The sequence below is a fragment of the Panthera pardus genome, unplaced genomic scaffold (assembly GCF_024362965.1).
Source record: "Panthera pardus isolate Hobbes unplaced genomic scaffold, ASM2436296v1 HiC_scaffold_24, whole genome shotgun sequence".
Classification (NCBI taxonomy): Eukaryota; Metazoa; Chordata; class Mammalia; order Carnivora; family Felidae; genus Panthera; species Panthera pardus.
In genome coordinates, this window is record NW_026526810.1 from 97,379,028 (window position 1) to 97,667,385 (window position 288,358).

Consider the following 288,358-nt stretch of genomic DNA (forward strand, 5'->3'; position numbering starts at 1 on the left):
AGTATCACTCTCAACTGTCATGCTTTCATAAGAAGGTCATGTACTCATTGGAGTTTAGCAGCAGGATACTGCTGGACTTTGAACATCTCTGTAGTTCAAATAGCAAATCATTAGACATGAGTAGCTAACTACTATACAAACAAGTCAAGATTATTTATCATTACCACAGCTTTTATATAAAATAAAACTACCTGCTACATTTTATTCTATTGTGCTGTGAATTCACATCAGTATAGGGGCACCTGGGGTCAGGTGGTAGAGCATGTGACTCTGGATCTCAGGGGTGGTGGGGAGTACAAGCCCCATGATGGGCATAGAGAGCTTCCTTGAAACAAAAAATTCACATCAGTATAGCTAAAAAAAGCCCTTTAAAAGAATAGACACTGGTTCTAAATAAATTTCTAACTTTGACGAGAGAAGCTACCTAAAAACTATAGATACCATAACATAGATAACTGGAAAACTGTATAAACAGATATACCTATTTCAGCTATGAGACAGTTGACTTTCATACATATTATATGTAAAATTAATAATCTAGGTTCAACTGTGGGAGGCACTCTGTAATTGTACCATTGAAATATTGATTAGCCTTTGTGGGGGGGAAAAAAGCTTATCATTTTACTTTGATAAGATTATAAATTTATTTTCAGAGAAGATCCAGTACCTTATTTACTGTAAACTCTCTTGATATGGGCACCTGAAAAGAGAAATCAAAAATGTTTTAAAGAATCAAGTTTTAGTTTAGGGATTACAAAAAGTATATTTAGACTATTAAAGCACTTATCTGATTAAGACTATCCATTTGCTTCTATTTCCATCATTCATACAGGGACCTGAAAAATAAGAGAGAAAAATCAGTTGTAGGTCGTATGTTTTCCTTTCTTTTTTATTAAAAAAAACTTTTTTTTAATCTCTATTTTTGAGAGAGAGACAGCATGTGAGCAGGGGAGGAGCAGACAGAGAGGGAGACACAGAATGCGAAGCAGGCTCCAGGCTCTGAGCTGTCCGCACAGAGCCTGATGCAGGGCTCGAGCTCACAAACTGGACTCACAAACTGTGAGATCATGAACTGAGCCAAAGTCAGACGCTCAACCGACTGAGCTACCCAGGTGCCCCAGTATGTTTTACTCTTCAAATTAAGATTACAAATTAATGTTTTTTTTTCTCATTTTGTAAAAACACCCACTTACCCTATTAAGAAACTAGAGAAAATCCACAAATGAAAATCAAATCTTGGGCACATGCACCCCAATGTTTATATTTACAGCAGCACTATCAACAATAGCCAAATTATGGAAAGAACCCAAATGGCCAAACCAACTGATGATTGGATAAAGAAGACGTGGGGTATGTGTGTGTACGTATAGTGTGTGTGTGTAAACACACACACACACACACAATGGAATATTCCTCCATGATCAAAAAATGAAATCTTGCCATTTGCAACAATGTGGATGAAACTAGAATGTATTATGCTAAGAGAAATAAGTCAGAGAAAGGGAAATACATGAATTTAAGAAACACAAAAGATGAACATAGGGGAAGGGAAGAAAAAAAATAAGAAAAACAGGGAGACAAACGTTAAGAGACTCTTAAATACAGAGAACAAACAGGTTTGCCAGAGGGGTGCTGGGCATTAAGGAGGGCACTTGTTGGGATAAGCAGTGGATTATATGTAAGTTGATCATTCACTAAATATACTCCTGAAACCATTATTACATTATATGTTAACTAACTTGGATTGAAATAGAAAGTTTTAGGAAATGTGAATATCATCAGCTGTTGCAGTCTAAGTACAAGACAATTTAATACAATAAGATTAAATACCCTTTAATTAAAAAATCAAGTCTTATGTAGAACACTCAAATATTCTCTAAATTTTGAATTCCTTATTTTTGGAAATGGAACCCAGACCTATTTTATTTTGCATTCCTGCACTCTGTCATGTCCTACATTGTATTTGCCATGCTTAGGCTATTTAATAGTGGTTTTCCTAAGGACTTCCACCACCTGCCAAAGAAAGCCTTCTAAAGTGATTGTCAGATTTCTCCCTCTTGGCCCTGTTATATGTGTCCCATAAAAGTTGTCCAACTATTTTCTTTTTAAAAAAAGAATTCCAAAACTGAAATGTGTATGAGTGCAGCTACTCTTAACCCCCACCAAGTAAAGCTTTTATTCTACCACTGATATTGTGTGTGCATCTATTAAGGTGTTCACTTTAATAAATTAGTGTACCTCCCCACCATCCCAGCCCATGGGAGAGGTGTTCAAGAAATCCAGTCTTTTTGTATCCACTGGGTGTGAGCAGCAACACAGTAGGCATTCAAATGCTAAAGGTACTTTTTTTTTTTTTTGAGCATTTGAATTACTTTTATTAAAAGATTGTAGTTGTGTATCCCTATGGAAAGTACAGGGTTATTTAAAGTTTACCTTCAACACCAAGTTTTTCTGCATAACATTACATCAGATGACATTAGAAACAATGGGTACTTCAAAAATTACCTGTTTCGATTTAACTAGCATTTATTGAACATCTAAGAATCAAATGCCTTCACTTCTTTGGTCTCATTTAATCTGATCTACAGGTACATATTTAAAATACTGAAATAATTCATAATAGTTAACTGCAGGATATGCATACTATTTAAAAACACTGGATCAAAACTATCCATCAGGGGTTTCTAAAACTAAGATGAGCATGGTTTATGATTTGGAAAGATCTGGAAAACCCAAACTCAGAAAATATATAAACTCCCTGGGATTTTTTTTTTTTTTATAGAAGCACTATAATGACAGGATTTTTCTTGATAAAAGAAATAAGAGCTTCCTCTCAGCTACCACTAATCACAAGAGCTTCAGAGTAAAAAATTAACATTGTAATTAAAACCAGGACAGCAGCTGATAAGCCAATGTAGGTTTCAAACTGGCTTTTGTCACTTAATAACTGTGTCTCCTCGGGCAACTTACTTAATTTCCTCATCTATAAAATAAGGATTATGTACCATTTACAATGGCATCAAAACCAGGAATACTTACTTAGGTATAAACTTTAATTTGTGTAAGATTTTATGTTGAAAATTATAAAATGGTGACATTGACAATGAACTACATAAACTGATCAGAAGGCTCAGCACTGTCAATTCTCCCTAACCTGATTTATAGATTCAATGTAAAACCCAATCAAATTTGCAAGAGGCCTTTTTTGGGGGGTGGCAGGAAATCAAGTGGTTTGTAAAATTTATATAGGAAAAGGAATTAGAATAGCCAAAGCAATTTTGAATAAGAAGACAAGGCCAACACCACCTGATCTGAAGACTTACTATAATATAAAGTTCATGTAATAAACATTATTAATGGAATAGAATGGAGTCTTAAAAGAGACTGACAAATATGGTCAATTGACAAAAGGGAAAAGGGAAGTCAGTGGAGAAGGACAGCGCTTTTCCACACGTGGTGCTGGAATAACTGGACATCTATATGCAAAAACACCAGAAAACAAGTCATACCTTGGACCAAATGCGTAAGTCAAGGTGACCATATATCAAAATGTACCTCAACTAAAACTTTCTAAGAAGAAAACAGAAGATCTCTGAGACTGGTTTAAAAAAAAATTCTTAGATACCATACCAAATGATGTATAAATGAAAACTGACAAACTCAATTTCACCAAAATTAAAAGCTGCTCTCCTAAAAACACCAAGAGAATGAAAAAACAAAGACAAACTCTTAAGGGGAAAATATTTACAAATCACACATCTGACAATGGATGTGTATTCAGAATGTATAAAGAACTCTCAAAATTCAACAATTAAGAAAACCACCCAGTTTTTAAAAATGGACAAAAGGTTTAAACAGACAATTCATACTACAAAAAACCCCCCTAATATTCCTTCTTAAACTATCCCACCTCTTTAAGAGGGAACTACCTTACTTATATGTATCTCTACTCCTAAACACCAACTCTTAAAAAGTAAACGCTGGTGTACTATAGTTAATGCATAAAGGCTGTTGAAGAGTAAAGGGTCCTTATACAGCTTGAGTTTGTGTTTGAAGTTTATGATTTGAACTTTTAATTTTTACTATGTGGAAACAAAATAGCATTTTAGGAAAATTCATTTCAAAATAAAGGAGTTCAACTATATAACTGATATGGGAAAGGGAACTATTAAAAACTTTTAACCACGAAAACCCAACAAGGCTTTAAGACCAATGTATGAAGAGAGAATTATTCTTAAAACAGCACCAAGAAAATACTGATAATTTAGAGAAAGGGAAATGGTATGATAACCCATCACCTTTAGTATATAGACTGGTCTGGGTGAGCAGCAACTAGACGGCAACAAGCAATCATTTGGAGGCCTGAAGTGTATCAGACTGCCAGGAAAGATTATATATAAAATGTTTAAAAATAAGATATAATTCCTTTCCTGGTAAGAAAAACACATTTAAAAATCATTAGCAAGGTACAAGTTTCCCCTGCCATATAGAAAAGTATGAAGTAGAGGGTTCCTACAAAACCTTTCATAAGCCAAAATGGCATAAAGTGAAATTACCATTAATTTACATTGAAAAATTTTTGAGCATTCCCAAACCCTGAAAATAACCTTTCTTTTTTAAAATTTTTTTAATGTTTATTTTTTAGAGAGAGATAGAGCCTGAGTAGGGGAAGGGCAGAGAGAGAGGTAGACAGAACCTGAGGCAGGATCCAGGCTCTGAACTGTCAGCACCAGAGCCCAACGTGGGGCTTGAATCCCTGAAACATGAGATCATGACCTGCTTAAGTGACTGAGCCATGCAGGCGCCCCTGAAAATAAACTGTATTAGTCTTTTCTGGCTTTTGGTAGCAAAAATGAGTACTAATGTAGGTCTTTTGTTAAAAGAGATGTGGTATGATATAGACTTTTGAAAAGCAGGGATAATTGTATCAGAATATGTACGCATGTTTTAGTATGAGTAACATATACTGTATGTATCCACTGAACTACAAATGTGTGCTTTGGGAAGGGGGAAGAAAATAAATTCTGACAAACAAGAAAGAGAATCTGGGACAGTTTCCTGGAGATCTGGTAGATGAACTCCAATCGGTGAATTTAGGAGAACTACAGATGGCAATAGTTACCAGAAAAAAACTTCTGAGATGCCACTAACCGAAACAAAGTAAAAAGGCTAACCAATATAAGATTATGAGGAACATAATCTAGATGACAGTGGGAATGCATGGAGTAGATAACAGGTTCTCCATCTGGTTCAGAGAACACATGCCTAAGAATTCTCCATAGATTTGAATTCACAAGGTCTGAAGTGAGGCCCAGGATTTGTATTTTGAACAAGTATCTGGTGTGATGCTTATGAATACACTAAAATTTGAGAATCACTGATTTAGACACAGGTTAGTAAAAGAAGAACTAACCGAAACAGTTAAAGGGTTTCAAGAGAGAAGATTTCTGTTACAGAGCAAAACGGAGGATGAAGCTACAGGGACTGACAGTTACTGATGAAACTTTTCTTTCACTGGATTTTTAAAGAAATACAAGTATCAGAAATAGGAATATGTATCTAGATGATGAAAAGGGAAGTTTCTGGTAGAAACCTTATAGTAGATGGTATTGAATATATTACGATTCAGCATCAGTTTTCTGAACATTTCCAATATGAGGGTGGACACAGAGCATAAGTGCTCAAGGATTAAACAGCATCTTTCATATCTTACTGACGGATCAACAAAGAGAAACAGCTCTGACTTAAGGCAGGTCAGGTTAATTTTGTCAGAGAAATTTCATAGAACTTGGTCCCACCACTGCAAAAGAACCTTAATACAAGATTCCCTTACCATCAATAGGAAGGGATTCAGGTTTACATTGAAAATATGTTCCACTAACACATTCTATTAACACCTAATTAAAAGTTCATTTCATAAGATAAAAAAGATAACTTGTAATGTATAGCTAAATGTTCTATCTACCATTTTAGTTGCAAAAGAATTGTTAACTCTTCCCTTAAAGATATTCAATATTCACAATGTAGCCAATTTCTATTTGAATCACCACTTGACCTTTAACCTGTCCCTATGGAAAAAGGATTAAATGTGTGGCTGAATGGAAGTTTTTACGCGTTTCTAGAGGAAAAAGTTTACTAGAAATGAACATAGATTCTTCCTTCACAGGCAATATAATGATTCATTCAGTACCTGACACACATTTGACATGGAAAGCCTAAAGGCAAGCCACAATGCTGGCAAGTCATGCACTAATTATTTCTGATAACAAAAAGTTTCTTTTCCTTCCTGGCAGCCCTGTTTCAGGATATGAAGCCAAATGAAGCTTTCTGACATATGACTTCATTGTAGACATGATGTGCCACCCCCACCCCCCATCTAGATACTTGGACAGCCTCCAAAATGAAATTCAGGAGAGACGCTTTAAACAAAACTCAGGCTCGGCTACTTTAAATCCATTCTTTTCCCTAAATGGAAATCTGACAAAACAGGAAGTACTTGGCAGCATATAGGAAGGAGCAAGTCCTGTGGTTTACGTACTTACTGGTAACAGACTAGTTTTTCGTGACTGTGTAATAAAATGCAGAACTTCACATTTGAGAGGAAAACAGACAAAATTTACCTTGGTTACCAAGGTTCCCTCGGCAATTTAAAGGTCTTAAGGACAGTATCACACAGTACATAAAGGAACAAGAAATGGGAAGATGGCTTTTATTTTTGTTATGTTCTCTCATATAAAAATCCCCTCCCTGTCTTGTGTACCACGATCTAAGCCACCAAAATTATACAAACACTGCAGGCAGTTTTATGACTGCACATAAACTGAACAAACATAAATACTAAAAGCAAAAAAAAAAAAAAAAAAAGCTTGTTTAGTTTGAAGGAACCAACTTGGGGAAGAGATTTTTGTTTATGTTTCCAGAGGATTCAAGGTATCCCAAAATACAAATAAATATAAGTCCCTAAGTGGGCCATTAAATATCAGCAGACTCAAAAACATACTACCAAACATATTATAAACCAACGAAAAGAAAACAAAAACTCCCCCTTGCTCCCATACCCCATGACACGATGTCTTTCAGCTGCTCCCCACCCTACCCCAATCCCGCTGCTGTTGAAACTAGAAGCATTTCCAGGTAACAATTTGTATCTTAACTTTTAAACTATCACAATTAGGAGTACAACATTGTATCGAAGTGCCTAGTGAATGTTTAACACGGGATGTAAGGGATTATTATCTAGTCCATTCTTCCCACCCAAAAAGCAGGTTGAGATCCACAGTAAGTCAGGAAATCAATTTTGTCAGTCCTAACAGACTTAAAAAAACATACAGGAGAAAATATTGGAGTATGCTGTACTTTGTTTTGTGTGTGGGCAGTACACATACATACACAAAACAGAAACTTCACTATAATGACATTAATTAGTGATCTTCCTTAGCTATTATTTCAAATATCTGTTTTGCCAAACAATGAAAATAATGAGAATGCCTATTAACTATAACAGTGAGGTAGGTAGGACATTAAAGCTTCTGTCAGAATTTGATTCTATGAGATAGGAATAGCAGCAACTTCGTTAAGTGCTAAAATTATTGAGTCAATGCCTCAATGATTCAGATCCTCAGGGGTTGTTAAATATCAATCAGTTAACCTTTCAGACACAGATAATAGAAGTGTGCTCAGGAATTCTTATTTGAAAAATATGGTGCTGGATTTAAGTACACTAAGAGCTGTTAAGTATCTAGGCCCGTGCCCTTTATCTCTAACAGCAGACACTCAAGCAGAGTAATGTATCCCAGGTCACAGCCAATGAGAACATGCTTATGATTAGAACAGAGAACATACGGTTTTCAAATCCAGTGTTCCTATATTAAGATGCGTATTCAATCCAACATCCCACTGAACTACTGTAGAAATTCTGAGAATTTTTGAGCTAAGAGTAACATAATTGCCACTTTAGCTTCATGAATGCCTAATACGAGCCTGATATCTTAACTCATTTCCACCAGTCCCATTTCTTCTAAAGCTAGAGGCCAGACCCTATCAACATTATAGTAACCAAAGATCAGTGTCCTCAGAAACATCTCGCCAGCTTCTATTCTCCGACTACTTCCACTTTCATGCCTAGAGACATAATGGTGATGAGAAAAAATGTATTTGTAAAGTGAGATTACCGACTGAGCCAGGTGGTTTGTATATTATATTATTGGCAGCAGATGTACCCTTAGTCCTGGCCAAACTTTTAATAAATTTGGACCACTGGTGATAAGGAAGTTTGGTAGGTGGGTACATCCATGAAAACAACAACAACAACACCCCCAGTCCCTCTGGTGGTTAATTAGATATACTTTTAAAAATGGCATGAAAACATTCCAATGAAAATTCTTCACCTGTGGATAATCCCCATCGTGCTCTGCTCCCTACATTGAATCAGACTCAATTCCTAAAACCTCAAGCGATCTCATTTTAAGTAACTGATCAGGCAAGAGGCTCCTAGTGTACAAACACTGACAAAGCACATTTTTACTGGCATGCATTCATTCATTAAGTATCACCTCTAAGCTTGCTATATATTTTACAAACTTCCACTCCACAAATGAGTGCCTCCTAAGTGCCAACACTTATGACAGGTTCTAAACTAACAAAGATAGATAAGGTATAGTTCTCTGTCTGTAAGGATGTCCTAACTTAGCAAAGAACATGTAAGTGAATAAGAAACTAAAATGTAATATAGAAAGTGACAGGAATCATGTTAAGAGAAAATATATGAAATTCATAGGGACAGATTACCTAAAGAGGGATCATGGAAAATTTCACTCAAAAAGTAGCATTTGCAGAGTGCATGGGTGGCTCAATTAGTTGAGCATCTGACTCTTGATTATGGGCTCAGGTTATGATCCTAGGATTGTGGGATTGAGCCCTGGGTCAGGCTCCATGCTGAGCGTGGGGCTTGCTTGGGATTCTCTCTCCCACATGTGCTTGCTCTCTAAAAAAAAAAAAAAAAAAAAAAAAAAATTAGTGTTGATTGGGGAACATTCTAGATTGTGGGGAAAGTATGAATAAAAACACGGAAAACAGAGTTTGTATAGGGGAGCCGAGACAGATTTAGTGTGACTGCAGCAAATTAGTTTACAGACAGACTGATATGACATTCAGTAAGGTCTAGAATGGGAGGCAAAGAGTCTACATGCTTTATTTGTATGTGGAAATATAATGTATTGTTTTAAAAGCTGCTAGAATGACAGACCCTACGTAACAGCATTATACACACTAACACCACCTAATATCTGAATGTTTCCTAAACATTTGGCATTATTCTAGCACTTTACATGTACTAACTCATTTAATACTAAACTGTCAAGGCAGTTCTACTCATATCCTCCCCATTATAGATGAGGCAGAGAAATTAAGAAATGTGCTCTAAACCACCCATCTCACAAAAAGCCTGGCCACAGCTACACACTCTAATGCTGGAAGTATCTTCTTTGCTATCCCTAAACTACTTAAAAAAAATTTTTTTTAACATTCATTTTTTTTTTTTAACGTTTATTTATTTTTGAGACAGAGAGAGACAGAGCATGAACGGGGGAGGGGCAGAGAGAGAGGGAGACACAGAATCGGAAGCAGGCTCCAGGCTCTGAGCCATCAGCCCAGAGCCCGACGCGGGGCTCGAACTCACGGAGCGCGAGATCGTGACCTGAGCCGAAGTCGGACGCTTAACCGACTGAGCCACCCAGGCGCCCCTTAACATTCATTTTTGAGAGACAGAGCATGAGTGGGGGAGGGGCAATGAGAGAGAGAGAGGGAGAGACAGAATCCGAAGCAGGCTCCAGGCTCTGAACTGTTAGCACAGAGCCCAACGCGGGGCTCAAACTCACCAACCACAAGATCATGACCCAAGCTGAAGTCAGATGCTTAACCAATTGAGCCACCCAGGCACCCCTCCCTAAACTACTTTTAAAAGCCTTGGTTCTAATGGGGACATGGTGAAGGCCTAAATCCCATGCAGGTAGCTCCAATCACTTATGTTGAAAAATAAAAGGTACCAAAGTTAAGGAATTAATAAAAAGCAATGAAAACATACACAAAACCATGTATTTGTTACAAATTAAAAATGCTGAAAACTTATGCACAAATGTTTCTGAATGTATTACTTTTTCCTCAATTTGTAAACAGATTATGTCTTGTAACTCAAAGCTAGCAATATGATGGGAAGAGTTTTAAATACCTAATTATTTAAATGAGATCAAAGACAGATTTTTTTTTTTAAGTTTATTTTTATTAAGCGGGGGTGGGGGAGGGACAGAGAGAGAACCCCAAGCAGGCTCCCTGCTTTTAGCATGAAGCCCGATGCGAATCGTGAGATCATGACGGCAGCCAAAATCAGGAGTCTGATGCTTGACTAACTAAGCCACCCAGGCACCCTAAGGAGAGTCTTGATATATATAATGAAGTAGCTCAAATTTCATAACCTCATATATTATCCCAAATGGATTGTTTTATAAAAACTGATTAAAAAGGCTAATGAGAAACAAAGAGGGAAAAAATTGAGTATTGTGATTGATACAGAACTATTATTTAAAAAGCCTGTTTTTTTCTAAGACAAAATAATAACTTTTTCCTTGGTAAGTAGCAGAAAACATTTTTTAAAACCCTAAGAAAAAAAGGGCGGAGACACCAAGGGAGATTTACTGGTAAAAGTAAGCTCTTTCTCTTGAAGAACATTCAAAAATTAGCCTATTACATGTTTTGACATTTCTCATTGTTAAAGCCCTTCCTTACACTGAGCACTTTAATTTCATCTGTTGAAATAAAAGTGGTTTCCGAAAACAAGACAATTAACATCTTTACTTAGATTTTAGATATTTAAAGAATCTTGGCTAAACATTCATGTTCCACACACATCTGTTACTTCTCTGTATTTTGTTAAAGTTAAAAGAAAACACACAAAATTTAGCCCACTGGGAAAGAGGAGGGAAAAATATTTCACCCCATATATTTGAACAATTTAATGGGCACTGGGATGGCTCAGTTGGGTAAACAACTGACTCTTGATTTTGGCTCAGGTTATGATCTCACAGTTTGAGATCGAGCCCCAAGTCAGGCTCTGTGCTGACAGCATGGAGCCTGCTTGGGATTCTCTTTCCCTCTCCCTGATTCTCTCTCTCAAAATAAATGAATAAACATTAAAAAAAATTTAAAAGCATACATGTATTTTTTAAGATGCTACCTTAAAACTATTTTTTTTCAATAATGAAGAACTTCTCCTTTAGTATGCAAATCATTTGGTTTCCCTGCACTTATTTTACTTATCAATTCACTTTAATTTTTCATTTCAAGTGGTACTTTTTTTTAAAGTTCACTTACTTATATAAGTAATCTCTATACCCAATGTGGGGCTCAAACTCAGCACCCCAAGATCAAGAGTTGAATGCTCTTCTGAGCCAGCCAAGTTGTACTTTAAAAATCAGAAATAAGAAAGCCTTGATATGGGCGCCTGGGTGGCTCAGTGGGTTAAGTGTCTGGCTCTTGATTTTGGCTCACGTCATGATCCCACAGTTTGTGAGTTTGAGGCCCACATCAGGCTCCATGCTGATAACATGGAGCCTGCTTAGGATTCTTTCCCCATCTCTCTACCTCTCTCCCACTCAAGCTGATGCTCTCTTTCAAAACAAAAACAAACTTAAAAAAAAAAAGAAACAAAGACTTGATAAAACCACTAAAATCTAATAGAAGAATGGAATTAGAAATCAAAATATAAAAAACAATGTAAGGTCCAGCATATGCCTTGTCCCAATTAGGGCTTCAGAGGCACTTTGATAAAAGAAGAATAAATGCTTACCAGACATTTCAAGCTCTGGCTAGCATGTTTAAAACTGATTTCATTTTCCTTAAACATCAGTGTCTTTTTCTGACCTACAAAACTTGTTAATGGTATGAACTATTCCCTGTTCTTTAAAATTTTGAGTGTTTTGTTTTCTTCTTTACTGCTACAATCAAGTAGAGATCAAATACTGTCAACTCTTTTTTCCCCTCAAATTTCTTGCTCACTTATTCCTTCCCCTCTCTCCGTCTGACTCTAGTTTCATGCATGCAGATGTATTGCAAAAATACCTTGTCTCCCTACCTCCAATTCCTGTGTCATTTCTTCAGTCACACTGGACACTGTTTCCAAATGACTTCCCAATAGTACATTTTGTGTACATATCCCTCTGTGCCTATTCAAAAACCCTCAACAAAAATAACTAAAATTAAAAAAGAAATCTATAAGGAAAAATATCTGTAGCCAATTACTACTAAATATTATATAAAAAACTCAAAGAAATAAAACATCAAGACTCACACATAAATGGACAGAGATCTTAAAGAGAGAACTTGTCTAGTACCAAGAATCAGTTGAAATTGCAGAAAAAGGTCCTAATTCACTAGTTAACAAAAATATTACAAGGAAAAGGAGAGCTCAACATATTTTGCACTTATCAAATTAGCAAAAATGATTATAATTATATACTACCCAATTCAGGTAGCTAATGTCACAGAGAGGGTGACAATCAATCCTGAAACAAGGGTCCAAAAGACTGAAAATACTGTATGCACGTAGATGATAAATGCAGAATACTGAAAAACCTGAAACCTAAATGGTCAAGAAATACAAAAATGAAGTTGAAGATAAAACAGTTTGATGGATTGTTTTCACACATCAAAATTATAATGGGTACTGTGTGTGGTCACACTGAATGCTTATTACAACGTTAAAGGAACAAAAAAAAAAAAGTAAAAATTAATAATAAAGAAAAATATGCATAAGGACAAGGACATTTAAAAAATCTAATGTTAGGGGCACCTGGGTGGCTCAGTTGGTTAAGTGTGTGACTTTGGCTCAGGTCATGACCTCAAGGTTTCTGAGTTTGAGCTCTGCCATCAGGCTCCGTGCTGCTGGTGTAGAGCCTGCTTGGGATTCTCACCATCTCCTCTCTCTGCCCCTCCCCCACTTGCCTTTTCTCGCTCTCTCTCAAATTAAACAAACTTAAATAAAAAACAAAGCAATGTTATCAGAGTGGGATTAAAAGAGATGGGTTTGTTTAGTTGCATTGTGATTTGTTAAAATTTGAGACTAAAACAAAATAATCTTTATTTTCTGCTCACATCCCAGCTTTCAAAGCCCTCGCAAGGTTCCCAAACCAGTATAGAGGACAAGCACCCCACATAATCGATATGAAGCTAATTCTAGAAATGTTGACAAGCTGACCTCATGCAATTTTTCCAATGTAATCTTTAGTCACTCATCCTCTCCGAAATGGTTTATTCACTTCCCCAAACATACCTTTCTTTATATAATTACATTCTTAATCACCATTTTCCACCAAGAAAGTCCGAGATCTTCCTTTCTTCTAATTTTACAAATGGTCTCTCACTAACCCTGAAAAGCCTTCAATGATCACTAAACAAATTTCTTTTCATTCTGCATTATAAAACAATTTGTATTTTAAAAACCAATTAAATCTCAACCGTATACTGAACTTTGATAAATTATCTTGTAAGCCATGATTTAAATCTTTAGAAACTTTCCTGCACTGACTGAATCTTTTGCAATAACTCCATTAACTTTCCACATGTTTAATTATATTCTTTCTTTTATTAATAGTAAGCTCCTTTAGCATAGATCATGTAGGAACATAAGCAGATCCCTAGATCAGCGTGTACCCAAATCCTAAAATATGCTTTCACTCTAGTCTAAATTATGGGTGAAAACACCCAGTAATCTATGCCTGCACATGGCCATAAAATCAGCAGTGACTACCAATAGGGCAAAAGACCACACAGGGATTGCAAAGATAGCTTTGTTACAAAAAAGCAAATTATGTAACTTTCCAAAAAACAACAAAACCATTAGCAAAGCAGGTATGTTCAACACAGCAATCAATCTGTTCTACTTCTCAACATAAACATTTATAGAAACTGTACAGTGAAACAAATTCTATCATTTTTCAAGATACACACATATGTAACATATGTATATAACATACTAACAGCTGATCTTAATTAGTAAATAAAAGACAAGTAAAACTACATACCAGAAACAGAATTTTCAACAGTAGATCCAGGTCTTTTAAAACTGGAACATCTTCCTTCATTTTCCCACAAAATGAGGTTTATTCTAAAAAACAAAGACTTCCTTTAGTTTTGAGTATGCCACAATCCTCAGAACATAGTCTATTTAATAATCTTAAAAAACAATGAAGCAAAAATTTCACTTCTAAACACTTTCACTGATGAGATCTCTGTCACCTATTTTAACATGGGCTCAAAAAAATCATGAATATGTTCAGAGTGTTCCATCATTAAAAATCCAGAAATGGGAACCACATAAATGGGTAAACAAATCCATAGGAATGTTCTAATTTGGGGATTTCAGTGTAAAATACTACCTCAAGAAGCTAATTATAAAGCCTCGTTTGAAGCCTTGACCAAATAAATAAAACATTCTGCTTTCAAAATAGCTTTTTATCACAGAAACACCATTAAAAATTTTTGAGATTTTGTTTTTGTAGGGAACATTATTCTAATAGTTTGGACTCAATGGTTACAAAAAAACAAATCAATCATAATTAATTTTTCTCATTAATACCTATGAGATGGTTCTAGTGACTTTTCAGTTAATATTCATCTACAGTCACCTCCCATTAAGAGATCATAATGCCGTTAAGATTCTTACTGGGCTCTCTAAATCTATGTTGTATTACCAATTACAAATCAATTCAATATTAAAACAAGTATTTGGATCAAATACTTCAAACAATTTTGAAGGCTAATACAGCATCTGTGGCACATTACAAGTTCTTAGAAGAGTATTACTGTTAAAGAAAACATTAAGCTGTTTATTTCATATACTTTACAAAAGCACATACAGGTTCATAAAAAAGACTGACAGAACACCTATCATGTATCAAGTAGGGAAACATAACAGCGACTAAAACCTCAGTTGCTGCCCTCTGGGAATGGAGTCTCAAACTAGGGAAGAGCCTAAGAACTGCACAGCAAATGTGATGAGAGACATATAAAGGTTCCTGTGAGGGTAAAAAAGCACACAGAAAATGCCCATAAAGATGGAAAACTTTAAGGAAGGCTTCGAGGAAACATAGAATAAACTATACCATAAAAACAGTAGTTTTTAGTATCCTCTAAATGTCACTTCTGTGCAGCAAACTATACAAACGCCTACCTATTTGAGAGTGAAAAATAAATTAGTTTTAAAAAAATCACTTGTAAGGTCCCATAAACATTCTTAAACTTATTTTAAAAATTATAATTCTACTTGAATAAAAGACCCAAGAGAGAAAATTTAAAAAATAAAGCGAAAAAAATCAACAAAACAAAAACTGAGGGAAAAAATAAACGGAAAAAAACAACAAAAAATGTAAGTACAGTAAAAGCAAAGCTTTCTGATGGGCAGCTGTACAAAGCCTTAAACGCACAATCCTTTTAGCTTATTCCCATTTCTAGGGATTTATTCCAAATAACCAGGAATGTAAAGAAAGATGTAGATGCCTAAAAATTTTAGCCACAGACGTCTGTTCTCAGACAAAATCTTTTCTAAAACATGCACCAAGATACCAATTCTATCACTGCTGTTATAGAAAAATTAAAATATCATCCAATTATATAAATTATATCTATCCTACAGAAGACTATGCAACTATGAAAAGTGCTTTATGGGCAAAGTATTTCCCATGTTCCTAGTTTTTCCTATAAAGAAAAAAATGAGTGACAAGATAACCATGACTAAAATGACCTTTACTTTATAAAACAACACTGATGAAAAATAAAGACCCCTCTGTGTCACACAGAATTACAACATAAACTATAATTGCCTTTTGGTGGAAGAGATACAAGAGACTGGTCTTTTCTTCTTTAGGCTTTTTAGTAATTTCCAAATCCCCACTGACATGCATTATTTGGATCAGATAGTAAGTTTTAAGTTGGTAGTAGAATTATAGATGATTACTCCCTGGGAAGTTCAGCAGTATTATATCATTTTATAATTTTCTTAAGGAAAAAAAAACCCAATCACTTCGAAACTTCTACTAACATATTTTTTCTATGTGCCAAATTTTTAAGTAGGAAGAAAAAAACATGAAAATGTTCATACTATTCTATGACAAAAATATTAAGTACTCAAAAAAATCCAGAAATGGGAACTACATGAATGGGTAAATAAATTCATAAACATGTACTAATTTTGAGATTTCATTCTACGGTAACACATCAGGAAGCTAATTACACAGATTCATTTATTTTTGTTTAAAATTTTTTTTTTTTAATTTATTTTTGAGACAGAAAGAGACAGAGCATGAGCAAGGGAGCGGCAGAGAGAGAGGAGGAGACACAGAATCCAAAGCAGGCTCCAGGCTCTGAGCTGTGGGCACAAGCCCAACGCGGGGCTCAAACTCATGGACTGTCAGATCATGACTAGAGCTGAGGTGGGGTGCTTAACCGACTGAGCCACCCAGGCGCCCCTACAGATTCATTTAAACCCCTGGTCAAACCAAACTTCTTTCAACCACCATTCTTCCTTTTTGGATTTATGGCTTTATCTTACAGACAACAGGGGTCTGTAAAATTTTTCCAGTCTACCCATTCTAAAGATTATTCACAGAAATTAAAACTTACCTCAGTAATACTTTAGGATATGTCACTGAGAGATTTCGGTTTTCTTCAGACCACCTGCCAAAAAAAATCCACAATAAATGATCAAATCATACAGCCATTTTCTAGGCTGGATCCCCACCAATGCAGCAGTAACAAAGGTACTACAAGACTTAAGTTTAATTTTTTTTTAAAGTTTGTTTTTATTTATTTGGAGAGAGAGAGAGAGCACGAGTAGGGGAGGAACAGAGAGAGAGGGAGAGAGAGAGTGAGAGAGAATCCCAAGCAGGCTCCCTGCTGTCAACGCAAAGCCCAAGTGGGGCTGGAACTCAGGAACTGTGAGATCAGGACCTGAGCGGAAATCAAAAGTGGGAGGCTTAACCGACTGGGCCACCCAGGCGCCCCTAACGAAAATAAGTTTAAACAGCTATCTAGACCAGCATGACTAGGTCACTCAAAAACAGCTACACTCCATTTTCTTAGTAAGTAATTTTGAGAAAAATCACTGCAGTGATCACTGCAAAAATCTAGTTAGGTATTAATTTTGAATAAACGTAGCGTGGATTATCGACGATATTTCACATTTCCTTATTTCATTCTTTAGAACTTGCCAATTAATACTCCATTTCCACCATTTCAAATGTGTTTTAACAGAACACAAAGATTCTGCTAACAGAACAAAATCAATGGCTGCCCTGAACAAAGTCCTATCGGGGAGGTCTTCTTATTTAAAGTGTTTTCAGTCCCTACAAAACCACTACTCTTTCCTTTCAAAAAAGCAGCACAGGCTTTGTGCTAAGCGGCAGAGCCGCCTGAGGTTAGAGTAGCAGGGTCTGGGCCAGCTGGTGGATTCCACAACCCGCTGCTTTCTGCAGCTTCCTCAAAGCTTAATCGCGCGAGGAGCACGCGGAAACCTCTCTCCCGACTCAGCTGGGTCTAAGCACCTTGCCTTCCCCGTGTTAATTAATGAGGCGCCCACAGAGCTGGCACCTGGGTAGAAAATATGACAAGTTCGCGAAGCGCACTTCCAAAGGGAGGAAGAACTGATCGGAGAGGAGAATCCAGAAAATCTCTCGAGAGAGGTGCCAAGGATCAGCCAGGAGAAAGAGACGTGCACGTCCCCTCCGCCCCTTTCTCTCGCGCGGCGGGAGAGGAGGCCTCGCCCCCTTTCATCCCGCCCCCTGCTCCCCACCCCGCCGCAGGGAGAACTTACTTTGCCATGGCCGCCGCGCGGCCCGTCCACTTCCGGTGCCGGTGCCGCTAAAGCTGCGCCATCCCCTAGTCACTCGGACAGCCACAGCTTCCAACCGACCTTTTGACAGGTTCGCGACTCCTCCGACCTTCACTAGGTGCTGTCCTGGAGTGAACCGTGGATAGGTGCCGCACTGAAATGAATCTACAGGATACACAGTCGGCTCTCGTCTCGCCAGAAACGTAAAATGCGATAGAGCTGCGACCACCGCCGCTCAGACAAAATGGCGCCGAGAAGCCGGTTTAGCGCAGGCGCCTTGGAAAGACACTGCCCCGCCCCCGTGCAAATGCTGGCCGCAGCTCCGGGTTCGGTTTCCATGGGACACTTCGCCGCCAATCCTCGTGCCGAACTGCTCTTCCTGACCCTTCAATTTACCAATCAGTGCTCAGTCATGCACATCCGGAGTCTTCTCAACCAATCATTTTTCAGAACCTGCTTACTCAATACCCAATTCTCCAGTAACGTTAGCCTTCGGAGACAGCCAATCATAAGTGGAAGATGTCCTACCTGCTGTTTTTCGCACCAATCCGTGAAGTTTCTTAGCTACATCCAATGAGGACGGCAGGTAGCGAGCTCCAATCCAAAGCTCTTCGGCGTCATGAGCAGCCAATAGGAGTTCGTGTAGAAGCGAGTCTGCTCAACAGCTTGTTATTTGGTGGATTGTGGCAGTAAATCGGGCGAGTGGGGAACCGGGCGCAGGACCTGCCGCCGCGGCCGGGAGTGGTGCTGCCCGGACGGGGGCCCACGGGGGTCAGTGGGGCGGAGGACTCGGAAGCTGACAGCGCGCACTTCACCCGCAGTTAGTAGGTGAGGAGAAGGGAAGTGGGGGATACTGAGTGGACGAAGCGGCAGTAGCAGCTCGTGCTGCTAGCAGCCCGGGGTCCCGGTGCAGTTGGAAGCTTCGCAGGTGGGGAGGGGGTGCTGGGCAAGCGGTGCGGCGAGCGCAGGGGATGGGGCAGGTCGTGGAGCCGCGGCAGCAACTGCAGGAACCGCCGCCGCAGCCTCCTCCTCGGCTGCTTCCCTGGGAAAATGGCTGTGGGGCTGGCCGCGCCGCTAAGTTTGCTTCCGTGCGGTGAGAAGCGGGCTGCTTGGGGGAGCCGGCCCCCAACTCCGCAGCGCGTCCTCTCCTGTGCAGTCTGTGGCTGGACCCGAGGGGCCAGGGGCAGGTACCACTCTGGGCTGTACAAAAAGTTGAGGCGGGCGCGGGGAGGAGGCGGCGGCTGCCGCTGTGCGGCTCCCCTCCCCTCCCACACCCTCTCCGGGCCACCTCCCTCCTCCTCTCCGCCCCCCCCCCCCAGCCCCCTCCCTCGCTCCGGTCTCCCCTCACTCTCGCGCCTCCGGGCTGAAGGCCGCGGCCCCTGCCCCATCGGTGAAGAAGCGCTTCTCCTTTCTGACATGGTGCAGAGCGGAGGAAGGAGAGCAATGGCGCCGTGACACTCCGCTGCCGCCACCGCGGGCCCGGGGCGGGCCGAGGGGGCCGAGCGGCGGAGGCGGGGCGCGGGCCGAAGTCGGGGTATCAGGGGGGCGGCCGCGCGAAAGCTCGGCTACCGCGCCTGGGGGGAACCTGGGGAAGCCCAAACGGCGCCCTGCTCTTTTCCAGAGCGCTCCGACCTGGGGCTCCGAGTTGAGCATTCCGGGTCAAAGTGGCGAGCGAGGCGGGGGCGCGGTGGGCCGCTGGCGAACTCCGGGGAGGAACGGGTTGCCCTTTGGCGCCCGAGGGGTTCTCGCCGTTTCCTCAGCTCCTGCGTCCTGGCTGCCCTCCGGGGGATCGGCTCCCTTCGCTGGTTAGGGTTCTGCCCCTCCCCGCTGGCGTTTGTTTACTTTCTTTCCTTGGGTCGCTCCCCTCTGTTGACTGATTCTGTGCCTGTCTTTCCCCTCCCCATGGTTCTAGCGACGGAGAAGATAGCTCGCTGAGCTGGAACCCCACAGATCGCCAGTGAAAATGAAGGTAAGTGGAGTCAACGCTGCTCTGAACCTCGTGCCCTGGACACTGCTTGTCGTGAGGCTGCTGCTGTGGAATGTCATTTTTTTTTTTTTCTTTCGCTACTTGAAATTGATTCCTCTACTAAGCAGCGCTTTCTGAAAATGAGGACGTGTTGAAAGAGTGAGAAATGATCATTGTGTCTAATGCAGTCAGTCCGGCCCCTCTCTGAAGCAGTTAGCACTTTGGAAAGGCTGGTGCAGCCTTTCCATTGTTGTCCATTGGGCTAGTATTTTTAAACACTTCCTGTGTTGGCAGCAGCCTTTGCAGAAGTAAAGCTTTTGTCCTGTTTGGTTCTTTGGGGGATTTTTTGAAATTTTTTTCTTCCTCAATGCCAGCATGATTTTCTAAGGAAGGAATATGTGGATTGTGCAAGGGAGATATCGGCTCTTCTCTGAAATTTTGTAGCTAAAATATTTGAAGGTGGACTAAAGCTAATAATGTTTTGTTTCAGTTCAATTGTTGTAGTAAATATTTTAAAACATACTACAACCTGAAAAGATACTCTTCTGAAGACAGCTAGTAGTGCAAACATTGTATGTACAGATGTTTGAAGGGCAAGGAAGGTATAGCATTGTGTAGTGCAGTGGCATTGAATGTTTCAGATCAGATATTTATTTGCCAGAGTGTTCCTCTTCAGTTTGCATTATCTGTAAATGCACTGACTTTGAAAGGTATTTGATTCCTTACTCATTTACTGTCTCAGTGTATTAAGCTCTGAAATACAGCATTCCCCTAAACTTTCTTGTTCTCCTATCTTCTGGAAATGACATGTTACTTTCTTTACTGTTACTTGGAAAAACTTATTGGAAAAGGAAACATCATTTTCTACTTAAAAGTATCATTTCTAAAGTGTACACTGTTACTTTTGCATTTAGCAGTGTTAGCTCCATTGAATTGAGCCTATATGAAAACACTTAACTTTTAAAAAAAAGGTAAAATGACAAAGAGTAGCTATCATTCTCTTACCATCAAGATTAAGATGAATGGTAGCATGAAATTTGCCACATCTTTCTGATCATGACCATTTGCTAAAAAGTAGATATTTTTTAGTAAAGCTTATTTTTTTCTACACCAAGAAGATTAGTGTGATAAATTAGGTACAGCTCCAAGTTTTGAGCCATCAGTTCATATGTCTGCATTCATCAGCTGAATTTAGACTTAGATTTTTTAATATGTAGCTTTTAGCTAATGATTCCCCCAGATAATGCTCCCCTTATCAAAAGGATTGGCTTCATTTCTTATCTATGCAGATATACTGTGTCCAAAAAGATATTGCCTTAATGTAGCTATATTATTAAACATTTAACCATGTCTTGTTAGTATTAATCTTAACAGTGATATTTCTTCTAATTTTAAAACACAATTTCCAGGAGGCCATAAGTGAATAACTCAAAGTTTTATGAGACACTTACTATGAGTATACCTTTGCTGGTTTTGGAGGTCTTTTTATTTTGTATTTTTAATTTAATTTTATTATTATTATTGTTAAGTAAGCTCTACACCCACCATGGGGCTTGAACTCACAACCCCGAGATCAGGAGTCGCATGCTCTACCAACTGAGCCAGCCAGGTGCCCGTTTTTTTTTGTTGTTGTTGTTGTTTGTTTCTTAATGTGTTCATTTCTTAAATTATAGAATTGTTGAAACATTTTATATCTGGAAGAAAAAACATTATCATATTTCCTTGCTGATACTTCTCAGTTACTAAGAACTTAAACGTTTTCTGTTGTCAGGATATAGTTTATGCAGTAGGGGAATGCAAGTGCTTGCTTAAGGGGTATTTTCCAAGTTATTAATGCTAGTAATAAACAGTACTGTTAATATTCTTAGTACTTTAAATGTAGAACCTTTTAATGTGGCTTAAGGTTGGAGTGTAGGGGAAAATACTAGTGACATTCACATTTTGTGTTCTTTCATCAGGCGGCGGATGAGCCTGCCTACCTGACAGTGGGAACTGATGTCAGTGCCAAGTACCGAGGTGCCTTCTGTGAGGCAAAAATTAAGACTGTGAAAAGGCTGGTAAAAGTTAAGGTAATTTTTTTTTTTTTTTCATGCAACCTGGATTGAGGAGAGTTGGGGAGGGGGAGACTGCAAATCAACATTTTACTGAATCATGACTTACTGAATCATTATTATGTGAAAACACTGTTATATACAAATCTATAGGAAAAGCACATTAAGAATTGAGAAATAAAGAACTCGAAATGAGAAGTTATTCCAAAATGCTTCTCTGAAAATACCACGTTCATGAGACTTCCTTTTATTTGGCTCTCTGCTGTTGTGGCATGCTTATTTAGGCTGTGATCTCTATTCTCCCCTTTCATAATGTTCAGGTAGAGATGATTTCAAGTGATTAGGAAAAATAATATAGTGGAATTGTTTTAAAGACCGTGTTAAAAATGATTTAAGAATTTTATTTTTAAGGTCCTTTTATGACCAGAAAAAAGTCATTGCATTATTTCCGTATAATATTTGGAAATACAGAAAAGTACCAAAAGATTAATACCCATCGCTTACCTCTCAGAAACTACTATTCACGTTTTCGTGTTTCATTCCAGTAGTTTTCCCACATAAATGTTTTTAATAATCGTACTTAAATTACGAAAGTAATCCACACTTACTATAAACATCTTTAACATTACAGAGCTATGTAAGAAAGTTCATGAAAGTCCTCTTTGATACTACTACAGAGAGATTTATATGGTCTGTCAGATATTGTGCAGAGCCTACTGTAACAATATTGTTGTTGTTGTTGTTGTTGTTAGATCATGCTGTACTTTCGGTTTTGCAGTTTGCTTTTCACTTACATACCTGATCTTTTCCTGCAAGAGTGAAGCACCATAAAAGGAGGACATGTTTGACTTGTTCTGTCCCCAACACCTAGACTAGTGCTTGATACATAGTAGACACTCAAAATACGTTGAATGGGTAAATGAACTGGAGCAGGTATTTTCAAAGTGTGGCCCTGGACTAGCAGCATCTGCTTCATCTGGGAACTTGTTTGAAATGCAGATTCTCAGGCCCTGACCCCAGACCTACTGAGTCAGAAAGTCTGGCAGTAGGGTCCAGTGATTGTGTTTTAATAAGCCCTTCAAGTGTTTCTGCTGCATGTTGACGTTTGAGAACCAGTGAATTAGAAGAGTATGATTTGTGTGGTAGAGAAATAGATTTATCTGTGATTATTATTTGTGTTTCAGTTTTGATCTGGTGGAATTTTTCTTCAAGTATTGTTAAGATATCATTTGACATTTATTTCTTTGTTTCATTTGGCATTTTTACTATGTCAGCTATATGGGATTTGACTACTAAATATTTACTTGGACTTCTTTGAGAACTTAAACTTTCTGTTAGTATTGTGGCTCTAGATATACTTACTTAAAGTCAATACAGTGATTGGGGAGCTCTTATCATACATACATTATGTAGAATTTCAATTTTCATATTTGGGTACTTGATCTATTTGAACGATTGCCCTGTATATATTTGGGAGAATCTGTAGTAAAAAAGAATACTTATTTGTATGTGAAATACATATCATGATTATTATTTCAGTTTACTTTATAAAGGACCAACAGGGTTCTGGTTTTAATTTGTTTACCTTGTATGTGGGCAATAATGTTTGATACTGTTTTTTTAATACTTTGTGACAGAACTTTTTATAACTTGTTGATAAAGAACAATGAAGGCAGTTTTAAACTTTTATAGCAGTCACTTCAAATTATAAATCTTGTATAGTTCATTAATTCAGCAAACATTTATGAAGTGCCTGTAATACGCATTGACATTTGCTAACTGCTGGGGTTATAGTGACGAAGGATTGTAGCCCTCAAGGAGCTCACAATTAGTGAGAGAGACAATAAACGTAAATATTAGACAATGTAATAAGTATTAAGACAGAAGTAACCACAGGATGGTAAGAAAGCATAGATTAAAGACATCATAAACATGTTGTTTTAAAAGTTAACATGCAAATTATTGTACAAAATGTCTTCCAGGTACTCCTGAAACAGGATAATACTACACAATTGGTGCAGGACGATCAAGTAAAGGGTCCTTTAAGAGTACGTATATTCTGCAGTTTAAAATCTGAAACGATGACTCACAAATACGTACAGTAAATTATTAAATTTTCTATTTGTAGACAGTTTTAAAATTTATAAGTATGTTGATCAATAAACAAAAATACAAATGAAATGTTATAGAGTTAGTATGTTATGATGTTACATTGGCTATATCCTTACTTTAGAAAGGTAAATCATCTTAGAGACAGTAATTTTAGTGTATATATAAACATGAGTTTTCAGCCACCTTTTGTTTTTAATTCTTAGATTGAATACCTCTTTTTTTTACATTGTCATCAGAGATATTTAGCCTGCTGAATAATATACTAGTATTATAATTTTGAATCTTCTGTTGTTCTAAGTTACCAAGTATGTTGACTTCATAATTTAGCTTAGTGAGTACCTATATTGTGTTTTCCATCCATGTTCTGGCCAAACATTTCTAAGTTTATGTAATAAATCTTTGTTATGTCAGAGTACCACTTCGGTTAATATCTGATAGACAAAGGTCTGGAAGCTGAAAGAAGGTCAACTGGTCCATCCCTCTCTCCTCAGGTGAACCTTTATCTAAAAGGTCCCTTAAATACGAATGGTGAATCCAGTATTCAATATTTCTGTGAAAGAAAATTGAAGCTACTTTTGCTATCTTATGGTTTTCTGATTCTTATATTACACAGTTCCCTTGAAGGCAATGTGATATAGTACAAAAGCTCTGAAGTAATACTTAAGAGACTGTGTTCTCATCCTCTCATCCGAGCCACAATATTCAATGTGTAAAATAAGGATAATAATAACAACTATCTTATGCCAAAGCATTTTGGGGTTCAGACTGCATGATAAATACATGAGTGCTATAAATGATAAAGATCTAAGTCAATGTGTATAAGGTAGAATTATCATAAATATATTTATTTTAACCCAGGTCATATAGTTCATGGGAGTGATTTGGTCTGTTTAAATTTGATAATGAAATTTCAATTTTGTGTTTTAGGTTGGAGCTATTGTTGAAACAAGGACATCTGATGGGTCCTTTCAGGAAGCTATTATCAGCAAGTTGACAGATGCTAGTTGGTATACTGTGGGTAAGTAGTTAATTTAATACATAGGATTTAATTTGGAGTTGCATATATTTTTATTTTGTAAATACACTGAATCATTATGTTGGTAGAAATAGGTATTCTTTACTGTCAATTTACTTGATATAGTTGGCTGAAATTTTAATGATGGCTGCTGATAACAAAAATAATATCTCTTTGGTCACTTGTGGCTATTTGATCCAAGAAGGTACCTGGGGTGCCAGGGTGGCTCGGTTGGTTAAGAGTCCGACTCTTGACTTTGGCTCAGGTCATGATCTCATAGTTTGTTGAATTCGAGCCCCATGTTAGGTTCTGCTCTGAAAGCACAGAGCGTGCTTGGGATTCTCCCTCTCCCTCTCTCTTTCTCGCTTTCAAAACAAACTTAAAACAACAACAACAAAAAGAATGTACTTCTTTTTTAGGTTACCTAGATATTTCTTTTCAAGAAAGTTAAGTTATATGCTTATTTTTCTTCCATTAGAAAGTCAGTACAAGTTAGTATTGTAAGTAATCAGACATTTTTACTTTTCCTGTAATTACAATTAAGGTTGCACAGCTGCAATCTTTTAATGTATTGTTGCTTGTTTTACATAAGGATAATACAGATGTTACCACAAAATTTAAAGACTAAAAAAATTCTGGCTAGAGTAGATTCAAGTCTAGATGATCATAGCTTAATTTTTGATTTTTGATTTAGTCAAGTCTCAATAACACCTTTCAGAAAAGATATAGGTGCTACTATGGGGTGCCTGAGTGGCTCAGTCAATTAAGTGTCCACCTTTGGCTCAGGTTATGATCTTATGGTTCTTGGGTTCAAGCCCCGCATCGGCCTGTCTGTCAGCACAAAGCCTGTTTCAGGTCCTCTGTGCCCCTCTCTCTCTGCCCCTCACCTGCTCACACACACACTTTCTCTCTCTCAAAAATAAATAAACATTAAAAAAAAAAAAAAAGAGGGGTGCCTGGATGGCTCAGTCAGTTAAGCGTCCGACTTCTGCTCAGGTCATGATCTCACGGTTTGTGGATTCGGCCCTGCATTGGGCTCTGTGCTGACAGCTCAGAGCCTAGAGCCTGCTTCGGATTCTGTGTCTCCTTCTCTCTGCCTTTCCCCCACTTTGCTCTGTCTTTCTCTCAAAAATAAATATAAAAAAAATTTAAAAATGTTCATTATTAAAAAAGGAAAGATATATGTGCTGCTAATCAGAATGCATACTTAACATTCCATGCATAAGCTTACGCTTGCTTTAAAAAACTTTAGGGAGTAGCAACAAGTGTCTTAATGCATGTAAACTAAAACTTAAATGTACTACTTATATAGTTGCTGTTATTATGTTGATAAGAATAGTAATGATTAAGATTTCCTAATCTCCTCTCAGTACGTTCAGACTACACAATCCTGTGGATAACATCCATCCTTTATTTTATACTGAACATCTATAGCATTGTTTGGTTTTTACATTTATATCTTGGTATAAGTGGTGTAATTATGGTGTTGTGGTTTCCTTAAAGAAGGAAAGGAAATGATCCTGTAGGTTTACTTTTAGTTTACTTGATTTGTGGCTTTGGGTAAAAATCATTCATCTTCAGGTGATGCTCAAAGCTGTGAAGAATGTGCTTTGTTTAAAAATTGTACTTCTTGTGTCTTGCTCTGTGGCTTCTATTAGAAGTAGCAGTTTGTTGTACGTAACTACTATTTTCTGACCATTTTTATTCTTCTTGGGCCTCTTAGAAAGCAGTGTCAGTTCACAATGGTGCTGTTACTATGAACTACGTATTTTTAGGAAGCTTGGTTGTAGCTGTTGATAGTTGTTAGAGATTTAAAAACTAAATTTAATGTTAACTTTTAGAGATTAAGTAAATACAATTTTATTATATTAAAGCAGTGATAACAATTACAGGCATTGAGAGGCACCCGGGTGGCTCAGTCGGTCAAGCCTCTGACTCTTGGTTTTGGCTCGGGTCATGATCTCCCAGTTTGTGAATTCGAGCCCTGCGTCCAGCTGTGCACTGACAGCGTGAAGTCTGCTTGGGATCCTCCTTCTCCCTCTGTCCCTGCCCTGCTCATGCTCTCTCTCTCTCTCTCAAAAGTAAAAAAAAATTACAGGCACTGATATGTGCAGAGTTACGCAAGATTATGTGATGTGTATTCAAATACTAATATTGCATCCTATTTGATATTTAATATCAAGGCTGCATTCACAGTACTTGTGAAGTTTTACTGATATAATGCTTGTGATTCTGCAGAAGTGATACTTCTCATGTTTTCACATTTGGGACTTCTGCACTCCAGAATAGCAGATCTTTATCCTTTACATGAATGGCATTTTAGCATTTCTAAAAGCTAGTTGCTACTGAGCATTCTCTGTGGTGATTTTCTGTGATGAGTAATTACAGAAGAAACTGTATAATTCTTTTTCTGAAAGAGCTTAGCATCTTAATTGCATGTAATTCGTGTATCAAGCATTAGTGTACATAAGAATCACTTGGTGTTTGTTTAAAAAATGAGGATTTGAGGACTCCAAATCTCTTCAATTTAGTAGGTCTGGAGATGGCAATCCAAGAATCTTTCTTTTTATAATTACATTGGGTGAATTTAATGCAGGTATTACACACTAGTAAAGTAGTCCATACTTAGAAAAAATGGAGACTTATTCAGGAGAAAAATTCAAAATATTTAAGTTTTTTGCATCTTTGTAATGATGGCAAGTGACCTAAAAAATCTAAGATGTTAACAGGCACTGTTCACTTAAGTATGTTCAATATAGCACTCTCTGTTATAAAGAATATTTAGATGTTGAAGCATGTAGCCCACATAAAGAATGATTAGAGTATAATGAGCCTAAAAGATGGCAAAATAAAATGTGTCCTCTCTCACAGGTCATGAGCCTTCTATATTTTTCAATTAATTGAGTGACTACTACCTGTTGGGTTTAATTCCTCTTTTCTGAAATTCTTCTTGGTTTCTAATTCCTAGTGAAGTGTTATATAGGTAGAATCAGAAAGTTATACAAAGTATTAATGATCTCCATATCACTTTTTTATTTTAAGAGATCTCAAAATTTGACTATTAAAAACGAAAAGAGGATACCACACTACTGGTTTAGATCAAATAAGAGTTATGATCATTGGTGATCAAAAGCTACCTAATGAGTCTGATATTAACTTACGTAATATAGGTACTTTTCCTACGATAGCTGAATAACCAATTATGAAGGAGACTATAGATCTAATATGAACTAATTTTTAAAAATCTAATAATACCTTCCTCTTTAATGTTGAATAATAAGTGGCCTGAGTTTATGGATTTTTTGTTTGTTTTTTGAGCCTTGGAAATATTTCCCCTTCCTAACATAAAACAGTGCTTCCCTAGCATAGTTTATTCAATTGGCAGTTCTTATCTTTGCATTAAAGATAAGGAATCTGTAATGTATAGAAGTGTATGGTTACCTTTCTAGTGGTTCAAAGGTATTAATTAGGATTGGAATTTGTATCTCCACTTGAATGTTGCCATTAACTCCTGGTAAATACAGCTGTCCATAAAACATTCTAAAACTGCTCTTCTTTTGCTTTTTTTGGAATATAAAAATAACACATTGTACTTGAAAAATAAGGAAAATGTAAAGGACAGAATTATTAATTTTAGTAACTTACATATAAAATGTATATTCATATGTACAATATATAAAATTTTACACTAAAATTTATTTGATTATTTATATATCTTTGTGACAAATGCTTTTTAAGACTCAAGATTTTTTCATGCTTTCTGGTTACTGTTTTGTACATCAGTTGTATCAGATCTCATGGAAGTTAAGGTTCATGGAGTAGAGGAGGTTTAGCTTAAACTGGTGAATGGACTGACTTTTGTAGAATGTGCTGTAGGCTTACTAAGGCTTTTTTTTTTTTTTTTAATGTTTATTTATTTTGAGAGAGAGCACACGTAAGCAGGGCAGAGAGACAGGGAGAGACAGAATCCCACGCAGGCTAAGCAGGGCAGAGAGACAGGGAGAGACAGAATCCCACGCAGGCTCCGTGCTGTCAGTGCAGAGCTCAACTGGGGACGTGAACTCACCAACTGTGAGATCATGACCTGAGCCGAAATCTAGAGTCAGATGCTTAACCAACTGAGCTACCCAGGTGCCCCAAAGCTTTTTAATTTAGTTAGAACCTCTTATGACAAGTGTTTTTATAATCAGAGTCAACCACAAATGTTTCAAAACCAGGACTAGAAGATCATTTAGAAAGTACTAAGCAACAAAGAAATCTATGCCTTCCTGTGATGTGCTTTAACCTGTTGTTTAAATGGCCTTCCAAAAGACTTAGCATTCCCATGATATTTTGTCAATATCATTATACATTTGTTAAGTTTCTTGATTTCTGAAGTTCTGGACCTTGGCTGCAGAGGGATTTCTGTATCACAAATGAGTTTATGTAACGAAACTATTGGTTTTACCTAGAGTATGTAATTTTAAAGTTTTTATCCACTATGTGAAATATTTTAATTAATATATAAATGTATATATAAATATTTTATTAATTTTAACTGGTATACACAGATAAAACAATAATATTTTCTTTTTGCAAAGTCAGAATTCTTGACTTCTCTCCTGTGTTCATTTTATGCCTCTGCCCCATACCTATTTATTATGCATTTTGATTCCCCCTTAACAAAACTGTAGCTCATTGATTAGCCTTCTGCTTCTCAATTTCTTCATAAAAGAGGATAGCGATTCCTACCTGGCAGAGGCTGCTGTGAGAATTAGGACATGGTAGAAGCTTAATAGGTGATAGCCAATTACATCTTTGGAGAGATAAAGTTAATTTACTATTGTTCTCTTACTATCCTCCAGCATCTAACAGTGCTATTTTCATGGGTAGATCTTTTTGTATTTAGTAGTTAGATAGATCCCTGTTGCCTTTGTTTCTTTTAATTCTCAAGTGTAGAGTTAGGCTTCATATATTTGTTTGCATTAGCATTGTTTTGTCTACCCTGATCAGTTATTGAGAGAGACTTAGCTTTGTCATTTTCAAATTAAGTTTTTGTATCTGTATTTAACATAATAACAGAGATACTGCTTTTGTAAGTTTTGCACTCAATAGTCTATTTAAATACCATTTTTGTCAAGTAGAAAACATTTCATAGAATTACTAAATCCTTATAGTCAGACTTTTTCCTCTTGGCATACTGTAATAGACATCTTGAACTTAAAAAAAAAGCTAAATATACTATATACACCAGTTTATATATACCAATTAATTATTTCACTCTTATCAAAATGCCAGAGTCACTCTTTAGTGCCTGAAGAGTGTTTGGTGTTCTTTTAGATGATACTTCTAACATGGAAGTTATAGAGGAAACTTGTTCTAGATGGAACTTCTTCATGATTTTCATAATCGGGGATGTCTTGATTAATAGGTTCACTGTGTTGTTGGGGTTTCTATTTGTCTTTCAGAAAATCTTGAGAAGTTATGTAGCTTTTCAGACTTGTATAAAGTACTCAAATACATACTTTTGTATAGTCCGTGAATTAAAAAAAAAAAAAAGTAAACGGTTTCTCTTCGTTCACTCAAAGTTGGAAGCATTCTTATATAAAATCATAAAATTGTTGTTGGTGCCACAGTTCTCTTTTGAGAAGTTTTTTTGGTTCTTACATTATTTCTATCCATGATAAAGTATGTTGAAGTTAAAAGTATTTTTTCCTTCAAAAATCTGATTATTTCAGAGATTATTTTAAGTTAGTTTATTTATTAATAAACCACCACCGTCAGCACATAGCCCGACATGGGGCTCTGACTCGCGAACTGTGAGATCAAGCCCTGCGCCAAAATCGAGAGTTGGACACTTAACTAAAAGTTATGTAGCTTTTCAGACTTGTATAAAGTACTCAAATACATACCTTTGTATAGTCCGTGAATTAAAAAAAAAAAAGTAAACGGTTTCTCTTCGTTCACTCAAAGTTGGAAGCATTCTTATATAAAATCATAAAATTGTTGGTGCCACAGTTCTCTTTTGAGAAGTTTTTTTGGTTCTTACATTATTTCTATCCATGATAAAGTATGTTGAAGTTAAAAGTATTTTTTCCTTCAAAAATCTGATTATTTCAGAGATTATTTTAAGTTAGTTTATTTATTAATAAACCACACCGTCAGCGCATAGCCCGACATGGGGCTCTGACTCGCGAACTGTGAGATCAAGCCCTGTGCCAAAATCGAGAGTTGGACACTTAACTGAGCCAACCAGGCACCCCTTAAAGTGATTATTTTAAAAAACAAGAATTAAAGATTTTAAATTGTTGAAATTTCTCATCAGAACATTTTGATTTGAGGCTGCCATTGATTAATGATGAAACACTGTGGAAAACATTTTGCATAAATTTGATATTATGGATTGTTCTGATATTCTCATGTTCCTTCCTCACACCTCCACTTAAATGTGTGTGCACATGGGTGTGTATGTGTGTGTCCGTTGTTACCATCTTATATATTGTAGCCTTTAAGGAAAATTGGAACTTTTAAGCTTTTATTCTTTAATATACTTATGGATATTAATACAAACATGAAGGATTATTTTAAGTTTGGTATAATAATTTCATGATCTTGAAGTTTTAAAAGAACAGTGGTGTATTTATTAGATTTGATGACACCATATGAATCATAATTTTGTTACAAATGTTTAGAGCACTGTTAATCAAGTGTAGATTAGTAATGTAATTGTTGGAGGATATTGTGTTTTATCCTGTCGTGTTTGCAGCGGTCATTAATTTCTGCGTTATTGACTGTACAACACGGCTCCTTTTGTGCAAACATGGTTCTCTGAATATGTGCTTCAGGAACTTTTCATTTTCTCTGCATTGTCTCCTGCGTGTAAGAGAATTTAAACTAGATGTCTTTACTTTTGGAGAAAGAACTGACTGAGGTAGATAAATACTAAAGAAGTTGAGTGCTCTTACATAAGTTCTTAGCATGAAAAAAATAAGTTTATGATTAAATATTATTAAAGCAAAGTAATGTAGAGTTTCCCTTTATTAACATTAATTTATTCTGTTAGAATGAAAAAGCATCTAGAATTGTGGAAGTTGGGATTACATCTTAAAATAACTATTTCTGTGTATATGGTATTTTCATACAATACACAAACATATATTGATACGTGTTTGCATTATAAGTATCTGAGGTAAGGATTCCACCTTTTTATATTTTATTTCTTCATAATGATGGGCAATCAGGTGTCTTCTGAGAGCATTTTCTTTTTAATACACTTGGTAACTTTAGATGTTAACATAAGAGTATGTTTCTGGAAAATTAAGCCTATAAAATTTTTTTTAATGTAGTAAAAGTAAAAACTTCTGAGAAAGCTGTGCAATTATAACTGACTTTTGAAATTTAAGAAAATTTCATCTTTCTGATGTTTCCTTGTTTCAACCTTTAATTCTAAATTTCTTAATCCTTCTCCAGCAAAAGAAAAATGTTGAATCTTATGACTTTAGAATTTGTTACCCAATAGACTTCTACTAAAGGAAGTTATCATGCAAATAAGTAGAGGTAGTACAATAATCCAAGAAGCATTCCTAGAAGTCAAACAGTTTCTGGAAGTTAGAGATACTTCATTGATAACTGTTCTGAACAAAACCCATAATACTTCTTTTTTTGTAAACCAGGTTTTTTTTTTGCTCATTCTTCCAGGATTAAAGGTAATTTAATCACTGGTGCTTTGATTAGGTTGCTAAGTGAATGGAGACACTTAGGCAGTTGGGAGCAGCCATGTAACCTGTGTTCAGTATCTACAGAATGAAAAATGTACTGTGTACATTTTAAAAGCTTTTGGAAAAAAAAAATAATGGTTCTTACAAATATTAAGCCTTAACTAAATAGCAGCAATATCGTTCTCTGCAATGACATGTTTACTTAGTGTGCATAAATTCTCTGATATCTCTTGCTTCTTGTAGTGTTTGATGATGGTGATGAGAGAACACTGAGACGCACTTCACTTTGCCTAAAAGGAGAGAGACATTTTGCCGAGAGTGAGGTAGGGTGACATGGATGGACTTTTTGAGTTGAATAACTTCTAACATCGAGGCAAGATGTGATTTAATTTGTCTGTTGTTTCTTATCTAGACACTTGACCAGCTTCCCTTAACAAATCCAGAGCATTTTGGAACTCCTGTAATTGCAAAGAAGACGAACAGAGGAAGGAGGTCGTCTCTTCCTGTGTGAGTGTTTCATATACAGTAATATTACAGTTATTACAACATTAAACAAATGAGTCTTCTAAGATGGCTAAAATTGTTCAGGTAACTTTTCCATAGTATCTTGTATCATTATGTTAGACATTTTACCTTGAGCAGACCTTGTTCTTAATTATTCCCATTACTCTGAGAATTATCATAACTCCTTTTTCAAAAAGGGTTATTTTTGTCTTGAGTTACTTTGCCAAATTTCTTAATTGATACGATGTGTTTTTCTATTTTAAGTGAGTATATGTATTTTTTAACCTTTTTATTTCAAAAACATTCCAAACTTAAAAATCGTGCAATAAACTTTCATATACTCATCATCTAGATTCAGTAATTGTTAAAATTTTTGGCACATTTGCTTTATCATTTCCTCTGTGGATATGTAGCTATTTTTTAACTTAATGATTATTTTTTATTATTACTATTTTTTAACGTTTATTTTTTGAGAGAGAGATGCACACGCAAGTATGGGAGAGGCAGAGAGAGAGAATCCCAAGCAGGCTCCACACTGTCAGTGCAGAGTCTGACTTGGGGCTCGAACCCACGGACCATGAGATCATGACTTGAGCCAAATCCAAGAGTCCAACACTTGACTGAGCCACCCAGGCGCCCTAATGATAATTTTAATTGGTTGAACCTTCTGAAAGTATATTATAAGCATCAGACCTACCTTTAAATACTTTAAGAATAAGGAAATTCTCTTATATAGCCAAAGTATGATTATCAAATTCAGAAAATTCAACATTAATAAAATGATATTATCTAATAAGGTATAGTCCATATTTTAAATTTTGCCACTTGTCCCAATAATAGCCTTTATAGGCATCCACTGAATCCAGGGTCCAACCCAAGATCATGCATTACATTTTGTTTACATGGTTCTTTTTTTTTTTTTTTTTTTTTTTTGGACAGAGAGGGTGCAAGAGAGCGAGGGGCAGAGAAAGAGAGAATACCACGAGTGGCAGAGGGAGAGGGAAGCAAGGGCTTACCCCAAGTAGGGCTCAGCTTACTTGATGCGGGACTTGAACTCAGGAACCATGAGATCTGACCTGAGCCGAAGTCAGATACTTAACTGACTGAGCCACCGGGGCGCCCTAGTTTTGTTTTTTTATAATTTTTATTTTAAGTTTACTTACTTATTTAGAGAGAGGCAGAGACAGCACAAGCAGGGGAGGGGCAGAGAGGGAGAGAGAAATCCAAGCAGGCTCCGTGCTGTCAGCTTAGAGCCTGACATGGGGCTTGAACTCATGAAATGTGAGATTAAGACCCAAGCTGAAACCGAGAATCAGACGCTCAACTGATTATGCCACCCAGGCGCCCCTGGGCATCCTAGTTTATATAGTTCTTAAATCTCCTTTAATATGGAAAAGTTCTTCAGTTTTTTTGTTTTTTGTTTTGTTTTTTTTTTTTTTTGGTATTTTCCCGACATTGATATTTTTGAAGAGTACAGGCCCGTTTTGTAGACTGTTCCTCACCATGGGTTTGTTTGCTTGTTTAATTGTGTAGATAAGCTAATTTAAATAAACCTTCACATGTTTTTTTGATGAGATCTTTTCATAACCTGTTAGGAAGTAGAGTTACATCTGGCATATATAAAAGGTAGAAGGATAATCTTTTTAAAAAAATGTATTTGGCACAGTAAGTACTTCATGGTGACATAATTAGGCTTTTCTGTCCCAGCTGGTGGTTGGCATAAGAGCTAAGTCCAAATCCTCATTCGTCTAGTGGCATGGACTCAGAGTCATCATGGACAGCTCAGGACTACTTTGGGACTAGGGAAGTATCCATCTCTTCAATTTCAGTAAGAGGCTACTCCTACTCTGGAGTAATCCAGATTAGAAATTGAATTGTACATGTTAAATTCACACCGCTCTATCTCAACAATGGTTTATGTTAAGATCATGATAGAGTTATTTTGACTTTTAGTAATGAGGACGAAAAGGAAGAAGAAAGTAGTGAAGAGGAAGATGACGATAAGCGACGTCTCAATGACGAATTGTTAGGAAAAGTTGTAAGTGTGATATCAACATCTGAGAAGACTGATGGGTATCCTGCTTTGGTAAGTAAGATTTCTTTGCAGAATTAATCAACCATTTAAAATTTTGTTTAACATGGATCTTTAAAAAGCATTTAAAATATTTTGAAAGTATTACCCAAATTTAATTTGGACTTTATTGCAACATTGAGCAATCCTACTTAGGTCTCACACACTTCACTGTTTTCCTTTGTTATTTCCTTTAATTTTCTATAATCAGTCATTTATTGGGATCTTTCAGTTTTTCCTTGAAAATGTGTGCAGTGGTCTCTTTTTATCCTATTCCTGTTACCATTTTACACTTGATTTATGGTAATTTCCTCCAAGTTCCCTTAACTTGATTCTTGGGTTTTTTGCTAAATTTAGACAAATTTTCCAGAAGCAACTTCTGTAGAGTAGTTTTTAAACACTGATTTAATCATAGTAGTCCCATTCTCAAAAACAAACCCCAAAAAACTTTCACGGACTGCCTAATGGATCAATTCTGGATTCTTCAGATGGATTTCTGACGCTATCCTAGCTCTTAGCTTCCCATTTTCAGTGTAAGCTTCATACTCAGGTTCTCTCTTAACTGCTCTCTGTGTAAAACACTTCTCTTCCAAACCTTTACCCTTTTGCCTTAAATCAATTAGTATTTACTGAGGATGTGCAGGGAGTTCCACCTCTAAGTTGCTTAGAAGAGAGAAAACTATGAACCTTGTAACACATTGCTCTCGAGGACCTTATTGTATACATCTAAGACATTACATAGCAATTAAAGTTTATATAGTCATTTTTAAAACTTGGCGCAGACACTGGAGTAGGAAAGGGAGTATTGGGGAAAGGAAGGGTGGGTACACCTAGGTTTTGCAAATAGTAAGTCTTGGATGGGTTGGTAGGGAAATCTAATCTTTGCTTACTCGGGGAAGGAATGAGAAGAAGGGATGGGCAAGAGAATTATTTCATGAGAGGAATCAATAATACTTGGTAATACCTGTCTCCATTTTCTCCTTTTTGTACTCCTCTCCTTTTAAGTGTCTTAACATTCAGCTCAAGGCCTACGTTTTCTTCAGTCTCCCTTAACTACTCTAACATAACTATTCCCCTTTTCTGAGTTTTGATATGACATATATCTCTAACAACAGTGCTGGCACAAAATGTGTCCCGAATTAGATTAGAATCCTTTAGTGAACCGAGGCCAATTTTTAATGTTTCTGTGTGCATGTAAGTATATTACTCAGTTGCTATATATAGTAAGTTTACCTAGAAAAAGTCTGAAAATCCTTTGAGTCTTTCAGTTGTACAGGCAAACAAGTAAATGGGTTTGGATTCAGAATTTTCAGGTCATAATTTGCCAAGAGATTTTTTTTAAGAGATTTTTTTAATCCCTTCATTTACTCAACAGACTTATTTGCCAGGGAATGTAGAAAATAAAAGATGAGTAAGACACTAATCTCACATTTTATTAATATTGTAATTTTAATGCAGAGAATAATTCAAGTAACTATATACACAATAGTATATGTTCAACATTAGGACTTCTTGTCCTGAAAATTTACATTTATTGAAGGAAATCCAGAAAGTCTTCATGAAGCTGTTGCTTTTGAACTGAGCCTTGACAGATTTAAAGTTAGTTAAGCAGAGCTTCTCTAGAGGACTTTCTTAGAGGAAAACAGTAAAAGCAGAAAAGCAAAGGGTTTGCTCATGGAACTATTTGCTCTGGAAATCCATTTTGGCTAAATGTTAAACAACAATAGGGGAATAATAGGAAATAAGACTGGGAAGATAATTTGGATCTAGGGCAGAAGAGTCTTTAAAAGTTCACCCCAGGAATGTGACCATAATTCTGCATAGAATTTTGCAGAAGAGTAACATTATTGAGCTGCATGTTTAGGAATGTTAATGAGGCAGTAGTGTGTTGAATGGATTGTTGGAAACACTGGAGATGACAGGAATCAATTTGGAGGCCATTCTAGTGGTTCACAGGTGAGGTAATTAAGCCCTGGGCTGTGCCTACTCATCCTTTAAGACTTAATCTTAAGCCTTTGCTGCCATACCTCTTCCTTCCCCAGATTGGGTTAAGTCTTCCTCCTAGGTGTTTTCATCTCTGTACTTATCCTCCATGGTGTTGTTTTGTGTTTACCTCTCCATTGTGCCATTAGCTCCTTAAGGGCAGACAGAACTCTACTATTTGTCTAATAATTACCAGCGTCTAACAAACACACAAACATTTACTGCCATCTGATGTTAAGGCAGCTGATACAACAGCCAAGAATTTTTAATTATCTGGATATAGACTGTTTAATATGATAGCCATGAGTCCTACGTGACTGTTTACATTTACATGTAATTTAATTAAAATTAAATAGAATTAAAAATTCAGTCTCTCAGTTGCACTACCACATTTTAAGTGCTTAGCAGTGCAGATAACAGAACATTTCCATCATTGCATAAAGTTCTGTGGGTGGTGCTAGATTGTAGCAGAGGGGGGCTAGTGTTAGGGGTGATAATGAGCAGGTAAATTTCAGCAATTCATTGGTAGACTTTATTTTTAAAAAATATTAAGTGCCATAAAGAATGTATAGAGATTAGCTATTTACTAATGTTCAGACATTTGTTACTTTTAAAAGTTAAGAAATTAAAAAGTTCTTAGATTTTCTTTGATTTGCTTTCATTACTAAAAATTGTAATGCCCTGGTAAGAAAGGGAACTTAGATATTTATTTTAAACAGATAGCAGATTTCAGAACAGATCTTGATTCAAGGATATTTTTAAAACTTACACTATGCCACATTTTCATCACAGATCATATGTTTGACTTTTTGGACAAGAAATGATTACATAGCTTAGAAGAAATCAAATTTTTTAAAGTGGTGGTCATATTATTTATATTGTATTAACTATTTATTGTATGATCTAATAACTGAATAAATTAAATATCCAGAAAACCAATATGTTAAAGAAAAATCACAAGGCAACCTTCTTTTTTAAGTAATTCATTTATAATGGAAATTATTAATAATTAAACTCTTTCTTAACAAAATATAATTCATTTGAGAAGTGAGGGGGATCCAGAACTACTCTTTTTAAAAATGTATATTTTTTTGATCAAGGGAAATTAGGCACCAATCCTGTTCTTTATTTTATATTTCAGGTAATATCTCCCAGCTGTAATGATGACATCACAGTGAAAAAAGACCAGTGTTTAGTTCGATCATTTATCGATTCTAAATTGTGAGTCACTTAATAGTATTATGGTAGGAGAAAAAAAAATGAGATCACAGTGATAGACCCTTCCATAGTCCACACTTTATTTTGAAAAGTCTGATCACTTCATGAACTGTCATTACATATTATGCTTTGACTTTTTGTAATGTAGTTTATTTTTTCCTAATTTTAATTTAAAATAACGAATTTTAATTTAGTTTTGTAAAACTAAACAATGTGTAATAATATTTAAAAAGTTTTTTTTATAAAGCATGGTATTGGTTTTCTCTTTAATTGTAAAAGCTTGATACTTTTATTATGTGTACTATTTCATATTATGAACTATGAAACTTACTTTTCATGGAATATTACTAAAATTATTTTGACTTTTTTTCCTGATTAAGTCAGATTTTTAGAAACTTTCTTTAACCTCAGCTTTGTTTTGTTCCCCACAAAGGATGTAAAAAAAAAAAGAAAAAAGTGTGTGTGTTTGTATGTATAAATATATATAGAGAGAAGTACTGTGGAAAATTTAATATATCTTACAATGATAAAAATATTTTAATATTTATTTATTTATTTATTTATTTATTTATTTATTTATTTGACTAAACTAAATAGTAAATTTAAGAAATAGCAAAGATCAGGGGTGCCTGAATGGCTCAGTTCATTAAGCATCTGACTTCGGCTCAGGTCATGATCTCACGTTTCGTGAGTTAGAACCCTGCATCGAGCTCTCTGCTATCAGTGCAGAGCTTGCTTCAGATCCTCTGTCTCCTCTCTGCCCCTTCCCTGCTCTTGCTCATGCTCTCTCTCAAAAATAAAATAAACTTAAAAAGAGAAATAGTAAAGATCAAAATAGACATTGTATCTTCAATAAGGCAAATATGCTGATACAAAGTATCCCATACCTTGTGTGTGGGAGGGTTGCATAGATTGAAATATTACAAATGTGAAGCTTTCTTTTTTTTTTTAATTTTTTTTTTTTTTAACGTTTATTTATTTTTGAGACAGAGAGAGACAGAGCATGAATGGGGAAGGGTCATAGAGAGAGGGAGACACAGAATCGGAAGCAGGCTCCGGGCTCTGAGCAGTCAGCATAGAGCCCGACGCGGGGCTCGAACTCCCGGACCGCGAGATCGTGACCTGAGCCGAAGTCGGACGCTTAACCGACTGAGCCACCCAGGTGCCCCTAAATGTGAAGCTTTCAAATTAGTGTATTTTGAGTATGTCAATCTTTAGAATTAAGATACTAATTTTGGGGTTGTCTGGGTGGCTCAGTCAGTTAAGTGTCCAACCCTTGGTTTGAGTTCAGGTCATGATCCCATGGTTGGGGAGTTCAAGCCCCACTCTGTGCTGACAGCAAGGAGCCTGCTTGGGATTTCTCTCTCGCTGTTTCTTTCTCTAAATAAATAAATAAACATTTAAAAAAAAGGATACTAGCTTTGCCTATATTATGTCTTGCCTTTTATTAAGGATTAGGATATGTGTGGTGCATGGTCTTTTTTTTTTTTAACTTTTATTTTTTTATTATAATTTTTTTTTCTTTTTAACATTTATTTACTATTGAGAGACAGACACAGAGCATGAGCAGAGAAGGGGCAGAGAAGGGTGAGACAGAATCCGAAGCAGGCTCCAGGTTCCTAGATGTCAGCACAGAACCTGACACGGGGCTTGAACTCACAAACTGTGAGATCATGACTGGAGCTGAAGTCAGATGCTTAACCGACTGAGCCATCCAGGCACCCCTTAACCTTTATTTTTGAGAGAGAGTGAGAGCAGGGGAGGGGCAGAGAGAGGAGGAAGATGCAGAATCTGAAGCAGGCTCCAGGCTCTGAGCTGTCAGCACAGATCCCGGTGTGGGGCTCAAACTCATGGACTGAGACATCATGACCTGAGCCAAAGTTGGACACTTAACTGACTGAGCCCCCTGGGCGCCCCAGGATATGCATGGTCTTTTAAAAATATTTTGTAGGCAAAACAATTTTGATTTTGAGGCTTATATTCTTCTATGTGTTAACATTATTTGTCATAATTTTTATTTAATAATGGTTTCTCTCCCCTTTATTCTTCCATATAATTAGTTATTCTATAGCAAGAAAGGATATCAAGGAAATAGATATTCTCAATCTACCTGAATCTGAGCTCTCTGCTAAACCAGGTAAAATAAAAATGAATCAATCCATTATTTCATGATGTGGCTGTAAATGGCAAATAGTGGCTAAACCAAGGCTGAATATTCTCTGGTGCCATTTTAATTGTTTAGGGTTAGTATCTACTCTTATTTGATGGCTATTTTTTAAATATCTGGATAAAATATTTTATTTGTAGTTTTTAACTTTTAATATTAAGTTTAACTTTTCATGTTTTACCATTAATATTTTTAACAGTATTCCCTAGAATAATAATAAACATTAATAAAACATTATGACTTAGTTATGTTCAAGTTAATGATATCATTTTATAAGTGACAGCTGAATTTGAATCTAGATCTTCTGACTCTGAATGTTTTCTATTATTCTGTGTTGCTAAGTCCATAATAACTGTTTACATTTAGGGCTTCAGAAAGCAAACATCTTCTTAAAAACTAGAATTGTTCCTGATAATTGGAAAATGGATATAAGTGAAATCCTTGAATCATCCAGTAGTGATGATGAAGATGGTCCAGCTGAAGAACATGATGAAGAGAAAGAAAAAGAAACCAAAAAAGAAGAAGAAGAGGTGGTAGGTGAAATTTTATGTTTGTAATGTAAAAACATTTTAATACTCTAAAAAAAAATTACTGGGTGGCGCTGTGGCTTAGTTGGTTAAAGTGTTTAGTAAAGTAGTAGTAAAATTACTACCTTTGTATATTTTCCCTCATTTAGATGCTCTTTATTTATTTCTGTCTTTTTCTAGCCCAAATTGATTTGGGGATGGGGAGTTTTTTGGATTCCAACATAGTGGGTAAATGAGAAATAATTTTTTTTTGCAGATATGAGGTTACAAAGAACTTTTCAGGTTAAATAATCAACAAGTACAAACTTTTTAAATAACCATAGAGAAAGAAATGTAACATTACATGTGTCAACTCATTTAAAATGTTACCATGTGGTATAAATGGTATTATCTTACTTTAAAGGTGAGGAAAGTGAAGGTCATGAAGGTTAAGTAACTTTCCCAAGGTTGCACAGCTCAAATGTGGAGAACAGGAATTTGAACTCAGATCTGGTCTGTCTTAACTTGGCAACTTCACCTCTTTGAGACATTTCATAGTATCTGAAGGATATAGGTGATTAAAAAATCTTATCCAACCTGAGAGAATATTTCATTTGGCAGTTTGATAGATAAATCAGAGAAAAGAGATTGTTTTTATAAGTGTTAATTTTTATATGTGATATTACCGTGTCATTTAGGATATATATGTGTGTGTGTGTGTGTGTGTGTGTATGACATACACACACACACATATATAAATATATGTGTGTGTGTGTATATGTATATATATAATTTTAGGAAATCATTTATGGACTACCAGATAATTGAATGTTGTAATCTGTTTATACAGCAGTGGGATAAACTAACTGTCCAGTATATTTTTGGTTGTTATGAGGTAAAGAGACCTAGGGGCAGACAAAGAGAATGAGTTTACCAAAAAGAAGACCTATTTGAGCCTGAAAAATATTTGCTTGGAAAATGTGGAATGCTTGTTTCTGTTTTACATATACAGATGTGAATTTGTTAAATAAAATGAGTATACTTATATGTGATGAAGGGCATGCGATATTTCTTTTACTTCCCCTGCAGTATTTGGTTTTTTGCAGTCTGAAATCAGAATGGCGGTTCATACTTACAGGCTGCCTACAGAGTTGCCATAGTAACGTGCTGTTGGTTTTAAGTGAGCATGCTCCGAAAGACAGGAAGGTTTAGCAGAGGCTTGGCAGGTTGCCAATGGAGGTTTGCCAGATGCTTTGAAATGGGCTGTCTTTCTTTTCCTTTCATGTAATGTCTGATTTTTATGTGGAAGAGAATGTAAGTAGTGCTGTATAACCCTGCGGATGCTATGCCCTAAGAGGGAAAGCAAATATTTGCAAGTCAGACTGAAAAATGTTCAGACACTGTACTGATTAAGTAGAAGGGGAATCTAACCATTTTGCATTTGAAAGAAAATGCAGCATATAGGTAAGATTTTTTTTCTAAAATATATTTAGTTACCATATGGATTGCCAAAAACGGGGTTAAATAAGAATTTTAGGTGTTGATGATGTGGCTAATAATGGTAGGACTCATAACCAAGCGTAATTGTTTCTTGTAAAAGAGACAGTAGGAGTCTATTTTTAGAATATCAGAGGATGAAGGCTATTTTTCTGAAACATTAGATTTTGAAATGAAAATGATAATGAGACAGTTTAGCAAAATTCAGGATTTAAAGTCTAAATATTAAATGTGAGTTTTGTATTTTATCTGTATTTATTTATAGATTATGTGTTTTCAGGGTAAATAGGCCACATTTTCAGGGTGTGAACTGTTGCAGTCTGGTTTTGCTTTTTAAAAAAAAAAATTAGCATTAGTTAGGATCTGGATATTGCCAAATATTGAAAGAAGATTGGCCTATTTTTGCTAATACTTTTAATTGGTGTCCCTTTTAGAATGCATTTTCTTTACTCCCCACCCCCCAAAAGAAAACCCTGAAATTTTAAACAAAGAGAGTAAAAAGAGCTCTGTAGTAAGGTTGGAAAAGATGGCTATAAAATAGTAATTAGTAAATAGTGCTCTTATTACAGCTATTAATTTCATAAAAATCATAACGTTTTATTCAAGCTGTGCATAAATGTTAGTAAAAAAAAGAATGAAGAGCAGAGGCAAGCTCTGTTACCTATTGTTTGCAGGTAATAAGTAAAGAAATTTAAAGATGTAAGGACCTTTGTAAGGGATAGTATTTTCTTAAAATGTGTTATTTAAATTATGAACCTGTTAAAATTAAGTGAAAAAGAATGCTTTTTATCTACTGAAAAATAAAAGCAAAATTACAGTATTAAGGCACTGAGTTGTCTGACCGTTAATTTAAATTATTTTCCAGATGGTCAGTTTCATAGCATATACTTTATTGAATTGCTTGACAGGAACTAATTCCTCTTTTTTTTTTTTTTTCTGGCCACGGAGGTACATTTCTTGAGTGAGATTTTGGTTGCTTTAGAAAAAAAAATCAGCTGCATTTCTTGCTCTTGGACTTAACATTTAGTTGCTGAATCATTCTAATTTGTCTTGAACAGTAATTTTAAAAAATTTAGTGTACTGATAAACTGAGAAGCAGTTTAATCTACATAAAACAAAGGGGGAAAAAGTGGGTATGGTATAAAATGAATTAAAGTCTGATAAGCCAGGGCCTACCTGGCTTAGTCATTACAGGCCTTTACTACATAGGTGAGGCTAAGCTGTTTGTCGTATTATACTATAGATCATATTCTTCCTGAAACATAATAATGGTATGCTTGTCATGAAAATTTAATGTTGCTTTATAATGATCACAAAGATCTTTTATAACAGACTGTAAATCACTGTAACAGTACTTTAGCCTACAATTTGATGTTTGTAAATTTTATGCAGTAGAATCATACAAGTGTTAGATACTTCTGCAGTGTTAATGGGCAGTGGACATTGTCTTTTATATTTGATGCTTTGAGTACCCTAAAATAGTCTAAATAAGGAAATTTGAGATTCATGGCTTTACCATGTGGAAGAGCATCTTTTTTATTTAATATTATTTTGAATTCCTGAGCATTGGTGATTCAGGATTGGAGTGCAAGAAATATGTTTTGTACTGTTATTGGGTGGAAAAGACTTGCAAGTCTAACAGGAAGTAGGTCCTATCTATATTTGATGACTGAATTTTAACCTGTTGGTAATTACATTCAAAAAAAGCCCTGGAGAATATTTTTGTGGGTATTACTTAAATGTCTTTTATTAGGAAAATTTTATATTAGAAAAGATACTCCTGATTTCCTTTTAAGCTTTGAAATTCATTGAAAAGTCCATGTAAACATAAGTAATGATGTCAGTTATTCATTTACTCCTTCCTTAAATTCACTTTGGATGAATGGAGGAGAGTTGTCTAAGGATAAAATAAATAGGTGAAGACGTTTTTATTAAAAGGGAATTTGACTAGTTGCAGCTGTTTTATTCTTTTGGTTTGCTATAAGTAGCCTTATGTGTTGGGCCCTTTCAAAAATCTCTTCTAATTTCATATTTAGTAATGAAAATAAGAGTTTAGTGCATTTTTATGAGATACTCTTTTTTTGTTTGTTTAGAAGTACTGACATCCATTTCTCCGATTTTTGAATTTTCTAGGAATTACTGTCGGATCTAATACCAGTCATACCTAATTACATTCCACTATTGCAAAAATCATAAGTGCTTGTGGTTTTTTTATTCATGGAAACTGGAATTCTTTTCTTATATGTAAATCTAGTGGTGTTTGTATTTATGTCTTTTTGTAAAGGCATTTGTTAGTGATCTGTCAAGATCACTTTGAGTAAATGCTTGGTAACTCGGGAAAATTATGCTAAATCAATAAAATTTAAAGAAAAATTTCAAGTTAATGTTAGTGTTTTAGGTATATCTAATAACTCAATCAAGTGTTTCTAAGCAGGTCCTATAAAGTCAACTTCCAATCAATAATTGAGACTTTAGCTTGCATTCAGATTTAATAACTTATTTGCAAAAGTCTTAAAATATAGCTTATTGAGCAAGCAAACAAAAATGTCCTGATATGTTTGGTAAAATCTTTCCTCACAAAATTAGCATAAGACTAACCAAATCTGGCTCACCTAATCAGATTAATGAGGATTGCACATTTGTAGACACAATTATAGCTAAATTTGTATGTATTTACAAAAAAAAAAATCCCTTCTCATATCAAAGTATTTCATAGTTGTGGTAGCATGAGAGAGGGTTGAGTGAATTTAAAGCCTTAGATGTGACAGTATCCAAACCATTGTTGGATGATTAAAAGTAGAAAGTGTGTACCTTTTCAAGGAGGGGGGAAAATTACTACTAGTCTCAGTCAAGTCTGATGTAATTCAAGAATCTTCTAATAATTTGTTTTGGGCAGGCTGTTGTCACATTGCTTTCTGAACTTCTAAAACAATATGTTACCACATAATGAATATGTCATGACCTCTTATGCGATCCTTGAAATATTCTGTTTAAGTGTACACTCTAAATTTTATGACTACCAGCATCTGCTGGGCCTTCAACACAATTGGTCAGTTCCCAGTTTCTATAATCAAATCCCTGTGTCCTCTGGCCCTGCCTCACTCCGCTCCAATTTCAAAAAGAAACTAGGAGCTTCTGATGGAGAGCATGCACTATACCTCACCTGCCTGCCCTCCTTCCCTTAAGTACAAGTGATAATATGTTACATTGCCTTTTTCTATGATGAGGACCTCAATGCTCTGGATCTCATTCCCTTTTTCCTTATCTTAGTCTATGAACTGTTTTCTTTCCAGGATCTCTAGCCTATTCTGTTCTGTTTCCTTCTCTCCAGTTTTTAAAAACGTGCTTCTCTCTCTCCCAACCTTCTAGCAGCCCCTCCAGATACTGCCCTCTTTCCTCACCCTTATGGACCAGATTGCTCAGTTATATACATTGTTCTATTTCCTGACCTCCTGTTCATTCTTAATTCACTGTAGTGTGTACCCCCCCCCCCACAGCTAAAACAACTTAAGGTCACCAGTGACCTTCAACAAATTTTCTGTACTAAATCCAACAAATTTTTGTCATGATCTCATTTGACTCCTTAGCAGTTTTCAGCATTTTTGACATGCCTACCTTCTTCGATCACCTGACATCCATGACATTACATTTTTTTCTAGTTTACTTCCTAAGTGATGTAATGATTCCAAATCTATATGTACATCAAAGATGTCTCTTCTCAGCCCTAGACATTCATATTAAACTGCCAATGAGGATTTCTTATTTCTCAAACTCATTATGTACAAGAACTGTTTTCATTTTTGCCCACAAAGCAGTCCTTTCCGTGGTTGTCTCTAGTTTATTTGAATAGAAGCACATCTACCAGTTACCCACACCAGATACATGGCAGTCTCCTTAATCCTCCCATTCTTGCCTCTCTGACCAATGAGACACCAAATCCTCTTTCTTCTGCCTACTTGATGGCTTTCAGGTTTTCTGCTTCCCTCAGTTTCTACTCTCTGCCACTATTCTCCTTTACCTACACTAATGCAATAGTAACTTTCCCATGTCCTTGCTGGCCTTCTCCAGTCTGTTCTCTGCACTGACTCTAAGTAGATTTTTTTTTTTAATGTTTTTAAATTTATTTCTGAGACAGAGAGAGACAGAGGATGAATGGGGGAGGGGCAGAGAGAGAGGGAGACACAGAATCCGAAGCAAGCTCCAGGCTCCAAGCTGTCAGCACAGAGCCCGATGTGGGGCTCGAACTCACAAACCGCAAGATCATGACCTGAGCCGCAGTCGGATCCTCAACTGACTGAGCCACCCAGGCTCCTTAGTAGATTTTTTAAAATGAGAAATCTAAGTGGGATTCCTCCTGGAATAAATTGATTTTAGGACACAGAAGTGGTTGCAGTATTTATTCTTTTATATTGAAATACAGTACTTCAGACATATTGAATAATGTCACCTCTTTCTCCAAGTCATATACTGGACATTACTTACCTTCATATTTACCTGAGATTTAATTATTATATTTTAATACGGCCTTGTCATGGCATTTAGCCCTTATCCTAAATGACCTATGCCTATTACGATTGTGCGCTTTCTGTTTCTTTCCTCTAAAATCTATATTGTCAACTGATAGTTTTTACATACGATAACTTTCTGGACAGTTCTTCAGAATTCTGCTTGGAGCCAGGCTTTACTGATACCCATTTTGATCTATCGATCACCAGAGTTACCTAACAACTTAATGTTGTGGGGGGCTTACTTTTTCTTTTTTAAGTTTTCAGTTTACGGATATTTTTTAAAATTTAGGTTTTCATTTGTTATATTTCACTGAGGTGTTCTGACTCTATTGTGCCAGAGCAAACATATATCATCAGTGAAGAGGTACCTTTCATTATACCACAGTTAAAATATTTAGCTTTTGGGGACGCCTGGGCAGCTCAGTCGGTTAAGCGTCTGACTTTGGCTCAGGTCATGATCTCGCGGTTTGTGGGTTCGAGCCCCGTGTCGGGTTCTGTGCTGACAGCTTGGAGTCTGGAGCCTGCTTCTGATTCTGTCTCCCTCTCTCTGCCCCTCCCCTGCTCACGCTCTGTCTCTCTCTCTCTCAAAAATGAATAAACATTAAAAAAATTTAAAAAAATATTTAGCTTTTGTAGGAGATACAAACAGGTAAAGATGACCACACCAAATAAAGTTCTCAGCTTAGTGTTGGAGACTTAGTGGCTTTTAAAGTACGATTGTTTATTTAATTTTCACAACAGTATTTTTTTTTATGAGAGAGGAACTTGAGGTATAGAGAGATTACAGAAATTTTCACAGACTTGTAAGAAAATTTTTCTCTCCTCTACATTGTAAGGTCTATGAAAACAGGATGTCAGGTTTCTTCGTTGTAGTTTTTTCCTTTTCCCACTAATATGAATATCCACCAACTAGCACAGAGCTTGGCTTATAGTAAACCTCCATTAAATAGTTTCTGAATAAATGAATGAGTGTGGGCCTTGCAATTAGCCTAACATATTGCTATTTGAAATAAAGTGTTGGAAGATTTGTTGTAAGGTTCTAGAAAGTTCATTTTGGAAGGTAATTTACCTTCCCTTCATAATAGCTTTCTTTTTTTTTTTTAGGCAGTGCACTCTGTAGGCAGTCTCATTTCCTGATATAATTTTGTGAGCTTATAAATTAATTCTTTTTGGCTTAAGCTAGTTTAGGATAGTTTTCTGTCACTTGCAGTAAAGGTTCTTGACTAATATTCCTTCTCCTTTGTATCTTGTCCCACTTATTTCAGGTGTCTTCTGATATGTCTTTTCCCCTCCAACCCATTCTTCAAAGACGTCTTTCTAACACATAAATGGTTCCTTCTACAAACCCTTTAATGGCCTCAGCACCAACAGGATGAGGATTAGGTCTTTTATCATAGCCTTTTATAAGTTTGGCCCTTCCAGATTTGACCCATCCCCACTTTTCTATTCTCCCTGCCACTATTCTCCAGCAATATGTAACTTTTTTTTTTTTTTTTTTTTTTTTTTTAACACCCCACCTGCCCATATACACACACTTGGATTTTGCTCAGAAGTTGCTTGTTGAGTTGCCAGGTGCATTACATTGAGTATCACCTTTGCGTTGCCCATTCCCTTTATCAGTATTAAATACAATAGGGAAAATAAAAGGGAAAGTTTAAAAAACTCAGAAAATGATAAGCAATAGCTGAGATTTAAAGAATCCAACAGACGTCTGTGTGGGAACAAATAGAAGCACTGCCTGAGTTAAGGTTGAGTGTGACCTATAAATGTTCTATACGTTAACCCCACTAATAAGTTGTTCTAGCATTTACTGCACTGTTTTAAAAACAAATGAGGCTATTCAATATATTTCACACTTAAAACTTTATACGGTAAAAGCCCAAGCAGCTACTGGTATCACTGATTCTTTCACGTCAGTCCTCCAGCCAGAGGTGGCTTCAGAGTTGCCACTTCTGGTGTGCTTCTTGTAGTACTTAGTTCCCCAGAGTAGAGCTTTCAGGGCCCCGTCTTAATACCTCCTTTTCTCCAGCAGAATCTGCCTGCTGTGGAATACTCCCGAGTTCAGCCTCTTTGTTTTGGAGTAGGTGGGGTGGGGGATGGAAGATCAAGGGGTGATAAGAACTGAAGGGTTGAGAAGACTAGTGGTGGAGTGCCGGGGGTGGGGTGGGGTGGGGGTGGGGTGGGGAAGTGAGTGCCCGTGAAGAGGACTGGGGAGGGGTTGTGGCAGCAGCATGTAGGTGTATGAAGCTGCTGTTGTCCAAAATAACATTAATTCACAAAAACAGTATATTTTGGTATGGAAAAATAAGCATGGTGTACTGGAATATAATATTTTTTTTTAAGAAAGGAAGACTGTGTCGTATAATCATTAATAGTTTATTAAGGATGCCTGTAGGGGTTCGTGAGCAATGGAATACCCATCAACAAAAGATGTGTACTTCACCTACAGTGCAGTACAGGGAAACTACAAAAATCAAATTTAGTCACACCCTTATGCACTCTCAAAATGTCAGCTTTTGTGGCTCAAATCTCTTATGTGATAAAAAACTTTCCAGACCTCTTTAGAATTGTGTATAAGTTTCATGGGTTTGAGGGGATCTGTGTAACATGCATCATCTTTTACTACATATTGTGACAATCTGGACACTTTCTGTATACTTTTGTGTTTTGGAGAGTTGCTTAGCCCAGTTAATAGCTCAGCAAAAACAAGGTATTATCTTATTATAAAGATTTTTAAAAAGAAAGTGCATCTTTAACTAGAATCCATGCCATTTCTGAATGAATAATCATTTTCTGATTAATGTATATAGGGACAGAATGAAGTGAATGCTAATAAGTGATTGTGCCACAGCGACCTGTGACTTAACATCCTCAGCGGCTATTATTTTTTATTTTATCTGACTCCTGTTGCATTTATATTATCAATAATGCTAGCTCTGAAACTCAGCTAATGTGAAATAATTGAAGAAAATCTCCCTAGTTCATTTTCAGAGACATTGTTTTCATTCACATAATAACAGAGTACTTACGCTAAATGCCAGTCCCTGGTGATAAGATTGTGAGTAAAATAGGTATGTCTCTAACCTCAGAATTTATCTAGCACTTACAACGTGGGGGGACATGGAGGATTACAAACATGAATAACTGAGCCTTCAACTAAGAAGAGTCTCAGCCTTTATATCTCTCTCTTTCTCCTTTTGGAGTAGAGGGTCTTCTTTCCATCATCAAAGAGCTTCCCTTTCCCTTCCAATCCATCAAACTCATTCTTGACAGAGAACTTTTATTTTGATTTGATTTGATTTAATTTAAGTTATTGTTTGTTTATTTAATTTGAAAGAGAGAGAGAGAGAGAGAGAGAGAGAGAGAATCCCAAGTAGACTTCCATGCCCATTGTGAAGCCTAGTGCAGGGCTCGATCTCATGAACTGCCAGACTGAGACCCAAGCAGAAATCAAGAGTCGGCTGCTTAACTGTTGAGCCACTCAGGCGCCCCTTGGCAGGAACACAAATCTGATATAATTCCTCTTCACCTCTCTCAGGTTCATGTTCCAGTTCTCCAGCATATCATTAAAAAGTCCTTTCTTAATCATAGCCTGCCTTTGCCAGCTTCATGTTTATGCTGCTTGCTGTTTATGCTATTTGCTGTTCACATTTTGAGGCTTTCCCTAATAGAGCCACCATCACACCATCCCCAGCTGAACCAACCACTCATCCTTCTTGTATTTTTATGTATTTTGCAGCATTTTTACCATTATATCACATTGGCTTGTTTTACATTCCTGTACCCTCTGTTAGACTCAGAGGGTCAGAGTAGAAAGTACTACCTCCTCTCATTTTAATCACAGCATCTTTTGTATATCCCTCCCAGACTCCTGCATGTTAGCCATCAGTAAGTGTCTGAATTGAATGTGAAGATAGTTTCTAAAGTCAGAAAATTCACAATTTACTAGTATATATAGGTAGATGCACAACTACCTTTTGTAACACTAGGTAGTATATACTGATGCTAACTAAAGTTGTAAATTTCTTGAAATTATGATCTTATAGCGTGCCTCTTCTATATCCTTAACCCTGTTCTCCATTCTGACATTTTACTGGGTGCATAAGTCCCCTTCACATGCTTGACTGAAGGGAAGAAGGCTTATCAGCAGTCTAGAGGACTTTCCCTCTCATTATTATAACCTTCTCCCTTCCACTTTAAAACCCTTGAAGAATGCAATACCTTCTGGTTATTGACCAGGAGAGAGATGCTATAGGTATGAAAATACCAGGTGCCAGGAGCACCTGGCTGGCTCAGTGAGTAGAACATGCAGCTCTTGATCTCAGGGTCATGAGTTCAAGCCCCACGTTGGACACAAAGATTACTTAAATAAGTAAATCTAAAAAAAAAAAAAAAAAAAAAGAGCTTTGCATTAAAAAAAAAAAATACCTTGAGACCCCATACAAAAGCCATAGAGGCAGATTCTTCTAGCTGGAGGCATTTTCTAGCATATGCAGTTTATAGTTCAAGGTGACTGACAACACAGCTATTCGAAAAAAAGATTGTGAAGAATTACTTGTTATGAGAGATGAAGCAGTTTTAATTTTTGCAAAGACCATCAGGTAAATTTAAAAACTGTTTATAACTTTACCCTTTTCTTATGGAAAGTAAATTTCCTCTCAAGCAGGTATTTATTTATAAGCAGAATTTTTTATTCATCTATGTCTTCTTTTCACATCTGATAACTGCACCTGACCTTAGAATTTTATGGCCATAATTTCTCACGGTACTTAATACACTCTTGGGCATCCACTAACTTTTTTTTTAATGTTTATTTATTTTGGGGGTGTTGAGAGAGAGAGAGAGAGAGAGAGAGAGAGAGAGAGAACTGGCATGAGTGGAGGAGGGGCAAATAAAAGGGACAGACTCTCAAGCTGGCTCCGTGATTCAGGGTTCAACCTCACAAAACGTTGAGATCATGACCTGAGCCAAAATCAAGAGTCAGAGGCTTTGCTGACCGAGCCACCCAGGCACCCTTGCTAACTTTTAAGTCAAATGTATTTAAAACACCAAATTTTATCTATATACTTAAAACTATATTCTTAGTAATAATTTATGAAATGTTTACTACAACCTTAATACCTAATTTGCAGTTGATGGGCTCATTTTGTTTACTTGTTTTTGGAAGAAATTTTGATTTCAAATCAGTGCCTTTTGAAAAAATACTTTTTACATATACTAGATACAATGGTCTTATTTGAATTCTGCCAGATCATAAATACTGGAAATGAGGTGTTGGTTTGAGGAGAGAATATTGCAATTATGAAGGACAGGCAAAGCATAGAGGCAGTCTGGCATAAGGTGTTACTTTTTTCCCCTATACCAAAGTCCTTAAAAATAATACTGCAATGATTCTTGGGCTGCTGAATTACTTTCTTTCTTGAGTTAACTCATTGGGAGTTGTTCTAATAACCTTGCAAAAGCAAGACTTTTAAAATTCACATGGGGAAAAAACTGCCATCTTTTGATCTGAACGTTTAGTAATGACCCCTATTAATTCTGTACTGATTAATTCTATATGTTGCTCGTTGGTGAGGCTTACAACTTTGACTTAACGTTTCTTTACATTTGTTCAAACTGAAAGTACTCCCGTGCTCATTCTGAATGAATGTACTAAAAGATTTTATTCTCTTCCCCTTGATTGCCTCATGGTTTTTTAAAATTATATATTTTAATCAACTACATGTGTATTGATTCTGGCTGCTATATTATTAGTGATTAAAATTCTTAATACATCATTTTAAGGAACCTGTAGACTGTGAATGCTCAATACTTATTGGCTGATAGTTGCTTTTGCTTTGAATATGCAAAGACATATGCTTTGAATGACAAAAATCTAAATTTTTCTTTTAGAACATAGAAAAACAGTACTCTGAAATTAAATTATAATAATTTAATATGGGCCAAAGATATTAGTGTTTTGTTTGTTTTTCCATAGTATTTCTAAATTTTAAATCAGAATTTTCCCACATATTAGTTTAGAAGTAGTCTATCAGGAAAGGGAATATTTTATCAAAATCTATTTGACTAGAGCCAAGTTCAGCATTGTATAGGTTTATATAATTAGTAAGAAAATAAAATTTAAATTGGTATTTGTAGAAGTAGGTTTTTTTACATGAATATTTCCATTGTTTTCCCATTCCCAGGAACTAATTTGTAGTTATGTATCTAGTTTCCTTTCCTAAGAAGTAATTTTCATTTTCTTATTTTCAAGGGTTGCAAAGTCTTATTTAAAAGGCCATGCAAGAGGGCAAATGAAAAATGCAGACTTATGTGATACAAGAAGGGATTGCGGGGCCTGGGACAAAATATCATTTAAATGTAGTTGTATATGCATTTCTTTAAACCGTTGTGCTATCCAAACAAAAAACCTTTGCCATGTGACTTTGCAACCTCTGGTTTATAGTCATTCAACAATAACGAAATTTTAATGTTTGTATGTGGGTTATTTTAAAATAATAAATATGTTTGTAATTATTGTGCTCATCTGTCAATACATTTGTGTGGGCCACATGGTATTTTGATGGATTTTTTTAAAAAAACAAAACAAATGAGGTGAAGACACTCTTAACCAATTCCTAACCTTTCCTCATGGCCATCTTAGTCCTTATATTCAAGGGTAGGGTTGGAGTGATAGATGGGTAAAAGGTAGAGATGGTGTATCTTGACAGTTGTATGAGATCAGCTCTATGAAAATATGACTTAAAATCTGGCATTGTAAAGTTTGGAGGAAATTCATATTTTCCAGCTCCGTCAAAGTTCCTCTTACACTGGGTTCATAAAACAAACAAAAAAAGAAGACGATATATCTTGCTCTATTCATTATTCTATATATTTATATATTTTACCTTTACAGCCTGAGGAAGAACTTGATCCTGAAGAGAGGGACAACTTCCTCCAACAGCTTTATAAGTTTATGGAAGACAGAGGTATTTCATGCTCATTATTTAAAAGCAGTAATTTCTGGGACATCTGGGTGGCTCAGTCAGTGAAGTGTCTGACTCTTGATCTTAGCTCAGGTCTTGTTCTCAGGGTCGTGAGTTCAAGCCTTGTGTTGAACACCTACTGTGGAGCCTCCTTAAAAAAAAAAAAAAAGCAGTCATTTCTTTTACAGTTTTACATTCTAGGTTTATGCATTATTTTTGTTAGAATCGTGGATTTGGATTTCAAGTAAAGCCTAAGAATCAGTTACAGTTGAAAATAATTAAGCATTTGAAATAAAAACAACCATTATCTATTTTGAGCAGAAATGTATAGGAAAATAGTTTGGATATAATTATATTTAGCCTACTTGGGACTTAATAAAACCAAAAAATACTATAATAATATTTCACTAATGGAAGGTGAACAGTCATAATATTAATTTACATATCCATTAATTACTAATGCAGTAATTACTGCAAACTGCAGTTTGCAGTAATAAACTAGCCTCATCCTTGATCTCAAAAATGAAACAAATTAGGAGATCAAGTCCTATGTAAATAGAATAGGATTTTGAATAGAGTTAAAAGAAATACAGCCTTTATAAATTCTACTTTTTGACATTATATTAGTCCTAGAAAATCCTGAGACAAATTTGTCCTAGAAACTCTGTGGCTTTCAGAAATCATCCTTCAGATTACTGTCAGCAGTTTTAATATTTGTGTTAAAGCAGGGAAAATGGATCCATGTCTAAATTACATCTGTATAATTGTGTATATTCTTACAGAGGCCTCTTGAGCCAACATCATTGTTAGCTGTACCTTGTAGTTGTAGGTTTTACTTGTACCCAGTCCACTGACAGGTGATTATATTAGTTGTGAGAGAGGTGATCTTATTAGTCATAGAAGTGAATCTAAAGAGCATCACAATACTTCATAAAGAATATAGAGAATATTTTATGTTGTCTTACATAATTAAAGGTTCTTTAAATAGATGCTTCTGATTAATAAAACTTGGGAAATGAGAAATTGGAAAGCTTTGTATTGATAGCTTTGTAACAGTATTTTCCATTTGAATAAAAATTTTATTTCTACTTTCTGATATTAAAAAGGTACTCCAATCAACAAACCACCTGTTTTGGGCTATAAAGATCTCAATCTCTTCAAACTCTTTAGACTGGTTTATCATCAAGGTGGATGTGACAATGTAAGTAAGGATGTAATGAAAAAGTTAAATCATCTAATGTACTGTTCTGCACTTTAGGTAATAAACACATTTTCTTAATGAACATAGAATGTTAGTGTAAAGATTATTTCCCTTTGTAAATGTTAACAAATAAAAACTTAATTTTCCAGATTGATAGTGGTGCTGTATGGAAGCAAATTTATATGGACCTTGGCATTCCTATTTTGAATTCAGCTGCTTCCTACAATGTAAAAACTGCTTATAGAAAGTAAGTAGTATAGTTTATTCATCAAAGAATACATATTACAGGGAAGATTTTCCGTTTAATTTGTTAACAGTTAAACAAGAACACATCAATCAAAGAACATTAAAGTGAGAGAAAGTGTACAAAAAAGTTCAGGTTAATAGATGATTGGGATTGAACATTATTTCATTGCACCAAGTCTGCTTTACTCCATTTTTCATGTTGTCCTAAATTTCCTTTTCAGAGTTAGGGATGCAGTCTGAAATGATGATAGGTGTTCTAGAGCTATATCTTCTGTGGTGAACAACTTTCATATCAGAACTATGATAGCTATGTTCAGTTATCACAAGCATAGATTTTTTAGGAAGAAATTGTATGATCAATATTTCTGTTTATAAATCCTGTATAAAACCAAGAAGTTAGTACCATAAAAAAAGTACTTTAAAAAAAAGTCTTAAGTTTTACTTTTTAAAAATAAAATGTTTAATAATATAGTATTCAAGTTAATGTAAAGACTAAGATTTTCTAAAATGAAATATTGTTTGTTTAGGTATCTCTATGGTTTTGAGGAATACTGCCGTTCTGCAAATATTCAGTTCAGAACTGTTCACCACCATGAACCAAAAGTAAAAGAGGAAAAAAAAGAGTTAGAAGAATCAATGGAAGAGGCTCTAAAAGTAGATCAAGAAATGCCTTTAGTAGAAGTGAAGAGTGAACCTGAGGAGAATATTGATTCAAACAGTGAAAGTGAAAGAGAAGAAATAGAATTAAAATCTCCAAGGGTAAGTAGTTAATAATTAGTTTTATCTGGTTTATTTTAAACATTACTTAAAATTTTTCATTATGGACATTTTAAGATATACACAAAAATACTTCAGTGAACCTAGTTTGTTTTCTAGTATTGAGTTGTGCTTTAGGCAGACTAGCCTGGCTGTTTTTTTCCTTAAAAAAATTTTTTTTGTTTTGTTTTTAATCTTTATTTTGAGAGAGAGAGAGAGTGTGAGCAGTGGAGGAGCAGAGAGAGAGGGAGACATGGAATCTGAAGCAGGCTCCAGGCTCTGAGCTGTCAGCACAGATCCCGACTCGGGGCTTGAACTCACGGGATGTGAGATCATGACCTGAGCCAAAGTCAGACGCCTAACTGACTGAGCCACCCAGGCGCCCCTGCCTGTTTTTTTCTAAATATGCCTGTTACTCTTCCTGAAAAACCACTTCTCCTGTTGTTTTCTATTTATGTCTGTTTAAGTCATTCTCATCTGGGGTCAGTCTCAAATATTCACCTCCTTTAAGTCTAGCTAAAAAGTCACCTCGCTGGGGGTGGCTGAGTGGCTCAGTTGGTTGAGTGTCTGACTCTTGATTTTGGCCAGGGTTTTGATCCCAGGGTTGTGGGATCGAGTCCCACAGTGGGCTCTGCGCTGAGCATGGAGTCCGTTTGGAATTCTCTCCCTCCCTCTGTCCTTCTCACTCGCTTTCTAGAAAAAAATTTTTTTTTTAATTTTTAAAAAGTCACTTCACTGAAGCCTATCCTGGTCACCTTATCTAAAATTGTAATCTGCCTTATCTGTTTGGCATTTGCAGTCCCTCTAATGTTGCTCCTTTTACTTGTAATTTACTTACTTATATTCTCTTTATTATATTTGTTTCTTTTACCCCACTCTGCACTGGATTCACACTCCATGAGGGCAGGGATTAGTGTTTTTTCTGTTCATTGACAGATCCCAGGCATCTAGAATAGTACTTCATCTACATTAAGAACTTACTAAATAGTTGTTGAATGAATGAATCTCTTCCTTATAATTCCTGTGCCTCCAACTGGATGGGATCTTTTCATTCTCTGTTACCTCATAGCACACTGCACATAAAATTCTTGAGGCAGTTTATTATGCCTTCATCTTATTTTCTAGTCATGTGCACACTGCTTTTATCTTCTAACTCTGCTCTTCTCCATTATTATTTAAGTCCTTTGCAGAAGTTGTCATCCATTATTTTGATCATTGCTAAATGATGTCTACATAGGATTTATTAAATTTTAGGAGAAAAAATTATCACATTATCAAAGAAGTTCAGTTTCTATTATGTCTTATTTTTCAGTGAAATCCTATTTAATGAAAGAGGAGATGAAATCTCCTCTTACCTCTTTTAGTTGCTCAGAAACCATTTTTTAAAACTGTCCATTTTGAGGCACCTGGTGGCTCATTTGGTTTAGTGTCCGACTTCAGCTCAGGTCATGATCTCATGGTTCATGAGTTCGAGCCTTGCGTCGGGGTCTGCTGTCACCAAGAGCCTGCTTTGGATCCTCTGTCTCCCTCTCTCTGCCCCTTCCCTACTCGCACTTTTCTTTCTCTCTCTTTCTCAAAAATAAACAAACGTTAAAAAAAATAAACAACTGTCTATTCTGACCATCATCCAGTAAATGGAATCTTCTAGTGAATTTCATGAAACATTCAAATTGGTTTGTTTCATTTCTTTTTCATTTTTTTTAATTGTAAAAAACTGTGGTAAGTACACATATAATTTATCATCTTAGCCACTTTTAAGTGTATGGTTCAGTGGCATTAACTACATTCACATGTCGTGCAGTCATCACCACCGTCCATCTCCAATACTTTTTTCATCTTGCAAAACTGAAACTCATCATTAAACAGTAACTTCCCATTCCTCTCTCCCCCAGCTTGTGGCAACAGCCATTCTACTTTCTGTCTCTGATTTGACTACTCTGGGTACTTCATATAAGTGGAATCATACGGTATTTGTCCTTTTGTGCCTGGCTTATTTCACTCAGTATAATGTCTTGCAGGTTGAGTCTGTGTATGTGTCACAATTTCCTTCCTTTTTAAGACTGAATAATAACTCCCATTATATGTATTTTGGACATACTTTCTTGTCATTACATAAAGATGTTCCTCATCTTTTTTTTTTTTAAGTTTTATTTAAAACTTAACATAAAAAGATGTTACATAAAGATGTTTCTCATCTTATGTAAAATACCTGTAGAGTACTGCATATTATGGATATTCCATAAATTTACCTTCCTTAAGATTTTCTCCAATTTTTTATGATTACAAAATGCTGTAATAAATATGCTTATAAAAATTCCTTGTTTGTCTGAATGAATGAGGGGCAACTTCTAAAAATGGGATTTCTGGGGCAGCTGGCTGGCTCACTGGGAAGAGCATGTGACTCTTGATCTCAGGGTCCTGTGTTCAAGCCCCACACTGGGGGCAGAGATTACTTAAATAAATAAATAGGGGCACCTGGGTGACCCAATCGGTTAAGTGTCTGACTCTTGATTTTGGCTCAGGTCATGATCTCATGACTGGTGGGGTCAAGCCTCTCATTGGGCTCTGTGTTGACAGCACAGAGCCTGCATGGGATTCTCTCTCTCTGCTCTTCCCCCTGCTCACGTGTGTGCTCTCTCTCTCTCTCTCTCTCTCAAAATAAATAAATGGGGGCCTGGGTGGCTCAGTCACTTAAGCATCTGACTCTTGATTTCAGCTCAGGTCATGATCTCATGACTCGTGAGTTTAAGCCCCACGTCAGGCTCTGCACTGGCAGCCCTGAGCCTCTTGGGATTCTGTCTCTCCCTCTTTCTCTGCTCCTCCCCTGCTTCTGTTCTCTCTCTCAAAATAAATAAACTTAAAGAAATTATTTAAAAACTATTTAAATAAATTAATCAAAATTAAAAATTAAAATGGGATTTCTGAAACACAGGTATACAGGCCTGAAGTTTGATAGAGAACAGTTCTTTTCATTCATTTACCTACAAGTATTTAAAGAACATATGCTGGGGCGCCTGGGTGGCTCAGATGGGTAGGCGTTTGATTCTTGGTTTGAGCTCAGGTCACAATCTCACAATTTCCTGAGTTCGACCCCGTGCTGGGCTCTGTGCTGGCAGTGCACAGCCTGCCTTCTCTTGCTGCCCCTCCCCTGCTCATGCTTTCTCTGTCTCAAAATAAATAAATAAATAAACTTTATAAAAATAAAAGATAAAACTAAATAAAAATTTACTTAAAAAAATAAAGAACACCTGCTATGTGCATAGGATATAGAAGTGAATAAGAGAGTCCTTGTCTTCATGGAACCTACCCTTTAGTTCTTTGTGATAAAAAAAAAATAAACTTATTTTCTAACTTTGAAGTTTAAATAACACATAGGAACTAGGGAAAACGTATTATACTGAGATATAATGTTTTCTAGTGCTGAGTTGTTGGCCCCTTTTCTGTCCTCACTTTATTCCAAGTAGAGGGGAACTCTGCCAGTGTGTAGAAGTGGACTTGAAGGAGAACTTAGGACAGAATAAAATGGCTCACCAGTTTCGTGGTCAGTCGAGCATGCAAGAGGCTAGATGAAAGCTTCTGGGGGAAGACAAGTTCCTGCCGGCCTAGTGAGCTCTCTAGATACTCATTCAAAGAAATCCGCTCACTTGTTGGCCATTGATGTAATTCAATCCTTTTAAAATGTAGTCACACAGAAATAGAGTGATAATGTAAATTTTATCTTAAAAATGGTGGAATTAGAGACCACAGAGCTTTAAGAGTCCATAATATATATATATATATATATATTGCTGGTTAATCTTTTAAAAGTACTGTTATTAACCTGTATCATTGATGTTTAGTTAATTATTTTAGAACATTCATTGTAGCCAAGAAATATTGCAAGTGGGATAAAACATGCTAAGTGAAATAAGTCTGACAAAGACAAATCCCATATGATTTCACTTACAAGTAGAATCTCAAAAAGAAAAAAGAATAAGCGAAAAAAGAGAAACAGACTGATGAATACAGAGAATAGTGTTTGCCAGAGGGAGGGAGTGGGCGGATGGGCTAAGTAAGTATAGGGGATTCAGAGGTGCAAACTTGGAGTTATAAAATAAGTCACAGGAATGAAAAGTACAGCATAAGGGATATATTCAATACTATTGGGATAACTGGTAACCAATGGTGATTATACTTAACCATGGTGAGCACTGCATAATGTATATAATTGTCAGTTGACTGTGTTGTACACCTGAAATTAACATAACATGTCAACTCTGATTCAATTAAAATTTTATTGTAGTCAAGAAATACAAAAGTGAGATAAAATAATGTGAACAAAGGAAGAGATTTTTACTTCTAATGTAGTATGTAGCCAAGGATCATAGTAGACATGGACATAATTAAGTAATTTATATGGGTTGAAAGGAAAAGTGCCCAGGAATTGATGGGCTGTCATTGTTATGTCTCAAGCCTGAGAGAAGACTAGTTATTGCTGTGAAACTTTACGAAAAAGAAACATTTTCTGCCTTTTTCCCCATTTGTAGTGATAGCTATTTTAAAGCTTTTACCCCTTCTAGGGACGAAGGAGAATAGCTCGAGATGCAAATTCTATTAAAAAGGAAATTGAAGAAGACAAGACAGAAGACAAATTGAAAGACAACGATACAGAGAATAAAGATGTAGTTGAGGACTATGAAACCGTGGAGAGAAAAGAAAACGAGTTACTGCTGGGGAGAAAAAATACACCAAAGCAAAAGGAGAAGAAAATTAAAAAGCAGGAGGATTCTGATAAAGACTCAGATGAAGAGGAAGAAAAAAGCCAAGAGAGGTACATTATCTTATATTTGTTCTCCAGAAGCACCTGTCTGGGGTACAGCAGCGCTCTGATCCTGCTTAGAGATTCAGGTTTGAGGGAATGTTTTCTTATTGGGACTTCCGTTCCTCTTGTCTAGTGAAGGTGAGACACATTGTGAAGATGATGTGTATCGCCTTTCGGAATTGGAGAATATACTGGTCGCACCATTTTAATAGCACTTGTGCCCTAAACAGTGGCCTCACAGAAGGCTGCGCCACCCAGTCAAAAGAAAGGTCCTGCAGTTGACAGCAGGGAAGGGAGCTGGAGAAAAATGGAGGAAGTGGACAAGAGGAAACAGCGACAGCAAAAATTCCATTTTAAAAAAGGTACAATGTGGGAAAGCTAACAAACACATGGGTGCACAGTACTAGCAGATGTTTCTGTGTGTTAGCTTTATCTAAGACATTTTTCTTTTCAAGTTATTGTATTAGAATAAGTGGCATGCACCCCTGATGCTAGTTTGGAAAATACATTCTTGCCCCACATCACACCAATAAATTTCAGTTTTTTAATGTCCATTCTGTTTGCTGTTGAGTGTTGGTATTTTTTTTCCATGTATTATACATGTATGGACTGAACTGACTTAAACATTACCAAAGATTAGGCAGTCCAGCTAGAGCAAATTAATGTCCGACTGTGTTTAGTTGGCCATTTCTGTGTTGTCAAATGGATTTACTAATTTTTATATGCTACTAAAAAATGAATCTTAATTCAGCAACAACAGCATAACACACATTCTTGTAACATGAGCTCTTCTCCATAGTTACTTTTTGATTACTACATTATATGATGACAAATTTTCTAGAAGTTTAAGTAAAATTGGGAAAAAGTAGCCTGCTGCATCCAACTAGTGGCTGACACCCATCTAAAAATTAACCATTGAGAAAATACTTGTAAAAATAGGAATGATTGGTGAGTGGGAGAGGTGATTTTATGATTCAGTCCAAATAGGTACAAGAGCTATCACAATTACATGTGAATTAGATGAGTGAATAAAGAAAGTTCTGTATCGAAATAGGATTAGGAAAACTGGGAGGAGAAAATTGGAGTTGAATATAATGATGTGAGTGCAGAATTTCAAATATTTGGACAATAAATTTAAGCAAAAGTGAACCACTTAAATCAGGGCTAATTATAGTTTGAAGTTTTATTAAAAATAAGCATCAAAATATGTGTAATATGTATTTAATACATAAAACATGTAATACATGTATATATATGTATATATGTGTATATATGTATATATATAGATGTGTGTGTATATATATCTATATATATATGTAATATGTGGTTTTAAAAGCCTTTATAGTTGCTATGTAAATAGAATAATTGTTTCAGAGAAAATTTCAGACTTGAATATGAAAAAAAATACACCCTTCTATTAAATAAAGATTGAATATATAGACAAACATAGTTCGTATTCTCATTCTGTAACAGGAATCATGGAAACGGGAGATTTTTTTATCTGTAGACATTTCTGTTTTAAGTAGTTTCTTAATATTTTGAAATTACCTTATCAGGCTATAATATTGAATGTGTCCTTCGAGATAAAACATTTCCCAGGGCAAATGAGGTTGTCAAAGCTTCTTCATGTCGGTTCCCCTAGTGCTCCCCAGATGAATGCCCCACGTTTATTAGAGCATAATGCCTCCTCTGAAAGAAACATTTACCACTCATGATATTAGGATGATCTTTGGTGTAGATCTCTTCTGAATCCTTGGAGGGTTAATACAAAATGTTTTGTTTATAAAAAATACTGAAATATTGTCAGACCTCCCTATGTCAATCTCTTTTATACCTGATTATTTTAAACAAAAGCTGGTGGGAGAGGAGTAAAAACACAACAGAAATCAGTATGAGATACACAAAGCTTTGTTCTCCTGGTGCTATCCCACAGTTTCAACAAGTGACCTAATATTCAAATATCTATTGCTTCTTTGTTACGGTAGGAAAACCTTTAAAATATAAACTAGTTTAAAAGATATAGTTACTGAGGTAGATAGCCCTTGTTCATTATTCTGCCCACTAAAATAAAAACAGTTATGCTAAAGACCATTCTAAATTGAGCAGAGTGGTAGTAAAGTAGATTCAAGACAATTTAGTTGCAGGAAGTTAGAAACTATCTTTCGATAATTTTCACATAATAAGGTGGCACTTCAATATGAATCCTAAAGACTTTTTCAAAGCACATGGCTCTTACTTTATCAAAACTGATTAATTTGAGTACATCATCAACTGTGATTGATTGGCCTTTAAGAAATATGGATTTACTTGTGGTACAGTGCACCGTTACATAATAAATAAATTCCTTAGTAGGTAGTTCATAAAAATCTTCTCCTTCTCCTCCTTCTTCTCCTCCTCCACTGACATGCTATTAAGGTAATACTTAGGTTTTAACTATTCTACATGTTGAATTCTTTTAGCATATATTAGTTCTCCATTAAATTATTAGTAGCATTATCAATTTATAACTTGCTGCAGGGAAGAAACTGAAAGCAAATGTGACTCTGATGGGGAGGAAGATGAGGAAGACATGGAACCCTGCCTAACAGGAACCAAAGTGAAAGTAAAATATGGTCGAGGAAAAACGCAGAAAATCTATGAAGCTAGTATTAAAAGCACTGAAATTGATGATGGAGAAGTTTTATACTTGGTACATTACTATGGATGGAATGTCAGGTAAGCAGAAAACGTATTTTCTTACTATTGAAATTTATTTCCATGGTTCAAAAAGATCAATGTTGTGAAGAACCAAAGAAAATGGTATATATAAAACAAATGGTTACAAAGCATACCTTTTATCTGAATTTTCCAAGACTTTTAACATCTCCAGTGCTTTACTAGCTGTGTCAGTACTTCAGGCAAGGGTCACCAAGATCCTATGTGTAGTTGAACAGGTTGGATTTATTGCTCATTTGCAGTGAGGGAGAACACAGTAAGGGATGTTACCATGGGGCATTCATCAAGAGAGTGTTAGATGAATTCATGAAAGTCCAAGGCACCGCCTCTGGAAACAGCAGTAGCCCAGGATTTTATGGAAACATCCTGCAGACCATGGGCAGGGAGGCAGGCCTGAAGCTCCCAATGGTGCAGGTGGTTTGTCTATTACATTTATTCGAAATCATGCTCGTATCGGGGCACCGGGGTGGCTCAGTCAGTTAAGTGTCTTGACTTCGGCTTAGGTCATGATCTCACGGTTCATGGGTTGGAGTTCTGTGTCGAGCTGTGTGTTAACAACTCAGAGCCTGGAGCCTGCTTCGGATTCCGTGTCTCGCTCTCTCTCTGCCCCTCCTCCACTCAGACTCTGTCTCTTTCTCTCTCTCAAAAATGAATAAATGTTAAAATAAGTAAATAAAATTTAAAAATAAAAATAAATCAAGCTTGTATCAAGTATTATAATTCTAAGTTGATTAATTTAAAAATGTTAGGACTCAGATTTGAGCTTGTTAGATGATTTTAGGGAGGGTTTAAGGAAGTGGGTTTTGCTGTAGATTGGATGTGGTCAAGAAGTGGTGATTAATTGTGTGATTGGTTTTCTTAATAAATCTTATCTAGAAGAGAAGACTAGACCAAGGTTAGTGTTGTAATTGATAAAGAAGCAGCCGTTAGTCGCTCAAGATAAAAGGATGTTGGTCATTTTTGTGGGTTGGATAATATTCCTTTTTATCCTGTGTTTAGATACTATTATGAAGTGGTCTTGTTTTTGTCTTGATCTGTCATGGTCATGGGATAGACTTATCTGATGTTGATGTTCTGTGAAACTGTTGATGTTCAACAGGAGAACAACTGCATGTAGCTTTGAGTCCAGATCAGCTCTGTGGCTGATAGTACCAGGCCAGTTCCTCTACTCTTCTCTTTCCCCTTTGGAAAGTCTTATGTGTTTAATATCTCTGCTTGCCCTGTATTTGCTTGGAGCCAGAGTGCTTCAAGTTTTCCTTACATACTAGAAATGTGCTGTTATGTGTCAATTCCCTCACCTCTAAATCGGGTAAGATAAAGCACCTGCTTTATAGAATGTTGTGAGAAATAGTGCTTAACACCTGTATTAACATACAAAGTGCTTAGAACAGTGCCTGGCATACAGTAAGTACTCAATAAATGTTGACTGTTTTCTTTAGTGAGGGAGAGTTAGGTTTCTTTCATTTTGCATCATTTTAAGAATATGGGTTTACGTGTGCCTGGGTGGCTCAGTCAGTTAAGCGTCCGAATCTTGATTTAGGCTCAGGTCATGATTTCATGATCGTGGGATCAAGCCCCACATCAGGCTCTGCGCTGGGCATGGAGCCTGCTTGGGATTCTCTCTCCCCCTCTTTGTTTCCAACATGCATTCTCTCTCTCTCTCTCTGTCTCTCCCTCTCTCTCTCTCTCTCAAATAACTTTAAGAAAAAAAAAAAGTATGGGTTTAATGAATAGCATATAAAACTTTAAAATTTCTCAGACTGGTCCCTATGTTCTTCACACTTGTGTCAACACTAGAAAGAAACTTGTTTAAGTTTGTTTATATATTTTGAGAAGAGAAAGAGCGAGAGAGCATATGAGCATGAGCAGGGGGAAGAAGAGGGAAAGGGAGATAGAGACAGAATCCCAAGCAGGCTCTGCACTGGTAGCCTGGAGCCTGATGCGAGGCTTGAAATAATGAACTGAGAGATCATGACCTGCTCCAAAACCAAGAGTCGGATGCTTTACTGAGCCACCTAGGTGCCCCACAAACTTTAATTTTTAAAACATGCTTATTATTCAATATTTATAGTTGACATACATTGTCCTATTAGTTTCAGTTATACAACATGATTCACCAATTCTGTGCAAACTCTTTAGTGATCTTAGAGATCTGTTGTTTTGTATGCACATATTGAATTCTGGGAGAGGGGTACTATCTTGTCAGCTCTGAGTCACTGTCTTTGCAGTTGTAGCACATTATAGCCTTTGATTTTTCTCTGCTTCCATTCAGTTCCAGCCATCCACTCTTACTCTGTGTGGATCTGCTCATCTTTCTAGAAAGTCCCCTTCCTATCCTTTACTCTCATCTTTTTAATATTTTACTATATGACTTAAGTCATTTTACTTATTTTTAAAAATTTATTCATTTTTGAGAAACAGAGTGAGACTGAGCAGGGGAGGGGCAGAGAGAGAGGGAGACACAGAATCCGAAGCAGGCTCCAGGTTCTGAGCTGTCAACACAGAGCCTGACGCAGGGCTCGAACTCACAAACCGCAAGATCATGACCTAAGGCAAAGTCAGACGCTTAACCAACTAAGCCACCCCGGCGCCCCAACAGTCATTTTATTATATGCTCACGTTCTTCCTCACTGGTTATCTTCCCAACTAGTTACCTAACTGGTTACTGCTATGGTTCGTGGTTTTTCATTGTCCTTCTGTACTCCTAAAAGCTAGTATAATTGCGGTCTGCTGATGGAAACAGAGCCACTGTAGCTCCTAGAGAATCCAGTTGGGTTTCTAAAACAGGGTAGCATGTGCAATTGTGAGGGGAGTGCTGGTGTGTAGTTGAGAGATTCTGGGACCACCCTTGGTTGGCAGTATTAATACTGGAGTACCTACATGACATACTGTGGTGACCAGGCCATGTGGCCTCTAAATCAGAGGTGTACTCTAAATCAGACGTGTGCTTCTTAGTTGTGTGATAGGTCCCGTAAAAGTTTGAAACTGGGCAGTTACTCCTTTGCGCCTTGGACCAGATACATAAATAACCCTCTTATTGCATTTAGTAGACTGTCCTCGATTTTACTGTATGTCTGTCTTTTACACCAGACTGCAAGCTGCATGACAGCAAGGGTCTTCTTCTTACTACTCTCTACAGTGTACACTGTAGACATGTGCCTGGCCAGACAGTGCCTGGCATGCTAGTAGGCCCTCAGTAAATGTCCAAGTGAGTGATTATTATGAAATAAGGTAAGAATAAAGCCTGGTAAAATGAATATATTGGGTTAGTCCAGGAGGAGATCGTTTTTTCAAACCATAGTGCAGGTAAGTCACGGTCTTATGTCAACCGATATGTGGATATTGGAACTGTGTCCTTCCTTCGCACAGCTCCATGGTAACTAGGTTACACAGTGAGGGTATGGTTTCCATTAACCTGGTGCAGTTCAAAGTAAGGACTGCCTATAGTGTTTTTTGCCTGAGTGTTCAGATTTTAGATTTTGATTAAGCTCTATAAATACCTATATATTTACATAATGTAAGAACTGGCATTTAGTTGTAGAAAGTTTAGTTTCTTGTTTGCCCTGATTAGTAATGTGGACTGTGTTGAAATTTAAAAGTGATGTCAATATTTTGGAAGAAGGTATAAGGGAAATGAGGAGTTTTCAATTTGAGCTAAGCAGAATAAAAACTTAAAGGAAATGAAAGATCTTGGGGCATCTGGGTGGCTCAGTGGGTTAAGCGTCTGACTTTGGCTCAGGTCATGATCTCACAGCTCGTGAGTTTGAGCCCTGCATTGGGCTCTGTGCTGACAGCTCAGAGCCTGGAGCCTGCTTTGGATTCTATATCTCCCTCTCTTTCTGCCCCTCCCCTGCTTATGCTCTGTCTCTCTCAAAAACAAACATTTTAGAAAAATTTTTAATAAAAAAATGAAAGATCTCTAAAATTTTTCAGAGTCTTAGAGGTAACAGTTCAGAATAAAATTTTATTAGAAATATTAGCAACTATAGGGGCGCCTGGGTGGCTCAGTTGGTTGAGCATCCGACTTCGGCTTAGGTCATGATCTCGCAGTTCGTGAGTTCAAGCCCCGTGTCGGGCTCTGTGCTGACAGCTCAGAGCCTGGAGCCTACTTCAGATTCTGTGTCTCCCTCTCTCTCTGTCCCTTCCCCGCTCATGCTCTGTCTCTGTCTCTGAGAAATGAATAAACATTAAAAAAAAAAAAAAAAGAAATATTAGCAGCTATGTGGGACGCCTGGGTGGCTCAGTCGGTTAAGCATCCAACTTTGGCTCAGGTCATGATCTCACGGTTTGTGAGATCTAGCCCCACATCGGGCTCTGTGCTGACAGCTCAGAGCCTGGAGCCTGCTTCAGATTCTGTGTGTCCCTCTCTCTCTGCCCCTCCCCTGTTCACACTCTGTCTCTCCCTCTCTCAAAAATAAACATCAAAAGAAAAAAAAATACTAGCAGCTATAGAGTTCTGGGAGGAAAAGAGAGCTGAAAAGGACTTCATAAATAAACCTGGAACTGATCATGTTACAAATGTGAATTCACTTCACTTATCTCTGCATTCATTATTTGGTCAATAGAATGAATGCCAGTGTAACATCAACTTATTCTGTTAAGCTCAGGTCTGTGGGAAACAAAAGCTCAGTACAGAAAATAAAAGCCGTTTAAACAGTCTTGAATCTGCATAGGTTTTTCTTGCTCATTTACCCTAAGAAATTTTCTTGCCTTGTCCTGGTGGTGGCAGGTTTACAACGCACCTCGTACAGGCTGGTACTTGTTACCAATACACCAGCCCCTGTGCTCTTCATGTTTCTGCCAACAGTAGAACTGAACTCTTTAGTTTTCTCACTGCTGTTTCATTTGGTGCATACATTTCAAATAAGATATTACTGTGAAGTTTTATTTTTTTCTCTGTTTTAAGGTATGATGAATGGGTGAAGGCTGACAGGATAATCTGGCCTTTGGACAAAGGTGGACCAAAGAAAAAACAGAAGAAAAAAGCAAAAGTATGTATATAGAGTCATATCCTTTATGATAAGTATAGGTATGATTTATATTATACTGTGTTTTATAAATCTTGTTTTCTCATTGTAATAATCATCTTGATTTCTTTAAGGTAATTGTGATTTTCTCTCTGGTAACCCAGAAGCTAAAAAGTAAAAAATGTAAACACTTTACCATATTGTTTAAGGAAAGATAAAAACCAGGGACTCCCTAGGAGACAGGCTTCAAACTCAAATGTCTCTAGGGGGTCTATAGTAAAAGGGTAAAACAGGATTGATGGTGACAAAAAAGAGGACACATTCCTCATCAAGAGAGGATGGAACTCACCACTCTTGTGGGATGCATACTCAGGGTTGTCAGATTTTAGGATTTTTTTTGCAGACAACTGTCTTGAAAGCTAGTACTAGATAAATCTAAAACACATACCTGCTGGCTAGTTGTACTCAACATCCCTACCCTCAATTTTCAGCCTGTGCTGTAGAAATTCACCTAGGGTTTTGTCTGTTTGATGGCAGGTCTCTTTCTTGTCCTCAGGGAATAGTAATGAACAAGGAGGGGTGCTGAGTAGTTGTTCAGTTCTCTAATGCATGGACTCTGGCCTTCACCATGGGACTGCGGTGTTACAAACCATAGACTATCTTATTCATATAATTATAACTATGTTAGAAAACCACTTGTTTTTGGTTTTATAAGCACGAACTAAGAGTTGACATATAAAATATATAACCTTTTTTGAGTTACGGTTTTCCTTGGAGAAGTAGAATGTCGGTAGAATGTTCATTTTTTTCTAAGGCATCGGCCCTTCTCATACGTTTTGTTGCTGTTACCCAGAATAAAGAAGACAGTGAAAAGGATGAAAAGAGGGATGAGGAGAGGCAGAAGTCAAAACGAGGACGACCTCCTTTAAAATCTACCCTTTCATCAAACATGCCATATGGTTTGTCTAAGACTCCAAACAGTGAAGGAAAATCAGGTACCAGAAGTGCTCGCAGCAGTATGCCAGACAGCTCACCTCTGTCAAATGGAATGGAAGGTGCTAATTTTGAGGATCGTTGATTTTTTAAAAAATCAATAATACAATAAAACTTTACTTGTGTGAGAGATTCATAGAAAGTCATCTAAGTTTTTAATCTCATATAATTTAAACTACAAAACTTGATTTGAGATAAATATTTTATTTAAAAAAAAATTTAACGTTTATTTATTTTTGAGACAGAGAGAGACAGAGCATGAATGGGGGAGGGTCAGAGAGAGAGGGAGACACAGAATCTGAAACAGGCTCCAGGCTCTGAGCTGTCAGCACAGAGCCCGACGCGGGGCTTGAACCCTCGGACCGTGAGATCATGACCTGAGCCGAAGTCGGACGCTTAACCGACCGAGCCATCCAGGCGCCCCTGAGATAAATATTTTAGTCTCTCATGTTTACTTATGACTGAGTGATGTCTTACTTTAATTGGAATACTTTTCTCGTCAGTATTGTAGGAGTATTCTATTTTGAAAGAAGATGGGTTGACAAGTCATGCATCCTACTGTGTGCTGCACTGTCCTTCAGAGCATGCACCAGTGTCTCCTACAATTCAGTGCTGTTCACGCAGGATATTTCAACAAAGCTGACACCAAGGTGTTCAAAGCGCACAAACTAACGTGGTATAGGCATGTTTTGTGATGAGTATAGGTGAACATACTTTATTTTGCTTTTAACTTTTTTCTCACCTTTGTATGTTTTCCCATGAAATTTAAAATGTTAAATCCTTGTCTCATCAAAACGTTTTCCTCCCTTCAAGAAAAAAGCTATTCTGAACTAGGACTGCCTTTCGTCCACATGGTGTTTGTGTGTAAATTAGAAAAGGGCTTGCTCCCTCCTCATCACTGCCATCTACTGGAAGCTTATCATAACACACAAATGCAAGATGTCCACCAAATGAAGCGTGTCTATTTGAGTTTGCCTTTTTGGACTTCTTTACAATAGGAGTACCATGTGGGCAGAATTTTTATATTTTACAGTTCCTGTACATTCTCACAGCCCTACTTTATTATTTTAAAAAATTCTCTAACTTAAAGAGAATGAGTTCTTTTGCAAGAAGGTAGCTTGCCTATACTTTTATGTCTTTAAATCAAAAGAATATTTAAACCTTTGGGAATTCAAACTGCTCATTTTGTACATCTCTTCTTTTCACAATTTTTAAAAATAGAATGTCATATTCCTTTCTAGAGACACAGAATGCCCATTACGTTTATTAATCAGTATCTATTAGACCTCAGATCAAACCACTTAATGTATTAACTTACTATCTCAGTACTAGTCCTTTGCTTTTTCTGAGGATTTTTCATAGCCCAATTTCTGAGATTTTTTCATAGCCCAAACTAGCTCTTTTATAGACTTGAGATAGTAATATTTTCAGTGTAATGTGTTTTTACATGGAGTTAATTTTGCAACTTACCACTCCCTCCCATTTTTTGGCCCAAATGTATGATTTATCAGGAATTTCTACAGGGAAGTATTCAGTGGTATATGATTTAGAGTGGTAGAATTTTTATTCTAAAATTACATTGGTAATTAAGGCAGAAACCTTTGTAATACAGTAATATTTCCTCTTGCAGACTCTTGCTCATCTGATAGTGAAACAGAAGACCTTTTAGAAAAGAATTTGATGAATGAAGAACTTTCTCCTGATATTAAAGACCTAGAAAAAAATGAACACTTGAATGACGATAAACTAGATGAAGAAAATCCAAAGATTGCTGCACATACATTAAAAGAAAACGAAAGGACACAAATGCAGCCTTTAGAAACACTGAAGTTAGAAGTTGGAGAGAATGAACAAATAGTACAGATTTTTGGAAATAAAGTGGAACAAGGAGAAGAAGTTAAGAAAGAAGCTGAAAAATCTCCTAAAGGAAAGGGAAGACGAAGCAAGACAAAAGATCTTTCTTTAGAAATTATAAAGATTTCATCATTTAGCCAGGATGAAGCAGGAAGTGAATCTCATATAGAAGCTCAGAGTCTAGAATTTTCTTCACTAGACAGTAAAAATTTTTCCTCTACTGCTGAAGATGAAATTGACCAGTGTGCAAAAGAAAAAAAGTTGAAACGGAAATTACTGGGACAATCATCACCAGAGAAAAAAACAAGAATCGAGAATGGAATGGAAATGACAAACAGCGTATCTCAAGAAAAGACCAGTGACTGTATTGCATCTGAGGGAATGAAAAACTTAAATTTTGAACAACATTTTGAAGTAGAAAATGAAGAAATGCCATCATTAATCGCAGAGTCCAACCAACGCAGTCAAGAATTGACTAGTGAAAAATTTGACAGTCCAGCTGAAGAAACTGTAAATACTCCACTAAAAGAAGAAGAGGATGCAATGCCTCTGATTGGGCCTGAGACCTTGGTTTGCCATGAAGTAGACTTGGATGATTTGGATGAGAAGGATAAGACCAGTATTGAAGATGTAGTAGTTGAAAACTCTGAGTCTAACTCTCTTGTTTCTATTCCACCTGCCCTACCTCCTGTTGTACAGCATCACTTTTCAGTAGCTTCACCACTTACTCTCAGTCAAGATGAGTCTCGAAGTATAAAAAGTGAGAGTGACATAACCATTGAAGTTGATAGCATTGCTGAAGAATCTCAAGAAGGTCTCTGTGAGAGGGAATCAGCAAATGGGTTTGAAGCCGGTGTTGCCTCTGGTACCTGTAGTATAATTGTTCAAGAAAGAGAGAACAGAGAGAAGGGTAAGAACTTTCTAGGGAGAACATCAGCCTTTACGTTCAGCCCCAAAATTAGTAAGTTAAGAGTTTTAGGAATTCTTGATCTGTAAAGTTCGCACCCTCCCTCCCTCCTATTCTTTCTTTCCTTTGTACATCACGTCCCTACTTTCCCTTCCCATGCCTTTAAAAAAAAACGTACATCGAGAAATTCATGTGGAGTAGACAGGTGAATAATACAGCTGCTCTTGTGGCGGCGGTGGTGGCTCAAGCGCAGAAGACCAACTGCAGCGGCCAGAGTTATGGCAGGACAGGCGTTTAGAAAGTTTCTTCCCCCTTTGACCGAGTTTTAGTTGAAAGGAGTACAGCCAGAACTGCAACTAATGGAGGCATTATGCTTCTGCAAAACTCTCAAGAAAAAGTATTGCAAGCAACAGTAGTAGCTGTTGGACTGGGCCCTAAAGGGAAAGGTGGAGAGATAACAAGCATTTAGCGTCAAAGGTGGAGGTAAAGTTCTTCTCTCAGAATATGGAGGCACTAGAGTAGGTCTAGATGACGAGGATTGTTTCTTAGAGAGGGTGACATTCTCAGAAAATATGCAGACCGAAATAAATTATTATTGAAATGGTATCATGTGAAGCTGCCCATTCCACTGAAATCTCTCATCCTGTAAATAATTTCCATGTCTTTTATAATAAACTAATGGTATCCAAAATATATGTATTTTTCAAGTCGTCTCTTCCCCCTTATTTCAGGTCAGAAAAGGCCAAATGATGGAAATAGTGGATTATTGGCAAAAAAGCAAAAGCGTACCCCAAAGCGAACAAGTGCTGTAGCCAAAAGTGAAAAGAATGGAACAGGTTGGTGCTTTCCAATGCTGGCTTTAGACAGCATAAATTTAGTTAATATTTTCAGCATTTTGTTGGCTTGATCATTTGTGTCAATTTAAAAATAAATTTGGTTTATTATGTTCTGAAAATAGCAATTTTCCCATTAGTTTTTGATCTGAAGGGGCTGATCAATTTTATTTGGAGCTGGAATAGCTGTGATTATTTTTTTTATGTTTACTTCGTTTGTATTTCTTATGTAAAGCAGTTTAATATTGAGGAATGTATTTGAGGATCTTGAATAATAGAAAAGTAATATTTGCTCTAGTGGTAAAAACAGATTAAGTTTACATTTCTGAATGGAATGGTTTACTTTAATCTAGAAAACCTGATTTCTAAATAGTATCATAGTATTTTTAAAATGGGGGATAATGAAATTCCTGTGGAAATAAATGAAGAAATTAACAAATCAGTATGAATCAACAGATTACATGAGAAAGATTTTTGTACCATAAGGAATAAAAACTGTCATAGAATATAATAGAAATAAACATGGTTGATTTTGACAAATTAAAGTTTTATCTCTAAAATAAGCCTTCATACAAGTCTGAAAGGAAAATTCCAGGTTATAGTAGATACATATTCCACAGAAGGAGCATATAATTTTATACAAGATCAAAGGCATTTCAAAGGAAAATTTCTGAACCATAGCCACCTGTGGCTGGACAATACAGATGTAGAGAGAAAGAGCGATGGGAAATGAGAAGAGAGAGGCAGTAGGAATTACCAAGGGCAACTGAATAACATCATTGTGCCTGGCAGATACCACGTTTGTCACATAAAGTGAACCCCACCAGTAATGGGACAAGAGGAAATCATGTACTACCTGGCAGGATACAAGAAGAACACAGCTGCACCTCTGTGACATTCCTGTCAAAGATGCATAACCTGAATGTAATCATGAGGAACCATCAACAAATTCAAACTGAAGGGTATTCTGTAAAATAACTGGTCTGCAATTTGAGAAATTGTCAAGGTCATGAAAGTCAAAGAGGAACTGTTCCAGATGAAAGGAGACTTAGGAGACATGACAATTAAATGCAGCATATAATTCTCACCTGGATCCTATTGTTACAAAAGACATTACCAGGTCAAGTAGAGAAACTTGTATGGGATAGGAAGATTGGATGATGATAATAGATTTGTGTTCATTTCATGATTTTGATGGTTGTATTGTGGTTCTATAAGAGTGTGGTGGTTTTAAAAACAGATGTACAAATTTACTGATAGTCCCCTCTTCAAGAGGCAAAGCCTGATTCCCTTCCCTTGCATGTGGGCTGAATTTAGTGACTCACTTCTAACAAATGAAGTGATAGAGTAGGACTTCAGAGAACAGGTCATGAAAGGCACTCCAGATTCCTCCTTGCTCTCCCTTGGATCACTTGCTCTGGGGAAGGTTGGCTGACAAGTCATCACGGCACAGCAGGTATAGAGAGGTCCACATGGTGAGGAACTGAGCTTATCCTGCCAACAGCCAGCAAGGAACTGAGGCCTCCTGCCAGTAGTAGCCATGCGAGTGAACCGTCTTGGAAGCATATCCTTCAGCTCTAGTCAAGTCTACAGAGACCACAGCCTCAGCTAAAAGCTTGACTGCCACATCACAAGAATTACCTGAACCAGATCACTCAACCAAGCTGCTCCCAGATTCCAACACTCAGAAATATGACATATAAACTGCTAAGTTGGGGACCAGTTTGCAGATAACACGAGGAGAATGCTCTTGTTTATAAGAAATAAACACCAAATACTCAAGTGTGGCAGGGCAACTTAACCTTCAAATGGGTCAGAAAAACATTTTTTGGTAACTGTTCTTACAGCTTTTTTCTAAGTTTGAAGATTGTCTCAAAATAAAAAGTAAAAAGGATTAAAAAGGAAGAAAGGAGATCATCAGTTTTACTTTTGGGAAAGAATATCTGGCTTAATCTTTGGCAAGAAGAAATGAACTGAAGAGATGGGAAGTGAAATCATTAGGACTCAGTCATTATTAGTTACATATGAGGGACTGGCTAATGGACACATGGGATAGAGGAGTAGCAGCAGGCTGTTGGAAGAGTAAGTAATTCAGGGAATGTTGGGCTAGAGATACCCAGTATTAGGGAAATAGGAGCTTCAAAGAGTCTGTTTTTAGAAGATGGTTGTGTAAAGGATTGTAAGAAGATGCGATTCCTGTGGAAGAGATGTAAAAAGAGAAAAAGGACCAACAGAATTATGTGAGATATCTGTATGGGCACTGATCTGAGACAAATGCAAATCAGTAAATGCCGGTGGGTTTGAATAAAAAAGTTTCAAATGCTATTGGATATGCAATAAGATTAAATACATTGATTGGATTTGTTGAGTTGTAAATGTTGGGACCCTAACAAGAGCACAGGAATGTGATTAGAAGATGTGGAAATGAGGATAACAAAGTTTCTTTCAAGAAATTTTACTTTAAAAGAGAAGGAAAGAGGTGCCAGCTAAAAGGGGAAGTTTTCTTTTTCCCTCCTCTAAGAGTGGGAAAGATATAAGCATGTTGGTAGACTCTGGGAAAAGAAGTTGAAGCTAAAAGAAGATGGATAATTGATGTTGAGATATTCCAGGGGAGCTGGGAGTGGATGGTTTTAAGAGTACAGCTGAAGAGAGTAGTCTTCAGAAACACTCTCTTTTTGACCCCCCCCCCCAAAAAAAAAAAAAAGTCAATAAAGACAGATACAGATAGAGGAGAGGCTGGGAAATTGAGTGGGTAACCCTCAACCTTGCCTTGTCAGAAGGCAAGGTTGGCTTTTGAGAGAGAGTAGGGTGGAAGTAGGATATAGAAGATGTGGGGGGGGGGGGGGGGGGAGGAAGGAAACAATTCTAATTTATGATGAAGTGAAGAGCAAAAGCATCTCTAAGTACAAATTTGGTGAGGAGGGATAGAATTGCAAACAATTATGCAATTCATATGTATGCAAACATATATATGTTAAAGGATGTGTATACATCAGGTGTTTCTGTCCTTCAATTATGCAGTTTGGGTTGTTTTTGGTTTTAAACATAAATGGGGCAATACTACACATATTGTTTCATAACTTTGAGTTTTCATTTAATAATATATATTGGATATTTTGCCATTTTTGTTCTTATAAACTTTAGCTAATTCTTTTTAACCACTTTAGCAAGGTATTCAGTAGTATATTTGACCCTTGAACAACACAAGTTTAAATTGTGCAGGTCCACTTATAAACAGATTTTTTACAGTACTGTAAATGTATTTTCCTTGTGATTTTCTAACATTTTTTTCTGTAGATTAATTTGTTATAAGAGTACAGTATATAATGTTGTATATAACATACCAGTGTGTGTTACTCAACTTTGTTATCAGTAAGGCTTCTGGCCAACAGCATGCTATTATTAGTAAATAGGTTTTGGAGGAGTCAAAAGTAATTGTAGATTTTTGACTGCGTGGGGGTCGGTGCCTCTAACCCCGACGTTGTTCAGTGATCAACCGTGTATAATTTTTAACCATTTTCCTACTGGTGGGCATTTAGATGTCCATTTCTTTGCTATTAAGAAATTTGTGCATTTGTGGGGCACCTGGGTGGCTCAGTCGGTTAAGCACCAGACTTCGGCTCAGGTCATGATCTCACGGTTCGTGGGTTTAGGCCCTGCGTTGGGCTCTGTGCTGACACCTCAGAGCCTGGAGCCTGCTTCGGTTTCTGTGTCTCCCTCTCTCTCTGCCCCTCCCCCGCTCACGCTCTTTATTTTTCTCAAAAATAAATACACATTAAAAAAAGAAATTTGTGCATTTGTACACTTATTTCTGTAGGATATTACAAAAATGCAATTGCTGGGTCTGCTGCATTTTGATATTTGAGATTTTTATCATTTATAATCTCTGAATCCATTTTTTCTTATTATAGGACAAAGCAGTGATAGTGAAGATCTTCCTGTCCTGGACAATTCAAGTAAATGTACACCAGTAAAGCATCTTAGTGTGTCTAAGCCACAGAAGCTTGCACGATCTCCTGCAAGGATTTCCCCTCACATCAAAGATGGAGAAAAAGATAAACACAGGGATAAACATCCAAATTCATCCCCTAGAACATATAAATGGAGCTTTCAACTCAGTAAGAAGCTTTAGAAAACCTGAATGTATATTGTAAAGTGGTACTTACCTTAAAATGTCAAAATGAGAAAAAATGATTACCAAATTCATTTATGTAGGTTTCCAAATGTTGCCTTATCAGTAATTACCACTTAAATATAAATCTGTATCTTTTCATGATACTAACCTGATAAATACTAACCTGAAAGATCTCCAGTTACAAAATAAGATGGTGATTTGTATATATCATTGAAACTGAAATACCCTTTCTAGTATTGGTAATTGCAAATAACTAATAAATGAAAAAATCATCTATACAAAGAAACAATTTAGATAAATATAATTATAGATCACAGTTGCTGTGTGTTGATGTTTTCCTGTTTTTTGCTGATCATTTAAGTAATACATCATTAAGTAATATATATTTAGTACAAGAAATTTGAGTTATACACAGAAATCTTACTCATGAATGTAATTAGTGTCATACTTGTTTATAGAGCCTTATTTAGCTATTAATATGTAAAAGTTTTCATAAATTAAAGCTTTTGAGGATTTATAAGTTGGATTTTTGATAGAACTGCCATATTCTTTTAAGTAATTTTTTTAAACCAAATTAACTTTTTTTTCCCTTTTAGATGAATTAGATAATATGAACAGTACAGAGAGAATCTCTTTTCTCCAAGAAAAATTACAAGAAATAAGAAAATATTACATGTCTTTGAAATCTGAAGTGGCAACCATAGACAGGAGGAGAAAAAGATTAAAAAAGAAAGACAGAGAAGGTAATTTGATTGTAATTTTTCTTCCTTCTATTTTTCAAATATATATATCCTATCATTTTTGAAGATTTAGGTTAGTCTTTGAATATATATAGTACACATTGTTGTTTTTAGATTCCTTATGCTGTCTTTGTGCTATTGTTGAAATGAGTGAGTCAACAACTGAATTAATCAGGATGAGATTCTTGAAAAGGACTATGAACTGTTTTACAAAATGTGTGATTTTAGTAAATGTGATGGGTTCTTAAGAAGAGTTACTCCCTCTGAAATTCAGTCTTTGCTCAACATACATTTATTGGCTACCTATTAACAGGCACTATATCTATTATTATGAGGTTCACCAAAATTAATGGACATATGAGCTTATCTTCAAAGAGATTATTTTGTTGGGATCATAAATTATTTCCTAAGCAGCTCAACAACATTCATTGAAACAGTTCAGCTCAACAACATTAATGCATACACACTATGTGCTAGGCCCTCTTCCAGGTGGTAAGTACAGAGATGAATGAAATACGGACCTTGATCTCAAAAGATCTTAACTTCTAGTGGGAGAGTGTGTGAGGAAGGCCCCAAGTGTGATACTACTTGGTGGGAGGAGAGATTAGTTTGGATTAATCTTGGAGAGAGAGTAATGCCTGGCCTATACCTTAAAACTGCACAGAATTATAGCTAAACATTGGTATATTCACATCAGATCCATCCCCAAGCCCCACTATAAAATAAGAGTAAAGAAAAGCCCTGTACCCACAAGAACAAGATAAGGGGGCAGCAGACCACAGTAGACAAGACATATCAACAGCTTAACTCTTACGAGCTGAGAAGCAGACAGACAGCTGTAACTGTCCTAGCAGAGTGCAAAAACCTAAGCTTGTTTATCCTTGCATTAGGACAAAACAAGAAGCAAGCCAGTCTATATCATATCACCCCAGAAAGCAGGGATATATGTGAGATTAAAAATGGTTGAAAGTGGAAGGAGAAATTGGATTCTTTCGTCCCATGCTGTGAAACAAACTACCCTTTTCTGCAGCTTTAGCAGAAAAATAAGAAATTAACTTATTGGAGGGAGAGGGGAATGAATAGGCTTGTAGACTTCAGGTACACCAGTCTTAGCTGAAGGTGAGGGTTAAGTGCAAAACCAGAAATAAGGAGCTTGAGCAGAAGTATACAATACTGAATGATGAGATTCCTATCCCTTTTCCAACTGTAACTCTTATCCTTTTGGCTTCCTGAAAGCTGACAACTAAGCTTATGCTCATTCTTGGGAGGAGACTGAAGAATTCCTCTGGAGAAGCTGCTCAACCCAAGAGGAATGACTAACACAGATACCAACATTTGGAGGTTCCTGAACCAAAAAGCAAGATCCTTGCCAATCAGTACATATACACTGCCCATCACTGAAAAGCTCTGCATACTTGTGCACAGCTTCCAGTTGGCTTTTTGATATCCTCCTTTTAAATATGGAAGCCACAAGAACAGATAGGAAGGCTTCTACATAAAGGTAGAAACCAAAGTAGAAAATGAGAGTAAAAAAAGGACCTTGGAAAAAACAGACAATGTCCCATCCAGAACATCAAACTATAGCTAGACACAGACGCAGGAAAGGTATTGCAGTCTTGAAACGAAAATATGATACTAGTAATACAATTCAGGGACCAAGAAGGATCTCTCAAAAATTAAAAATATGATAGGAATTTAAAAAATGTAATAATAGAAGAGAGAGCAAAGCTAAAGAAATTCCAGTAGATGGTCAAAAAGACAATAGGAGAAAAGAACTAAGAGAAGTATAGGATCTGGCCAAGAGATACACCTTCTGAATCACAGAATTCCTAGAAAAAGCACTGAGTAAACATAGGACACTGTCATCAAAGAACTATTATAAGAAAAATTTCCAGAAATAAAGGATATGAATTAGGAGATTGAAATAATTCACTGTAATCTCTCTAAAGAATGGGGGAGAAAAATCACACCAAAGCACATTGTGAAATTTCAGAATCCTATGTGTAACAAGAAGATCCTAAAATTTTATCATATAAAGGCATATCTAGGGGCGCCTGGGTGGCTCAGTTGGTTGAGTGACCCACTCTTGATTTCCGCTCAGGTCATGATCGTGACCTGGTGGGCTCGAGTCCCAAGTTGGGCTCTGTGCTGAGCATGGAGCCTGCTTAAGATGTTCTCTCCCTCTGGCTCGCTCTCTCTCCTTCTGCCCCTCCCCTGTGTTCGTGCGTGTGCTCTCTCAAATAAATAAAATTAAAATAAAATATCTAAAAAAAGGGTCTCAGAACAGCATCAGGTTTCTCGTGTCAGATTTCTCAATGGTAGCACTAGAAACTAGAAGCCAAACTAGAAACTAGAAAGCTAAGAAGACAACATGAGATCCAGCAAACAAGGAATCCTACCTAGGAAAACAGGCAAATACCAAGGTGATGAGTGGAAGCTATAGAATGACCACTGCAGAGCAGGCTTAGAGAGCCAACTATTCCAGAAGTAGGATGTACATGAGGGGAGGGCTTTGGGAAGGCAGTCTCTTACAAAAAGGTAAATTACCCGACAGGCTTGCCCATATTGAGAGTTTTCTGCCAATGCAGAGACTCCGGGGATGTATTTCTGAGAAGATGAGTTGTATTATATGTGGTCTTGAATCCAGTCCAAGTCCAGCAATCTTTACTCCTAGAGGTAAGACGGAGCTAATGGAAGGAGATCAGGGTTTCCACGTTTGTCCTTTTCTTTAAAGACTGTAATAGCAGGCAGTCTTTACAGAACTTCTAAACACAAAAAGAAAAGCAAATTAACAAATTGAAATTTCTTCAGAGCACCCTGACCTGCTTTAAATTTCCTAAAGGTGATAGGAGTTTCACACAACTAAAAAAAGATTCTTTCATTACAGTCTTCCCTTTTTTGTTTTCTTAGTTTTTTTTAGTGTGAAGTGAGTTATTAAAGTGAGACATTGAGTGACTTCTGGCATATTAGAATTTATAATAACAAGTTACATGTCACAGTGATAGTACATGTATACACTGAGAGAGATCTACTTAAACAAAAATTTTTAATTTTAATTTTTAATTTTCCTAAATTCTTATTTAGGAACAATTAGGCAGATTGGCAGGAGATAGGAAAGGGTTGCCAAGAAAGAGAAGATAAAGTACATAAAAAAATGGCAAAGTACCAAATGCACAGAGTGGTGATCCTTAACCTGTGTTATTTCCTCCTGGAGAGTTATGTTAAAGTCACGTGAGGACTTTTTTCTAATCACACAACTACACTTCCATCCCGATCCTTATGATTCTGATACCTGACCTAGATAACTGCTGTCGCCTGTGGGAATGTCGTGTCCATTAGGTCTGTCGGGCAGGATAAGGATAGGAAGCCAGTGGTTAGCTGGTTACAGGAAGTTCTGTGAGATGTTATTCCTTTAGCACCATTTAAGGGGACTGATTGAAATGAATGGTAAATATATTTCTGATTTGCCAGTGGCTAGGTATCTTTGATCGTTTTGGGTCTAATGTAGTTGTTTGGCTTCCGCAGTGTCTCATGCAGGAGCCTCCATGTCATCTGCTTCGTCAGACACTGGAATGAGCCCATCATCATCATCTCCCCCACAAAATGTGCTTGCTGTAGAATGCAGGTGATGAACGCTTTCTCTGCCTTCCCAGCAGTTTGCTGCCATGGACATAAATCCCAAAACCCTGAAATACAACCACAGAAAGCACTCAACTGGTTTGACATTGCTAAGTATATCCTGTATACTTTTCCAGGCTGGATTGTATCTATTCCCTCTCTTTTCTTTTCTTTTCTGTTGCAAACAATAAGCTGATTAATAACTGAAGGTTAGGCAGCCTGCCATATTTGTCATAATTTTTCCTAATTTTTCATTTTTTGTGAAGATAGAAAAAGGGCACTTAGCAAATTTGAATTTGTATAATAAAGCTTTCAAACGTTATAGAAATCATAGACAAGCAAGTGCACATGATAAACATCAAAATATTATCCAGCTGAATAGTGACTGCTGCACTTTCACTAAGATGTATTTGAACACTTGGTGAGTAGGGGGTTTATGTTGTGTTTTTTTTTTAATTATTGTTGCTGTTGTTTTTTTATTTTTGTGGAAGCACTTGCTATTTAGAACTGCCAAAGTATATGTTCAGCAGTGTGCCCAGGTTTAAAGGTGTAAATGGGACAAAATAAATTGTGAAAGGAAGTGTAGTTGACTGAAAACTACAGTTGTAATAAGTCTTCCACTTTTTATAGGATTTTTGAGCACACAATTATGCAAATATTTTAATGTTTATTAATGTTTACAGTGGAATTGTGAATAAGTTTTCAGTGGACTATCTTATCCCTTGACAAAAATATTTTGTCTTTTTTCTATGTAATTTCAGAGTTTTTATTTTGTTACAAAAAGACAAAAATGAAATATATAACAACAATGAAGTTATTTAACAAGATTTCTAAAGCTGAAAATTTTGTGTAAAATAAGGTATTATCTTGCAACTTGTTAAATATATTTATTCAGACATTGGATGTTGTATTTTTATGTATTTTTTAAAATATTAATAAAATGGAAAAAAAGAAAATTCTAGGTTAATTCACTCTTTGGATGACAATAGCTCTCAGCTGTCCCTTTCACAGGAGGTTGCATCCAGCAGCTCTGCCCGCGCTGAAGGGAGCGCGTCTCCGTCCTTCAGACAGCACGGACTCTAAATGGGCATCTGCATCATTAAAGTATGTCCTCGTTTAGAAACTTTGGCAGTCCTAGTATTTAAACTGTTTCGAGGATCAAATTTTTGGTTGCCCTTACAATACTGTGTCATAGTTTTTATGTTTGCTATACTGCCGAATAAATTTCTTATCTCCCAAAGTTGAGATGCAACAACTAAGTAAAGCAACTATGTATGCTTTGTCTGTGAATTGTTCCACAGACTGATACATTTTGTAAATAATTCTTCCAAAATCATGTATTTAAAGCATTTTTGCCATATACATTATGTAAAAAGGTGATTTTTTAAAATCAGTTTTTAAATTCATGTTTGTACATTGAAAGGGGTTTTTTTTAAACCTCCTTTTCTGTGTTTAATATGCTGTAGAGTAATAACCTAGATGCTCTAGACTGTATATCAGGATCTGATTTACAAGAACAAAGTCAGAGCCAAACACTAGTGATGGCATAGCATTACTGAAATCATTGTTTCTTAATTTCATTTTACCACATTGTGAACTTGTGATTCAGATTCCTTCCATTTTCGCAGAGAATTAAAAAGAAAAAAAGTACTCTTGTAAAATGCACTTTCCTGTCTTTTCTTTGCAAAGCAGAAGTATTTCAATGTAAAATAAAAATGGAGCTCAGTGGGCAGTATTAATAAAGGCCATGTTTTAAACATAGGCTTTATATTTTTAGTTTTCATTTAAGTGATTGTTTTTTTCCCAAGTGCCAGTATCTTACAGTTGGAAAATCAGACTTTATAAAACAAAGCATATTCGATATATTCATCAGTCTTTACAATAAAATGTTTCTAGTACTTAATTATAAAAATGAAAAAAGTGTGTCATTCAAATCTAGTTGGAACTTGGAGGCAACCGTAGATTCATACGTTGGATATTTTAATGATTTCCTTCACTAACGATTCAGTAAATGAGATAACTGGTTACCAGCTTGAATGCCATCCCTTCTAATCAATATAAATCTAGTAATGAAGTATTGGGACTTTGCTGCAGAGAGCACAATTATATATTCATTCAATGGGTATACGGACACTATTAAAATCCTTCTATTTTGAAGCTGGAGAGGATTCTGAAAGTAAATGAATATGGACTATTAAATTCAAGTATGAGGCATATTTTGAATTTAGCTAAATTTAGGATAGCACTTGCATGTGACTAAAAAAGTATAAAGATACTCTTTAAAATAGAAGGTGCTGTCTCCAAAGTTATTTGAAGATTATCGAGGTTTATTTCAGTATTCCGTTGTGTGCCTTTATTGTTTGTTGTATTTCTAGTTTTCCTGCCCTTCACTAAAAAAACATGTTTGAACTTTGGTATATAGCGCGCGCACACACACACACACACACACACACACTCTGTCTTCTATGAAATTGCTTTAAGTTATAGAAATCCATATGGGTTAAGCTATTAATTTGCTTATATATCTTTCTTACAAATTCTAAAATATAACTTTCTTATAACCCCTGTAATTTAACAGAACTGTCAACACTGTGAAAGCATTTGAAGCTATATTCAACCACACATAAAACGTATTACCATAATTCATTCATCAACAATTTGTCAGGTATCTTCTGTGTGCCAGGGACTGTGCCAAGGCCCAGAAGTTAAAACAGTGAACAAGACAGAAAAAGGTCCTTGTCTTTAGGCAATGTATAATCTAATGAGATAGATGTTTATATCTTAACTATACGTGTGACAAACATATTAAGGTATGGGGTGCCATGATATACGATATAGGAGCCCAACTAGTTTGAAGGTAAAGGTGGTCAGAGAAAGCTTTACAGAGAAAGCAACAGTAAAACCCTCAGTGAGGATAATGAATTGGCTAGGGATGCAGGTTGGGAGAGTAAAGCGCTCCACGTGCATGGGGCAAGGGGGTAATGAGCCAGGGCAAAAACACTTAAGTCGAGAGAGGCAGGAGCCAGGTCACGCAGAGACATTCATTTTATAAATAACTCCTCCCACATCATGTATTCAAAGCAGTTTTGCTGCTTTAAACCCAAACCATGCACCTGCCCAGCTCTGCCTCTTCCTGCTCCTCTGTTCTCCCCACCACTCTGTCCCTACTTGTCCAGAGCCATCTCAAGAGCCACTTTTCAATGAAGTTTTTGCTGACTTACCACCACCAGAATATCACTGCCTTTTATGCTCTGATTGCATTTTCAACCTATTATTTTAGTTGACAACTTGCCTTGTATTGTGTTTACTTATGCATGCATCTTTCTACCCTACCAGATGTTTAGTTACTTAAGTACCTAGTCATACTCGTATCCCACAAAATGCCTGATCCAGCATCCAATACACGGTAAGATGGTCAAAAACTACGTTTACTTAAGTTGAAAAAAATTACTTTTGAGTTGCTATTGTTTCTGTTTTCTACCAGTGATTTTTATGTACAAGTCAGACATCTATAAGTTGTCTTTGTGGTTCTTTTCACAAGGGAATAATGTGAAAATATCATTTGAACAGGGTAGACGTGTTAAACCATCTAATCCTCAACTCAAAATATTCTTAAACTGATGAATTTTTTTCCTTCTTGTGTCTTCTTCCCTCTTCCATTACTCCACATGGTTACACACAGATTTTTATCCCATTACAGGAAGACAACGGTATGTGATGGCATTCATCATTAGTGAAGGTTGAAGGACTCTTACAATGGAGTCTGTACTAATGCAGAATTTCTAACATATGCTTGGTGTTTTCACACAGGAGACATTTTTTTTTGTAGGTCTTTACATTTTGTTACAAAACCAAATGACGTTTTTTCTTGTTAAGCACAAACAACCTTTTTATATATTCATATTAGACCCATTATATCTTTTTAAACAGAGTAAGAAGGGCAGTGTTTATAATTTTAGAATTTGAAGTTAACAAAATTATGAAATTATCTTCATTTTGTGATCTGTATCATCAGAATTCATTTTGAAAAGTTCTGCGACAAGCTTAAAACTTCCACATAAATAAATGATTATTCCACACAAGTAATTAGATTTCTTCTCAACGCTAAGTTACATTAAATAAGACCATGTGGTTCAAGAGTCTCACCAGTTTAGGTTGCCAGATTTAGCAAATAAAAACACAGGACACACAGCTAAGTTTGAATTTCAGACCAACAACAGATAATTTTTTAGTGTAAGTATGCCCTATGTAAAAGTTGTTACTTACCTGAAATTGAAATTTAACTGGGCATCCTATATTTTATCTGCAAATCCTGCAAGTAATTTCTTTTCCACTATATCCCAAGACATATTTATCCTCTAGAGAACCTTTTCTCAGTCCCCGAACCTTTTTATGGAGGATAGCAAACTCTGAAGTTTCTCTTGGTTTCAAAGGATGAATGTGCCTCGGCAGTCCATGAGGGATTCTGAGAATTAAACCATTTCCTTCATGTAGCCATTATCTCCAAGACTGCCCCTATAATAGCTAAGCTTTGACAAAACAGTTGTGAACACACTCAGGCTTTACTGGTGGTTTTCCTTTGATGGGGCAGTTTTCCCACCAAGTGGTAACTGCTCTCAGAAATTCTCTTGGGTCCCGATCCAAACCTGCTCTCAAAAACCGAAACTAAATCTAAATCCATTGAAATTTAAAACTTTCTAAGGCACTTAATAATTATGAATAAAGCCACTAGTAGTATACACATACAGGCTTTTGCGTGGACATAGGTTTTCAATTCCCTTGGGGAAACACCTAGAAGTAAGGTTGCTGGATTGTATGTACACTCTACAATTCTGCATTCCCAGCAGTGATACACAAGAATTCAGTTGCACTACATCCTTGTCAGCATTAGATATATTCATTTGGGGTTTTTTGTTTTGCCATCTAATAGGTGTATAGTGATATTTCATTGCGTCTTTTTTTTTTTTTAATTTGCATCTCCTTAGTGATTAATGATGTCACACAGATTTTTTAATGTCTTGCAACCTCAAGCATTAGAAAGTATTTAAAGAAATAGGAACTCCCATGTAGTGTGTGCAGGTGTAAATTAATACATCTATTTTGGATTTGTAAAGATGAGGGGAACACCCCCTTGACCAAACAGTTCCATATATCCTAGAGAAAATCTACGGTGTATGCTCCAAGAGATTTATGTTAGACTATTCTTTGCAGAATGGTTTGTGCTGACCAAACATCTTAAATGTCCATTAACAGAAGAATGGATAAAAAAAATTATGGCTAACTCAGGGCGCCTGGGTGGCTCAGTCAGTTAAGCATCCAACTTCGGCTCAGGTCATGATCTTGGAATTTGCGAGTTTGAGCCCGTGTCGGGCTCTGTGCTGACAGCTCAGAGCCTGGAGCCTGCTTTGGAGTCTGTGACTCCCTCTCTCTGCCCCTCCCCGCTCACGCTCTGTCTCTCAAAAAATAAATAAATGTTAATAAAACATAAATAATAAATTATGGCTAATTAATTGAATACTACAAAGAAACCAGGGAATAATAAATAGCAGAATTAGGAACCCCGCCCATTTCTGGTTCCCCAGTCGGTATTTGTTCCATTATGTTAGTGTCTTAAGCTTCTGCTCCCTGGGTATCATGGTTGCACTTTTAACAAAGACATCATCGTTTTAAATGACTAAAATGAGAACTTATGGGGTGTGGGATTCTCCTTACTAGGACTTATCAGTACTCATTTATAACTGAGCTAACTATTTGAACATGGCAAATCACTTGACCACTGCCAAGTGTCAGATTTCTTATCTCTAAAGTGGAAAGGTTTAGATTCTAAAATTGTTTTCAATAACTGCTTTAGTTTCAGAGGCATTTAAAAAGTTTTAAATCTATTGCTTGAGTAGGTAATACATCCAGATGGTTCAAAATAGGACACCAGACTATGTGACAATCTCCTACCTTTGGCCTTACTTTCCCCTTCCCAGAGGCAACCGGTGTTATCAGTTATCCTTCCAAAAACAACTATGCTTTCCTGATTATTTTTACAGCAACACACAGATACCAACATACCACAATTTATTATCTGGACCCATAATGATGGACATTTTGCTCTGTTCTAATTTTTAATACAATGCTGTAGCTAACAGCCTTATATATATGTCCTTTCACACATGTGTGAGAATACCTATAGGATAAATTCCTCGAGTGGAATCACTGGAGCAAAGTATTTGTGCAGCTTTAATCTCAACAGATATTGCCAAATTGTCTTCCATGAAAGAGTTAGAGACAATGTGGAGGAACTAGAATTCTCACACCCTACTGGTGAGAACACAAAATGGTACAGGTACTTTGGAAAAATTTTGGCAATTTCTTAAAAAGTTAAACTTATGACCCGGTCAACCACCTGTTGATACTCAGCTAAGAGAAATGAAAGCATGTGCACACATAGTAGGTGCAAAGACTTGAAACAACCCAAATGTCCATCAATTAATGAATGGATAAATTGTTGCATATCCATAAAGTGGAATACAACCCAGCAATAAAAAGGAACAAACTGATGTATAGGCAACAAAACAGATAATATAACTATGCTGAGTGAAATTTAAGCCAGACAAAAGAGTACACATACTTTATAATTCCATTTATATAAAATCTGAGAAAATACATTATAGTGATAGAAAGCAAATCAGTGGTTTCCTGGGAAACTGGTAAGGAATGTATAGTGGATAGGGTAGGAGTAAGAGATTACAAAGAGGCCCAAGTAAACTTTTGGGCGTTATGGATGCGTTCACTAATTTGGTTCTGGTGATGGTTTCATGGGTGTGTGTGTATATATATATACACACACACACACATATATACATATATATGTGAAAATTAATAGAAGTGCATTTTAAGTGTGTGCAGTTTGGACAAAAAAACCCCAACAATGTCTAAAACAAATATATAGGGGACATGTAAACCCAAGGTCACTATGGTTAGCTAGTACAGAGACTAGACAGGTCAGTGTTGTTTTGTTTGTTTTTAGCCTGGTGAAAGCAATGAGAGATTTCTTTTTCCTATCTAGGTATGTGTGTCATGACCTTTTCCTGGTTCCTTTAACCAGAGTTCTTTTTTTTTTAGTTTATATATTTATTTTGACAGAGCGTGCGTATGTGCCTATGCACACACGTGAGTGGGGGAGGAGCAGAGGGAGGGGAAGAGAGAGAGAATCCCAAGCAGGTTCCACACTGTCAGCACAGAGCTGAATGCGGGAATCAAATTCATGAACCATGAGACCATGACCATGAGATCAATCAAGAGTTGGACACTTAACCAATTAAGCCACCCAGGTACCCTCCAGCCCAATATATTAAATGGGGAGTATAAACAGAAACCCTATTTTTCATAATTTACCTAAGCCAATTTATGTACCCCTTTTCCTCTAACATCTGAGCATTTCTCAATACCTTTTTGAAACTGATGCTATTAAGTTGAAACTTTTACTGTAATGACTTTGGGTAATCATTCTTGGATTACATGTTATGTGACTATCATTTCTTGTTAGAATGTATACTCTTTCATCCTAAGTTGCTAGTTAAATATCCCAAGATTCCTGACATGCAGTTTTATCACACTTTCTCTGATTCACTGTCTTCAGCTTCTTTATTGTCTCAAGATTCCCTCCCTCCTTGATGCTAGCTGCCGGCTTCATTTCCCTTTAGCCTTCTCTTGGGTCATATATATCCTCAAAGCATTTAACCTAGCCTCGAGATACTGCTCAGTTATATCTTATCCGTACTAAGGTACTGACATAAGTAAGAGACAAGGGAATGGCTGGTATCTAAAAGAATGTGGTAGTATTAAGATGACTTTACATGCAGAAATCAGGGGTTCTTTTTTTTTTTTTTTTTTCATTAATTGGTTCAACAAATATCAATAAAGTGCTTTCAGTATATGTACTGCTCTAGTGGAGAATTTTAGAATAGATGCAATTTGACAGTAACAGATTTCAAAAGACAACTATCTAGTTCTTTGAGATGATCAATAAAATTGACAAACCTCTAGCCAGACTGATTAGGAAACAGAAAAGACACAAATTACCAATATCAGGAATGAGAGGGATGACATCACTACCTATTGTACCTATACCTATTAAAGGAATAAAAAGGGAATTATCACAAACATCTTTATGCCAAATGAATTCACCAACTTAGATCCTATATTTATGAATGAAATGGAATTGAAGTTAAAAACCTTCCCACAGGGTGCCTGGGTGGCTCAGTCGTTAAGTATCTGACATGAGCTCAGGCCATGATCTCACAGGTCATGAGTTCCAGTCCCACACTGAGTGAGCTCGAGCCCCACTTCGTGTAAAACATGAGCCCCAGGTGAACCCTGCTTCTCTCTCTCTCTCTCCTTCTCTCTCTCTCTGTCCCTCGTGGGATTCTCTCTCTCTGTCTCTCTGCCCCTTGCTCACTTGAGCCTGCCCTCTCTCTCTCAAAACAAATAAAAAAACCTTCCCACAAAGAAAACTCTAGGTCCAGCTATCTTCACTTTTAAGTTTAAGGAAAGACATAATACTACCAAATGTTTAAGGAAGACATAATACTAATTCTACTTAAACTCCTCCAAAAATTGAAGAAGAGGGAATCTTCTAATCCACACAATGAGGCCAGTATGACTTTGACATCAAAACCAGACAAAGACATTGCAAGAAAAGAAAACTAAAGGCCAGTACCATTCATGAATACATACGCAAAAATTCTAAAAATTTTAGCAAGTAAAATCCAACAACTTATTAAAAGGAAACATGGGTCAAGTGGAGTTTATCCCAAGAATGCAGGGTTGGTTTAATATTCAAAAATCAACATAATTCACCATATTAAACTGAAACAAAAAACCGTAAGATAGAGAAAAAAATCTGACAAAATCCAACATGTATTCCTGAAAAAACCTCAGCAAACAGAAGAGAATTTCCTCAACCCAATGAAGGAAAAACCTACAGTTAATAACATACTTAATGAGGAAAGACTGAATTCTTTTCTCTAAGATTAGGAATAAAACAGGGATGTCCACTCTTCACTATTTCTATTCAACACTGTATTGAAGCTTCTAGCCAGAGCATTCAGGCAAAAGAAAAAACAAACAAACAAAAAAGATCATAGACATCTAAACTGGTGAGTTTAGCAAGATTGCAGTATTCAAGATCAATATACAAAAATCAATCATATTTTTATGTACTAGCAATAAAGAGAAATTAAAATTTTTAAAATTCCACTTATAATTGCATCAAAAATATGAAATATGTTGGGATAAATCTGACAAAGGATGGGAAAGACCTCTAACACTGAAAACTACAAAATATTGCTAAGGCCAAACAAAGAAAGTCTAAGTAAATAAGGAGATGCACCTTGCTCATAATCATAAAACTTAATGTTAAGATTTTCTTTGCTTCTCAAATTTAATACAATCACAATCAAAATCCCAGGGTTTTTTTTTTATTATTATTATTTTGGTAGAAATTGACAGACTAATTATAAAATGTGTATGGAAATGCAAAGGACCCAAAATAGCCAAAACAACTCTTAATATCAAGTTGGAGGCTTAACAGTACCTGGTTTCAAGAATTATTATGAGCCAAACAGCATTAAGAACAGCATTTTGAACAAATAGAACAATGAAACAGAATAGAGTTCAGAAATAAGTCCCCATATATATGGACAACTGGTTTTTGATAAAGGCACGAGGACAATATAATGAAAAAAAGGATAGTCTTCTAAAGAAAATGGTGCTGGAACAACTGGAAGACCATATACACAACAACAACAACAAATAACTTGGAACCGTACCTCACACCATATACAATAATTCCAAATGATCACAAAACCTAAAACTATAAACTTTTTGAGTTTTTTTTGAGAGAGGGAGAGAGAATCTTAAGAAGGCTCCATGCTCCAGTGTGGAGCCTGATGCAGGGCTGGATCCCATGACACTGGGGATCCATGACCTGAGCTGAATTTATGAGATGGATACTCAACTGACTGAGCCACCTAGGTGCCCCAAACTGTAAACGTTTAAAAGAAAATAGGAGAAGATCTTTGTCACCTTATGCCTAGTTGGGTTTGACAAAAGATTTCTTAGATACAATATCAAAAGCATAATCCATAAATGGAACAAATTGATAAATGCACTTCATCAAAATGAAAAACTATGGCTCTTTAAAAGAGACTGTTAAAGGAATAAAGACAAGAAATAGCCTGGGAGAAAATATTTGCAAAGCATATATCAGATAAAGGACTTGTATCCAGAGTATATAGATAAAAAACTCTCAAAATCAACAATTAAAAAAACAATGCAGGGGCACCTAGGTGGCCCAGTCAGTTGAGCGTCCAACTTTGACTCAGGTCATGATCTTGTGGTTAGTGAGTTCACGCCCCACATCGGGTTCTGTGTTGACAGCTCAGAGCCTGGAGCCTGCTTCAGATTTTGTGTCTCCCTCTCTGCCCCTCCCATTTGTACTCTGTCTCTCTCTCAAAAATAAAATAAATTTAAACATTAAAAAATTAAAAAACAAAAACAATGCAAGGGGTGCCTGGGTGGCTCAGTCAGTTAAGCATGTGACTTTGATTTTGGCTCAGGTCATGATCTCATGGTTTAGGAGTTTGAGGCCCATGTCTGGTTCAGCACTGGCAGCGTGAAGCCTCCCTGGGATTCTCTCTCTCTCTCTCTCTGCCCCTCCCCTGCTTGTGCACTTTCTCTCTCTCTCAAAATAAATAAAGTTTAAAAATGCAGTTAAAAGAAACAGACTAAAGATTTGAACATACACTTCATCAAAGAAGATATACGAATGGCCAATAAAGCACATGTAAACAGTGTTCATACAGAAAATGAGATAACTCACAAACTAGAAAATATTTATAAAAGATGTATCTGACAAAGGACTGTTTTAGTACATTCGAGCTGCTATAACAAAAATGCCATAAATTTGGTGGCTTATAAACATTTATATCTCACAGATCTGGAGGTTGGGAAGTCCAGTAAAGGTGCCAGCATGGTTGGGGGGGCCTTTTGGGGTGAAGGAGGCTAGGTTGCTCTGTGGAGCCGCTTTTATGAGGGCACTAATCTCAATCATGAGGGTTCCATCTCATGATATAATCACCTCTCCCAACCCCCACCTCCTAATACCATCATTAGAGACTAGAATTTTAACAACATGAATTTCAGGGGTCCACAACCATTCAGATCAAAGCAGACTATTATCTAAAATAAACAAAAAAAACCTCTTCCAATTCAACAATAAGAAAAACAACTGGATTTTAAAATGGGCCAAAGACCTTAACAGACACTTCACCAAAGACGTACAGATGGCCAAAACAAACAAAAAAGAAGTACAGATGGCTAATAACCACATGAAAAGATGCTCCACATCATATATTAACAGGGAAATGCAAATTAAAACAATTAGATATATCTACACTATTAGTATACAAACGTCCAAAACACCGACAATAGCAAATGCTGGCAAGAATGTGAAACAACAGAAACTTTTCATTTGTTGCTGGTGGGAATGCAAAAATGGAACAGCCCCTTGGGAAGACAGTCTAGCTGCCTCTAATTCCTTATAAAAGTACACCTGTTACCATATAATCTGGCAATCATGCTCCTTAGTATATTTACTGAAGGTGAAAACTAAGGAATTGAAAAATCTGCACACAGTTGTTGACAACAGCTTGATTCATATTGCCAAAACTTGGAAGCAATCAAGATGCCCTTCAGCGGGTGAATGAAAAACCTTGGTATATCCAAACAGTGGGAATCATTTAGCACTAACAGAAGTCAGCTATCCAGCCATGAAAAGACATGAAGGAAGCGTAAATGCATATTACTAAGTGAAAGAAGTCAATCTGAAAAGGCTGCACATTGTATGATTCCAAGTATATGATATCCTGGAAAAGGTAAAAGTACCGATACAGTAAAAAGATCAGTGGTTGCCACCGGCTGGGGAGTGGGGTGGAGGGATGGATAGGTGGAGCACAGAGGATTTTTAGGGCAGTGAAACTATTCTGCATGTTACCATGATGATGGATACATATTACTATACATTTGTCAAAACACACATTTGTACATCAAGCGTGTACCCTAGCGTAAACTATAAACTCTGGGTGACAATGATGTGTAAATGTAGGTTTATCAGTTACAACAAATGGGGCAGTCTGGTGTGGTGCCACACTCTGGTGTGGTAGCACTCTAGAATGGTAAAATTAATAAGGCTGGCCAACCAAATGTGGGCGACGATATGAAGTAACTGAAAGTCTCATACGCTGTTGGTGGGAATGCAAAATGGTACAACCATTTTGGAAAAATGTTTGGCAGTTTCTTTAAAAATTAAACATAGTCCTACCGTATGATCTAGCCATTTCACCTGTAGGTATCTACTTAAGAGAACAGGAAATATGTGTTCATATAAAGACTTATATACAAATATTTATAGCAGTAATATCCAAACCCTGGAAACAATCCAAATGTTCATCAATAGCTGACTGGTTATGAATGGTTAAACAAATTATAGTATATCCATAAAACGGAATACTACTTATCAATAAAAATGAAGTATTGGCAAAACAACATAGATGCATCTCAAAATAATTATGCTGAGTGAAAGAAGGCAGACAATAGAGTATTATATATTGTATGATTCCATTTATATAATGATCTAAATAATGCAAACTAATCCATAATGACAGAAAACAGGAGATGGCGGGGGAAGTGGGAAACAAAGGGCAGAAGAAGAGATTAAAACGGGAGCCGGAGCCCGAGGAAACTTTTGAGATGATAGATATTATTATCTTGATTTTGGTGAAGATTGAGAGCAGCCAGCCTGGAAAAAGATCATTTGGAGCTGAGCTAAACCCATCTCCAAGATTCTGAACCAAAAACCCTTCCCAGTTCACCAGTAACACTGGATGCTGATGTTGTCCTCTCTTCTGTTTGATTACAATCAGATTTTGACATTAGCCCGAGTTCCCAAATAGAAGACAGAGGAAGGAACACACCGTACCCAATAAAATAATTATATGTGACTTACACCTGCTAACTCTTAAATTGTGAGGGCCTGGGCTGCTTCTGGCGACCGAGGGCAGTCATGCAGTGATGAACATACACTAATAATGTAAGCTGTAAACAGCAGTTCAATAACCTAACAAGAAGGATACGTAATTTACTTCTTTAGGTCCTTTGGTTCTTTAGGTCCTTATGCCTTCCTTTTGGCTTAGTAGAAAAATCCAAGCTCTGTATTTGGGGTTAGTCTTACCTCCATTTTTTTTCTGCTGTGTTTGAATAAAACAAATATTAGAAGGAAACACATCTAGGGTAGTTAAGTATCATGGGTCTCTCAGAGCCGATTTTGCTTTGGGACCTTTGTCGTGCCCAGCCCAGAAAATTCACTCCCTCCCCCCCGGGCTAATATTATTGCTTCCAAAGTCTTCTTTCCTCCCACTATTGAGCTAAGGTGGTCGGGGACGTGGGATGGCCGAGTTCTTTTTCGGGGACAAGGCAGACCAGGTTGGGGGCACGGGCTAGCAGAGTTCAGGTGCTCAGCGGGCAGCGCTGCGCGCTAGGAGTCGACCGAAGTGAATCAACTTCAATTCGCAGGTGAGGCAACAGGGGCCTGACGGAGGATCCAGTTCCAGCTACCCAGATTCCTGACACACTGTGATGTGCCTGAGTGGGTGTCGTCGGCACAGGGACGGGAGCGCGTTTGGGTAAGGGGTTCCGAATTTGGAGTGCGACAGACCTGGTTCCGACAGAGCTCGGCTACGCGGCGGCCGTGAGACCTCGCACGCTCGTCCTCTCGAGCCCCCGGTTTCCTCCTCGCTCGGCCCGCCGCGGCGCGAGGCGTCGACGCGCCGCTCCGCAAGCCTGCGGCCGGACGCCCAGGAAGCCCCGAGGCCGGGATGGGTGCCGCGCCGACGCCCCCTGGCGGCCGGCTCCCCGCCGTCGCCGGCCCGCGCCCAACGCTCGGCTCCTGGACGCCGGCGGCCGGATGCCCTGCGGCCGCACCGTCCTCTGCCTCCTGGCGGCTCTGGCTGCCTGTGGCGCCGTCGCCTTCCTCGGCTACTGTGTGTACTTCGACCGGAAGCGGTGTGGAGACCCCGCGTTCAGGCGCCGCCTGCGGGACAGTGAGTGCGACGGCTGCGGCGGTGGCGCGGCCGGGCGGGCGGCGAGCCGGCCCACTGGGTGAGGGCTTCGCGGGGCGCACGCGGGCGTCGGGATGGCTCCCGAGTGGCACGTGCCCGGTTGTGTTTGCAGAAAGAAGAGCCCAGCACCAGAAGGCTGAGGGACGGGGCGCCCAGGTGAAGTGCTTAGCGACGCCGAGGTGGCGTTATAGTGCGTAACCTCCCCGCCGTGCAGATTCTGGCTCGGCGTCAGGGTCCGAGTCTGGTCCATGAGCGGGCATTTCGGAGCGCCCTTCCGCCTGCCTGCCCGCGCCCGGCTTACATGCGGGCGTAGTTTTTAATCGCTTACAAAAGAAAAGGAAGGAAAGAAGAACCATTTGGGGTTATGACAAAGCTCATCCCGCTCTAAAAAGATAATTCTTGGGGACAGCAAACATAAAACATAAAAAGTCTCCAGATAGACCAGACTGGAGCTGAAGTGACTGACAGTAGAGTTGATACTTTGGGTCAAGGATTGTCCACTGTACCTACCTTTAAAGACCAGCCCTGGGCTTGGTACCAGTGATGACGCCATCCTGCGATGCTGGTTACCTTCATGAACCAGGCTGACGCAAACCATAGCGTGCTTCTGAACACCACCACCCACTGCCCCGCCAACCGCTCGTCGTGCTCATTGCCAAATCTACAAGCACTGTTAATACCCTAGGCAAGAAAACAAATTGCCACATGCGAAGCTATGTTTGCTGTAGTTAATTACACTAGGACTTCCGCTATGTGTACGTAGAAGCTAGGTCAAATATAGATGAAAGTTACTACAAGCATCTCAACTTAATTTCAATATGCCATGTATTTTTTTAATCACCTAAAATTGTTAACTCCATTTTGAGCTGTTTTAAATATTAAAAAGAACAACTATGTTTATCATACTTTGGATTTAGAGACTGGGTGCAAGATAGTTTTTTTTTGTTTTTTTAATAAAAATTAAATAATTTTGATCAGTAACCCTATACCTTACATTCATTACTCATGACTAAATATTTCGTGAATCTTTTAGGTATGGGATCCAGCAAAGAATGAAAAATTGCAAGAACTTTTTCTGCAAGAGGTACAAATGGGAGAACTTTGGTTATCCAGAGGTGAGAATATAGACATTTTTTTGTAAGCGGTTACTTTTGATAATATAGGTTCAAAAAATATTTGATTGGTATTTGTATGTCAAAAAACTTAACTAGCTAGCTGTGTTAACTAACTTGCTTTTTAGTTAAAGAGAAACTGCCCCAGCATTTTTGCTTAATTCTACTGTTCATGCCTACCATATTATACTGAGCATTCAGGTTGATGGTGCAGTCTAGGAAATGGGCAGATGGAGAAGCAAAGCCAAATACAGTTAACACATCATTTATCATCAGGTAAAATTCTAAGCAAATGAACTTTCCAAATTACTAAATGTTGTATGAATTAAAATTTTAAAAAGTTTGAACTGTTTTATAAAAATTTTCCTGCATTTTGAAGAGTATTCTTAATAAAATAATTACTATTTTTTTAAGTTCATTTATTTGAAAGAGTGAGGGAGGGACAGAAAGAGAGGGAGACAGAGAATCCCAAGCCGACTCTGTGCTGTCAGCACAGAGCTGGACTTGGGGCTTGATCTCACAAATCCCGAGATCATGACCTGAGCCAAAATCAAGAGTTGGATGCTTAACCAACTAAGCCATCCAGGCACCCCAATAATTACTTAAAAAATTTTTTTAAAACGTTTATTCATTTTTGAGAGATGGAGAGAGACAGAGCTTGAGTGGGGAGGGGCAGGGAGAGAGGGAGACACAGAATCCAAAGCGGGCCCCAGGCTCTGAGCTGTCGGCACAGAGCCTGATGCGGGGCTCAGACCCACAGACCATGAGATCATGACCTGAGCTGAAGTCACATGCCCAACTGAGGCACCCAGGTGCCCTAATAATTACTTATTGTTGATGATAAATCATTGTAAATGACCATTTTTGTATGTTTAATATAGTGATGTATGTAGGGGCTACCTTGGACTTAATGGCCATGAACTGTATTTTGAATTATAATTTATCCCAACCTATTTCCACATAGATTTAAGAAGACTTCACAATATTGTCAGGTAAAATGATGGTAGATGATGTAAGTATTTTATAAATATTGTGTATAGTAATCATGTCTTTGTTCTGGTGCTAAACCCTGGGAAGGAAAGTAATTTGCTTTTAGGCTTCTTACGTAAGGGATGAATGATGTTGCTGGATAAATGAGCATTATACCCATTTATGTATCTTTCTTTCAAGTTTTGCAAATTCCCTCTCATCATAGTGCCTGTACCTATTTTGGCTCTTTTGACTGTCTTTTTTGAAAAAATTTTGTTTTTTACCTGCATTTAAGAGGTAGCATCCTCCAGAATTTATGAAAACAAAGTCAGGATCCTGGACAACAGGTAGCAATACTCATGATTTTTACTTTAATTCAATGGGTTAAAACCATGATAAAGGTTTTGAGAAATGAAAAAAATATTCAGTTATTGCATATTAATCATTATAATTTGAAATTTTAATATTCAATATTAGTCTTTTCTTTTAGGAAGTTTTATAAGTGGGCTAAAAATATCTTAAATATTAATGACAAAATTAATAGTTAGAACTGACTTAAATGATATAAACAGGAGTAATTTTTTTTATTCATTGATTTTTGAGAGAGAGAAAGTGTGAGCAGGTGAGGGACAGAGAGGGAATCCCAAGCAGGCTCCACACTGTCAACACGGAGCCTGATGTGGGGCTTGAACCCACGAACCGTGAGATCATCATTATCTGAGCCAAAGTCAGACACTTAACTGACTGAGCCACCCAGCTACCCCTAAACAGGAATGGTTTTATACAAGGAAGTAAAGCATAAGTTTTAAGGACCTTCATTTGCACAGGGCTTTTTGAATATTCTGGGAGGAGTCCTACCAATTTTGTATTCATAATTTTATAATCTTTTTATTTCCTTTTTTTCTTTTTTATATTCTTTGTCTTGGGGCACCTGGGTGGCTCAGTCGGTTAAGTGTCCGACTTCGGCTCAAGTCATGATCTCGTGGTCCATGAGTTCAAGCCCCGCGTGGGGCTCTGTGCTGACGGCTCAGAGCCTGGAGCCGGTTTCAGATTCCGTGTCTCCCTCTCTCTCTGACCCTCTCTGACCGTTCATGCTCTGTCTCTCTCTGTCTCAAAAATAAATAAACGTTAAAAAAATAAAATAAAATTTTATATTCTTTGTCTTAAAAGGGCCCCCCAGGGGTACCTAGCTCCCTCATTCAGTAGAGCATGTGACTCTTGATCTCCGGGTCATGAGTTTGGACCCCACGTTGGGGGTAGAGATTACTTAAAAAAATAAAATCTTTTAAAAGAAAAGCCCCCCCCCCCAATATATAAACTAGGGGCCTCACAAAATATGGATTAATTCCTAGATGTGGATACTGCTTGGACATAGGGGGAAATTAAAATAGAATCTTTGGGTTTTAACATTTTTTGAATTGGGATAGTGTGAATATGGAGAGAAAAGTAGGAATTATAAATTAAAAACAGTTACTTTATGACACATCTTTATTCACTTTATGTTTGAGAGTCTTCATGTCATAGAAGTGAATATGTTACAAATATTGAGATGATTAAAACAAAAATTGCAAGCTTATGTTTTAAAAGTTTTACCTCTTAAGGATAACATATTTCTGTTAAATCCCTAAATTGGTTAGTTATTTAAGGGTTATTTATGTATGTCCCTATTTTACTTCTAATGGAGTTCTCATCTTGGTTGCTTACTTAAAATCCCACCAAACCTCAAACCAATTAAATAAAAATTTCTGGGGTGGGACTCAGGCATCAATATTTTTAAAATGTCCCTAGGTTATTATAATACACTGAGGACCAGCATTCTAATATGATTTTTCACCTAGTTTTCTGTAACCTTTTCCATTTTCTCCACTTTCTTCTGCCACCACCCCCAATTTTCGTTCCTTCGCTGTCAGGTAGTATAGTCCTCATCATGGTTGTGTCCACATACGACCACAGAGCCAATAATTTTGATTGAAATTTCTGATTAGCTGATTTGAATTTATTGGTTGGTTGACTTAGTTGACCAAATTGATTTTGTGTCACATTAGCTCTATCAATTTGAGAGGAGGCACTATTATATCTTTTTCTTTAAAAGGTTCAATACGATCAAAGTATTTTGACTTAATGTGTCATGTCTATAAAGCTGTGATTTTATTAATTTAAAAATAAACCTTTCAGTGAAATACTAGTGCAGTATTCCATCTAAGAAATACCTTCTTTAAATGCCTACAAAGTTACTTAAAACCCAGCAATGAAAGTTTCTTAGGTTGAAAATGTAAAATTAGGTGTCTAGACACAAGACCTTTAACTCTTAAAACATGTAATATAGGCAAGGTTTGCTTTGTGTGTCTGAGTTAGGTCATGTTCTTCTGATGGTTTTTCAGTTTAAACTTCATACAAATCTGGCAACATTGTTTTCTGTCATGCACTTTTATCTTCAGATGACCAAGTATTTCAACCAACAAATGGAAAATCATGAAACACCTGAGAGGCAAGCACACTGTGTTCTCAAGGTTCAGAAAATTAGGTTCTATTACTAATTATGGCATTAAATAGTTCTGAAACTTTAAATCATTTCACTGATCTTTGCCTCAGTTTCTTAGAACGAAGTAGTGAGACTGTTTCCATGTTTTCACTCAAACAAATTCTATGATTGGGGTGCCTGGGTGGCTTAGTTGGTTAAGCATCCGACTCTTGATTTTAGCTCAGGTCATGATCCCACGATTCATGAGTTTGAGCCCCGTATCAGGCTTGGCGCTACTCAGAGCCTGCTTAGGATTCTCTCTCTCCCTCTCCTCCCCCACTCTCTCTCAAACATTAACAAAAAATTCTATGATTAACTTCATTACACAACTTTTCATTCTTATTTTACAGCCAGTCATCCTAAAACTCATTTTAAAACTACTTAGAAGTCAAAGTTCATAAATCTCTTTTCTTCCCCTATATATGTAATTCATGTTACCCTAAACCCTGTTTTAAACTCATTGATAATAGGATTTGTTTTTGAATTCTTATTTAGCCAGAACATCAGGTGTTTCATTTATATTTCATCAGTCACACATGTAGAGTTAAAGATAACCTATCTTCTATCAGTAACAGCGGACCACAACATTTAAAAAATACTCAACACCCCTTTCTTGCAAACCCACATTGCAGAACATGCAAAGTAAGAATGCACTTTTTTTTAAATATTATTTTTGAGAGTGAGTGTGAACGGGGCAGAGGCAGAGAGGGGGACAGAGAATCCAACGTGGCTGTGCACTGTCAGCACAGGGCCTGACACAGGGCTCCAACTCGCGAACCATAAGATCATGACTTCAGCCAAAGTCAGCCGCTTAACTGAGCCACCCAGACACTCCCAAGAGTGCACTTTTTAATAGTAATTTGGATCATAAGAGTATTCATCTTGCAGCTTGATCACAGTGAACCAAAAATTTTTAAATGTTTATTTTTTTTGAGAGAGACAGAGCGTGAGCAGGGGAGGGAGAGAGGAGACACAAAATCCAAAGCAGACTCGTCTCTGAACTGTCAGCATAGAGCCTGACGCAGGGCTCAAACCCACAAACTGTGAGATCATGACCTGAATCAAAGTCAATGCTTAAGCGACTGAGCCACCCAGGCCCCTCTGATCACAGTGAATCTAATTGGCAGCTCAGCATTTGTCCCATTTATAGTCTTTACTCTTTTTGTTTGAGAGAGCATGAACCAGGGAGAATCAGAAAGAGTGGGAGAAGGGGAGAGAAAGACGGAAAGAGAATCCCAAGCAGGCTTGTTTATATAGTCTGTAGTTTGATATGCTTTTTTCATTTTAATACTTGGTGTTTTCTTGGTAATTTGTGGAAGGTATATTTTGAAGAACGTTAAAATTTTGCTTTAAACCTTATCAATGTGTTTTAGGAGACCTTCGATTGGGGGTTGAACATCTCAGCAATGCCCTTTTAGTGTGTGGACAACCAGAGGAACTTCTGAAGGTTTTCAAACACACACTCCCTCCTAAGGTATTTGAGATGCTGTTGCACAAAATTCCCCTTATTTGCCAGGTGAGCACGTACTTAATTGTCTTTGCTAAATTAACCATGTTAGGCTTGATTACATAAAAATAGCAGTTTGTGTGTGGATGGCCCAGGGTTTTAAATGAGTAAAATCTCTGAATTTTTGGTTGCTTTCTAGCCTTATGAGGGAAACAAGCATATTCTTTCATGTTTCTTTAACTATAATGAATTGTTTATTTTGTTGAGTCTCCTAGATGTTTCAACATTAAAGATAGCATTAATATTTTGTTTTTGTACTTTCAAAGACACAACAATTAGTGACTGCAATGTCAACAGAAGCCTGTAAAATAAATGGTATTGTTAGTTACATGATGTAATAGCTTTAAAATTAGGTGTAATATAGAAAACCTTAGTTTATCAAAGCAGAATACTTCTGGCTTCAAATAATATGACAAAACAGAAACCACTTTGATAAACATATAGGCTAATTATAATTAGTACTCTCTTAAGTGCAAGTTTAGATTGGTATCAAATGAAATCCATTCATAAGTCCATTTATTAGTAGGTATTAGTCTATGTACATTTTCCAAACTGCTTGGTATCCTTATGCATCAACTAGAATTTTCCTGCAGATGTTTGGATTTGTTTTAGGATTCCTTTAGCTCTAAGACACTACTATAACTTCGGTTCACTTTTTATTGCATTGATCACATGACATAGCTGAGAATACATTGTATATTGTTAGACTCTCAGCTTTTGGACAAAACACAAAACACAGTCTTCACTAGAGCATAACAGTCAACTCTTAAACATTCCCAAGGTAATCTCAGATGGGATGTTTCCTGAAGATATACGAAAATATGGCTAGGATAAGAATGTGTAATACCCATCCTGATGCAAGAAGGGAGGCAAGAAAAGGATTGTGCATTGAAATTATTAGCAAGTAACTATTTTATGTATTTACCAGCAATTTGAGACAGACATGAATGAACAGGAATACTTGGAGGATGATCGTGATTGAAAAACATTTCAACGTATCCACAGTCCAGTCAGAATACTATGGTACTATATATAGTATAAACAACTGCTCAGTGATATTTCCATTTATTTTACTTTTAGTAATAAAAAATTTTTTCTATCTCATACATGATTGAACACATTATTTTGCTTTTAAAATTAACAGTCACAATTGAAGAAACAATGGTTTATTTATCTAATGAAGTTACCAAGCTGCTGAATCTTAAGGCCTCAACAAATGTTGCATCTTATTATTTTGATTGAACAATAAGACCTTCTATTTTGATTATTCATGGTAAATAGCAATGTTGTATCTCTAGTTGTTTCCCACTTGCCAGACAGTCATGACAGTTTAACATGGTGGCTACTGCTTTCAGGGGATTCCATCAGATGAATCCTCATTTCCATCACAACAGCTGCTGGCAATGTTTCATCTAAAGTCCAGCCATCAGGACTCCTCTATCGTGGTTGGCCAAGGAGTCCTGCTTTGGCTGCCAGGGCTTCATTCTGCTGAATATGATATTCCTGAAATCTCATGGATATTCTTTGTGTCATTTTTAAATATTTCTGTAAGCAATGTTCTGAACAGGTGGTCTAGAAATAAAAAGAGAAGATCCAAGAGGCAACACAGAAATATTAATTTTTTTAAACAATGCATGTATTTTTACATAAACAACCAGTGGGTGCTTTTCTTTTCTTTGAATATATGAGAACTAAATGGTATTGAGTAGTGAGTGATCATAGCTTTCAATTGTTAATAGTTTCATCCATTTACAAAAATTAATATATACTGAATGCCTACTAGTTTGTAAGCACTAAAAACAACGGTAATGTCCCTGCCTTTTGCATATCTTATTCTGATTGTTAAAACATAGGCCCAGTAGTTTGTTCCTTTTTAATGAGAAGCTCCATTCCCAATATTCTTAAATTTCAACACTTCTTTTTAACAAGATTATACTTAGCATTTTTCAAACTTTGTCATTTACTTAACAAGGACTTACTGATTGCTAGTTACATGTTCTTGGCATGAATGAATATCACTTTCAGCCAATATATAAATGTTTTGATGAGGGTATTAAAAGTTACGACTTCTGAGAGGATTACGTTTTCAGAGTCCACCTATGCAATATGAGCCACCAAATTTAAGCTTTGCTTTTTCCAAAATTAACCTGAATTCTCAGGGTCAAGTTTCTCTAGCCAGGCCATCTTGACTGAAAGCTAATAGTAAGAATCTTTGCCATGGAACAATAATTTAGCAAGCCTCAGGCATCTTAGCTAAAAAAACCAAAATCTGCCATGGTACGGTAGGACTGTCATATTAAATTTGGGATCATTAAACTCAAGGCCATGGGTCTCGACTGCTTCAGTTCCTCTGAGCAATGGAACATAAAACCACATTCCTGTAATAACTAGGAACAAGCGAAATGGTGAGGGGGATCTCATTTCTATTGTTTATGACAAGCTTTCAGAGTTTTTAGTGGGCAGTGCTTTTCATACCTCTTCAGGTTTTACTTCTCTTGTTGTGAAGTCCTTAACGCAGTCCAAAAAGCAGGTTTCTGTAAGTTTATTGTAGGTTCCAAGAAATTCTTTAAACTACAAACAAATCAGAGCATTCTTTAATATTTGGTTTTTTAAAACAAAGATGTTTTGAAACTTTAATTACTGATGTTTTGTATTTGGGCAAAATACCCTGTTATACTTGAAATAAAAAATTCTTTCCTTCACTCAGGTGGGTATAGTATGACCTGTAGAGTATGATCTATAAAACATAGTCAAATTTTCTAGTTAAATATTTTTTTTTGCATTATCTGTCAAATTATCTGAAAAAAAAAATGTTTCATATGATTTAAAATCCATTTTTGGAAATGAAATTTGAAGTTATTTTGTGAGATCACTGACTGACATGGTTGCACCCAGAAGTGCCTTAAATTTTTCGCAAAATTCTTTTTCATTAATTGTAATACCTTACCTGTTTTATCTGATCAGATTCTGGTATTTGTGCAGCCATATTCTTTTGATATGTTTATTAGTCACCTAATTTAAAAATTAAGGAAAAGTTAGTCTGTGAACAAATATTTTTTGGCTCACTGAAGAGTTAGGTATTAAAACAAATACAGGTTATTAAAAGAAATGAAACGAAGTTTACCTGAAATTATTCTTTATTTTATAAATTTCTAATGGGGTATGTAATTATATCCATCCTCCCAGGTCATTAATGGCAACAAGGAACGCTATAGTTTAGAATTAGATTTTTTTAATGCTGGCCGTGGGCCCCGTTTATCTAAATTTCGTTTTAAGACAGCTTGCTTTGCTACCTTGCAAAGTCACTTGCCACAGCCTCATTCCTAGTAGTTTTAAGGGAAACCAAGAGATCTCTGATGTCTTCTTCAAGTACATAACTATTCCACTGGTTCCTAATGTAACTCTGACCTAACATAACAACGATCCTTCTGTTATCTCTACATAAATACAAAGCTTCTATTAATTGTTCATAAGCACCATCCATTTATAAATCAACAACTGTAATGAAAGATACTCAGTTTTCTAAAAGACTTTAACGGAAGTACAGGAGTTGTACATTCTGTAATTCAAAAAGTGTAATCACAGAGACTTATTAGAAACTTTTGAACCTATGACACTTGTGATCTAACTTGGGGGCAACAGAGAAGTGAAGATAAGTCAAAAAAGCCTTTCTGAATTACTAGGATTTTCACATTGTTAAATGGAGAGCCCAGGCTCAGTTAATCCAGATATAACAACATATCCCATTACTTACTTGTTCTGTTCTGGCTAGTTCTACAATAGATGAACATCTCATATGAAAGATTTATATGAAATAAAGCTTTTTAAAAGTAGAAATTAAACAGCATGAAAAGGGAAGAGTAAGCAAATACTAACCATGTATACTGTAAACTAACAGAACTTCTAGGCATTGTATTTAGCTTTGAGTTTTCTGATACTGAATGCAAACATGATAAACCAAAAGTGTGTATCATTCTTATAGACTTGTCAATATCTAAAGTGGCTGTGAAAAGCAGGAAATTTTCATGAAGCTTATATGGGGATAAAACTAGGAAATTTCAGCACAGGACAAAGTGTACATTACTATCATGAAAAAATTTTTTCATTTTGATTAATTAATACAATCAGTAGTAATTCCATTGCAGCATTTCCAACCACGTATACACCTGCTCCTCTTTTGCATTTATTCTTTACTCCTCTTTTTTCCTTATCCTTAAGTTCATATTACTGACATTTTTTTCATATGCAAGGGAAAGTACTCATTCTTTTCTATCTGGTTTTTAAGATATTTATATTGTTTATTTGTGAGAAAGACAGAGTGTGAGTGGGGGAGGAGCAGAGAACAAGGGAGACACAGAATCTGAAACACGCTCCAGGCTCTGATCTATCAGCACAGAGGCCAACGTGGGGATCGAACTCAAGCGACAGGGGATCATGACCTGAGCTGAGGTCAGAAACGTAACCGACTGAGCCAGCCAGGTGCCCCTGCTCTTCTTTTTTTTAAATAATTTTTTTAACATTTATTTTTGAGAGACAGAGACTGACAGAGCACGAGTGGGGAGGGCAGAGAGAGAAGGAGACAGAGAATCCGAAGCAGGCTCCAAGCTCTGAGCTGTCAGCACACAGCCCAGTGCGGGGCTCAAACCCACGAACCATGAGATCATGACCTGAGCCGAAGTTGGACGCTTAACTGACTGAGCCAACCAGGCGCCTGTCTACTCCAGATGTTCTAGCCTATAGTTTTCTTTGAAGTAATGATTCATAAAAAGTATAATTGTCTATACTTAAGATAATCTTTGGCTTAGCAGTAACATGATATAGACCATCTTTGCTATTAAACCTCCTCTATATCCCTTACAAATAATGCAGTAGAGGTTTTAGGTTAGCCCAACATGAGGCAACTAGCGTTCCATAAACACCGAAAACGTTAACAAGAATGCTCTTTATTCCTATTTTATTTCACTTTGTAAACAACATACAGTTGACCCTTCAGCAATGTGTGTGTTAGGGGCACCAACCCGACACACAGTCAAAAATCCGCATGAACTTCTGACTCTCCCAAAACTTAACTACTGATTGGCTACTGTTGATTGGAAGCCTTACTGATAGCATAGCTACTTAAGACATGTTTTGTATGTCATATGTATTATGTGTACTGTATTATTACAATAAAGTAATCTAAAGAAAATGTTAAATCATAAGGAAAAGACATTTATAGTACAGTACTGTAAAAAATCTGCATAAAAGTGGACCTGTGTAGTTCATACCTGTGTTGTTTTTCAGGGTCAACTGTATATGTTTTTACCACATAAACTACCTCAAAAATACCAACAGTTACCGCAGGTCACAATTTTTTAGGTGTTACTGTGCTGTTATAAAAAACCACTAACGAAAGAGACAGAGGATTCTATAAGTATGTCATACAATGCAGTTTAGGACTAGTGCTTCTGGGAAGATGGAGTGAGAGATGTGCTTTTCCCAATTCCTCTCACTAAATACAACTAAAAGCCCTGGACATTAAATATAAGACAAACCTGAGACTAAAAGGTGGAGAGAAGAAAGTGTATTGGCCAGGACCCTTGGGAACTGAGAAACAAAATAGTGGTGAATTCTCTTTTTTGCAAAGAGTTAGAGCTGAAGAAGCCAGCAGTCAGCAGATGCCAATGGGCACAAAGCCCTCCATGCCCCCAAAGCTGGTCCTCTCTAGCCAAAGGGCCAGGAAAGGGGAAGCCTATAAGACAGAAAACTTAAAAAAAAATTTTTTTTTGAACGTTTATTTATTTTTGAGAGACAGAAAGCATGGTGGGGGAGAGGCAGACAGCGAGGGAGACACAGAATCTGAAGCAGGCTCCAGGCTCTCAGCTGTCAGCACAGAGCCTGATGCAGGGCTCGAACCCACGAACTGTGAGATCATCATGACCCAAGCTGAAGTTGGATTCTTAAGGTGCCCCAAGACAGAAAACTTTTAAACGATAATAGCTATACTCCAGGCAAACAAAAAAATTGTGGCCTGCATCCCCAACCCGCCCCCCCTCCCCCCACCTCCAACTTAAGCCAAAGCTGGGAGCCTAGACTTCCACCCTCCCTAGGCTGTAATAAGGCATTCCAACCCCTACACTTCAGAGAAGGGAGATTAGGAAGCAAGGACTTCTTTCCTTCCTGGGCATTAATGAGGGCCCTTCACCCCCAACAGGTGTCAGTGGAAACCACATGAGGAATGGGGACATCTACCTCAATTGGCAGTAATGAGGTATCCTTCTCCCTCCTGTCCAGGTGGTAACAAAGGAGGCCTCTTTGAGATTCAAGACTAGCTTTACTGTCATATGGTAATTAGTCCACATTCTCTCCTCTGGTGTCAGTGGAGACAGTGGGAGCAATAATGAGACATGCTAGTCCCTCTAAGCCAGAGTGATACCAATGGAGGCCTACTAGAGAGCCCTAACTCCTACAGTTGCCCTGGCAGTAATGAGGAGCACACCAGCCCCCACACACCTTAAGTGACAGAGTGAGAAACCTGGACTTCTAGTCTACACCTAGCAGTACCTGCCCCCACTTCCGCTAATGGAGTAGTGTCAAAAGGAGCCAGCTAGAAGAGAAAGTTTAAACAAGATCTGGAGCCTCATAATACAATATGTAAAATGTCCAGGTTACAATAAAAATTCACTCATCATACCAAGAACTAAGAAAATCTCAAACTGAATGAAAAAAGACAGTTAATATATATCCAACCCTGAGATGACAGATTTAGAATTATCTGACAAAGATTTTAAAACTATTATAAAAAACACATCAATGAGCAATTATGAATATGCTTGAAACAAACAAGACATTAGAAGAACCCAATGAAAATTTCAAGAGGTGAAAAATAAAATAACCAAAATAAACTGAACAGATAGATTCAAGAAGTGAATGAATGCAAAGAGCATAATCGCAAAGAAGTCTACATCAGGATGTCACAGCCAAACTTCTAAAAACTAAAGATAAAAATTTTTGAAAGCAGCAAGTGAAAAAGTGACATTTCACCTGCAGGGGAAAACAATTAGGATGACATCAGTCAATCTAGAAACCTGTGTCTAGCAAAAATATACCTCAGGACTGAAGGGGAAATCAAGACATTCTCAAATGAAAGAAACTAAAATTTGTTGCCAGCTGACCTACCCTAAAAGAAGGATTAAAGTTCTAAACAGAAAGGAAATGATAAGAGGAGACCTGGAACATCAAAAAGAAGGGAAAAAACAGTAATAACAAATGTGAGTAAGTACAATACACTTTCCTTCTCGAGTTTCCTAAATTGTGTTTTTTACATTCGAAGCAAAAATTATAAGACTGTCAAATGTGGTTCTAAATGTATATTATAAATGGTGAAGGTAAAAGGAGGTAAAGTTTCTGCACTTTACTGAAACTTGTGTTGACACATTAGACTGTGATAAGCTATGTATATATCATGTAGTACCTAGAGCAATCACTAAAAAAGATACATAGGGAGACACACTCAAAAATACTATAGATAAATCAAAATGAAATTCCAAAATATACTCAAGTTATCCACAGAAAGGCAAGAAAAACAGAAAACAAAAAATAAAACAGCAACTTTAAGCCCTAATAAACAATTACATTAAATATAAGCAATAATCAATTAAAAGAGATTGGTAGAATGGATTAAAAAACATGACTAACTATATGTTATCTATCAGAAACTTACTTCAAATATAATGATTGAAAATAAAAAGGATGAAAAAAGATCTGTCAAGCAAACGATCAAAAGAAAATAGTGCATATGTTAATATCAGACAAAGTAGGTGTCAGAGCAAAGGAAATTACAAGACAGAAAGGGATGTTCAGGATTAATCTACCAAGAAAACACAGCAGTTTGCACCAAACAAGAGAGTTGCACAATGTACAGAGTGAAAACTAATAGAACTGAAAGGAAACAGATCTAGTTGGGGACTTCAATATCCCTCTCTCAACAATTAATAGAACTGGACAGAAATTTTACAAGGATATAGAAAAACAACACCATCAACCAACAGGAATCAGTCAACATTTATAGAACATTTTACCCAACACCAAAGGATACATATTTTTGTCAAGAGCCATGAAACACAGACCAGGACCACATTCCTGAAACCACAGAAAACATTCTGGACCACAAAAGCAGCCTCAACAAATTGTAAAAGAATTGAAATCACACAGAATGTGTTCTCTGACCAAAAAGAATCAAACTAGAAATTAGTAACAAAAAGAAAATCTCCAAACATTTGAAAAAATACTTTTTTTAAAAGTTTATTTATTTTTGAGCAGGGCGGGGCAGGGAGAGAATCCCAAGCAGGCTCCATGCTGTCAGCACAGAGCCGAATGCGGGGCTCTATCTCACGAATTGTGAGATCACGACCTGAGTTGAAATCAAGAGTCGGACGCTCAACTGACTGAGCCACCAGGTGCACCTGGAAAATAAACTGCTTCTAAACAATATATGGGTCAAAAGGGAAGTCTCAGAGAAATTTTTAAAAAATTACTGAACTGAATGAAACTGAAAACAAAACATATCAAAATTTGTGGCACACAGCTAAATCAGCCACAAGGAAAACTGGCACCTAAAGGCATTCACTAGAGAATAGTAAAGGTCTCATATCAATAATCTAAACTTTCACTTCAAGCACCTAGAAAAAGAAAAGCAAAATAATGAAGAGCAGAAATTAATGCAAACAAGTGCAACAGATAATAATCAAAGAAACAACGAGCTGGTTCTCTGAACAAATATTATAACAAACCTCTAGCAAGGCTAATAAAAAATCACATTATCATTATAAGGAATGAAACTGGATATATTACCATAGGCCATGTAGACATCAAAAGGGTAACAGCACTACAAACAACTCCATATACAGAAATCTAACAACCTTGGGAATGCAAGCTGGTGCAGCCACTCTGGAAAACGGCATGGAGGTCCCTCAAAAACTAAAAATAGAACTACCCTACGACCCACCAATTGCACTACTAGGCATTTATCCAAGGGATACAGGTATGCTGTTTTGAAGGGACACATGCACCCCCATGCTTATAGCAGCACTATCAACAACAGCCGAAGTATGGAAAAAGCCCAAATGTCCATCGATGGATGAACGGATAAAGAAGATGTGGTATACATATACAATGGAGTATTGCTCGGCAATCAGAAAGAATGAAATCATGCCATTTGCAACTACGTGGATGGAACTGAGGGTATTATGCTAAGTGAAATTAGTCAAAGAAAGACAAAAATCATATGACTTCACTCATATGAGGACTTTAAGAGATAAAACAGATGAACGTAAGGGAAGGGAAACAAAAATAATATAAAAACAGGGAGGGGGACAAAACAGAAGAGACTCATAAACAGGGAGAACAAACTGAGGGTTACTGGAGGAGTTGGAAGGGGGGATGGCTAAACGGGTAAGGGGCACTAAGGGGGAGTCTACTCCTGAAATCTTTGTTGCACTATATGCTAACTAATTTGGATGTAAATTAAAAAAAATTAAAAAAAAAAAAAAGAAATCTAACAACTTATTTATGAACTTGTATTATCCTGATATCAGAACCAAAGACCGTACATAAAATTACAGTAAAATATCCTCATCAAATAGACATAAAAGTATGTGACAAAATAATAACAAATGTAATTCAGCAATATATGAAAGAATTATTCACCTTGAATAAGTGGGTTTACTCTAGACATACAAGGCTGCTTCAGGATTTAGAGAAAAATCATTAGATCATATCAATTGATGCAGAAATATCATTTGACAAATTCAACACCCATTCATGATTAAAAAAAACTTTGAAAAATAAGAAAAGAGAATTTCTTCAACTTCATAATGAGTATCTACAAAAAACTATAAGTAACAGTGAAAGGCTAAATATTCTCCCCTAAGATTGTGAGCAAGACATGAGATCTGCTCTTACTACTCTTAATATACTGCTGGAAGTTCTACCCAGTGCAGTAAAGCAAGAAAAGAAAATAAAACATACCGATGGTAAAGGAAGAAAATAAATTGTTTCTCTTTGCAGATGAGATAATTGTGCACATAGAAAATCCCAAGGGATCTACAAAGAAACTCTTAAAACTATCTCTATATACTTGCAATGAATATGCCGACAATTAAAAGTATAATACCATTAACAGTCACTCAAGAAAAATTTAGCAGTGGGGTGCCTGGGTGCCTCAGTCTGTTAAGCGTCCGACTATCGCTCAAGTCATGATCTCACTGTTTATGAGTTCCAAGCCCTGCAACCAGCTCACTGCTGTCAGTGCAGCACCTGCTTTGGATCCTCTGCTTCCTCTCCATCTGCCCCTCCCCCGCTCATGCTCATGTGCTCTTCTCTCTCTAAAATAAATAAATAAACATTAAAAAAAAAAAAAAAAAAACCCTTAAAAAATTTAGGGGTAAATCTAACAAAGCATGTATAGCACTTGTATGCTGGAAAATATAAAATGCTGATGAAAAAGAATCAAAGACCTAAATAAATGGAGGAACATATTGTATTCATGGATTGGAAGATTCAACATAGTAAGGATGTCCATTTACCCAGAATTAATATACAGGCTTAATGTAATTCCTATCAGGTCCCAGTGAAATTTCCTGTAAATACAGACAAATTTATTTTAAAATTTATATTGCCAAAGGGATTAAAATAGTAAAACAAATTAAAAAAGCGAGTAAAATGGGAGGAGGTCTACTTGATTCTAAGACTTATTATAGAGTTACGGTAATCAGTATAGTGTGCTATGAGTGGAGAGGTAGACATAGTTCAGTGAAACAGAACAGAGAACCCAGAATTAGGGTTACATAAATATGCCCAACTAATTTTTAGTAAAGGTGCAAAAGCAATTAAGTGAAGGATAGCCTTTTCAGCAAATGGTGCTAGAGCGATTATATATCCATAGGAAAAAATTTAGCCTCGAAATCTCTCACTTATGTGTGAGTTATATAAAAATTAACTCAAGATGGATCAGGAACTTAATAAAACATAAATTAAAATTTATAGTGACAACACCAAATTCTGGTGAGTACGTGGAAAAACTGGATCACTCAGTTAGTGGTAACGTAAAACTGTAATGTCACTGCAGTGGACAGTTTGGCAGTATTTTCGAAAATTAAACATGCAACTACCAAATGACCCAGTGATTGTATTCTTTGGCATTTATCACAGAGAAATGAAAACTTACATTCACACAAAAACCTTTACATGAATAGCTATGGAAACTTTATTTGTAACAGTCAAAAACTGGAAACCATCCAGATGTTCTTCAGTAAGTGAATGGTTAAACTGGTACACCAATGCCATGGAATAACTCAGCAATAAAAAGGAATGAGTTTTTTCTTCAGACTTAAATTCTAGTAAATATAGGCTATAATACTGTTTTCAGTAGAATTTAGTGATTCATCACTTACATGTAACACCCAGTGCTCATCACAACAGCTGTACTCCTTAATGCCCAACCCCCACTTGGCCCATCCTCCCACCCAACACCCCTCCAGCAACCTTAAGTTTGTTCTCTATAGTTAGGAGTCTATTAAGATTTCCCTATTTTTTTCCCCCCTTCCCCTATGTTTACCTGGTTTCTTAAATCCACATAAGTGAAATCATACGGTATTTGTCTTTCTCTGACTTACTTCAGTTAGCAAAATTCACTCTAGGTCCATCCATGTCGTTCCAATTGGCAAGATTTCAAAAAAGGAATGAGTTATTGATGCACACAAATTGGAGGAATTTCCAAAGAATGATGCTGAGTGAAAAAAACCAATCCCAAAATGTTATATGCTGTATGATAACCCTGGTCTCCGCATGACTGGTACTGGTAATTGGTCATCTTGTAATTCAAGTGAGGATCAATGTTATATATAGAACATTCATGAAATGACAAACTTACAGAAATAGAGAATATATTAGTGGTTGCCAGGGGTTAAGGCGGGGACAGGGGTAGGAGGGAATTAAATATTGCTATAAAAAGATGAAGTAAGAGACTTCTGTAATGGAAATGTTCTGTATCTTGACTGTATCATCAATATCCGGGGTGTGATATTGTATGTGATATTTTGTAACACGTTACTATTGTGGAAAAGTGGGTAAAGGGCACAAGGGAACTCTGCATTTTCCCCTATAATTGCATGTGAACCTACAATAATCTCAAAATAAAAAGTTTAATATAAAAAAAAAAAGGTTGCTCAGCTGTCTAATCCTTGCCAAAGAGCAAGATGCAGTGTGCAGTGTAGTGTTAGCAAATGTCCAGAACTAAATTTCTTTTGGCTTCTCACTCAGAAAACAGCTTGAAATGATCCAAGAACTGGTAAAATAACTTTTGTGAAAATAGGTGTTAAATGAAACCACTGTTTTACGAGAACTTTAAAAAATACAAGAGCAATAAAATATGCATTATGGAGCTTGGTTTACCAACAGGCCTCTAGCTGAAATGACAAAAGGACATCAATAAGACTGAGCCTTCTGAATTGTTGTACAGTAAACTCACTGTACAAGACATTGATGTTTCTACACACAGAAAACAAAAACAGATGATTTCCTTACTTATAAAAACCTTAGAAATTTGCATGTTTGCAGATTGTGATGTCAAAATCCAGTTCTTTTTCCTACTCCTATCCTTTTATTTCTTCAGGTTAAAATTCATATATAATCACTTTTTAACTAGAGTTAAGAGAGCCAGGTCTGAAATATTCAAATGTTAAGTTTCAGAGACTGGTAACACTGTGCTGATTCTACCCCACTTGCCCCTTAGTATATATACAACTCATTGTGGCAAATGATGGTTGTTATTGGGAAGTCTTTACCAATGTGTAGATGAGGAATGCTCCAAATGTTCTTGGTGTGAATTTTATCTAAAAATTATTTTCTTGGTATTATTTGTAATATACAGTCATTAACAGTATATATCTCCTCTTTAAATAAAGTTTATCATATTATGAGTAATCTATTTCTTGAGAATTTGGAAAAGAAATAGTTCCACTACTCAATTCCCAGATCTACAACTGAACTCAAGAGCTAACAGTTGGTTTTCTCAAGTCTGCCTAAATCTCCAAAGCTCGTCTCTGTCTGTCGTCATGGATATACTTAATTACAGGCATTTGCTCCTAGAAAATATTGGAGATGACGGAGTGAATGATTTTCACATTTACTTGCTAGTCTGGTGTCTTCCATGTCTTGGAGCATTCTGTTTTCCAGTTATTTAATCCTAAATCATGCTGATTAACAAAGTCCAACAGCCACACACACCACCTGATGATGAAAACAGGTAGAAATAATGGGGTTGCCCTTTGACTTAGTCCTAATTTTCAGCTATTACAGCAAATGTTAGTTATTGTAGAGGCAACTATTCAATCAGAGGTTACCTTATGGTTATATCTCTGAAACCTAGAGAGAGAAGGAATGGATGAGTTCTAGAATCTCTGGCTTAGGTCTTGGGAATGATCACAATACTGTTGTTTTTGTGTCAAAATATATAATAAAACCAGGGAACTTAAGAATAAAGAGATTTTATCAGTCATCAATTCAAACCTTTTCTGATGCATGAGTTTCCTTTTTGTTCTGGAAAATTAGTTGTCCAACCTTTGCTTGAATGTCTCCAATGAAGCCTGATTTCTTACCTGAAAAATGAGGGGATTACAGTATGACTGCTGAGGCCCCTTCAAGCTCTGTTTGATGAATTGTAAGCTTCTGACGGCTAAATTATTTTCAATAAGTGAAATTAGTTTCCTCAATCTATTCTGAGGTTATAATTCCTTGGCAGATGTATTATGAGATGTATTAAAAATACTTAAGATCCTTATCTTCCCAGGTAGTATGTTTAGGTAAACACAAGACAAACAATTCCCAGAAAATTTTGAATATTAAAAAAACAAACAAAAAAACCCCCCAACTAACCAGGATTTAACAGGGGAGATGCAATTTCTTTTTTGGAACCCTATGCAGATTTGTACCAGTTCTGGAGCCAAATTTCTACTTCTGTTCAAACTTAGTTTGCAGTAAGTTATTCTACTGATGTCCTTGTCCTCGGCCATTGCCACAATACCTGACCCTGGTCTCTGCATGACTGGTACTGGTAATTGGTAATCTTGTAATTCAAGTGAGGATCAAGAATGGATGATAAAACTACTGGGTGATAGTTGGAGAACAGGATATATCCATGGTCTCAAAGTATCTCCACAAGTTACTTTTCATCAAAGAAAAATGGTCCCTTTATATGGCAAAGATCTGGCAGTCACCACCATAACCAGTAAAGACACATATCAGCTGTGTGGTATTCTTGCCAAAAATGTTTGATCTGATTCTGATCATGAGGGAGTAATTAGGAAAATCCACAATGTGGGACAATTTGTAAGACACCTAGACTAGTCTTTTCAAAAAGTTAAAGCCGTAAAGAAAGTAATAGAAGGCTGCTGTAGATTAAGTGACTAAAGAGTCATGACAACTAAGCGATGTGTGAACTTCGGACCTTGAATCAAAAAAAATATTTGAGTTAAAAATAAAGACATTTTTGGGATAATTGGAGAAATCTGAATATGTTACCTTATTAGGTGTGATAATCTTATTGTGGCTATGTAACAGATTGTTCTTTTTTTCTTATTTTTGAGACAGAAACAGAGAGACAGACAGACTGTAAGTGGGGGAGGGGCAGAGAGAGGGGGAGACAGGGGATCCAAAGCCAGCCAGCCGTGTGCTGACAGCAGAGCCCAGAGAGCCCAAGGGGGTACTTGAACCCACAAACTGTGAGATCAGGACCTGAGGGGAAGTTGGAAGTCAGAGGCTTAACCCACTGAGCCACCCAGGCACCCCTGTAATAGACTGTTCTTAAGGAGATATATGGTGAAGAAATTAGGGTTAAAGGTCATCATGTCTGAAACTTACAAACAAACCAGCAAAAAAGGTGTATCTACTTACATAGGTATGTATGGAGCTAGGAGAGTGGGAAACCAGAAGCAAGTAAAGATGTTAACAAAACAAAAGAAATGAAAGAAAACAATCTTGTGAGCCATGTTTTTTGTTTCAGGGCTGTCGGTGTCTTTGATAGGTCAGATGTCTAAATTGAATTGAACTAACTTGTCTGATGAGTATAAAATAGGACTCTGCCACATCTGAGCAGGTTTAGGAAGTTATGTCCGATTAACTGGCAACCCTAACTCAACTTACTATTAAGCAGAACAGAAATTACTTTTGAAAGATTATTGCTTTTGGGTTTAAAGCATGGCTTCCAGGCCTGAAACATAAGCCCATGAGTTAGACTAGATGGGGGCAAGACTACTTGGGTTTCAGGTCTGATACAAAAGGGTTTGTAAGATCCAAATCAAATCATTTATCCAAGACATTTTAATAAGTTTCTATGCCTATGGTCACACCTTGTAGACTGCAGGGGAAAGGTCACTTTTTAATATTTAAGCTTCACCTAGAAAATAAGGGAATTAAGTCATCTTCAAAGTCTCTGACACTGTCAATCTTTTAATTCACCTACATTAAAACAAATTGTGGACAAACAGGTACCTTAGAGCCCATTTATGAAGAGAGAAATGTAACTGAAATAAATAATTACAGAAACTTCTTAAGAATAATTAAAAGGTTCTCCAAAGCTGAGCCCTTAAGGTCCCCTTTAATCCTAGGGATTTTTCTATGAAAGTAGACAGCGGAGATGTAAAAATAAAGAAACTCTGCTATTTAGCTTTTACAGATTACACTTCTTGCTTTGATTAATCGCTTTAAAAACCTTTAGTAATGCGTAAAAGGAAACGTCTAAATAGTGCGTTCTCAAAAATTAGCAAATCAGATAAGGGATGTTTGTCCATGGTATTCTGTCTGTAGAGAAGATTTTTCAGTTAAAAAGAGGGTCTCTTGCCTGTCAGCTCAAGGTCACTGCGTGGATGCTTTACAATCTAACTCACTGTTCCAAAACAAGACACTGACTCCCCAAACCCGGGCTGGAGGAGGCTCAGGGCCTCAAATTCCGACCCTCACCCCGGTAGCACGAGAAGGTCCCCGGGAAGGTCCCAAACCTGCTCTGGGGACGCAGTCTCCGCAACCCTCCCCCCTCCTCCCCACAGTCCCAAGTACACGCGGAGGCCTCCTCCAGAGACCCCTTCCACCCTTCCGGAGCGTAGTCTCCCGCCCCCCGCCTGGGAACCCGGGATTCTAAGGGCAGAGAAAAGAGACCATACTTAAGCACAGGCTCTCGCATCCGACACCAGTGCGAGGGTGGGGGGCTGCGCTGCCAGTCCAGTCTAGGGGCGGAGGGTCTGGGTCAGGGCGGGCGCCGCAGCCGCTGGATGGAAGAGAACACGTGGGAGAGGCGATGTCAAATAGCCCTTAGACTTTTCGACGCGGATTCGTTATAACGCAGGAACTCTAGAGGGAAAGCCGCTATCCCCAGTGAATTCTAAAATCCTTTGGTGATTAAGTTTTGTAGTTGTATGCTTTGTCAGTGCTCTCTTTTCCTGACTTCCAGGCCAACAATAACCCGAATCAGTCGAAAGGTTTTGTAAAACTTACTTACTTAATCCCGCGTCCCTAACGGTCTCCAGGAGCTACACTGTAAACAGTCCCTAAGCAACAGGAGTGGTATTTCCAACTAGGTCGGGATCTGTGCGGGCCTTCGATGGGAATTTCGAGTTTTATTCAACATTTAAATCTCGTGGGGGCAGTGTAGTGTCTTAAAAGAAACAAGAAACAAAACAAAAACGACCAAATTCACACGTTCTTAAGCCTTTTACACTGGGAGTTTGTTTCCACCCGGAGAGGGATGGACGAACACCCGAGAGCTTTCGGCTTTTTCGTTGGTTGTTTTGGATGACTATCTTGGCGCGCATGCGTGTTGAGTCTCAGGGGGCCGGCTTAAAGGGAAGTGGACGTTGACTCGCGGGCCGCTGAAGCTGTTGTCGGATTATACCTGTGACTGCGCGGTCGCCGAGCGTTCGGCTGACTGGGAGGGGTGAATTTAGGTGTCCGATGGTTGCATCTGGAGGAGTGTGTAAAACTCTGGCGGAAGACAACTATTAAGCTTCTTATATGGGTGATTTTAAAGCATTTCAGTTTTGCTTGAGTCCCACCAACGAATCTTAACACTATCTGTTTGGTTTTGCACTGCCAGTTCTAGGTTTGGGGAGTGTCGTTATGGTTATTGTTGCTCACGCGGCCTCTTATCATCCCTACTCTCAGATTCCCTGGTGTATGCATTAGTGGACTGAGTGGGATTAATGGGTAAATATGGTGTTCTAGTAGTCTCTAATCCTGGATTAAATACCAAATTGAAATTTCTAGCTTTTTGTATAGTCTATTTAGACATTGATTTATTTACAGGTTGATGACTGGATGTTTTAAAATCACTTGAAATTCACATTTTGTTTATCATACTGCTCCTTCGTTCCTTCTCCCCAAAGTCCCCAAAGCGGTGAAAATTTTGTTTTGAAGTTTTACGGACCTAGAAGAAATTCTATTCAGAACTGTGGGACTAGTTTTGTTGCAAAATATGAAAGGCTCTGAGTTTAGTCTGGAGAAGAAAAAAAGGGTTAAAATACCAGCGAGGAGACTTCGTGAGGTAGTTTCTCCAAATCAGGGAGATTATTCGGTTTTGCTCAAAGATGAGTTGCGCTGTGTTCCTCCAGTGTTGTCTGCAAATAAACGTCTTCCTGTTAGAACCGAGGCTAGCTTGAAGGGAACGTTATGTGGTATGTGACTCCGAATAGTTCTCACTTTTGTAAATCTTTAGTCTTTATTTTCATTTCGTTTTTTGCGTTTCAGAATTTAGAGGATTTTATATGTTTAAATTCTCAAACATAAGATACATCTAGTTTGTATAGATGTTTGAAAGCTGACCCCTTTCCATGGGGAAATGGCTAGCATAGTCAGTCTAATCTATATATCATATCGAATAGGTGGAATGAATGAAACATTTCCCATTGTGTTTTTTCTTTGTGTGGTTTTTGCACATTGTTCTTGTTCACATCTGTGGTGGACACACTTAACTAGTATGATGTGCTTACTGTTCATCAATAGGGGTTTTTACCAAATGCTCTACCTTCTGTTTGGATAGTGTTATTCAATTTGGCATGTAGAAAAGCGTTAACTTCTGCCTCTTGATGGCTTCCGTATTTCAATTCACTTAACCTGTCTGGAGTTCAGTGAAAATGAAGAAGACATATGCTTTGCCCATTTCACTGATAATTGTAAAGATCAAATTAATAAATATATGTGCAAAAACAAAAAAAAAATGCTTATATAATGCTGCTTTTTTGGGAGGGAGGGTATGACATAATAGTCTTGCTTTTATATCATGTACATATTTTATTCCTGGCTAATGATTCTACCCATGCTTTGTCTAAATCCAACAGTGTAACGATATATTTTAAAACATATTTATCCCACTTATTGTCAGTACTGACCCTTATTTTCCTAAATATCAACTGTAAAACTTTCACCAGAATATATGTTAATTACATCTTAAGTTTGTTTGCATGAAAAGTGCCTTCCAGTATAGATTTTGCATTAATATGGAGTTGACAGTTCTTGAATCATACTTGTACAGTTTTTAAAGGAAAAGGTTCTGATTTTAAAATCACTCAAATTGATTCCTTTGTTTTGTTAGGTTCATCAGACTTGACTTCTGCTAGAAATTATCTGCAGCCTCCACTAGAAAATTCTACTGTGTCGGAAAGCGTAAGCAAAAGAATTTGTAATTCCATTCATGTTAAACTTTTCAGTATTGTTAAGTAATGTATTCTTAAATTATGTTTGATGAGCAACAGGCCTTGTTTTTGCTTAAATTTCACTTACAAAGAAATGTTTTACATACTACAGTTGCAACTTGAATAGCATTGAGACATTAAACAATCTTCCATAGAATAAAAAATACTAGTTATTAAGATGTTGAACACTGAGAGAAATACTGTAACTGAAAAGAAGCTCTGCTCTGAGCTAAGGAAAACATATTCTAAACTAGAGACTTAACTTACTGTTAGGTAAAGGCAAAGAAACAGTAGGAACATCATTTTTAAAAAGTGAGGTGTGATTATATATCATTCAAGCTATTGTGAGGTTTTATGTGTGGTTTTTTTGAGCGGTCTTTAAAAAATAATAACATGGGGGCACCTGGGTGGCTCAGTCGGTTAAGCGTCCGACTTCGGCTCAGGTCACGATCTCGCGCTCCGTGAGTTCGAGCCCCGCATCGGGCTCTGTGCTGACTGCTCAGATCCTGGAGCCTGTTTCGGATTCTGTGTCTCCCTCTCTCTCTGACCCTCCCCCGTTCATGCTCTGTTTCTCTCTGTCTCAAAAATAAATAAACGTTAAAAAAAAAAAAATTAAAAAAAAATAATAACATGAAATTCTCATCTTTACCTTTATAATCCTGAAAATATTTGATGATAAATATATTTTGTTCATGCAATCTAATTAGATTTTGATCACCAATCATAATGTTGACTATAAATTGTCCATTAAACAAGTCTTTAAAGAAGAGAGTTTCACAATATAATATTTTGAAAATTGAAATTCATTCCTGGTAAGAATGAAATTAAAGCTGTTTACTTATCAACTTTGTAAAACACTCACAATAAAAATGTGTAATTATGTGCTGTACCTGGTCCCTGAGTCAATGCCTAGCCTTTGGGTTGGTATTCTTTGGTTCTTTTTTGAGCAGACCTTTTTTAATGATTAATGGTCTTTGAATTCCATCATCTAAATAATTTCCCAGATGCATGGATATGCTATTATTATATAATTGAAAATAAATCGATGATCTTTGGAAGATGATTAGGATTCCATTAGATTTAATATGGACTCAAAGCTTGTTTTGTGTAGATTGCTTAAGGTAAAATACGCCTGCAAAGTAAATCCAGTTCATTATCATTTTTTCTTGAATACAACCTGTAGTTTGTTTTTGTATCACATTTTTGTTTCATAAATGAGTGCTAAGATTACAGTGTGGATTGACTTGATCAAGCTATTTTAATGAGGAAACTAAAGGAGTTTGTGCCTGATATGCTCATATTTATAAGCTTATTCATTATCTTTTATTCATATGTATTTCTCTACACTACCAGAAAGTAGATATCCCTATTCCTGTTTGGGCCAGTCCTTGCACATGAGTAGAAAGAAAACAAAAACTTTAAAATTCATTGTAGAAAATACAAAGAGAAAAAGGAAAGAAGAAATTCTGTAGCTGAAGTCAACAACTGTTGCCTTCATGTTTTATGAAATAGGACCATACTGTTTTATTATTAGGTAGTATTAAGGATATTTTTCCATGCCATTGATTTTTTTTTCCCTAGAAACTTTAATGGGTTCATAGAATTTCAGTGTATGTGTACCATAATTTATTTGTTCATGTTCCTGTCATTTGACATTAAGTTTTTTCCCTCAATTTTTGATAATATAAACAACCATGTGATTTACATTCTGGTGTATATTTCAGGTCATTTCATTAGGATTAATTTCTGGATGTAAAATTATTAAATCAAAGGATATGCACACTTCTTGAAATGTTTCTAAATTGCCTCTAGAAAGACTGTATCAATATACATTATTCAGCAAGATCATGAGCAGAATTAGTGGTATTATTTTTCCCCAGCTTTACCAATACAGGGCATTAAAAGTAGACCAAAAAAAAGTTGCCATTTTGATAGGTTAAGAAGGCATTCTTTTATTATTACTGAAGGAGAAGTTTTTTTCATGTATATTGCCTTCTTCTTTTGTGAATTACATATTTATATGCCATGCTTCTTACTCATTTGTAGGAGGCCTTTATATTAATTCCCCAGATACTGTATTCTATTGTATTGTTAACCTCGTTGACTATTTTTTTTAATGTTTTATTTATTTTAGAGAGAGAGAGCATGAGCAGGGGAGGGGCAGAGAGAGAGGTGGGGACAGAGGATTCAAAGCGGGCTCTACGCTGACAGCAGTGAGCCTGATGTCGGGCTCCAACTCATGAACCATGAGATGTGAGATCATGATAGTAGCTGAAGTGGAATGCTCAACTGACTGAGCCACCCAGGTGCCCCTCATTAACTATTTTTTAGGAAGTTAATACCTGTTGTCAGGGGATCACTTTCTTTTAATGATTTTCTCTTTACCCTTTTCTGCTTAGCAGGAAAAAAAAAAGAGATGTGTCTAAGGAAGGTGAAGAGCAATGTTGAATGAACCTAGTACTCAAAAAGTTATGGTGTCTTAGCACTGAATAGAATCTTAAAGATGAAGACTAGGGTTACACATGTGAACAGAAAGCTAGTTGCCAGTAGAGAAGCCTTCTGAGACCATATTTGAGCTCAGTGATAAAGAATGCTGTGATTAGTTTGTGATGTTGTTTTATGTGTTGGCCATCCTTATGTACTCCTTTTGACTCACAGTGAATCAGATTTTCACATTAAACTGTAGCAACTGAATTGTTAAATGACTCTCTCTGCTAGAAGTGGCAAATGGATATTTGAGTATGAATTTCAGGGCCACAGTTGCTTGCTTGTTCATTTACTTGCTCATTCAGCTGATCCTCGAGTACCTTCAAGGTACCTAAGCATTGCAGTGGTTCTGGGAACTAAGTCTATAAAAGCACACAATCCTGCCCTCCTAGAACATAGTAGTCACATAGCTAGTAAATGCTACTTGATGAGTAATAAATCATAAAGATATCTTAGCCTTTCATTTCTTCCTTTCACATCCCAAAGGATTTTCCTAAAGACGTTGCAGTGCAGGGGTTGCCTGTGGATAAACTGGAAGAGAGCAACAGACAAAAAGGTAAAAGGATAGATTTGCTTTTCCTTTTTTTTTCCCCTTGTAAAATACACATAACAGAATCTAGCTCTTTCTCTCTCTTTTGTTTAAGTGTACAGTTCTGTGGCATTAGATACATTCACATTATGCAGTTATCACCACCATCCATTTCCAGAACTTTTTCATCTTCCCCGGTTGAAACTCTGTACTCATTAAACACTAACTCTCCATTTCCCCCTGCTCTAGTTTTTTTTTTTTTTTTTAATGTTTATTTATTTTTGAGAGAGACAGAGACAGAATGCGAGTGGGTTAGGGGCAGAGAGGGGGAGACACAGTATCTGAAGCACGCTCCAGGCTCCGAGCTGTCAGCACAGAGCCTGACACGGGGCTTGAACTCATGAGCTGCAAGATCATGACCTGAGCCCAAGTCGGTCGCTCAACTGACTGAGCCACCCAGGCGCCCCCCCTCCTCTAGTTTTATGATTGACTTATTTCAGGTAGCAGGTCTTCATGGCTCATCTGTGTTGTATGTGTCAGGAGTTTCTTTATAAGGATAAGATTTTAGGTTTTTAGCTTTTAAGATGTTCATTGATTTTTTTAAAAGATACTTATTAAATAAACTTACATTTTTTTCTTCTTATTATTTTTAAAATTTTTTTAAATGTTTATTTATTTTTGAGACAGAGACAAAGCATGAACGAGGGAGGGTCAGAAAGAGGGAGACACAGAATCTGAAACAGGCTCCAGGCTCTGAGCTGTCAGCACAGAGCCTGACGCGGGGCTCGAACTCACGGACCGCGAGATCATGACCTGAGCTGAAGTCAGCCGCTTAACCGACTGAGCCACCCAGGCGCCCCCATTTTTTTCTTATTATTTTGATTATTTCATTTTAATTAGTTTTTCCTTCCAAATTAGGCTAGTAGTGGAATCTTTAAAATCCAGAAAAAGGTTTGCAGTGGTAATGGTAATGTTTTTATTACTAACCTATTGCATAAATTCGGGATTAAGTACTTAAAAGAATTTATAAATTCTGAATTTAAGTTTTGAATAGTCTGGTAAGATAATAGATTAAAAAATTAAAAATATGCTTTGAAGAAATTAATGTAGTGACATTTTTTATGTAGTTTTATTTTTATCCACAGTTTTCTCTTTTGAATTTGAGCAAATGGCTCCAATTTGGCCTCATGTGTTTTTATTATATTTTTTCCCCTAGGGTCTAGGGTTATGACTATTTGAAAAAAATATTTTTTAATGTTTATTTATTTTTGAGAGAGACACAGAGTGTGAGCAGGGGAGGAGCAGAGAGAGAGGGAGACACTGAATCCAAAGCAGTCTCCAGGCTCCGAGCTGTCAGCACAGAGCCCAGTGAACCCATGAACCACGAGATCATGACCTGAGCTGAAGTCAGATGCTTAACTGACTTAGCCACCCAGGTGCCCCAGGTTATGACTATTATTAATCAGTCATTTAGTAGTCATTTAGTAGATCACGGCTACTACTCACATTTTTTAAAATTAAGAAATCTTATTGCTGAATTCCTAAGCATTCTTAAAAAGCTTTTTTTTTGGTAGCTTTATTAAAATTTAACAAATTTTTAGGAATCTGAAGTATATTTTGTGTCTCAATTTTGCAGCAAATGACATCTTTATTTCTCGATACACCATGGGACAGAAGGATGCTCTGAGAGCAGTTTTAAAACAAAAGTAAGTTTCATTTACAAAAATTAAGTGGGCCATTTCTTATGTTTTTATATGGTTCTCAAAGATTAGTTTCATTTTTTATTTTTTATTTTTTATTTTTTATTTATTTTTGGGACAGAGAGAGACAGAGCATGAACGGGGGAGGGGCAGAGAGAGAGGGAGACACAGAATCAGAAACAGGCTCCAGGCTCCGAGCCATCAGCCCAGAGCCCGACGCGGGGCTCGAACTCACGGACCGCGAGATCGTGACCTGGCTGAAGTCGGACGCTTAACCGACTGCGCCACCCAGGCGCCCCTAGTTTCATTTTTCAATGTGTGAAATACGTATAAAGCATTTTTTATGGTGCTGGACACATAAAATACTCAACAGCTATAACAATTTTTAGTATAGAAGAAGTACTGTTCTAAGCATTAACTCAATACTCACAAAATCCAATGAAGTATATTCCATCACATCTCAATTTTACAGAATCCCCATGTTATAGATGAGGAAACATGATGGCACATCATAGATGTGCACACAGAGATGCATATAGATGAGGCACACAGAGATTGATTTTTCCGCAGGTCATTTAGGAAGTATTCACTGGGCTAGGATTCAGACCCAGGCAGTCTGCCTCTAGAATTTGCTCTCTTAATCACTTCACAATACTACTTGTAGCAATGGTCAACTAGTTCCGAATACGTAATACTTACTATTTACTATCCAAGGACGTTTAGACTTTTCCTTGTCAAGATTTAAGAAAGGGACAAGGTTAGCATCTGGATGGAGTGAAGGGAGACCACGGCTACTACTCCATCTAAATGTTCCCTCCCAAGTTTATCTTAAATACCAATGAAATACAAAACCAACCCTGACAACAGCACCGTGATAAGCATATGTCTTCACTACTCTGGAGGCAATTTTTATTATTATTATCATTAGTGGAGATGGGATGAGATACATATCCTTAGGCTAAATGTATCCTACTCCTGAAATGGTACAGTCTGGAAGGCCCCTTAGAAAATAAGAAAAATGTTTACTTCATTTTGAATTCTCATTTTATTAAAAAAGGAAATTTTATATTCAGTAAATGGAAAATCAGTATGGTGTTTTCAATAATAGAATTTAAATAAACAAACTATTTATAACTATTAAATAAAAACTGTTTAAAAGTTTATTATTTTTTCACCTACAGTTGTCCATGGCATACATATTATGCACTGGGAAGCATTGGACTAACAAAAGTAAATACTATCTCTAAAACACAAGGGGGTGATCTGAGCCAGCCAGAGTTTAATAGCTGGTTGTTTGTCCTCATCATGTTTTTCCTTTTTACCTTTGCTCACCAAACGATTCCCAATATGTAGATAGTGGTTAGGAAAGGAAACTGGATGGTAAATTATATCCTGGAGTTTATAAATATATAAGAAAAAGTGAAAGTAAGGGCGTGAATTGTGGCACGGTCTTTCAAAGTCTATAGTTGAACCAAAAATCACAGATTACATCTGACTCATTTGGACAGACAGTGATTACCACTCCTTCCAGCTGACCCTCCAGAAGAAGAGGTTGCTTGCAACCATAGTAGGGACCTTATCAACTTGTTTTCAAGTTAGAACTCTTCGAACTGAAATCTCTCAGAACTCTCAGATCAGGGAGGGAGAAGTTGTTCATTAACAAATAGACAGTGAACAGTAATTGAACACTACACTTCTTAGTAGGTCTCTTCCCATTCAGAATGAATGAACAGAATTCGAAAGCAAAAACAAACTAGGAAAGGCGTTGAGAAGCTGACTGCAATGTATAGAATAATAACTGAATCAGAAATACAAAAATGACCCCTGTTGGGTTAAAAGACAATCTAACTATGTCTCAAGAGATAGATTTTGCTGTAGTCAATGTCACTTGAATTTATTGTGGTTTTTAAAAATGTTTATCTGTTTTTGAGAGACAGCACATGGGAGAGGGGCAGAGAGAGAGGGGGACAGAGGACCCAAAGCAGGATCTGTGCTGACAACAGAGAGTTTATATGTGGGGCTTGAACTCACCAACCGTGAGATCATGACCTGAGCCGAAGTTGGATGCTTAACCAATTGAGCCACCCAGGCGCCCCTTGAATTTATTGTTTTTAGAGAATAGTAGATGGAATTTGGCAAAGTGATCCTAAAATTTACCTGGAAGGACATACAGTTGAGGATATATATACATAATAATTACATACATATGGAATACACATAGTTGAGAATAGCTAATATGGGGGGAAAGAACTTGAATGATGGAAAATTTGTCCCATTTGATATGATATGCTCTAAAGCTGTACTAGTAAAAAGTAATAGACTGGAGCCAGGAATGAAAAGTATGGCCAGAGCATCTAGAACAGAGTAGAATGCTCTTACTGTGTAGCTGGAGAGGAAGCAAGGGGCTAGGTTATAAACTTTAAAGAAGAGAAGTGACAAATCATCTTAAAATGTTAAATTATGATATATAATTCTTAAAAGGCTCATTCAGATAGCAGTTATCAAAAGATGGATCAGGGGGTGCCTGGGTAGCTCAGTCAGTTAAGCATCTGACTCTTGGGTTCAGCTTAGGTCATGATCTCGTGGTTCGTGGGTTCAAGCCTGCATTGGGCTCTGCATTGCACTGACAGCACAGAGCCTGCTTAGGATTCTCTCTCTCTCTCTCTCTCTCTCTCTCTCTCTGCCCTCCTCCTCCTAAAAAAAAAAAAAAAAAATAGATGGATTAGAAGAGGACTGAACTATTCAGTCCAGGAAACCAACTGGCTACAAATTTTGTAGGGATCTCTTTGAGAGAGATTCAGTTGGTCCTCAATACATTGGAGGATGGTAGGGTGAAGGCATGCTGGTTTGGAGAAGAGTAGACGGATTTGGAAGATGACTTAGAGATGGAATTGACAATTAGATGTGAGAGTGAAGAAGGAGCTAAGGATGAATCCCAGATTTTTGGTTTGTATAAATGCATGGTCAGTAGTAGTGTTCACTGAGAAAGGACTCTGGGGCGCCTGAATGGCTCAATGGGTTAAGCATCTGACTCTTGATTTGGGCTCAGGTCATGATCTCAGAGTCATGATATTGAGCCCCATGTTGGGTCTGCACTTGGTGCAGAGCCTGCTTTGGATTATCTCTCTCAAAATAAATAAACTTTCAAAAAATTCTGAAAAAGAAAAAAATTGAAGAAAAAATTTCTTTTTTCCCAGTTTTTTACACTTCATAGCTATTTACATTTGTTACGTTGAGGACTTAATTTGATAATTAGAAAAAACAAAACTTAAAAGCCTATAAAGAAGTTGATGTCTAGTTTTACCTTGTTATTTCTCTTGTTGGTTAATTTACTTTCACTTTATTTATTTTAATGTTTATTTACTTTTGAGACAGAGACAGAGTGTGAGCAGGGGGAGGGTCAGAGAGAGACACACACACAGAATCCAAAGCAGGCTCCGGGCTCTGAGCTGTCAGCACATAGCCCGACGTGGGGCTTTAACTCATGAACTGTGAGATCATGACCTGAGTGGAAGTCAGCCGCTTAACCGACTGAACCACCCAGGCGCCCCTCTTATTGATTAATTTAATGTAATCATGTAGAATGAACGATCTTAAAGGGTAAACACATTCAGACTTAAGACAAGAATACTAAAAGACAGGAATATCTGAATTATACTTTTTTCAACGTCACTTAATCCGATTTATATTGAGAGCCTGCTATGTGCTTAGTTCTTTCTTACTTGCTGTTTGGCATTTAAGAAATCCCCCTTCTCTGCCCCCACCTCCGCCCCAGGTTGCTTAGAGCTTAGTTGGGGAGAGAATATGTATGTATGTGGAGGAATGAGTGATTAGAACTGTGATAGGAAGCAGTATTGCATTTAATAGATTATGAAACTGTTCTGCATAGACATTTAAACCATGGGATGGCTGCTTATCAAGCCTCAATTGTGTAGTGTGGGCAGTAAAAGCAAAAGGAGCTAGGAAGGGACAGATCAATTAGAAGTGTTTAAGGACAAGGTTTTGAAAAGGGGAAGGCTTGTGTTGGATCTTAAAGTTGAATGGAGGAAGGTTGAGAGATCAGTGAGAAGCATGGAGTCAGCTGAGGCAAGGGTGTGGTGTAGCCAGTGAGGAGCAGTGTGACTCCTGAGAGTTGTCTGTGAAGTGATAGGAGGCGAGGGCATGGCCAGAGGATAGTATGTGTGGAAGGTCAAACAGAAGAAATTAGCCTACCCATTTGTCTCTAAGGAATAATTTTATATTGTTGAATGGTGGAGAAATGTATTTGGGAACTTTTTAAATGAATAAAATCTGCAAGAATGAAATAGTTGGCCAGAGGTGATGAAGTTGGGTTGTTTTTGTTTTTGTTTTTTTTACCAGAGAAGGAGAAGCACGAAGGGAGAAGTACTATTCTGAGAGAGTGAGATGTTGTGGGAAGATCTCTAGGATCTTACCAACCCTACCTTACTGTTCTGTGACCTTGATCAAGTAAATCCTGTTACCTCTGTGAACCTCCGTTTCATCTATAAAATTAGGAAGTTAGGATCGGTGGTCTTTTGGGTTCCCCCTGCCTCTGTAGTTCTGTGACATCATTCCTGCAATTGTGATGAAATAATTGACAAAACTTGATGACTCCATGGGGTGTGAGAAGGTAAGTGGAAGATAGAGAAGTGGAAGATAATGCCAAAATTTTGAGACAGATGCACTTAGTCAAAATGAGGAAATATCAAAGCGAGTAAGTTTACGAGCTGCTCTGGGTCTTTACTTAGAGATCAGCTGGAAAGTCCAGCAGCTAGAGATGGAGTGCATTCCTTCTCATCTTATTTGGACTTCACTAGGGACTCTGGTTTTGTCAGTGGTTCCTTTTTTATTTATTTATTTATTTATTTATTTATTTATTTATTTATTTATTTATTTTTTAAGTGTTTGTTTATTCTTGAGGGAGAGAGAGACAGAGTTTGAGCGGGGGAGGGGCAGAGACACAGAATCTGAAGCAGGTTCCAGGCTCTGAGCTGTCAGCACAGAGCCCAACACGGGGCTTGAACTCATGAACAGTGAGATCATAACCCTAGCCAAAATCGGTCGCTTAACAGACTGAGCCACCTAGGTGCCCCATCCGTGGTTCCTTTCTGTCTCTGTCTGTCTGTCTCACTCTCTCTTTTTTTCAGACCAAATATAGAACACAATCAATCAGTTTTGTTTTGTTGGTATTTAGTTAAATCTTTCATTATAAATATGTATCTATTTGCTCTCATTTTTAATCCAGGTTGCTTAAAACTGTGTTTTGTGCCCCGTTTTAACAAACTGTGTGACATCTATTAAATCTAAATGAGCTAGAATTAAAAACAGTTTTTAGCAGTTTTAAAAATTTATCTTAGGTTGTCTTTCTTTGGAAGTAACACATAGTACTTGAATTCTTAGAACTTTTTCTACATGATTTGAATTCATACTTCTTGATTATGTATCTTGGTAATTGTGCTCATGTCTTTTTCATATATGTAAGCCTTATTATCTGAAATATCATAGCCTTCAAGGAATTATTTTATTTCTTTAGTGTTTAGTTAGTGACCTGACCTTTCATAGATTTCATGAACCAAATGACTGGTAAGATCCTTATAGGGAAAACCAAGTGATTTAATGTTTTAAAAAATCTAGAAAACCCACCTTCAGCAGATTACCACTCTAGGTGCTTGTTGAAATGGTTCCATGTAGCTTGCTGAATATATTTTTATACATTTTTTATTTACAGAACTCAAAACATGCCTGTTTTTAAGGAAGTAAAGGTACAGCTTTTAGAAGATGCAGGCACAGAAAAGGACGCTGTTACTCAGGAGACTAGAACGTCACCCAGTGGAATTGATTCAGCCACAACCGTGGCCGCAGCAACTGCGGCTGCCATTGCAACAGCAGCTCCGCTGATAAAAGTATATATTTTACCCCAGATACTCACAACATCTTTGTGAAATGTAAAATTATTTACTAGGAACTGATTCTACAAGTGATTGTATCCAACTATAGACTAAGGTTGTTCTAGTTGCTCTCACTTTGAAAGAATTTTCCTGTTGGTGGTTGTATATTACCTCAGGCATTGAGACCTACCCGCCCCCCCCCCCCCCCATGCTGTGATAATGCTAAAGGATCAAGGACTGCCTGGATTTAGCATTGATCCAGGCTCATCCAGGGAGCCCCCAAGTCCTGGGCAACCTGGGACAACTGCTCATCCTTATTTTGGAAAGGCACCCCTAGATTGTGCCACCCGCCTCAGTTTGCAAATGGGAAAACTGAGAAACAGTTAGAGTGGCACAGGTCCCCGGGCTAATAGGTGGCTGATCTAAGACTAGGATTCCAGGCTGCTGACCTAATTCAGTCTGAGATGAGTGAAGTTTCTAAAGCTAATTTGTTGTGTTATTTGCTTCTTTTTAATTACTATTTCATTTCTGGAATTATAAAAATTCTTTTGTTGCAAATGTGTTATTAATGAGAAAAAAGATCTACTTCAGAATAGCTGTCTTTTGCCTTTTATTTCTGTGATTCTAAAAATAAAGGTATAAAATCATCAGAGATTTAGAGAGTAAAAATCCGGTTTGATCATTTTTATTAGAAATCACTTTAAACAACATTTCTAGTAACTGATCGTATTTTTTATATCCTTTGATATTTTGTTATTTTAGGTACAGAGTGATTTGGAAGCAAAAGTCAATTCTGTTACAGAATTACTCAATAAGTTACAGGAGACTGATAAACAGTTACAGCGTGTTACAGAGCAACAAACAAGTATTCAGAATAAACACGAGAAATTACATTGTCATGATCATGAAAAGCAAATGAATGTTTTTATGGAACAGCACATTAGGCATCTTGAAAAATTACAACAGCAACAAATAGATATTCAGGTATCTATAATAAAGCCAGCACACATTTCATGGTTTTTTATCACTTGCGTCCCTAAACTGATATTTGTTGATAATTGCAATAATAGCTCATTAGATTGTTGCAGCTTTAGTTCTTAAATAATGATTTGTTTATTATCACTCTTCCTCTCCATGTGGAGACTTCTCTGCACATTCAAGTTCAAGTATCATTAGTTCTGTAGGACACTTCTTAGAGTTGGCTTTTCCTTCTTTTGTGGTATTTCTGTTCATACCATTTTTACAATGCTAATATTAGATTGCCATGACTTGTTTACATCAGTGGTTGTTAGCTTGAGAATGTGCATCAGAATCACTTGAAATGCTTTATAAAAATACACATGCTTGTACCTCTCAGGGATTGAGACAGTAGGTCTGAGATGGGACCTGGGAATAGGAAGTTCTGTAATGATTCTGATGAGTAACCAGCCAGTATACACATTGCTTCTGCATTTAATTAATTAAAAGAATGAACATATTTAATTGCCTTTTGAATATGAGGCATGGGGATATTATAAAAAGAAGAGTTATCCTCACAAGGAGCTGATAGTACAGTTTCTTATTTATTTTTGAATTTCTAAGTCCTGGGATAGTACCCCGCACTCAGGGGCTATATATATACACACACATTTTCTTTAAGTGAATGAATGACCTGCACTATAAATGCATTGGTTTTAATTTACTTTTATTTTTGTCTAATTAATGTGTAAGTTTAACACTTAAAAAAATTAAAATATCACATTCAGAAGAATACAGAAAAATAAGTTTTTTATAACTCAGTATGTTAACACAGAGTAAACACTAATCTGCTATAATTTTCAAAACTTCTTAATAGAACTTGGCTTGAGCTTTCCATGTAGTTGAAGATTGTATTTTCAGTGGAGTGGTTATGGCCATACAAAGTAAGGTTTTAGTAAGTACTACATGCACAACTAAGATTGTGTGTGCAGCATGGTGTCTCATGAGAAGCTAGGAGTGGGTCTATTAGAAGACTGGTCTTCAGTCTGCAAATAACTGCACTTCGCTGAGCCTTGATTTCTTTACTCAGAAAAACCTTTTATTTATTTATTTTTTTGTTCAGGGTAAAATGAGATGACAGATTTGAAAAGCACATTGATTTCTTAAGGAAAGGGTCCTACTTGTCTTCATTATATGCCTGTCTGCCATTTATCTAGTCTTCCATAAATAATAAATTACTTCTGCATTTAATTTGGAAGAATGGGATCTTTTCTAATTCAGACATCTTATTTATAAAGCTTCTAATTACAGAGAAAGTTGAAGTTTTAGTGACATACTAGGTACATTAGTAATTCGATAAATGCTTCATGAAATGAAATTTGTTGAGTCTGTCCCATATGTTTTACGTAGAGAGATGTCTACACATTTTTAAGAATTCTGTAAAACTGTAAGTCTTGTTAGGTTTTCCTTTACCTGGTATGAGACCCTCTTTTGAAATTAGTTTTATTAGGTAAGATACATACACATTCCAGGTATTTTAATAAATAGTACTGAAAACAGCTGTCCTTGTAGTTCCTGTTTATATTTAAATGCATATGTTATTGTTGCTGCTGCTAATTTGAGTGCCTACTAGCAATGTTTTTTAATCCTTCAAACAAAATCATGCAGGATATAAAAGATGAGATATTTTGGTTTGAAATTCTCTGGCTGAAGTAGAGGTCTAGGGCTCCTTCCTTTTGGTCATCTCCTAGCATGCCTCAGTGGCTCCTGAGCCATCTCAGAAGTAGAAAGGAGGAAACTGAGGTTTAGAATGATTAAATAAAATGAATAAGGTCACACCACAGAGCCAGGCTTAACCCAGTGACATCACTGCTGCAGTGCGTAACTGCATGTAATATATGTATTTTTATTGCTTATTAAATCTAATACATTTTTTCAAGTCCTCTAGTAAGTTTTAATGTAGTCTGTCATCTAGCTCTTTTAAATGGTATTTGAAATTGATCAAATAATTTTATGTCTCCTAGACTCATTTCATTAGTGCTGCGCTCAAGACCAATAGTTTTCAGCCTGTTAGTATGCCTCCTTCCAGAGTGATGGAAAAGTATTCTGTACAACCAGACTATTCTGATCTTGGTAGCAGTAATCTGTCTTCACATAACACATTTGCTTCCAGACAAGGTAAAAATATGTAGTTCTCTGTGAATAAAACATATTAGCTATGAATTTTCTTTATAGAATGGCAGCCAAAAACTTGCTTACTAGGTGGTGGAAGACTAAGTCTTCATTCTACAAAATTAGTTCTTGTGAGTTAATTTTTTTGTCATTTGAGAACTTGTTCAGTCAAATTAGGGGTCATGTCCTACTGTATGGTTTTAATTAATAACCTTCATAAATTGTCAGAAGCACTTACAAGTTGAGAAAAATTCATTTGTCTAGTATCACAAATGCTTGTAATCAATTTTCCAATTCCCTAACTGCATATTTACTCTTTTTATTGATTCTTTCAGGAGAGAAACCACCTTACTACAATAATAAGCTATTTCTAATTATTTTCACAGTTAGTAATAGAATTTAAAAAATCTTTGTTTATAGTAACAACAAAGGAATGCATAACCAATTTGTATTAAAGCTCTGGAATTTAAAATAAGTGAATAAATATGTTTCTAAATTATTGATATTTGAATAATGAATTAATGGAAATCAAGGGCTATCCCTTTTATGATACACAGATCCATGTAGTACAATATCCTCAACATTTGATACGTTAGAGCATTGTTGTATTATAGGCGCATTAAAGACTCCTTAGACTTGTAAGCTGCTCTATATTTTTCCACAAATGAGTGGTCCTTACAAAACTGTTGTGAAGGTAGTATGAATCAATTTTTAAGTTGTGAAGTGAGGAAGATGAAGCACAGAAAGGTTATGACTTGCCTGCTTCTGGTCACCTGACTTGAGGGTGAGTTTGTCTATTTGGCCAGAACTCAGGTTTCAGTATGAACCAGCTACATGCTTTCAAAAGAAGTGGACATTTCATTCTCCGTTCTGGAGAATTACTTGCTCATAATTTTGCTTTTTAGACTTGAGTTTTATTATTTTTTTTAATGTTTATTTATTTATTTTTTTTGAGACAGAGAGAGACACAGCATGAGCAGGGAAGGGGCAGAGATAGAGGGAGACACAGAATGTGAAGCAGGCTCCAGGCTCTGAGCTGTCAGCACAGAGCCCGACGCGGGGCTCGAACTCATGAACTGTGAGATCGTGACCTGAGCCGAAGTCAGACGCTTAACCGACTGAACCACCCAGGGGCCCCTAGACTTGAGTTTTAAAGGAAAAATGCATGTTTTATTGGTTGTCTTTCTTTGTATATTTTAGTGACAGTAAAAGAAAATTTTAAAAAATGAGTAAATGTAAACTTAAACTTTCTATTTTTATTTTTTAACATTTTTAACTTATTTTATATACTTATTTTTTTCAATTTTTTTAAATGTTTATTTTTGAGAGAGAGAGAGAGAGTGAGCATGAGTGGGGGAAGGGCAGAGGAAGAGGGAGACAGAATCCAAAACAGGCTCCAGACTCTGAGCTGTCAGCACAGAGCCCGATGCGGGGCTCTAACTCAGACCGGATTGGGAGATCATGATCCCAGCCAAAGTCAGATGTTTAACCAACAGAGCTACCCAGGCGTCTTTACTTATTATTATTATTATTATTATTATTTATTTTATTTTATTTTTTTTAGAGAGAAAGAGCATGAGTAGGGGAAAGAGACAAAGGGAGAGAGAGACAATCTTAAGTAGGCTGCACACTCAGCGGGAGCTGACTCGGGGCTTGGTCCCACAACTCTGGGATCATGACCTGAGCAGAAATTAAGAGGTATTATATGCTGAACTGACTGAGCCACCCAGGTGCCCAAACTTTTTATTTTTCAATACTTTTTCTTGGGCGTACATTATTTTTATGTACTGCAGTTGTAGCATAAATATAATTTTGTACTGCTTTTTACTAGCATATCAAAAGTATTTCCCATGTTTTACATAATCATCTTCATAATATTAATTTTTAATGATGAAAGGATAGTTTATTGTAAACACAATTTACTTAACAGTTATTGGACATTCAGGCAGATTTTAGAGTTTTTTCCTTATAAATAATACTGTGATGAAGTCATCATATATGTAATGTCATTCTTTTAGGTTGTGTCCTCAGGATAAATTCCCAAGAGTAAGATTACTAGATCAAAGTGTATAAAAACTTCAAGACTTCCTATACTTAGTGCCAGATGGTTTTATTAGTTTTCATGCCAGGAGCAGTGTCTGGCTATGCCATTTCACTACAGCTTAAATAGTACTGCATGTTGTCATATTGTTTTTTTTTTTTTTTTTTTTTTTTTGTTTATTAGCTGTAAGTGTAAAATGTTTATAGCCTTTATTTCTTTTGATTTCTAGTGAGGATGGAGTTATTTCTATTTACTTATAATTTGTATATCCTATATAATTTGCTTTATTTTTAAAATATGGGGAAGAGTAACACTCTACAAAATTGTTCTTTTTAAAATAAGTTGAATTTATTTCCTTTATTTTCTTTTAAAGCACCTTCTAGAGAGGTTGAAGATACGGGTTTTGATAAACAGAAATCTCCATTGGAGACACCAGCACCTCGAAGGTTTGCTCCTATACCGGTTTCAAAGGATGATAAGATCTCAAAGAGGGGAAATCCCATGGAAGAAAAAGAAAATATGGAGACAGTAGGTCATTCAGGTAATAAAACAATCATGACTAGCATCCACTACTTTATCTAGACCTACCTCAAATTAGAAACAGATTTCCACACCCCTGATTTTATAATTCTCTTATGCACCAAGTAGTGATGATAGTAGGAATTCTATTTTCAGTATTTCTCTTTAAATGATACTTACTGGGCAAATCAAGCTTCTTTAGATTCTTTGTAGAAGGAGTTGGAGATACATGTTTATAATTATTCTGATTATTTTCAACAGGTTATTACTTAAGCCTTTAATGAATAAGTTTTATTATTAATAAAAATGATACTTTACTAAAGGTAAGGCTGATCATCAGAGCATGTTTTCTTATATTGTTAGGTGTGAATTTCAGTAGTGAAACTCAGAGAAATTTACATTTATTACTGTGTTCAGTTGGAAAAAGTGTTAAGGTACTAACTATTTAATAGCAAACAAGAACTTTTATTTATTTTATTATTTTTTTTAAAGGTTATCTATTTTGAGAGACAGAGAGAGAGACAGCACGAGTGGTGGGGGGGGGGGCAGAGAGAGAGGGAATGAGAGAATCCTACGCAGGCTCTGCTGACAGCATGGGGCCTGATGCCAGGCTCCATCTCAGGAACCATGACATCATGACCTGAGCCAAAATTGAGTTGGACGCTTAACTGACTGAGCCATTAGTCACCCCAGACAAGAACTTTTATAAGTGACCTGAAATAATAATTTGTTACAGACCCTTAAAATAAAGCCCTTCTAGTAAAAGTAAGTGAAAATGTTAAATATAAGCTTTTATTCTGGGAATCACTTAAATGCATTCAAGCCTTGTCTTGGATGCATTTAAAGAGTTTTAAAGATACTAAAATCTTTGCTAAACTAGCTTTACCAAAAGATAAAAGTTGTTATGTAGTCTCATTAAAGATGAGACTAACAGAGAGATTCAACTAACAGTTGCTGTAAAGAAACAGTCAAAGGTGTGCCTGGGTGGCTCTGTCCATTAAGTGTCCGACTTTGGCTCAGGTCATGATCTCACGGCTAGTGAGTTTGAGCCCCATGTCAGGCTCAGTGCTGACAGATCAGAGCGTGGAGGCTGCTTCGGATTCTGTGTCCTCCTCTCTCTCTGCCCCTACCCTACTCATACTCTGTCTCTGTCTCCCAAAAATAAATAAACATTAAAAAAATTTTTTTAAAGCAGTCAAATCTCCCTTTAACTCTTGATAAAAATCTTACAATTTACTGGGCTTTGTGATGATGATATGTCTCATTCAAATTCCTTTTTTCTGTGATAGAAATAAATTCAGGCCTGAATTTTAAACAGTGTAGTTTTCATGAGTTATAAATATTTGGTTTGACTTGATGAGTGTATTTAAAGCCTACAAACATATGTGAGCTCTTATATATAAAAAAAAAATGAATTAGTACTTTAAATATAATACTGTATTTCTCTTATTGTAGGAAATGTAAGACTATTGGAACAGATTTTGAATAACCATGATTCTTCAACAAGAAAAAGTGAATCTTCAGATAAAACCTTACTAAATAGGTCAAAAACAGAATGGAATCCTGAGAGCAGAGACAGGTAAACAAGACATTAGAATAAAAACTATATTGAAAAGAACTTTATTTCTAAAATGTCTTTAGGAATTTTGAAAAATGTATAGCATTGCTTTTAATTTTTTTTAAGGTTTATTTATTTTTGAGAGAGAGAGAAAGAGAGAGAGCGAGCAAGCACAAGTCGGGGAGGGGCAGAGAGAGAGAGAGAGAGGGAGACACAGAATCCTAAGCAGGCTCCAGGCTCTGAGCTGTCAGTACGGAGCCCGACACAGGGCTCGAACCCACGAACCTGGAGATCATGACCTGGGCCGAAGCTGGACGCCTAACTGACTGAACCACCCAGGTGCCCCGTTGTATAGCATTGCTTTTAAAAGTAATCTTAGATTTACGATTTTCTGCTGCTATCATATCTAGCCCTTTTCTATACTATAGGTATAAAATGAATGTATCTAATTTTCTCAAAATGCAGATTATTTTTTTTAATGTTTATTTATTTTTGACAGAGAGAGAGAGAGAGAGAGAGAGAGCGAGAGCAAGCACACACAAGCAGGGGAAGTACAGAGAGAGAGGGAGACACAGAATCTGAAGCAGGCTCAGCTGTCAGCATAGAGCCTGACTGGGCTTAAACTCAAGAACTGTGAGATCATGACCTGAGCCAAAGTAGGACACTTAACCGACTGAGCCATCCAGGCGCCCCCAGATTTCTTTTTTTTTTTTTTAATGTTTTTTTTTTTTAATGTTTGTTTATTTTTGTTTATTTTTTTTTTTATTTTTATTTTTTAATATATGAAATTTACTGTCAAATTGGTTTCCATACAACACCCAGTGCTCATCCCAAAAGGTGCCCTCCTCAATACCCATCACCCACCCTGCCCTCCCTCCCACCCCCCATCAACCCTCAGTTTGTTCTCAGTTTTTAACAGTCTCTAATGCTTTGGCTCTCTCCCACTCTAACCTCTTTTTTTTTTTTTTTTTTCCTTCCCCTCCCCCATGGGTTTCTGTTATGTTTCTCAGGATCCACATAAGAGTGAAACCATATGGTATCTGTCTTTCTCTGTATGGCTTATTTCACTTAGCATCACACTCTCCAGTTCCATCCATGTTGCTACAAAAGGCCATATTTCATTTTTTCTCATTGCCACGTAGTATTCCATTGTGTATATAAACCACAATTTCTTTATCCATTCATCAGTTGACGGACATTTAGGCTCTTTCCATAATTTGGCTATTGTTGAGAGTGCCGCTATAAACATTGGGGTACAGGTGCCCCTATGCATCAGTATTCCTGTATCCCTTGGATAAATTCCTAGCAGTGCTATTGCTGGGTCATAGGGTAGGTCTATTTTTAATTTTCTGAGGAACCTCCACACTGCTTTCCAGAGCGGCTGCACCAATTTGCATTCCCACCAACAGTGCAAGAGGGTTCCTGTTTCTCCACATCCTCTCCAGCATCTATAGTCTCCTGATTTGTTCATTTTGGCCACTCTGACTGGCGTGAGGTGATATCTGAGTGTGGTTTTGATTTGTATTTCCCTGATAAGGAGCGACGTTGAACATCTTTTCATGTGCCTGTTGGCCATCCGGATGTCTTCTTTAGAGAAGTGTCTATTCATGTTTTCTGCCCATTTCTTCACTGGGTTATTTGTTTTTCGGGTGTGGAGTTTGATGAGCTCTTTATAGATTTTGGATACTAGCCCTTTGTCCGATGTGTCATTTGCAAATATCTTTTCCCATTCCGTTGGTTGCCTTTTAGTTTTGTTGGTTGTTTCCTTTGCTGTGCAGAAGCTTTTTATCTTCATAAGGTCCCAGTAATTCACTTTTGCTTTTAATTCCCTTGCCTTTGGGGATGTGCCGAGTAAGAGATTGCTACGGCTGAGGTCAGAGAGGTCTTTTCCTGCTTTCTCCTCTAAGGTTTTGATGGTTTCCTGTCTCACATTCAGGTCCTTTATCCATTTTGAGTTTATTTTTGTGAATGGTGTGAGAAAGTGGTCTAGTTTCAACCTTCTGCATGTTGCTGTCCAGTTCTCCCAGCACCATTTGTTAAAGAGACTGTCTTTTTTCCATTGGATGTTCTTTCCTGCTTTGTCAAAGATGAGTTGGCCATACGTTTGTGGGTCTAGTTCTGGGGTTTCTATTCTATTCCATTGGTCTATGTGTCTGTTTTTATGCCAATACCATGCTGTCTTGATGATGACAGCTTTGTAGTAGAGGCTAAAGTCTGGGATTGTGATGCCTCCTGCTTTGGTCTTCTTCTTCAAAATTACTTTGGCTATTCGGGGCCTTTTGTGGTTCCATATGAATTTTAGGATTGCTTGTTCTAGTTTCGAGAAGAATGCTGGTGCAATTTTGATTGGGATTGCATTGAATGTGTAGATAGCTTTGGGTAGTATTGACATTTTGACAATATTTATTCTTCCAATCCATGAGCAGGGAATGTCTTTCCATCTCTTTATATCTTCTTCAATTACCTGCATAAGCTTTCTATAGTTTTCAGCATACAGATCTTTTACATCTTTGGTTAGATTTATTCCTAGGTATTTTATGCTTCTTGGTGCAATTGTGAATGGGATCAGTTTCTTCATTTGTCTTTCTGTTGCTTCATTGTTAGTGTATAAGAATGCAACTGATTTCTGCACATTGATTTTGTATCCTGCAACTTTGCTGAATTCATGTATCAGTTCTAGCAGACTTTTGGTGGAGTCTATCGGATTTTCCATGTATAATATCATGTCATCTGCAAAAAGCGAAAGCTTGACTTCATCTTTGCCAATTTTGATGCCTTTGATTTCCTTTTGTTGTCTGATTGCTGATGCTAGAACTTCCAGCACTATATTAAACAGCAGCGGTGACAGTGGGCATCCCTGTCGTGTTCCTGATCTCAGGGAAAAAGCTCTCAGTTTTTCCCCGTTGAGGATGATGTTAGCTGTGGGCTTTTCATAAATGGCCTTTATGATCTTTAAGTATGTTCCTTCTATCCCGACTTTCTCAAGGGTTTAATGTTTGTTTATTTTTGAGAGACAGAGACAGAGTGTGAGCAGGGGAGGGGCAGAGAGAGGGAGTCACAGAATCCGAAGCAGGCTCCAGGCTCCGAGCTGTCAGCACAGAGCCCGACGGGAGGCTCAAACTCACGAACTGTGAGATCATGACTTGAGCCAAAGTCAGACACTTAACCAACCGAGCCACCCAGGTGCCCCTACCCCCAGATTAATTTCTAATGAATGCAGATTATTTATTTCTGATGAAATGATATTTGAGATTTGCTTCAAAAATAATCCATTGTGGGGTAGAGGAAACTGGATTGGGAGTATGGATGAAATGAGGATAGCCATGAGTGAATGGTTAATGTAGATAGGGATATATGGAGCTCATCATACTATTCTTTGTACTTTTGTGTCTGTCTGAAATTTTACATAGTAGTTTTTAAAAAATCAAGTAAATCTAGGTCATGATAATTTTATTTATCTTGAGTATCATGGAAACTATAGTAATAAACAGCCACATTTTTAGTATTTTCATGTGAAGACAGTGTACAGTTTTAGGCCATTTGCTTTTGATGTAATTACTGATAAAAGATTTATGTCTGCCTTGTTGCTATGTGTTTTCTATATGTCCTAGGTCTTTTTATTTTATTCTACTATTTCTCTCTATTGCCTCCTTTATATAAAATAGATACTAATGTTATTCTCTTGTTTCTTTCACTATACATTTTGAGTTGTTTTCTGAGTGATTGCCCCAGGGATTACAATTAACATCTTAATTTAAAACAATCTAGTTTGGATCAGTACCCCCAATTTAATTTCAATAGGATTCAAAAGCTTTGTTCCAGTATAACTCCTTCCCTTCCTCTTTTTTTTCTGCTGCTGTTGTAATACATAGTACATCTTTATACATTATAAACCCATCTATAAAGCTTTATAATTATTGCTTTATACAGTTGTTGAAATAAGATAGAAAAAAAGTTAGGAACAAAAATTCATTTTATATTGTTTTTACATTTACCTATATAGTTAACTTTTACCAGTACTCTTTACTTCTTCATATGTATTTGACTTAGTTTCTAGTGTCCTTTTATTTGACCCTGAGAGACTCTCTTTAGTAGGTCCTAAATACTAAAGGGAAATCTGCTAGTGATGAATTCTCTGTTTTGTTTACCTAGGAATGTCTTAATTTATCCTTTACTTTTTTTCAGTACGGTTGACATACAATATTATATTAATTTTTGGTATACAGCATAGTGATTCAGCAGCTCTGTATGTTATGCTGTGCTAACCACAAGGGTAACTATGGTCTGTCATACAGTGCTACTACAATACTATTGTAATATTATAATATTCCCCAAGCTGTACCTTTCATCTCCCTGACTTAGTAATTCCATAATTGAAAGCCTGTACATTTCCCTCCCTTTTACACCTTTTTGCCCATTCCCCTGGCTCCCTCCCGTCTGGCAACCACCAGTGTGTTCCCTGTATTGATGGGTTTGTTTCTTCTTTGTTTATTTGTTTTGTTTTTTAGATTCCACATACAAATGAAATCATATGGTATTTGTCTTTCTCTGACTTACTTCATTTAAAAGAATACCTTCTAGGTCCACCCACGTTGTTGCAAATGGCAAGATCTCATTCTTTTTTATGGCTGAGCAATATTCTAATATTCCATCTTCTTTATGCATTCATCTGTCAATGGACACTTAGGTTGCTTCCATATCTTGGGTATTATGCACTGTAGTAAACACAGGGGTACATATATCTTTTTGAATTAGAGTTGTTATTGTTGTTTTTCCTTTTGGTAAATACCAGTAGTGGAATTACTGGACTATATGGTATTTCTACTTTTAATTTTTTAAGGAACCTTCATATTGTTTTCCACAGTGATTGTACCAATTTACATTCCCACTAACAGTGTCCAAGGGTTTCTTTTTCTCCATGTCCTTGCCAATACTTTTTATTTCTTGTCTTTTTGATACTCACCATTTTGACTGGTGTAAGGTAATAATCTCATTTTGGTTTGCATTTTCATGATGATTAGCAATGTTGAGCATCTTTTCATGTGTTTGTTGGCTATATGTATGTGTTCCTTGGAAAAGTGTCTGTTCAGGTCTTCTGCTTATTTTTTTAGTCAGATTGTTTTTTTGGTGTTGAGTTATATAGATTATTTACATATTTTGGATATTAGCCACTTACCAGATATATCATTTGCAAATACCTTCTCCTATCCAGTAGGTTGCCTTTTCATTTAGTTGATGGTTTCCTTCACTGTGCAGAAGTTTTTTATTTTAGTGTAGCCCCAATAGTTTATTTTTGCTTTTGTTTCCCTTGCCTAAGGAGACATACCTAGAAAAATGTTGCTAAGGTCAACATCAACCATATTACTGCCAATGTTTTCTTTTAGGAGTTTTATGGTGTTAGGTCTCATGTTTAGGTCTTTAATCCATTTTGAGTTTATTTTTGTGCATGGTATAAGAAAGTGGTGCAGTTTCTTTTTTCTGTTTTTTGCATGCAGCTGTCCAGTTTTTCCAGCACTGTTTATTAAAGAAAGTGTCTTCTCCCCCATTTGTATATTCTTACCTCTTTTATCATAGATTAATTGACTATATAAAAGTATGGGCTTATTTCTGGGCTCTCCATTCTATTCCATTGATCTATGTGTTTATTTCTCCTTTACTATTGAAGGGTAGTTTTGCTGGATATAGAATTTTTGCTTGACATTCTTTTTCTTTCAGTGCTTTGAATATGTCAACTCTGCCTTCTGGACTGCAGTGGTTTCTGATACAAAGTCAGCTGTTAATCTTATTGAAGAACCTCTGTATATGATGAGTTATTTTTCTCTTTCTGCTTTCAAGATTCTCCCTCTGTCTTAGGCATGTGACAGTTTGACTCTGATGTATCTTGGTGTGGATCTCTTTGAGTTTATCTTATGTGAAGTTTCTTGAGCTTCTTGGATGAATGGATTAATATTTATTAAATTTGGGGTTTTTTCTGTCATTATTTCTTTATAGAGTTAAATAGTACACATAACCTTTCTCTTCTCTTAGGACTATGTTGTTTGTTGGTATGCTTGATAGTATCTCATAGATATCTGAGGCTCTTAATTTTTCTTCATTCTTTTTCTTCCCCCCCTGTTTCTTAGATTGGATAATCTCTGCCTATCTTCAGGTTCGCTAATTCTTTTTCTGCCTACTCAAACAAATATGCTGTTTGGTCCCTCTAGTGAATTTTACATTTTAGTTTTTGTATTTTTCAACTCCAGAATTTCTGTTTAGGTTTTTATTTCTTTGTTTAAAATAGTTTCTATCTCTTTATTGATATTCTTTATTTGGTAAGATTTCATTCTTATACTTCCCTTTAATTCTTTGAATATAATTTTCCTTTAGTAATAGCTAATATATAGTCCTTGCCTAGGAAGTCCAATATTTGTGATTTCTCAAGAACAGTTTCTGTTAACTATGTTTTTTCCTGTGTACGAGCTATACTTTTTTGTTTCTTTGTGTGTCTCATAACTTTTTGATGAAAATTGGACATTTCAAATAATACAGTGTGGCAACTCTGAAAATCAGATTCTTCCATCCCCTAGCAATTGTTGTTGCTGTTTTTATTGCAGTTTGTTTAGTGACGAGTTCTGTAAAGCTTGTGGTCTTTGTCATGTGTGGTGGTTCTCTATTTGGTGAGCTAAGTCTGCTAATGATTAGAAAGAGACTTCCTTAACTACCTTGAACCTGTAAGTCTCCCTCTGAGTATCAAGGGGCTCTGTGTGCGTGTGCGTGTATGTGTATGCACACGTGCACACACGCATGGATACACAACATGTGTGAATGCATACATGTGGTATTGGGGCACACCTTCAGTGCTCTGGCACAGAGTCTCAAGGTCAGCCTGACATAAGAGATTAGGCTTTTCTCAGAGCGTGCTTGGGCATTCATGGAGGCCTATATATGCACATGGCCTTCTGGATCCCCAGTTAGGGCTTTTCAAAGCTCCACCATAGATACCCTATACCCCCGAGTTTTAGTCTATTGGCATTCCTTGTTTACCTCAACTGCTATAGCCACCTTGGGCAGCTAAGATGTTAAACAGTTGCTACTATTTTCAAAAATTGACCTGGCATTAGGGCTTCTCACTGAACTAGCTCTGAGTCTGGGAAAATAAATCCTGTGAATGGCACTTTTTGAGGAGCTCCAAACCTGTTCTGCCCTTTTGAGTGGTGGTTAGGCTGTTGTTTTTCACAGCTAGAGGGGTGATAAAGCTGATTTTCAAGGCTACCACAGAGTTAAGGAAAGGGTCTTAGAATGAAGCATAAATGCCATAAAAAATGCCATAAAGCTTGCTGTTCTTACCGAGAGTCAGCCGTTTTCTTGATGAAATGTTGTTCCTTGAGTTGTTGCAAGCCTTTGTTTAATTTCCAGAGTTCTGAAAAAGCTGATTTTGACCATTTTTGTCTGTGTTCTCTTTGCTTTTATGGAGGAGTGGTCTTTTAGAGGTTCGTACTCTACCCTGCTGCTCTTTTCCTACTAAACCAGTCTGGTCTGAGTAATTTTGTGTCTTGTGATTTTCTGTGTTTCATATGTTTAATCACTTGACTGATTAATTTCATTTTACTATTTAATGGAACACCATTTACCATTTAATGGAACTGTATAACTAAGAATGCATCAAAGATTTATGTCTTCAAATGTTTGCTGAATTTATGACAATTTAGGAAACTCTATTTTTAAATCTTTCATAGCATTGACACTCTCTCCTCTCAAAGATTTCCTTCCTGTGAAGAACTAGGAGCAGCTAAATTGACTGTGCAGAGGTCTGATGATTTTCTTCATGATCCTGGCCAAAAGAGGAAAGAAACAAATGGCACAGTCCAGGTAAAGTGGGAACAAGATATTAAAATTGATGAGGAATAGAAAGGTAAAAATTATGAAGAAATATAAAAGTTATCAGGACAGAAAGCAAGCAGAAGGATGAAGACAAGGCACTGAAAAAGATAGGCCAGCCCCGGCTTTTCTCTTTACAAAACTTTTCCAGAAGCCCTAAGTGATGTCTACTTATAGCCCTTTGCCAGGAATGCTACATGGCCACTGCTAGCTTTCCACCTTCTGTTGGAGAGGGCAAAAGGGAGAAAGAGAACTGTGAATGACCTTTGTTTTTCTGGTCCAAAGTGTCTGGCATGCTTACCTAGTGCCAACTTGCTCTTACTTTGTTTTTGCTTTCTTTCCCAGATACAACTTTTATTGGCCACTGGACTGCCCAGCACTTCTATAGACTTACCAGCCCTATTTCACTTAACATTCACATTAATACTTCCAAATGGAAAGAAACCTTAATTACCAATTTTATTTTTTAATTTTAATTTTTAATTACAGTATAGTTGACATTCAATATTATATTAGTTTCAGGAGTACAATATAGTGGCTCAACAAATAGACAGTATGAAATGCTAACCATAAGTGTAGTTACTTATGCCAAGTACTTGTTTTATAGCTCTTGAGTTTGACACATGGAGTCCCTAGACTGTATTGGCATAGTGTATGGCCCCAACTATAGCAAGAGCTCTTGCTTGCATTAAAATAATTAGTATGAACTTTATATAGTAACATGTTTGCCTTTTTCCTTTAAGCCAAAAGAGTCTCTGATTATGTCAAGACTTGCTGATCTTCCACAGAATTCCATTAAGCTTCAAACAACCAATAACAGATCTGTCTTGAAAGATGCTGAGAAGATTTTGAGAGGAGTACAAAACAATAAAAAAGTCCTTGAAGAAAACCTGGAAGCTATTATTCGTGCAAAGGATGGAGCTGCCATGTATTCATTTATCAATGCTCTATCTACTAACAGGTAAGACAGGGTGTTGGCATCCCAAGATTATTTGTGAAACTGCCAGTTTCTTAAGTTTTTTCTATGCATTTCATTTTGCTTAATGTGTTTCAGTGTTTTGAAAAGGTTCTTTATTTCCTTTGATGATGTGGACTCATTATAAAGTTGGTATTTAGATATCTAGCTGTTGCTATTACTTTTTACAGATGTGAAATTTTCCCTTTTTTTTCTTTCTTTGGTATATATCTTTTGGGACCTATTCAAGCATCCTTCAAACATTTGGTGAAAACTAATAACGTTGCTTTTTTTTTTTTCCAAATGAAGCCTATTGGGCTACACAGTAGATTCAAAACTAGATAAGAGATCTGATCTCGGCTCTATTCTTAGAATATTAAATGCTAATTTAAGACCATTATTTTTTCTCTTTTATAGAGAGATGTTAGAGAAGATCCGCATCAGAAAGACAGTAGATGAGTGGATTAAGACTATTTCTGCAGAAATTCAGGTAGGTTTTGGAAAAAACAGAATTAGGTGAATTCTCAGATAATTTCCAAGTATCATACTTACTCTCAAAATATTCCTTATATAGAAGTCTGCTTATAATTTTTAATTTCATTGTTACTCTTTACTTAATAATGAGTCTCATTTTACTTATTAGCAAGTGCTTTTTCTTGTAAATTATATAGCTCTTATCTGGAAAATTGTTGGACAATCACGAAAATATGAGCAATTTGAAAGAAAATTTAGCAAAAGCATTTAGAAATAAAAAAGTATACTTACAAAAACATTTCGAGACCACAGATGTAGAAGCATTGACTTGACAAAGTAAAAACACCAAAGTTATTTAAAGGGAAAATACTACACAAGATTTCTTAGGTTTCTAAGTTTACAGGAGTCAGTTCCAGATGAAAAAGGCCCTACTTTCTCACCTCCCAAAGCTCACAGTGTATTTTCAGACATTAGCACTGCAAAAATCAATTAGAGCTTGTTTTCATTAGAGGCTAAGTAATTTAAAGGAAATTTTTAAAATTTTAAATATTTGAGGGGGCATAAGTAGACAAGGTAATCCTGTTATTTTCATCTTGGGGTGCAAAGTGTTTTTTTCTGACTGTAAGATGTGTGTATATGCTTACTCACAATGGTAGCAAGATGAAGTGTCAGTTCGGTTTCCACAGCAATAAATGCTAAAACGTATTTATAAAGTTTGTTGTTTAAGAATGTATATCTCTAATGTTATGAAGAAATGATATTATCTATATGATGCACAACAAAAAATTGAACTAATAGAAGATTAGGAGATTAGTTTTAGCTGTGTAGACAGCTAGCAATGTATGTTATACTAATACTGTGAATTCATTACAAAGTATGTTCAAATCTTCAAGTGATTTTAGTTTATAAATACTTATTTCAGAGTTGTATTACGAAGTTGTTTACTTTTTTGAAGTTTATTTTTTAAATTTAACTCTTTGAACATTTACTGTAGTCCTATGGTTCAAACATCAAAAAATGTAAGATTTGTAATGAAAAGCTGCCTTCCTACTCTTGTACCTCATCTATTTCTCATCCCCCTGCTCCATAAGGCACCAGTCTTTTTGGTTTTCCTTATTCTTCCAGAGAGTTTTTATTCATATATAAGGCAATATAATTAATTTATAAAGCATTTAAATCTGCTAAATTATATTTTTATAATAGAAAATAAATTCTAATACTTTAGATGTGAAACCACTTCTTGGATAGATTTTAAGTAATTTGAATTTTGGTTATGTTAAGGATGAACTGTCAAGAAAAGATTATGAACAAAAGAGATTTGATCAGAAGAATCAAAGGACCAAGAAAGTTCAGAATATGAGTAAAGATGTTAAAACTAACATACAAGACAAAACGGCAAACAATTCTATAATTCAAAGAAAACATTCTCAGAAACAAAAAGAGGAGCATTTTAGAAATCCACTCATGAGGAACATTCCTGCTTCAAACTTACAGAAAGAGAGAAAAGAAGTAAGATCCTACTCTGATTTTGTGACATGAATATTGCATTATAATTGATCATTTCCTTTAAGCTATAAATAATAAAGCAAATATTAAAATGCAACTAAAAATATGAAAGACTATATAAATGTAAACTATCTTTAAACTATTGATATTTAGATTTTGGATATTCATAATGTGGAAAAGCAGTGCACAAAATACATAGTTCCCTCCTTCTTAGATCTCACACTTAGAATCATAGTATTTTAGTTATAGCAGGTATATCTAGAGATCATCTGGTCCAAACGTTAGATTCTCTAGTTTGTGGTACTAAAAATTAGGTTTCATCTTTGTACGTATTTATATGAATATACATATTTTTTGTTTATTTTTCAGTTTAACAAATATGTCTAGTGCCTAGTGGTTGTGAGGTATGATATTCAGTGCTACAGAGGGAACGTTTTTGGCTGCTGTAATTAGGCTGTAACTTTCTTAATGCCAAACATGGATTGTTGGGCACATTAATAAGGCATCTAATTCAATGCTTAGCACCTAGTAGATCTAATTTAGTAAATGCTACCTTATTGTGGCATTTAGATTATGATTGAAGACAGGATTAGGAATGTAGAAAATCACTTAAAGACATGATTTATGTTATCTTATTGTGATTGAATGTATATATTTATACTTATATAAAATGTATTTAAACCTTAGTTTTTGGTGCTGAAAATATGCTTAGTAGTATAAGAACCTTTATGATTTTTGAGTGGATGGTTTTTATACTTAATTTTTATGCCTTTGAAAACCCTGAAATGTTAAAGCTGTAGTGTGAAAACTATACACAGAATTTAAGAGCCATTTAAAGTAGAGGACTTTTCTGACCTGGTCATTCTTATTATAATACGAAAGTGACAAAAGAAAGCTTTAGAAAAATGAGATGTGTTTGATAACCATTTTTTTGGTGAGTCGAATAACTTTGTGTACTTAGGGATTTTTAAAAGCAACCACAGTGATACAAGATGAGGATTATATGTTACAAATTTATGGAAAACCAATTTATCAGGGCCATCGCAGCACTCTTAAAAAAGGACCGTATCTCCGATTTAATTCTCCATCTCCTAAGTCCAAACCCCAGAGACCAAAAGTAATAGAGCAAGTTAAAGGTAAGGAACCTCATTTTTTTGTGGTAAACTTCATTTTTTATTTTATCAGTTTAATACGTAAAGTTAGTTTTTTCTTTTTTTATCATTCCTAAATACAGTTCAAATTATATAATGCTTAGGGATGGAAAACAATTCCTTCTAAGAGAGTAAGAAGAAATAGACCAGTTCAAGGCATAAAATACAAATAAGTGGGAAAATATGTAGATCAGATTCAAGTCACAAGATAGGAGTAAGTGGGACAAGACAGGATTAAGTGGTAGCTTCATACAAAGCATGATAAAATTTGCATTTATGGGATGATGTCTTGAACAATTTAAATTATAATCTAGGGAAAGTAGACATTTCCTTGAAGGCATTGTTCTATCCCGTTCTTTCTGAAAGAAGAATAGCAGCTGTCTATTATCATAAAAGTGCTTATCGGCATTTTTGCAGTTTTCTTTATTCTCAAAGAACTTTAGGTAGTAAAGGTGAAAAAAAAGGTTTTAGTACTTTTGTATACCACCAAAAAGAACTTCAAAGGTGCCTCTGGCTCAGTCAGTTAAGTATCTGACTCTTGATTTCCACTGAGGTCATGATCTCGTGGTTTGTGGGATCACACCCTATGTTGGGCTCTGTGCTGCACTGATGGAGCGGAGACTGCTTGGGATTCTCTCTCTCTCTCTCTCTCTCTCTTTCTCTTTCTCTCTTTTGCCGCCTCTTTTCATACACTAACTCTCTTTCTGTCTCACAATAAATAAACTTAAAAAAAATTCACTTACTACTGTATGTTTTGACTCACATCTGCCATTTCACTAGTGTATTTAAACATAACTCTTCATTAAACATTGAGTCTGTTGACTTTGGTTACATTTTGAAGTGCCTCAGCTTGTACTTTAGCAGCCAGTAAGCGACTTCAACAATATGCAGTATGATAACTAGTGGATACCAGCTCAGTTTTGTTTCTTACCCTTTCTGGAAGTTGGAGCTGTGGCTTTGCTTTAGTTTTCTGTTCCTTTCATTTCTAAAGGTTAGGTGATCATATATAGGGTGTCAGTTTATCTAGAAATCCTACTGGTGTTATTTAGTAAAGCATATAGCTTATGGATGATATTTACCCTATTTCCTCTTCTTTATTGGGACTTTGCTATTAACTTATATTTGGGCTTTTGAAAGCCATTGCAAAAAGTAACTTGAAGTCTTAAAATACTTAAAATTCCAAAAATAATTTTATTAAGTTACCCTTTTAATGGTAGAAGTGACTGAACCTGTAGAAACATGCTTATCTGCGGGTCTTGCTGTCTGTTATTTTCTCTACCTGGACAGCTTATCCCTCAGAAATGTGCATGGCTTACTCCTGCAGTTCTTTGGATCTCCCCTCTGAGATGTTAGCTCTTCAGAGAGGTCTACCCTGACCATCCTATCCAAAATCGATCTCCTGTACCTCTATGTACCCTTGCCCTGCCTTATTGTTCTTCATAATTGCACTTTTCACAATCTGATGTTATATATATTTTTTTCTTTTTATTTTTTTAAATCTTTACATTTTTTTAATGTTTATTTATTTTTGAGAGAGAGAGAGAGACAGAGTGTGAGCAGAGGAGGGGCAGAGAGAGAGGGAGACACAGAATCTGAAGCAGGCTCCAGGCTCCGAGCTGTCAGCACAGAGCCCGACGCGGGGCTCAAACTCACGAACCACGAGATCATGACCTGAGATGAAGTTGGATGCTCAACCGACTGAGCCACCCAGGAGCCCCTTTTTCCTTTTGCTTTTTATATGCTGCTGCTGCTCCTCTTCTTCTTCTTCTTCTTCTTCTTCTTCTTCTTCTTCTTCTTCTTCTTCTCTGAGTGTAGCTAACACACAATGTTACGTTAGTTTTAGGTGTACATCATGGTGATTTGACAAGTGTATACATTATGCTATGTTCACAAGTGTAGCTACCATCTGTCCTGTTACATCTCAGTGATAGTACCATTGACTATATTCCTTATGTTCTGCCTTTTATTCCCCTGAGTTATTTGTTCCATTACTGGAAGACTGTATTTCCCATTCCCCTTCACTCATTTTGTCCAACCCCCTGTCCACCTCCTCTCTGGAAACTATCAGTGTATTCTCTGTGTTATTATGTGTCTGATTCTGTTTTTTGTTTATGTGTTTGTTTTTAGACTCTGCTTATGAGTGAAATCATATGGTATTTGTCTTTCTCATTCTGAGATATTTCACTTAAAACAATACCCTCTAGGGGCGCCTGGGTGGCTCAGTCGGTTGGGCGTCCGACTTCGGCCCAGGTCATGATCTCACGTCTGTGAGTTCGAGCCCCGCGTCGGGCTCTGTGCTGACAGTGCAGAGCCTGGAGCCTGTTTCAGATTCTGTGTCTCCCTCTCTCTCTGACCCTCCCCCATTCATGCTCTGTCTCTCTCTGTCTCAAAAATAAATAAACGTTAAAAAAAAAACAAACAAAAAACAATACCCTCTAGGTCCATCCATGTTTTCTCAAATAGCACAAACTCATCCCTTTTTTATGGCTGCATAATATTCCACTATATATATATACATATATATATACACATACACACACACACACACACACACACCCCACACCCCACATCTTTTTTACCCACTTGTTTATCAATGGACACTTGAGTTGCTTCTGTATCTTGGCTATTGTAAATAATGGTGCAGTAAATACAGGAGTACATTTGTCTTTTTGAATTAGTGTTTTTGTTTTCTTTGGATAAAATATACAGTAGTGGAATTATTGGATCATATGGTATTTCTATTTTTTAAATTTCTGAGAAAACTGCATACTGTTTTCCGCAGTGGCTGTACCAGTTTACATTCCCACCAACAGTGCGTGAGGGGTCCTTTTTCTCCACATTTACTTGTTACTTCTTGTGTTTTTATTTTAGCCATCTCACAGGTGTAAGGTGATAATCTTGTTCTAGTTTTGATTTGCATTTCCCTGATGATATTGGCATCTTTTCATGTGTTTATTGGCCACCTGTATGCCTTCTTTAGGAAAATGTCTGATTTTATATTTTTATTTGCTTATCGATTGTTTTCCTTACTAGACTGTAAACTCAGTGAGTACGTTTGGTTTATTCATTACTCTATTTCCTGTGTCTGGGGCAATGCCTAACATATAAAATGCTGAAAAAATTTTAAATGAACATTCAAGAAAAATATTCATTTAATTGAATAAATGAATACTAGACAACAGAATGAAAAAAATATAGATGTGGTACTAAAATGTTTCTTCCTAGGATCATAAATCTATGTTTAACAGTCCAGATGCATAAAATTACTCCCATATTAAAAGAAAAAAGGTAGTAATGTCAGGAGTTTATTTAGAAAATAGTTTATTTTCCTTTATACTTTTACTTTTCTTCACTTTCCTCAGGTTCTGTAGAAATCAGACAAATTTCTAATTTTTTAAGAAATCAGGATTTAGGGGTGCCTGGCTGGCTCAGTTGGAACAGCATGGGACTCATGATTTCAGGGTCGTGAGTTCAAGCCTCAGGATGAGTGTAGGGATTACTAAAAAAAAAAAAAAAAAAAAAAAAAAAAACTTAAAAAAAAGAACTCAGGATTTAATGTCTATAGATTTTCATACATAGGAATAGAAAAAGTGTATAATGATATTGACTCCTATAAGATTTTAATAGGTATATAATTTGATTATCTGTACATAATTTCAAAGGTTAAAGGCTGGTTATTCAGAATTATGTCATGAGTAAAGATGTAATGAGAAGATGAAAAAAAATCCAATTCCAAATATGATCATTAACTTTTTTGTACCCATAAGGGAAAATATGTAATGGGTTAAATAAATAATACAGTCTGAATATTCTGAATCTTTTACTCAACATTTTTTTCCTAGTCATTGAATCTATCTTGTCATAGTAGTTTAAGAAGTTATTACCTATATTCATTGGTTCAGAAACCATGGCCTGCGAGTCAGCTGCCTGTTCTTTTTTTTGTTTTTTTTTTTAAAGTTTATTTATTTTTGAGAGAGAGAGACAGAGCACCAGCTGGGGAAGGGCAGAGAGAGAGACACAGAATCTGAAGCAGGCTCCACGCTCTAGGCTGTCAGCACAGAGCCCAACACGGACTCAAAACTCATGAACCATGAGATCTTGATGTGAGCCAAAGTCAGACGCTTAACCAACTGAGCCACCCAGGCACCCCCAGCTGCCTGTTCTTATAAATAGTATTGGAAATAGCCACACATTTATTTGTGCATTGCCTATGACTGCTTTCATGCTGTAGTGGCAGAATTGACATGTAGCTGAGACTGCATGGCTCATGAGACTAAAATGTTTACTGTCTGGCCATTTAAGAAAAAGGTTTTGCCAACCCCTGGTTTATATGTTACTTCTATTTGGGAGCCTTGTAACTTTATTATATAGAAGGAGATCTTTCTGTAAAGATCTGTATTTCTAGCTGGCTGGATAGTATATGTTCGAACAATATTTTAAAGTATCTGCCATTGATAATTATTATAGGCACTAAAGTAAAGTCAATAAGAACACAAACTGACTTTTATGCAATGAAACCTGTGAAAATGGATTCTAAATCGCAACACTCCATTCCTATGATGCTGCCTCCTGGTGATCAGCATTACTTGTTCAGCCCAAGCAGAGAAATGCCTACTCTTTCAGGTACACTGGAAGGTCACCTAATTCCTATGGCTATTCTTTTAGGTAAGTCCCAACAAAATACACAGGGTAAATTTTAAATTCTTATCAACAGTGGCAGAACTTTCAAAATGACGTGATAGTCCCTTGCCTTTTCATCTATGTGTTGTATCTGTGGGTAGGGCCTCAGAATGTGTCTTATTTTGTATAATAGCAGTCTCTGAAATAATGGGCTCTCACCAAAGTTTCATTCACAGGAAACATTCCTTTGCTATTTTATAGTACATTGCTATAGATGAAACAAAGCAATAAAATGTTTAGATATGTTCTAGATATTCATAATAATTAAAGAATTCAAACATTCTAAGTAGTTCAGTGTCATGTGTTAGGTGAAGTACTTTAAAGTAAGTTTTATGTACTTTTCAACTAGGCTGTGGTAAGTAAAAATTGTGTGGTTGTGTCTCCTAGGCCAATAGTTGGTTATTTACCTATCTGAGGTGTCTCAGACTCATGACTGTAAAAATTTAACACATCATTTTTGCTCCCACACTAACTCTTAAAATATAGTTAGCAGTTTTTTTTCTTTTGGTGTCCTTGCTATTCTTTCTTAATTTTGTTGAATGATTTAAATATGGACATTTTCCAACATAAGAGGGAATTTTTCATTTATGATATTATGGGTTAGTGACATGTCACCTTGGTAGCTGTGCCTGTTCAAACATGCCTTCTGTTAATGTAGTAGCTAATCCTTGCTGTGTGCCAGCTATAGACGTAAGCACTTTATATATACCAATTTATTTAATCTACCCTGTAAAACCCATGGTAATATACCAGTTTTATAGATGAAGGAACCAAGGCACAGAGAAATTAAGTAATTTGTCAAAGGCCACATAACTTGAGTGGAGCTGGGATTCAAACCCAGTCAGTCTGGCTTTATAAAGAGTCTACGCTTCTAAAGAATGTACTGTATTGTCCCCCTTTACTTTGAAATGTAGGAAATAAGTGGAACTTTTGAAGTGAAAGCTAAGTTTCTGACAGCTGTGATAACTACCAAATAGTGGGTATGTGTGCTATTTATTGGTAGTCAATCACTAGTATTTTATTGTTGGTTTTATTTCTGTCCATGGTTGCTCTATGAAGATTTGAGAATAAAAGTAATCCGATGTAATGCACTACATATTACTCGTAGCTCTGTCACTTATAAACAGGTATGACCTTTGACCAATTCTGTTGTTTCTAAACCTATTTCTTCAACTGTGAAATGTGGATAACATGAACACCTCCTAGGCTTATTTTGAGGGCCAGATAGTGTATGTGAAGTGTCTGGCACATATGGGTGCCTGGTAAATGTGAGTCACTGCTGAAGGGAAGCCATGGTGAGTATGTTGACGGTGATGTTAATAGAAGGAGAGATGACTGCAGTTAGCACTCGGTTTTTAGATGAGAATTCAGCCATAAACATCCAGGTTACGTATTTGATTTTACCCTTTATTTCTGAAATGGTCGACGCATCTCTTCCCCAAACTCTTTAGGACAAACCCAAAGTAATAGTGATTCCATGCCACCCACTGGAGTAATTGTAAACAAGCCACACCCTGTAACAGTGACTACTTCTATTCCTCCATCATCTCGAAAAACGGAAACTGGAGTAAAGAAACCTAACATTGCAGTTATAGAAATGAAGTCAGAAAAAAAGGATCCTCCTCAGCTTACCGTACAGGTATGCCAGGGTGCACGAATAGACAATTTTTTTTTTTAATTTTTTTTTAACATTTATTTATTTTTGAGACAGAGAGAGACAGAGCATGAACGGGGGAGGGTCAGAGAGAGGGAGACACAGAATCTGAAACAGGCTCCAGGCTCTGAGCTGTCAGCACAGAGCCCGACGCGGGGCTCGAACCCATGGACCGTGAGATCATGACCTGAGCCAAAGTCGGCCGCTTAACCGACTGAGCCACCCAGGCGCCCCATGAATAGACAATTTTAAGGGAAGAAAATTTAGCACTTAAAATCTGTTACATTGCTTCGTGAAAAATTTGCTTTCATCATGGGCCTTTTGTTCTTTAAAACTATGATACTAACATGATATCTCGATCCTTGTTCTACATGATTTAAGCTACTTGTTCTAAACTAGTGATTCATATCCAGGTGACATGATGATATTCCAAAGGGAACAGTTCAAGAGTGTATTATAATTAATTTTAAAAGAATGAGTATGACTTTAAATATATACAAGATTTGAATGAATAGAAAGGGAACTTATATGTTAAGATTAATTATTCAAGTTTCCATTCTTCCTAAGTTAATATATAATTTAAGTCAAATTGTAATTTTAAAAAGCCCCATCACAAGGCATGAGTTTTATTTTTTTGTCTGTTTTTTTTAGTTTGAACTTAAGGGTCATTTTGATGTTTGATATTATTTAATGATTCGATATATTATTTTATTTGATATTACTTAATGATTATGTAATGACTTGATACTATTTAATGACTTAAGATTTAAGGATCATTTTGATATTTGAACCTGTATAACGAAGTATTTCAGATAATAGCTTTGGTTATTTAAAAAAGAGAGGCTCTGGGTGGCTCAGTCAGCTATGTGTCCTCTTTTTTTTTTTCTAATTTTTATTTAATTTATTTTTTAAATTTACATCCAAGTTTGTTAGCATATATGTGTCCAACTCTTGATCTTGGCTCAGGTCATGATCTCATAGTTCGTGGGATCTAGCCCTGTGTCAAATAAATAAATAAATAAACTTAAAAAAATAAAAAAAAATTTAAAAAAAGAGTCTAGTCTGTGGTAGATACTTCATGTATCAGTGGGCAATAGGATTCTTGTAAGCGGAATATTTTATAATTAGTTAACAATGTGGAAAATAGATCAGTTTAAGACTCTAACCTCTTACTGTATGGCACATGAATTCTAAATAGGCAATAGGTGAAAGTATAACTGTAAAACATAAAAACAACAAAATTAGAAGATAATTGCATGGAATTTTTATCAAGGCTAAAGTTAAGTCTGAATATGAGAAAAGAAAACCTACATATGATAAAAGAATAGATTTGAATCTATAAAATCTAAAACTGAAGTTAATGTAAAAAATTCCGATACAAAAAGGAAAACTTCAGTGAGAATAGATGAAAGGAATATGCTAGAAAGGATCAATTTTTAAATCTGAAAACTTGCATAAATTAATAAGAAAGCAGTTGCAAATCTGGAAATATTCAAAGAACATAAATACAGAAAAGGAAATACAGTTTATAACCAAGAAAATGAGTAATTTCAATCTTTCTGGTCACCAAGATAATGCAAATTAAAATAACAATGATATACTTCCATTTAAAAACTTATTACTTAAACAATTATATTATTTAATTGGACAAAGCGGTAAAACATAATTATGTTTTTGATGACATTAATTTTTTAATGTTTATTTTTGAGAGAAAGAGACAGAGAATGTGTGTAGGGGAGACACAGAGAGAGAGGGAGATACAGAATCTGAAGCAGGCTCCAGGCTTCAAGCTGTCAGCAGAGAGCCCCAGGCGGGGCTCAAACTCACGAACCATGAGATCATGACTTGAGCCAAGACCTGAGCCAACTCAGCTGCTTAACCAACTGAGCCACCCAGGCACCCCTGTTTTTGATGACATTAAATAGAACTTGTTTGGGTTGCATTTTGGCATTAATTACCAAGACTTTTAAATATTTATGGTTAGTGACTCCGGAATTTAATCTAGTCTCTATCTAGCATAATGAAATAATTCAAAGCTTAGGGGTAAAAAAACCCTGTATGTATGAAGAAGTTTTTTATGGTGATATGTATAATAGTGGAAATACTAGTAATATCTTAAATGTTTGCCAACAGAAAAGTGGTTAAATAATTAAGGCATGTATATTTGTTGAAATTCACAGTTATTTAAAATATAATTATGAGCTGGGTGGCTCAGTCAGTTAAGTGTCCAACTCTTGATTTTAGTTCGGGTCATCATCTCACAGTTTGTGGTTTTGAGCCCCACAATGGGCTCTGCACTGTTACAGAGCCTGCTTGGGATTGTCTCTCTCCCTCTCTCTCAGTCCCACCCCAACTTGTGCTTGCAGTCTCTTTCTCTCTCAAAAATAAAAAAATGAACTTAAAAAATATATAATTATGAAGATTCTACGGAATCAAGAAAGGTGCTTATGACTTTAATTACAATGAGAAATCAGAAATGAAATTATTTTGGGGACACCTGGATGGCTCAGTTGGTTAATCGTCCAACTTTTGGCTCAGGTCATTATTTCACAGTTCATGAATTTGAGCTCTGCAGGGCTCTGTGCTGTCAGCACAGAGCCGGCTTCAGATCCTCTGTCCCCCTCTCTCTCTGCCCCTCCCCTGCTTGTGCTCTTTCCTTCTCTCTCAAAAATAAACAAACATTAAAAAAAAAAAAAAGAAATGAAACTATGTTAGATTTTAGCCATACATGAGTACATAGTAAAAAGATAAAAGGAAGAGTGAAAATAATTTAAGGTGTTAGAATTTTGAAGGTGGCTCAGTCGGTTAAACATCTGACTCTTGATTTCAGCTCAGGTCGTAATCTTACAGTTCATGAGTCCAAGCCCCATGTCAAGCTCTGCGCTGACAGCATGGAGCCTGCTTGGGATTCTCTGTTTCCCTCTCTCTCTGCCCCTTTCCTGCTTGCTCTCTCTCTCTCTCAAAAATAAACGTTAAAAAAATAAAGATAGTAGGATTTTGTGTGTTCCCCTTTATTTTCTAAATTTTGTAAAATATGCTTTCATAACTCAAAAAATTTGTCATCCATTGACTTCACAATAAAAAGTATATGTTATTAATGTATAGATTGACAAATATTTGAGTCAAAATGATAAACTGGATGTTATGTTCCGTTTCAGGTGTTACCCAATGTGGATATTGATAGCATTTCGAATGGTAGTGCTGATGTCGACTCATCTCTGACTAGTCCCAAAGAAGCATGTCCTCCTCTGAAAACCTGGATACAGGTATTCAGAAATTTATCTTCTAGTTTTGAGTAATATCTGACTATGGAGTTTAATATTATTCCATGAAAAGTCTCCCATTATAATTATAATCTATTATAATAATTTCGGTTTTAAGGAAAGGATTCAAAATTAATCTGGAATTGCTGATGAACTTGAAAAAGGAAGTTGGTTTTAAGATCCTTGTGTTTATAAACACTGTGAAAGTGATAATCCTTAGTATAACTTTTTATGTGTAACTTAAGTTGTAAGACTCTCATATATGAATAGAAGATTTCTATCTCTTTGGAGAAGAAACTTGATTTAAACAAGGAATTAAATTATAGGTTCCTGAATGTGAATTCATAGTCACGTTTGGAGTTCATGATTTGGGATGTTGCTTTTTCAATATAGTGTTGATACGATGCAAAAATTGGCATTTCTCCCTAGTATTTATTTGCTATTGAATAATGAAGCTCTAACTTTACTATATAGTGAAATAATACTGTAATTTCCCCCAGCTTTCATCTATTGTAAGCAAATGTCATCAAGGATACAATTTTAAGGAGAGGGAGAACACCAACAATTTTTCACGATCCGAAATAGTAAAATAGAACTGACCCTAAATGGCAATTATGCCTAATTGAATTTTTTCATCAGTGATTTTTTTCACCAGATGTTTATTAAAACATATGATTACAAATAATTTTTTCGACTGTTTATCATTCTGCTCTCAGGAAGGAGCTAATATGGTTTTGGGGACTGGATTATATCAAGTGAAGCCTAGAGGCTAAATTTGTAAAATAACTATCTTTCTAATTTATTTGATTCTGTATCTGTCTTTTTGTGAATGTGTATATATGTGTACTTATATATCTAACATATAAACACTTTGTTTAACTCTAGGAGAGAAATTACAATCCTATCAACTTTATCAATTGACTTAAATTGCATTGTTGGTGGAGTCATTGACAGAAACTTATATTTAATTTTTGATAGCTATTGAGATGAAATTTGATGGCTTGAGGACTATCTTGAATTTCATTTACTTAATGAAATCAATTCTAAACAGGATATTAAAATTTAAAAATAGGACCATGAAATGACAAGTTTATGTTGTGGGTAGAAATATGATAAATTATATATGAATTAAAAATATATTAAGCACAACAAAATATTTTCAAAAATGTTTTCTTAGAATTCAGAATTTATGAAGGTAGATGAAGAAGAGGTGAAGTTTCCAGGAACGAACTTTGATGAAGTAATTGATATCATACAGGTAACAAAGCTTAGAAACCATGAGAAATTATTTTTCTACCAGCATTCTTTTACATGATTATCTTTTCTTTAAAGACTATTATTATTATTTTTTAGGGCAGTTTTAGGTTCACTAAAACTGCAAAAATAAGAGGGAAGTACAGAGATTTCCCATATACCTTCTACCCCCACACATGCATAGACTCCCCTGCTATTAACATCCCCCACTAGAGTGGAACATTTGTTAAAATTGATGAACCTACACTGACACATCTTAATCACTCAAAGTCCATAGTTTACCCTAGAGTTTACTCTTGATGATGTATGTATATTCATGGGCTTGAACAAATGTATCCGTCATTATAGTATCATACAGAGTATTTTCACTGCCCTAAAATCCTTTGTGTTCTACCTGTTCCTTCCTTCCTGACTCATGTCCAATCCTTGGCAACCACTGATCTTTTTATTGTCTCCATAGTTTTGCCTTTTCCAGAATGTCATATACTTAGAATCATATGGTGTGTAGCCTTTTTAGATTGTCCTCTTTTACTTGGTAATATGCATGTAAGCTTCCTCCATGTTTTCATGACTTAGTAGCTTATTTCTTTTTAGTTTTGAATAATATTCCATTGTTTGTATATATCACATTTATTTACCTGTTCACCTACTAAAGGACATCTTGGTTGCTTCTAAGTTTTGGCAGTTATGCATAAAGCTGCTATAAACATCTGTGTGCAGATTTTTGTGTGGACATAAGTTTTCAACTCCTTTGGGTAAATATTAGGGAGGATGATTGCTGGATTGTATGGTAAAAGTATGTTCAGATTTATAAGAAGCCACTAAACTGTTTGCCAAAGTAGCTGTACCATTTTCCTGTACCAGCACCTGTACCATTTCCCACCAGCACCTGCACATCCTTGTCAGCATTTGATGCTGTCAGTATTCTGGATTTTGGCCAGATTTTATGTAGTGGTATTTCATTGTGGTTTTAATTTGTATTCTCTGATGACATATGATGTGGAGCACCTTTTCATATGCTTATTTTCCATCTGCATATCTTCTTTGATGAGTGCTATTTTCAAAATTCGGTTGTTTTCTTATTGTTGAGTTTTAAGAGTTCTTTGTATATTTTGAATAAGAGTTCTTTATCAGATTTGTCCTTTGGCAAATATTTTCTCCTAGTTTGCAGTTTGTCTTCTTATTCTCTTGATGTTGTCTTTCACAGAGCAGAAGTTTTTAATTTGAATGAAGTCCAGCTGATTTTTTCTTTCATGGATCACCCCTTTGGTGGCATATCTAAAAAGTCATTGCTATACCTGCAGTTATCTCATTTTTCTCCTATGTTCTCTTCTAGGACTTTTATAGTTTTGTGTTTTACAATTAGTCTAGGATCCATTTTGAGTTAATTTTTGTGGAAAGTATAAAGTCTGTGTCTATATTCATTTTTTTTCCCTGTAGGTGTCCAGTTGTTCAGTATTATTTGTTGAAAAGACTATCCTTGCTCCATTGTATTCCCTTTGCTCCTTTGTCAAAGATCGGTTGACTATACTTATGTGGTTCTATTTTTGGGCTCTCTATTCTGTTCCATTCTTCTCTTTGTTCTTTCATCAATACCACACTCTCCTGATTACTACTGATTTAAATTTTTTTTTTCAACGTTTTTTATTTATTTTTGGGACAGAGAGAGAGACAGAGCATGAACGGGGGAGGAGCAGAGAGAGAGGGAGACACAGAATCGGAAACAGGCTCCAGGCTCCGAGCCATCAGCCCAGAGCCTGACGCGGGGCTCGAACTCACGGACCGCGAGATCGTGACCTGGCTGAAGTCGGACGCTTAACCGACTGCGCCACCCAGGCGCCCCTGATTACTACTGATTTATAGTAAATCTTAAAGTTGAATAGTGTCAGTCCTCCAACTTTATTCTTCGCCTTCAATATTGTGTTGGCTATTCTAGTTCTATTGCCTCTCCATATAAATTTTGGAGTCAGTTGATAACCACATAATAGCTTGTTGAGATTTTTATTGGCATTGCTTTGAATATATAGATCAAGTTGGGAATAACTGACATCCTGACAATATTGAGTCTTCCTATCTAAGAACATAGTATAATATCTCTTTATTGATTTAGTTCTTCTTTGATTTCCTTCATTAGAATTTTGTACTTTCCCTCAAATAGTTCTTGTACATGTTTTGTTAGATTTATTCTAAAGTATTTCTTTTTGTTTTTTGGTTTTTTTGGATGCTTATGTAAATGGTATTTTTTTTTTTAAATTTTTTTAATGTTTTTATTTATTTTTAAGACAGAGAGAGACAGAGCATGAATGGGGGAGGGACAGAGAGAGAGGGAGACACAGAATCGGAAGCAGGCTCCAGGCTCTGAGCCATCAGCCCAGAGCCTGACGCGGGGCTCGAACTCACAGACTGTGAGATCGTGACCTGAGCCGAAGTCGGACGCTTAACCGACTGAGCCACCCAGGCGCCCCAAATGGTATTTGTTTTTAATTTCAGATTCCACTTGTTCATTGTTGGCATATAGGACAATGATTGATATTTTTATGTTGACCTTGTATCCTGCAAACTTGTTATAATCAATAATTAGTTCCAGGAGTTGTTTTTTCTTCTAGTTCTAAATAGATTAATCTATATAGACATGTCTACGTAGACAATAGAATGTCTGCATAAACAATCATTTCCTTTGCAAACAAAGATCGTTTTATTTCTTCCTTCCCAATACCTTTTATTTCCTTTTATTGTCTATTTGTATTAGCAAGGACTTAGTACAGTGTTGAAAAGGACTGGGGAGAGGACACATCCTTGCCGTGTTCCTGATGGTTTGAGTATATTTTGACCATCAATATTATGTTACAGTGCTTTGAGAAACTTCCCTTTACTTTTTAGATAAATATATATTACTTTAAAATTATGGTTATTATTGTATAGTACAGTGTTCTCTTCATCTATATCACCTAGCTGCCTCAAGAAAGCTTAATGATTATCAGCTATTTCCCATCTATATCTCATCTCTCCTGCTTCCTGTTTTCTTCCTCCATTCCATTTCCTTTGGCTTCCCTCCCTCCAATCTGTCCTTTCTTTATTCTGTTACATTTATCTGTTTGATTTCTGGATTATTGGCAAGGTCACCAGTTAGTTCATATTGAGGGAAAAAGTTGTGAGGGGTCTAAAATCCAAGAGAAGAGCCCGTATAACAGGAAGAGTTATAGAAATGATAGAAATGGTAATATAGGGGAAAGGGAAAAATAGGAGGAAATGAACTATGATGGATGGGAAAAGATCATAGAACCTGTTTGAATAATAATATGTCAATAGAATTTAAAGACATTTGTTCAATCTATAAAGAGGTCACCAAACTCCACAGCCGAAAAACAAATAACCCAGTGAAGAAATGGGCAGAAAACATGAATAGACACTTCTCTAAAGAAGACATCCGGATGGCCAACAGGCACATGAAAAGGTGTTCAACGTCGCTCCTTATCAGGGAAATACAAATCAAAACCACACTCAGATATCACCTCACGCCAGTCAGAGTGGCCAAAATGAACAAATCAGGAGACTATAGATGCTGGAGAGGATGTGGAGAAATGGGAACCCTCTTGTACTGTTGGTGGGAATGCAAATTGGTGCAGCCGCTCTGGAAAGCAGTGTGGAGGTTCCTCAGAAAATTAAAAATAGACCTACCCTATGACCCAGCAATAGCTCTGCTAGGAATTTATCCAAGGGATACAGGAGTACTGATGCATAGGGGCACTGTACCCCAATGTTTATAGCAGCACTCTCAACAATAGCCAAATTATGGAAAGAGCCTAAATGTCCATCAAATGATGAATGGATAAAGAAATTGTGGTTTATATACACAATGGAATACTACGTGGCAATGAGAAAGAATGAAATATGGCCTTTTGTAGCAACATGGATGGAACTGGAGAGTGTGATGCTAAGTGAAATAAGCCATACAGAGAAAGACAGATACCATATGGTTTCACTCTTATGTGGATCCTGAGAAACTTAACAGAAACCCATGGGGGAGGGGAAGGAAAAAAAAAAAAAAAAAAAGAGGTTAGAGTGGGAGAGAGCCAAAGCATAAGAGACTGTTAAAAACTGAGAACAGGGGCGCCTGGGTGGCTCAGTTGGTTAAGCGGCCGACTTCGGCTCAGGTCATGATCTCGCGGTCCGTGAGTTTGAGCCCCGCGTTGGGCTCTGTGCTGACAGCTCAGAGCCTGGAGCCTGTTTCAGATTCTGTGTCTCCCTCTCTCTGACCCTCCCCTGTTCATGCTCTGTCTCTCCCTGTCTCAAAAATAAATAAAACGTTAAAAAAACAAAACAAAAACTGAGAACAAACTGAGGGTTGATGAGGGGTGGGAGGGAGGGGAGGGTGGGTGATGGTATTGAGGAGGGAACCTTTTGGGATGAGCACTGGGTGTTGTATGGAAACCAATTTGACAATAAATTTCATATATTAAAAAAAAAAAAAAACAAAAAGAAATAAAGACATTTGTTCATATTTCTTTCAGAACTTTCAGAACTAAGACCAGTTTTGTTCATCATTAAATCAAACCCTGTTTTAGAATATTAAGAGATCATGGGGAATCTGGTTGGCTCAGTTGGTTAAGCCAATGGTAGAATTCTAGCGTGAAGAGCTTGTATCTACATGTCCTTCTGCTGGATGATCTGTGTTAGTTTCCCAGCCTTATCTTTGGACAGTTGATCAAAGTTGGGTTGGAGCCCCACCTTGGGCTCTGTGCTGACAGCTCAGAGCCTGGAGCTGCTTTGGGTTCTGTGTTTCCCTCTCTCTGCCGCTCCCCCACTCGTGCTTTCTTTCTCAAAAATAAATAAACATTAAAAAATAAACAAACAAAATAACTAAGTAAAGATTGTAACTCAATAAATATCCTCCCATCAGGAAATGAAGCCCACAACTACTAAGTGGCAAAGCCGAGGTAGAAACACTTGTCTTTGAACCCCAAACTATTTGCTATTTCTAAAACTATTCCTTTCACTTGTACATTGAAAAAAATAGTTGTCAAATGTCTTTGCTAGGCCTTAGACATATAAAGATAAATAAGATTCTTGTCTTTGAAACACTCATGTGGTGTTCACATGAGAAGACATACCAGGGAACAAAAAACTTTAATACATTGCAGATCTCTTAATATTCTTTAAAAAAATTTTTTTTTAATATCTACACGGGGATAGAATCCATAAGCTGTGAGATTGTGACCTGAGCCTAAGTTGGATGCTTAACCGACTGAGCCACCTAGGCGCCCCTAGTTAGAATTTTTAAAGAGTCCTAATTTTTTTGATACTCATATTAAATTATTTACAGGTAAAATGATATCTATGATTTATTTCAAAATTTTATGTGAAGGGTAAAGAAGATGGAGAGTATAGATCACACAATTTAGCTGAGTTGATAATTGTTAAAGCTGGGGAACAGATAAATGGGATATGTGTAATTTATACATAACAGATACAGTGTACAAGCACTATTTTGTGTACTTTTAAGCATATATTATATTTTCATAATGAAAATTTTAAAAATTTCAGAAGTAAGTCCTTTGATCATGATGTGATGGTACAAATAATGTGTAAGATAACCTACCTACATATGTAAATGTAAATTTTAGTTTCAGAAAGAAGAAGCAGTTATATTTGGAAACATCAGTTTTATTATGGTAATAAATTAATAAATTTATAGAGGGAAATTTTGAAGTGTTTTATGCAGGAATAACCATGTTATCTAATTTGTTTTATGACTGCTTAAAATGAATATTCGGTTTTAAAATAATTATATAATTAAGGGTCTTCAATTTGATCTGTATGACAAATGTGTATATATCATAAATAATATGATACCGCCTAATTAGAAATGCGGTTGATTAATGTAGAAGTGTTGGTTAATTCACTGACATAAGTTCCCTGTCTATACTTGTCACCAGTAAATGTTAAACAGATACAGAAATATTATAGGTTTTATTTTTATTATTATTATTACCAGGAAGAGGAAAAACCCGATGAAATTCCAGAATACTCTGAACCAATTCTGGAGTTTAACAGAAGTGTTAAAGTTGTTTCTACAAAATATAATGGTCCTCCTTTTCCGCCAGTTGTTTCTACTGTTCAGCCCACTACTGATATTCTGGATAAAGTAATTCAGAGAAAAGAAACATTGGAAAATAGCTTAATTCAGTGGTGAGTTTACAGTAGTGTTGGTGTGAACAGAATCGTAGTAGGAAATATAAAGTATTAAGTTTTGGCTGGAAATCTTCCTTGTTTTCTTTTGTTTATTAAACTTTCCTTTGCTACAGTTACTGTAAACTCTTTGATGTGATGTGAGCGTTTTAACTAGTTGTTGAAGGTATTGTTTCTTTTCTTGAATATTTATGTTTTGGCTTTCTATTATGGCAAAAGAGGCTATTGTTAAGTAACAAAAGCCTTAAAAATGTACATATTCTTTTTTCTTTTTTAAGATTTTTTAAAAAGTATAATCTTTATACTCAGTGTGGGCTCCAATTTACAGCCCCAAGATTAAGAGTTACATGCTCCACCAAATGAGCCAGGTGCCTCTGTACATATTCTTTAATCCAGTGATTCACTGCCAGAAATTTATCCTAAGGATATAATTATGGTTCTGCTACTAGACCATACACTACTTAGCACATACAGTGTTTAGTATAAACAAGGCATTATTCTGCTTGTTACTTCTGTAAACTTATGAACTCTGTTTTTATCCTGTTTTTACCTGTGAGAAACCTTAAAGAAGTTATGGAATAAACACCTGAATAGTAATGGTTATCAAGATTAAATTTAGAAGAATATTTAATGAAATTGAAAGATATTAATCAAGAATATTTAGTGATGTTGAAAGATATTAATAATTACAAGACTTCCCTCAAAAATAAATGTGCATAGGAAAAAATTTGAAAAACAATATGCCAAATTGTTAGTTGTGTTTGTCCCTGAATCTGAGATTATGTGTGAGCCTTATCTATTTTTTTAACTTTTACATATATTCTAATTTATCTACAATGAATATCTATTACTTCTTTAATAATAGTTTATATCAGCCTCTTGGCTGCTCTAAAGAAATGTACAGAAGCAGTGTCCTTGTGTTCCCCTTCTTTTTCCTCCTCTTCTTTCTCTACTTCCTAAAAGTGATCTTGGAAATAAATTATCTTAACTTTTAAAGAGGAAAATGACCTGTATCACAGTCTGTATATTTATTTCTTTGAAGAGGGGGCAGCTGGACTTCTTTTCTAATTCTTATCTTGTGTGGTTTTATATGGGTGCTTTCCAAGTAGGGAACCCAACATTTTAGGTACAGGATATGTCAGATAATTCTTGACCTATACTTTATTATGACTTTAGGAGGTCTGTTAAACTTTTCATTAGAGTAATCTGAAAGTTCATTAAATCAAATTTAAAGCTATCTCCCACATGGAGATTCTGTTTCATGTGGTTTATTTTGCTAGGAGACATATTTGATTTATTTCTTCTCTCCAGATTCAACTTTCAGAATCACTACTTTCATATGTAAATGTTAGTGTCCATGGGTAAAGTTTATTTTTAAGGGTGGTATTTCTAACACTTCATACATTTCAATCAAATTTAGGAATCCTCAACTTTTATCCCCCAGGGTAGAACAAGAAATAATGTCAAGAATTATCTCTGGGCTCTTTCCAATCCAACAACAGTCCATAGCTAATGTCAGTGCTTCAGTCAGTGAGGCAAGTGAACCATTGACTTCTGACATAGGTAAGTGAAATGGAATCTTTTAAATTTTTTTGTTATTAAAGGGTAAAACCTTCAAGTCGTGGATTTATGTATCTTAGAGGTCAAGTAGTCTTCAGCTGACAAAAGATAAGCTCTTCCTTCTAATAATCCCTTCCCTGTTCTCTGTAGTGGAGGTTCTCTCATCCCCTTATTTCATACTGCAGCATTCAGATTATTATTATTATTATTGTTCCACCCCTCCATCCCTCCTACCCCAAATCTCTCTATTATTTCCCATAGCACTTTGTATATATCTTTGTTATGGAATTACCAGATTGGATTATGATTGGTGTACATATCTGCCTCACTTACTAGACTATAAATTACTCAGGATTACGGATGTTTCTCCTTTAGTGCCTAGCCTCTGACTGACACCTAATAAGACTTTAGGTATTCACTAAATGGATAAATGAGCCGCTTTCTTTATGGAACCTATATCATTCTCTTCTTCGTATTCTCCTTCCTCTTCCTTTTCTTCTGTCTTCTTCCCTTCCTTCTTCTTCCTTTTCCTCCTCCCCCTCTTCCCCTGATCTTCTGCCTCGTTTTCTATCAGCTTTTTTGAGGTATAGTTTACTTGCCATAAAATTCACCAATTCTGAGTGTACAGTTTGATGAGTTTTGATAAAAGAACACTACTGTACATTAGCCACATAATCATGATGTAGAAAAACACATCATTCCAAAAAGTTCCCTCGTTGCCACTTTATAGTCCATTCCTAACTCCTTTCCATGCCTCCTGGGCCCTAACAACCACTGATCTGCCTTCTATTACTGTATTTTTGCCTTTTCTAGATTTTTATATGTATGTTAACATACAGTAGGTTGTTTTTTGTGTCTGCCCTTATTTAGCATCATGCTTGACAATCACATTTTATGTATGTAGTAATATTACATTATATGGCTGTAACATAATTTGTTAATCAATTTACTAGTTGATGGAAATTTGTAGTCTTTTAGTTTGGGGCTATTATAAATAAAGCTCTGATGTGGATATTTCCAAGCATATTTTTTAGATACATCTTTTAATTTCCCTTGGTCATATGGCAAATAGATGTTTAACTTTGTAAGAAACTACTAAATGTCTTTAGAGAGGCTGTTTTAGTTTGCATTCCCAACCAGCAGTGTTTCAGCGCTCCACTCACTCCACATCCTCACCACCACTGGGTCTTGTTAGTGTTTTTAATTATGGACATTCTGTAAGTATGTAGAGATAGCTCATTGTGATTTTTATGCGCATTTCCCTAATGACTGATGATGTACATTGTTTCATGTGCTTATTTGCCATGTCTATACTCACTTGGGTGAAATGTCTTTTTAAATCTTTTGCCCATTTTTAAGTTGAGTTTTGTGTTCTTCCTGTTAGTGAGTTGTAGAAGTTCTTTATTTGTTCTGGATACAAGTCCTTTGTTGGATATATTTTGCAAATATGTTCTCCTAGTTTATCTTGCCTTTTTGTTTTCTCAACATTATCTTTTGAAAACCAAAAGGTTAATTTTGATGAATTTTAATTTATCAACTTTCCTTTTATAGTTTGTGGTTTTTTTGGTGTATTACTTATGAATCTTTCTCAAGATCAGTAAGCTTTTCTCTCCTATCTTTTCTTCCAGAAAATGTATGGCTTCAGACTATACATTTAGTTCTATGGTACATTTTGAGTTAATTTTGATCCCTACTTTATACCATATACAAAGATTTTTTTTTTCAGTATATGGAAGTCTAATGTTACTAGCATTATTTGTTGAAAAGATTATCCTTTCCCTGATGAATTGCCTTGACACTTTTGCTGAAAATCTGTTGGCTAAATATGTATGAATCTGTGTCTAGGCTTTCTATTCTGTCCCTTGATATGCAAGTCCATTTTTATGTCAATAACACACATTATTGTAATTTATTATTTTTTTATTAATATGAAATTTCTTGTCAAATTTGTTTCCATACAACACCCAGTGCTCATCCCAACAGGTGCCCATTGTAATTTAAAAATAAGTCTTGAAATTGGATTGTGTAAATTCTCCAACTTTGTTGTTCTTCTTTTTTAAACATTCCTATATATTATTACCTCTTTTTTTCCCTCTTCTCTCTCATCCAGAATTACCTACTTTTCTTCCTCCATAGACTAGACTGTCTTTTAACTGCCTAAATCCTAGACTTGAGTCCATATTTACAGCTTTTACTTTCTCACTGCCACTTTGTCTTTAGTCCTTACAGAGCTTTCTGCCCTTCCCCTAATGAAACTCCTCTCTCACAGAATTTGATTGTTAAGAATAACCTTTTTTCCAAATTCTTATCTTCCTACGTGGCTCTAGCATGAGCACTCTCGACCACCTCTAATTCTTCAAATGTCCTCCTCGTTTTGGTTTCTTAGAATCTATTCTGTTCTTGTTCCTCCCACCTTTTTTATTTCTCTAGGACTTTATTCCTCATCTTTTTCTTCCTGTTACTTGAATAAAAATTTTCCCTAAGTTTCTGTGCTGTGTCTTCTTTCTTTTCTGTGGTTTTTTTTTTTTTTTCCAGTCTCTTTTTGCCATTTGTTACCCTTGGTCAGTTGATGATTCCTAAGCCACACATCTAGGCTGCGAGCTTGCAGTTTGGTTTGTTGATGAACATTCTACTTGATGCTCCACTGGCATCTCAAACTTGACGTATCCCAAATGTATCTCATTTTTCTAACCCGACCTGCTCTTTCTTTGTTTCTGTTTACATTAATACAGAATTTTCTAACTTCACTCCACACAACTGATTGTTGCATTTGGCTAATTCTTCCTGTTTAGTATAATTTGAATGCTTCCTCCACTGCTACCACCCCAGGTTTTCTTTCATCACTTTTTGGAAGGAAGAAAAAAATGACCAACAAAGTTATCCAGGAAATTTGTTTTCCTGGATGAAAATCTTAAAATTTCCAAACTGGATTTTTAGATCCTACTGTTTTCTATTTAAAAGCATATGTGTTTGTTTTTGTTTTGCCTACATCTGGGTAGGGCTTTTGGCTTTTATAACAGAGATGTTCTGATTTCTGGTCATGCTAAAACAATAAATTAAGAGAACTGAAAAGATATATCTACATATACTGCCAAATATAAATTTGAAATTTGACAATCTTTAATATGGTAACTATAGAGTAAATTGCTGTTACTTGTCCCTCAACAAATGATCCTAAAACACCTGTACTCACTTTTTAGGGAATTCTGGATATTGCTGCCTTAGTTGTACTAATTAAGAAGTTCTCTTTGGAGAGATGACATCTCCATCAAATTGTATAGATCATTGTTTACATGTTCTCTACACAGAGCTTTAGAAATATACCCACTTTAAATCTAGTAAAGTCTGTTAAGGAAGTTTTTTACTGCATTTTATGAACATTTTTACAAATGAAAAGTATTACCTATTTGGAATATTAATATGCCTACCTATATAGCTTCTGATATCAAGCATGTAAACCACTATACAAGTTTGAGTAGGTTTAGTCTGTAGTGCTGGTAACTGATGTATCTGAAACTATAAAGAAGGAAGGTTTGTTTTCATATTTATAAGGCAGCTACTGTTTCTCTAAAATCCCCCAAAGTCATTGTGTCTTTGTGTTTTGGCCAAGATCTGTCATAGGGTTTCCTGTTACCCTACCCTTGGAAATAAATGTGAGTTGTTTTCAGATGAGAACATTTAAGTGACTGCAAATCCTTTCCATCACTAAATTCTGAAGTGGTAGGGAAGAGGCCATGTGAGTAAAGTTTTCACCTGGGTGTTTTCCTCACTCTTTTGATTTGTTTAGAAAGGATGTTCATTATGTAAGTTGTCATCTTAGTCTCTTTTGTAATAAATAATTTTGTATTTTCATTTTTATTCTTCCTCCTACCCCCTTAAACACAGATGTTTGCATCTTTAAATTTTTTTTTAATTTAAATTTTAGTTAACATACAGTATAATATTGGTTTCAGAAGTAGAATTCATCACTTATATATAACACCCAGTGTGTATCTCTAAAATTTTAAGAATTAAGATTTGGATTGCAGGTATGTTTCTTACATGCTTATTTTGAAATTCTTTCTTTTTTTTTTTTTTTTTTTTTTTTTTTTTTTTTTTTTTTTTTTTTTTTTTTTTTTTTTTTTAGTGGAAGGAACAAGCAATGGTGTCCTCCAGCTTTTTGTTGATGCTGGGGTTCCTCTGAATTCAGACATGATTAGCCATTTTGTGAACGAAGCTCTTGCTGAGACCATTGCTGTCATGCTGGGTGATAGAGAAGCAAAAAAGCAAGGGCCTGCTGCCCCAAGTGTTTCTGGAGATGTTTCAACAAGCAACACATACTTGCCGGTAGGAGTGACTTCCTTTCATGACTTGGGAGTCCTGGGGAATTTTTGATACGTCTCTTAAAAACCAGTAAGATGGGAGTGCCCGTGTGGCTCATTCGGTTGAGGATCTTGACTCTTGATTTCAGCTCAGGTTGTGATCTCATGGTTCGTGACTTTGAGCCCTGTGTTGGGCTCTGCACTGACAGCACAAAGCCTGCTTGGGATTCTCTGTCTCCCTCTTTCTCTCCCCCTCCCCTGCTTGCTCGCTCACGCTCTCTCTCTCAAAAATAAATAAATAAACATTAAAAAAAATACCATGGACAAATTGTAAATTAGGTGTTGTAATAAGATTATAGTTTGTGGTGGAGATTGATTTTTTGTTGTTGCTATGGTATTATAGTAATATTTTCCCCAGGATTGTATTTTAAAAACTTTTAAATCTATAGAAAAGTTGAAAGTATGATACAATGAAAATCTGTATACTTTCTACCTAGTAGTTACCAATTGATAACTTTTTTTTATTTTGAGAGAAAGAGAGCAAGCCGAGGAGGGGCAGAGAAAGAGAATCCCAAGCAGGCTCTGTACTGACAGCACAGATGTGGGGCTCAAACGCACAAACCATGAGATCACGACCTGAGCTGAAATCAAGGGTTGGACGCTTAACCGACTGAGCCACCCAAGAGCTCCCGATTGATAACTTTTTGACATGTTTTATCTGTCTTTATATGTTACATACTCTTTAAAAATCATTTGAAAGTTGCAGGTATCATGACACTTTACTTCTGATCATCAGCAATATCTCAAAAAGAAGATACTTTCTTACATAATCAAAATGCCATCATCATACTCCTGAAGAAATTTAACATTGATATGTTAATACTATGTAATTTAGAGTCCATATTCAAATCTCCCTATTGTTCCAAAATAACCTTTATAGGATTTTTTTTTTTTTGATTCAAGATATAGCCAATGGTCACATGTTGCTTTTGGTTATTATATAAACTGATATTTTTAATCTTTAAAATAAAATATAGTTTATGTTCTTTTGTTGTTGTTTGTTTCATCAGCCATACTGTTAGTTTCTAATCTATTATAGCAACATGGAATTATACATGTTATATATATATATGGACTCTATACTACTATCAGCTGTTTAAAACTTTATAGTCACTTCTGATTTCATAGATCATGAGGGCATCATTTTATATAGGTGAAACATTTAAACTAAGTCATTTGAGGTATAAACATGAAGTTACAGGGGCGCCTGGGCAGCTCAGTCAATTAAGTGTCTGACTCTTGATTTCGGCCCAGGTCATGATCTGTGGTTTGGGAGTTCAAGCCTTGAGTCGGGCTCTGTACTGACAGTGCAAAGCCTGCTTGGGATTCTCTTTCTTTCCCTCTCTCTCTGCCTCTCCCCTGCACACACACATGTACGTGCTCTCTCTCTCTTGAAAAAACAGCATAAAGTTACATATTTGAATTTTATGGAGATGGTATAATGTAATTGATGTGATGTGATTATGCACGAGATTAGGTACATACTTTGGGTTTGCGCTTTCTTAGTTCATTGGTAATGCAAGCAGTGCAGATGTTGTTGGGGTTATGGTTTTCTCTGTACTAATTACACTGGTTTGCTTTCTGCCTGTATGCTGCATATACTCTCATGAGGGTGATTGAATGAGAAAATGTAGAAAAATCAGTGTAAATAGGCAGTATATACAGTTGTTAAGAGCATGGACTTTGGTGCTGGGAAGATCTGAATTTGAACCCTCAGCTCTGTTACTTTAGTCTCAAGTATTATAGAGAAAATGCATAGAGTTCAAATGACCAAGACTTTATCAGAAATCTTTTTACTATCTAGGAGGGCAGGCTCCCTTCCACCACTGCCATATTGTTCATTATCTTCAGAATTGTCATGGCTTTTCTTGGCCTTTGATCTTCCAAATATACATTAAAATTTAGCTTTTAAAAGATTTTGTTGGTATTTTTATGGGAATTGATCCAGTTTTGATTGGTTTTATTTGGAGAGACTTGTATCTTTATCATACTATTATCTTTTTAGCCAAGATTTTGTGGAAGATATAGTGAGATGATGAATGAAAATAGCTTAATCTTGTGTCTAGAATTTGGTACTCAATAACTGTTTATCATCATTATCCATTACTAATACTAGTAGAATACCTTGAGATCCTCTCATGATGATGGTCAAGTGGCATTATATTTGAAAACAGTGCATTTGTTGCTGTAGTTTTATGCAGCCAAGAAGAAAAAAAAAACAGTGTATTTCTTTCATTTAAAAATAAAAGTTGAGAATATGCTAATTATTAAGCAGTGCTGTAGAATTTTTAATACACTTTGTGGTTTCTAAATTGTATATCAATTTTCAACTCAGAGTACAGAATAAAGGCTAATTACCCTCCTATATAAGGATGTTTTAGAATGAGGAGAAAAAGACAGTGTATTAAAAAAATAGGTAAAAGACATGTCTAGATAGTTCACACACAGAAAAGAAATACAAATGGCCCATATACATATAAAAAGGCGGTCAATATCATTGATAATAAGAAAAAAAAATCACCGAAACCTCATTTCTACTGATTATATTGGTAAAACTCTGAAAGTTTGATAATGCCATTGTGTAGAAAACTTTGGGGAAATGGGAATTCTCATATCTTCTTGTGATTAGTGCACAATAACATAACCCTGTAGAGGGAAATTTGGCAATATGTATTCAAATAAAAAATGCAGTTAACCCTTTAAACAGCAGTCCCACTTTTAGGAAATTGTTCTGTCGATAATCTGTAGACATGATTTAAGTCAAGATTATGTTTGATGACTCAGGGGAAGGGAACTAGGTGGACGGGACATGGCTAGGAAAGGAGATTTAATACTCATTATCTTTCTTGTGTACTTTTTTGAATTGTGACCCATTTGAATGATTACACATTTAACAAATCAATTTTAAAGTGTTTACTTTTTTCTTCCCCGGTATTTCTATCTCCATATTGTCTTCATTTCAACCCCCCCTACTTTTTTTTTATCCTTCCATTGCTTTTTACAGGCTGTGATCTTTTGTGCTAAAAAGCTGCTCTTGATATCTTGTCAGTTAAAATGCTTCCTTTCTGTTACATGGCCTACCCAGCTTTTGTTTGCACTTGATCTTCAGCTGTATATTCAGCTGTGTCTTCCTATCAATATTAGAAGAGCGAGCTTCTGATTTCTTTGGGGCCTACTTCAGAGTCAGAGCTATTTTAATGGCCTGAGGCTTTCTGCAGGCTAGTCTTGAAACTTAGCAGCTAGAAGAAGTTCAAGAGCCAGGGAAGTTAGGGCTCCATTTCTTCCCCTCCATTTAAATTCTGTTAATCTCTAAATGAGCTTATTGCATTGTTTTACATTACCTTTATATGGGTGATTATAAGCACCATTTGTCTTGTTTTATTTTAGGCAAGAGTGTGTACCCCAGTGCCTACCCCACAACCAACTCCTCCTCGTTCACCTTCATCACCTCCTAAGGAGAGTGTGTTGGTAAAAACTCCAGATTCTTCTCCCTATGATTCAGATCATGATTTAGCTATTCCTGTGAAAGAAATATTTGCTGAAAAAGGTAGAAACCTTATTTCTATAACTTAGTTTTAATCTAATAACTACTAAATAAGATTTCATGGTTTATTTTATGTTTTATGGATTAATATGTACATACCTACTGTTTACTAGGTTTTAGTAAATCATTTTTTCTTGTAAAGAGACAAAGAAATTGGTTTCTTAATTTCCTAGTGGTACCTGGCTGGCTCAGTCAGTAGAGCATGCAACTCTTGATCTCAGGGTCGTGAGTTTGAGCCCCATGTTGGGCAAAGAAATTACTTAAAAAAAACAAAAACAAAAAACTATTTAAAAAAAGAGTATATTATCTAATGCACACTTATACTGCTTTTAAGTTCATGGTAGTATTAAAAGTGATATCTTTTCAAGATTGTTTTCTTATCCTTTACTAAATAAACCTGGGAATTTTCCCATTATTAGCCATTATTATTATTATTAATTATTATCATCATTATTTGTATGCCAAAATATTAAGAGATTCCTGAAACAACGTATCTTGCCTTCCTATGGAGTGTTTATTGACTTTTATCTTTTCCTTTCTCTTTAAACAAAAAATCTTTAGGAAATGATATGTCTGCCATCACACTTGTTAATACTCCAACAGTTACTCCTGCTACTACACCTCCTCCTGCAGCAGCTCTTACCCCAACTTTGTCAGAGATTTCCATTGAGAAATTGAAGATCTCAGGCCCAGGGCGTCCTAAGCCATGGAGTGATGGAGACCTGCCCCTGGAAGAAGAGAATCCTAACTCTCTTCAAGAAGAACTTCACCCAAGAGCTATGTAAATGATAACATATTTACTTTCAGTAACTGCATTTCATCTTAAGTTGACATATGTGACCCATTAAAAACATCAGAAATGATAAATGAAGTTTTATAAACCATAAGCTACTTTATACTTTAGTAGAAAGAAGTTTCATAAACTTCAAGTTTTTAAAAAATTCACCAAATTTATTTATACCTTCAATTATCATTTTAAAAGATCTTTTTATGAAACAGATTAAAGGTATATATTGTTATAATATTGTTAGTAAAATAGAAAATGATTTCTCCCCAGAGTGAATGAATCTTCATTTACAATGACCAGTTAACTTTTATATCACCTTGTAAATTTGTCGTAGAGATGGTACAACTTTCAAGATGGCCTATGATTAAAGCATGAAAACAATTTTGGAAAAATAAATCTTGGTAATTACAGTAGTGCAGATTATAGAAATACTTTGCTAAAGGAGCTCTTTGAATCTGTTTTTTATATAAAAATTAATATAGGCTTTCAGTGACCTAATAAGTTCACAATATGTCTTTTTCTTCTTAGTGTAATGTCTGTGGCCAAGGATGAAGAACCTGAGAGTGTGGATTTCCCTGCTCAGCCTGCACCCCCAGAACCTCCAGTTCCTTTTATGCCACTTTCTGCTGCCACCAATGTCCCTTCCCTCATACAGATGCCAGCTTCTGATTCATCAACAACTGAGAGCAGCTTGAGTATTACTGTCACTGAAACTGAGACTTTAGATAGACCCCTCTCTGAAGGAGAGATTTTACTTAACTGTGGTCAAAAAATGGCTCCCAAGAGTAAGTTAACTTGTATCAATTGATTTCACTGGTTAGATTATGATAATTCCCAAGTAATAGTTTTCTGTGTCAAGTCTTTTTTCTTAATTTTCAAGATTAAACATGGTATAATAGAAAGAATATGGACTCTGCAAGTTAACTCTTCTGTGCCTTAACTTCAGAAAGTAAAATCTTGGTCATAAATCTCACCTTCCAGAAATAATACCACTCTTAATAGTTTGAAATATACCCTTCCAGTCTTTTTCTTTTCTATTGCATATGTAGATACCTAAATACATGTGTATGTGTATTTTTAGCTTTAAAAATAGAATCATACTATATAAATTGTTTTTAAACCTGCATTTTTTTTAACCTAATAATATATCGTGGACATCTTTCTATATCAACACATGTAGCTGTACCTCAGTTTTTTAGTTGTGTGTAGTCTGTTAAAACAATGCCATGGTGGTCGGCATGTAGATTGTTTTCAATGTTTCCATATTATACAGGACTCTCTGATGACCCTTCTTACACACATACACATATGTGTGTACACTTAGTACACTTTGTACACCTATTTGATAATTTCCATAGAATACATGCCTAGAGGGACACGTTAGGTGGCTCAGTTGGTTAAATGATGGACTGGCTCAGGTCATGATCTCGTGGTTCCTGAGTTCAAGCCCCATGTTGGGCTCTGTGCTGACAGCTCAGAGCCTGGAGCCTGCTTTGGATTCTGTGCCTCCCAATCTCTCTTCACCTCCCCCACTTGTGTTCTGTCTCCCTCTCTCTCTCAGAAATAAATAAACATTTAAAAAAAATTTTTTTTAGGGGTACCTGGGTGGCTCAGTTGGTTGAGCGACCGACTTTGGCTCAGGTCATGATCTCGCAGTTTGTGAGTTCGAGCCCCATGTCGGGTTCTGTGCTGACAGCTCAGAGCCTGGAGCCTACTTCAAATTCTGTGTCTCCCCCTCTCTCTACCCCTCCCCTGCTCACTCTCTGTGTCTCTCTGTCTTTCAATAATAAATAAATGTTAAAAAATAAATAAGTAAATAAATTTTTTTAAAAAGAATACATGCCTAGAGGTGCCTGGCTGGCTCAGTTGGTTAAGCATCCAACTCTTTTTTTTTTTTTTTTTTAAGTTTATTTTGAGAGAGAGAAACAGCATGAGCAGGGGAGGGGCAGGGAGAGAGAGAGAGAGAGAGAGAGAAAGAGAATCTCAAGCAGGCTCCACACTGTCAACACGGAGCCTGATGTGGGCCTCGAACTCACAAACCTCAAGCTCATGACCTGAGCTGAAACCAAGAGTCAGATGCTTAACTGACTTAGCCACCCAGGTGCCCCAAGCATCTGACTCTTGATTTCAGCTCGGGTCATGATTTCACGGTTCATGGGATTGAGCCCTGCATCAATCAAATATTAAAATAAAAACTTTTAAATAAATAATAAAAAAAAAAGAATACAAACCTAGAAGTGGAATTGCTAAAGCAGAGTATGCACCTTTAAAATACTGATACATTAAAAAAAAAAAAATACTGATACATTGCCAACTTGTTCTTTAGAAAGGTTACTCAGTTTTTTGTTTGTTTTTAATGTTTATTTATTTTGAGATGGTGAGAGAGTGAGCAGTGAAGGGACAGAGAGAGAGAGAGATGAAGAGAGAAAAAATACCAAGCAGGCTCCATGCTGCCAGCACAGAGCCTGATGCGAGGCTTGAACCTACGAACTATGAGATCATGAACTGAGCCAAAATTAAGAGTTGTGCACTTAACTGACTGAGCCACCCAGGGGCCCTGAAAGGTTAATCAGTTTTTAATTTTAATCCATTTTAATTACTTCAGTAGTATTTAAGAGTGCCTCTCAATTTCAAGTGTCTCAAGTTATGACCAGTTGGTAGGTAAAACAAAAATCTCATCTTTGTTATAAAATATACTTAAAAAAAAAAACTGGTGAGATTGAGTAGCTTGTGAATTATTATTTAAGAGCAGTATTTTTATTGTATAAGTTTAAATGTAATGGCTTTATGGTCAGATTATTTACTGAATTTATGTTTCTTCTGTTTTCTGAATTTTTATGTTGTAATTTCTAGTTTTAGGAGATGGACGGCTGTGTCTGACAAACCTAAACGATAGCTTATCCAGTACTCTGCATGATGCCCTTGAAATGGTAAGAAATTATCGCCGCCCCCCCCACCATTGAATTCTGACACAGAGTATTTTGATACACTTGTTGCCATTGATTAGGGTTTTTATCAAATATTTGAGTTATAAGTATAAAATTTAACAGAATATCCACGAAGGAATTTAAGATTTCTTGCACATTTCATTATCATATTTGCACATTTAATTATCATAATTGTGAGAATGAAAAGAAAACTATTAATCTCCGTGGCTCCAGTAGTTCAAAAATACACAGGTAATGTAATTATATGATGAAAATCTAGCTCAGTACAAATTGTCATATGGATATATTGCCTTTACAATATTTCAAACAAGATATTATCTGTTTAAACCAGCTTTCTTACAATATATTTGTTATTTTCCCCTAACGAGGATTATAATTCTTTGCGCTAAAAATAATTCAATTCATTGGCATAAGAAAAAGAAACTGAAATAGGACACAGTGGGTGGTACCATCACTTCCTAGTTATTACATAGCACTATGGAATAAAAAATAGGCATTGAAAAATATATTATTATAATTATTACAATATGTGTAATATCAATTCATATTATATGTAATATCAATTATCACATACATAAATATCATACAGAAATGATAATAGGAACTTTCTTTTGAAATACTATGATGGAATAGAAATCTTTCCTTTTTATATATATTTTCAGCAATCTAAGCAAGGACAGGTAGTTGTACTCAACTCTCATCTATGTTTATCTATAGCCTTTGCTAAGCATTGCTGATATTGTTGCTCTTTTTTTTTTTAAAGTTTGATGATTTTGGACATATGTATACATCTGTAAAGCCATTAGTGCAATCAAGATAATGGCTATATCCTCATCCATCATTCCCCAAAGTGTCCTCATGCCCTTTTGTAATCCCTCCTCCTCATCTCCTATGAGTCCTCTCATCCACCACGTCTACCACAACTGTTGGTCTGCTTTCTGTAACTGTAGATTAGTTTGCATTTTCCAAAACAACAGAAATGGATATCTTTTTTTCCTGGTTGCTTTAACTCAGTATCATTATTTTGAGATTCATCTGTATTATAGTGTGTATCATAGTTCATTCCCTTTTTTTTTTCTTTTTTCTTTTCTTTGTTGAGAGAGAGTGTGAGGTGAGAGAGGGAAGAGGGAGAGGGAATCTTAAGCAGGCTCCGTGCTCAGCACAGAACCCGGCACAGGGCTCAGTCTCACCACTGTGAGATCATGACCTGAGCCAAAATCAAGAGTCGGATGCTTAGCTGATTGAACCACCCAGTCACCCCTATTGGGGTGAACTATTGTTCATTCCTTTTTATTGCTGAGTAGTAATATGTTGGATGGTTGTACCACAACTTTTCCATTTACCTGTCACTGGACATTTGGATTTATTCCAGGTTTGACTATCACAAATAAAGCATCTATAAACATCTGTGTATAAGTTTTGTATGGACATATGCTTTCATTTCTCTTGGGCAAATACCTAGGAGTGGAATGGATGGATAATGTGGTAGGTGTATGGTAAAATTTTTAAGAAAAGCTGTTTAATTTGATCTGCTAATTTTTTTTTTTTTTAACATTTATTTATTTTCAAAAGACAGAGAGACAGAGTGCGAGTGGGGGAGGGGCAGAGAGCGAGAGGGAGATAAAGAACAGGAAGCAGCCTCCAGGCTCTCAGCTGTCAGCACAGAGCCCAGCACGGGGCTCAAACCCACCAACAGTGAGATCATGACCTGAGCTGAAGTCAGATGGTTAACCAACTGAGCCACCCAGGTGCCCCTGATCTGCTAAAATTTTGTGTTGACTTTTTCGCATCCATGTTTTATAGGAATTACATTTTACAGGAATTTGCAAAGAGTTTTGGACTTTGCTCAAACATATAGTTAAGTTACCTAAAGACAGTTTTTACCCTTTTGAGTCTTGTTTTGAAGATTCATTGGGCAGGACCAGAGCAGTACTCACTCCCCACTTTGGAGGCAAGACCCTTCTATGCACTCCAACCAGTGCCTTAAATGTAGTTTCCCAGCCCGCCTGGTGGGAACAGCTGTTATTCCAACCTGTGTACACGCCCTGGGCACTATTAGAGCCAATCGTTTCTCATGTGTTTGTTCATCTAGCCTCATGTGGTTACCCTGCATGCATGTGCTGATCAGTATTTAGTGCTCCAAGGGCACCCTCTGCAGATCTCCAGAGTTCTCTCCCTGTGCAGCTTTCACTTTTCTGGTAGCCTGTCTTATGAACCCCCTGCTGTCTCGGCTTCCTTGGAGTTTCAGTCCTGTCTTCTCAGCTCAGGAGCCACTGAGCTCTGCCAGGGTTCTCCCGCCTGTGCTGCAGGCTGGAAACTTTCACAGGCAGTAATCTGGAGCAGCCGCACGTTTCTCCTGATTTGTTTTCCGTCTCTCAGGAATCACTGTCTTTTGCCACCTGATGTCCCATGTCTTGAAATGCAATTTCTCATATACTTCATCTACTTTTTAGTAGTTTCAAGGGGTTGGGTAAATCTGGAAGTAAAGTCTGGTGGCATTGTTGTCTTTCCATTTGTGTCATTATACATGACCATAATGAAAACAAAGAGATTGGTATATTTTTGAAAAGTCCTTCTATCCCTTTATAATCATAATGCTAGAAGTTCCTTTAAAGCAACCACTTGAAGTGATGTAAGGTAGAATGTGTATTAAATCACCAGGGGAACTTTTTAAAAAGTATGCCTGCTGGTTCCATCCTCTGATACATGGATTCGGTAGGTCATGTGGGTTGTACGGTGTGCATGTTTGTGAGCAGTTAGAAGCCTAGACCTGTATATTTTGAAAAAGTTCCCAGTGTTCTCACGTGCATCCTTTGTTATATGTGACTACTCACTTCACAGATGAAGTTGAGTGAGGTTAAGTGACTTGTCCATGTCACATAGCTATTTAGTGACAAATCCACAGCTCTCTCTCTCTGTTATTTATATAATAAATAAATATAAACAAATAAATATTTAATATTTATTCTTATATTATAAACATTACATATATTATTATATATAATACTATAAAATACTATATATAATTATATATATGCAGTTATATATTTATCAATATATAATACATATAATATATAACATAAGTATATAAACAAATATATCAAATAAATATTTGTAATTATTATTTAAAATATTTAAAATATTAAATAAATAAAATATATTTATTATATAAACAATTTATTTATATTTATAATATAAATTATTTATTATATAAATAATATTTAATATGTGATATGTATTTATAATTATATATTTATTATTACATATTATATAAATAATATAATGAGACCTTTTCATTTTAAGATGATAATTGCAAATTTTGAGTTCTAATAAGAGGCTTTCTAAATCCTAAAGCTGAAGTTACAAGGGGCTAGGTGTGTGTGGTGGGGCATTGCTCAAGTCCAACAGACAGCTTTGTGGGCTAGGTAGCATCTTCATACTATTAAAGATACTTAATACTTAATATCTCTACAGTATAAAGATGTTTAATCTGGAAATTAACGTACCCAAGTGATAAAATTTGTTAAAAACAATTTACCCTGTACAGGGGGTAAAATAACGCATTAAGGAGAGTTTTTGTAAGATTTTAATGGAACAGTTACTTCTCTAACAGTAATTATTTATTGTAAGTAATTAAGTCCATTATGAAGAGAGTGGAAATCACTTTTATGAAATAATATGTGGGGAAGGCATAAATGAGATGTCTTTATTTTCAGAGAAGCATTAAACTGATATTTGGCTTACTAACTATGTCATTATGGCATTTTTATCCATTCTTAGAACTTTGTCATGGTGCCAGAGCATGTTTAAGTTTGTTTAAAGTAAATGGTTAAGCCAAACCAGGGCTAAATGATAACATCTTTTCTTTTTCTACATTTGAAACTGAACTCTAATTTGATATTTTTGCTAAGCCTAAATTAAATGTCTACAAATTCCTAATGAAGTCAAATGCAGAAGTACCATCTTGAAAAACCAAGAATAACTTGAAGTCATGTCACCAAGAGGCATTTATTTATATACAGCTGGGGGATAAAGACTTATGGCAATCTAGAGTTAATAAACTTTGTTTCATTAATAGTAAAATAAGTAAAAAATACTATTGATGGAATTAAAACTCTTGTTAATAGTTGTATTTACAGAGGAATCCAGTTTCTCTGACTCTGAGGCCCACACTGCCCTTCATCTTTGGGATGGGTCATATTTGAAGCACCAGGAAGCCTAGTCTGGGTACTCCCGGGAGGGCTGCAGTACCTGCTCCGTAGCCAAGTACCAGAGATCAGCCCTTTTGGAAGGGACACTCGAAGGTCTATAGGCGCCTTAGCATATTTCTGCAGGTTTTTATTTTCACCTGCGGTCCAGGTTGTAGTGTTAAGATGGTGCTTCGCCCCCATTACCACACTGTGGTGTTGCTTCAGGTGCTGCATAAATAGGAAGCAGGAAACTGTGAGCCAGAAACTTAATGGTCCTATATAAAACATCTGTGAATCATTTAAGCTCAATCACTTGGGACAGGGGGTCCAATTTTCATGCTTATTATAATAAATCTCCAGTTTAATTGTAATCAAATGACTTTATATTGCAGAATACTCCTTTTCTATTTAAAGGTTGTTGAGGTAATTGATGTTGCTCAAGAAAAGTCAGATTAGGGACCTAGAGGAGGTAGAGGTATACCAGAATTGGGGAAAATTGTAGAAAATCTTGAATGTTGAGCTAAGAAGTTAGATTTTATTTTACAGTCAATAGAGCCATCAAAGATGTTTCAGCAGTGATTTCTTAATATATTCTAGTAAAAACACTTGGTTGAAATGACTTTATGGTTTGTTTGAGGCAAACTAGAGGGTTGTTAGTATAGTCAAATGGAAATGAGAACTAAATGAAAATAGAGTCTGCCTTCTTTCCATAATGTGCTAATAGGCCATTTTCATGATAACTACTACGTTTTATTAATCATAAATCAAGAAAAATACAATTGCTTGATACAATTTCTTTGCTGTATTCATTGTCTTTATATTTCATTCAGGAAGACGATCCTCCCAGCGAAGGACAAGTGATTAGGATGCCCCATAAAAAGACTCCTACAGATGGAATTCTTTCTCTTCTTGCCAAAATGACCCAGGAGTCATTAGTTTCGCAGCAAGCAGTCTACCCTTCAGAGGTACTTATTAACCTTAGTGATTTTTTTTTTCCTCTTGGTTTGATCCTAATACAGAAAAAAAAAAAAGCTTTTGTAACTTTGACCTGAAGTCAGAGCGCTACAATCTTACAGTTGAAAGGAATTCAGACTATCCGTTCTAACCCTCTTGTTCCCTAGTTGAAAAAAGCTGAAGCCCTTTTAAATGATTTGTGAGGATCATTCATTCTTTCTCTCTTTCTTCACCCATTTACCGAATATTTACTAGATGCCAGACACATATAGTAAATATGTGAAGGAGATAGGACCCCTACTTTTAGTAAGGTTATAGTCATGTGGGGAGAAGAGGGATTAATGATTAATCAAAGTTGATAACTGATAAAAAATATTTAGAAAGTGTTGAATATCTCAGTGTGATAGCACTTTAGATAAAGAGATAAGTCTGGAGAACGTGGTTGAACCAGATGATCATGAAGAACCTTTTAGGCTGTGGAAAGGCTTGGGCACTACTGTAGAGGCTATTAAGAGATTTTGGGCAAGGAGGTCATAAGCTAAGGAATATGGAGGTTTTATAATCCAGTCCTGGTGTTTGGAGGGGAAGAGGGTGAAGGAATGAATCCTGGCCAGATTTTGCCTGCAACCTTTCACCCTAGCTGGGCCTTTGTGCTCCCTGATGTTACTCTGGGTACAAGTATCTGCAGCCTGGGTTGTTGCCAAGATCAATGGTACTTAGGAGTATGAGAGCACTTTGTGAGTGGGCAAACTAAGGCTTCAGTTGGGTCATAGACTATAAGGTGTTAAATAGCTCAGCAATTACAAGCACCCTAGAAAATTGATTCACAATAGAAAAGGTACTGTTTATTGCACAATATTTTATATGGTAGTGGCAGAGTAAAATAGGCACTGTGAAATATTTCTAATTAATTTCTAGGGGAAGTATATCTTCCATCATTCTATACTTTGCCCAAGAGTCTCTAAATGTTTTATATTGCAGAATACTCCTTTTCTATTTAAAGGTTGTTGAGGTAATTGATGTTGCTCAAGAAAAGTCAGATTAGGGACCTAGAGGAGGTAGAGGTATACCAGAATTGGGGAAAATTGTAGAAAATCTTGAATGTTGAGCTAAGAAGTTAGATTTTATTTTACAGTCAATAGAGCCATCAAAGATGTTTCAGCAGTGATTTCTTAATATATTCTAGTAAAAACACTTGGTTGAAATTAAATCCCATTTAAATGACAAACATGAGAGCTTTCAGACTTTGGAATTTTTATTCAGTTCTTGATGAGCAAACTCATAGTTAGAATATTTCTGAGTTACAAAATGTGGTAGTGATTAGATATATAATTTTTAATCCAGAAAGAAAATAGAAGTCTTATTAATTCTTTCTAGTTTTTTTAAATGTTTATTTATATTTGAGAGAGAGAGAGAGAGAGAGACAGAGCACAAGTGGGGGAGGGGCAGAGAGGGAGGGAGAGAGAAAGAGAGAGAGAGGGAGACACAGACACAGAATCTGAAGCAGGCTCCAGGCTCTGAGCTGTCAGCACAGAGCCTGACGCAGGTCTTGAACCCACAAACCACGAGATCAAGACTTGAGCCAAAGTCATACACTTAAACAACTGAGACACTCAGGCGCCCCAATTCTTTTAAGTATTTAAATTTACTTCATATATTTGATAAAGAGATGTGTTTGTACTTGTATACTTTCCCAGGGAAAAAAACTTTATTAAATATGGTTAAAGTAGTCTTCTTCAACTTGTGTACTTATAAAAAATGTAATTGTTTGGATAGGGGTAATGTTTCTATCATTTAAGGTATATTCTCATCATCATACTTGTTTAACTATAAATTTTACCCTGACAAATTCAGACAATTTTCATTCATAAAGAATGAGAGGTAAATTTTCTATCATTTTTAATTTTAAGCTCTATGAACAATGTGTAATGTGTGCCAATACTTAGTATAAATAATAAATTTTTTCTTATGTGTTTTGCTACCTAATTTGGAGTTTGAAAAGCAGGTAATGGTTATTTAACTTCAAAAAAACAAGATTTTGGCAACAAAGCCTATTGCTAAATGCCTGATTAAATGAATTTTTACACCTGTTTTTCCATAGTGTGTATGTGGCATAATAAGCACTTTCTAAAATACCTTCCAAGCAGTCAAGTGGCGTGGACCATTGTACTTGACAAAGATTTGTTGTTTTGACTTGATTTTATTAACTTTTTTAAGTTTGTTTTTTTTTTATTTTGAGAGAGAGAGAGAGAGAGAGAGAGAGCGAGCGTGTGCATGCACACGTGCAAACAGGGGAGGGGCAGAGAGAGGTAGAATCCCAAGCGGTCTCTGCACTATCAGTGCAGAGACCAATGGAGAGCTCGATCCCACAAACCATGAGACCGTGACCTGAGCCGAAATCAAGAGTGGGACCTTCAGCTGATTGAGCCACCCAGGTGCCCCTTGACTTGATTTTAACACAGGGTTTGAAACCATTGTTTCTACCTTTTACAGGACTTGGAATACAGTGCAGGTGAACTTAGTGAAGGACAAAGGCCCAGGCTGACAGCAGCAGCAGAGAACATCCTACTGGGACATTCTGTCCCTGTGCAGCCACCTGCCACTAATGCAGAGTCATTGGATCAAAAATGTGCTCCTAACCCATTATCTCAGCAGTTTGACACAGTTACAGGTATACATCAAAATACTGCTTCTTGATGTATCATTTATTAGAATATTCACTTGAATGCCATCACACTTTTTTTGTATTGTTCTCATACTGAATGTTATGTTGTTTTGTATTATAATTACAGTAGTGATCTTAATCTGAATTAAGAAAATAATTATTTTAAGTGCGGGCAAATTTTTTTTATTAACAATTATCAAAAGTGCCATTATTAAAAAATTTAGTAATGACTGTTTGTGGAATATATACCAATATTTTCCCAAATGTGATTCAGGTGTCAGTGTTAGTATTTGAGGGTGGTACATGAGGTAATTTTGGTAGTATGCATTCACTTAAAAAATTTTAAGTCATAAATTTATTATACTACATATTAGACAAATATAATTAGAACATCAAAACTGTGACAGAACATGCCTTGTTTAGACAGGTTAAATTAGATGATACTGTAGAAATTCACTCTTTACGTTGCATGAATTTCTGACACATTGCTCAGTGCACTCATGGCTATTTTAGAACCTCATTAGCTAAACTTTCTGCTATAATATTTTGGAAATAAAAATAGAACAGAGCATACCAAACACTAGCATATTCAGTGATTAGTTATGTGTTCACCAGCAACACTGAATTAGTAAATACTGACCCATTGCTCCTAGGGGAGAATACAGGGCTAGGTTCCTGCAAGCCTCTGATCATAACATCTTTGTCAAATGACCACATCTGTGTTTTTGTGTTTCTGTTTAAATGAACTTATTATAATATATATTGTTGATGCATTAACATTGAGCTCAGGGTCCACAACACTGTAGCTCATGCCTGAACAAAGCTTATCCAATCCATGCATTTTCTAATGCCCATCACAGCTTTTGTGCACTTAGGGTATCAGATAGCAGTTTAGCAGTATGACTGGGGGCCACTTAAAACCACAAATCACCAACAAAAAAAACGCACAAAAATCTGAACAAAGCATACACAGACAGCAAAAATAAAAACAAACAAACAAACAAACAAACAAAAAAACCAACTTGTTTACAGTATAAGAGCTGAAATAAAGCAGAGCATCACCTTGTTCAACCTCAGCAGGTGAAGTGTATATTGGGTGATGCAAAAGTTTTTTACTGGTCTACACATATCTGTGAATGACCACAAAAGCACTGTGACTATTGATTTTGGGGTTCCAAATAAATTTTATTGGGTAGATGAATGTGCAAATATGCAATCCTCAGATTAATGAAGATCAAATATATTCTCATTTACTGGTTCTTCCATACCCACTGCTGCATTCTCTTAAGTGAAAAGGACTTCTAGAGGTATGCAGATTTCTCTGTAAATCAGAAAAGGAAATGCACGAAGTCAGAAAAACATTGTTGTAGGGTATTTAAAATCTCCATTTTATATTGAGTGAACACCTTTTGTCATTCAGAATTGAGAGATATTCAAGACTAAGTTTTCCAGGAGAATAAATGTGAAGTAAGATTGGAGTTATTTCTCATTTTGTGCACATAGTGAGAGCATTAAATGTTTGACATTCTCTTAAATTAGTAGGATTTAAAATGGCATAGGAGCACCTGGGTGGCTTACTTGGTTAAGCATCTGACTTCGGCTCAGGTCATGATCTCATGGCTCATGAGTTCAAGCTCCACGTCAGGCTCTGTGCTGACAGCTCAGAGCATGGAGCCTGCTTCAGATTCTGTGTCTCCTTTTCTCTCAGCCCCTCCCCTACTCATGCTCTCTGTCTCTCTCTCTCAAAAATAAACAGTAAAATTTTTTTTAATGGCATAAAATGTGACTTTTTAAAGTTTTAATTTAAATTCCAGTTACTTAACATACAATGTAATATTAGTTTCAGGTGTACAATATAGTGATTCAATACTTCCATACAACACCTAGTGCTCATCACAAGTGCACTCCTTAATCACCATCACCTGTTTCACCTATTACCCACCCACCTCCCCTCTGGTAACCATCACTTTGTTCTCTATAAGTAGGAGTCTGTTTCTTTTCTGAAAAAGAGTTTGCCTCTCTTTTTCTTTCCCCCTTTGCTTGCTATATTTGTATCCAGCTAACTGTGCAGATTGCAGTTAAACAGAATTGACACTAGGTGGCTCTCACAGATCTCTTGAGAGCTGTTAGGTACTTGAGAACAACTAGGTACTTGTTAAATTATTATAGAATAAAATACATGAGGATAGATCCTATTGGATATGTCCCTCCTAATACATCTGGTAGCACCTAGCATATTACGTATAGTAAAGTGTATTTATAATAGTAGGTACACTGTAGATATTTGCTTAATAGGAAAAAATAGTAAGTAGTGTGGCTTAACATTAAGATTGAGCATATAAATGAGGTAATATGGCAGAGTGTGGCTAAGAATTTGGGCTTTTGGAGTTTGAGATATCAGTTTGAATTCCAACTTTGTGTATTTTGGGACAAGTAACTTAATATCTCCAAGCCCAAGTTTCTTCATCTATCAAGTGAGGATAATATTAGTATATTAGTTATCTATTGCTGTATAACAAATCACCCCCAAAATTAGCAGCAGAAGACAGCAAGCATTTATTATCTCACGTATTTCTGAAAGTCATGAATCTGGGAGTGTCTTAGCTGGGTAATTCTCAGGATCTCCTGTGAGGTTGCAGTCAAGCTGTTTTCTGGGGCTGAGGCTTCCACAAGGGTTGGAGGATCTTTTTTTCAGTCTCATTCACATGGCTGCTGGCAAGAGGCCTCATTTCCTCACTACGTGAACCTTTGTATAGAGCTGCCTATGACATTGCAGCTGGCTTCTCCCAAAGCAGATGATCTGAGAGAAAGTAAGCAATCAAAATGTAACCCACAGTGTCTTTTATATCCTAATCTCAGAAGTGACATGCCATCGTTTCTACCACATCCTATCAATAACACAGACCAATCCTGGAATAATCTAGTAGGGGAGGACAGAAACTTATGAATACCAGGAGACAGGATTCAGGGGGCCATCTTGGAGGCTGGTTACCACAAATAGTATCCACCCCTTAAAGTTATTAGGGGTAGTAAATGACAACACATATAAAGTAGTCACCACAGTGACTAATTCGTAAGTGTTGTTTTCTTTAATAATTCTTGGAGTATGTAAATACACCTTCTTACATGTACTTCATGGAAACAAACTATCCACAGTTGCCTAAAAGGACTATGCCCGGTTGAGAGCTAACTTGTTCCTCTTGTTTCAAGTATTTTGCTACATAATGGTTACTAGAGAAGAATGAATACCATGTGTCATTATTTCTGTTGGTGGCTAATCTCATGCCTTTTATATTGTTGTTGTTGTTTTTTTAGTGTTTAATTATTTTTGAAGGAGAGAGAGAGACAGAATGTGAGTGGGGAAGGGGCAGAAAGAGAGGGAGACACAGAATCCAAAGCAGGCTCCAGGCTCTGAGCTGTCAGCACAGAGCCTGATGTGAGGCTCAAACCCATGAGCCATGAGATCATGACCGGAGCCGAAATTGAATGCTTAACCTAATGAGCCACCCAGGTGCCCTACACTGATTTTTTAAATAACTTTACCTACAGAGGCTCATCTATTCTTACTTTGCTCTCCCTACCTCTGCACCTTTTTCAGAAATTGTCCTATTGGCAACCTCTATCCCCCTACCACTCTTCCTAATCCTGAGGTTCTCAGTTTGGGTTGAGTAACAAAAGATGCAAAATTAGCTTTGACGAAGTGTCTTAAAGCGCCTAGGGGCACCTGGGTGGCTCAGTCAGTTAAGCATCCAACTTCAGCTCGGGTCATGATCTCACGGTTTGTGGGTTCGAGTCCCACGAAGGGCTCTGTGCTGACAGCTCAGGGCCTGGAGCCTGCTTTGGATTCTGTGTCTCCCGTTCTCTCTGCCCTTACCCTGTTCATGCTGTGTGTCTCTCTGTCTCTGAGAAATAAACGTTAAAAAAATTAAAAAAAAAAAAAACCACCCTAAAATGTAAACTGATATTCTTAAACAACTTGTGAGGACTCTGAGATACACTACTAATTGTAGCTCTCATTTACTCAGAAAGCTTGTATTGAATACCTACTATGTATCTGGTACTATATTATGTACAATGGTAGACACTTGGTACAGTGTTAGACACTTGAGATACAGAAATGATGGATATCTGCTCTCAAGGAAGTTTACAAACTAGTGTAAGAGAAATACAAGAAAGATTATACAGTAATACTGTGTGGTTAGTACAACAACACAAACAGCTGTGGAGTGCAGGGGAGGACTCTACCCACAGGAGAAGCCTCAGAGACATTTTCCCACAAGACCTGATATGAAATCAGATCTTAATGGTGGAGTATAATAAGCATATTCCAGTTTGTTCATTTACTTATTCATTCAGAAAATAGTTTTTGAGTGCTTGCTATGCTCTATGCACATTCTAGAAGCTAGGAATATAAAACCCAGTAAGGCCCTGTCCATAATGATTTTTTTCCTCTGGTAAAAGTAATAGATGAGAGGGCACAAACATGCAATAAATTATCATAGTTACCTCTAAGAAGTTCATGTAGGATGGGATATAGGTCACTTGTACCTGGAGAGGGCAATCAAAAAAGGACTTCAAACATCAGAGGAGGCTTACTTGAAGTGGATTCTCAAAGATGAATAGATGTTTGCCATGTAGTAAATGAGGAGGGAACTTCCAGGCAGAATATGCAATGAGACAAGAGGAAAAAATAAAAATAAAAATAAAAAATAAAAAAAATAGCAAGACTTAAGGAAATATAAGTACTTTATTAATGAGCTAGAGTTTAGGAAGCAGTGAGATTGGAGTAGTGAGCAGAAAGTAGATCCTAAAAAATCTTCGATAATACATGAAGTAGCTTTTGGATTCACTCTAAAATGATATGGATCCATTTGTGCACAAAATGCCAATCTTACTTTATATTTATTCCCATGGAAAATTTAGTCTTGAATTTCTATCACTTCTGAATGTTTTTTGATATTCACAGATCCATAAGGATTTTAAGTAAATGACTGATATGATCATCTTTGCCTTTTATTTAGCAAGATCATCTCAGGTGCAGTGTGATGAGTAGAGGAGAGTATTAAGACTGGAGGCAAGGAGACTGACTGGACAGCTGTTGCAGTAAAGCTGGTGAAACACTACTTAACAGTGAGGAAATGTAAAAAGGGAGATTTGAGAGACAGTTAAGGAGGGGAATGGACAAGATTTAGTTTGAATATAAGAAGTGCAAAAGAAAGGATCTAAGACATTTCCAGGTTTCTGGCTAGAATGGTTGGGTAGCTGGGAATTTCCATTCACTAAGAGAAAGGAATATGGAGAAAGGATAGAATTATGAGGACATAAGGATGAGTGGGGTTTTAAGCATTAGACTTAATTTCAGATGGCTTTAGGCATCCATTCCCTACAAATGGAAAAGCCTATTAGACATGACAAACCCAAAGCTGCTGCTGGGCACTGGCAATTTTGGGTGGACTTAGTCTTCTCTGAAAGTTGAAGTTTCTAAGTCTGAGGTTGCCTTTGCATAGCAGTAAGATTCTAGTAGAGTAAAATTAGGGATTTCAAGTTATGATAAATTTTTTTAATGTTTATTTTTGACAGAGAGAAAGAGAGAGAGAGAGAGAGAGACAGGGTATGAGCGGGGAAGGGGCAGAGAGAGAGGGAGACACAGAATCCAAAGCAGGCTCCAGGCTCTGAGCTGTCAGCACAGAGCCTGACACGGGGCTCGAACTCACAGACTGCGCCATCATGACCTGAGCTGAAGTCGGACGCTCAGCCGACTGAGCCACCCAGGTGCCCCAACTTATGATAAATTTGATGTGAGTGATATGATAGTTACAAGGGGTTAAGTTACTTTATACAGACGAAACACTCATACTCCATGAGCATACTTTGTAGAAGTGACACCATCGTGTTGTTGAGCAAATTCAGCATTGTTATGATGGCTGTCATGGTGACCCTTTATCACTGGGTTAGATACCTGTCGTATGTGCTCTCTGTAGCCTGCCTAAAGTTGCTTTTGTCACACTGATCTGTAATCTCACTTGAGGGTTCACTGTCTCATTCCTGTTGTCTAGCAGAGTGTGTAACACCTATGACATAGCCAGTGAATATATGTTAAATGATAGGGTGTTACAGGAGTTGAAAGCTATTATGCACTTTGAATGCTTTGGAAGAGATGTTTGATTATATACCTTCTGAGTTTTTACATTTAGGTCTTTTATCAAAGTTTACCTTGTGTCTTTTTAATTACTTTTTCTTTATACCCATACATTAACCATGTATAATTTTACATAAAACAAAATGTGATCATGTCATACATTAGTTTCCATCCACCTCTCATCCTCATGTTTTCTCCTGTCCTATATGCCTTACCCCAGCTAACTCTTGTTAAGATTCTCATATGTAATCTTCCTCTTTTTATCCATAGACACACTCACATGTTTAACATTCATGATGGATACATACGATGTATGTGTACACTGTTATTTTACAAGTTAAGATAGAATGCCCACTTGCCTGCATTTGTTTTTACACAGTAAATCCTGTGGAAATTACAAGTCTCTGACTGCCTGTGGGCTTCTTTTCATGTTTGTTGGCCATTTGGATTTGTTCTCTGTGAATTGCCTGCTTAAATTCTTTCCCCATCTATTAGGTTCTAAATTTTTCTTATAACTTTGTAAGAGCTATTTCTATATTTTTGATGTTTTTTAACATCTGTATTGCAAATATCTTTTTCTAAATTTGTACTGACATTATTTATGGTCTTTCTTTGCCATATAGCTAAAAAAAATTTATGTAGTTATTTCTATATGTATATGTTAAGATGTTTATTTATTTTGAGAGAGAGAGAAACCATGAGCAGGGGAGGGGCATAGAGAGAGGCAGAGAGAGAATCCCAAGCAGGCTTCACGCTCAGTGCAGACCCTGATTGTGGGGCTCGATTCCACAGCCATGAGGCCTTGACCTGAGCTGAAATCAGGAGTCGGACACTCAACTGATTGAGCCACCCAGGTGTCCTTAGTTATTTTTATCTTTTATACTTTCTGTGTTTTTATGGTCTCTTCTAACACAAGTTTATACCTATAGTCTCCTAGATTTTCTTGTGAGATTTTCATTATTTAGTACATATTTATATTTATTTTTTGTTTACTTATTTATTTTTGAGAGAGACAGAGTATGTGCATGCACGTGTGATGGGGGGAGGGGCAGAGAGAGAGGGAGACAGAGAGTCCCAGGTAGGCTCTACACTGTCAGTACAGAGCCCAATGTGGGGCTTGCACTCACGAACTGTGAGATCATGACCTGAGCAGAAATCAAATTAAACAATTTATTTTAACTTTTTGTTTATATATTTGACAACAGGTGGTGTTTATGAAGATTCATGTGCTAGTCATGGTCCAATGAGTTTGGGAGAATTGGAGTTGCAGCCAAATTCTAACCTTGCTCTTCCCACAACACTTCTGACAGTGCAAGAAAATGATGTTCAGTTATCAGGAGCAGTTGAAGATAATCATCAGGTAATAATCCTTGTACTTTACTTAAAATGAGAATGGTAATAATTTTGGCTTAGCATGATGCACTGCCAGGAGATTAGTCTTTGGAGTCAGTTTCAAACCATGCTTCCTTTATTTGTTAATTCAAGCCTGGATACAACTCTTAGCTCATCTGGACCCTAGCTATGACCTTGAATACATAGCCTTTTTCTAACCCTTAGTTTCCTCATCTTTATTTAGAGATTAAAAATAGCATATATATATATATATATATATATATATATGCACATATACATATATATAATGCTGATTAGGTAGCTATTATTGATACTTTGTGTCATCATGAAATCTAGCTCATTAATTTGCATATAGCAGATACTCAAGAAAAATTTATTATGTTAAATTTTGCAAAAGCTGTTACATAAGCAATTTCATGGTGAGTTAGGCCAATGGCCCATGTAATCTTCTGTACTGAAAAAATAGGTTAATTACTCTCCAGCATGTAAAGAAATGTTCACGTTATTAAAAACAGTTTTGTATCTGTGTAATGGCAATGGATTTCTCACTGTAGATTAGTTTATCACTATGTATTTCATGATATTGCATAGCATTGCATGGGGTTGGTATTGCTGGTTGCAACCTCAGGAGTTTCCTGGGTGAAGTTTAAAACTGGCCCCTATTCATGGAGAGCAAGGAGAGACCGAATAAAGACACATACCACTCCAGATTGGCAGATGGCAGGTTTAAAGAAGCAAGGGGACTTACTTACCAGACCTGTCTCGGGCACTTGTAAGACCGGTAGATCTCTGCACCCAGCCACCAGAATCTTAAAAGTTTATATAGAAGCCTTAATTGGGTTCAGTCAGGTATTCAGTCCAGACGGTGTCATAACACCTTCCCCTCTCAAGGCTATGTCCTTTAATGACTGCCAGTATGGAAATAGTAGATGGGACGCATATTCCAAGGACAGGACCAGAGTAAGGAGTTTCCAATTGCCTGGGTTCAGCTTGTGGGTCAACTCGTGGCTGATAAGAATCAAGAGGTATCTTTTTAAAGTCCTGTCAAAGTATATCTGATAGCTGTTTTCAGGCACTCATTCATAATTAGGACCATAAAATAGTAAAAGGAAGAAATAAAATGGCTTTCACAGTTTGTGATGTGTGATTGTGAAAGAATTTGTGACTATTGTAAATTTCAAATTTGGTTAGGTTATAGGTACTAGGAAGAGAGATGATGGGGCTTGTGGTGGAGTGCACATTTCTTGAATGTCAAAGGAGGATAACAGTACTCATGCTTGTGAGAATTAAGTGATGTTACTGTATAGAAAAGCTCTTTGAAAATTGCAGTGCATTATGCAGATTTTCATTTTATGTAAAAATGGTTATATGGGAGAGCTTAACAACCACATTAAGTTTTTATCCTGTCTAAATCCATCATGTGTATATATCTAGAATAGTTTGATTTATAAGGAGCTTTGAATTATGAAATGATTTGAATATTTGAAATCTGTATATATTATCCAAATCTTTTGAAAGATTTTATTTCCAATGTCTTTTCTCTAGTAATATGTACTCTATCACCCATTTAGCAATTAGAGGACATATATAATATTCGAATTTTATATAAGAAACAACTAAATAGTTTAATTGCTCAAAACTTTTTAAAGTAACTTAAAAAACAATGTTATGACTTCATGTCTTAAATTCTTAAGTACCAACAAAAGCATGACCAAGATGTGAAACAAGTTGAACACAAGCCTGCACAAAGTCGTTTAATACGTGTAAGAAGTAAATCTGATATTTCACTTTCACAGCAACAAGGTAAGATTCATTTTCTTGTAATATAATAGTTTGATGCTTGCCCTGATATTGAACAAGTATATGATGAAAATTCTTTATTTTTGTCTACATCACATTCTTGTCTGTAGGTTTTCTGTTTTTTCTTAGTCCATTGGGATAAAGAATCTCGTATCATATTTGACTGTATATTTGTTCTTTGTACCGATAAACTCCATTTCTAATGAATTTTAAAAACTCTTAGTGTTTTTCCTTTAATCTTATCTTTTGGTTCTTATGCAATTGATTGCCTTTTTATCTGTTTATAGGTCTGTATTTGTGTCAGAGTTGTCTATTTTAAATTACGTGAAAAAGGCAGGGGCTGTGGCTGTAAAGGTGCTTCTTTGTAAAGGCTATTCAGTGTTGTGGGTGATGTTGACCAATAAACACAACTTAAAAAAAACAAAGGATTCTCACATTGAATGCACATTATGTAAATGACCAGTTATGTGGTTGAACTTCACTTCTATAGTCAGCATCATAGCATTTTGATGTTCCTTTATGTTTCTGAAAGACTGTTGGCTTTCTGCTTTATTTACCTTCTTGCTTCTTAGTCACTTAAATTTAATATAACCTAAACTCTGAAATTTGGCAGTAGAAATTAAGATATCTTCTGTTTTAAAACTTTATTTCCACAATCCAGGAAGAAGTATTAGGAATGTTTTAAGCAGTAGAACATTTTTCTTTGCTTTTATGATTGTGTTTTTTTTAAATCTCATTTACTGAATGCCAGTATAATTGCAAATGTAACTATACATTTAGTGTTACAGGAAAGACCTAAAACAAGGACATACTCAAGATATTTATTAAAATTATGCTATATGAGGTTTAGATTTTTACTTTTGTTTTTTGTTCCTCTCTTGCTCCCACCTCTCAGAACTTTGCCTTCCTGACCACCTTTTTAACCTGACCATGGTACAGTAATGTGAATATTGTATTTTAGAATCCCATGGAAACTTGGCTATAAAACTCTTCTTACAGTATTTAAAAATTAATCAAGACAGTCTATAGATAGGAACAAATGAATGTTTCTAAGATAATGGCAGGACTGACTTGATGTCCTTCTCCTGAGTACTGTTACCATTCACGGTCAAAGACTATATATTTAAGTTAGGTTTAAAAAAATTGTAATGTCTTAAAATTATTAGTAAATTTTGTCTCCTTGGGAGATATTGTATGTGATAAAATGATCATTTTTCTCAGGTGATGGGAAAATTTGGTGAGATTTTAAAGTGTCTCTCTTCAGGAAAATGACATTCAGTTTCACATACATGAATGACCACAAGATGGCAATAAATTCTTGTTGGCTTACAACAAAATGTCATGAAGTACAATGTTGTTGAATAGTGTCTAATTAACGTTTAATAAGTCAATAAAAATTGTATGAATAAAAGAAACCGAGGTGTTAGCTGGTTAAAGCAAGTTTTATTTAGAAGAGTTTAGAATGGTTAGATTTAATATATATAATTTTTTTTCATTTAATTTTATATGTAATACAAAAGTTAGAGGATCAGACCTATATCAGCTTTGACTGAGACAAATAAATACCCAGTGAGCTATAAATAGAACATTTGAAAATAGAAGCCAAGTGTTTCACTCTATAACTGATACAGATCTCCATATTGAATACTTTTTTAATGAATGTGATTGCCTTGGCAAATATAGTCAGTTATGACTTTTTTTTTTTTTCCCATAAATTTTGTGGGTTTTATTTTTTCTCTGATGAAACTCTAAGACATTGCCAAATGTTTCAGAGAATAGGAGGGTCACAGTGCCAAAATAATCCTCTAGGGCTCTCAGGACTTTGGGTGACCTTGAAGGAATTCAATCCTATCTGTCATACAGGCCTTGAAGATAATGAAGGAAATTCACCTTATCACAAGGGAATCAAAACCACATCTTTTCTGGCAGCTAAATGCTTCTAAGAATACTTGAACCCCAAATTATGACTGTTTTGGGGAGAAGTACCCTATATTTCACTTTGAAATGTGTTCTAGTTTAATATGTGTATATAAAGAATCAAGTAGCTTCGCTAGCAGTAGCAGCTGTTTCAGTGATCATTACAAATTGACTGAAGATTTGGTAGGACATGAGTTCCAGCACTGTGCTTCTGACAAGTCTGTAAAATCCTTGTTTCCGCCCCCCCCCCTTGATTATTACTTTCAGCTTTTAATATAAAAAGAAACTGAATTGATCTGACAGATGGTTATCTTTGGAATCTAAGAGTGAAATTCTTTCATTTGGTATTGAATTCATTGGTTGTATTTTTGACCACAGGATACCATTTTCTGATTCTAGGTCCTGATTAATGGGTTAATAGTGAACATAACAATTTAAGTGATTTCAGTGAGTCATTTAATTTTTTTTCCTTTTTACTATGCAAGTTAACTTTTACTGCTTCTTTTTCTGGGCAAGTTGACTTTCTTCCATATAAATAAGAGACTAGTTTTAAATCTGCTTGTTTGTTATAAACCCAAGAACAGTTAAATTCTATAAAGTAATGTATTAAAATAGTTCACTTTATTTTTTTATTTTTTACATTCTATCAATATCTTTTTTTTTTAATTTGAGTATAGTTGACACACAATGTTACACTAGTTTTCTGGGTACAATATAGTGATTTGACAAGTTTATACATTATGCTGTGCTCACCACAAGGGTAGCTGCCATCTGTCATCACATGACAGACACTATTACAACATCACTGACTATAGTCCTTATGCTGTGCTTTTTATTCCCATGACTTATTCATTACATAACTGGAAGCCTGATTCTCCCACTCCCCCCTATTAACTGTTTTGCCTATCTCCCCCCCGACCCTTCCTTCTAGCAACCATCAGTTTATTCTCTATATTTATAGGTCTGATTCTGCTTATTCACTTGTTTTATTTTTTTAGATTACACATAAGAGTGAAATCATACATATTTGTCTTTCTCAGTCTGACTTCCTTCACTTAGCATAATACCCTCTGGGTCCATCCTTGTTGTTTCACATAGCACAATCTTACCCTTTTTTATTGCTATGTAATATTCCTGGGTTTGTGTGTATGTGTGTGTGTGTGTGTGTGTGTGTGTGTGAGAGAGAGAGAGAGAGAGAGAGAGAGAGAGAGAGAGATCTTTCTTATCCATTTGTCAATGGGGACTTAACATTGTTTCCGTGTCTTGGCTGTTATAAATAAGCTGCAATAAACATAGAGGTGCAAATATCTTTTTGAATTTGTATTTTTGTTTTATTTGGATAAGTATCCAGTAGTGGAATTGTTGGATCACATGATATTTCTATTTTTAATTTTTTGAGGACCTCATATTTTCCACAGTGGCTGTACCAATATACATTCCCACCAACAATGTACCTTTTTCTCTACATCCTTGCCAACACTTGTTATTTCTTGTCCTTTTTTATTTTAGTCATTCTGACAGGTGTGAGGTGATATCTCATTGTGGCTTTGATCTGCATTTCCCTGATGATTAGGGATGTTGAGCATCTTTACATGTTTCTGTTGGCCACTTGTTTTTTTTAGAAAAATGTTTATTTAAATCCTCTGCCTATTTTTAAATCAGATTGGTTTTTAGTGTTGAGGTATATAGGTTCTTTCTTTATTTTGGATATTACCCCTTATTGGATATATCATTTGCAAATATCTTCTCCCATTTAGTAGGTCACCTTTTTGTTTTTGTTGACGGTTTCCTTCACTGTGCAAAAGCATTTTATTTTGTGAAGATACAAAAAATACAGATGCAAAGGAGTACAAGCACCCCAATGTTTATAGCAGGATTATCAACAATAGCCAAAATATGGAGAGAGCCCAAATGTCCATCAACTGATGAATGGATAAAGAAGATGTGGTATATATATATTATTCAGCTATCAAAAAGAATGAAATCTTGCCAATTGCAACAACGTGGATGGAGCTAGAATGTATTATGGTAAGTGAGATAAATCAATCAAAGAAAAACAAATACCATATGATTTTACTCATATGTAGAATTTAAGAAACAAAACAGATGAACATATGGGAAGGGTGCAGGGAAGAAGAGAGGGAAACACACCACAAAAGACTCTTAACAATAGAGAACAGACTGAGGGTTGATGGGGGGGAGGGATGGGCTAGATGGGTGATGGGCATTAAAGAGGGCACCTGTTGTGGTGAGCACTGAGTGTTGTATGTAAATGATAAATCACTGAATTCTGCTCCTGAAACCAATATTTCACTGTATGTTAACTAACCAAAATTTAAATTAAAAAAAATTGATAAAAAAATAAAAATAAAATAAATAAGAGTGTAGAAGATCTAAGCAACAATATTGACCAATTGGACCTAGTTGATAAAAAGCTGATTTGGGGGCACCTGGGTGGCTCAGTTAAGTGTTCAACTTCAGCTCAGGTCAGAATCTCACAGTTCATGGGTTCAAGCCCTGCATCAGGCTCCATGCTGACAGTGCGGAGCCTGCTTAGGATTCTCTCTCTGTCTACCCTTCCTTCACTGATGCTTTTTCTCTCTATCAAAATAAATAGATAAACTTAAATTTTTTTTAAAAAGCTGATTTTACTTCCTAAGTAAACTTGAAACATTAACCAAGATTGACAATATTCTGTATCATGAAACAAACCTCAGTAAATTTAAAACAGTTAAAATCATACAAAATATATTCTCTGACCTCAGTGGAATGAAAATGAAAATGAATAACAAAGATTCCTGGAACATTCCTAAATATTTGGAAATTAAATTGCACACATTTTAATAAACCTTGGGTCAAAAAGGAAATTACAAAGGGAATTAGAACTATTTTGAACTTGGGGCACCTGGGTGGCTCATTCAGTAGAGCATCCAGCTACGGCTCAGGTCATGATCTTACAGTTTGTGGGTTTGAGCCCCACATCAGGCTCTGTGCTGACAACTCAGAGCCTGGAGCCTGCTTCAGATTCTGTGTCTCCCTCACTCTCCCCCCACCCCCCCACCCCATCGCTTGCTCTCTGTGTCTGTCTCTCAAAAAATTAAAAGAAAAAAAGAAATATTTTTAACTGAATAGAAATGGAAGCACCACGTACCAAAATTCATGGGATGCTGCTGAAGCAGTGATTAGAGGGAATTTTATGGCATAAATGCTTACATGATAATAGAAGAGAAAGGTCTAAAATCAGTGCTCTAAACCTCTAATGGAGGAAACCTGAAAAAGAAGGGCAATTAAACTTCTAATAAACAGAAGGAAGGAAAAGAACAGAATGAAATTGAAAACCTAAACATAATAGAAACCCAGTGAAACCAAAAGCTGGTTCTTTGAAATGACTGGTAAATCAATAAACCTTAGCCAGGATGATGAGGGAAAAAGGAGAAAACACATGAATCATTAGTATTAGAAGTTAGAGAGAGGAAATCAGTACAGATCCTATGGAAATTAAAGAGATTATAAAGTAATATTAGTATCTTTATGCTCATAAATTTGGCAACATTGGTAAAATGGAAAAATTTTATCTAACTTGAGAAGAAGCTGATAATAAACTAAGTAATCTTATATTTGTTAAAGAAAAAATGAATTTTTAGCTTAAAATGCTCCAATAAAGAAAACTTGAGGCTCAGATTGTTTCACTGGAGAATTCTACCAGATATTTAAGAGAGAAATAATGCCAGTTCTACTCAAACTCTCCCAGAAAATAGAAGAGAAAAGAACTCTTTTTACCATTACCCTGATACCAAAACCAGACAAAGACATTTCTGGAAAAGAAATTTATAGACCAATATCTCTCATGAACATAGACAAAAAATTTCTCTATAAAATATTAGCAAATTGAATCCAACAATATATAGAAAGACAGTAAGTGGACCAGGTGGGTTATCTCAGGAAAGAAAGGTTGGTTCACCATTCAAAAAGCAATGTAATTCACTATATGAATAGACTTAAAAAAAAAAAAAAAAATGTGATTTTCTCAATAGATCTAGAAAAGCTTTTGACAGTATTCAACATCTTTTTATGATTACAGTATTCAACCAAGAATCAGAGGAATCTTTCTCAACATGATAAAGGAAAGACATTACAAGAAACCTATAGTCAATATCACACATGATGGTGAAAGACTAAATGCTTTCCTAGTAAAACTGGAAACAAGCAATGAGGTCTGCTCTCATTACTCCTTTTCAAAATCATACTGGCTGTTCTAGTCAATACAGTGATGCAAGAAAAATGAAAAAAGGCATACAGATTAGAAAGGAAGAAATAAACTTACTTCTATTTGGTAATGCATGATTATATAAAGTGCCACAAGGCCTACAAAAAAACCTACTGGAACCAACATGTTTATCAAGTTCACAGGGGCTACAATATCAATGTACAAAAATCAGTGATATTTCTTTGAGCTAGCAATGAAAAATTGGAAATTGTAATTAAAAACTATAGTTTATCATAGCAACATAAATGTGAAATATTTAGGTATAAATCTAATGAAATATTTTCATGATTTGTGTGCTAAAAACTACAAAAACATCTGATGAGAGAAATCAAAGACCTATAAATGGATAAGACTCAAAATTAAGAAGTCAGTTCTCCCCAAATTGATCCATAGATTCAGTGCAATCTCAGTCAAAATTCTAATAAGGTTTTGGTAGATATTGATAAGCTCATAAGGAAATGCAGAAGGCCTGGAATAGCCAAAATAACTTTTAAAAAGAAGAGGTTGGAGGATTTACACTATGGCTTTAAAACATTTTCTAAAGCTACAGTAATCATGATAATGTAGTATTGGCATAAAGATTAACAGGTAGATAGATCAGTGGAATAGAGTATAGAATCCAAAAATAGTCCATACATTTATAATCAATTGGTTTTTCACAAATAGCAAAGAACTGAATGAAGAAAGGATGATCTCAACAAATTGTGTTGGGTCAAGTGGTCACCTATGTGCAAGAAAATGAACCATGACCCATATCTCACAAACATTACAAACATTAGCTCAAAATGGATCCTAAATCTAAATGTAAAGCCAAAAGCACTAAAACTTCTAAAAGAAAAATAGGAGAAAATCTTTGTGACCTGTGGTTGGGCAAAGATTTTTAAGATGTTATAGAAAAGTCATAGTTCCTAGAAGCATATATTGATTGATTGGATTTAATGAAAATAAAAACTTTTTCAAAAGACACTGTTAAGGGAATGAAATAGGATAAACTACAGATTAGGAGAAAATATTTGCAAATCCACTTTTTGATAAAGAACTTGAATCCAAAATATGTTTTAAAAACATAAAACTCAGTAGTAGGAAAATGAACAACCCAATTTCAAAAATGAGTTTAGAGATTTGAATAGACACTTCACTAAAAAAAGTTATATGGATGACAAATGAGCACACAGAAAGATGTTAAACATCATTAGTTACTAATGGGAGGTGCAAACTAAAACGTAGATACCACTAACTACCCATTAGGTCGGCTGAAATCAAAGAAACTGGTAACATCACGCATTGATGAGAAGGCCGAGCAATTCTTATTCTTGTACATTGCTGGTGGAGTGCAAAATGCTACAGCCACCTTGGAAAAACAGTTTGGCAGTTTCTTCTAAAATTAAATGTAAATTTGTTATACAACCCAGCAGTCCATATACTAGGTATTTACTCAAGAGAACTGAAAACTTATATTCACATAAAACCTGTACTCAATTTTTAGCAGTTTCATTTATGATTACCAAGAAGTGAACCTAGATGTCCTCCAACAAGTGAATGGATAAGCAATGTATGGTACATCCATACAATGGAACTCAGCAACAAAAAGGAATGAAATGCTGATATACATAAAAGCATGGATGAGTCTCATTGTTTTATATAAAATGAAAGAAGCCAAATTCAAAAGCCTTCATACCGTATTTATGTGACAATTACAGCTATATGACATTTGGGAAAAAACAAAAGTATCTATATTAGGAGAACAGATCAGTGGCTTCTAGGAGTGAGAGCAGGGTTTGACTACGAATGGCAGGAGGAATTTTGGAGGTGATATAGATGTTCTAGATCTGGATTGTGGTGGTGGTTATATAACCATGTGTTTGTCAAGAGTGAATCTTGGGCACCTGGGTGGCTCAGTCATTGATTTCACAGTTCGTGAGTTTGAGTCCCACATCGGGTGAGCTCATGCCCCCATTGGGTGAGCATGAGCCCCTTTTGGGGTAAAACACGAGCCCCCGGTGAGCCCCACTTCTCTCTCTGTCCCTTGTGGGATATTCTCTTTCTCTCTCTCTCCCCCCCCCCCACCCCTTGTTCTCTAGTGACCTTTCTTTTCCTCTCTCTCTTTCTCAAAAAAAAAAAAAAGTAAATCTTACTGGGTATGAATTATGCTTCAGTAAAGCTAACTTAAATATTACTGACCCTTTTCTATTATGAATTTTCTTAGTTAACTTTTGTTAAAAGTTTGTTATATGGGAATGTATAAAAGGTTTTGTTGTTAAAAGGTGTTTAAATGTGACACTGAGTATTTTACACACAATTATTCACATCTTTTTTTCTGTATTTAACACTTCAGGAGGAGATAGTTGGCTATACTTTTATAATACATTGTATCTTCACTATAATATACATTGGATTTCTAGGTATTTATTTGAGAATACATTTTATTCAAGCTAGAAGCCTGAGACATTTAAGCTTTGTAATTAATAGCAACCAACTAGCAACACAAGAGAAGACAGTATGTGCTAATCTGAAAATACATGTTTAGATTTCAGAAAAGAAAGAAGTGTCAGCTCAAAACTTTTTACTGGCACATCCAATATCCAATATAATGTATCATTAACCCAGTCCAGTTCAATAAATACTGAGTTCTCTCACACACTACACTTTTTTTAAAAAACTTTTTGTTAAAGTTAACTTATTTTTGAGAGACAGAGAATGAGCAGGGGAAGGGCAGAGGGAGAGGGAGACACAGAATCCGAAGCAGGCTCCAGGCTCTGAGAGTCAGCACTGATACTGACACAGGGCTCGAACCCATAAACTGTGAGATCATGACCTGAGCTGAAGTCAGACACTTAGCCGACAATGGAGCCACCCAGGCGCCCCGCCCCACTACACTTCTAAGCCTTGATGTTTTTGCATGTTATCTTCCTTTTATGTATAATTTTCTTCTTTCCCCACTTTGCATGTCTACAAACTTCTTTTTCAACATCTAGCTCCATTTTTCTGAGTCCTTACTGAACCTCCAATTGCAAATGACTTATTTATCTTTAACTCCAACCCCAGCTTTTTTGTGCCCTGAACATGATCATAGTTTCACTGATAATTTCTGCTATCAGCCTGCTAGGTACTCTCTTTTATCTCATTTATTCCTCAAAATACCATGACATTTAGGTAGTTCCATTCCCCTTTTCTTTTATAAAAAAAAGGATAAAGTTCGTGAAGGATAACTAACTTTCCCATAGCACAGTTTTAGAAACTGAAGATATAGAATTCTAGCCCTTACCTACCTGAGTGCAAAACTGATATTCTTTTCCTTGTTTCATACCATTTTGTGGAGTAAGCATTTAATACATATTTATTATGTGACTTAACAGCTTTCCGGAAGGAACTGCCTTTATCATCTCTACATTGCCTAGACTGATTATTCAGAAGGTCAGAGAAACTGATAGTTCTGTGGTTTGTTTGTTAAGATAGGTTATCTTGTTTGTTATTTAAGAGATGATGTTTCCCAATGTGTTTAATGCACAGTAATCAATAAGTATTTATTGAATCAAACTTAAATATCAGTTGCTACTGATCACAAACATTTAATTCTGTTATTTAGTAAAAAGAAGAAAGAAGAAAAGAGAGAAAAGAGAATATATCATCCCAATTGTTTTCTAATTACTGACACCTTTAATGTAGATAGTGAGCTATAGTGGAATAATCTAAAGGCTGCTTTTAGATTTTTACCTGCTTTTCTAAAACATTGTATGATTTCTTTTGTAGTGTTAATGTTTTCTTATTCTTCAAGGACAAATTAGTTGAGCAGGGTGGGGGTAGCCAAGACTTTGCCCAAGGGTAGGAAGAGTTAAATCAGGTTACATATTAGTCAGTGGTCAGTCTTCTTGAACTCTAGAGGAAAAGAGAATAGTATGGCATCATTCATTCATTCTGTTTTTAAAAATTGAGATATAATTCTTATTTTAAAATTATCCTTTTTAAAGTATACAAGTAAAAAAATCTTTTTGATGGTTTTATTTATTTTCTAGAGAGAGCAAGAGACAGAGCGTTAGTGGGGGAGAGAGGGAGACACAGAAGCAGGCTCCAGGCTCTGTGCTGTCAGCACAGAGCCTGACGCGAGGCTCGAACTCACAAACTGTGAGATCATGACCTGAGCCGAAGTTGGCCTCTCAACCAACTGAGCCACCCAGGTGCCCCAAAATATACAATTTAGTGGTTTTTAGTATTTTTTTTAAAGTTATGGAACCATGGCCATTATCTAATCCCAGAACCTTTCCTTTGTTCTAAAAAGAAACCCCATACCTCTTAGTATTCCTTTTCTTTTCTCCTCTCCCCCAGTTCCTGGAAACTACTAACATGCTTTCTGTCTCTATGGATTTACCCACTCTGTACATTTTATATAAACAGAATCATACAATATGTGACTTTGGTGTCTGGCTTCTTAACACGTTTTCAGGGTTCGTTCATAGTGTAGCACATATCATTACTTCATTCCTCTTTATGGCTAAATAATATTCCAGTGTATATTCATTCTTTGGTCAACCTTTCCCAGCATGCTTTCCATGTTTAGGACTGTAGAAGGCACTGTGGACCTAGAAGGAGGAATAAGACAAAGCAACTACTCTCAAGGGATAAAGAGAAGAAAAGGGTGGTTAAGAGGAATAATTTTTGAAATCACTGCATTTCCAATAATTTGTTAGAATGCTATTAAATATGAAAAGAGAAACAACTTTATGTAATCGTACTGTCAAATTGTCACTTTTTTCTTATAGTGATGAAAAAAACACGTGTTCGGTCCACTGCTGACTGTCTTTATGTGTATACATTTCTTCCATTTTATGTGAGGATGTTTGGAGGGCGGGGGGCATAATCCATGGGAGAAAAGATACTCTTCTGGCACATTAATGGATTTTTAACACAGATGATTATTTCAGCTGTTTATTCCTACAAGAAAGGATTTACACCTTTGTAAAAGAATATATATTATATATAATTCTTTATTCACACACACATATATGTAATCATGGAGATAAATGTGCGTAACTAAGGATATTCCATCAGAATGAGCAAAATATATAAAAGGATTGATCTGGAAGATCTGTTAAATAAGACAATGAAAACTGCTCAAGGATTTCCATAACATTTTCACTTGTTGGCACTAAAAGTAATTTCCTTTTCTTTGTAAGAGTTTTAAGTTTGGAAATTATTTAATTTTCCTGTTGTAGAATTAATTGTACACTGTACATGGAGAGCTTAGATTTTTCTCAAGTCTTTGACGTTAAACACATCTCACCAAAAGCATACACCAGCATTGTTTTTGAAGACTCGCCAACATTCCAGAAACCTCTGCAACCCTTTCATTGTCCTTAGCCAGACTTCCTGAAACCTGACTTTAAAGGTTTTATGATTTTTTATTGAAATCAAATTGATGTAAAATATAATTTAAGGTAATAGATTAACTTAGTGCCCTTTTTATTCATCAGCCACTAAAGAATAATTTAATTTTCCAAAGTAATAATTGTACAGGTAAATGTAGGTTATCAGTGAGGTAGATTTGTCTTTTTTTTTTTTTTTTAAGTTTACTTACTTATTTTTGAGAAGAGAGAGTGTGCAAACGGGGGGAGGGGCAGAGAGAGAGGGAAACAGAGGATCTGAGGCAGGCTGTGTGCCAACAGCAAGAGAGCTTGATGCCCGGCTCAAACTCACGGACTGTGAGATCATGACCAGAGCCAAAGCTGGACGCTCAACTGACTGAGCCACCCAGGCGCCCCTAGATTCATAAGTCTTGAAGGCAGAGGGACCATGCAGTTCAATAGAACCAAAGATCATAACTCCGATTAGTGGTAGAGTCTGATCTTCTTAGATCAGTAATATTTCTGAATATTACTGAAATATTTCTGAATATTTCTATTATACTACACTGCCATTCCCCAAAGAAAACTAATTGCAGTTATAAGTTAATGTGTTATAAATGCTATTCTTCTAATCAATATAATAATCTTTTAATTTTTTGGCAAACTTAGTTTTATATAAATAAAACAAAATTAGATAGATTATTTCAACTAACAGGTTATTCTACTAACCCACTTCTACCCTAAATAAAAAAAGAAGCTTGGTTATTTCAATTCAGAATGAATTAGAATAGAGAAGTAATATAGACTTACTATACTTACAGGATGAACTACGACTAGATTGTTTCTTTGTTAGTCTCTAATACAGTGGTTGTCAAACCTTCACAGACGTAGGAATCTCTGGCACTCTGAATTCAATCTAGATCCCCACCTCTCCCTGAGAATTTGATTGTTTGCCTGAGGTGTGGCCTGGGAATCAGAATGTTAACTGGGATCCCTGGTGATTTTGATACAGGAGGAGGAAGACCACCCTTTGTGAAATACTGCTTAATGACTCCAGATAGTCTTGTGACTTCTGTTCTACTATAGAATTAGAAGCACTACAACATAAAGCTTGTACTCTGGAGTCAGACTGCCTTGGGTTCAAATCCTAGCTCCGCTAATCCTTAGCTGGTGACCTTGGGTAAGATACTTAATGACTGTGTGTGTGTGTGTTGATATAGTAGAGACATGCAGTGCAGTTAGAATAGGACCTGACACGTATTAAGAGCTATGAAAATATTAGCCGTGATTAGCAGGATTGTCTCTAGGACACTTCTCCTTTTGGAATACTCATGTTGTAATCAGCTCTTATTTAACAGCTAGGAATTGAACCTCTAATTGGTCCTGAGTTGTAAGGATGTTTGCAAGAAAATGTTATAGATGGGACATGTCTGTACAGTGTTAGGGAGATAAACTGATTTTCAACACAATTTTTCACTCTCCAGTGAACATATTGAAGATATATATAAAATCTTGGGTTATTTTACAGAACTTTCCATTGACTTGCATGCTGGGCAACTAAATATACTGAAGCTTATTAAACCAAGGGGATTTCCAATCTGTAATCCTATCTATTGGCAAGTGAGTATCTTAGTAAATTCATTCTGTCAGCAATTCTCTCATCTTTAAATCCAAGAGAGAAACTGATAACTCAGGAGCTCAACAATTGAGCTGTGGCATCCTGATTAAAAGTAAAGATTAAGATTAGAGGCAAGGATGCCAAGGTGGTGGTTCAATCGGTTGGGCAACCAACTCTTGAATTCAGCTCAGGTCATGATCTCGCGGTTCATGGGTTTGAGCCCCATGTGGGGCTCTGCGCTGACTGTGGAGCCTACTTAGGATTCTCTCTTGGCCTCTTTCTCTGCCCCTCCCCTGCTTGTGCTCTCTCTCTCTCAAAATAAATAAATAAACTAAAAAAATATATTAAAAAAGATTAGGGGCAGTATCAGGTACACATGAAGGTATTAAAAACGACTAAATTTCTTAGGAAATACCACCCCCCCGCCATACACCTCTGATGGCAAAAGGCAACATAATTTCATTGTCACCCCTAGTAACCTTCCTTTTTGTTCTTGTAAACATTTTTTTTCCTTTTTATTGTACTTACATAATTTTTTAAAATTTTACTTTTTAAAAAACTTTTATTTGTTTTTGAGAGAGACAGATCATGAGCGGAGGAGGGACAGAGAGAGAGAGGGAGACACATACTCTGAAACAAACTCCAGGCTCCAAGCTGTCAGCACAGAGCCCGATGCAGGGCTTGAACTCATGAACCGTGAGATCATGACCTGAGCCAAAGTCGGATGCTTAACTGACTGAGCCACCCAGGCACCCCTGTACTTACATAATTTATTGTATTATGTAGAAAAGTTAATAAAGTTTCTTATCCATAATAATTTTGCTTTTTACCACTATTATTATTGATGTTCTATAGAATAAGATTTTATTTATGTAAAATGCCCCCAAATTTTTGCCTTTGGCCCTAGCCTTTCCCCATCTAACTGTAAACAAAGGTGAGCCTATATATTTGGAATAATGAGCAGCTGTGGTCCTTGGAGTGTGTAGGGATAATTGTCTTATTCGTTATACAGCTTAATGCCTCTTTTTTTCCTTCCTCCCCTAACATGACTAATTTGCATAATGGGACACCGGAGCAGATACTGTGAAGTAGCTAGTGCCTCAGTTAAACAGAACCACTTTGGTCATGTGTTCTTTCTCCCACCTGTAGTGGGACCTCCAATTATTTGGTCTTACTTCTCTTGACTGGCTATTCCTGGGGCCTCCTATCTTGCCTGACCTATATGGTTGACCCATTTCAGTTCTGTCTTAATCACCATACAAGACTTGATGTCTCTTTGATCTATGCTAATCCCCACTCTGCATTCCTCCTGCTTTCAAGGGTCTCTGATTTTGTTCTCTGCTCACCAAATCCTGCAAGATGATGATGCTATTTGTGTAATTATAGCCTGTTAGCAAACCGTGGGGCTTGAGTGGGACTTTTGCCATTCCCCAGGAATTCTTTTAGTAATTTCATATTGACCTTCACTCCCAGATAGCACCTATTCCAGCCCTTCACCTCAAATCCTTAATCCCATGTTTATCCCTCAATTCTCTTTTAATGCATGCTTTTGCTTTTCTGAGGTCTGTTCTTTCGAATGTGAAGATTTATAGCTATTCTGTCCCGAAATTCTTATAGCTCTACTTTAGTCTTTTCATATTTTTTACTTTGGGATTGAAGAAAGAGCTATGCTTTTTTCCCTCTATAAAGGTAACTTCCACCTGCAGCCTCGATCCCACCTCATTCTACTCTTGACAGAGGGAGAGGGGGGAAAGATGTCATCCTGAGAGAAGAAAAGGAAAGAAAGGGAGGGAATAGAAGAAGGGAAAAGGGGGGTAAGGAGATAGTGGAGAGGGAAGGGGGAGGAGAGGAAAGAAGAGGTTAGGGATGGCACTCAGGTGAGAAAAGGGAGAAGCAAATGGGACAGGGAATGAGTGTAGAATAAGCAGGATCATTTATTTTTCATCTGCAGAGTGAGGGATGGGCTTCATGATCCTTCAGGTGATGTGTAGCCATACACACCTCATCACTCTATTCCTTCTGAGCCCCTCATCCCCCTATTCCCTGTATTTTCTGAGCTCCCACCCCACCCCCACCCCCATGCCTTTTTCTGTGTCTTTACTTAGAACTATCCCCTCCCCTGCCCTCTGACACAACATCCCCATCCCCTATAGACATTCTTGATCCATTCTGTGTCCTTGAAGGGCCCATACCGTTTGGCATATATTTCACTTCTAGCCCTCATTAGTGTCATATTCTGTAAGAGTATTTTCTTACAGCCTGTCTCCTTCTCTAGGAAGGAAATTTCCTAGACACAGTCACCTTATTTCATTCATCCCTGCTCCACCTACATTCTATAGCACAGCACCTTATATGGTAGGTTCTCAGTAAATGTGTATTGGATCAAATGTATTAGTTGACTCTATTGTCCCATCTAGTGCAGGGGCCTTTTTTTTTTTTTTTTAACAATTTTCTTTCTCTTTCTCTCCATTCATTCATTCATTCATTCACTCTTGAGTAGTTGTTATGTGCCAGGTACTGTTCACCACCTTGGGATACTGTAGTAAACATAAAAGTTGAAATCCCTATAAATATTAAATAAATTTACAAAAATTTCAGATGACAATAAATGCTGTGAAAAAAAATAAAGGGTTTACAGAAGAATGCCAAGTGTCAACAGACAAATGTGGAGTGAGCACTAATATTGGAAAGCCAGCGTTTTGCAACCACCCTAGTAAAGATTAGCTCAGGCAAGAATCCTCAGTGAATGCTAAATGTAGAAGGAAGTTTTAATGAGGAGAAGGATATTTGCGTGGTCTTAAAGTATCTCCTCATAGATTGGTTCATTAGTTGAAAGGGAAAACAAAAGCTAGTACATTGATTGGGCAGTCAAAATTAATATTACCATAGGGGGCAGATAAACGCTGTGTGCTATCCAGGTAGGATATCTGAGCAGGACACAACATTTCCATGTAGTATTCTACCCAAGAGTGCATAACCTGAATGTAATCATGGATAAATACCACACGAACCTAAAACACAGGGGAAGAGGTTAACAGTGGTGAATCTGGGTAAGTGATATATGAGCTTTCTTTCTTTATACTATTCTTGCAGTTTTGCTCCAAGTTTTATATTATTTCCAAATAAAAACAAAACATTTTTTAAAGGTATTGCTTTATTTATTTAAAAAATAACATCGATAGCGATTTGCACTTCTAGTGTCAATTAAAAAGTCATAAAGCAGGGTCATGAATAATGAAGAGAACAAGGTGAGTGGTTTGCTGCTTTAAAACATTTGGTTGGAGAAGTTTCTTTTGAAAGAGTTGCATTTGCAGAGAATGAACCGAAGGAGGAAATCTTGCAAACCCCTGGGGAGGAGTATTCCATCTAGAAGGATTAGGAAGAATGAAGGTTTGGAGGTGGGAATGAGCTTGATGTGTCAGTATATCTTGCGTAAAGTTATGCTGGGACAGAACCCAGTCATCACTAAGTATAGTAGATCTGTTTCTTACCCAGCAAGAAGGCCAGCGTGGCTGGAGGGGAGTGTGCAAGGGGGGCAGTGATAGGAAATGGGAAACGAAGTGTAGGCAGATCACATGGAGCCCTGTAAGTCTCTGGGAAGGAATTTGGATTTTATTCTGAGTATGATGAGATTCCTGTGGAAGGTTTGAGCAGGAGAATGGCAAATTCTAATTTACATTTTTAAATAGATCACCCTGGCAGCTAGCTGGAAAACACACTATAGGAAGACAGTACTGGGAACAGGGAGACCAACCGGAAGACTTGCGGTAATCAAGATGAGAGATGGTAGTGGCACGGGCCCCGGTGGGGGTGTCGCAGTGGTCACGTTCCGGCTCTATATATTGATGGTGTACCTGATAGAATTACTGAAGAATGAGTTCATTTCAAAAATTATTTATTAAAGTGGATCAGATGTGTAGTGTAGTAGATAGCACAGGCAAGGATTAATTACTCCTAAGTTTCCAAAAGTTACCGGGTGAATGATGGTGTCATTTACTGGGAAGACTGAGGTGAAAACCAGTCATTCTGCATAGGGCATGTGAAGTTTGAGAAGCCTAATAAATCTCCAAGTGAAGAATCAGGTTGGCAGTTTGTTATTTGAGCTCAGGGAAGAGGTTGGGACTGGGGTTATAAATCTGAGAGTTGATTGTGTGGACACTATTTAAAGCTGTGGGTATGGAGGAGATGACCTAAGGACTGAGTACAGAAAGGGAAGAGAAGCATCCCAGGTTTAAGATCCCGACACTTTCGAGATTTAAAGAGAGAAATGAGAGGGAGCCAGCAAAAGGGAAATTAGACCAAACAGATGATCACCCCACAGTATAGGGAACATGCTAGTTTGCTGTACATTTTACAGCTGGAAAGCACTAATTATTCTTTCTGTGTTAACATTCACCTCTCCATAACTTCTCACTATTGGTTCTAGTTTTGTCCTTTTGGGTGTTAGGTCTTTCAGTGGGACAGTGTTTCAAGTTTTTGATGGCAGCAATCATAATCCAAAGTCTGTGTGTCATGTTCCTTTTACTCTTCCTTATATAATATTGTTCCCAAGCTCCTTACTAATTTGACCGTACTCCCGTCTGTATATATCTTGTGTAAAGTTTTGCTGGGACAGAACCCAGTCATCACCAAGTATGGTAGATCTGTTTCTTCCCCAAACACACAACAATGAAACCAACATTTGTCAGGTGCTTTACAGATGACAAAGAAGTCTCATGTAGCGTAGCTCTCATTCTCACAGCAAACTTGTGAATATGTACAGATGTTTTTCTTCTTATTGTTGTTACTTTTATTATACAGTTGGGAAAGCAGAGGTTCGGAGAGGTTAACCTCTCTTCTCTTAGATTATCTCAATGTTTACAGACGTTATTAAATACTGTTGCTCGATACTGTGGTTTCCAGTGTTCCAATAAAACCAAGAGTTTTTTTCAGTGACTTGATATCAAGCTAAGTTTTCTGCCTTCTGCAGGTGTGCAGTTGATTTTTTAAGCATAACATTTTTCAACCTTAGTATTATCTTGAGAAATTTCTCAACTGTTCTCTCCTGTATACATTTTTGCTCCCCTCTTGTCTATTATCCACTCAAAGCAAGAGTGATCTTTTAAAAATATGAGTCAGATCACATGACTCCCAGCTCAGAAACCTCCAAAGACTTCTTTTTGCATCAGAATAAAGTCCAGACTGCTCACTTTGACCTAAAAGACCCTGCATGATTTGGCCCTTGTCTTACTCTCTGAAATCATATCAAGATCTATTTATGAAGTAAAACTTATTAAATGTAATTACTTGTTTTTTTCTTAGAAAATTTATGCCAATTCATTATGCTGATATCTTTATATATATAAGCATCCCATTAAGGTAGAAATGGACAGATTCTGAAGAAGTGTGAAAATAATTATCAGTACGCCTAATAATAGAAATGGTAACAACCTCTTTTTTTTTCATAAGTTAACCCAGGGTCTAACAAATACATTTACTGATAAGCCCAAGACAAACTGCCTCTGTTAATCATTATGTGAGAGAGTTGATTCCATGTGCTGAGAAAAATTTTAACAAAGTTTTAGCAGAACTGACACATTTATTCTTAATTTCCTCTATGTAACACTTCAATAAATAACACTTTTTAGTTTTTCCTTTCCTGCTTTTTGCAGGGGAATTCAGCTTGTAATATAAGCAGAGACCGATTTCTTGGATTTGATGAGTAAATTTAGTCAAAATGGTCAGTTATCCAGCACGATTGCCACACACTAATTTAGACCTTAAAAAAAAAAAAAAAAAGGTGTGAATGTGTGTGCAGCAGAGAGCAAGGGGAAATGCATATGGCTGGAAATGCTTACGACGGCATCAGCCTCCACACACCAAGTTGTCACCCCACTTCTGTTTCTCTGGTCTACTTCAGAATTACCTTGCCAGGGATGAAAGATCTCATGCAACAGGAAAGTTATCTCTAAGTGTTCGACCTCAGTTTTTAGGGCAGGAAGAGTTAGTGAAAAGTCTGGAAATACAGCCCATGTAAATTGGAAATGTGAGCTGTGTCTCAGGTGCAACATTAATTTTCACAATTCTGTGAAACCTCATTATTTTTTGTTATAAATGTACAAAACAAAACAGGATTACTTCATTATAAGATATGTTCAAACATGTGCATGAAAATACTGTTATTTTCAGCTTCCTTGATAGGCTCCTATCCATCACCAAAGAATGATGATTACAGATAGAAGGCTTTCTTGGGTATATTTTGTAATTAGTGGTAAATGCAGAGGCCCAAGTTGTGCTGGGATTTCCAGTGGGGGGGGGGGGGAGGGGGGAGGATGCAGCTGTGAATTATTTTAAGCTAGAATGCTATATACTATGTTTTCAAATACCAGAACAAATTACTCTGTTGTGCAATACATAGAAGTCTTTAAGTGAAATGTCATTGCCAAAAAGGTGCCCTAAAATCTAATTGTTACTCTCGGTTGTACTTGTCAACTGGCACTTTTTAGTGTGAGGAGATTCACACAGTCAGGTTAGGGAGAATGCTGGCTCTTTTTCCCCGTGAATATAATTGCCATAATACTTCCCATGTAATGAAGTCAGAAAAAATTATTTAGGTAGAAATGTACTTCTGAGAACCTTGTGATTATTGCCTTTTGTGTCATTCTGCCTACATCAAAACAAATCAGACTTAGGAAGTCATGGAAATACTACGTTGGGTATTTTCTAATCGCTGCATCAGCACGAGCAGTCACTCTCTAGGTTTTCCAGTTTCTTGAAAGAGCTTAGCCTATGTTCATAACACTTTGTAGGAAACAGCACAAAATTAGTTTCTATGTCCCCATGTATTTCTCTTGGTGTCACAAAAGTATATATTATATAAATGAAATATTTGTCTTTGACAGAAAGGCTCGTTCACCAAACTACAATTAATGAATACAAGAATTAGAAATCAAAACTTTGTTTAGTCTGAGGAAAAACAATTCTTTAAACTGTAACCACATGGCTGTTTCTTGTTTGCATCAACTCTGGGTGACTGTTATTGTCTTCTGTGAATTCTCTGGGGCAGGGGCCTGACTTTGTTGAATGAGCCAATTGTTTTCCTTTGTGTTGCCCATCTAGTAAGTTCCCATCTGGTTTGTATCAGACTGTTTTCACAGCCAACAACTGCTGCCTTCTCTATATCCTGACACTTCAGGGCCCCACGCTATCAAAGCACGGCTGCGATGGCCTTGCTGGCAGGGCCTATACAGCTGTGCCTCGCAGCTTGGAGCTATTACCCAGAGTGATGGTAACGTAGAACTTGGACTGGCCCTTATTCCCATTGGTGTCGTGTGTACAGTGAGCAGGAGTCCACCCTTCCCCGCCACCTCCTCCCCCCAAAAACTTACTAGTCAACAGAAAGTCCTTAAAGCTCTAATTTTAGGATCTGGAATGGTGGTGTTTTTATTTTCTAGTGGCTTCCTGGATTTGAAAGCTCATTTTTCATTCTTTCACTCTTTTTCAAAAGGTACCCGGCCTGGCCTTGGGGAAGTAAACTGGTCACCGTGTCACATTTAATTTTTGTTTCCAAATTTAGTTAGGAATGGCTAGATATGGCAAAATCTACTATAAAAGCTACACAGATAATACGGTGTCATTTTAGTGATCGTCACAGGCTGTAATATGGAGAAGTTTTTTTTTTTAAATTTTTTTTAACGTTTATTTATTTTTGAGACAGAGAGAGACAGAGCATGAACGGGGGAGGGTCAGAGAGAGGGAGACGCAGAATCCGAAACAGGCTCCAGGCTCTGTCTGAGCTGTCAGCACAGAGCCCGACGCGGGGCTCAAACTCACTGACCGCGAGATCATGACCTGAGCCGAAGTTGGCCGCTCAACCGACTGAGCCACCCAGGCGCCCCTGGAGAAGTTTTCATATTTAGGAAGGATCTCCATCTCAGAAAATAGATGTTCTGTATGCAAACTGTAGAAGCACTTGGGTTCAAAGTGCTTAGTAACTGTTAGGGAGTTACTTTGCCTCCAGTTTTGTTAGCCATCAGATGTCACTTACAAGAATGGGATAACAGTGACCTTTTGTAACAATCTGTGGCCGTGTGTCATTAAAGTTGTACGAGTTATTGTTGAATAAGAGTTGAGTTTTTTTTATTTCTTTAATTTTTTATTTTTTTATAAATGTTATTTATTTATTTTTGAGACAGAGACAGAGCATGAACGGGGGAGGGGCAGAGAGAGAGGGAGACACAGAATCTGAAACAGGCTCCAGGCTCTGAGCTGTCAGCACAGAGCCCGGTGCGGGGCTTGAACTCACGGACCGCGAGATCATGACCTGAGCCGAAGTCGGACGCTTAACTGACTGAGCCACCCAGGCGCCCCAAGAGTTGTGTTTAAATGTAGCTCTAATGTCACATTGCTTCATAAAGTGTAACAGCAAAACTCTTTTGCACCAAAAAAGAATTAAATGACTTTTACAGAAGGTATTAATGTTTTAGAAATGTTTTCAAGATTAGGTAAAATGATATTAGTTTATGATTTCAAATACATTGAGTAGCTAATTGTTACAGAGCATCAAGTATCCCGTAAGTAGTAAGTCCTGTGGAGTCCAACTACAGCAACAACAACAAAATTCACCTTCCGCTTCTGAATAATTTCAGCTCCCTGGTATTTCAAGGTTTTAAAAAAAGAAACAGAAAGGAATTTGTCTTGGTCATTAGCAGTATGGCCTGTGAGTTAGCAACTATTCACTTGGTGTTAACGGCTGGTAAAATTAGTTATTTGGCTGTTCCAATTGTTGGAAAACAGTTCAAAACTGTGAAGCAATCACCTTTCAATTGTTGAAACTAATCTACTGGGTTTTGTTTTGTTTTGTTTTGTTTTGTTTTGTTTTTTCAATTTCAACAGAAGTATAGTATATACACAGAGAAATACACATATCATGAGTGTACAGCTGAAAGAATTTCCCAAAATGAAGCTCACTTGTGTAATCCATACCCAGCTGGGGGAAACAGAACATTGCCAGCACGCCACCCCCCACAGCCCCCTCATGTTGCCTTTGTTACAGCCTCCACTCCTCGAGGATAACCACCGTCCTGTGACTAGTCCTCTTATTTTTCTACTGTAAATAAATGAAATCACACAGAATGTACGGCTTCATTCACGAGGCAAGCCTATTGTAATTTTTAAGATTCTTTTTGTTTTCAAACTATTAGGGCATGCTTTTATAAAGAATTATCTGACAGGAATTTGTTTTAGTAGCTGTGTCACAGGCTATTCAACCAACAGGAAGTGCACTGTAGATAAAATTGTCTACTCTACCTCTCAGTTCTCAACCAAATTTTAATGCTGGAATGTTCCTCTAGACATTCCTGCCCCTAAAAGGTAGGAACACTGTCATAACACCACACAGCAATACATGCAAGTACTTAAATGGTTTTTAGTGAGCTTTAATAATTAAATGTATGTCATTCAAATAAAGCTTGGTCTGCATTCAGGTAGGTAGGTCATCTATTTTTTAAATTACCAGTCACCTCCTTGGCAGTTGACTATAAGCTTTTACGCTGCCAAGATATGATTTCTAAAATGCTATTATTGGAGAGAATGGTATACATATTAGATAGGCAGCCAATGAGTAACTTAATCTGGCCAGATTATTTGTTTAAAAGGTGTTAATTTCTTTTTATATATTTTTAACTACTCTAATAATGGTCCTTTTTCCCCCAGTGAACTCAAATTGGTATACAACATCCAGGTATTCTAAACATTATTCATTTTAGATTTCTCCTTATTAGCTTTTGTTTCATATTCTGGATGGCACCCATTTAAAAACTCTTGCTTTGTGGGCTAAAAAATTTATTATTTGATGCCTTCAACTTTATATCCTTAACAGCCATATAGTGCCATGCAGTTTTCTTAAATAATCCATAGAGAATTTATTTAAAATCATAATCTAAAATAATAATGTATAGATTTAAGTATTGCTATAGTGGTGATTCTTACTAAAGATAGTATTAAAAACCAAAAGATAAACTTTCAAGCCAATAATAAAAAAATTGTAAATACAAGAGTACAAACATTGTAAAGCCCGGGTTGCTATCCTTTTAAATACCACCTTGTGAAATACAGTAACACGAAATAAAAAGAAAGAAAAGAAATATAACAATGTGGCCTCCTTTCAAGTGGGCACCATGTAGCTACAAGATTTTGAGTGCCCATTTAGATAAAAAGCTGAAGTATTGAACTAAGGTGAGTGTTTGGGAGAAGCATAGTATACAAGTGCTACCGTAGCCTAGTAACCAGTGTGTGTCCTCATTTAAAGCTTTTTCAGCAGTGTCCCTGCTTTCCCAGCCTTGGGTTCCATTTCAGATTACTTGTTTTGATGTCATGATATCTTTAAACATTTAGATAAAGGTTAACACATTTGTCTTTTGCAGTAAAGGAAAAAGGATAAATTATATGCTTAGGTTATTTGTGACTCAATTTTTTATTTAGCTTTATCCACTGCTAAGTTCCATAGAAATTTGTAGATCAAATATTTGGAAAATTTCCCTTCTCAGCCTTTGACTTAAATACCAATGAGTGTTATGTTTCTTCACTTTTGAGCAGTAGGCTGTGGAAGTGTAAGAGACAACAAGTTTGGGAAGCGGTTTTAAATCACGTTGGCCAGAGTATACAGTGTGTTTGAATCCTCACCTGCAAAGCACAATACTCACCTTTTCAGTGAACCCCCTCACCCAGCAAGTGTGAATTATGAGGTAGCTACTTGTTAAAGGGACAGATGACAATAGAGGACTCTGATACTGAGTTAGTGGCTTTTTTATTTTATTTTATTTTATTTTATTTTATTTTATTTTATTTTATTTTATTTTATTTTTTTACTGTTAGGAGAAATTATTATAGAAATCAAGACTGTCTCCCACTTTGGGCAGAGTTTTGTTTACATTTATAATATCAACCACACATAGTAGGTACCATCTGTGTATACTTCCTGTATGTGAGGTACTCTGCTAAGAGCCATCATCAACCCGGCTAGGTAGATCATATTATTCTCATTTTGTATTTGAGGAACCTGAGGCTCGGAGACTTGACGTATTTTGCCCTAGAACACATAGCTAATATATGACAGAACTGGGAATCAAATGCAGTCCAACTCTGAAAGCAAAGGCTGTGCTCTTAAATCTTAAAACATTATACTATGTTTCCTTCCTTGGTAATTTTCTTAAAAGTAGAAGAGAGAATTTCTGATTGTTCTCACAGGTCTCAATATCTGAAGACATAGCCTAGTAGAAGAGTATGAAAAAGTTGGGAGGTGATGAAAGAACTGTTTTGCTTTGGGCTCAGTCCCTCTTACTAATATGTCACCTTGATTTGTCAGTTAATCTTTCTGAATCTTGATTACCGTCTTAGCAAGGATAAGATGATCTCGGGGATCCCTTGCAGCTCTACTGCTGTAATATATGAGCAGCAAAGTTGCTTTTTCTTTAACAAAAATCTCCCTGTCCCAAACTATTTCGAAATAATCACAAGCCACAAAATAATAAAAGTACCATTTGTTGAGTAATAAATGTCGGCACTGCTCTGTTATTTACATATATAATCTGTGTTAATGATCATAAGAAACCCATGAGATAGAAGAAGAAATTGAAGCACAAAATGGTAATATCCCACCAAGTGGTGGTTTCTCCCAGGGGTCACAGCTAGCCCCCATTGGTACGGTGATTTGCATTCAGGCAGTTTAGCTTCCAGGTTTGTGCTCTTACCTACTGGCTTACAGCTGACTCTCGAATATCATGTCTGCTTGTCAATTACTTGCAACTTTTTTTTTTTTTTATCTTTCATACTACAGTGTAGACTGAATAGAATAAAATGGGCGTTTTTTTTTTTTTCCCAGAAAATGACTTCTAAAAGATCACAGAGTAGTATATCCATGTGATATAAAGGTTTCAGAAACATTGGTTGGCTGGCTATTTCTTGAACAACTATACATAAAGGACTGAATTAGGCATCTTAGGGAAAATAAGGAAGAATAATGGAGGGAAACCGTTTATTTTTTCTTTTCTTTTATGAAAATCCCAGCATTGCAGTAAATCACTTCAGCCTATGAAATGACTTACTGAAGGCACATCTTAAAAATAATAACAGATTTAGCATATTATTTCCATTTGGATGTTTTTACTAATGCTGCTTTGTTGGATATAAAGAAATGACTTAAGTATGCTTTGGTTTGGAGTAATGAAATAGTTATTCTTTTTTGAGTTAAAATTCATTGTTTTAATAAAGCAGAAATAAGCTGTTGTTTTTGTAAGTTTCAGGAAAATGTTTTTGTTAAGCAAAGAATCTGAATATTAGAAAACATGCTCCTTTTTATTGCAAAGACTATGCAGTGTATAAAATTCACATTTAGGTTGTTAAGAATTCCGAGGTGTTTCATTGCAGCGGCAAGTCCCATTGAGGGAGAACACCTCCTTTGGAGGGTGGACCTATCAGAATGGAAGGGAGGCCTTGTTAGAAAAAGCCCCAAAAGCGATTCAGATTTTCCCTTCTCTCTACCCCAATCCTGTTGAAAATCGCTGTTTAGAAGAGGTTTCACAGCTCCTTTCTCCAAAGCCAGCCAGGTACAATATATAGCACTTTCTTAAAGAGAATAAAAAAAGAAGGCACTAGAACAAGAAGAGGCAAAGAGAAGTTACCAAGAATAGAAGAAGAATTCGAGTTACAGAATGGAAACATTAACAGCTAGAAGTGGTATGATGTTAACAGGCAGAGAGCTCAATTAATTGTTAGTCTTTAAAATCCCTTATACTTGAGGTAGAACAGGAGCATTAATTGGAAGATTTGCTCACTACTGTCAACTCTGTAGTTTTGTCTTTATGGTTAAAGAGGATTAAGACTGTCTTACTCTTCCTTGTGGTTTTTACAACATCTCCTATAATAATGATGGACACATAAAAAAAAAATGTTAATGGAATCCTAGCTAGACCTACGGTAGATTTCCTTTTTCTTTTCTTAGTTTCTACCCAGCTCTGTTTGGTATAAAAGGGGATGACGTTGCTTATTTCTTACTATAACACAATAGAGAAGTTTAAATTCTGGGCCTTGAAGCAATCACTTCAGAGCAGGCTGCCACTTAATTTTACTTGCTACAAAAAAAAAAAAAAAAAAAAAGTGGTTCTTCAACAGAAGGGGCCTCTGAGGTGGGACTGATTGGTACCATTGTGGCCACCTTTGTACTATAGGTGCTGTGTAGAATCAGAAAGGTAGCTGTAAAGGGGCCAAGCAGTAACCTCTCCCTCTTTCTCAGAAACTTAGAGGCAGAGTAGGAAGTGAAAATAGACAGTGTTTGTATAGTAACATCATAATAAGCACCTTTAATACATGTAAAGATTATTTTAAAACAACATCAGAGTTGGATGTTTAATTTTGGTCTATTTGCAGATTGTCAATATAACAGATAACTTGTATTTGCCCACAATATTACCTTCATAAAACTATATTTTCTTCTTTGGGGCGCCTGGGTGGCTCAGTCGGTTAGGCGTCCGACTTCAGCTCAGGTCACGATCTCGCGGTCTGCGAGTTCGAGCCCCGCGTCGGGCTCTGGGCTGATGGCTCAGAGCCTGGAGCCTGCTTCCGATTCTGTGTTTCCCTCTCTCTCTGCCCCTCCCCCGTTCATGCTGTGTCTCTCTCTGTCTCAAAAATAAATAAACGTTAAAAAAAAATATTAAAAAAAACCTATATTTTCTTCTAAAACCATTCTTTGTAAGCTTTTTTTCTTCATTCATCTGTATTACATTTAATTTTTTGACATACTTAATTTTTAGATTTCCAACAGGATGATTACAATAGCTAACATGAATGTTTGTCATCAGTGAGAATCTATTGCTTGCTTTAATCAATGATGCATTGCTTAAAATAATGTTCATTTAAATATCTTTTTCCAAATCCACTGAAATTTTTGTGAAGTAAAGGAAACTTGAGAGATGCTGATTTTTAGAGAAAACCAGAAAATACTGATGATACCATCTTTCAATTTTTTCCAAATCATTCTGCCCTAAAGATCTGTTTGAAATAACGAATATCGATAGTTATTGATTGACTGTGTTGCAGAGCACAGGTTCACAGCATGCCATTAACACGGGCACAAGCCCTTGGTGCCCAGGGTGCCTTGTGGGCTAGAGAACCACATGTGCTACAGGTTTCTTTCTTCAGTTATTTAAGTTGACTTCATAATTCCTTAGCCATAGTTTTTCCCCAGCCTACTTCATTTTGATATTAAAATTCGGCTTTGGTGTACCAGTGTACTGCTCTTCTCTGTTCTCTGACAACATTACTGGCTGCTTCACATAGATTGTGTTGGGCAGGATGCCCCAGACTGGCCCAGGTGAAGGGAGATTCTAAACTTCTTTTTGTAACCATTAAATCCCTAAGTAAGAGAATCTGCAAAAACTTTTAACCTTGGAAGAAATGGTCCATGAGTTTCTCTTAGTTAATACAAATTGCAAATTCTCTAGTGATTCTTTGTTTCCCCCTTTCCCTCGTTTTTGATGCATAAAGATAATAATCCATTAGGTAAAGTGGGGTTTTTTTGATTGATAATGATTAAAATTCAGCTGTTTAACTTCCTTTTTTATATTAAGGCCATTAGATCAGGCTTCTATTTACCTGGTTTTATGAGAGTAACTGTGGGAGTGCATGTAGTTTGTGTTCTTTTTAGTGAAGAGGAAGGAATCATAGTTATTTCTAGGCCTAATGGATTTTCTTATGAAAAAAATTTCAATGTAGCTTCATCAGGTGATATGGATCGGACACAAATTGAGCCCAATCTGTACCTCGCATCTGTATTTACAGGTAAGATTTTTACATTAAAAGTTGTTGAACTTGGAGCTCTTCAGATTTTCCATTTTCTTATGCTTTCTTTCATAATAATCAGCACAGTTGAGATACTAATTACACCTTTTTAGATTCTTCTCAAATATCTGTAAACTCACCCCCGGTAATAGAACTCCCTGTGCTAAACTCAACCCTGCAAAAAGCATAAGTTAAGGGACAGAAAAAAATGTTTCATTTCCCTTTGGAAAGTTTATAAAATGTTGAATTAAAAGGCTGCAGGTGTGGTATTCAGAGCACTAAGGATAGTACTCAAGATAATTCCATCTGGGGGAGGTTATTTGTTGGGACAGGACAGTGTTTAAACTTTGAAGTCAGTTTTAAACAAAGTGAAGCAGCTGGAACCTGGCATAAGAAGAAACAAACCTTTCACATTAACTATTGCTTTTTAGAGGAAAAAGAATTGGAGTTGTTTTTACAGGTGCCAATACATTTATTCTTCCTATAGGAACTGCTTTATCTGTATCCTAAATTATACATTTCAAAATAAGCATTTGTCAATTCATTTTAAAAACAGAAGCAATAGTAAGTGTAAAACATGCAATAGGATTTCTATGTCTAGAACAGATTTTGGAAGGAGACGAGGGCAGCATTTTAAATCACCCTTTTAAACATGAAAGTAAGACAAGAAGTGTTGAACAGGGACTAATTCTGGAAAGCACAGGTAAATAAAATATCACATACTGTACTTCACATCAAATGACCAGGCACCTTCTTCATATAGACTCGTAGTATTTGTTCTCAAGCACCGAAGCTGTGGTGCTGCAAAATCTGTAGAGCCTGGGTAAGTATGTGAGGAGAATTGAATACAGCAGGATAGTTTAGCAGCTGCTTAAACAAGGAATTAAAGGGAGAGTAGATGAGCCCAAGATGGACAGGAAAAATGCTTCAAGAGCTCAATAAAATACAGCTGAAATACTGTAACATTTTCACAGACAGCTGGGAAGCAACTGCATTGCTGGAACTCAGGGCTGATTTTAAAGACAGGATCTGGTCGCTGCGAATGTAAGCAAGCTGTTAAGGAGAAACCACAGACTGCTGAGGTGGAAGCCGATCAGTTTGGTTCAGCAATCATTGCAAGGCCCGCTGTGTGCTTACCATTATGCTAAAGCTTTGTAGAATGCAGAGGTAAATAAGACAAAGTCACTGTCCTGCTGAAGCACATGTTCAACAGGAACAGACCCACAAGCAAATAACGATTGAGATGATAAGGCCACAGATACTTACCGTGTACCTACTGTCCTAGTCAGACAGCAAAGACTAGAAGTCCCAGTCCATGCTCTTAAGGGGTATATTACTCAGAGCAAGTGACAGACTCATAAATAATTACAGTGCAGTTTGGTAAGTGCAAATTACCAAATTATCTTCAGAGAGAATAAGGCATCCACAATTAACAGGACAGGAATTCCTGTATTTCACCACTAGTGCTGGAAAAACAGCTCAAAGAATGTGATTCACTTGCACATGGGGCTGGAATATCCTTTAAGTCGGTGGTTCTTAAATATTTGCGGGACACTGAAAGCTATGACCATCTGTTTCCCTCCCAGACTGTACTTGTGTGAAAATAACTTCATAATTTTTCAGGGCATTCGCAGATCCTGGTCATTCATCCATGCTTAAGATCCTTTATGTACATGGATTAAAGACGATTACATTTGTTTCCTTTTTAATTTTACTTTTAAATTTGTAGTTTATAAGAAACCAATCTTTGTTTTCATGTAGAAAAACCCAAATCCAAACAATTTAAAGTCATTCAGCTATCTATTCATCATATCACAGAAGAATGCCACAGATTCGTATATATCACTTGTGCCTTGTGTGTTACTTAATCTGAATGAAGAGTTTGAGATCTATACTCTTCTTCTATAAAGCTGTTAAAGAAACTTTTCCTTCTTTCTCTGCTTGTTTCATGTGTTAGGAGAGAATGCTTTGTTTGGATTCCTCTCAGTATGCAAGTGACACAGATAGAATAATGGATTACCAAATGTTTGAGGATTAGAGTCAGAATCTGAAACCTGGTGATGAAATGCATTATCTAAACCCAAAAAGCTTTTACAGCATTAGGCATATTTTTTAGAAATATAACATACAACATATAGGCAAAAATTTCTTTTGCACATAAAACACAACTTCATAGGCAAAATCTTAAGTGGGCATTATAAATTCTGTATTATTGGGGTGCCTGGGTGGCTCAGTCAGTTGAGCGTCTGACTCTTGATTTCAGCTCAGGTCACGATCTCAACGGTTCATGAGTTCGAACTCTGCATCTGGATCTGTGCTAACAGTGCAGAGCCTATTTGGGATTCTCTCTCTCTCTCTCTCTCTCTCTCTCTGTTCTTCCCCCACTTGTGCTCACACACACACTCTCTCTCTCAAAATAAATAAATAACTTTTAAAAATCCTGTATTGTTACTTGTATTACTTAGAATAAATTAGTTTTAACTTTTCTGTTCCTTAGTCTTAGAAATCCAATATCAAACAAAATTTCTTTATGAATTTTAAATATTATTAAAGCAAAAATAATTGAATTTCAAACATCTAAAAGATATATTAAAATATGTCTTAGGAAGCTTCAAATACACCGTCTGACTCAATGGTATCCCAGCTTAAATGTATGCTAAGTTAAATGACGTACATGGAATCAAGGAGTAGTCTCTTTAAAAAAAAAACTCTGAAAACAGCTGTTGAAACAATTACATCATAGAGTAACGACATGACTGTGGAAATTTTTAAAGTCAAACTTTAAAAGCATCAAACTACATTTAATATAGGTAGAAAATTTATGTTTGATTTAATGATGATTTATTAAGATATGATGTCTTTTTTCTTTTAAAAAAAATTAAATTCTGTGAGGACCATAACTGGATATGAAGGTTACTGCTTTTGCCTGGTAACAGTCATCAAAGCGATTTTTAAAAATGCTCCCCGTCTAAAAGTTCTCTTTTAAAGTTCAAAATGACTGTTTAACCTGTGTAAATGAACACTTCAAAAAGTCTTTCCAAAATGCACATTTACAAACACTTTAGATAAAATGGTGCATTTTATTGACTCAACTCATTGACTAACACACAATTACTAGAGTTGAAATAGCATAACTATTTGGAGGTCTTCTGGAGCTATGGGGTTTTTTTCTTAGTGCATTTCACTGAAACATTTGTAATCCCCTCTAAAGCAGATTGACTTTTTCAGTCCATCCTGAGGGCCACTGCCTCTTAGGATAGTTGTTTTCAGTTATGTAAAAGTAAGAGCTAATCCATTTTGAGTGCTTTCTATGTGCCAGCACTGTACAGAACACTGCGTGTGCATTATCTCATTTAATCCTCATAAACCCCCCACTCCTGAAGAAGGTACTCTTATCTTTAAAAGATGAGGAAACTAGGGTTTGCAGAAGTTACATAACTTTCCCAGAGTCTGTTATCACTCACTACCCCTCTTAGCCATCACCTATTTTTCTTTATAGCACTTACCACCTCCTGACATGTTCTATGTTTATTTCCTTACTTGTTTGTCATTTGCCCTACACTCAGCTGGAAGGTGGTGGCAGTGAGATCGGAGCTTTTGTTTTCTTCACTGCTGAAATCTCTAGAATCTGGAATGGTGCCTGGCACATAGTCAGTGCTCAGTCGATATTTGTTGACTGGATAGATGGATGAGCCCAGCTCTGCCCTATTCCAGAAGCCTCACACTGACAATTTGGATGGGACAGTTCCCAAGTGACTGGACAGTAGATCTCATTTGGGCCCCAGACTTGACCTATCATAAAGGGACTTGAAAGCTTGAAATGTCATCACTGCTCCTCTCCTTGCCTGCCCCTCCCATTGCATATTACATCAATGGGATTTATTTTAACCACCTTTAAAAGTTATATATTTTGGGCAATGAAGATACTTGATACAGGACAAAAAGCAATGAGTTACCTCAACGCTGCCAGTTATGAATTAATTAGATGAATTATAGTAGACTTTTTTTTTTTTGAAAACCATCTGTTACTTTGTGTGACTGTTCATTCTTGGGTCTCTTTCTACTTATCTCTCTGACATTCCCTTTTGTTTTTCTTTATTTTCTCTTCTTTCACCTTTCTTTGTCCTTCCTTATAGTTTTGTCTTCATTTCCCTTCTCTATTTTCTCTCCTAGGTGATTACTGTTCTCATTACTCTAGTTATTTTTTCTATATAGGTGACTGCTAATTCTGTCTCTAAAACTGCCTTACAGTCTTTGGCACCTTTGATTCCAGTTGCCTGCTGGAAAAGTGCATTCACACATCTTATAGGCATCCACACTCATCAGGTATATAACTAATCCCAGTATCTCCACACCTCTGTATACCACCGTAGCCTCAAGCTTGTTTGTGTTCTTCTTACTGCCTGCCTTAGTCAACTAACCCTGTAATTGCAGAGCCATACTCAATTCTTTATTAGTTCTGAGTCTCTCTCCAAAATACCTCTTTCCACTGGCAAGTATCAGTTTTTACATGGACCATTTCCATAGATCTCTCTCCTCCCTCATTTTCCACGCAGCTGTTGGAATTCTCTTTTCTAAACTGCATCTGGTCATCTTACTTCTCTGTTCAGAATCTTTTGTGACTCATCATCATTTACAGAACTTGACCCTGACCTTCCTTTACCGCCTTTCTCTCTCACCATTCCTCCAATCCCATCAATACTTGGACAGCAGAACAGAGTTCCTTTAACATGCTGACTTTACATGGACTTAATTTTGTTCTCTTTTCCTTTTTCTTTTAAATCCTACTTCAACTGCTACTTCGACTTCATTTAAACTAAGTATCACTATACATGTCTGTCGCCACTCCTAGGTTGTGAGCTTCTTGAGGATGAGGACTGTTTCTTTTTCATCTGTGAATCTCTCAGCACCATCTCAGCTCCATACATACAATAGTCTAGTAGAGATGTTTAGCTAGTGAGAGTATGGTTTGAAAAAACCCACTTTAATGTCTCTGGGCGTCAGTCGCCTTGTGTGTCTCTCAGAATTGCTGTCAGGATGAGAGAAGATGATGGGAACAAGATCTTTGTAAAATTTTGAATTGCTGTGTAAATATGAGGCATTAACTACGAAAAATAGCATAACTTTGTAGTGGCTGCAAATTTAATATGTTCTCTGAGACTTGTAAATTTCTTCAAGATCCGAAAAAAAAAATAGTTATAGCTCTTGTTACATCATTGAGCAATTTAATCAGTAATTTACTGCACATAATAGAAAATAAAGGTACATATAAAGCAGTTTTGTGACATCAGATAACAGAGAAAAGAAGAATATCTGGTATCAGTGTGGTTTTTGACAGGTATGCAAGTAACTAAAGGAATGGATTTTTTCTGACTAATTGGGGGAAGATAACATTGAACATTGGGCTGAAAATTAATTTTGCTTTTGGCTTTAGTTATGCTCTATGTTAGTTTTTACTTTATTGAGGAAGTAAGCTCTGATTTTAGATACTTCTCTTGGTTTTGTGCACACTGAATGTGGAGGCCGACACTGGGCTCAATCCCATAACCTTGGGATCATGACCTGAGCCAAAACCAAGAGTCAGACGATCAACCGATTGAGCCACCCAGGTGCCCCTTTTGATCTTTTTCAAAAGCGGTTCTTATTGTGTCTTAATTTTAGTTTTTATCATATCCCGACAAAGCTAAATTTCAAAAAGTCTTTTCTTATGTAAAAATTTATTCTATTTAAGTTGACATCAAAATTGTTTTCTTCTTAAAAGATTATACTATGGTATTACAGTTTATGATGTTGCTATAATGATGCCAAGTCTTATTACCTTACCCTCTTTTATTAAAAAAAAAAATGAATTTGACACAAGTAACAAAAAGGAATGGCATAATATTGAAAGCCTTTATAAGACTTCCTAAAATGAAAGGAATTTGGCTTTTACAAGTATTCCAATTTTCTTGGACAGCTGTGATTGAGTCATCATTGAAATCTCCAGAACTCTACTTTTACTGTGGTCCCTATAAAAATGTAACAGAGAATCCACTTTACTACTGTGAAAACTATGTGAAAAATATAAAGGAGCTTTAGAAAAATGACTACGACTCTTGGCTCACAGATTTCTCTAAGATTGTTAAAGATAATTTGTTTTTAAGACACTTATTATTCTTAGGTATATATGGTAAGGCCATAAAATTTGAAACAAGGATCTTTGTAGTCTTAAATAATACCAAGTTGGCATTCTTCATATTCTTAGGCAGTGTGCTTTAAACGTAAAGAAGCGAATTAGGATATAGGCAGATAGACGACATTTACAGTCAAATCTGGATTGTTTTTTTTTTTTAACATACTAATGAATTCTTCATCCCCGACTGGGTCTCCTCTGCCACCAGCTAGCTTCTATATTGCCTCCCGCTAGTCTCAATCCATGGAGTGGAAGCTTTCTTCTGTATTTGGCTAAATGTAGAGATAATGAAGAAAAGTCTGTTTTACAGGGAAAAATGCTTTCCAAAGTCAAATGTCAATGATATTTGAATGATCACTTTATTATTTCTTCTTTTGACGTTGCTTTCCTTCTATCAGTTCTGTTAGCTAATAGCACAGCACTCTTAGACACTCAGAAATGAGCATTAATGACATGAGTTGAGTGTCCATTTTTTAGGAGTAGGAAAAAGAGTGAAGTGCCTTGGAAACCTTTGACTTCAGATGGTTTTCAGATGGTTCACGTCATGGCTTTAAAAAAAAAATCACGTTCTTTTTGTAACTTTAATAGCAAACCCTTATTTTAGGGCTGTTCCAGTGTGTTTTTGAATTGGGCTTCGCGGTTTACTTGATGGTAATAGTAGTGATAGTACTATATTAAATAGAACCATCCAGTGGTGCTGGTAACTCTTAGTTTTTGAGCACTCACTAAGTGCCGAGCTCTGCTGTCAAGCTCTTTACTGAGACTATTCTATCCTCATTACACGCTGCAAGGTCGGTACTATTAACATAGGAGAACTGAAATTCTGAGTGCTGAAACATTTTGCCAAGGTTACTCAGTCAGTAAGAGGGTAGGTCTAGGCTTTCACCCTACTTGGTCTTGCCTGGCATCTGTCATGTGTACCACAACTTTTGGCATTTGGGTACCATCTTAGTCCACTCTGGCTGCCATAACAAAACACTACCAACCAGGTAGCTTATAAACAACAGAAATTTTGTTTCTCACAGTTCTGGAGGCCAGGGGTCCAAAATCAAGTCACCTCTTCCTGGTTCATAGTGATTGCCTTCTCATGGTGGAAGGGGCTAACAGGCTCTCTTTTATAAATCCCATTTGTGAGGGCTGCACCCTCATGACCTAAGTACCTCCCAAGCCCCCACCTCCTAATACTATGACTATAGTGTAGTCACGTCAGGCATTAAAATTTCACCATATGAATGTTGCGGGGGAGGGCATAAAAGTTGAGATTATAACATACTTTTAAAATGTTGTCTATAATTGTCTAGGGGTGGGAGCGGAAAGAAGGAAGGTGTGGTTCATTTCAGACAAGTTCTGAGCTCTTTGAGAAAAGAAATGACCTCATATGCAATCCTTGTTTTGATCCCCCTGTATTATTTAAGAAAGTTTAAAACACATAAATGCTCAGGACATGCTTATTTAGCTGAACGAGTTTCTCCCTTTTTTATAGGTGGTAAAACAGTCCCACTTTTCACTTCACAGACGTCACCTGCCAAGATGTCTGTGACGCTGCCCTCGGTGAAGCCGGAGGACTGCTCTCAGTCTCTGAGCGTTAGCAACGTCCAGGGGGACACGGAGTCCTCAGGAGCAGATACCTTCTGAAAGGAAAGTGAGAACCAGCACAATACTTGTGCCACTGGTTTTGAAGTCATTTTTCTCTGGCGTAAAACCATGTCTCCGACTATTTTGGTTTTTGAGCATATTCTGAAAAATGATTTCTAATTTTTTGTTAAAGTAAAAAGCATAATTTGGGTACTTCGGTAAAATTTTTAAATAAAGTAATTTAAAATATGAATCATTGTGAGTCTGAGTTATTTCTTAGAATCCTGAGGCAGCATGGAATAGTGGAGAGAGCATGCTTGACATCTAAGAATTTATTCTGTGGGTATAATTATCTCCAATTATGAAATGATGTTACTCAAGGCTGTTCATACCAATTTTTTAATAACCAAAAATAATTGGCAGCAATCTAATGCCTATCAATAAGAGCCTAACTAAAAAAGTGATGGCAAATCTATACAATGGAATACTATGTAGTACAAAAAAGAATCGTAAAATGTTTATGTGTCGATGTGGAATTGTCTCTGAGAAATATTGTTAAAATGAAAAAAAACCGTGTCATTCAAAATGGGGTGGGGAAGAATCCAAATAGATGGTGTGTACACACACATAAACTCACATACATATATTTGCTTATGTATGCATTAAATATCCTTGGAAGAATACATGAGAAACTGCTGTTTGTCTCCAGGGACAGGGATTGAGTAGCCAGGTGATAAGCTCATTGATGGAGTCGAGGATGACTGAAGCCTCTGTGTATTCGAACTTCAGTTGTGACAGGAAAAAATTATGAGTGAGGTTTACTTTTTATATACCTTATAAACCTTTCTACTTTTGAAACCTGTGAAATGTGATTAGATTACCTTTCAAAGCACGAATCTATACAATTAAAAGAAAGCAAAAGGGTAACTTTGAAATACATAGGTCCCGGTTCCGCTTTCTTTCTGCTCTGTGATAGGGGCACCTTAGCCCCTTCTTCATGGCTGCCCGGGTAAATGGGCTTAATACTTGTGTTGCAGGATAATGGGGATTATCGATAATGTTGGGAGTGGTGCTCAGCACAGTGCCTGGCACCAGATAAGAGCTCAGTCACGGTAGGTGTCATTATCTGCAGGAATTTAAGCATCTTGCACTAGAGGGTAAGCTCAATGAGGGGGGTTGCCTAGGATTAGCAAAAAAGAAAACTCGTCTCCCTGAACATTTTGTTTTCTTTCACAGCTGAAGGTCAAACGCACGGTAAGCATGGTCATCCTTGACTTTCCTCAGCATTTTTCTAGGTTACTTAGTGGGTCTCAGCCCTGGCTGCACATTAGAGCCTCTGGGAGCTTTAAAAATGCCTGCGTTGTGTTCTCAGGGATTCTGATCTCCTCCATCTGGGATAGGGCCTGGGCATTGGTATTCAAAAATAAAAAAGACCTTCCCAGGTGATTAAAATGTATATTCAAGGTTAAGAACTACTCAAGAGCAATAAAGAATTCCTTAATCTTCTAGTAGGGTCCACTGCCTGGAGAATTTAGGAAGAGTTGGAGGATTTCTTCTCAATGAAGACAGAAGCTGCAAGAACGCATGGAAATGGGTCAGCCTTCTGCACACGTTTCTTTTTTTTTTTTAATTTTTTATTTATTTTTAAGACAGAGAGAGACAGAGCATGAGTGGGGATGGTGCAGAGAGAGAAGGAGAGAGACACAGAATCTGAAGCAGGCTCCAGGCTCCAGCCTGATGCAGGGCTTGAACTCACGAACCGCGAGATCATGACCTGAGCTGAAGTCGGATGCTCAACCGACTGAGCCACCCGGGCACCCCCGCACACGTTTCTTATATCAGATCCTCAAGCTTCTCTCAGATATTTGGTTACTGACATGCTTTTTAGGTTTCACTTTAGAACCTATTTTTCTTTGGAATAACCTTTTGGACAGTTCTGCTTGTAATGGTTCCCATTAAACAAATAGAAGAAAAATGCTATTCTCTGGATCATAATTCATATTTGACATTCATCTACAAATCTCTGGATAGGGTGAACACTACTTAATTTTAAACATTACCCCCCGGCTTCTGGTTTTTACAGCTTCTTTTTGAGAAGGATGTTTTTGAATTTTAGCAAAAGCATTTTTTTTTTTTAATTTTTTTTTTTTTTTCAACGTTTATTTATTTTTGGGACAGAGAGAGACAGAGCATGAACGGGGGAGGGACAGAGAGAGAGGGAGACACAGAATCGGAAACAGGCTCCAGGCTCTGAGCCATCAGCCCAGAGCCTGACGCGGGGCTCGAACTCACGGACCGTGAGATCGTGACCTGGCTGAAGTCGGACGCTTAACCGACTGCGCCACCCAGGCGCCCCAGCAAAAGCATTTTTTAAAGGTGTTGGTAGTTTTCCCCCTCTAACTGTAGGAAACTCGGCTTTTCTAAATTTTAAGGTAGAGGTATAATCTTTTATTTATTCCATTCCTTGTTACGTGAACTTTTCAAGTAAAAAAGTTCAAGTTTCGTGTCTGCTCATCAGTATTTTTTTTTATGGGATTATTTCTGGCTAGTGTTACTCTGTATATTCCTCTCCCACCACCTCAAACCTTTTGGAATAACCTATGTGTGTAAAGTAAATTAAATGGCATTTTTGATGCTCTAAGCTTTGAAAAACTTCACTTTATAATTTCCAACTTCTAGAATGAACGTTTCAGGAGACATGCTACTAAGAGGCAGACTCTGTCAAGATCAAGGCTGTGAATATTGCTGGGCTTACGTGCCTTAACACCAGGATAGCAGGCATTCAAAATGTTCCCTTGGTATACATCCTAAAATAAATTTGCTTTTTGTGCACACTAATAGAATCGTACATAAATGTTTTGATTTTCAAAAGATGATTAGCTCAGTGTATTTCTTATCACTTGCCTAGTCCTGGTCTCTTAATTTTGCTTTTTAAATGCTAAACATGTATTTAGATCAGTTTTATTGCTTTTCTAATAAAAACTCAAAACATTTTTCTATCAAATTAATGAAATAGTTCATGGTGGATTACCATCCCTAATCCAAGAATAATTCTGCTGTTGAAACATTTTTATCTTTTAAAAAATTGCCCTGATGCTCTGGTATTTCCTAATAGATGAGTAACTTGAACAATAGTCGGGGGCCGAATCCTTAGTATTTCTGTGATATTGCTGAGAAATCCCACGGAAATACTGCTTTCTACCATATGTTCCTATGTGTGCTGTTTAACAAAAATTAACTATGAAGAGCATTGGGCATGCAGTGTGGTAACAATGCTTATGGACCAGGCTGGGCAGCCATATAAGGATTTGTCATCCTAGGGTATGAAGGTTGAACACAACCTTCTAGATTCTTCTAATATAGAATCATCATTTAGTCATCACACTTCGGTTGCCCTCTTAAAGACTATCTTGAAAATGCATTGGAGAAAGACAAACAGGATTATTCTTATGAGAAATCCCATCATTATAGTTGTAGAAAAGTTCAGAAGGCCAGTTTTTTTCATGTGACCTAGCCCATGCCGGGAGAATAGATTCCAAGTCTCAGACTGTCAAACCTTTGAGAATAATCAGCATGTGTCTGTCTTTTCTAAAGACATTTTTTTTTTCTTGTCCTGAAGTGTTTACCTAGAAACAATAGGAAATATAGCCAGAGTGCAGATGCCCCCCATTGTGAGGCCAATAAATATTGTAAAACTGTGTAATGGTCCATTAATTGCCAAGGGAGCAAGCAAATCAAAGCTCTTTTCCTGGGTCTCTGTGATGTGTATGGTCTCATTTTTAATTTCAGCCATTGTGAAGGATAAGTCCCTGATGTATCTCTCGAATTCAGGGAGCCCTAACCAAGGTAAAATCCCCTCAAACTCCTCTAACTTCTGGAAGGTCACTCCTTTGAGACCTCTGAAGAGACCCAGATGGTCGGGACTAAACAGGATTTAAAACTTCATAGTAGCCAGTAAGAAATCCCAAGAACAGTATACACAGAAGTCACAGATAAAGAGCAGGCCTGGAGCTACATAATTGATATGATCTATACATAGAGTTGAAAGTGTATGTCTTTTCCCCTGAATTATGATGACAGTGGTAACTCTTTCAGTCGACACTTTGTAGCATACTTTTTCTGAACAAGGGCATTTTTCCTTTCTATGTTTCACAAGGTGTTACCTTAAGAGTATGTAAGTTGTAATATAGGAGGTATTTCTACTGTTGTTGTATGGGATTTCTCGGTGAGCTTGCTGTGTATTTTTATTTCCTTTGGTCATTTTCTCCAACAGTTGCATGGGTCCTGAAAGTACCATAGACACCCAGGATTATTTGAAGAGCTGATTGATTTTGCTCTTTGGATAAAATATTGGCTGTGTGTAATTCTATAGAGCAACCAGCCTGAGTGTCTGGGTCTGGAAATATTTGCTGTATGTTCTAAAGTATAGAGATGATGTTCAGATCTTATCCTTGATGGGGTTGTTTGCCAGCATTAAAGCAGAGGTGTTCCCATGATTTGAGTGACCTCTGGAGTTCAAAATGGGTAACAGGTTCAGTAAGAGGTCAGTTTAGCAGAGGAGGCCATGGTTTGATCATTCTCAGAAACAAGGTAAAGGAAATGAAGAAAAGCAGAGTTATAGAGAATATAGAAAAGGAAAGCAGTAGCCCATAGTTACACATTAACAATCTTACAAGGAAGTCAGTCACTTTAATTGGGCATAAAAAAAAAAAAGTTCTGTTTTTGTTTCATTGTCGTGGGTGGAATTGGCACTTCCAAAGTCATCTCCTTGATCTGAAGGTCTCACGTAAGCTGTTTGTGCCTTGAAGCCATCTGCCTTGGGAAGTTTTTCTGGTTAGCCTCAACTTGCAGTCACTCATGGGAGTGGAAGTCGGTCTGAGTTGGAAGTTCACTTTCTTTCTTTTTTTTAAAATTTTTTTTTCACGTTTATTTATTTTTGAGACAGAGAGAGACAGAGCATGAACGGGTGAGAGTCAGAGAGAGAGAGAGGAAGACACAGAATCTGAAACAGGCTCCAGGCTCTGAGCTGTCAGCACAGAGCCCGACGCGGGGCTCGAACCCACAGACCGCGAGATCATGACCTGAGCTGAAGTCGGACGCTTAACCGACTGAGCCACCCAGGTGCCCCTGGAAGTTCATTTTCATTATGACATATTAACCCCCGAGTGGACTGTTCCAACTGTTGTCAATAGGGCCTAAAACGCCTCCTTCTGGTAATGTTCTAAAGCATTTTTGCATCTGTATCACTGTGTTTGCAAAACAAACCACCCCAAAACTAGGTGGCTTAAAGCAACCATTTATATATTCGTAACTCTGTGGATGAGCAATTTGGTTGAGCTCAGTGGGGACAGATTGGCCCTGCTCCTCTTGATGCTGTCAGGTCACACGTATGCATTTACACTCAACAGAGTGTAATTGATGATGGCCTCATCATCAGAGGCCTACATCAACAGAGTAGTTGATGGCCTCACTCTCATGCCCGGTGGTCGTGGGCCGTTGGCAAGGCAACGCAGGTATCTGGGCCATGTGTCTCATCATATAGCAGGCTAGCCTGAGCTCATTCACACGGTGTTGGTGTGAGGGTTCCTAAGAGCAGCAAGAGAGGGTGAGTTCTGATGTGCAAGCAGTTTGCAAGCCTCTGCTTACATCATGGTGTTAACGCCCTGTTGGCCAAGCAAGTCACATGTCCAAGCCCAGACTCAGAGAGTAGAGAAATAAACTCTGTCTCTCTGTCTCTCTCTCTCTCCCTAGGAAGATCTGCACAGTCACAGATAAAGGAGCATACATGTGGGAAGAATTTGTGGCCATTTTTGCAATTTAACGCACACTGATGTCTTTTCTAGCAGACCTGGCCACTGTGCTAGAAGTTATATAAAGATTTAGGTGATGTCTCTTTCAAAAAGGTGGCTTGTACATGTTGAGGATACGATGATATTCCAGATAAGCTGCTGACAATATTTAGCTAAGTCTGCCTGCAACGAAAGACAGTAACGGGTGGAGTTCTCAATCGCTTAGGGCATCTTGTCCCCGGGGAGATGATTGTGTGGCCATTAACACTAGTGACAGAACATTAGGCTAAGCCAGATTAAGAATTTTTGATAGTTTAGAACCGGTGTCAGTAAGTTTTCTCAGTAATGGGCCAGGTTAGTTAACATCATATAGGCTTTGCAGGCCACGTGTGGTTGCTGTCACATGTTCTTTTTTCTTCTTTGCTTTTAATTTTTTTTTAACGTTTATTTATTTTGAGAGAGAGTGAAAGAGAGTGCGAGGGGAGGGGCAAAGAGAGAGGGAGACACAGAATCTGAAGCAGGCTCCAGGCTCTGAGCTGGCAGCACAGAGCCCGACGCGGGGCTCGAACCCACAAACCGGGAGATCGTGACCTGAGCCAAAGTCAGATAGATGCTTAACCCACTGAGCCACCCAGGCGCCCCCTTCTTTGTTTGTTTTTTTTTTTTTTAAAGAAACTTTTAAAACATGCAAAAAATTTTATTTTTTTTTTTATTTTATTTTTTATTTTTTGCTCACGGACCATATGAAAACAGTATGCAGGTCAGATTTATCCCATAGTCGTAGCTAGTCAATTCCAGATTGAGGCAAGTTTTAGCTTCAGATCTCATTTTTTCTTTCTATCATTGGTGAATGGAGAGTAAAGTTTTTGTGTTAGGAGAGAAATCCTGCAGAGTTCCTGTATTACTGTTACAGTGAAATGAGTTCCTCACCCACTGGATAGGAGAGTAGGAATTCCCTGTGAATTCCCTGTGAATTCCCTAGAACACAAAGTCTAGCATTATTTCCCTTCTGTAATATCAGCAGCTTTTCAAGGAACGGTTTTTATTCATCCTGAAAATGTACAGACTATTGATGATATATATTTATTGCCTAAAAACTGGGTAGTTGTATAAAATCCATTGATAATGCTCACAGGGTCTTGAGGAGTTTCTGTATCTTGTTTTGCCTTTTCAGGCTTACCTGGGTTATATTAGTTATAGGTAAGACATGATTCTGCCAATTCCTGGTGAAATTTTGAAGAACGTATTTTGTTAGGTATTTACTGTGGAACTTCATTAGATTCTCTCATTATGCAAACAATCATGGGGCAATTTAATTAGCCTCCATAGATGGGTCGTGGTCCTCCTGAGCAGCTGTTTGGAGATTGCCAGAACCTATCTTTATGGAGAATATGTCCTTGTAATTGCCAATATTGCTTTGCAGAAAAGGTTGGGTTGATTGTTATAAGTCACTGATAGCCTGTCTAAAATGAGCCAATTTTCTTTAGTTTAGTGGAAAGTATAGTTGGGATAATAAAAGCTGCTCATTTAGCACATGAATTAATAAGGGTGTTCCTGAGTTTCTGGGATAATATGTTGCTGTGTCTACCCTAACGATGTATTTTTTTAAATATTGAATAGATTTAATGAATCGTTAATACCTTTACCATTTTTGATCAAGGTACCTTAAGGAGTAAAAATAAGTACACCTTGTTTCCATAACCTCCCAAAGCTATGAGTGATTCAAAATTCATATTTACTCTATGTTTAATGTTTACCATTTCTTCTTTTGCCAGAGTGCAAAGTCAAGTTGTAGTAGTTAGTTCATCTACTTGGGCAGATGGAACATTAAGCAAGGGAGCAGCTTTGGTAGCTGCATGTTCAGTGGTGACAGCGTATCTTGCACAGGAAATGCCTTTGTCATTTTTAAGATAAGAGCCGTCTACAAATAGTACTAAATCAGGATTAGGATTTGACCTGGCCATTCTGTGTGTATAGTTCTTACTTTTTGCCAAAGTATATAATTTATACAGAAAAGTACTAGTAGTGAGAGCTCATTTGATTTTCATGTGTGTATATATACCTCTGCATAGAGACAGAACATTTCCTAGCACCTCAGAAGGTTCCTTTCTGCCCCCTTCCCAGTCAAAACACACCCCTCCTCATCTGGAGGTAACCACCATTCTGACTTAAAAAAAAAATGTTTATTTATTTCTTTTGAGAGAGCAAGCAAGTGTGAGCAGGGGAGGGGCAGAGAGGGAGGGAGAGAATCCCAAGCAGGCTCCATGTTCTCAGCGTAGGGCCTGATACAGGCCTCGAACTCACGAACCGTGAGATCATGACCTGCGCTGAAATCAAGAGTCGGACGCTTAACCAGCTGAGCCACCCAGATGCCCCCCACCATTCTGACTTTTATCACCATCAGTTAGTTCTGCTTATTTTTGAATGTAAGTGGAGTCATATAGTATATACTAATTTCTTATTGGCTTCTTGTGTGAAATATAATGACTGTGAGATCCATACATGTTTTTGCATGTATCAATAGTTTGTTTAATTTTTTATTGCCATGTGGCATTCCATTGTATAAATATTCCTCAGTCTATTTATTCTACTGTTGATGGACATCTGGGTTGTTGCTACTCTTTGCTATGAACAAAGCTGCTCTGAATATTATTGTATATTTATTTTGGTGGACAGATGCACTAATTTCTTTTGGGTATATTTCTGGGTAATAGGGCAGGCATGTGTTTAGCTTTAATAGGACCTAGGCATTCTTTATGCTGAAGGTACCATTAAAAGTCATGGATTCCTTTTCATCTAGAAGGGGTAGTAAGTGGTGGGATTAAAATGTGAATGGTGTTAAATTGAGGTGTGCAAAGTGGGTAATAGAAGGATTTCATAGTCGGTATGACATAATTAGCTGACAGAGAAAACCTGAGTGTTGCCTAGAAGTATCGGGATTGCTTGGCAGGTGGAATGTGGAGTTTGTGTAGAAGTCAGCATTAATCAGCCTAGTGTAGAAGCTTTGGTCAGTTAGTCACTGCTGCCCCCATATGGGTATATTGTATACCCATACAGGATGGGTATATTGTAGCTACCAGATCAAGAGATTTGTTCAGATAGGGAATAAACTTCCGGTGTGAACCTCTGCCCAATTAACACTCCCCATCAGGCAGTCTTGTCTTTCCTGAACAATCGGAGAGGAAGGGTCACAGTTAGGGATATGCGAAGTATAGAGTTCTACCTTAGCATCCCATGGGAATGCTTCTGAACTCGTGTCTTGGTAAGCTCTTCTAAGGGTAATCCTGAAAATACTCTCAGTTGTCTTTGAGTTGGGGTCTTGAATATAAGGGAGTATTTTTTAGTTTGGAAGACAGGGAGTGTCTACCTATGAACAGTTCATGACCAAAATTATTTAGTTTCGAATTTTGTAGTTATTGTGTAAATTATGTAGTTACAGTTTTCCAATTATTTAAGTCAAAATTATGCCCAGTTGTAACTTTTCTCTAGATATTTTATGTCCCTTTTCTGCCTGTTGTAGTAAGAGATATTTGAAGTCATCCTATCCTGTGAACCACTTAGATTAGGAGAACACAGCAATTAATATCTACCCTGATGTATGAGAGTGGATTCTCATGGAAAACTCAAATTAAGATCACTTATTTGGTTTTGGACACTGAGAAAAACACGAGTATAATTCTATATGTCCTCAAGTCCCATGATTTTTGTATATGAAGCAAGCAAGTACCAATTCTCCTTAACTTCTGGTTACTAAAGAAGGCTACCTATATATCCTCTGCCATCAAATATTTACTCATGGAGGACAAGATCGTATTTTGTAGGAATATCATAAATTTAAGAATCATAATTGTATTGACTGATCTGAGGTCTCAAATCATTTTCCATTAGGTTTATTTCTTAGCAATGTGAGCATTGCAAGGACTGATACAAGTAGAAAGTAGCCCATGTTCTAAAACAAACAAACAAAAAATCAAAAAGGGATTGAACCTGAGATCTCTTCAGTTTTGAGTAAGTCTTGGGCAATTTAGGCCGGAGTCCATAAGGATCTCTTTGAATCTTGATAGGGTTAGCGTTCATAAGCATAGCCCTTAACCTTTGGATGCGGTCTTTATTCTTAAGCTATGACCCTTTGAGGTTTTCAGTGGAATGCTCAAATTGTTTACCAAGCGCCTCTAAGTTGGAGGTGCATGAATCCTAAACTGTCTTTCCAGGATCAGGCAACTGTTGACATCTCAAGCCAGCTCCTTCAGGCTTCCAGCTGTTGCTTTCCACTGTGTTCTTAGATTTTCACCCAGCACATGTGCACTTCAAGGATCAGCTAAGGGTTTGAGAATTTGTATGCAAATATCGAGGTTCTTCACATCTCCTCCACATCTATTCCCTTCTTTATGGAAATCTTTGCTGCTCAATTTTCAGCCTTTCTGAGAGCCCTGAACTCTGATTCTGACTTTCAAGCCCAGCCAGACTGCCCCTTTTGCTTGGGTGTATCCTCCATGGTCAGGGGCACTGGGAGGTGGCCAGGTAAATACGGATCTCAACAAGTGTGTTTTCTTTCTTTCAAGGTACGAATGTTCTCCAGCTCCTGCCTGCATGTGATCACTCTTCAGTGCCTTCCAATGATTGCTTTTTGTATTTTGGCCAGATTTTATAATTGTCACTGGCCAGAGAGTTAGTCTGTTATGAGATACTTTAACATTACTGGAAGCTGGAATAGGAGCCTCAGTAAAGTGGTGAGGGAAGGGTAGCCACACGTTCCTTTTTTAGCCTTCTCCTTCCTTCTCTTTCCTCTGTCATCGATCTTTCCACCACTGGCCCTAGCGAGAATTTGGAGAAAAAAGATGATCTCCCACTGCACTCCCACTCCCTCTCTCACCAATGATCTCCTAAAATACTCAAAGAGTCGTTCTAATTTTAAGTGGCTTTGGACCCCTTAAAAACTACCACACACAGGCCTCTGCCACGCTTACCGAATCAATAGCTGGTGGAAGAGCCCAAGTGATTGCGATGGTTAGCCAGGATTGGGAACCATTACCACAGGACAGAGACCTGAAAATGCTTCTTGAATGAACAAGTGAATGAATGCATATGCACAACTGGTAACAGTGAGATCACTCACACAAGTGAAACTTGCCTCCTCTTCCGCAGGCTGGTTCTCACGTATCCTGCATTATTGAGGACTTGTCCTAGTGCTATGGAAAGTATCAGCCAGAGTGTGTTTTGACACTGATATATGATGCCTTGCTTCATGGGAAATAGTTCAGGAACCGCCAGGAAGTCTGAAGTCCGTTGAGAATGTGTTAAATGTGAGGTGTCCTGTTAGGCTTCTCAATCTCTCAACAGTCTTGAAATTTGTTTGTCCTTGTTCCAGTTTATGTGCTCCTGAAAAAGGCCTTTTATTATCCGGCATCTGTCACTTAAAGATATCCTTAACTGAGGAAGCAAACCTCACTTATCTTTAGAAGTGTTTTACTTGGATCAAAAAGCAGCTGAATCCAAATGCTTTATGATGCCTGAAAAATAACACCCAGAGGTACAGTTCTAAAGCAACTTTGAAATCTTCCCCTCCTAATAAGAGTCTTTGTCCTTTGGGAGGATAAGTTTTTAAGAGGTAATAATCTGGTTCTTGGCATTAACCTAAGACCCCTTTGCTATTAAATGTTGTAAACAAAGCTCTTGCTTGTGAGATGAATGCACGTCAAGGCTCATGGACTTTAAACTTCCAATAAGAAAAGGGACGTGTGTTTCACCATGAATTGATAGCCTCATTCTGTGATTGCTTTCGAGGACTTTGGTTTAGAACAGGGAGACCATCCACAGGAGGGTTTCTATGGGGACAACAGGATGTGGTTCCCATCCTCTAAGTGCTAACATGGCGTAAATTGTCCCCCAATAGGTTTCTGGGAGGTACATAGCTGTATCTTCACTTTCACTGCATGCGTTGTTGCAGTAACACTAATCAGTGATGAGAAGTGCATGTACAGCTTGTGATGTTTCTCTTCTGAAGCGCAGTCAGTAAAGCATAGTTTTGTTCTGGGTTGGTTCTCCTTTTCTTGCTACACATTCACATCTGGATCTTCTCTCTTAGAATGCAACTTCTTGCAAAGCAGCGATGATGATTGTAAGGAGAAAATAAATGTAACACCTAGCACAAGACCATAGTCCTTTAATACACAAAAGTTTTTTGATACTTTTTCATAATAATCATATGCACCAATTTGGAGCCTTGTGAAATCATGGATTATACAAGCAGAGCTCGAATTGGCACTTCTTGGCCACCTGTTTTCCCAATTGAAGAACAACAAGGGGGGCACCTGGGTGGCTCAGTCGGTTGAGCATCCAACTCTTGGTTTCGGCTCAGGTCATGATCTCACAGTTCATGGGTTTGAGCCCCGTGTAGGGCTCTGCATTGACAGTGCAGAGCCTGCTTGGGATACTTTCTCTTCCTTTCTCTCTCTCTTTCTCTCTCAAAGATAAATAAATAAGCATTTAAAAAAAAAAAGAACAGCTAGGTAAAAAAGAATATCTATTTAGAAACTTTATCAACATATTTACTTTTCCATGTCAGAGTTTTCTAAAGTTTTCACACAGCATTATTGTTTTATTTGACTTAATCACCCAGATAGGACGGAGGGTTAATTAGGAAGAGAAGCAAAGTGAGGTTGAAATGTGCTTGGGGCAACTAAAGACGTTTAAACATGTACTTTAAACTCAAATTACATTGATCCCTTTCACATCTATATGAACGTAAAGCTTCCCAAAAGGGTCCCTAAATTCCCTGTTTTTATGGGATTCTTCCTGAATTTCTCCCCGCCCCCATTTTTTTTTTCTTTCTCCCTTAGAATGCTAAATATCCTTCGCTCTGGAGACGAAATTAGGTGCATCTTGAATTCATTTCTTAGAACATAAGAAATCTTTCTCTTCCCCATGAGCTGTCAGTACCATTTATATGTTAAGTGAAAGGCAACCCTTTTCCTGAAAGAGGAACTCCAACTTTCTTTGGGGATTATCTAAACAATGTCACGTGTCCTCTCCCCTCTGTTCCATCTTCACATGAGAAAGCATAAATCATGTAACCCAACAAATAAACACAATTGACATGTTATTTCTCTTCCCCGTAGAGACATCGGTTCTTTAATCTGCTCTTTCTTGCGAGCAGGCCTGCGTTAGAGGACTGAAATCCGAAATGTATACACAACGGTATTCTGTAAGTAAGCGCGTGTTAGAGAAGTTTAATGGAACACGACTACGTGAATGCCTCTTGCTCTTTTGCTCCTCTCATCCCGTTTGGCTATAAAAACCAGAAAGCATTCCTGCTGGAAGGGGAACAGCTAGCTGAGAGGGGAAAATCCAACCGTGAAGCATTGGCAATGCTCAGTGCCAAGAACCTGAGACTTTCTTTCAAGCGTGATGTTTCATTGTTAAGGTTTTATAAGAAGTTAGCTTTGACCTATTAAGAAAAGGGTGATTTAGCAATGGGGGGAAAGGAGCAATTCTGTTCCATTCATTCTTCTCTAGTATAAACAAGGTATGAGGCTAATGCTCTCTTGGCATAACATGAAGTTCTGAACTAACAAAAGAGGTGCAATTAAAGCTCACCTGGCCTCAGAGGTCTTCTTTCCATAAAAGTTAGACTCTAATGACTGGTGCTCAGTGACCAAAATTGGCCCAGGACATTGGCTGGGACTTTTAATTGGTATAGAGCAGTTCTACCAAAATAAAAGTCATTAAACTGGCTGGAGGAAGCCTAAGAGAGGAGAGCAGGGTAGCCTCTTTGTGTGTCTGTTTCAGGGGTGAGCCCTGTGGATAGGGCTCTGCCTGTGTGAACGTTGGTTTGTCAACCCCTCAAGACAATCCATGGGTATCTTTTGAAGTCTGTTTGAGAAAGGCCAAGAAAGTGAGTCTTGTTCCCGAAGAAACTGGGTTATGCTGTGATTTTATCATGGTTCCCTTTGGTCTACATGGTTCCCAACACTCAACACACGGGGTGCAGGCAGTGTAATGAAGCATTCTGGGACTCAGGTTTGGTATGGCAGCTACACTGACAATGTCTAGGAGGGCTGAGTTGCTAACTGTGGAGAGAATCAGTCCTTCTGTATCAAGTAGATAAAAAGAACTCTCCCAGTCTAAGGCTAGATATCGGGCGGTAAGTATGCCTCCATTCTAAAGTGAGGTGCTACCCGACTAACAGAGCACCTGCAGAGAGGGGAGTGATCACCTAGAGCCCAACACCTATCTCATTATTGTAAAAGACTGATGCCGGCTATTCAGGAGAACTTCTTAGGATTGTTTTGGGATGGTGGTAGTTTCGTGGGTCCAACCCAATGCAAAAAGCTTCAAGGACACCAGTTGGAGAGCTTGTTGTGTCCTGGGAGTTTGGGGGAGCCCACAGAACTGCTGTCTTAGGAATCTCAAGGTGAGAGGTCATGGCATTTACCCTGAGGCAGCAGAGGAGAGAGAGGGAGAGCAACTGTCCTATACTCGAAGTTGGGAGCTCCCTATACAAGCCACCGAGGGGCAGGGGAAGGTGCAAGGATCTGTGAGTGTTCTTCCTTGGATCAGAGGTGGGCAGTGTGGGAGAGAGCCCTGCTGAAAACATTTTACATCCCCCCAAGAGGGCTACCTAGAGGGGTGACGTGACCTCAGCGGGGGCTGGACACTAAATTCCCTGGGGCTGAGGGAAGAAATAAAACAACCAGCCAGCAGGAAATGCATGTCATACATTAAGAGAGTTATAGTCTAATGTTGCCGCTGCAAGCTCTGAAGAACCCAGAAACACATCACAAGCAGGGTGGTCAGTTTTAACCTTTCACCCAATTTAGGGAGCACCAGGTGAGACTGGTGTCAGTCAAGTAAGATCTTTTATGCTTCTTTCCTCTTAGCCTCCCCACCTTCCAACCTTTCTAGCAGGGGAAGCTAGTGAGCTGGGGAGGGTAGAAACAGAAACAAAGAAACAGAAGAATCTTCCCACTATAGGTCTTCCTACTGCAGAGCTGTGATCTCTGGGAGGGGAGAGGTTTCGACTTTCAGTGCAGCTCAGAATTCTCAAGGTAAGACAGAGCATTTCCCTTTTTGTGATTTCTTTGTGATTTTAAGTGATCCGAGGAATTTTCTTAACTAGGACTGAGTGGATAGCTGCGGGGCCTGCCTATATTCCTCACGATTTTACTACCATCTAAGAATTCATGAGAATATATGAAGTAACAATGTGATTATATTAGTTATTATCAAAGAGTGAGTAGATAAGCCTATGGGCCCACTTAAGATTTTATCCAGGGGGGCAGGAAACTAGTAGCCTCAGTGGGCTCGTATGGGGCCTCCAACAACAATATAGGTTTTTCTCTGGGGCGCCTGGTGGCTCAGTTGGTTAAGCGCCCAACTTGAGCTCAGGTCATGATCTCACAGTAAGTGAGTTAGAGCCCCTGCATCAGACTCTCTGCTGTCAGTGCAGAGTCTGATCAGATCTTGTCTCCCTCCCTCTCTGCCCCTCCCCCGCTCACATACGTGCACTCTCTCTCACTCTCTCAAAAGTAAATAAACATTAAAAAAGATTTTTTTAAAGCATATAGGTGTTTTTTTGTTTTTGTTTTATTTTTTTTTTTTTAATTTACCACCTACAAGTCAATTCTGCTCAATCAACAAACCAGAGAGAATTGGGAAATTGCTTTGTAAAAGAAGATGTTCGACATGCCTCTTCCCCTGTCTGACATAGATATTTTCTGCTCCTGAAGTGCATTTGGGTAAATAAACAATCACGTAAATGATTTCTAGAGCAGCTGAAAATGTCATTAGAGAATGTAGTGTACATGAAAATGAAAGGGAAATATGCAGATTCTTCAAGTTTCACAGACTGTATGTCAAATGTTGCTTTGTCCAGGATGCAGGTATGTTTCCTCACCTGTGGGTAGGAGTGTAGAAGTCAAATTAATAGCACTATTTTATAGAAGGGACATGGCGTGTAGAGCTGTTGATGGTAGGCACAATGCCATGTTAATAAAGTCTCACGTGAACATGCACCGACACTTTCTGAGATCACTGGTAGTTTTTTTTTTAATGATGTGTTAAATTCTAAATTATCCAGCTACTAATCTGTTTATGAAGTAGATTTCCTTCGCACACGACAAGGCAATCGGTCTGTAATAGCGACACTCTCCTGGTGAGTAGAGCTTATCTCAGGTCAGGTGGAGCATCTGGTCTTGAAGAATGTAAACTAGTAAAATAAATTGTAAATAAAGATAAGGGTGTTTGTGCAGGAGGAGCAAAGAGACTAACAAAACTCTGCAAAGCTCTGGAGAAGCGTCATTTCCCAATGCAGTCTAGGGAGTCTTTTGAAGGAAATGGTGATTAGTACAGAGGCTGCAGGCTATCTGACAATTAACATTTTATTTATGTTTTTATCTGATTAATGTCTGCTCATCCACTTAGCTTCAAGAGCGCAGGGACCTTTATCTATCAGATTTAAATGCTGCCCAGGCTTACCATCACATTTGACCTCTTTTCTTGCTTTTTTCTTCACCTTTGAAAGGCATTTCCTTGGAAAGGATATTGTCCACTGTCTCTCTCATCAACAACTCCCCGTGCTCGGCCACCCACTCGCCACATCATATCTGTCCCAGGGCACAGGGTGCGATGGCTTGCTTGGGTACACGTAGGCACTCAGCAGCATGAAAGAAGTCGGGAAATACTGGCCCTTTGAGCTCTGAAGATACTGCTTCTTATCTTCCTTAGCATAGGGAAGTTCCCTGAGCAAATCTAGAAGTGGGAGCTCAGCTCTCGGGAACATCTTTTGTATTTTGCTTGGTGAATTTTTGCTAGTAAGAGCGTATTTCAAGTTGCAAAGAAATGCATTCTTACATTGGACCAGAGCCGGGTGGTACGTTTGAAAAAAGAAAATTTAGACAATGAGTGCCAGCATTTGGTCTTTATACTGGGGCCTCTTCTCTTTCTTTTCAGCACTGACAACTCTTGCCAGGCTGCTCTCTCCATTCCAGAAAAACCAGACTGTGTGTATGTGTGTGTGTGTGTGTAACAGGATAGTCAATAAGGAGACAGTGTCACAGAGAAGAAACAGCATGCGCCCTCAATCGTGTTCTCAATCTGGTGTCCATGGGTCCCCATTCTGCAACTTCCTTCATCACAGTTTGCTTTTCAGCATCTTTGTATTCATAAACTATCCCTCTAACAAGTGATGTCAAACTATTTTTAAAAAGTGAATGATTTCTCCCAAAAAACAAGAGTCCAGGGCCAGATGGCTTTCCAGGGGAATTCTACCAAACATTTAAGGAAGAGTTAACACCTATTCTCTTGAGGCTGTTCCAAAAAATAGAAATGGAAGGAAAACTTCCAAACTCTTTCTATGAAGCCAGAATTACCTTGATTCCAAAACCAGACAGAGACCCCACTAAAAAGGAGACCTATAGACCAATTTCCCTGATGAACATGGATGCAAAAATCCTCAACAAGATACTAGCCAACTGGATCCAATAATACATTAAAAAAAATATTCACCACGACCAAGTGGGATTTATACCTGGGATGCAGGGCTGGTTCAATATCTGCAAAACAATTAACGTGATTCATCACATCAATAAAAGAAAGGACAAGAACCATATGATCCTCTCCATAGATGCAGAGAAAGCATTTCACAAAATACAGCATCCCTTCTTGATAAAAACCCTCAAGAAAGTAGGGATAGAAGGAGCATACCTCAAGATCATAAAAGCCATATATGAATGACCCACCGCTAATATCATCCTCAATGGGGAAAAACTGAGAGCTTTCCCCCTAAGGTCAGAAACAAGACAGGGATGTCCACTCTCACCACTGTTATTCAACATAGTATTGGAAGTCTTAGCCTCTGCAATCAGACAACACAAAGAAATAAAAACCATCCAGATTGGCCAGGAGGAGGTCAAACTTTCACTCTTCACAGATGACATGATACTCTATATGGAAAACCCAAAAGATTCCACCAAAAAACTGCTAGAACTGATTCATGAATTCAGCAAAGTTGCAGGATATAAAATCAATGCACAGAAATTGGTTGCATTCCTATACACCAACAATGAAACGACAGAGAAATCAAGGAGTCGATTCCATTTACAGTTGCACAAAAAACCATAAAATACCTAGGAATAAATCTAACCAAAGAGGTGAAAAATCTATACACTGAAAACTATAGAAAGCTTATGAAAGAAATTGAAGAAGACACAAAAAAATGGAAAAAGATTCCATGCTCCTGGATAGGAAGAACAAATATTGTTAAAATGTCAATACTACCCAGAGCAATCTACATATTCAATGCAATCCCTATCAAAATAACACGAGCATTCTTCACAGTTAGAACAAATAATCCTAAAATTTGTATGGAACAAGAAAAAGACCCAAATAGCCAAAGCAATCTTGAAAAAGAGAACCAAAGCAGGAGGCATCACAATCCCAGACTTCAAGCTATACTACAAAGCTGTAATCATCAAGACAGTATGGTACTGGCACAAGAACAGACACTCAGATCAGTGGAACAGAATAGAGAACCCAGAAATGGACTCACAAACGTATGGCCAACTAATCTTTGACAAGCAGGAAAGAATATCTAATGGAATAAAGACAGTCTCTTCAGCGAGTGGTGCTGGGAAAACTAGACAGCGACATGCAGAAGAATGAACCTGGACCACTCTCTTACACCATACACAAAAATAAACTCAAAGTGGATGAAAGACCTCAATGTAAGACAGGAAGCCATCAAAATCCTCGAGGAGAAAGCAGGCAAAAACCTCTTTCATCTTGGCCTCACCAACTTCTTACTCAACATGTCTCCGGAGGCAAGGGAAACAAAAGTGAAAATGAACTACTGGGACCTCATCAAAATAAAAAGCTTCTGCACAGTGAAGGAAACAATCAGCAAAACTAAAAGGCAACCGACAGAATGGGAGAAGATATTTGCAAACGACATGTCAGATAAAGGGTTAGTATCCAAAATCTATAAAGAACTTATCAAACTCAACACCCAAAAAACAATGAATCCAGTGAAGAAATGGGCAAAAGATATGAATAGACACTACTCCAAAGAAGACATCCAGATGGCCAACGACACATGAAAAAATGCTCCACATCACTCATCATCAGGGAAATACAAATGAAAACCACAATGAGATACCACCTCACCCCTGTCAGAATGGCTAACATTAACAACTCAGGCAACAACAGATGTTGGCGAGGATGCAGAGAAAGAGGATCTCTTTTGCATTATTGGTGGGGATGCAAGCTGGTGCAACCACTGTGGGAAACAGTATGGAGGTTCCTCAAAAAACTAAAAATAGAACTACCCTATGACCCAGAAATTGCACTACTAGGCATTTATCCAAGGGATACAGGTATGCTGTTTCGAAGGGGCACATGCACCCCAATGTTTATAGCAGCACTATCAACGATAGCCTAAGTATGGAAAGAGCCCAAATGTCCATTGATGGATGAATGGATAAAGAAGATGTGGTATGTATACACACACACACACACACACACACACACACACACACACAATGGAGTATTACTCGGCAATCAAAAAGAATGAAATCTTGCCATTTGCAACTACATGGATGGAACTGGAGGTTACTATGCTAAGTGAAATTAGTCAGTCAGAGAAAGACAAATATATTACTTCACTCATATGAGGACTTTAAGAAAGAAAGAAAACAGATGCACATAAGGGAAGGGAAACAAAAATAATATAAAAACAGGGAAGGGGACAAAGCATAAGAGACTCTAAATATGGAGAACAAATTGAGGGTTACGGGAGGGCTTTTGGGAGGGGGGATGGGCTAAATGGGTAAGGGGCATTAAGGAATCTACTCCTGAAGTCATTGTTGCACTAGATGCTAACTAATTTGGATGTAAATTGAAAAAAATAAAATTAAGTATTATGTTGGAAAAATAAAAAATAAAAAAAGTAAATAAATAAACATAAAAAAAGAAAAAAACCCATATTTCCTAATAGTTCTCAGCACAAGCAAAATTAACAATGTAAAGGATTCCAGTCCTTCACCTAACATACTCTCTGTGAGAGTGACTGTAGTCTCCTGCTATAAGGAGAAAAAACTTTTTTGGCTCAGTTACTACTGGCCATTACTAAGGATTGAAAATTTCATTATTCAAATATGGATAATAACATTACTTTCGTACATTTTCCTAAGAAGTAAAACAATCTATTCATCTCAATGTCCCTAAAAGTCAGAATTATTTTACTTTTTAAAAATTTTTAAATTTTTTTCAATCTAAAAAAAAGACAAGGCATGAAGGAATTTTGGATGCTAACGATACTGTTCTATATCTTCACTGTAGTAATGGTTATTACACAATTTTGTATGTGTTTGTCAAAACACACAGAAGTGTTCACTAAAAAAATGAATTTTCCTATATGTAAATGAAAAAAAGTTTTTTCCTTAATGAAAAAAAGTGCAAAAAAAATGAATGATTTCTGGTTTTATATTCTAGTTCTTGTAGTTGGCCATTAAACTAGAAATCCAGGGCAAGCCTTCCTCCTCAGAAGGTACAACTAAGGGACTGGCCTTTCTTCCTTCAAAGAGACACATGGTAAAGAGACCTTTTAACAGTTGTTCATCTTAAAATGCACTTTAAAAATTTTAAGTAACATGTACACACATACACACACACACAGAGAGAAACATTAGTTTTACTAATGGGAGGGCACTTGAAAGCAAAGCAATGAGATCTTTTCATTCCTTCCAGACTGTGGTCCAAGGTGAATACATTAAGCATAGAGCTTGGGATTTACCTAATGGTTTTCAGAAGCCAACTCCATACTTTGATTAATGCTGCCTCATAATACCAATGATGCGTACCCCACTAAATCATTAGAACATTTTCCCTTGGTAATATATTAAAGCCATGCATTACAGGCTACTGTGGCTTGGGTGATAAATTGCTTGGGGGGAGGGGGGAAAACACACCCAACTGCCTAAAGGCCATGTTGTGCACACTTGGGTAGAATTAAGCCTGGTTACTTTTCCACGGAATCTGTTTGCAGCATTCAGAGTGTTGAGAGAACTTTTGTTTTTTTCTCCCAACACGAAAGAAATGCTCCCCAAATCTGCATTTCTCTGTTCCAAAGGACCAAAACTGTCAAATGGAAATGTATGTGAAAAATACTGAACACAGGTTAAAAGTACAGATTTTGGAATCATCAAAGTTGGTGGTTTTGAATTTCAGCTCTCTTATTTGATGGGCTATGTGGTCTTGAACAAGTAAGTCATTTAGACTTTCTGTAAAATGAAGTGTGTGTGTGTGTGTGTATGTGTGTGTGTGTGTGTGTGTAATATCTACTTTGCAAGGTCACAGGATGATCATGCATATAAACTGGATAGCCCAGTGTTTGGCACTTAATGAGCCAGTAAGTGGTTGCTAATTGTTCCAGCAGGGACCTCGTGTTCCCCCAGGGACCTCCTGACCAACATTTCTTCGTCCAACTTGGAATCTTCCCCAAAATTGCTTTGAGCTTCTTTGAGTGTGGCTGGGTTTATATGGGAGTCAAGGTTAATGATCCAGGTAATGTCCACCCATTTGGAAATCATGTGGCAGTGTGGCAGGGCCATGCTAAGTAACTGGTCTGGGGGGCCCTGCCCTCCCTAGGCCAGCTTCCTCACCTGTCAAGTGATGATTGGCCTAGCTATGCTATTTAAGCATAGAACACCCTGAGCTGCATATGGTCAGGATCTCAGGGAGAGAGAAGTACTGATCATTCTAGTTCTTGTCCTTTGTTTTTTCATTCTTGGTGCTGGAGGTAAAAGAAAAAACAAACAAACAAAAAGCAAAACTAGAGAGAGCTTTCATTACCAAGGTCAGCTAAAATAATTTGGTTTCACCATTGCAGATAGTCTCTGCCAAACTGGTCCCAACTGAGGCTCTGCACTGGTCTAATCTCTTAATCAGCAAAAGCCATGGTTACCTTTTAAAAAATGCCCCCCTTGGATTGTTATAAAAATCTACCTGTGCCTCATGTGAACAACCTGTGGGAGGAAATAATATTTATTACACATGCGGCATAATATTAACACAAATAAGGAATTTTTCTATAATTTTACAAGCCTGAAACATCTATTGTTTTCATTTGTCTAGAACCCTTTCCGAGTTTTACTGTGTACATACATAATTTTATATAATTACATTATACCATAGGTATAATAATTAACATAGACTAATTAAAAAATTTTTATGTTTATTTATTTTTTAGAGAGAGAGAGACAGAGTATGAGTGGGAGAGGGACAGAAAGAGAGGGAGATACAGAATCTGAAGCAGGCTCCAGGCTCTGAGCTGTCAGCACAGAGCCCGATGTGAGGCTCAAACTCACAGAGTGGGAGATCATGACCTGAGCTGAAATCAGAAGCTTAACCGACTGAGCCGCCCATGGGCCCCTAACATAGACTAATTTTATTGGATAACTAATACATGAACATATACATGCTATTAGAAGTAAAAAAAATGGAAGTGTAGTGGTGCTAACAGTAAAAGTCTCCTGATTTTTACCTGATTTAGGGAGTAAATCATGACCTGATTTGGGGAGTAAAGCTCATTCCAACCAGTTTTTTGTTTTATTATAAAGTTTTAAATTTATTTTATTTTTAATTTTTATTTTATTTTATTTTTTAACATTCATTTACTTTTGAGAGACCGAGGGAGACAGAGCATGAGTCGGGGAGGAACAAAGAGAAAGGGAGACACGGAATCCAAAGCAGGCTTCAGGCTCTCAAGCTGCCAACACAGAGACTGATGCGGGGCTTGAACCCCTGAACCATGAGATCATGACCTGAGCCGAAGTCGGATGCTTAACCGACTGAGCCACCCAGGCACGTCAATTTTTTTATAAATTTTTTTAAATGAGATCATCTGCAAGTGTTGCCTGTGGCTTCCTTTTATTCACGTATATATCTTAGGGAAAACTTCCTATGCCAGCAGGTACTGTTAACAGTCTTCCACTTTCTGCTTTTTTTTCCTTCAAATTTTTATTTAAATTCTAGTTAGTTAACACATAGTGTAATATTGGTTTCAGGAGTAGAATTTAGTAATTCTCCTCCCATTCTTCACTTAACATTTTTGTAAATGTTTCTTCATGTTGCCAAATATTTTCAGAATTATCACTTCGAGCAATAGGTGTGAGTGGAACTGAGACCCACATGGCTGATTTCTGGGACACACAATCTATCCACAAAAGGCATATTATCTCAGACGAGTGGTGCTTATTTGACCCTGAGTTGCCTGCTGAGTCATAGGACTGTTCAGCGGAAAGAGAGCCAGCCCATTCCCATTTTACCGACGAGGCAACTAAAGCCTTTCCCTCCCTCTTCCTGAATGGAACACAGATGTAGAGCGTCTTGCAAATCTGAGGATGAGAACCGCATGCTAAGAAGGGGCCTGGGTCCCCAATGACTTCCTTGAACAATTGTTTCAGCCGTGGGTTGCCTACATCCAGACTTCTTATTACGTGAGAGGAAGAGCCATCCATTGGGTTTAGTCGCTGTGTGGTAGGGCGTCTATCACAGGCAACCAAGCATACTCGTAACTGATACCGCTGTATTCACTCATTCGTTTATTTGCTCACCGACCGTTTACTGAGTTTTAGTCACATGCCTGGAATGTACAGACTATGCACATAATAATAGCATTTATGGAATGCTTACTATGTACAATGCCTGTACCCTGAGCTTTCCAGGTCTTCTCATGTAGCATTCACAATAGCCCTCTAATATAGACATCATTTTCCAAATTCTACAGATGAAGAAACTGGAACTCAAAGAGATGACGTTACCCTCCATAGCACCCATCTAGTGAAGTCAAAACCTCTCTGACACTTCACTTCAAAAAACTGTACTCTATTTATCTTTTATGGACCAGGAAACCAAACAGATTGGGGGTGGGGGGTGGGGAGCCAAACAATATGATCAAATAGCAATATTTGCAACCACACTGTGAAGTAAGTATGATTATTCCCATTGGTGAGTGAGATGCAGCGAGATCAAGTGACTTCAATGCAATTAATTCAGTCTGACAAACAGCTATTGGGCACCAAATTCTGGAGATTTGGTTTAGGTGCTGAGGCTACACAGCCATATGAGGCAAAGCCTGGCTATGGTGAGTGCTGCAAGAGAGGCAAGACTTTTCTGGAATTAAAGCAGTTGCAGAACTTGTGCTTTCTCCGGCTGGCATCAATTACTGACTTTCTGTCAGCAGACTATTCCAGATGGGCTGGTTTCTATAAAACCCCTATGGGGAATCCCAGGATTTAGGTTCTGGGGGGGAAGGGAAGGAAGGAAATTGGCCAAAGAGATTGTTTGAAAGGGCCATTTTTCAGTCTCCCCAAATCAGGTACAAAATAATGAACTGTCACAGAACACTTTCTATTTGTTAATTGTTCAACTCTCCCAAGCACAGAGAGGAGAGTGAGAGAAGGCAACCCTCTGCCACGTGATTGGAATCAGATTTGTTTACCAGATCAAAGCCTGGTGGGTAATGGAAACTTCAGGCGGGGAGCAGGCGGTGGGAGGAGTGGTGTGGCTGTGTCTACTCAGCTGAATACATTGTTCTGCACACTCGGGAGCTTGAACTGCACCACTTGGAAATGCCAGCTCTCTCCAGACTTGTCACAGGAGGGGCCGGGGGCTGCTGGAACTGCTCAGGGATGCTAAGAATGTTTATAGAGTGAAGCTACTGGGTGGTGTTCCTTGCCTAGACTGTAGACACCTCCTGTTAAGGGGGGAGTATCAAGTTCTTGGCGTGTAGCTAATTTTGAAGCTATTAACATTTCTCGATGATACCTTTTTTTTTTTTTTTTTAATAAACAGCAGAAACTTATTTCTTATGGTTCTGGAGGCTGCAAGCCCAAGATCAGGGTGCCAGCACAGTCAGCTGAGGGCCCTCTCCTGGTTGCAAACATCTCCTTGTGTCCTCACATGGTAGGAGTGGGAATGATAAACTTTCCAGACGGTTCTCTGTGTATCTGATGGTTTCTAAGGGAATATGGAATGCACACTCTTTTGGACTGCATGTTTGTATCCCATCCCCCCAAATTCATGTGTTGAAATCCTAATCCACAAAAGGATGGTATTAGGAAAAGGTGAGGTATTTAGGGTTAGATTAGGCTATGAGATGGGGCCCTCATGATGGGATTAGAGCCCTTATAGAAAAAGGAGGTGACAAGAGACCTCTCTCTCATGCTCTCTCTCTCTCTCTCTCTCTCTCTGTATATACTCGCCCCATGGAAGGTCATGTGAGAACATAACCTGGAAGAGGGCCCTCACCAGAACTCGACCATGCTGGCACCTTGATCTTGAACTTCTAGCCTCCAGAACTGTGAGAAATAAATTTCTGTGGTTTAAGCCACCCCAGTCTATGGTACTTTGTTATAGTCGTCTGAATGGACTATAACGTATGCTATAATGACTTTACGAGAGCCAAAGGGAGTACTTGAAGGCATTATTAATGTAGCGTAAAGGGGACGGAAGGGTGTACCACAAATTGATACGCTGGTCATCTCCAAGGAGAGAAGTTAAGTGAGTAGGGAGCCAGGGAGACTTTTACTTTAAATGTATTGTTTGAATTTTCCTTATTTTTTTTAATGTTTATTTTTGAGAGAAAGAACATGCATATGCACCAGCACAAAGCCCAACACGGGGCTTGAACCCACAAACCGTGAGATCCTGACCTGGACCGAAGTCAGATGCTTACCTGACTGAGCCACCCAAGCACCCCGGAATTTTTCTTTGTATTGAGTCTACACTAATGTGTGACTTCTATAATTAAAATATTTTTTTCTAAAAAGAAAGAAAATCCTTTACATAATACATATTAAAAGTGGCTCTTGCATTCAGTTATTTCAAATTATGAGAGTCTCATTAATCCTTTAAGAGGACAATTCAGCATAATGCCATGTCTTGAAAAGGAGTGTTTTCAATGACAAGATAGTTTGGGATTAGAATTCCCTTATAACACGGAGGTTGTATGTACCGGGAGTGGACAGATAATACTCTGCAAACAATGGTTAGCGATTACTGACGGAGCAGCCCCCAGTGCACGCCTGTTCTGCTCTTAATATATCTCTCATCTTTTGCCTGCCCTGCAAATGTTAACTGGCTCACTCTCAAGGGTGATATGAATACATTCTTACTGCAGTTGTAACCTGAGGTATATAGAGAGGGTAAGGAGATTTTTTTTCACTATAATTTTTGTGGGGTTTGAGTTAGCAGTCAGTGGAACAGGCAGGGACTGGGAGACAAAACTTCTGTTTGTTCACCAGCAGGATGCCCTTTATGTTTTATGTTCAGGGTCTCTGCTTCTGGGCCATGCTTGGGACCTGGGCATCTTTGATGAGGCCAGGAGTCCCTGTGTCTGGGGTCCTGCCTTCTCGGGCCCACTGTGGATAAAAGGTTTTCAAAGATTGTATCCCTTTCTACTCGAGAATTTTACTTTCTGTTAACTTTCTGTTTCCCTTGGAAACCTGACAGAAACACTGTGTCAGCTGTGTTATTACTGGGTATAGTAACTTTGGCAAAAATGACCCTTCGTGGTAAATTGTCTCTAGACTGGGAGAACTGGATACTTCAGAGGAAGCTATAGCTTTGGGCTTAATTGAGAGCAGAGACTCTTGAAACTGGACAAGTCCCTGGAGGGGACCCTGGCAGCTGTGCCCATGGAGTTATTACAAGAGATATTGTCTCCTATGGGGTACAGGGGTCACCAGCTAGGGAGGATCCCACATGCCCCTCGTGTGGTCCCATTCTCTTGCTCTGGAACCCTGGGAAACTGGGGGAAAGAGCTGTGATGGCCATGTGGACGGCTGCAGGGACTACTCCCAGGGGAAAGGAACACCGCTGCCCCCCTGCTGGCAGGATTTCCCGTCTTGTATATTGAAACCACGTGTGGCTGACCGTGGTCTTGTGTGGCTGGATATTTAGGTGAGTCTAAGAAACACACAACACACACACACACACACACACACACACACACACACACACACACACACTGGGGGTGGATTTTCTACAAAAACCTACGCTCTACAGCCATCTCCTAAGGACTTGTGCCTCCCAAGGGGCTGGGAGGTAGCCAGGCCTGGGCCCTTCTTTCTATAGAATTCACAGACCTCTCCCCTTCCCGGTCCATTGGGAATGTCTTCTTCTGAATCTCCCCTTGAAGCCTTTTGATGTTCCCATTTTCCTCCCTACTTAATAGGATCTCTTTTGGCAAGTACGGTCCTTTAATGAAACGGGAAGAGCCGTTGCTTTCAAGGATATTTGCTTTCTGCTCTGTAAAACTTGCCAAGACAAGGAAATACTAAAGTCTGCTGGGAATGGTGGTAGGGTAGGTGGGTGTAAGGGGGAGTCAGAAAATAAAACTCTAATTAGTATGTATGAAAACTTACGCTGTAACAAGTTACACTTGTTAATATTAATGATAAAAACATTATTTAGGGCTTGGTTATTTGCAAAGGGTTTTCACAACCAGTCTCTCATTTTAGCCTGACAGTATCTTGTCAGAGAAGCAGGCAGCGGTGTGGTGGTAACCCTGGGAAAGGAGAGGGAAGCCCTGCTTTGTCACATTTTGCCTGTTTCCATGGTGTAAAAGCTCCCACCACATCCAATTTAAATTTTTTTTTAGTGTTTATTTTTGAGAGAGAGAGAGAGAGAGAGAGAGAGAGAGAGAGAGAGGAAGGACATGAGCAGGGGAGGGGCAGAGAGAGACAGAGACACAGAATCCAAAGCAGGTTCCAGGCTCTGAGCTGCTAGCACAGAGCCCGATGCAGGTCTCGAACCCAAGAGCCCTGAGATCATGACCTGAGCCCAAGAACTGACAAAACCACCCAGGCACCCTACCACCACATCCAATTTTAAACCACCAATGACTTAACCACTCTGAATTTCTAAATAATTAGAAATAAATATTGGCTTGGGCGGGGGGGGGCGCCTGGGTGGCTCCATCAGTTAAGCATCCGACTTGGGCTCAGGTCATGATCCCACAGTTCGTGAGTTCGAGGCCTGCATTGGGTCTGTGCTGACAGCTTGGAGCCTGGAGGCTGCTTCGGATTCTGTGTTTCCCTCTTTCTCTGCCCCTCCCCTGCTCATGTTCTCTCTCTCTCTCTCTCTCTCTCTCTCTCTCACAAAAATCAATAAACATTAAAAAAATTTAAAAAATATATTGGCTTGGGATAGTTGATGCCAACTGGCTCCAGTGCACTCGTGGAGGCAGGACATGGATAATCATCCCAATTTGAAGATAAGCAAAGCTCAGAAATTTTGTTCAAGGTCACAGAGCTGGTAGGGGGCAAAGCTAGAAACTTGAACTCACGTCTACTATTGTGTACCTTTCTCTTGCTGCATTAAGTCTATCCTTCAGGCTATTAGCATAGTTAAAAAAACAAACAAACCTGAATCCATTAACCACCATTAAGAAACGCCTACAACTCCCTTCAAATGTCTGCTTTGTCATCATTCTTACTTTTCTCCTCTCTCCCCTTTAAGGAAAGATTCTTTCAATGTACAGAAACTCAACCCACCCCACTCTTCTGGGACCACGCTCCACTAATCAATGCACTCCTCTGTCTTACATCTTTGAATCTCCTCCCACCTTCTCCCTCATCTATAACTCCCTTTGCAATTTCTCTAATTCAAAACCAGTCCCCTGCCTCTGACTTGCTTACCGTATACTCTCGTCACCATGCTTCTGGACAAAGTCAAACATTTATTTCAGTACTTTCCACTCAGGCCTCGGGTCACTGTAATTTGTTTTATGCCCACAGAGGCCCTGATCTGTCCTGTCAAAGATCATCTGTGCTGTCCTCATGGCAAACCCCAGGCTTAATCTCAGTGCTCCTCAAGCTTACCCTTTCTTTTGTACTTGATGGGCTACTGAGTTTCTTCTCGAAACGCGCTTCTCACTTGGTTTTCCTCCTTAGTCAAGTTCAAGGGGTTCTCATCACATCTTTCTGAGTGATCCTCTCCTAGGAAAGGGACCTCCACAAGCATCCAGACAGAGCCTGTGGCGAATGCTTGTTTTGTCAGTCACTGACTCTGGCACTCTCTTCCACTTCTCTCTCTTTGCATCAAACCTGATGCTTGGCAGAGCTGGTCTGGCTGCCTTTGAAACACCGTCAAGTTCATTTTTTTCTTTTATTTTCTTTTATTTTTTTTAAATTTTTTTTAACGTTTATTTATTTTTGAGACAGAGAGAGACAGAGCATGAGTGGGGATGGGGCAGAGAGAGAGGGAGACACAGAATCGGAAGCAGGCTCCAGGCTGTGAGCCATCAGCCCAGAGCCCGACGCGGGGCTCGAACTCACGGACCGTGAGATCATGACCTGAGCCGAAGTCGGATGCTTAACCGACCAAGCCACCCAGGCGCCCCCATTTTTTTCTTTTAAAGTAGAGATCAAGGTCTGAGCTGAAATCAAGAGTCAGACACTTAACCAACTGAGCCACCCAGGCACCCTTCATCCTGTTTATTTTAATTCTCTGCCCCATGACTCTGTGAAGACATCACATCCACCTTGCAGCATGCACCAAATATTACATGAAAGGGACATGCCCAGCATAGCCTTGTTGATAGGGGAGGTCCAGAACAGGTATACCTGATTGATCTGGCACGTTGGCTCTCCTCTCGAGTCTCAGGGTGACTGACTTTACTATTTCTGTTGAATCCTTTAGGTTTCTATAGGTTGGCATGCCAGAAAACTCATGGATTTTGTGTTGAGAAGGATTTGGGCTTGAATTTTGAGTGTCACTTACTAGCATTGTGGCTTTGGGTATGCCATATAACCCTTCTGAGTCTGTGTCGTCATCCGGAAGAGGTATGGTATCTTATTTGCAGGGAGATTGTGGACTCTGAGTGAGATAAAATATGAAAAGGGTCCAGCATGGCCAGCACTCAAAACATGGCAGATGCCATCATTATCGTTGGCCTTCTGTCCTTCTTACCAGGTTCATGTCTGGCATCTGCACGCAATGATTCTAGTTCTCAGCCCTGGCCATTCATATTCCAACCAATTTGGATAACACCCCTTCTGGCTCAATCCAGAATGCTCTGATCTGGACCACCTGTCCCACAGATGGCATTTCTGTGTAGACCCGGGCCTTTTGCTCTGGACTTCTACCCTGTTCCCAAATTGAAGACACACGAAAAAGAAGTTTTACCTCCATTTTACTCTCATAACTTTGCCAATCCCCCACGTCCAATCCAATCCAATCCCCTACATCCTCCTCTGACCAATTCAGGAGGAGCCACATTTTGATTTGGAATTTCTAAAGAATTTATTGTATTTTATTTTATTTATTTTAAGTTTACTTATTTTGAGAGACAGAGAGAGAGAGGGAGAGAGGGAATTCCAGGTAGGCTCTGTGCTGTCAGCACAGAGCCCGACATGGGGCTCAAACCCATAAACTGTGAGATCATGACCTGAGCCAAAACCGAGTTGGATGCTTAACCGACTGATCCACCCAGGTGCCCCAGAATTTCTAAATAATTTAATGCTTTCTTTGTAGGTGAGATTTAATATATGTGCAGGTGTATATATGCCTGAGTTGATTTACTTTTTCCTTCATCGTTTACTTGCCTTTTGAGATTTGCAAAAAACGATCACTTGTTGGTTTGGAAAGAATTACTTCTCTTTTGAGTTCCCAACCAGTGAGTTCCTGGAAGCCAATTATGTTTAGCTCAAAGAATATTCTGGGGCACCTGGATGGCTCAGTCAGTTAAGTGAGCAACTCTTGATTTCAGCTCGGATCGTGATCCCAGCATCGTGGCTTCATATGGGGTTCTACACTGAGCATAGAGCCTGCCTAAGTTTCTCTTTCTCTCTCTCTCTCCTCCTCTCTGCCCCTCTCCCCTGCTTGTGTGTGCTCTCTCTCTAAAATAAAGTTTTAAAAAAGAATACTTTTGCACTGTTTTGTTTAAAAACACATTTCCCAGGAATGCCTGGGTGGCTCAGTTAAGCGTCCAGCTTTGGCTCAGGTCATGATCTTGCAGTTTGTGAGTTCGAGCCCCGCATTGGGCTCTGTGCTGACAGCTCGGAGCCTGGAGCCTGCTTCAGATTCTGTCTCCCTCTCTCTCTGCCCCTCCCCCACGCATGCTCTGTGTCTGTCCCTCAAAAATAAATGTTAAAAATTAAATAAATACAATACAATACAATACAATACAATACAATACAATACAATAAAAACACATTTCCCAATGCTGGATACTGAAAAGATACTTTTACAGTGACTTCTGTTTGGGGAATGAATCAACAAGTGTAGAATTTCTGCCTTAATATAATACCATCTAAAGTTTTATTCGTTTATTTGTTCATTTGCTTATACGTATACCTACTCAGCAGTAGGAAAGTTGTGAAGGTGCATCAAATCTGATAATTATAATGTATTTCTCAAAGGATTGTATATTTTAAAAATATTTTTTATGGTTATTTCAAGAATAATGTATACCCAAACTCAAATAGTCCAGAATCTCTAAGATACAACACTATTAGTAGTTGTATAAACGCCCAGATGATATTTTTGTGCACATACTAACAAATGTATGTGTGTGTATGTGTAACTGTGTGTTTGTGTGTGTGTGTGTATTCACATACTTAACTGCTCTGCAACTTGCTTTTCCCACTTACAGTGGACTATTGTTTCTTTCTGTGTCAGTAAATAAAATTTTGACTTCTTTATATTTTAATCACCTGTATAATAATGCCATTGAGCAGAGGTGCAATTTTAAATCACCTCACTCATTCTCATTCCTTACAAGTAGAGAACATTTGGTTCTTAAATGAGTTAACTGAATAGTACCTAATTATTTAAATAGATAGCTCCTCCTACCTGAAAATATGTTAATAAATAATTCATTAGTAACTAGAGGCCACCACAAACCTTGTATTCCTAGGAAAGAAGGGACTCGTTCATTTAGAGAATATGTGTACCTAAGCAGAAACAGCGTGGCATAGTGGAGAAAATACTGCACTAGAAGCCAAAGATCTTGGATTCTAGGTTTGGTTTTTTTTTCTCTTGACCAAGCCATCAATATCACTGGTTTCATCAACTTCATTAAGATGGAGAGAATAATGGATACCTGCCTAACTCAAAAGATCCTTCTGAGGATATCCTAAGATAAAATATATACAAACATTTGGGAAACTACCAGTTTTGCTATTAGGTGTTATTTAATGATTTCAGTGAGTTTACCTGAGCAATTGAGGATAAGTTGGCAGCTTACACTAATGTAGAGATCTCTAATTATACCAGGTGTGGGAGATTCTATGGCCACAAGTTCTTTGTTACATACCCTATTGAGAGGTGATGTCTAATCCTCTTAACTTTGAACTTTGACCAACAGAATGCAGCAGCAGAAGTGTTCTTGGACTTTCAAGGCTACATCACAAGAAGCCTTGTAGCTCATGCCTTGGTCTCCTAGAACATTCCCTCTAGGTGAATCCAACCACAACATCCAATGTCCAGCCACTCTGAAATCACCATACTGTGAGGAAACCTAAGGGAGCCATAGTGGAGAGGGCATGAAGAGAGAGGTACCTGTCCAGTCCTAGCTATTTCAGCCTTCCCAGCTTGGGTTCCAGACATGTGAGTGAAGAAGCCATCTTGGATAGTCCAGTATTAGCAGACATGACATGGTAAAGAGCCATCTTGGATATTGTAACACATGTACAAAGTACTTCTACTCAATATACACAAAGAATTATTATAACTCAATAATACAAAATCTAATTTAAAAATGGCAAAAGGGGGCACCTGGGTGGCTCAGTCTGTTAAACATCTGACCTCAGCTCAGGTCATGATCTCGTGGTTAGTGAGTTCGAGCCCCACCTCAGGATCTCTGTTGTCAGCGCAGGGTCAGCTTTGGATCCTCTTACCCCCTCTCTTTCTGCCCCTCTCCCGCTTGCGCACTCTCTCAAAAATAAACATTTAAAAAAAATAAATAAAAATTACAAAGGGGGGTGCCTGAGTGGCTCATTTGGTTGGGTTTCCGACTTGATTTCAGCTGAGGTTACCATCTCGCGGTTGTGGAGTTGAGCCCCACGACCGGCTCAGTGTGGAGTATGGGACCAGCTTGGGTTCTCTCTCTCTCAGCCCCTTCCCTGTGCATGTTCTCTCTCTCTCTCTCTCTCTCTCTCTCTCAAAATAGCTAAATAAACTTAAAAAAAAAAAGTAAAAAATGGCAAAAGAATTGAACAGATAGTTCACAAAAGAAGATACCAGAATGGCTAATAAACTTGTGGGAAAATGCTCAACGTCATTAGTCATCAGGGAAATGCAAATTAAAACCATAATGGCATACTATTAGATTTGTTAAAAATTATAAAGACTGATTATACAAACCTAGTAAAGACATAGAATTCCCATACCCTACTGGTGGGAATGTAAAATGATACAACCACTTTGATAGCTTCTTTAAAAGTTAAACATTCACCTACTGTAGGAGGCAGACATTCCACTCCTAGGCATTTACTTGAGAAATGAAATCATATGTCCACACAACAACTTGCATATGAATATTCATAGCAGCTTTATTTGTAATATTCAAAAACTGGAGCAAACCCAAATGTCCCCCAACAGATGAGTGGATAACAAACTGTGACACATCCCTACAATGGAATGCTGCTCAGCAATGGAAATAAATGAACTATTGATACATAGAGCAACCTGGTTGAATCTCAAAATAATTATGCTGAAAGAAGCCAGACAAAAAGGATATATTCTGTCTGACTTTATTTATATAAAATTCTAAAGAACTAATCTGCGGTGATGAAAAATAGGTCAGTGGTTGCTTTAGAGGGAGAGATGGATTGCCAAGGAGCCCAGGGAAATTTGGCAGGGGTGAGGGGCGGTGATCAAAAATTTTTTAATCTTGATTTTAGTGATGGTGTATACATGTGGCAAACGAAATCTGAGGTGACCCGATGACCTCTCCTCCCTGTGTTCATTCCTTTGTGTATGGGCAGGGATGCTTGAGTATGGGCAGGAACTGTGACTTGCTTCCAACCAATATATTATTGAAAGTGATTGGTTGTCACTCCTGTAATTACCATATTTACCACTCCATCTTAGCAGACTGAATTTAGAGACTTTCCTTGCATGCTTGATGAAGTGGTCATGTTGGAGAAGCCCAGGTGGTAAGGAAATAAGGATGGCCTCTGAGAACTGTGAGTGGTTCTGGGACCTGAGGGTGTCCTGGAGCCTTCAGTCATACGTCCACAAAGTAGTAAATTCTGCCAACAACTTCAATGAGCTTGACAGTGTTTTCTTCTTCAATTGGGCACTGGATGAGAATGCAGCCCAGAAGACAAGTTGACTGAAACTTTGGGAGACCCTGAGCGGAGGCCCCTGTTAAACCGTGTGCCTGGACTCTTGGCCCACAGAAATTGTGAGGTGCTAAATGTGTGCTGTGAGCCACTAAGTTTGTGGTAACCTGTTATGCAGCAATAGACAACGAATACAATACATATGGCACACTGATGAAATTATATACTTTAAATATATGAGGATTATTGCCCTTGGGGGACCTCAGTCTTTTCTCTTCAGGGTTTCAACTAAATTGGATGAGGCCCACCCATATTATGGGGGGGGGGGTAGTCTGCTTTACTCAAAGTTTGCTAATTTACTAAATAAGTCAGAGAAAGGCAAATGCCATATGATTTCACTCATATGTGGAATTTAAGAAAAGAAACAAGCAAAGGGCAGAATGTGTGTGTGTGTGTGTGTGTGTGTGTGTGTGAGAGACAGAGAGAGAGAGAGAGAGAGAGGAGAGAGAAACAGAGTCTTAATTATAGAGAACAATCTGATGGTTACCAGAGGGGAGGGGGTAGGGGGATGGGTTAAATAGGGGATCTGGATTAAGGAGTGCACTTGTCATGATGAGCTCTGGCTGATGTATGGAAGTGTCGAATCACTATATCGTGCGCCTGAAACTGACATGACACTGTATGTTAACTGGAATTGACCTGAAAAACTTAAAAAAAGTTTGCTGATTTCCATGTTAATCATATCTAAAACATTTCTTCACAGCCAACCTCCAGACCAGTATTAGGCTGAGTACCATGATCTAACCAAGTTGACACATAAAATTAGCCATGACACATGGTCACAGATACAAGCAGATTTGGCTGCTCTGTGCCTCTGTCCCTAATGGATTTAATGGATGTGAACTTCAGTGGATTCACCAGCCCTGGAGAACTTGCCAGGTCAGAAGGGCCCAGAGCCTTGGCTTGCTGCCTTGTGTATCTTTTCAGGCTAGGCGGCGGGAGGGATGCATTGATACTCAGGGGTCACCTTGTTGCCAAGGAAAGCAGTTTCTGTGTCAGTCACAAAACCGAGTTACTTCCATGCTTTATTTCCAACCAGCTCCTAAGGCCCACGCACACTCTCCTTGCTACAGGCCCAGTCAGAGCCACTGAGAGCTGTGTGTCTTCCGTCAGCTCTTCACATAGACCTCTCGTGGCACCGTGTGCCGCACAAGCTTTTCCAAGCTGTGGAGAAGGTCTCATTCCTTTCAGATATCTGATTGCAACCGCCATGTCCTTTCAGAAGTATTTCTTTTCCTAAACATACTTGATTTCAGTCTCACCTCTTTGCAACCTTGGATAGACACAGTCATCTTGGTGGCAGGGGGGTTGAAATGGGAATGTGTGAGAGCGCTTCCTCGTTTTAACAGATGTTATTGGGCGGCTGAGCTAAATGCAGGCTTGAAACGGTGACCTTTTACGTTGAAGTTGAATAATAAAAGTAGTTTGTTTGTGTGCGTCTAGCTTTCCTGATCGAGGAAAGGAATCCGATGCTCAGCAGGAGGGTTTCTTTTGCCAGTGTGCAGCTCCATCCCACTTCTCCTGATCTGATGTGGTGACAGCTCATTTCATAGACAGCACAGCTGGAGAAATTCCAGGTCAGCAGAAAGGGAGGGGAATGGGGAGGAAAGAGTAGACTTGGTATTTAAAATTTGGTGACACTCTGTAGCTCTACTATGCTTTCCCCCATCCTCTGGGCAGGAGGTCCAGGTAGAGTGGATGGGGTAGAAATAGAATGAGGTCACTATAATGTACTTGCGATTATGTATGGTGATGTCTCCTTGCTTTCTTACTTGTGTCAAATTAGTAAGTCTTAGGTTAATGGAGAGGGATAGTGGCATGGGCTGGGATGGGAGGAATACATTTCAGAACTTAGGAAATTATATATAAATAGAAGTATATATATAATATTATATATGTGTGTATATCTTTAATTTGAAACTTCCTTGGTTTCCATAGTCCAGCTGCAGAAGGCCACCCAATTAGTTAAGAAGAAAAGGTCTTGAGGTCACGGCTGGTTATTTCATGTGTACTAAAATAGAGGAAATGGCCACAGTTGCTTTGCCAGGGGTGTCCAACCCTGAATTAGGCTAAAAAGGCATCTTATAGCATCGGACAACTTAAAAAGATGTAAGAAGGGAAGCGCTTTCTTTGCACATCTGTTAAGAACATCTGGCTCTGGCATGAACCTGGTAACTTCGACAGTTAGTTGGTGGCCCACAAGGTGAAAAAGAGGCAAACCCTCAAGTTGTCAGGCCCGTCTGTAGAATTTCCTGATGGCAACACCACCAAGTGCAAGGGTGAGAAACAGCTGGTGCGTTTGAGCAGCTGCCGGCCTCTCCTGCGCTGAGCTCATCCCGACCAAGTCTTAAAGACGGGGGCTTATGGGGACTCAGGTGCTCAGAAAGCAGCACCCCTGCACCCTGCCCCAGATGGCCCTTCACCAAGAGCATCATGGGGACATTCGAGAGGCTCACTGCTTCATCTCTGTTGTGGTACTGGGTTATCGAAGAGATGAGTCCCTTGGCAGGCAGCATACGCCAAAGATAGCCACGTCCTCTCTCATCCCACGTGTTCGTCTGCAATGTTACTGTCAAGAGGCAGAGTCTCATTACCCTGCCCTTAAATCTAAGCTGGCCACAGTGCCTTGCTCATAGCCAATAGCATGTTGTGGAGGTGACGCCTTGCGCCTTCTGAGGTTGGGCCGAGAAAGCCATGCAACTCCTACGTGGCTCTCTCAGAAGGCGTGCTCTCTGGACATCCTCCTGAGGTGACGTCCCTCCGAGCCGCTGTCATGCTGTGGGAAACATAAGTTACCCAGAGAGGCCACACGAGTGTGCTCTTGTTGACAGTCCCGGCAGAGGCTAGCCTTTGAGTCATTTTAGCCTGGGCACCAGCCGTGGGAGTACGGAAGTTTCTAGATAATTCCAGCCCCCAAATGTTTTTTTTTTAGCTGAGGTACGAGACATCGTCCTTCCTATGCCCATCCAAATTCCTGACCTACAGAATCTGTGAGCACAATGAAATGGCTGTTTTATCCTACTAGGTTCAGGATCATTTGTTACACAGCAATAGATAATCAAAGCATGCCCGTAAGGATGCTTTTGGAAGAATCTGGACGTCATTCCCACCGCCCTTCCACCCCCTCCCTCCAACCCCACCATCCTTTTCTGTGTACCTAGCACTATATTATGCAATGTGCACTTTGTTTTTTAAAAAAATTTTTTTTAATGTTTATTTATTTTTGAGACAGAGAGAGACAGAGCATGAACAGGGGAGGGGCAGAGAGAGAGGGAGACACAGAATCTGAAACAGGCTCCAGGCTCTGAGCTGTCAGCACAGAGCCCGACGCGGGGCTCGAACTCACGGACCGTGAGATCATGACCTGAGCCGAAGTCGGACACTTAACCGACCGAGCCACCCAGGCGCCCCTGCAATGTGCACTTTGTAAGAGAAGTACAGGGCTACCACTTACCTCTTCTTTGCAGGCACTGAAGAAAAGATGCCGGTTCCTCTGGGACAATGCAGCCCTCCCCACAGCACACAACCTCTCAGCTCAAGTGCAGGGTCCCATTCAACCCCTCTCCAAGCCGGTCTGAGTCGTGCAGAGTACAGACTGCATGACGATACACAGTGGCCCCAGAGAAATGTGAAAGTAAGTCTCCTTGAGGAGTTTACATTCTAATTGATGATATAAAACATGTGTCATTTAAGATAGAAAGTATCAAATGCTAAATCATGTGATAACACGGATTTTAGAAAGAGTTTTGTAATAATAAGAAAAAGGTGCTGGACTTCTATTTTTTTGTTTATTACTTTATTTTATTTATTTTTTCTAAAAAGCACTAGACTTTTATTTTTTTATTATTTATTTTTTTATAATTTGAGCTTTGTTGGTCTCTCTATACTTCTATTCTTTTTTTTAAAGTTTATTTATTGTTTAATTTACATCCAAGTTAGTTAGCATGTGGTGCAACAATGATTTCAGGAGTAGATTCCTTAATGCCCCTGACCCATTTAGCCCATCCCCCCCCTCCCATAGACCCTCCAGCAATCCTCTGTTTGTTCTCTATATTTAAGAATCTTTTATGTTTTGTCCCCCTCCCTGTTTTTATATTATTTTTGAAAAGCACTGGACTTTTGTGTTTTTTTTTTAAATTTTATTTTTATTTATTTAATTTACATCCAAGTTAGTTAGTTATAGTGCAACAATGATTTCAGGGGTAGATTCCTTAATGCCCTTTACCCATTTAGCCTATCCCCCTTCCCACTACCCCGCTGGTAACTCTCTGTTCGTTCTCCATATTTAAGAGTCTCTTCTGTTTTGTCCCCCTCCCTGTTTTTATATTATTTTTGCTTCCCTTCCCTTATGTTCATCTGTTCTGTGTCTTAAAGTCCTCATATGAGTGAAGTCATATGATATTTGTCTTTGACTAATTTCGCTTAGCATAATACCCTCTAGTTCCAACCACGTAGTTGCAAATGGCAAGATTTCGTTCTTTTTGATTGCCGAGTAATACTCCATTGTGTGTGTGTGTGTGTGTGTGTGTGTGTGTGTGTGTGTGTATACCACATCTTCTTTATTCATCCATCAATGGACATTTGGACTCTTTCCATACTTTGGCTATTGTTGATAGTGCTGCTATAAACATTAGGGTGCATGTGTCCCTTCGAAACAGCACACCTGTACCCCTTGGATAAAAACCTAGTAGAAAAGCACTGGACTTCTAAATAGGAGATCTGGGTAGAGGAGCTGCATTCAAGTCGTGCTGTGCTATCACCTAGCATGGCCTTGCTTGGTGCCTGGGAGCAAGAGCTTGAGTTCTCTGGGTTTCAGTGTCCTTCACCTGGGGAGTGAAGGAGTTGGGCCAACTGGTATTTCTCAAACTTTTCCATCCAGACATCCTTAGAGCAGAGTCGGGTCTGAGGGTTTAGTCTGAACTGGCTCCCAAAAGCTGGACTCAAAAACTGCAAGCATATTTTATCTCTTCGTATGGTCCACTTCTCACTGCCTTCAGTTTTTAGGGGAAAAAAATGATGTTAGTGGAAAAGCTTTTCCCCAACCATCATATTTTAAATAGTACAGCTCCTTTACCACCACCATTCTCTATCTGTGGTGGATTAAAGATGGCCACAAAGTCTTTGATGCTCCTCCTGTTGAGAGACCGGGTCTCTGTCCACTTAAAGACAGGTTCTGTGGTTGCTTTGAGCGATAGAAGAGGCAGATGTGGTGCCGGGACAGTTTCCAGGCCCAGGCCTTAAGGGATTGGAAGCTTCTACTTCCTGCCTCTTTGAGCAGTTTGTCCTAGGTTTTATTATTTGAGAACCCAAGCTGAAGTGGCCCTCTGCAGGTCCTCCAGTCCACGGTTGCAGCCGAGCCCAGCCTTCTAGTCATCCCCACCAGGACACCAGACACATGAACAAAGCCATCCTGAACCCTAAATACTACACCGGTTGCCAGTTGATGTTACTGATTAGAAGGACTACCCTAATTTCTGAGCCCTGCCTAAATGTCTGGCCCCCAAAATTGCGAGATGCAGTAGAATAGTTCTTATTCCAAACCACTAAGTCTTGAGGTGGTTTGTCACGCAGAAATGGATAACTGGAACACCCACCCTCCACCTGCTTTTATTTTCTTCACTACCAGTAGTGACTCAGATCTGGCTCTCACTGGCTTGTGAGAGCTCATTATTCAATTCTCGGGAATCTTGTGAGCCAGGTATTAAACAAAGCCATCGTTAAAAATTATTCAACTTATAGGGCGCCTGGGTGGCTCAGTCGGTTGAGTGTCCGACTTCGGCTCAGGTCACGATCTCGCGGTTCGTGAGTTCGAGCCCCGCGTCGGGCTCTGGGCTGATGGCTCAGAGCCTGGAGCCTGCTTCCGATTCTGTGTCTCCCTCTCTCTCTGCCCCTCCCCCATTCATGCTCTGTCTCTCTCTGTCCCAAAAATAAATAAACGTTAAAAAAAAAAAATAAAAAAAAATTATTCAACTTACAATGAAATGGATTCTATTTTAAAAAGGTAATGAATCCTCAAAACGCATCGCTTCCTGGTTATTTTATTACATCTTACTCTTGTCTATACCCTAGAGGTTGTGTCTCTTTTATCTACCTGTGTGGTGACACTACTCTGCAATGGGATGCCACTGCATGTTTCTTTCCAAATACAAGTTCAGTGACATCACATTGGTAGTTGACCATGGTGGAAGTATTCACACTACAGAAATAATCCATTACCTTCCAGGAAGCTGGTTATTTAACATTTACCAGAACGCTATTACAACCATTTATTGTACTTATTAACCATCTGATACATTAGCTCTTTATTGATTATTTGCTTACAGTTCTCCCCACAATGGAATTTAAGCTTTCCGAGAGTAAGAGCTTAGTCTTTTTTTGTTCACTCTTATATCCCCAGAACCTAGAAGAGTGTCAGGCACAGAGGAAGTATTCCATAAATATTTTTGCGTGAAGGCATTCTGCTCCGTTACCATTTGTGTAGTGAATGTAGTTTGCCACATTCCTCTTCTCTGGACACTGCTGGCATCTCTCTTGGCCTCTGTGTGACTGCCACAGACACCTGATTTAAGCTGTACCAGTGCGTATCACCAAACTATGCATTTGGAATTGAGTGAGAGAACCCAAGACGATAGTTGATTGTGTGTAAGAGGGAGAGTAAGAGGCTAGCTAGTAATTGGATGGCTGTTTTCTTTAAAAATTTTAAATCTTTATTTATTTTCGAGAGAGAGAGAAAGAGAGAGAGCAAGAGAGAGAGAGGAACTCTGAGTGGTCAGCACAGAGCCCAACACGGGGCTCAAACTCATGAAGTGAGAGATCATTACTTAAGCCAAAGTTGGATGCCTAACCACTGGAGCCACCCAAGCACCCCCGATGACCGGTATTTTAAAGTGTGTGAACTTGAAAGATATTGATGGCCATTTCTTATTTATCATGAGGCCTGAATAGCAAAGAAAGCCTTCTTCTAGGAAGAATGAGCCATACTCAGAGACAGGAAAGGAGAAGATTCCCTGATGTTAGTCCCTCCTGAGGTCTCCTATATTCTTGCCTTTCGGGTCTGGGAGACTCCCCGTATCACAAACATCCTTGTTGTGTGTATTCATTTACTAAAGTTACTTGCTGTTACTTGCAACCCAAAGCATCCTAAGAAACACAACCTCCATGTTTGTTTTAAATAAGCTCTTAAATTACTTAGAAAAAAATAACAAAAACACTTCCTGTGGGTCTCTTTGGTAATTTTGGAGGGATGGGTCACATTTAGTCTCTATTGTCTGAAAACACGTTCGTCAGGTTTGGCTTCCGCAATTTGTGTTCCCTTCTCAGAGTCACGGTGTGTTGAAAATTAGGTTAATACATGATTGTGGGTTCAAAGAGCAACAGTTTTATTTTCCACCGGTTCACAATCTCTACCAGGGCCACGACTATGGAGAAGATGCTAAGAACTGACAGGTTGTGCAGGGCTCGTCAGAGGAAGTTTTCCTTAACTGTATCTTCCTCAGGTCAATTTGGGGGAGAAAATCTAAGTTCAGATGGTCTCTTTTGGGGGTGTCAGGGTGGCCCAGTCAGTTGAGTATCCGACTCCTGATTTCAGCTCAGGTCTTGATCTCACAGTTCATGGGATCAAGCCCTGTGTCACAGTGCTGAGCCTGCTTGGAATTCTCTCTCTCTCTCTCTCTCTCTCTCTCTCTCTCAAAATAAATAAACATTTAGAAGAAAAAAAGTCTCTTTTGCTGTATCAGAGAAGTACTGGTCAGAGGGCTGTTTTGTGAACAAGGTTCGTTGTTGATGCTATTCTTTTTCTGCCACTTATTCCCTGAAATTTTCATCACAAGGAAATGAAGGTCTCAACCAGCTTGAGGTTCCCCACAATCAGTACTGTGTGGTTTTTCAGATTTCAGTTTCGCCACAGCAGCCTTCTTCTGAGCAGGGAAAGTGTTTAGAGTCTGGCCTGACACCAGAGGATGGCGTGTGCGGTGCCCTGGGCAACATTTGCTGAATAAGCCGGCTCTGGGAGGCACTGTCGTGGTGAGGGGGAACGCCGAATTCATTCGTTCACTCTGTCTGGGTTTTTCTGCTTTGTCCTGATGTGTCGTTTTTCTTCTTTGCTCGTGAAGAAACATAACAATCCAATTCTGAATTTGTATCCTGACCATGTTTTCTTGGTTATACCCGCCGATGTTTTCGGAAAAGAGCGTTTTCCAAGTTACTTGCCATTTCATCACCATTTTGTCTAAACCAATTGTTTGGTGTTATTGCCTATTTGTTCGCTTACTGCGAATGGTATTTCCTTACCTCGCTGAAGCCAGGAAGAGAAGCCAGGGGCTGCCACTGGTGAGTTCAGGGGCGGCTTCCCTTCCTACAGGCCACAGTCCCAGGGCTTCTGCTCCTTTAACTTAAAACACATTTGGCCGCATCAAAGGGAAAGGTTTTCCCTTTACACGAACTGCTGGGTCCAGAGTCCTTCTGAAAAGCTACCTCAAAGGAAGCTGGCAGCTACTTCTCATTTACTCTATTTGCTTCTTATTGTGCTGTTTTTAGCAAAGACTCCTCCCTTGTTGGTTGCCAAAAACCTGTTGCCTTTCCTTCAAAATCTACACAATTATCTAAAAATATTTTGGAAGACTTTTCAACATACAGCCAAGGGCAGAGAGAAACACAGCAGATACCTGTGACTCATCACCTAAATATAACAGACATCTAGCACGTTGCCATACTTGCGTTAGGTCCTTTTTCTTAAAGAAATCCAAGATTACAAATGGCAGTAAAGCCCCTTTTGTAGCCTCCCCTTGCCTATTCCTCTTCCTTCCTCCTAACTGGTTTTAAAATGTCACTGCACAAGTGACAGCTTCATGCTGTTATTCCTCAGGGCTTTCTCACGTGAGAGATGCTGTGATTTAGGCCCATTTACGTCTTCATGATAATAAAACCCATATTTGAAATGAGCATCCAGGTATGGATCCTCTGCTTCGTAGAGTGACTAATTGTAGTGGGGACTGTGCTATTCTCTCCCTTATTCCCAGTGCACGTGAGGGTCCTCAGGCACCTCGTGTCTGTCACAGTCTTCAGTGGTTTCTTTTGACTTTGAATTTCTCTTGTGTTCCACAGTTTCACCAGGGTTCAGTTTATGCTTCAGACTTCCTCCGACCCATGTCCCCAATTGAAATTATTACCCTGTTAACAAGGTAGATGAAGAATGACATTAAGTTTACAAAACTGAGAATTTCTGGTACCTATAGACTTGAACCAGCAAGGGGGAGATAGCCAAATGCTGAATCACCTGATTGTCTTCAAAGTGGATTCCAGGGGCCGGCTCAGCCTCCGCGAGTCCTCCCTTGCCAGCTGGCCATCATCCGGTCATCTCAGGGGCAGGAATGCTATGCTTACCAGGCTCTGGGCTCAGGCCTACCTCCTAGACCTTTCAGGCTGTATCAGGCTGTGACCATATGAGAGAGAGGGCAGCCGTGAGCCCAGGAAAGAGTGTCTGACAATGTATACTTTTCCTTTGGATTTAAGGAAGACATTGTTTCCTGTCTCCCTCCAGCCCAGCCCTAGAGAAACTGTGTGTCCTTTTCCCCACATCCACCCTTACCTTAATCTTGGAGTCCTGCCCCCATTCTAGGGGATATTGACACTGCCCAGGACAGGGGCCCTGGATTTCTGGGGGTTTTACATAGTTTTAAAAAATAAGATACATGTTGGGTTTTTTTTTTTCAAAAATAAAATCTAAAGAATTGCAAGAAAAAATGTAATTTTCCACACAGACCAATATGCTCTTGTGTTTCAGCTACAAACAGGTGGCATAAGGCAGCCCGTGTGCTCACTTTCAGAAAGGTGGATCCCATTTAAGATTAATGAAGAATCTGGAAAAAAAATTGCACACAACCTGCCGCGGGGAATAATTTGAGGTGCCGTCTACCCAATCTCTGATTCTGAAGCTATAAAATATGCAAAAGGTGTCGGAAACAGGGACGCCAATTCAAACGGTACGCGTCCCACGTATCCAATATCGGCACAAAGCACTCCATATCTCTAGGAAAGAAAGTACTGACTTCAAGAGGGCTTTGTTCCAAGGGACAACTTTCCCTTCACCACGTAGCACGTGGCCTCCGAGGGCCAGCCCGTCCAGCGTCCCATTCACTAGTCCTCTGGGTGATTCTGGCCTGGGCCAGCTCCCTGCGGGGCCTTGCCGAGGAAATCCTCACAAAAGTAGCAAACATTGGCGGAGTGCTTAGCAAGTGCCTGGCACTGCCCAAAGTGGTTCATATGTCTTATTTCTCTTAATCCTCCTAACGGCCCTGGGTAGGCAGGTATTATCATCCTTGGGGTCCCACAGGAGTGGGTTGGGAGGGAGGCAGTGTGACCGGGAGCTGGGACCCCGTGGTGGTATTACTGTGCTCCCTTCCACCCAGCCCTCGTCCAATTACCATAAAACCACCTCAGCAGCCAGACACTCCTAATAGCTAACTGTCTAGCAAAGGCTGCATTGTCTTTGGAGCTTTAAACACAGCCCTTTTAATTGGAATTGCTTCCTAATTCAGCTTCATATATCTTCTCTCCTCCCACACAAAGAATCCATTGTGTTGGTCTCAGGGACGAACTGGATGCTCCTTTGATATACTTTGCATGTAAATGTAAGGAACAAGACTCATTTGATTTCATTATATCCTTTATTGATGCGCCTGCAGCATTTTATTGTAGGTTTTTGTGACTGGAATTCCTAACAAAGGAGAGAGAGGGCTTCTAGGCTGGCAGCTCCTTCGGAGAGACGGTTTACCACACTGGGCTCTAAAGGGACCCTCACTCATTGCTGTTGTCATCTCTAAGCTTTTCAAAGGGCTGGGTGTTTTCGAGAGCGGCTGCTATTCTGTAACTGTAAAGTGTTATCAAGCATGAGGCAAATGCAAGACATCATCCTTGCCACTATGCAGCGGGTGGGGAGTTTACTGAACCTGCCAGAAAAGAGGCTGGATGACATCCGTATCACTGGGGGAAAGACGCTCATGTGCCAAGACTGACAGAGCTGGTACCTAATCCTTCCTACCTGCAAAGACAGGCTCCTGGGACTATAGAATGGGGTTAATTATTCCCAACATTCTTCATTGTAATTCTAAATGAGATAATGATTGGAAATAGTACATCGTCATTGAACTGAAAATGCCCGAGGCATTCTCCTGCTGGAGAAACTAGCATTTTTTCCTATGGCGTGTTTATTTCCTTCAGCACTATCTTTTTTTTTTTTTTTTTTTTTTTTCAGGTTTACTCAATGTTTTTAATAACTGGAACCTCTATCACTCCAAACAGAAGCAGCTAACACTGATTAACAACTTAAAAAGCACCCTGTACTTTATTGCGTTCTTGCATTTAATCCTAGCAGTGGCCTTATGAAGTTGGGATTTTTTAAAATTTCCATTTTACAGGCAAGAGATGGCAGGAGTGCTACTACCCCCGGGGGACACAGCAAGTGCCCCGAGGTTCCAGGACTTGAACCCTTGGAATCAGACAGCAAAATGTAAGACACTGTCTCCTAAGACCTGAGCTTTCTTTCGTTAACATCCTCATTTAGAGGTTTGTTCGTATCCCACCTAGAGGCCTCTGGCATCCATGGCCCTCCTGGTCCACATGGCTTTGAAATGGCCCATCAGCCTTCTCTTTTCTAGATCAAACCGCGTTCATATTGCTGTCTTCCAACAAGGCCCATCTGGGACCGTTCCACATTAGCAGAGGCCTCTGTGGGCACCGCGCTTCGCAAAAACGAAACGTTTGTGCGTAGCGTTTGGTGACCCAGTTCTCCACTGTAAAAAGGCTTGATATATAAAAATTCATATCAATACAACAGAAGCCTTGGTGTTGCCTAAGTATATACTCTACAAAAAGCTAATTTACTTTACTTTGATTTACTGTAGAGTTCCTCCAAATACTGAGCTCCCTGATGCATTTAAAATGAGATTCAACTGATGACAAAATTGATTCACAGCTTTTCAAGAACTAAGGCATAAAGAAGGCAACCTGCTTTAGGTAAACTCTTTAATATATATTCATATATTTCCTTTAGCCTGGGAGCTCCAAAGTTAAACATGACTAAAGGTTTCTCCAGGTTTCCACACATGAGTGGAGCCCGATTCTCTCCCCTTCTCTTCATTCTAGTTCCCGCTGAGCATCAGAATGTTAGCAAATCAGTGACCACGTAGTGCTTTTCAGTGATCCCAGGACTCCCACACTGCTCTCTTTAACTCTCTGAAAGAGTATCTTCAGATTTTCTAGCTGATTAGAGAGTTGGATGGGAGTGCAGTAGGGTCTAAATACTATTGTCTTTCAAAGACATTGCAAAGGAGCCAGAGTTGCTGACTGCTGCACATAAACACTTTTGAACATAATCAATAACCTTGAGATTATGTTTCTGTTTTCCCTTCACTCTGCAAAAAGAAATCGGACTTAAATAGCAAACTAACTATGATTATGGATGCACTTCAGATGATAATCAGATGAGTGGTGGTATTTATTTCAGATCTGAAAAGAAATCTATTCCTGCCTTTCTCACTTCTGTTTCCCTGTCAAGCAGGCAGTCCCATGCTGGGCTTCTTAGTGGCTGAGCATTTCTAGTTAGCTTTATCATCTAGCTCATGATTTCCTTGGTAGGTTGGGTTTCCTATTTGACCCTCACTCCTAATTTTCTACTCTTCTCTATTAAGTTTCTATTGTTGTGTTGCAGATTACCAGAAACATAGTGACTTAAAATGGCATACATTTATGATCTCACAGTTCCATGAGTCAGGAATCTGGGTCCTGCTTAGCTGGCTTCTTTGCTCACAGTCCCACAAAGCTGAAATTAAGGTGCCATCTGGGGGTATGATCTCACCTGAGGCTTGGGGTCCTCGTCCAACTTCTGTCATTGCGGGCAGGATTCATTTTCTTGCAACCATAGAATCTACAGCAGCTTGCTTCTTCAAAGTCAACACCTCTGAACTATAGCCTCTTTTAAAGGGCTCACCAACTTAAATCAGGTCCACCCAGGATCACTGCCTTTTGATTAATTTAAAGCCAACTGATTGTAGACTTTAACTACATCTGAAAAAAAAAAAGCTCCTCATCTTTACTGTGTAATATCATCATGGGAGTGATGTCTCATCACCTCTGACACATTGTGTTGGTTAGAAGCAAGTTACAGGTCCCACCGACACTCAAGCATGTGGGGCACTGAAGGTCATCTTATATTCTACATTCTCCTTCTGGATAAGAACTGGAACGAGGCTAGTGAGCATCCACTGGCATGCATTCAGGACTGCATAACATAGATTAATGCTCAAGCAAATGCCCTATGTTGTCTGTGTACATCATTGAATCATATTCCAAAGTTGAAGGTCCTTGTTTCAAGAGTTTAAGGTTTTCCCTTATTGGACAACTTTGACATTAATGTCTTTCCATGTAGTCATCCTGGACGTTGAATTGTTCCTTTCCAGAGGATATTAGGGAGTAAAGAAAGCCGAGTCTATTAGCAGGAATTTCTTCAACCTCAAATGGAAAAGCAAAGGTGTTTCAGGATAAGAATATTGATAAGAGCCAAAGATCCAAGGGAAGGACTCAGCCTCTCCTATGTTTGGAATAAACTGAGTTCTTTCTGTTCCCTAGTGTCCTCAGAGGAAAAATGCCCCAATCATGATGTTTGCAGTAAGGCTGGGCCATAGCTCTACTATTTGTGTTAAAAAACATTTCTCCAGTGGTGCCTGGGTGGCTCAGTCAGTTAAGCATCCGACTTCAGCTCAGGTCATGATCTCATAGTTTGTGGGTTCGAGCCCCACATTGGGCTCTGTGCTGACAGCTCAGAGCCTGGAGTCTGCTTTGGATTCTGTATCTCCCTTTCTCTCTGCCCCTTCCCTGCTCACGCTCTGTCTCTCTCTCTCTCTCTGTCTCTCTCTCTCTCTCTCTCTCTCTCTCTGTGTGTGTGTGTGTGTGTGTCTCTTTCTCTGTCTCTCTGTCTCTCTCAGAAATAAAATAAACATTAAAAATTTTTTTTAAACATTTCTCTGTAAACACTTAGAGTAGTATTACTTTCACTGCCTGTACCCTTCTACTTTCCTATAACACTTTCTTTTCATTGTAGGTCTGGCCCTGGAAATCCTGGTATTAGAGGGGCACCCAAACACATGTGTGCACACATGCAGGCATTATATTCATACTTTCACACTTTCTCATTACTGCTATAAGTGTGACCCTAAAATGACAATAATACCAGCCATTTATTGAGCATAACCAGAGAACAGCCATGTTGGATACAATATTGCTAATATATATAGTATATACTGCTAATTTATATAATTATATATAATAAAAATATATTAATATAACATAACATATATTAATATAATATTCTCTCTCTCTCTCTCTCTCTCTCTCTCTCTCTCTCTCTCTCTCTATATATATATATATATATATATATATAGTTGCTAATGTAATATAGAAAACATTGGACTTACCTACTTTTGGAATTTATAAAATTGGGTTGAATGTCCTAATAGTCCATGGAAATCCAATGCTGTTACCAAGATTGGGATATATTCTTGTGGTCATTGTTAGCTCTGATTCAGCGTGCCTACTGAATTCTCATTCTGGCCTTTTGGAGCTCTTCCTTTATCTGCCCCACAGACCCATAGACCCCAACAAAGACATAGATCCTCTTTCTGGAACAGAACAGGCTACCTACATAATTTGGAGCCCCTTGGCCAAAACTAGTTAAAATTTCAAGATGGCAACAAGAGAGCATTAAAGCAAGCCTAGGGCCTTTCTAAGCTTGGAGTGCGATGCAACTGTACAGGTCACATACCCACAAAGGTGGTCCTGTTCTAGAATTTCCCAAAACACAACTCCTACAAGGCATTCACATGGACCACACATTTGCTAAAGTGCCTAGAGTAATAGCAGGAGAGGGGTGGGGCTGGGGACCACGGCAGCTCATAGAAGAGAAATTAAGATTAAATAGTTCCCATAGGGGCGCCTGGGTGGCTCAGTAGGTTAAGCGTCCGACTTCAGCTCAGGTCACGATCTCACGGTCCGTGAGTTCGAGCCCTGCGTCGGGCTCTGGGCTGATGGCTCAGAGCCTGGAGCCTGCTTCTGATTCTGTGTCTCCCTCTCTCTCTGCCCCTCCCCTGTTCATGCTCTGTCTCTCTCTGTCTCAAAAATAAATAAACGTTAAAAAAAAAAATTTAAATAGTTCCCATAAATTGCTGTTTGCATCTGAAATTTAGCCTCTCTATAATTCCCCTTTTTTCTCTGATATCTTTCCAAACCATGGCCCATGCTCAGGGACAGAGTTTGAGGCTCCCATCAAAATATTTTGCTGGGCAAAAACTTGAACTGCTCCTAAGAGAAAATTGTTTCCTTCCCTGGGATGGAAGTACGAATAGTTGTGTTTTAAATAGCAAATCCTCCCCTCTGCTGCAAATTATTCTCTTACATATAAGGTATTATTATTATCATTCTCATTGTACAGATAAGGACTTCCGATGCTCAAGACAACACAGCTGGTGAAATGGTATCTAACTTCAACATTTATATTCTTTCTACTATGCTTGCTGCTCTTTAAACCTGGAAAGTTTATGTGAAATTACAAATTAGCCCCACAATGTGCCAAGACTATCTCAGTGGGGTGCAGTCTGGTATAAATCATTCAGTGGCTCCACTAGAACGCAACAGTTTGGGCTATTGAAGTGAGATTATCATGTAAAGCATGAGGGGTATCATGGAAGAAGTTTCGGCTGTGCCTCTCCTTCCCTCCTGGGCTTCATGGGTTTAAGGACTATTTGAGATCCCTTTCTTCAACTCTTCATAGAACTGAAGATCATCTCTGATCCCCTTATGCTCTGTGTATGGTGAGAAATATAGCATTCTCTGGGGGCTGCCAGAGCCACTTTTTAAACTGAGTTTCATTCTTTCTCCACAAGGCCGGAGGAACCCTTGAACACTTACTTGGTGGACATCGTTGGAGGCATTTTGTCCATTGTTGGTGTAGTCAGTGTTTTGTAGTCCATCCATTACCTCATCCTAGGATCACCTAACTCTGATCTAACTGAGCCACCAAACGATCTGTAGTCCAATTTTTGCAATAACTATCAGTCCGAAAATGCCTCTTTATGGAAAGAGTGATCACATAATTCATCATTTAAATCTTGACACTTTTGTCTTGTTTTTTCAAATCTAGACACTTAAGAATGACAGGGGTACTAAAAATCATTACGTATTTTTAAAAGTGTGTATGTATTGACCTACATGTTAATTTTATTAGAATGGCAGATCTATAAAGTCTGTTCACAAATGATTTTTAAAAATGAAATTATGGGGCACCTGGGTGGCTCAGTTGGTTAGGCGGCCGACTTTGGCTCAGGTCATGATCTCATGGTTTGTGAGTTCGAGCCCCACATCAGGCTCTGCTCTGACAGCTCAGAGCCTGGAGCCTGCTTCAGATTCTGTGTCTCCCTGTCTCTCTGCCCCTCCCCTGCTCATGCTCTCTGTCTCTCAATGATAAATAAATGTTAAAAAAAAAATTAAAAAAAAAAAAAAAATAAATAAATAAATAAAAATGAAATTATTTCTACAGAATGAAAGAAGAAAGATATCATACATAAAAAATTTAATTATTTATATCTATTATCTGAACTCTAAAAATGACATATTCTTGGTATATGTTAATGTGCTTTAATCAGTTTCATAATATTCTAATATTCTGCCATTGGTATTTTTCTGATGAATATATTTTGTTCAACATGGTCTTAAGTTAAAGTTTTACATATAATTACAATCATCTTAAAGATTGCATCTTAAAATTAATAAACTTTAAAACTGTTAACACCTTTAATTGACTTTTGTCTGAGAAAATACTCACTGTACCAATGCTGAGGCACTTGTTAAGCTCAGAGTAAATTTTGCTAAATGAAATATTTTTCAAATTAATTTTTTACTTGTTCTCAACTGAAATATCCAGTTGAATATTTCAACTCAAATATTTTCATATGGACCATCTTTTTGTCTCTAAAGTAACTATTTCAACAAATAATTTTACAAACCAAAGCCCACTGAATAAAGTTTTCTCTATTTATGACTCTTTTGAATGTTTTGCCAAGTTTAGGTGTTCCAAAACTATAGACGTTCTCAAATTTCTTTCCATCCTGGTACAGTATATAAATTTATCCTGATAAAAACAGGAATATTATGAAAAGATGCTTTGTACAAAATGAAATATTCCCAACCACAATGATAGAATTTGAAATCATATCAGAGAATCATTTAAACTCTCCTAAATTGTTCATTTTCTCTCTTGCTTATATAACAATACATTTCAAAATCTTTGCATTGATAAGCTTTGGTTTTCAATACATATGATTTCATTACACTTCAGAAGCTGAAATATTTGGCATTCCATTCAATAAATACTCTGATTAAATATTTCCAACTAATTTTTAATAAAATGCAACCCAAATTTAGAAAATTGCTTATAAAAATGTTCAATGTCATTGATGGGCGTATAGGTTGATACAGAAAATATTTCTTCAGAGGCTTCAGCATTTCTGAAATCTTGTAAATATCAGACAGAAAAGAAAGAATGCATGTAGTACCATGCTGACATAATTTAGAGTGTTCAACATCAGCTTTTTGTGGTAGTTCAGCAAAGTTATGTATATGTAATCATATTTGTCCATTTTGTTAATTGTAGCTTCTTTTTCAATTGGTAGAATCTAATTTGTTAGAATTGATAGAATCAGTTTGTTTCAATATGGCTATAAGATATATAAACACTATCATAATTCATAGTACATTTCTGCTCGATTACTGGAGAACACTGTTTTTTACCATTATGTTCTGCCCCACCAAAACTTGTACAGTTGGCCCTTGGAGAACATTGGCTTGAACTGTGCAGGTCCATTTATACACAGATTTAAAAAAAAATTTTTTTTTTAACGTTTATTCATTTTTGAGACAGAGATAGACGGAGCATGAATGGGGGAAGGTCAGAGAGAGAGGGAGACACAGAATCCGAAACAGGCTCCAGGCTCTGAGCTGTCAGCACAGAGCCTGACGCGGGGCTTGAACTCATGGACTGCGAGATCATGACCTGAGCCGAAGTCAGACACCCAACCGACCGAGCCACCCAGGCGCCCCAATACACAGATTTTTTTTATAGTACAGTACTATGAATGTGTTTTCTCTTCCTTATGATATTTTTAATAACACTTTCTTTTCTCTAGCTTACTTTATTGAAAGAACACAGTATATAATACATATAACATACACAATATATGTTAATTGAATTTATGTTATCAATAAAGCTTCTGTTCAACAGTAGGCCATTAGTAGTTAAGTAACACTCTGTGGAGAGTGTCAGTGCCCCATACCTGTGTTGTTCAAGTGACCATTGTGTCATCACATCATAAAATAATTTTAATTTTAGTTTTATCATAAAAATAATTTTAGTTTTAGTTTCAAACTTTTTTTTTCAGTAATCATTTTTTTAAAATATGTGAAATTTATTGTCAAATTGGTTTCCATGCAACACCCAGTGCTCATCCCAAAAGATGCCCTCTTCAATGCCTATCACCTACCTTTCCCTCCCTCCCACCCCCCCCATCAAGCCTCAGTTTGTTCTCAGTTAGTTTCAAACTTTTAAATGGAATTTTCAATAGCATTCGCAGTAATATCAGGTGTGGAAGAATTAAAATCTAAAAGCTTTACTCTGATTCCACGAATTGGATGAAAAATATTGAACCAATATTACAATTAAAAGATTTCTTGGGGTGCCTGGGTAGCTCAGTGGGTTAAGTATCCAACTCTTGATTTTGGCTCAGGTCATGATCTCACGGTTCGGGGGATAAAGCCTCGTGTTGAGCTCTGTGCTGACAGCACTGAGCCTGCTTGGAATTCTTTCTCTTCTCTCTCTCTGCCCCTTCCCCTGCTTGTGTGCTCTCTCTCACTCTCTCTCAAAATAATGAAATTGAACGTTAAAAAAAAAAGATGTCTTATTTGATGTAAGTGAGGACACTAATATAAAACTGGTGACATTTAACTATGATTCTGTTCATGGGGACAACACATAACATCTCTTGTTTTACTTTATGTACGCAAGAAGACTTGGAATACAAAAGATATCGAAACACGTTTAGAAGAACAGTCATTTGATTTAAACAAAAAGTCATGCTTCACAGAGTGATGTGTAAAAGCATCTCCTGAAGCTTTAGTAGTAAACTTTTCTTCCAGCACATTCTTCTTAAAATAACGATTACCCAGGGTGCCTGGGTGGCTCAGTTGGTTAAGAGTCTGACTCTTTGTTTTGGCTCAGGTCATGATCTCGCGGTTTGTGAGTTCAAGCCTGACACGCTGACGTTGCAGTCTGCTTGAGATTGTCTCTCTCTCCCTCTCTCTCTGCCCCTCCCCTGCTCACACTTTCTCTCTCTCTCTCTCTCAAAATAAATAAACTTAAAAAATATAACAATTAAGCATTGGTACTGTTTCCTTAGCAGATTTAGTGTTTTGGCTGGCATCTCATCAGCGATATCACTATGATCTCCATGAAGAATGATAAATGTCAGCAAACGTTTTGTCTGAAAAACATGTTCATGAACAACTTTCACAGACTTTTAGTACTTTTTTTTTTATTAAATTTACTCCTATTGAGTTCATTGCTGCCAAAAGGATTTATTGCAGTGTAAATACATGTTATCAAAATAAATAGTTGCAGATTTACAATAAATGACAAAACCATCATGTTAAAACTTTAATTTCTAGACTCTCTCACACACAGTTACAGTCGTGTGTCCCTGTGTTTCATGTTACTCATTGTTGACCCCACCATCTCTCTGGCTCTGACATTGGCCGTAGCACCACTGGCTGGCATACCAAGTGGCAAGCAGGGCAACGACTTCAAAAAACTTCTCCTGCCATCCCTAGGATCTGAAAGAGTTAGAAGTCCTTGGTTACTTTTGTCTCACTTCCCTTTGTTATATCAGTCAGTGCCCTGTGTACATCCTTCAAGGGAGATGTTAGTTACGTTTCACATGGAAAAGATCAGGAGAAGAGAGACAGTGTCACTAGTGATCTTTGAGATATAACCAGGGGTTCCAGTGAGAACTCTGTTCACTGAACATGCATCTCACATACTGTGAGATATGGCCTGACAGAAGCTGGAAATACGAAGTGTGGGGGCCTCTTGGATCTACCCCAGCTTATTTGAATGCAGCTAACTATATCTCTTTAAGGAATGAAAAATCTAGGGAAAAAAGCTAAACCACATGATATATTGCACAACGAGCATAAATCAGGACTGCCGTAAGCAAAATGAGACATAGGGATATCCTACTGATGAAGAACCCAATCCTGCTCCCTGATATTCTAGTATTCACCCATAAACCCTGGACACTTGTCAAAATATCTTCAATTAATGTTTTTACAATGTGACACACGAGTGAATTAATTGCCAATGCCAGACTGAGCTCTTCTATTATTTTTTT

The 288,358-nt window shown here is 37.4% G+C and overlaps 4 protein-coding genes and 1 pseudogene across 18 annotated transcripts; 4 read left to right on the forward strand and 1 right to left on the reverse strand.

Annotated features, from left to right (window-relative positions):
• Nucleotides 1-18,569: 18,569 nt before the first annotated feature.
• Nucleotides 18,570-83,662, forward strand: ARID4A (AT-rich interaction domain 4A). Of its 3 annotated transcripts, none has more exons than XM_019451687.2 (24): nt 18,570-18,703; nt 19,788-19,844; nt 21,800-21,910; nt 23,875-23,940; nt 24,932-25,022; nt 32,960-33,039; nt 33,129-33,223; nt 35,174-35,306; nt 38,416-38,495; nt 40,553-40,629; nt 41,026-41,192; nt 54,066-54,138; nt 55,242-55,336; nt 55,486-55,583; nt 56,110-56,341; nt 60,898-61,148; nt 63,657-63,854; nt 68,761-68,845; nt 69,675-69,876; nt 71,445-72,578; nt 73,307-73,411; nt 77,320-77,526; nt 78,140-78,286; nt 81,809-83,662. In XM_019451687.2, exons 2-24 carry the CDS (start codon nt 19,839-19,841, stop codon nt 81,910-81,912), a joined length of 3,837 nt encoding a protein of 1,278 aa, XP_019307232.1. In that variant the 5' UTR covers nt 18,570-18,703; nt 19,788-19,838; the 3' UTR covers nt 81,913-83,662. The 3 variants fall into 3 exon arrangements, with proteins under 3 accessions (XP_019307232.1, XP_019307234.1, XP_019307233.1); XM_019451689.2 differs by having other exon boundaries at nt 69,675-69,816; XM_019451688.2 differs by lacking the exon at nt 18,570-18,703 and adding an exon at nt 19,220-19,680.
• On the forward strand, nt 72,589-73,300 carry LOC128773016 (10 kDa heat shock protein, mitochondrial-like; annotated as a pseudogene).
• Nucleotides 83,663-95,890: 12,228 nt separating the features above from the next.
• Nucleotides 95,891-103,282, forward strand: TOMM20L (translocase of outer mitochondrial membrane 20 like). 2 transcript variants are annotated; one of them, XM_053889461.1, is made up of 5 exons: nt 95,891-96,051; nt 96,182-96,225; nt 97,103-97,184; nt 102,045-102,187; nt 103,107-103,282. In XM_053889461.1, exons 1-5 carry the CDS (start codon nt 95,916-95,918, stop codon nt 103,158-103,160), a joined length of 459 nt encoding a protein of 152 aa, XP_053745436.1. In that variant the 5' UTR covers nt 95,891-95,915; the 3' UTR covers nt 103,161-103,282. The 2 variants fall into 2 exon arrangements, with proteins under 2 accessions (XP_053745436.1, XP_019307229.1); XM_019451684.2 differs by having other exon boundaries at nt 102,045-103,282.
• Nucleotides 103,228-118,576, reverse strand: TIMM9 (translocase of inner mitochondrial membrane 9). 3 transcript variants are annotated; one of them, XM_053889463.1, is made up of 6 exons: nt 118,375-118,576; nt 115,727-115,815; nt 112,744-112,797; nt 105,126-105,190; nt 104,654-104,749; nt 103,228-103,750 (listed from the first exon to the last, which is right to left on the reverse strand). In XM_053889463.1, exons 4-6 carry the CDS (start codon nt 105,162-105,164, stop codon nt 103,616-103,618), a joined length of 270 nt encoding a protein of 89 aa, XP_053745438.1. In that variant the 5' UTR covers nt 105,165-105,190; nt 112,744-112,797; nt 115,727-115,815; nt 118,375-118,576; the 3' UTR covers nt 103,228-103,615. The 3 variants fall into 3 exon arrangements, with proteins under 3 accessions (XP_053745438.1, XP_019307230.1, XP_019307231.1); XM_019451685.2 differs by lacking the exon at nt 112,744-112,797 and having other exon boundaries at nt 118,375-118,567; XM_019451686.2 differs by lacking the exons at nt 112,744-112,797; nt 115,727-115,815.
• Nucleotides 118,577-118,890: 314 nt separating this feature from the next.
• KIAA0586 (KIAA0586 ortholog) lies at nt 118,891-233,987 on the forward strand. 10 transcript variants are annotated; one of them, XM_019451677.2, is made up of 31 exons: nt 118,891-119,880; nt 120,798-120,868; nt 123,871-123,940; nt 125,550-125,619; nt 131,342-131,516; nt 132,264-132,485; nt 134,483-134,636; nt 137,045-137,212; nt 138,646-138,769; nt 146,464-146,596; nt 147,349-147,566; nt 147,978-148,050; nt 149,316-149,543; nt 150,502-150,676; nt 155,159-155,356; nt 156,823-157,010; nt 160,184-160,291; nt 161,466-161,546; nt 167,538-167,731; nt 169,176-169,294; nt 173,418-173,617; nt 177,040-177,199; nt 177,758-177,977; nt 178,512-178,768; nt 180,837-180,913; nt 185,952-186,086; nt 188,569-188,746; nt 196,190-196,239; nt 197,927-198,035; nt 225,922-225,987; nt 233,643-233,987. In XM_019451677.2, the coding sequence occupies exons 1-31, from the start codon at nt 119,682-119,684 to the stop codon at nt 233,792-233,794; spliced, it is 4,572 nt and encodes a 1,523-aa protein (XP_019307222.2). In that variant the 5' UTR covers nt 118,891-119,681; the 3' UTR covers nt 233,795-233,987. The 10 variants fall into 10 exon arrangements, with proteins under 10 accessions (XP_019307222.2, XP_019307215.2, XP_053745432.1 ...); XM_019451670.2 differs by having other exon boundaries at nt 118,892-119,880; nt 196,085-196,239; XM_053889457.1 differs by having other exon boundaries at nt 118,892-119,880; nt 147,394-147,566; nt 196,085-196,239.
• Nucleotides 233,988-288,358: the final 54,371 nt, after the last annotated feature.

Coding starts and splice junctions, on each gene's coding strand:
- ARID4A (XM_019451687.2), top strand. Junction 35,307..38,415: donor CTGATGGGTATCCTGCTTTG/GTAAGTAAGATT, acceptor TTTATATTTCAG/GTAATATCTCCCAGCTGTAA. Junction 54,139..55,241: donor TAAGTTTATGGAAGACAGAG/GTATTTCATGCT, acceptor GATATTAAAAAG/GTACTCCAATCAACAAACCA.
- TOMM20L (XM_019451684.2), top strand. CDS start 95,916: ATGCCCTGCGGCCGCACCGTCCTCTGCCTCCTGGCGGCTCTGGCTGCC. Junction 96,226..97,102: donor CTGAGGGACGGGGCGCCCAG/GTGAAGTGCTTA, acceptor TGAATCTTTTAG/GTATGGGATCCAGCAAAGAA. Junction 97,185..102,044: donor AGAACTTTGGTTATCCAGAG/GTGAGAATATAG, acceptor AATGTGTTTTAG/GAGACCTTCGATTGGGGGTT.
- TIMM9 (XM_019451686.2), bottom strand. CDS start 105,164: ATGGCTGCACAAATACCAGAATCTGATCAGATAAAACAG. Junction 104,750..105,125: donor AATCTGATCAGATAAAACAG/GTAAGGTATTAC, acceptor ATTTGTTTGTAG/TTTAAAGAATTTCTTGGAAC. Junction 103,751..104,653: donor GAGAAGTAAAACCTGAAGAG/GTATGAAAAGCA, acceptor TTTTATTTCTAG/ACCACCTGTTCAGAACATTG.
- KIAA0586 (XM_019451670.2), top strand. CDS start 119,682: ATGAAAGGCTCTGAGTTTAGTCTGGAGAAGAAAAAAAGGGTTAAAATA. Junction 131,517..132,263: donor CAGCAGCTCCGCTGATAAAA/GTATATATTTTA, acceptor TTGTTATTTTAG/GTACAGAGTGATTTGGAAGC. Junction 196,240..197,926: donor CAGTTGAAGATAATCATCAG/GTAATAATCCTT, acceptor TAAATTCTTAAG/TACCAACAAAAGCATGACCA.